At 46.6% G+C, this 243793-nt stretch overlaps 4 protein-coding genes across 13 annotated transcripts; 3 read left to right on the top strand and 1 right to left on the bottom strand.

Moving 5' to 3' along the window:
* The first annotated feature begins 242 nt into the window (after positions 1 to 242).
* Positions 243 to 158370, top strand: RORA (RAR related orphan receptor A). 3 transcript variants are annotated; one of them, XM_058156433.1, is made up of 11 exons: positions 243 to 648; positions 94659 to 94688; positions 137494 to 137579; positions 139657 to 139798; positions 140435 to 140830; positions 143058 to 143179; positions 144132 to 144264; positions 145286 to 145393; positions 145753 to 145863; positions 146809 to 146921; positions 147916 to 158370. In XM_058156433.1, the coding sequence occupies exons 1-11, from the start codon at positions 447 to 449 to the stop codon at positions 148078 to 148080; spliced, it is 1608 nt and encodes a 535-aa protein (XP_058012416.1). In that variant the 5' UTR covers positions 243 to 446; the 3' UTR covers positions 148081 to 158370. The 3 variants fall into 3 exon arrangements, with proteins under 3 accessions (XP_058012416.1, XP_058012417.1, XP_058012418.1); XM_058156434.1 differs by lacking the exons at positions 243 to 648; positions 94659 to 94688 and adding an exon at positions 109987 to 110199; XM_058156435.1 differs by lacking the exons at positions 243 to 648; positions 94659 to 94688 and adding an exon at positions 135432 to 135453.
* A 2532-nt stretch (positions 158371 to 160902) lies between these two features.
* ICE2 (interactor of little elongation complex ELL subunit 2) lies at positions 160903 to 178133 on the top strand. Of its 4 annotated transcripts, none has more exons than XM_058156430.1 (15): positions 160903 to 161012; positions 161972 to 162076; positions 163639 to 163885; positions 164009 to 164128; positions 164334 to 164468; positions 164860 to 164985; positions 166388 to 166547; positions 167322 to 167491; positions 167689 to 168592; positions 168973 to 169136; positions 170614 to 170743; positions 171874 to 171958; positions 173248 to 173298; positions 173935 to 174193; positions 175565 to 178133. In XM_058156430.1, the coding sequence occupies exons 1-15, from the start codon at positions 160975 to 160977 to the stop codon at positions 175766 to 175768; spliced, it is 2898 nt and encodes a 965-aa protein (XP_058012413.1). In that variant the 5' UTR covers positions 160903 to 160974; the 3' UTR covers positions 175769 to 178133. The 4 variants fall into 4 exon arrangements, with proteins under 4 accessions (XP_058012413.1, XP_058012412.1, XP_058012415.1 ...); XM_058156429.1 differs by having other exon boundaries at positions 161972 to 162082; XM_058156431.1 differs by lacking the exons at positions 160903 to 161012; positions 161972 to 162076 and adding an exon at positions 162567 to 163074.
* On the bottom strand, positions 165455 to 189496 carry LOC131184737 (uncharacterized). Of its 3 annotated transcripts, none has more exons than XM_058156441.1 (3): positions 185202 to 185915; positions 180097 to 180253; positions 165455 to 166613 (listed from the first exon to the last, which is right to left on the bottom strand). In XM_058156441.1, exons 1-3 carry the CDS (start codon positions 185544 to 185546, stop codon positions 166591 to 166593), a joined length of 525 nt encoding a protein of 174 aa, XP_058012424.1. In that variant the 5' UTR covers positions 185547 to 185915; the 3' UTR covers positions 165455 to 166590. The 3 variants fall into 3 exon arrangements, 2 of the variants coding, with proteins under 2 accessions (XP_058012424.1, XP_058012423.1); XR_009152029.1 differs by lacking the exons at positions 165455 to 166613; positions 185202 to 185915 and adding exons at positions 169214 to 170356; positions 189011 to 189496; XM_058156440.1 differs by lacking the exon at positions 165455 to 166613 and adding an exon at positions 169214 to 170356.
* ANXA2 (annexin A2) lies at positions 184084 to 206736 on the top strand. Of its 3 annotated transcripts, none has more exons than XM_058156438.1 (13): positions 184084 to 184446; positions 192568 to 192627; positions 196356 to 196455; positions 199655 to 199749; positions 200027 to 200140; positions 201196 to 201286; positions 202132 to 202211; positions 202530 to 202589; positions 203510 to 203603; positions 204176 to 204271; positions 204898 to 204956; positions 205552 to 205674; positions 206324 to 206736. In XM_058156438.1, exons 1-13 carry the CDS (start codon positions 184099 to 184101, stop codon positions 206381 to 206383), a joined length of 1380 nt encoding a protein of 459 aa, XP_058012421.1. In that variant the 5' UTR covers positions 184084 to 184098; the 3' UTR covers positions 206384 to 206736. The 3 variants fall into 3 exon arrangements, with proteins under 3 accessions (XP_058012421.1, XP_058012419.1, XP_058012422.1); XM_058156436.1 differs by lacking the exon at positions 192568 to 192627 and adding an exon at positions 193694 to 193753 and having other exon boundaries at positions 184366 to 184446; XM_058156439.1 differs by lacking the exon at positions 184084 to 184446 and adding an exon at positions 184591 to 184878.
* Positions 206737 to 243793: the final 37057 nt, after the last annotated feature.

Here is a 243793-nt window from a genome sequence, read left to right as displayed (position 1 = left end):
ACCAACAGGCCAGCCTGGTCTTGCGGCAGGAAGCGCCGGGAAGCGGAGCCCGGGCGAGGTCGCGGCCGGTTCGGGCCGGGGCCGGGCGGGTGGGAGCCGGCGGGGCAGGGGCGGCGCGCGTCTCCCCGGGCGCAGGCGGGGGGGGCGGCGGGCGGACGCGAGCGCGGAGGGGGCCCGTAAAAGCTCTCGCTAGCGCTGCTTGTGGTCACAGCCAAGCAAGCTCGCCTCCCCTCTGGATCAGGCTCCGCTCCGCTCGGGCTCCCGCCCCGCACTCGGCGCCGCGGCTGTTCCGGCTGCGCCCGGCCCGCCCTGCCCGCCCCGCCGCGCGGCGCGTCGCCCTGGCCGGTCAGCCGCGGCCGGACAGCCCCCGCCAGCCAGCGCGCCATCGCCGGGCCGGGAGGGGGCAGAGGCGGCCCCGCCGCCGCCGCCGCCGCCGCCGCAGAAACATGGAGTCGGCGCCGGCAGCGCCCGAGCCCAGCGCCGGGGAAGCGGGCGGCGGCGGCGGCGGCCCCGGAGAGGCAGAAGCGGTGGCGGCGGCTCGAGATCCCCCGGCCGGCGCGGAACAAGCGCGGAAAGGCGATGCGCCGCCTCCCAACCGCAGCAGGCACAGCTGTTCCGGCGGCGGCGGCAGAGGAGGAGGAGGAGGAGGTAGGAGCCGGGGGCGGGCGGGGGGGCGGGGGCGAGGGGCAGGCAGGAGGAGGGCAGGAGGCGCCACGCGCCGCCCGGCAAACTTTTCCGGCCTCGGAGCCGCTTGGGCGAGAGGCGACACGGGGGGGGGGTGCAGTCGCTCGGGGGCGCCTCCACACGTTACGCTGCTCTTCCACGTGGCAGGCGCGCCGCCTCGCGTGGGCTCCAGCCGCGTCTCTGGCACGCGAGGTTGGGCGGGGGCGGGGAAGGCAACTTTGGCGGGCAAGGGACAAACTTTCCGCCGGCCTCGGATGGGGGTTCCGGTGTCCCGCGGGGAAAAACAGGAGCCGGCGGGAGGAGCGCGCGGGGCCGCCCTCTGCCCTCTTTGCTGCCCGTTCCGCTAAATGGGGAAGGGGCGGCTTTGCCCCCGGGCTGCCCCACGTCTCTGGAACCGCCCTCGGCGCCACTTCCTCCAGGAGGCCGGGACCCCAAAGCTTGGGGGCTCCGTGGCCCGGGAGAGGCGGAGATGCTGCCACGCCGCAGGGCAGGGGGGCTGCTTCCCGGGCGTCGTCCCACCCTTTAGCTGCCCGCCTTTCGGCAACCGGCAATGAGGAAAGGAAAGGAGGGGGCGGCGGGGCAGGTGCCGCGGGGTGGGTGGGGTGGGGAGACCCGTCCTGGGGGGGGCGCTTTGGCGGGGCAGCCCGGAGCAGAGAAGCGCCGCAGCCGGTTATGTAACCGCTTCAATCCGAAAACTGATCGGGGAGGGAGGGGGGCGGCAGGCTGCCTGGGGTGGATGTTGGGCCGCCTTTCTTTGCCGGCCCCCAACTTTTGCGGGCCCCCCCCGGCCTTCTCTCGCTCGGCTCCGGCTTGGCCCTTTCCTGCCCCCTCCTCTGAATGTGGGGGGAGGGGGAGAAAAACCTCGTGTGTTGACTACATCCCTCCCCACCTTCGCCGCCCAACTGGCTGGCGGGCCATCGGGGAGGGAGGGAGGGGGCTGGCTGGGCTGGGCTGGTCGGGGGGCGGCAGTTCCAGAAGCGCCTCTTTCAGGACCGCTCGACTTCCTCCTGAAGCCCAGCAAAAATTACATAAACTCCGGGCGGCGGGCGAGCGGCGGGCGAGTCTTCCAGACGGGAGCTCCTTTTGCAGAAATCCGGCGCTAGCAGCGCATTCGCCGGTTCCTGGTTTTTATTAAGGGGGGGGGAGCAGCTGTTTGAACCTTCTTAAATGGGTTAAGCTTTTGATACTGGTAACCTGCTGACCCAAATGTGTGGTGATGCCGCTTCTGTCTCTCTCCCTCCCCCCTCCTGCCCCCCCCCCCAAATCCTGCTAAGATTAATCAGGGAAAGCGCAGGCTGCCGCCAGGCTGCTCCCTCGCCAAGGCTCTGCACGCAAGCGCTGCCTTATGTAAGAGTCGAGGGGGGGGGGCAGGCAGGAAGACAAAGGAGGGGGGAGCGTTCCTGAAAGGAGGGCCAGAGCCAGCTCGGGGTCAAGGCCAGGGGGAAGGCAGAGCAGCCGGGCCCTTCCAGGCCCTGGAGCTGGCAGTGGGTCTGGCTTTGAGGGGGGTGAGGACAGAGAACAGCGCTGGCATCTCCTGCCAGCTGGTCGTTGGGGTTGGGAGAGCCCCTGACTCGCAGCTTCCCTTGGTGGAAGTGGGGGGCCCTTCGGAGATGGACAGCACCAGGCCAGCAGGGATGTCATGTGGGGTGGCTGCGATGGTGCCCTTTGTTAATCTCCTGCCCCTTGGATTTTGCTCTGGCCCTGCTGAGCCCCCTCCCATCTTGAGGAGACTGCTGCCGTTGGTCCTGGCCCCCTCCAGGTCTTTGTAATGCCTCTCCCTCTCTCGGACTCGCTAGCATTAGTGGCTTTCTGGGAAAGGGGTGGGAGGGGGTGAGTCAGATCTTGGGGGTGGGGGGATAGTGTTGCAGAGGAGGGGAGGAGGGCTGAGAAGATTCTCCCTTGTGGCTCCTGATGATAATATGAGACTGCAAGAAGTTACAAGGCGATGGCAATTTGGGGTCCCAGGTCTTAAGGGCACCTGCATCCCCAGGACCTCTGCAGGGGTGGGTGGGTGGGACTCTGGACCATGTCCTAGGCAGGAAAGGAGAGAGGCTTCAGTCTTCCCCGGGGCCACTCCCAAAGCCCGAGCTTCCGTCTCTCGGCTGAGGTCTGGGATGCTGGCAGACGTGCGGCCAGGCCTGAATGTTTGTTACATAAACCTTCCGCATTGGGCATGCAGAGTGGCAGTGGAACTGATCGCCCCGATGCCGAAGGGCAGAAACACATTAGTGCTGTATGGGAGGAAGCCATTCGCGTGGCGTCTCCTTTTGTGGGTTGATCTAATCACTTTCAGGGCTCCGAAGCAACCTACTAGGACAGCAAGGCTTGTAGGAAGTGGATGTGCTTGCAGGAGCTGCGGCAGTGTGAGGCAGTTGGGGAAACAAAGTCAGCCTCAAGCGGGCAGCCACGGCAACCCAGCCCGGGAGGCTCTGCCGGCTCAAGTTCATCACTGGTGAAACTGCCCATGGTTGGCGGTTGGGGTGAGGGGCAGTCCTGGTCTTCTTTCTTGGCCGGGAGTGGGATACAGGCCTTTGTGCCCACTTCCTTTGTAGCTTGCAGAGTTTCGTGTTGGTTTTCTGGAAGTGGTGGGTCTTCTTGTGTCATTGGAGCCCTCTTGCCCATCAGGCCTCTAATGGTGTGCAGGACTGAAGACCCCACCCCCTCCATGGAGGGAGGGAGGGCTGGGGGCGGGTGGGTGGGTGGGCGTAGGCATTCACAAACACATTCACCCACATCTATACATTTGCTCGGCTGTCTGGCCATCTGTAAACCCTGCACTTGGCATTGCTCTCAGCTTCTCTAGGCGGCATTTAAAAACAATCAGGAGTCTGTGGCGCTTAAAGACTAACAAATTTATTGTGCCACTTCATCAGGAGCTGGGCTGTGGTCCAAGAAGGCATCTGTCAGGATAAATCTGTTAGTCTTTAAGGGGCCGTAGGATTTGTTGCGGTTCTAGCGAGTCACTCCGCGCCTTCCAGGCAGCTGGAGCTGGGGAGTGCCAAGGCCCTGGAGGGTGCAGCTCCTCCAGTGAGGGTGTGTGTATGTGGCTGTCTCCCCTCCCCCCAAATGAGAGATGTAACAAGATGCCCAGATGTGGGGCTGGTTGCTGTGTGAGAATTCCCAACCCAGGATAAGGAGTTCAGGGGCTTTGGGGGTTTAATCAGCCTTCTAGTCCCTCTGAGGGAAGGGAAGGCTTTTGTCTAAGGAAATCACAGAGGGTGGGGCCCAGCTTGGAGGACTTCCAGCCTCAGCCGGGGGGGGGGGGGAGGAGGGGGGTTTCAACCCTATCCTATCTCAGCTGCCCAGGTCTGCTGTCACCATGCCCAGTTCTCTGCAGCGTTATCAGCAGCTCCTCTGACCGATGGATCCACCCTGAAGTCAACCAGCCTGGACAAATCTGAAAGGGCCTCCCGCTAATCACACAGGCCTCCTTTGTGCCACCTTGGCTCCGAGCATCAACAAGGCGGGTCCAAAACCCCATGGAACGGGGGGGGGGGCAGCAGTGAGCCACAGCCTCCGTCTCAGCCTCTGCTGCCCCCTCCCTGAAGTGGGGTGGTTGAGCCCCCCCCCATTCCAAGGTTTCTCCTTGGCACCCGTTTTCCTTCTTTGAGCATCCTAGGGTACCCTTCCTTTCTCCAGCCTTCTAGGGAGGGAGGCCGCATGGAAGGCCTCTTCAGCCTCTCCTTGGCCTGGAACCCAGCCACGCAGGGGGCTTGTGCATGCAGAAAACCCAGGCAGAGAGGTCCCTGGGGTTTTGGGGGCCTGTGCCCCTCCCTTGTAATCCAGAGTTCCAGAATCCGTGACTTGGGGAGCTGCTGGAATTGTTCAGGCCCCTCTGCAGGGTCCCTTCCCCTTGCCCACAGGCGCCTCTGAACCAGCCTCTTCCTGGCTCAGAGGTTGGGGTGTCTGGGGGGGCAGAGGGGGGGGTTGCAGGTGGCTTGCCAATTTCCCTGCCCACTAATTACTCTCCCGTTGCTGATGGCTTTCCAGAGAGCTCACCTGCCTGGAGCTGGGCAAAGCCAGCGTGTTTTGGGGGAAAGCAGGCCCGTCATTGAAAGACTCCCGCTTAATGGAGACTCTGGTTCAGGGTTGGCAGTTGGTGTGTAATGATAAATTATCCCCAGCGAGAAAAATACGCACTTGTCTTCCTCCCGTGTTTTCAGTTGACAAGCCTGTGGCTGCTCCTGCCTTCCGAGAGGCTCTCCGGCTAATGCCTGCGTGTATTCAGCAACCAGCAGTCAGGATGACACCAAACCCAGTGATTATTGGATCTTTTTGGGGTGTGGAGGGGGTGCCTTCGGAGTCAGCATTCCCTCCTCTGCTCTGTGTCTTGCCTCTCTTTCCCTGTTGGGCTCCTGCCTGTAGCCGACCCTGTGGGCCTGCCAGGAGAGCTGGGCTGTGCCTTTCTTTGCAGAGTTTCTCAGAGGTGTCCTGAGCCTCGGATCTGGCTTCACGCTGCCTCCTAAGACCCCACTGGGCACAACCTTAAATCAGGCTGGATGGATGGACCAACTAATTGTGGTTTGTTAAAACCTTTGTGGTGGAGCTGATTGACGCAGCTTTTTGAGAGCGGATTCTGTAGTATTTGAGCTTCAGATTTGTGCCAGGAGGGCGTCAGAGTTTGATGAGATTAAAATTCAGTCCTGGCTCAACCCTGAGAGTTCCCCCAATATTGTTTGCAAATATTCAGAGCTGTCCTTGTATTCAAGCGTTCTTGTGGACTAGAAATTTGGAACACAGTTTTGGCTGCTATTGTGTCTTTTATGTCTCTGTGTAGAATGTGTGTGCACAATACACTTCCAGCCACATCATCTCTCCTGAAATAACAGCTTTTTTGCCGGGGTGGGTGGGGGGGTGGGTTAAGCCCCTCTGCCTTTTTCCCTGCTGGAGCGATTTGCCCCCCCCCCACAGCGCTCCCCTCCCTCTGTTCAGCCCCTGCCTTTTTGCACCCATCCCTCGACTTTATTCCTTAAATATCCTCCTTCCGAGTGATGTGCAGAAGGCTGTTTTTGCAGCACGAGTTGAACTTCTTGATAGCGTAACAAATTTTAGCTTAGCTTGCTACTATTCTAATGAGCTTCCTTCTGGCTAGATAGAAAAAAAAAGGGGAAAAAAAGAGAGCTTCAGCCTTGCTGGAAAAAGATTCCTGCCCACGGATTTGACAAGTAAGTTTAGCCGATTGTTGAAAAAGCAAGCTATGATTACAGGCTGGCAGCCGGCACGACCAGTGCTGCATTTTAAAACAGGCAGACCTAATGCTTATTGGCAAAACAAGACATTTGGGAGCTGTGGGGGGGGGCTGAACCGGGGCTTTTCTGAGGGAGGGGGCAAGCTGAGAAGGGTGTGCTGGGCTCTGGGACTCCCTGGGGGTGGGGGGAAGGGGAGAGGTGCGTACAAAATAAACCCGCCTTGGAGTCAACCTCCTTGAGAGGCAGAGGACCCAGTCCTGCAGTCTGCAGCCTCTTTCGTTCATCCGTCCCTGCATTCGTATATTTCTTTATATGCCGCCCATCTCACTTTTGAACAACTCACAACGTCCTAAAACAAGAATATAAAACAATTAGAACATTAGAAAACATTAAGCGTTAAAATTAAAAGGTTAAAATGAAGAAAAAAGTGGTTAAAAAGAAGACCAACAGGTAAACGGGGTGGAGGTGGGACTTTCTCCTAACCGCCTCCAGAGTGGGAGGTTGCACAGATAGTTTTCTTTTTTAACCTTCCCAAAGCCATCCGTGGCTGAGGGATCTCCTGGTGGGGTCGCATCAGTGCTGGGTTGCTTCTGGTTCTCTCCAGTTCTTGTGAAAGCGGCAGGAGGCTCTGCCCACCCACCCTGACGTCATATTTGGCGATCTGCGCATGCACAAAAGCGCACGAGGGCAAGGCGAGTGTGCATGCGTGCTCCCGTTGTAAACTGGTAGTAAAGGTAAGCAGAACCCACCCTTGGGTCGCATCCAGGTGCCAGTCTGGCTCAATGAGGGATAGCCATCTGAGATCCTAGCAGATTTCAACGGGGAATAACTATTCTTGTGGATTTGGGTATCCAGGATGGCCGTGAGTCACATACTTTCTAGGCATCAAATTGCAACCCTGAGCATTTCTGGGATTAAAATTGCTCCCTTGATTGTGACAAAAATAGTTTCTGAGTTGGGATGAATGTGTGAGATTCGCAGTGTCTCAATAGCCACATTGGCGGGAAATGGTTGGAAAGGCCAAGCTCCAGAGCTCACCCTGATGCTGCAACATGGAGTTTGTAGTGTTCTTTAAGTTAGGAAAACAGCCGATTGTTGCCACAGGCGAATTTTCAAAGTATGGATTGTATTCACTGGACATAACAAAACAGTGCAAATTGTCCTGGTGCGGGGAAGTGCGGATTTTCTTGGCAAGGTTGTGCGGCGGTTTTCACAAGAGCTTCCTGGATTCTAGCAAGCTGGCCGGAGTTTTCCCAGCAAAGCTAGGAAGCAGCTAAAGGACCCTCTTTGAGTTCGCTTCCTTGGCACTTTGGAGCCAGCCGCCTTCTCCTAAGGAAGCCTCCTTGGCTACCGGCCCTGGGTATGGAAGCCCTGCCCCTCCCCAGGCCACCCCGCGCAGGATGCAGCTTTTCACAGGAAGTTTTTCAACTTGGCTGGGCTTTGAGGTCTGGCATGCTGCAGGGGCTCTCCCGCTGGACAGGCATGAACAGCCCACAAATAACTTGATGTTGGCTGCTTTGGCAAACTCAGATTTCTCACTCGCATCTCATTCAGCAACAATGATGGACACAACTTCCTTTGCGCCTTTAGGACTGGCATGGCCGGAGGGGCCCTGAAGGAGCCTGCCCCAGCCAGAATGGCGGGGGGAGGGCTCTTGGCTCTGCAGGAGTTTGAAGCCATTAGTTTTAAGGAAGGGGGGGGCAGCTAATGGCTCCCCAGAGGCCAATTTACCCACTGCTCCCAAGAAATTCTCTTTGCAGACCTTGGGGTAGGATTTCAGGGGGGAAGGGCCTTTGAAACCCCATCGCAGTGGTGAGGCATATCTATTGCAGTTTTCATTCTCCTGGGAAAACTGGAAACATCTAATATCTCCCCTTGTTCCAGTCCAAAGGGAGCTGGAAGAGGGAAAGGCAAGCTGTGTTAGAGGACCTGTGCAACATATTGGCTGGACCAAAGTGGACAATGTCTTTGGACGGAGGGTGTTCTTTTTTCCTCTCAGTCTGGGCTTTGTGTGTATGTGTGTGTGTGTGTGTATGAGACGGAGGGAGGGAGGAACAAACGAAGGAAGGAGAGGAAGAAAAAAGAAAGGAAAGACCCAGGACATAACTTGCCACTTTGGGGGCTTAATTCACCAGCCAGAATAAGCTGTTGGGGCGTCTCCTCCTGCGATCAAGCCAAATCACATCACCCTCCCCAATGCCAGTCTGCAGACACACTCCTTGTCCTAAACCTGCAGAGTTACATTGACCAAGACGACAGCCAGCCGTATACTCGGGATTTAGTTACATAAGAGCTGCTGCTACCTTTCAAGTTCCGCTAATCCACCCTGGAGCTGGTGCAGTCTCTGGAAGCAGAAGGCTCCCTCTGAGGTCAGTTTGCTGGGGATGTAATCCAGACTTTACCTGCAGGCTTCTGGCTGCCTTTTGGTCCTGTTGAGGCCGTTGGGCAGTTTCCTGAAGTTTGGGCTGAAGGAGGCCACTCTGGTGAGGAGGATTTGAAGTCCTGGGTTCAGATCCCTGCTTGGCCATTCCATGAAGCTGCTTGGTTGATCTTGGGCCAGTCTAATCTTTCATGCCACCCAACAAAATGAATGGCCATTAGTACCTCGAGGGATCCGCATTTTAGAGACAAATCAAGCATGAAGGCAAGGCAATTCTTGGACGAGAAGCAGGGAAGCTTAACAATAAGGATTAATTCAGGGGTGAAATCCAGCAGGTTCTGACTGGTTCTGGAGAACCGATAGCAGAAATTTTGAGTAGTTTGGAAAACCAGCAAATACCACTTCTGGCTGGCCCCAGAGTGGGGAGGGAATGGGGATTTTGCAGTATCCTTCCCCTGCCACATCCACCAAGCCACGCCCACAGAACCGGTAGTAAGCTTTTTTGGATTTTACCATTGAATTGATGAACAGTCATGATTCAGGGACATCAATTTGTAGCTATTGAGGGCCAACACAAGGCGGAAGCCCTCAAGAGGTCTTTGGGTGGGGTCTGTGTCTGTTTTCCATGATGTTCCAGAGTGACTCTTTGGACACACACAAAAGGAAGGGCCTGAAGCTGTTGTAGGTTGACCATGGTCATCTTCTGGATCAGGGATCTTTCAAGTAGTATCTTGTGGCTGGATGTTCTGAAATCTTGCTGAGCTTGTGAACGTTTGTGTTTCCCCTTCTCAGTGTGAGCTTTGCAGAAGGCTCTTTCCTTTTCCCCCCCTCCCTTCTCCAGATGTTTCCATCCAACAATTTTCAGACCCTTTGGCAGCCCTGGAAATATGGTCTGGTCACACTGAGCTGTGGAGAAAACTGTGGTTGTGCCCTAGACTAGAGGGTCTTCAAACTTGGCTACTTTTTGTGGACTTCAACTCCAGCAAGGCTGGCTGGGGAACTTTGGGAGTTGAAGTCCACAAGCCTTAAAGTGGCCAAACTGTTCTTGAAAAGACTTCATTCTGACTGACAGTTGACCCAGATGCTTCACTGGTGGAGAACTTAAACCCACCATGGTTGTGAAGCAATTCTCAACCTTGAGAGACCTGCCTGTATGCAGAGATGGCCTGACCCCCAGCCCAGAGGCTTCTCCCGGAGCCAAGCTTTTTAGGACTTCTGAAATGGGCCAGGTAAGAGGGTTTTTTCCCCGCCCCCCTTCTAGTGGGTTCCCCTTTGCATAGGCCTGCATTGAAGCCGTCCCTTATTCCTGCAAAGCAGAGAGCTGGCCCTTTCATGGTTCCCTCCCCCCCTCTTCCTGACGCCGGTTGAATTTGTCTTGTGCCATCAGAACAGTCTCAGGACAGCACTAGGGAAGAAAATGCCTTCTGCATTTCAGCCGGCCCCTGGGTAATTCTCAATTATCCAAGTTGGGTTCTAATGTATGCCACATTCGCCCCTTGCACGTTCCTGCGAATGTCTACACCACTCCGAACATTGTTTTTCCAAGCTGGCAAAAGCTTTCGCGAGACATTAATGTTAAAGCCTTTATAATCTCCGCTAATTATGAACATTACCATCCTATTCCCTGCTCTTGATTGTGCCTGTATGGGGAATATCAAGGTAATGATGATGGACCAGTGGTGCCGTCATACATGCGTGTGAGCTTTCCTAATTAAGCCCTGCTTTCCTCTCCTGCAGACTCCCTGAGTTGGGCGCATTGCGGAAGCATTGAGAGCAGCACCTGGTGCTCCTGGCCAGCGTGTGGCCCCTGATGCCCACCAGGCGTCCCTTTCAGAGTGGCATTTTCCAAAATACATTGTCCTCAGCCACAGGCCAGGTTTACAAATGGAGAGGCGAGCTTGGGTAAGGGAGGCTGTGCCCAGCCAAAGGCCCCTACGTTTGGAGTCATCGGATGTTTGCGCCAGGTGCCTCGGGTGGCATTCTGCACCTCCATCCGGCTTTGATGTGCAGCTCTGTTCAAGATTGTTGAGGGCCCCTGGGTTTACCTGTCGTGCCCGCATCTGGTTCCTTTCCTTTTGGCTTAGCAAGGTGCCTGAAATGCATGCCTGCAGCTCATAGATCTGTTGAGGTGGCTTGCTGCACATCTGAACTCAGCCAGTTGTGGATGAGTCACCCAGGTTTAGCAAGCCCAGATTGCGAATGCAAACCACCGTTGGTGGCGCTGTAGGGACCTCTGCTCGTTCAGCCCTTTGTACGCAATCCTAGATGGTCACAGAGGCCAACAAGCCTTCTTCAGGGTGCAGAAGGGGAGAGTTTGGGCCCCGAGTTCTGATTCGGAAGGGCTCTGCTGGACCCGTCCCCATGGGGTAGATTTTATGGGTTGAGCTTCACAAAGCTGGGGGAGGGGAGATGGAAGGGGGTTGAAACAGCATCTGTGCCTTGAATTCACGCCTTGCAAAAGCCAAGATCAAGTCCTCCAGTTTGCATTCAGATGCTGACTTGAAACTGTAGAAGAGAGCAGCTTCTTTGCTCCTATGAAACAGAAACTAGAGAGAACAGAGTCTTGTTTTGGTTCTTTATTGATTCTTCTCAACAGCGGCATCAACAAACAGAAGCTGAGCGGCTTTTCTGAAGAAAGGCCTGGAATACATTTTTCACAGTACAGGCAAAAAGATCGCTGGGTGTTTTTTCTCTTTGTGGGTTTTTTTTTATGGTGGGGGGAGAGAAGCAGAGTGGACAGAGAGGGCCAGTTTGGCTGTTATTGCTGCAATTTGACATCAATTGCTGCAATTTAAGGGTGGGTGCAAAGTGCCAGTAGGCCCTGGGACTAAATCGTCTTTTAATAAAGTCGGGTTTTTTGTCTGGCTCAGCTCCTTTACGTGGATCAATTTTCCAAAAGGAAATCACCTGGTTTTCCCCCCTGTATTATGTGTTTTTAGTCCAGTCCAAATCCCAGAACGTGTTTTGCTGCAACTCGCCAGGTGCTGAGTGTTGAAACTCAATTTTGGAGCGATAGGCTAACTTGAGGGGCTGCATCTCTGCGTGTCCGAAGGAAAATAAAACTGCTTTGACTTGTTTTCCATTCCCTATTAATGTGCCAGCTTTAAACATGGTGGTAAGAGTAGCATTTGGAGCCCCATTGGAGCCGAAAATGCTCCTTCCTTGAATGGGGGGTTGCACAATCTCTCCCAGCCCCTCTGGATGGCTGGGTGAGCTCCTCTTGCCTTCCTCTCCTTGGCTGTTCAGAGAAGCCAACCTTGCTTGTCCTGTCGGGAGGTGCAGCGGCCAAGGATGGGCCCAGGATCAGCCACTGTGTATCCCAACCGGAGGGGTTTGTTCTGCAGGCCTTCTCCAAACTGAAGCCGAATGAAATGGGGGAGGGGGAGGGGAGAAGAGATGGCTGCTTTGCTGGCATTCTTGACAGGGAAGCATCTCCCCAGGTCTGCTTCCTTGATGACAGATCTTGGCACAGGTAATCCTCGAGTTACGACCGGGATTGTTGTAATGATTAGAATTCATTTCGGCTCTGGCTGCCCTCACCTTCCTCTGGCAGGCTCTGGAAAGCAGTCTTCGGTGTCTTTGTCTGAAATCGTTAACGTGTTTGTTAAAGAAAGATGTGGAGTCCATTATCCTGTGAATAAATTATGCAGATATGCCAGAAAGCAAAAGAAATTCAGCATTTCTTTTCCTGCCAAAGTGAAGGCATTTTTGTGAATTGTAGATGGAAGTGGTGATCTGGGATTTCTTCAGTTCCTTTCGTGCAAACGGGCTTCTCCAGAGAACTTAAACAGAGTTGGGGTGTGTCCGTGTCTGTGTGTGCCTTCCCTAAATTATGGGGAAGCCCCCTTCCCTAAATGAACCGCCTCAACTGGAACTGCCCAGGAGAATCTGGATGCTGCTTCAGTGCAGGAAACAGGCTGAACGGCAGCAGAGTCAAGTTGGGATCATGGACCACGCTAGGTCAAACTGTGGCTCCATCCAGTGTATTACGTGAACCAAACCAATGGTCACTTACCTAAGGAACTGGGCCTTCCTGGCTTGTATGAAGGTATTTTTGCCCTTCAGGATTTTGTTCAGCTCTCTGGGAGGCCTCTTGGATAGTTGGAGGGCGATGTGCCTTCAGCTGGTGTCCTCTCCTTGCGTTCCAGATGACGCAATGGCGTTGTTAGATCCAGACCTTCTCCAGAACCTCCAAGAGCAGCTAGTCCAGGTTGAGCCAAGAAATGCTTGCCTGCTTTGGAGCTGAGTCTCTCAAACGAAGGTTGGATGACCTTGCTGTTCTCCAGAAACACCCTTTCCCTCCCCCTCCCCTTTTTAAACCCTAAATGAGTGGGATGTTGCTGGAGGCTCTGAATCTTTTGGGGCTTTGTTATCTCAGGAGACCTGACTGGTGCCCATTGGGGTTTGTGGCAGAATGTTTCAGCTCAATAAAAATACACAAGACCTCAATATAGTTTACATCTTTGCCCAACGCGAAACTCTCTGTGGCATAATCAGAGTGGTGGATTTGCCAGCTCCGGAAGTTGGTCAGGTGCCCACTCTTTGCTCTGGTCAATGCATCGGGGTGATGAAGTTTGGGGTTTTACTTTTTGTGTGTTTGTTTTGAAGTAGCGGTTTCCATTTGCTCAGGCATCTCTTAGCCTTTGAAGAAGAGAGGACTTCAGAGCCATTACGGATGTGATTTCAATGAGCAACAATGTAGGAGGATGAGAAGTAGACTGCGGTGTAGGTTAGGAGGGGGAGGGGGAGGAGAGGGAGGAAGCTTTCTTTGCACCAGGGAGGAGGGGGTGGGGTGGGGACGATGACATGCGGGGGGGGGGGGGGAGAAACGGTCTTCCTTGACAAGCTTGTGTGGCTCAGTTTTCAAAAGCAGCATCTTTTATTCATCATCCCTGATGCCAACTCCCCCAGCTCAGATGGGTGGGAAGGCTGCCATGCTGAGAGGCCATTTCTACATCAGAAGAACTTGATCTCTGGAGGACTTTGGACCTTTGAGGAAACAAAGCTCTGAGCTTGAGATTGGGAGGAAGAATGCCAGAAAAGCCAGCCTCTACATCCCCCCCCACACCCCCTTGGCCAGCTCCTAATTTTCAGCAAAGAGACTCCAGATGCCCTACAGCTAAACTGCTCCAGTTCCTCCTCATCTCTACCTGTGCAGAGAGAGCCTCCAAGTAGCCATCTTCAACTGATCAGTGATTGCTTCTCCCATCAGGCTTCCCGATCTATAGTTTAGCTCTTCTAAAGGAGACCCACGTGGGCCACCGTCCTCTGCTGTACCTAAGCGACAGCTCCAGATGTTGAAGGAAAGGCTGGCCTTTTCAGCTGACGGCAGAGTCATTTTGATTTGTTCCAAGTCCCTATTCCAGCCTGGAGAAAGCTGGAGCCCAGGAACCTCGTGGAGATGAGGCCTCCTTTGCACTTCTCTGGAATCAGGCAGTTCTTCCCATTTTCTAGGGTAGAGTTGGAGCTGTGGGTGAAAAATGGATCTTTTTCTCCCTGATGGAGGAACCTGCAGTTCATGCTGAGCTCCTCTTAATTGGCCTCAGATATTTCCTCTCGAGTTGTGGCAATGGACAAGAGTCGGGCAAAGGAAGGGAACCGACATGCAGAGTTTGAGCTGCCAACAGGTTTGCTACTCTCACCTTTAAACAGTCAGCAGCGGACCTTTGAAGCTAGCAAGATGGAGAATTTGTGGACATTTTGGGGCTGAGAAAACTTGCCCAACTTGTCCAGTTCTTAGTGGGCATCCTGGAGAATTTCTCCAAACCAGTTTTTTTACATGCGTCTCCAATTCTGAGCACTTCCCTTCTCCCTGATGTCCTCATAAACTATTATGCCCAGTTTTTGAGTGTAACTTGCCTCTATATCATTTTGGATATAGAGGGAATATGTAAAGCCAAGAACCTGGACTAGATGGTCTACCCGGGTGAGGGGAACGGTAACGAGCATATATGGGTGTCAGGTGAAAGGTAGAGAGAAAAAAGACTACCGGGGTGGATTGAGCATACGTGATAAGAACAGGAGGGTGAATGTACCAATATAACGGGTGCGACCAAAGGCCTTGGAAAGAGCAAGTAGGGGGGATGGTTCCGGACCATTGAGATGATCTTGAAGGTGTAACCAGCGGCCTTGGAAAAAACACCAAGGGAGGAGTTACAAGATATGGACGTGAGAAACCTCTATATCGAGGTCCAGCTTCCAGTGGGTAATACGCAAGGTTAGAAGCAAAAAAAAAGAAAGAAAGAAAGAAAGAGAAAGAAAGAAAGAAAGAAAGAAAGAAAGAAAGAAAGAAAGTAGTGAAGCCCTTGCAAAAGGGTTTTTCCATCTCCTGGAAACCAGACTTGTAAATCTCACCTTCTCAGGTGAGGATTCTCGGATGGGACAAAGCCTTTCCTGGGGGTGGGGGTGGGGGTGGGGTCGGGGTCAGGATTGGCACCTTTGAGGCTATTCAGGGAGGGAAACAAGACGGGTGTTAAGCACCACACGCATGTTCCAGCCAAGTGAACACAGGTCGAGTTTGATGGGACTGATCAAAACCATTTTAGAACTAGAAGTTTCCAATTTGTTACATCCTCTTTCATATTGAAATGTATTAAAGATTCTGTTTAATTACCAGACATTAAAGCATCAAACAGATTCTTCAAAGGTATCAACGGGTAAAATAACTACTGACTTAGCTGAAATTCAACTTCATTAAGACTGTTCATATAGCAGAAGGAGACCTAAGAAGATTTTGTTCAAAGATAAAGATCTTTGGATATTTCCTTCCATCCTGGTGTCTCGGCTTTGATACTAGCTAATTGAAGATTTCTATCCCAATTAAGGTTCATTGACCGCTGAATTGGCAGGGGCTCACTGTCCTGGCTTTGAAAGGTAGCCCCTGGGGACTGAGCGGTCATGGAGGTGGGAGGTCACCTGCCATGTTACACATCGAAAGAAAGAATTGGCTTCTGGTTCTCCATCTTGAGCTCACGGAGCCCCAAAAATAACCCTGACAAGAGCATCAAGTGCCACTCAAGAACTCAGACTCACCAGCCACCACATCTTCAGGGTAGGGAGGGAGCCTGTGGCCACCAGAATGGTTGAACTACAACTCACAACCATCCCAGCCAGGGTGGCCGATGGGAGGAATGCTGGGAGAACCTTGGAAGGTTCCAACTTCACAAGCTCAGACAGTTGGAAGACGGTTGTTCCCCTAAAAAGAAAACACAGCTTGGAAACACAACTTACTCTTAAAGGCTGTCAAGGGTGTTTGTGCGTATGCCTGGAGGACACAACAACAGAGAAAACCAGATAGTGCCTGTGACAAGTTTCCGCAGTATGGGGTTCTCCTGGCCAAATTCTTCTTTGAGATACCTCCTTTTCTTTGTTCTTTACCCCTTTCTTTTTCAATCTGCCCCTCTCCACATGGGGTCATTTTCTTCCTCCAGAAACATGCCTATTTCTTCAAGCTAAGATGCTGGCTTGCTCAGGCAGGAAGTCACTTTCTCACCAAAGCCATCTTGGCTTGGTGGGTTAGCCGATGGTTGAGAAGTGGACCTCTTGGATGAGCTTTCCCACAAGGGGCACCCGGCCTGAAATGCCGCCTCCTTTCACAGGCCTGTTTCGGGGTTGTGGGATTCTGGCCCACTTCCTTGGCAACGGCTGCTGGTCTCTCCATTTTCCTTGTGCCGGATGATCTCCAGATGGTCTTTTGTCCACTCCCTCCTTTCCTCACGAAGACGCGTTGCTCGTCCCAAGAACATGATGGCTGCTGTTTTTAATCTGCAGTAAAGAAAGAAAAAAATCCTCTCTGGAGGATAAAAATGGGAAGACAACAAACAAGATTCCCGTTATTATTTCCTGATTGGCTTTGGAAACACCAGATGTATGTTTTGGTTCTCAGCCCAGCTGGAAAGCTGTTCAACATTAACGAGAACTTACAATTTTTCATGTTCCTCTTTATTCTTGCATTATCTTGTTTTAATTCCCAGTGTCGGCTGATCATAGAGGAGAATCTAATCTTTGCACTAGCTTTGCTGCTTCCTTTCTCCGCGTGGGGCACATTTGCGTAAGGAATGGCAGGCTGGAGCAGATGGGCCGAGCTGGGCATTCGAGTGCCAACTGTGGGCAGACTCGGGGAGGGAGGTTTGCAAGAAAAGCCCATAGAAATTGCGTATCCCTGGCTTGCCCCCAGCATCTGCCCCACACTTCAGCTCCGTAGATTGGATCAGCGTTCCGTTAATTTTCACTTAATTTTCTAGTTATTTTAAAGAAACATATTTCTCAAACAGTTTCTTTAAGGGAGGTTGTGAAAATAGATCCAAAATGTTGGCCTCGCAGCACTCGGTCTTATGACTGATTTGATGACTGGGGATGATGGGGGTGGTAGTGTCATATATTTTGGAGGTGAACAGATTAGGACACTCGGATCTGATACAACCACACATACGGGTAATCCTTGGCTTAAGGCCACAACTGGAATCGGAATTTCCGTTGCTAAGCAAGGGAGTTAATTGTTAATTGAGTTTTGCCCGATTTTACAATCTTTTTGGTCAGAGTTGTTAAGTGGGTCACTGCAGTTGTTGAGTGAATCTGGCTTCCCCGTTGACTTTGCTTGCTCGAAGGTTGCAAATGGCCCCAGGATGCTGCAATTGTTGTAAATACTTGCCGGTTGCCAAGCGCCCAATTTTTGATCCTGTGACTCTAGGGGTGCTGCCTCGGTTGTAAGTGCGAGGCCTGGTCGTAAGTCACCTTTTTCAGTGCCATTGTAAGTCAAGGACTACCTGCATTTGTGACTGCCAGAGCTGGCTCTTTCCAACCCATTTTTTTCCGTAGCGCTTTTCTTCTTGTCTTCCCAGATAATCTTTTCTCATTAGATTTTAAGTTTTATTTTATTATTTTTTGTAATGAGCAAAGCCCTCAGGTATCGGGTGGCCATAAGTGCTTGCAGCTGTTTGTGTTGTAAAACTCATCAACCACAATTTAGGTGCCTCTCTGAAGCGATCAACGTTTGCAGAGAACAATAAGGAAATGGAGCCGCTAATTGAACGCTGGGTCAGCGAGGGCAGCTCAGAACCAAATTTGGGGATGAAAATGTATTTGCTTACCCAACGGTGGCATCTTCCAGATTCCTGCTGGGAACAGCCTGTCCTCCTAGCCGCCATTCTTCGGCTCTGCAAAACCTTCCTCTAGCAGGCAAGCATTTCCTTGGCCGCTGTGTTCGGAGCCTGCCTTGCTGACCCAAGTTCCACCTGACTCTCTGGCCAGTTCCTCCCTCTCCCTCAAAACCCAGGGTGGGCAGTGGTGAAGGTGCTGGACTGGGGTTGGGAAGACCCGGCTTTGAGTTCGCCCGTAGCCAGGGAGGACTTGGAGCCTGTCCTCCTCTCTCAGCACTGGAGGTTGGAGTGTTATACATACGACCTTGAATTCCTGGAGAAAAGACAGGATGTAAATCTAAGTAAAAGGGGAAGAATCTGGTTTTACAAATGTTCTCTTTTAGAAGGGAATTTGGAGTTCTGAAGCCAGTGGAGAACTTCAGAAGTTTTCATTGCAGGATGAACTTGGGTTCAATCTGTGGCATGGTAGAACAGCCACTCTTTAACCACTGTTCCCACCATGGGGTTTCAACCAAGATCCCCGTGCTTGTGGCATGGATTCACACTCACTCCACTCCAAAAGTAGACTGTTAATCATATGGTTTGATAGCTCCTTGGTTTGATGCTGGACCAACCTGCTTAGCCTAGGTTCTGTGGAGAAGCCTTGGTCTGCTCTTTGAGCTGAGCAGGAAATGAAAAGTACGTTGTGACAAGGTGGCAGGCAAACCCCATCCATGAGCAGATGGGAGGGAGGTCATCTGGGGTCTCACCCCTGGGATGAGTCAAGGATTGCAAAAAGCTGGAGGACCCCAACTTTTCTGAGAGTGAGCAGTGAACAAGTGACATTGAAGATCTCCCTGGGCTTGGATGACCCTTTCCTCTGCTTCTGTCCTTCTCAGAGTCACTTTCCCTTCCTGCCTTTCTGGCAGTTGACCTTTCCTCCTGCGTCCTGCCCCTAGTAGGTATGATTTGCCAATATCCACCCATCTTTGAATCCCCCTGCCTCAATTTCTCTCCAAACCTGCTTTCCTCCCCTGCACAACAACCCTCTGGGGTTCCACTGAGTGTGATCCCTTCAACTCCTCTGCTGTCCCCTTCCATCCTCCCTCCCCCATTTCATATTTGCCTCATTTGAGTTGCTTGTATCAACTGGTGAAATTAATTGGCCTTTGCCAAACAACTAATTACCATTAGGCAATGTTTGATTCTTTGTTAAGTGCTGCTGTGCTAATTACTGTGACTACTTAGCTTGTATTCTTCTGATCCCTTTGATTGTGATTTATTTACTTCTTTGGATTCTACCCCCGGGATTCCCCGAGAGGGTTGGGCTGCCTGTGCTGCATTCAGAGCAGGAAATGGCATCTGCCTCGTCCGATTTAAGACCCAGAGAACTGGGAAAAGGCATTTTTGTCTCGTCTGTGGAACCTCTGCAGGAGATGGACATGTTGGCAGCTGCACAGTTGTATGGATTTGCAGAGCTGCCCGGCTTTTAACCTGGGCCTCTAGCAGGGTAAGAAAATATTAATGATTTTTTTTGTTTTGTTTTGTTTACATTTATACCCCGCCCTTCTCCGAAGACTCAGGGCGGCTTACAATGTATAAGGCAAACCTATAATAAATTTTAAAACCCAAAATTTTATACGAATTATCCTTACATATCAACTCCTCCACTCTCACCGCACTCACACAAAAATTTAGTATAAAAATTATTTTGAATGGGGTGTCATGACTTTGTGTACCTAGAAACTTCCCTGTACCTAGAGTTGTGGAGAAGTGAATTGGCCACTCTGGACGTAGACCTGGAAAGGGATCAAAGGCCACTGATGAATCTGTGCCTGGAATAATGGAACATTGAACAAATCAACCCAGCATTCTCACCCGAGACACCATGACCAAGGTCAGATTGTCCTCCTTCAGACATAAGATGCAAAGGTCTATCAGTTCTCTGGCGAAGGCTCTGAAACTGGGAAAGGTGGAAGGAAAGATGAGAAGGGGACCACCAGCAGCAAGGTAGAGGGACTCTGTGGCAATGAGAGCACTGTTAGAAGACCTGAAGGGCCAGGTTGGGACAGACCCAGATGGTTGGAGGTCTATCTGTGTAGTCTCTAAGAGTTGCCATGGACTTCATATCTGTCTGTCTGTCCATCTGTCAGTCCATTTCCATCCATCCATCCATCCATCCATCCATCCATCTGTTGTGACCCAGGCCCAAGTAGGTAGTAGTAAACCCAATCAGTTCAAAAACAAACAGACTTTATTAGAACAGCTGAGAATTAACTCATTCTCAGCATCATCCAAACTAAATCAAAGCAAATTCTTCATAACACAAGTCTTCAGTCTTATCACCAACCTTGGTCTATTGTGGCAAACTGCCAAAGGCTTTTCTTGGCAAAAGTTCAAAAGCAGAAGATGCTGCAAAGAAATAAATGCAGCAAGACGAGCAATTCTATCAACGTTGTTTTCCGGGAAAGAGCCCAAATGCCGTTGCTGGTCTTTTAAGCCTTATGGAAGGGGACAATCATCTCTTGGCCCTACTCCTGAGTCGTCCTCTTTGCTTGAGCTGCTCTTGCCTTCTAGCAGTTCTTCTTATGCGTGCATTAGGAACAGGTTCCTCCGGTTCCTCTGCCTCACTACTGTCAGGCTCTGGAGGCTTCGGAGTCCACACATCACTCCCAGATGGCCCTGGCCCCATCTCTGCCTCTGACGCAGAGTCCTCATCCAGGCCTTCCCCAGCCTCCAGGACTGCCCCATGTTCTTCCTCAGCCTCACCTCTGTCCGACTCCATTGCCAGCTCCGCAGGCTGCTGGCAGACCACAACACTTATCTATTGACTGATCGATCGATCAATCTATCTCTTTAATACTTTCTTGAAAGCTAGGTTAGAATTGTTGGGGATTGACACATCCTATCTAGAGAACTGTGTTTTACCAGGGACTTCTCTCTGCATTAGAAGGGAGTGATGCAAAGTACAGTAAATTGTTGCAGGAATACACTGGATGAATCGTCCAGCAGCTCTCTCCCTCCCTCCTTCTGTATGGACTGAAATTGGCAACTAGAAGTCACAGAAGTGGTTGGGGTGGGTTTTTTGGTCCCCCCACCCTGAAAAGGTAGATCTTCATTCCAATTCTATTTTTTGCATTAATGAGCTTCAGGATTTTTATTTTTTTAAAAAAATTGGTTACAGCGGCAAGGTAGCTCTGGGCATTAAGTGAGAAAATGTGAAGATACATTTCATGTTTGTTGGGGAAATTTATAATTATCCTGAAAGATTTTACCAGAAAAACAAAACAAAACAGGGCTAGAAACTCAGCATGGATGAAGGAGAAGAAGGAGCACATATTGACCAATACCAATACCAATTAGAAGGGGAGGATGCTGGAGAGAGATTGGGTGGAATTATTTGGGGGCAGTAGGCAGAGTAGGTGGTATGTGGACCCCCTAATGTTTCCCCCTGATTTCCTTATTATCCTAGGGGATATTGATTGGTGCAGAGAACCTCAATGCGTTATATGGAGAACATCTTGAATGTTCCAGCCTATGGTAGAGTTCACTCCTAGTCAATCCACTTTCACTGTGACACAGTGGGATCAAGGAACATCTGTGCTCTTAGTGGAAATTGCAAAATGTATGGATGGGGTGTTGAGGTTTGTGGGGTGACATGGTCTGATATGCCTTCCATGGTGAACGTCTTACTCTCATCATCCAGAATGGGAGCTTGGTGGCTCTCTTGGGAGTCCTTTAGACCTCGTAGTAGAGCAGCCTTGATTATTCAATTTTGGAAAGCTGACTTCACTGACTTCCAGATCATGTGCTGTCCTCTTTGGTTGTCAGAAGAGGTTTTTGGGAGAAACAAGGCAACTGCATTCCTTTCCTTGGCTGGAGGGGGGGGTAGAGATGGGAGACTCACAAAAGCTCTTGGGATGCTGTCCATTCTCCCGACCGAGATGTGCTTCATGAAATTCCAGGAGCACGAATAGGAACGCTGCCCTCAAAGTGTCCCACTGTTGAAGATCATCATCTCAGAGACTTCTCAGAAGTCTCCCCCCTCGGGAAGGTGCCAGAGAAAGTCTAGTCTGAGGGGCACCTTGACCTCCACAGCCTTGCCTCCTGTCCTGATCTCCAAAGGTCCTGGGGATCCAGAGGAGCCCACTCTGCAGCTCTGCAGCTCTTCTGCCCCCACCCCCACCCCCATCCCAAGAGGTGCTGCTTCTACCCAGCATCTCTGCTAGCCAGGCTTCTGCTCCTGCTTGCAGCCCATGTGATTTGCAAATGAAAAATTTCATTGGAAGAGAAGTTGCCTTCAAGGGAATTTGGAGGGGGGGGGGAGAGAGAGGGAGGGAAAGGAGAGCAAAGTGCACGATGCTCTCACAAAGGCGCTGACAATGGTTTCGTGGGGGTGTGTGCGGAAGGGCAAGATTTACAATCCCCTGTTTGCCGTTAAAAGAACAATGGCTTCTAAAGTGGCGCTTATTATATTTAAGAAGGGTGCAGAGACAGTCCAACAATGCCGGCTAAAGGAAATAAGTCGGCTTGCAAGCGAAAACACACCAGAGATAATTGGCAAGGCTCACTTAACGCATCTTGTTTAGCATCCAAGAGCTATTCAGTGGGAGCCGCCGTGGCAGGAAGCTGTTGGTACAACAGTGATGACAGTTTGCAGAGATGAAAGCGAAGAAGCAACGAAAGGAGGAGGGGGAGGGGATTCCGCCAGGCAATCTGGCAGGGATGGGGCGCCATTCCGCCCTCCTCGCTAGCCCCAGGGTTCAGGAATCCCTCCTGTCCCTCATTAGGCTGCTCTGGGCAGCTGGTGGCCTCCCTGGTTACACTAAAGGGCTGGGGCTGGGGCTGGCGATGGGTGGGTGGGTGGGTGGGTGGGGACAAGGGTTACAGACCCCTCCTCTCCCAAGGGGGTAATCATCGGAGCTGCATGGTGGTCCTGGAGGGGCAGCCTCTGGGACAGGTTTAACCCTTCTCCTTGTGCTATGTGAGAAGCAGGTGCCCAAATAGCACCAAAGGAGGTTCTGGTGGACCACTCTTGAGAAGGCCCCGTCGCTTGTCCTTTGGGGGTGGTCTTGGCTTTGTTCTGTCTCTCTGTCTCTCTCTTTAGAATCACAAACTGGCAAAGCCCCCACAGCTCTCCATTTGAAGGCAAGAAGGAGAGTCACTGGCTTCCACATGAACCTCTGTTTGCTTAGTTTGAACTGCCTGAATAAGCGCACAGCTCCCTAAGCCCAGATCCATGACTGACAACCCCCAGGAGCAGCATATGTGTAAGATGTCAAGCCACGATTCAACCCCACCAGGCCTTAACAGCATGGGGACAGGCCAGCCTGACCCCAGACCTTTCTCAGTCCTCTCGAATCCATGCGGGGCCATTCTACACAAAGGCTGTTCTTGGGAGATGCATTGCAAGAGGTGAAGCAAGGCCCTTTGTAGGCTGGTGACTCTCAAGATGGTTGGGACTACAATCCCCATCAGTCCCAGGTACAATACATTGTGCTACCCAATGCCCAGAGCTGTGTGGCAGAATATCTGGAGGAAGCGTGTTGGGAGAGGTTGCCTTGGAGATGCTCAAGACCGATGTCTTTCAGGATTTGTTCTTTGTGGTTGAACAGGAGGCTCTCGGTTGATCATTGCTGTGGCGACATCTGAGGATGATTTCCAAAATGGCCAAAAGCTCCATTTTGGCCACAACTGGCCCAAAGATTTATTTATCTGTTCCTAGAATATTAAGGTTGGGTGGTTTTTAATGAAGAGCAGAACCCAAACGAGTGATTTTAGGATGGAGAAAATGTTGGTTGTTAGCTGGATGTTATGAGAAGGTCCTTTTTTGGCCCTATCTGGACTTTGTCACCAAGAGCAGGTTATTAAACTCAGCAGCGCCCCAAATCCTGGCCCTGAGAATTTAAGAGAGCGGAAGAGGAAGGCGAAAGCCAGAAAGAGCAAATATTTTTAGAACAGACGAGCTTTCCCAAGCTGAAGGCGACCCTGTCGCCTTAGCTGGGCTGTTCAGCTTTATTGATTGTAGTTCCTCTCCTCCACATTTCCCCCACCTTCCCCAGGGGCCGATCTCCAGCTCGGGGTTTCCTCATTACAAGAAAGCTGCTTCCTCTTGAACCATCGCTTGGTAGCGCTTGAGAGGATCCAGCCCTTCAGATACACACCAGACCGCTCAGTTGGCCTTGTCCGTTTCTCAGCTCTGGAATCATGAAATTCAACCTTAAACAAGATCTGCTATAGCTCAAGCGAGATGCAGGAGCCAGTTTGGTCAACTGCTCCCGAAGGTCCCCTTGTCCTTTCCCCCAAAATCCTTTGGCAAGCTCCTCCTTCGCCTTCTAAACAATTAGCAGGTCAGAAGCTGCCAGGATCGCTCAAAATGGCCGTGGAGTCTGCAAAGGCATTTGGGAAGCCTCCAGCCACAAGGGAGACCCAGTCCCTGGCACAGATTGTTTAAATTAATGGCAGAGGGGAAGGGAGGGGAGAGGAGAGGAGAAGAGAAGAAAGGAGGAGAAGAGAGAAGAGAGGGGAGGGGAGGGGGAGGGGAGAGAGTGGAGAAGAGAAGAAAGGAGGAGAGAAGAGAGGGGAGAGGAGGGGGGCGGAGAGGAGAGGGAAACTAATGTGCAGGGACAGAAATTGAATCTGAGCAAGGGAAGTCCCAGGTGTGGTCCTAAGAGATTGGCCAGCCTGTATTAAACTGGTTGGAGTTTCTGGCCATTTGGCCAATGAAGCCTGTGATGCTCCTGAAAAGGGCTGGGCTGAAAGAACTGATCTGGTCCAGCAAGCCAAGCAGATTCTTAGGTATATTCATTCCAGGGGTGAAATGCTCCCAGTTCAGGCCAGCTCGCGCAATCCGGTAGCGATGGCGGCTGCTGGTTCAGAGGACCGGTAGCAAAAATCCCTGGCCCTGGCCCCCCCCCCGCCTCTGCTGAGCTGCACCATCAGCAGAGGGTTTTTTTTTTTAAATGTTTAAAAGGCCATTTTTCTTCAGCCGAAAACAGCCTTTAAAATTAAAAAAAAGCCTTTGAGGATCCTTTGAGATCTTTAAACTTTAAAAAAAATTTTTTTAAAGTCTCCTCTGGCGATCTCACCTGAGTTCCTCATCAGCAGAACCTTACTTGTACTCTTACTTGTAGAAAACATGTTTTCTACAAGTAAGAGTAGAGATTCTAAGGCACTTACCTGATTACTGATGAACGCATGGCTTTTTTCCCAGCCCGAAAGCAGTTTCACTTTCAGCCCAGACAGAATCAATTGCTTAGCTAATCTATTTCCTCAGTGATCAACTAATGCTGGCTGGCTTTGCTGGCTGAGGAACTCTGGGAATTGAAGTCCACAATAAAATAAAATAAAATAAAATAATAAAATAAAATATTTGTGCAGCTTTCTGAGATTTGGTGTGTTTCTGTAGTGTTTCACTCTAACTATACAAACACACAAGATTTCAGAAAGCTGTATGTGGCATTTTGTGTGTGTGAGTTGTGTTGTGTGTGTGTAAAGTGTGAAAGTTGATTTTTGAGCTTTTTGTGGCTGTGTGAAGTGTGAAGTGCAGCTGTTTTTACATTGTGTGTGAGTCAGTTGTGTTGTGTTATGTGTGTGTAAAGTGTGAAAGTTGGTTTTTGGTACCTCATTGTTTTTTATACTTTGTTTATTATTTTTATTATTTATTGTTATTGGCCACACCCACCCAGTCATCTGACCATTAAGCCACACCCACCAATTAAGCCACGCCCACAGAACTTTTAGATTTCATCCCTGATTCATTCTACTGATCTTTGGCTTCGGTTGGGCTTCAGTTTCTGGAAGTTGGTTTTCATCAGTGAATGCTCAACTGACATAGTATTTTCCCGGCAGTTTTCTGAGGGGCGGGATGAAGAGGGTTCGATGGACTAGATAATAATAATAATAATATTTTAATTTTTATACCGCCCTTCTCCCGAAGGACTCAGGGTGGTGAACAGCCAAATAAAACAATACAATATATTACAATAAAAACTATTTAAAAAACTTATTCCATATGGCCTAAATTTAAATATAAAATACATAATAATAAAAATAAACCCCATTTAAAACGAATTAAAAACCCCTATTAAGCCAGTCCTGCTCGGAAGTATAGGTATGTTTTCAGCTCGCGGTGAAAAGTCCGGAGGTCAGGAAGTTGTCGAAGTCCTGGGGGAAGCTCGTTCCAGAGGGTAGGTGCCCCCACCGAGAAGGCTCTCCCCCTGGGGGTCGCCAGCCGACACTGTTTGGCTGATGGCACCCTGAGGAGACCCTCTCTATGGGAGCATACCGGCCGGTGGGAGGCATGTGGTAGCAGAAGGCGGTCCCGAAGATATCCCGGTCCTATGCCATGGAGCGCTTTAAAGGTGATAACCAACACCTTGAAGTGAAGATGGGGTGTGTGTGTGGGGATCTGTTCCAATACGTTGGTTCCGTCCCAGGCGACTGATGGACCCGGAGAGGTTCCTGATGGAGCTTGGGCCGCTCCCTGGCGATCTGGCCCACGGCTCGGCCGAGGAGCTTGTTGCGGCCTGGGAACAGGCCGCGGTGGGCGCTTTGGATCGTGTCGTGCCTTTGCGACTTCTGACCCGGTGTAGGTCTCAACCAGCTCCTTGGTTTTCCGAGGAGCTGAGGGAGATGAAATGCCGGAGAAGACGCCTAGAGAGTGCGTGGAGGTCCAGCCGTTCTGAAGCTGACCGAACACTAGTTAGGTCTTTTACTCAGACCTATCTAGTGGCATTGAGGGAGGCCAAGCGGGCCTATGTCTCTACCCTCATTGCGTCAGCAGAGAACCGCCCAGCCTCCCTGTTTAGGGTGACTCGCTCCCTCCTTCACCAGGAGGGTTGCGATGACCCCTTACAGGGTTGTGCTGAGGATTTCAGCAGGTATCTGTTTGAGAAAATCGCTCAGCTTCGGGACGGTTTGGACCAAAATTGGGTAGTTTCGGGCGAGGTGACGGAGGCTAGTCTTGTTGAGACCATCTGGGAGGAGTTTGACCCTGTGGCTCCCGAGGACATGGACAGGTTGCTGGGGCGGCTGAATGCCACCACATGTTTATTGGACCCGTGTCCCTCCTGGTTGGTGCTGGCCACCCGGGAGGTTACACGAGGCTGGCTCCAGGGAATGGTCAACGCTTCTTTGAGGGTGTTGTTCCCACCGCCTTGAAAGAGGCGGTGGTGAGACCTCTCCTCAAGAAGCCTTCCCTGGACCCAGCTGTTTTGAGTAACTATCGTCCAGTCTCCAACCTTCGCTTTGTGGCGAAGGTTGTTGAGAGTGTGGTGGCACATCAGTTACCCCAGTACCTGGATGAATCTGTCTATCTAGACCCGTTCCAGTCCGGTTTCCGACCCGGGTACAGCACGGAGACAGCTTTGGTCGCTTTGGTGGATGACCTCTGGAGGGCCTGGGATAGGGGTTATTCCTCTGCCCTGGTTCTCCTTGATCTCTCAGCGGCTTTTGATACCATCGACCATGGTATCCTGCTGCGGCGGTTGGGGGGATTGGGTGTGGGAGGCACCGTGTTTCGGTGGTTCTCATCCTATCTCTCCGACCGATCGCAGACGGTGTTGGCAGGGGGGCAGAGGTTGACCTCGAGGCGCCTCCTTTGTGGGGTGCCGCAGGGGTCGGTTCTCTCGCCTCTCCTGTTCAACATCTATATGAAGCCGCTGGGCGAGGTCATCAGTGGTTTTGGGGTGAGTTATCAACTGTACGCGGATGACACCCAGCTGTACATTTCCACCCCTGACCACCCCAATGTAGCTGTTGAAGTGTTGTCTCGGTGTTTGGAGGCCGTACGGGTCTGGATGGGGAGAAACAGGCTCAAGCTCAACCCCTCCAAGACTGAGTGGCTGTGGATGCCGGCATCCCGGTACAGTCAGCTGCAACCGCGGCTGACTGTTGGAGGCGAATCATTGGCCCCAATGGAGAGGGTGCGCAATCTGGGGGTTCTCCTGGATGGACGGTTGTCTTTTGAAGATCACTTGGCGACCGTCTCCAGGAGAGCTTTTTACCAGGTTCGCCTGGTCCGCCAGTTGCGCCCCTTTCTAGACCGGGATGCCTTATGCACGGTCACTCATGCCCTCGTCACTTCTCGCCTGGACTACTGTAACGCTCTCTACATGGGGCTCCCTTGAGACTTCAGTTAGTTCAGAATGCAGCCGCGCGGGTGATAGAGGGAGCCACTCGTGGCTCCCATATAACACCGATCCTGCGCAGGCTGCACTGGCTACCTGTGGTTTTCCGAGTGCACTTCAAGGTGTTGGTTACCACCTTTAAAGCGCTCCATGGTATAGGACCGGGATATCTTTGGGACCGCCTTCTGTTACCACATGCCTCCCACCGGCCAGTATGCTCCCATAGAGAGGGTCTTCTCAGGGTGCCGTCAGCCAAACAGTGTACCCTCTGGAATGAGCTTCCCCCAGGACTTCGACAACTTCCTGACCTCCGGACCTTTCGCCGCGAGCTTAAAACATATCTATTCTTTCAAGCAGGACTGGCTTAATAGGGATTTTAAATATGGATTTTATTGGGGTTTATTTTATATTTTATATTTTGTATTGTATTTTAAATTTAGGCTTTATTGAATAAGTTTTTTAAATAGTGTTTTTATTGTAATGTATTGTATTATTTTATCTGCCTGTTCACCGCCCTGAGTCCTTCGGGAGAAGGGCGGTATAAAAATTAAATTATTATTATTATTATTATTAGGTGGAGTTTGGAGAGGGAATGCTAAGGGAGATCAGCCCTCCCAGGAGCTCCCTCTAAACAGCACGAACACTTTGGGGGATTCCCCTGGAATCCAATTTCCGCTTCATTTGCAAACTCATCTTTGTTGCATAATTCTGCACCGCGTCTCTCTCAGGCTTTGCAGCTGGACAATCACGGCAGCCATGTTGGTGAAATTTCCATGTATTTATGCATTATTATAGCTTGACAGTCAGGAATAATTCTGTCTCTTCCTTTTCATCCTGCATTTCCTCTTTTGAATCTTACTTTTTTTTTTAATATAAAAAAGGCACAGTGGAAAGAAAGACTGAATTAAACCCTACTTAGGCTGACGCCGCTTCAAATAGCTCCCGAGTGCTTAGATCTTTTTCTCCCTCTTCTTGTCTACGGAGACTTGGCAGCCTAAGAACCCCTTGGGTCTTCAAAGGTAGATTGGGGCGGCCTTTGATGTTTTCACCTGCAGTACAAAACTGTCACTGCGCAACTCGTGTGTAATTTCACATTGCATGCGAAAGATTCACTAAAAAGGTTAATTTCAAAGCGTGCCGAGTTTGATGCCCTTAAAACCCTTTCCAGGAACATTAGCAGGAAGCGATTTGTCGAAAAAGGTTAGAGCAACCCCAGCTTCTCCCCACTCATAGCCCATCCTGCCCCTTGAGGTCCACCACACAGTGCTGGCATCCACCACCCCAGAAGTGGGCAGCGCTACTGTCCCTCAGGGAGAAACTCCAAGAGTTTTAAGGGTATTTGAATGGATAATGTGGACATCTGTAATCTCTCTTTTCACACCGTCCAGGCAAATCTTTGGCCATGTCCACTTTGATGGCCACAAAGAGGAAGCCAGTGGGTTGCATTTGTAAGACCACCACCCAATTTCTGTACTTCCAGCTCAAAGGCATCAGAAAGGGCAGCTATGCAATCCCCATTCATCTGAGTACTTGTCTTTGACCTCTGCCAAATGCTCATTCTTGCAGGTCTCCTTCTCCATCAGTTAAGCAAATTCCAAGCAGCTGATCCAGAGGCTTGCTTGAAATACATGTGCTCATTGAAGCTAGGTCATCAAGCTCGTCCTTGTTCCACCGTGGATGGAATGGGTCAGGTGGAACCTTCCCAGCTTTCTCTTGGTCTCCTGGAGCATCCCTGAGTTGGATGGCAGCTGTTGCCTCGAGGGCCTTCTCCCTACCTTTCCTATGTTGAGGACCTCCAGCTGGGTTGGATGTCCATTCCTATATCCTTGATTATGGTGAAAACTAGTAGATCTTTGGGTCAGGTCTCCGTGCACTTCCTCTATAATCTGTTGATCATGCTGAGCCCATCCTTACAGAATCCTCTTTTGTGTCCTTTGATGAGTTGTCCACTTGGATGAATTCTGACTTATTGATTCATTCAGAGTTGAATGAGTTTCTCCTCAAGGTCAACACTCAAGAGTAGAAGATAACTTGTGTTGAGGCTGTAGTATCCAGATTTGTTGTCTATTGACCAGGATTTCTGGAAGCCGCAGTTTGCAGAGGCTGTTTCTATCTCCACTATCAGCCACTGAAAGAGCTGTTCCTTTGTCCCCGTGGCTGTTCATGTGGAAGAGGAAGTGATAGCTTTTCCTCTGATGCATCCATGGATAAAGCCTTTTTCCCACTCCTCCTTTTCAGGAATTGCAACTCGGACCGTGGCCTGTTCCTGTCACCAGAGTGTGAATAGCAATTGACAATGCTTAAGCCACATTCTTTCAGATTTTCCAGCCCTGGCTGGATGGAACACGCTTGTCACATTCCATTTCATTTTCTTTCACATTTAAGTCCTTTGCTGGCCCAAAATAATCTTCACACATTTCCCATAGTCTTGCATTTTCCTCTCCTAAAATAGCAGACTCGGGTTCCCCATTTCCCCCCTAATTAATACTTGTGGAGTTTGCACAAAAGGACCTCTCGTAAGTCAGACTTCCTAATAGATGGAAGCTATTGCAGTTAAATATGGAGTGATGAGATCTTAAAACTGATTGGTGAGGTAATCAAGTTTTGGGCTTGTGGAGCAGACAGTCTGGAGCAATGAATCGGCTTCCTTTGTAGCTTCTTCTCACATGAGATGAGGAACTGGGTGTTCTCCTGATGTTTCTCGCATTGGTTTCCTGCACCATTGGCCACCAGTGTCTACATTGACTGTGGTTGTTAAGAGTCATGAAATCTCAAAATGTGGAGTCCCCGACTCCTTTGTTCACTATCCTAGTGGAATAAAAGGAACTTTCATGGTGTATGAGCTCATGTTAGCTTGGTATCAAAGGTGATGATTTGGATGTTAGGAGTCTGAGTGCTTCTCCTTATGGGGTCTCTGGACAGTTGCCTCATCCAATTGTGCCTTCTGTCCTCCATCTGCTGGATCCGGACCCTCTCCAGTCCTTGGTCATGCCTTCTACTTTGCCCCTCTGTCCAGCTGTTGGTCTTTCAGCGAGGTTCACACAACACTAAGTCATAGTGTGGTAGGTTTGGTGGACCTAGACATTGCTAGTTGGTAGCTTAAACCAAGAGTAAGCAAACAATGGCCAAATGTGACATGTGGACATGGTCTTCATCTGCTTCTTTGTATCCTCTCCATGTTAAACACCAGAGTCTTCTGCTTTCAGGAAGATAGAGGTTCTCCTTGATTAGTCCTTGGCTCTTTTTTGACTCATTTGTACTCACAAGGAGAGGGCTTCTTCATACATCTTTCAGTGCAATTGTCTCCTCGTGGGCATTTTTTACCATATCAGCAATCGCTGAACGGCCACCCATGGAGATCAATTCAGTGGAATTTGTGGAATTCAGCCATTTGAAGGCTGAATGGATAAACCAGCCAGACTTGGGTAGGTGAGGAGTTCCTTCGAATTGATAGCTGTAAGCGGGAAGCCAAAGGAAGCTAGGAAAACACAATGTAGAGTGGGGGACTTTGGCTTATTAAGGAGGGGCTATCATTGTTCCCTTTCAACGGCTCCAGTGCTGAAGTTCGGATTCTGCGGAACTATCAGCCAGTGAAACCGACTAATTGGTGAAAAGAGTGGGATGATGAATCAGCTGGCAAATTCTACGGTCGAAAGCTGCTCCATGCACCAGCCAGTTGGACAGGATTCTTTGACATATTGTCTTCTTATCTGATCCTGGGCTTTTAACTAATGCTTCCCATGCCAGGTGGGCGTTGAGCTGGTGCTGGCCACTCTGCCCCCAGCCCTGGCCACTGCAGGTAGCTGTCTGCATGGCAGCGATGGGATAGACCCCATCTGAATTCAATTCCAGGAGACAATTTTGCACTCAATCAATCGCTGTCGAAGATGGGTATCAGCCAATTGGTCATGATGTCAGTCACCATCCTGGCAAGTTGGCCCAGGAAAGGTCTGTCCAGCTGATGGGAAAAGTGGCTTTACCATTCATGGTGGAAAAGGTGGTTGAGTTTTGTTTTTCCTCCCAGGAATGCCAGGCAACTTTGCAAAATGAGGCAAGGAGGGCTCTAAGAGGGGGCTGGATAGGTATCCTTCAAGGTGGGTTTGATTTGTTGGACTAGATCAGGGATTCCCAACCATGGCAACTTTAAGGCACATGGACATCAACTCCCAGAATTCACCAGCCAGCATGGCTAACTCTGGAATTCTGGGAGTTTTACATCCACATGCCTTAAAGTTGCCAAGGTTGGGAAACCCTGGATTTGCTAGCCCTAACCGCACAATTCTCTTCCAGGTGGAGGCAAGAGAGACTTCCTTGGGCAAGATCACTTTCACCCATGTGGAGAATTCATCCCCTTGTTTTGGAGTCATTGTTTTGGCCAAGCCACGAGGCGAGGTCTTTGGGTAGGACTCAGTGGGTTGGATGGACTGCAGAACAAGGATTTGGGTTTTGAGGTGAGGCCAGCCATTGTTAACTTACACCACAAGCCATGTTGGAATCACGGGGTGTGATAGCCCCATTTCTGAATTGCAGGGAGGATTGTGCAGAAAGCAGCAGGGCATTGTGGTAGCTGATTCAACGCATCTCTTTCGGTTCACATCTTTGCGCCTTCCGAGGTTGTGTTTCCCTCTCCTTGTTCGCCTCTTCTTGAGTGACGTCACTCAGGACCATCTTGGACGGTCTGTTTAGAACGGCAATTTCTTCAACCTGGCAGCCTAAATCCACCATCTTCTCCCAGCTGCCTATTTTCATCGGTTATATAATCCAGTTCTGGGTGCGCATTGTTAAAACTTTCAACTCTCCCAGCTCTGCCTTTTTCTGAGAAAGTATTACGTTCGACCTTTCCCTGCACAAAGGAGCTTCCGTAGAACCATCCCTGATGCAGCAGCTTTCAACAGAGATTTATGCCCTTTCTTGACACGCACGCGAAAAGGAATATTTTTTTAAAAAAATGTTCCCTCAGGCCTCTAACTTATTTTGACTTCTAAGCTTAACTCACGTTACAAAGACACCCCAGGCAAATGACGGGCTCTGAACTGATGTATGTGGAGTGAGAGAAAAACGACAGCTTGCTGGCACCTCTCTCACCGCCCTGGATCTGACTGAACATCCTTGAAGCCCACAGGACTCGGCGAAGTCGAAGTGGGAAGAGGAACCGGACGATGCCGACCCAGCAGAGGTGGGATTATTTAGGTAGCTTTTGGCACCTGCATCTGGGTTTGTGTGACTGGGCAGGGGCCAGAAATAGCTTAGTGGCTGTTTTGAACAGGACCTTTGAGAGGATTTCCCCAAGAACAGCAGCCCACGATTGTTTTTAGGGTGCCAAGGGCCAGATAACTCTTTGTTTCATAGGAGTTACCTCCTATGAAAGCCAGTTGGAGGACCAAACATCCTTCTTTCCTCTTAAATGAGTTTCTGGAATTAAAACATGGCTGCCAATTGTCCTGCCTCCAACTCAGAGGCAGCAATGAACCTGCTTCATATGGAGGAAGTTGCCTAGATAATCATCTCCAACAGTTTCCTCCCATGACCCTCTCTTAGGTGGACCGGACTTCAGTTCTCAGAACGGCCACTTTTTGAGGTCTGTGGCTGCGCTAGCCAGGAACCTGCAAGGTGTAATCTATCCAATCTGAAGGACGCCAGGCAGGAGAGGCCTTAGCTAAGATTGTCTGCTGCTTCCTAAGCCAGAGTTAGGAAGACTTGCAACTCAGAAGGTCTGCAGAACATCAGGCTGGAAAATTCTCTCCATGCTTCAGAGCAAGCTTCTGCATTCTTGGCTGCTCCTTTACACCTTGGCGATGCCTAATAGTCTTTTTTTTTTTGCAGGCTCTATGAAGCCTTTCCTATTTCTGCCTAGCAGTTCAGGCTTTGCCATCGCCTGTTTGGGCCTTGCTGACAAAACACAACAAGAGGTGTTGAAGCCAAGTGGCTTCCTCACACGGTATGGTAGAAGTGAAGGAGTCAGGGAAAAAGAGGTTTATGGCTCCATAAAAGTGCTTCACAGGACAGATTGGTCCCCAGGTCATCAGTGGGCCTTCTCGGCTTCACACTACTGGTTGGCATCCACTGCTAGGAAAGTTAATTGCCCAGAAAACGTTGAAATGCTGGATTATGTTGGGTGAAAGATGGTTGAGAGGCCTCTCTGAAGGATACCGACCAGGGAGCGGTGGGTTCTCTTCATATCCACACCATTAACTCCGAGCATTCTTTGTGGCCACAGTGAGATGCGATACAAGGGACCTGTCCTTCTACAAACGTGTGTGTCTTTTCCCTGACAACGGAAAAATATTTGCTTAGGATGAAATGATCTGCTGCTGAACTGTGTCTCTTCTACTCTTTGAGGCTGCTTTCCCTGTTCCAACCTGGATGTTCAAGAAACGTTCACACCAGCAGTACTGGAATAAATATTGAGGGTATGAGCCCTTTTTGGGGGGGTTGGAGAAGGGCAGGATAGAGTGTCACATGTATACTTCTGAAATGTCATATTGGAGGACGGAGGTCATCCCTAAACCCAAACTACTCACTCCCACCAGGCAACTCTGCCATTCCTATGAAACAATGAGGACCACAAAGTCTTTTGAAAGTTGACAAACTCTGGGCCCCAATCATTTCTGTGGGCAGAAATCCTTGGGTCTGAATGCAATCTAGTCCAGCCGGTCTTTAGACTGGACATCTTGCATTTTAAGTTTGTTTTTCTTTTCTTTTGGGTCTCTGCCTGTACATTGATTAATACATTTTAGGCAGCGGCAATGTCCACTGATTTCAGGAACCCCGAATGGGCCTGTCTGTGAAGTTCACAGCAACTGGGTTTCACAATGGGGGATTTATCTTTCTCTGGGCAGAACAGGTTCCTCTTCCCCAAAATAATAATTCTTCTGAACAGTCTCCTGTGGCCTGCCAATCATTCCCGATCAATGTTGGGTTGTCTCTGCTATCAGTGTAGAGGGCATCCAAGTGGGACTTGGAGGCGGGGAATCCCCCTCCGGAGGAGGGTTCTGAGGGTTGCCATGTGGGCCGAGGACCTTTGGATGGGAGCCACGATACCCAGGAAAACACTGGAGCCTGGACACATGTCATATTTGTGGAAATGGGAAGCACTGTCTCATGAGGAACTCTTGTGTTTTTTCCAGGAAACCTGCTGTTGGGTGTTGGAATTACCAATAAAGAAGAATATTTGTAGCTCAGGGTTGAACTGTGGGGTCCTTGGTGCTCTCTGAACTTGATTGGTTTTTAGCAGACATTTAATTACCCGACTAGGTAACATCATCAGTGCCAGTGGTCAGTGTTAGTTGGAGACTGTCCTGGGCCCTCCGGCCTCCTTATGTGCAGACAGAGCTGAGCATGGCTGATCTTGTGGATGCTTCCAGCCCCTCTGAGTCAGGCAAGCTCTTTGCGGCTGACAGCATCAGAAACACGTCGGGTTTCCTGTGCACTGGGGGTCCATTTTTAAAATTCAGGGACCCCTGAAGTGGCTCTGTCTCAGAGCCCTCCCTTTTGAGGTAGGGTGGCTGCTTTAATATTTACAGATAGACATACTAATTCTCTTGATGACGGTAATTAATGTGCTGCTTATATCCTATTATGTGGTGATTTAGTGAGCTGGAGGGTAACTTGCGGATCTGCCGCTCTTCTTAAATGCCGCATGAAGCTGAGACACAGGAGAAGAATGCAGAAAATAGAGCATAAAAAATTCATGCTTTACTAACGAGAAGCTTTCAGATTAATAAAAATCCCCACTCATAATAAATAGATGTTATGAAAACAACAGCGAGATTGCAGTCCCCTTTCTTTTTCCTTTCCTTTTTTTTAAAAAAATCACATTTTAATTGACAGTTAAGTTCACTTTGATGTTCCTTCCTCCTGATTTTGTTGATGTGTTTTTTGCTTTCCTTTCATGAACTCAGACACTCTTAAGAGAGGGGGCCCATTTCTGGGCAGGGTGAGGGAGAACACGTTAACGCTGAGCCTTTGCCCCCAGGGGTCTTTGGGGAAGGAAGGCACAGCAGGAGGGGGATCTCCCAGAGTGCCAGTCCCTTCTCAGCCCCACAATCCCCAGGCAGAACAAGAGAAGATAGACCAGGGGTCGGCAACCTTAAACCTTTAGCTATTTAGCTCTCTTCTGCCTAAATCACTGCTTCTCAACCTCGGTAACTCTAAGATGTGTGGGCTTCAATTCCTTGAATTATGCTGGCTGGGGAATTCCAGAGTTGAAGTCCACATATCTTAGAGTTACCAGGGCTGAGAATCATTGGTCTAGATCAGGGATCGGCAACCTTAAACACTCGAAGAGCCACAAAGGTCCTAACCGGAAGCCCCTGTTCAATTCTGGAGCCAACTGGAAGTCTGTTTCCCCACTACAGAGTCTCCTCCTGTTGTGTCTTGCCCGCTCTCACCGCAGTTGGGGTCTGTTTATCTGCTTCCGAACGCTGAAGAATGTCCTCCCGGCCCCAGCCCTGGCTCCATGCCCAGACAGGCTGAGGAGGGGGCATCTCCCGGCCCCAGCCCTGGCTCCATGCCCAGACAGGCTGAAGAAGAGCAAGTATCTCCAGCCCCCAGCTCTGGATCCATGCCCAGGCAAACGGAGCAACTAGACCCCTCCCCCTCCTCCACAGCATGTGAGCCTGAGGAAGGTCAATTACCAACAGCTGCCGATTGGAGTGACCCTCGCGTCAGAAGACTTGATAGGCAGAGGCAACAGAAGGAAGGGAGGGGCAGGCCTGGATAAGTGCTGAGTCATGGAGCCACACCCCATGGCCTATATAAAGGATCTGCTTTCTGGCATTCTCTGAGTCAGGCAAAGTCTAAACATATCTTGCTGAAGTCACTGTCTGGTCTCCTGCCTGCCCTGAGGACTTTGCTAGGACTTTGGCAGAGCTGCAGAGGCACACCTGATTCGGATTTCCCTGACCCGGCCGTCAGCGGAGGAGTGGGACACGACACCTCCTAGCAAGGTGTCCTTTTTCCTCTACCCGTCCTAATGGAAAGCCCTATCAATTGTGGAGCCGACCAGCAACAGGGAGCCGCAGCAGAGAGATGAAAGAGCCACATGCGGCTCCAGAGCCGTGGGTTGCTGACCCCTGAGATAGACCATAAATGTTTTGAGATAAGGCAATTTCCCATGTTCTCCTAAACCCATCTGAGACTAAGCAGGAGGGTCTCCTTGGATCAGATTTTAAGAGAAACTAGAGACATTTTCAAGGCCTTCCAAGATCTGTATAGCAACCAGGGGATGGACAGCAGTCTCCAGACCATGGAATTCAGCCAACCCTCTCCCAACCCACTCCCAAACTCGGGGCAAGGACCAAGACAAAAGCACTGCCAAGAGTTGGTTCTCCAGCCTTTCCTTGAAGACATCCAGTGAAAGAAAGCCCAGCACCTCTCTGGTGTACTTTGAGGACATTGAAGAAGCCATAGAGGGAAAATGATTTCTAGATAAAAAACAGCAGAAGGAGGGAATTCTGGCCTAGGACAGAAGCGATGGGCCTTTCCAACGTACATCAATCAAGGCCGAGGAATCGCTGATGGTGCAGAATCCAGAAGCTCCTGATGCTGAACATAGGTCCACCAGGAATATGTGCATCTGGCCAGCCTGTACATCACATGGCTCTTCCACAATTCTCTCCTGTCCTGAGGTTTCAGAAGCAGAAGGGAGAGGGAAGTACATCAAAAACTGGAGAAGTATTAGCTGCAAAATCACCATCCCAACTGAATTTCCCTGACTGCCCTGTGCTTTTATTTTAGTTTCCAAGGCAGATTAATTTTTTTTCCTTTGCCAAGATCAGCTGTCAATAAGATAAAGCCAGCAGCATAACCAGTAATTTAAATAATGGAATAAAATGTCAGTGGAAGGTTGACATTCTCCGCTGCAGCTGAACTGGTTGAGAAGTTTCACTTCAAATGCGTGGCTCCTTCGCTTTCCTGACCCTGTGCCTTTACCATCCAGAATCTAGGAAGAGCTGGGGACGATACTCCAAAGGTCAGGTGGAGATTTTGGAGGCTTACAAGATCCGTCCATGCAGGGATTCAGAATGTTTGAATCCCCCCTCATGATGGCTTTGCATTGCATTCAGACCAGAAGATCGTGGCTTGTTGTATATTCATGGACACAGAAGCTTCATTCAGTTGTCATGTTTAAGGACTGGCTACTTTGGCTAGAGAGATTCATTAGTGAGGGAGATGCTGGTTTGGTGTGTGGTGGTCATGCAGAATGCAAAGGGAGGAGAAGTCAGAACTGAACTCAGATGACATGGGTTATGCCTCCGGTACTGCCAGAAAATTCACCACAAAGAAGAGGGGCTCTACCTAGTCTCCAAAGCACCTGAAGGCAGGACAAGAAGCAACGGGTTGAATCGAAACAAGGAGAAAAGCAACCTTAGAACTAAAGAAAAATTTCCTGACAGCGAGAACAGTCAACCAGTGGATTGTTTTGCCTCCAGAAGTCGTGGCTGCCTCATTACTGGAGGCTTTTAAGAAGAGATTGGGCGGCCATTTGTCTGAAATGGTATAGGGTCTCCTGCTTGAGCAGGGGGTTGGACTAGAAGACCTCCAGGGTCCCTTCCAACTCTTGTTATTCTGTTATAATGGTGAAATATTGGCAAGCAGGAAGAGCAAATACCGCAAAATCTTGTGAATGGAGAAGAAAACCGTCTTGATAAGATCAGAAGATTGCTCGGCTGTGGACTTTAGCAGCAAGTGGTGCAGATACAGGGGTTACGTACCCCAGAAATGCCTTAAGATAGCAGCTCTTTTCATTCCTATGGTTTTTGCACCTTTGAAGCTTCCTGCAGTGCTCGAAATTAAATTGGTGCAATCCCTACTGTGGTTGCCATTGAACCAAGTTAATAATATAATGGGTTTATTGTTAAACACAACACCCAGGAGGCCATGCTGGGTCTCATCCCATAATTTGTCTCTCAACTGCTGGTTTATGGCAGGACGGTTTGACTTCAGTCTCCGAGTTCTGCAGTCTAATTTGAGATGGAATCTTTTTCTTTGGAGACTTTTAAATCTTGGATCATATCTGAAAAATGCTGAACTTGCAAGTTTTCACTTCTTTCAAAAAGAGAGAGAGAGAGAGAGAGAGAGAGATATGGGGCAGGCTGGTTTATCGCCTTCCGACCCACCGTGGCAGCTCTGATTCCTTACAGTGATGCTGGCATGGGGATCAATTCCTAGAGGGTGGGGCTCAAAATTATCTGGAATATTACACGAATCTCCTGAAGGTTCCTCCACCATATGGAGAAGGTCTGACTAGGAGGTGTTTTTTTCTGTGTGCTTTGCCTAGAGAAGGTGTACACAACTAAATATGTATTTGAATGTCATCAATTAAGGCAGAAGTTGGAGGCCTCCTAGTACAACTAAAGAAATATTGGCAATTGTTAAGAAGTTTCATGTTTTCCATTTCCTTATGAAGAGCCTTTCCATCGCTGGAGGAAAGAAGGACCCTCCCCATTCAGCTTTGAAAGCCCTCAAATGTGCCATTTTTAAACACACGAGGGCAGAGCTATCTGTGCATACACACGTGCGTATCTGTGTGTAAGTAAAAAAGGGCCTCCCACAGAGTTGTTCTACCTTCTCAAGGTGGAAACCACTGAGATGCTGGCAACCAGCTCCTGAATGGTTTGGAAAGATCTTCTGCCATACCTGAGACAACATCGCATATATCCGAGGTGTGCTATGTTGCCCTTGTGAGAAATAGCCGGAATTGTCTAGATTCTAGAACATCCATATTTGTCAAGGAAGCAAGTACATCACATCAGCTGTGACCATGGAGGAGGAGAAGGAGAAAGAGGTAGCCCAGAGTCATTACTCTTGTTTGTTTGACTTTCACTTCTCCCTTGTTTTCTCCTCCTCCTCCTCCTCCTCCTCCTCCTCTTCCTCTTCTTCTTCCTCCTCTTCCTCTTCTTTCTCCCCCCCCCTCCTCCTCGGACTTGTTCTTTGTCACAAAAGTTTCTTCTTGGCTGGAAAGCTTGCAGAGCTCCTAGCCTCTCAGGCTTTGGGAACAGGCATGTGTCCTCCAATGTCTTTTAATACCTATGCTTCATTACAGCACTTGCCATTCTTTTTCCTACTAAGAGGGCTTACAAAATCTTCCACACCCTCCCTGTTCTGCTATGTAACTATTTTCTTTCTCCAAACGGTAGGATGACAAAGCCTAGTCCAAGGAACACCATTCTCTCAAAGCAGGCTCAACTCTGGACGGTTTCTTAGATGGTTCATCCCTGCTGTTTTCTCGGTAGCAATGCAGACATAGTTAGCCACTGCTTTCTCTTGGGAAGTTGTCCCCCCCCCCGTCTATTTATAGCCCTGGTATTCTCTGGTGGTCTTCCATCCGAGGCTCCTAACTAGGTCTGCTTCTGTTTACTTTCTCCCGAGCTGCCAAGGTTGGCTTGCTGCTGCCACCTGCCGAGGAATCCCAGAAACTCTTGGGCTTATTCGTTTAATGTTTGGCCAAGGGGGAAACTGGAGAGGTGGAGCAGGTAGAGGACCAACCGGTCAGAGGATGGATTGGGAGCCGCCATTCAACAACAGGAAAGGGAAGTGTAGAGCTCAAAGGCGAAAGTGACGGGATTGGAAAGGAAAAAGTGAGTGAAAGATAAAAATACGATGGGCATAAATACTATTCAACCTAAGTTGGAGAGAGAGAAAGAAAAAAAGCTAAATCAGAAGCTTGCAGCCCTGCAAGAAAGGGCCAAAAGAGGCCTCCGTGTGTTGCCCCCCCATACAAAGTGCACAAATAACAATATCTTGTTAACTTTTCATGAAAGGGAGGAAGAGGTTTTTATTAGCATTCGCTTTCGTTTCAGTGCCGGGAGATTTTGGATACTGAAAATACGTTGCTTGCTTTTTCCTGCATTTCTACCCAGTTGGCAGCATTTCTCTGCTGTTTGTTTATATTGAACGCATTGCAAAAGCTCTGACAGGCCTTTTTGAAACTGGTGTCTGTAACATGCATTGATTGGGAAGCGAACGTGGCAAAACGGAAGTCTTTGGAATGCATCGATTGGCTCAGATGCTCTTCGGCTTCTTCCTTTTTCCATTTTGGCCTGGAAATCCTCTTTTTCTGAAGTCAGCCCTGGGGGTGGGAGCAGGAGAGGAATGAGGACCCGAATGGTTTGGGGCAAGAAGCTGACTCTGTAAACTACTTAGCGAGGGCTGTGAAGCGGTCTAGAAGTCTAAGGGCTTTTGCTATCATTATGCTCTGTCAGCTGGACTCTTCTCATCCTGGTTGTGAAAATTGCCATTAAATTGTGCCAAATCTGCCTAATTCAGGCTTCCTGACCTGATGGGAACTGAAAAGGGACAGACTAAATATTCTTACGTTCCCAAATTTTGTAGTTCAGTTTCCCAGTTAAAAAGCAAACCAACAAAACCCCACCAACATTAATATGTGTTGGAGAAATGCACAGAGGACAGGAGACATACATCAAATTAAATATTGGAAAACAGAGAAATTGAGCCAAGCTAAATGGCTCGATCAAGCAATTTGTAGATAATACTTCCTTAATACAGATTTGGCTGGCTTGTATTCTAGGTCCCAGAGTGAGATGGAACTTGATCTGGTTAAAAGAGAACAATTGCTATTTCATTTACTTTGAAGCAGTAGAAATCACAGTCAAGAATTCTTTCTTGCCTTAATTTGAGAAATGCCACAGAAATCATTTTCTCTTTAGAGGGTGCACATTTTCTTTCCCTCCGTTCTTGTCTTCAGTATGAAATTGCCATCCAAGGGCACTTTTATAAATTCTCCTTGCTGCTTCAGTCTGAGCTTTAAAACCTCTTCTATAAGGTGGCTGCCTGTGGTTCAAGAGTGCCTGGAATACAGGATACCAAACTGAAGTCCTTGTAAACCAGTTTCTGGTTTCTCTTTTGTTGTGCTCCCACGTGATGACAAATCGGTTTGTTCAAATGGAGCTTTTTGGACTCCAAGGGCTCGGCTTACTCAATACCTTTGAGAAGGTAATATGGTGCAGGATTTGGGTTTGGCCATTCTAGAGAAAAGAAGGACTAGGAGGGACGTGATAGCAGGATTCCAGTATTGAGGGGCTGCCCCAAAGAAGAGGGAGTCAAGCTATTCTCCAAAGCACCAGATGGCAGGACAAGAAACAATGGATGGAAACCAATCAAGGAGAGAAGTAGCCTGGCAGCACAGAAACTTTCCGACACAGGAGAAGTTTTAAGGAAAAACTTCCTAACAGTGAGGACAATTAGCCAGTGGAACAGTCTGCCTCCAGAAGTTGTGGGTGCTCCCACACTGGAAATTTTAAAGAGACTGGACAGCCAGTTTTCTGAAATGGTCTAGGGTCTCCTGCTTGAGCAGAGGGTTGGACTTGAAGACCTCCAAGGTCCCTTCCAGCTTTATTCTGATTGATTGATTGATACTTGAAGTCAAGGAAAGGAATTTCCTTTGGGACTTAAGAATTATTTTTTTTTGCATTTATATCCCGCCCTTCTCCGAAGACTCAGGGCGGCTTACACTATGTCAAGCAATAGTCTTCATCCATTTGTATATTATATACAAAGTCAACTTTTATTGCCCCCAACAATCTGGGTCCTCATTTTACCTACCTTATAAAGGATGGAAGGCTGAGTCAACCTTGGGCCTGGTGGGACTAGAACCTGCAGTAATTGCAAGCCGCTGTGTTAATAACAGACTGTCTTAGCAGTCTGAGCCACAGAGGCCCCTGTCTATGTCAGCTTCCTCCAGCTGCATGGGACTACCAATCCCATCCCTCTCAGCCAGGTCAGGGAAGGCTGGGAAGGCTGCAGCAAAAAGGGATGCTTATTGTTGCTTCTGTTTTTGTCAATACGGGTTGCACTTCTGCGGCAAGACACAGAGATAGGGCATCAATCTAAAAATAAGCGCCTTGGCTTCGTCTTCCTGTATTCTGGTAATAGTTTTGAGCAACTTCTGTGGCACCCTGAGGGCCCATTGCAAAGGGGCCACGCTGCTTCCGGATATTAATAGAGCAGCCCCAGAGAGGTGGAGCGGGGGAGGTTTTTCCTCCCAGCTCACCAGCGTCCAGAAGGGAATGAATGATGTCGGGATGCAGCATCTCTTGTAAGAGGGAACCCAGGGCAGGCTGTGAGGCCTGGTCTCCCTTTGGTGGCTTGTCACTCTTCCTTTTCTGTTTGTGGGGGGGAGGGCTGGAAAAGAAGGGTGGGAAAGATCAGATGGGCTGGGCTGGAAGATCTGCTGGTGGTTTTGCATTCTGGAGGAGAAAGCGTGGGGCAGTTGAAAGGGGGACAGCCAAGAAGTACAGGGAGAAGTCTTTTATCTGCAAGGGATGGGTGTAGTGTGTGTGTGTGTCTGTGAGTGTTGGAGAGCGAGAGGGCAACATCTTATTTCCTGCTCTAATGGATTGTTCTCAAAAGAAGTTCTCCGAATGCTTTCCAGCTAAGCTGCAGCACCTCCAGGGACAGCAGAGCTGTTCTTCTGCTCAGCCAGAAATCAAGAAGGCAACCTGTGGCCTTTCCGGCATTTATTTATAGGATCATATAGATTTATAGATTGCCTACTTCCATAGTTTCAAGGCATTTTGCAATAAACAAAACCCAAGTCATAAAGCCAAGGAGAAGTCTAAATAGCCACCTTTGGGCAACTTCTGCATCCTCAACCTCTAAACTCTCTATAGGACAGCTGCTCACTTATACCACAACTGCCCAGCTTCTCCAAGGAGACCTTTAACTCCCCATAAGTGCAGACAGCTGTGGAGATGGTGTGATCCTCACCAATCAGGGATTGTGAAGCGATCTTAAAAAGGTCCATACAATTTTAAGCCAATGGCCATCAGCGTTGACTGAGTTCTTGATATAGCCCACCCATAGCTGGGATCTTTTCTGGAGGGATCAAACAATTGGCCAGTTTGCACTGTCCCTGCCTGCCAGGGTCACAGCTCTCTCCGATCCATGTGATGGGCTCTGGCAATGGATTGCTCCAGAAAAAAAAACCAAACTTCTATCTCCCGGTTATAATTCACCTTAATGAGTGGTGAACAAAAGGTTGGGAAGATCGGTTGTGAGTGATTGCCGACAAAGTCCCCATGTAGTGCAGCTGGCTGAGTTCCTGCTGGCAAAAGACATAATATATTATTGCTGCAGGTCACATCATGGTAAATGAACACTTACTTGCTCAGTGGCAACTGGATTGATTATCACATTCCCCTCCGAACAAGCCCTTGCTTTGTTTTACAAGTAAATGCTTTCGTCCCCGCTGTGTTAAAAGTCAGGCGATCCGTTTGAATTCACTGAAGGCAAAGCAAAGACAACGGAAGCAAGCCAAGAGTCAGCGTCGGGCTTTACACACAAGTCACCGAGGTTTGATTGGCTTGCCGAGTGTGCAGCACCCATGAACAAATATATAATACAGTGTCAAAACCTTAGGGTTGCACTCAGAGTCAAAGTGTAAGGCGAGAACAATTTGAACACCATAAATCAAAGAGATGGGAGAAAGCAAATATGTGTCCTTCAAGTCTTGGTGTTTGAAGACTGTCAAGTTGCAATGATCTGGAAGGGAGAACTGGGGGGTTGGTCGGGTGTGAATACCAGGAATTCTGGAAGGGGAACCAAGAAGGTCTGTTTGTCCTCCTCAACCTGAAGAATTTAGGAAATATGGTGTTTGATTCCACTGTTGGGGGCTGCATGAAGGACTTGGAGTGGTCAGGCTTTAGTGCACTAAGTGAGAAGAACCAAGTCAACACAAGAGGTCCAACTTTGGTTCTCACTATCTAGGAAGACCTTCATTTCAACAGCTGTCCTTTGGGACCATCAGTTGGTCTTCAGACTTGAGATAAGATAGCCCCAACCCGCCTTTTCTCTTAAAGAGAGGACACCACCATCTTAAGATTCATCTTAGGTTCCAGGTCTACCTCATGGTCGTTTCCCAAATCAGTGAAGTTCGGTAAACTTCATGATGTATTTTGTAAGCATTCTTCCATTTATTGGGAGGCAAAATTACTCTGAATTCCTCCTTTTTGGAGCAGGAAAAGCAAAGTGTTTGTATAAAATGTTGACAGTGGCTCAGCTTTGCATGCCCCTAAATAGTTCGGTGTTTTTGTGTGTATAAAGGAAAAACAACCCTGTTTGGTTTATTTTAATAAGACTTTGCTTTCCATAATGTGCTCCAGTTATAGTAATCAAATTTGGTCTCTTCTAGGAGGTTTATTTTAAGTTGTCTATGGGCAGCTCTTCCCCAAAGTGATACCTAGAGGCTGGAGCGGCTCCTAAAGATTGGAAAAAGGTACATTCCAGCTCTCTCACTTTATTGCAAGTGGGTTGCATTTCTTTTCTTTTCTTTTCTTTTTTTTGCAACAAAACAATTGTGAAGTGTTTTTTTTTAAAAGACTCCAAGCTCCGTCAGGGTAGATCGCATGCAGACACCCAAGCATGAAAAATGAAATCTAATCTCTTTTCCAACTGATCCCTTTCTCTGTTGACAAAACGTGGGCGTGCAAGCATCCTTACCGGGTTTGTTACGGGAAGAATCATCCCAGCTCAGCTACGAAACCGAGTTGCTGCTTTAATGAGGCCCCCTCAGTTGTCAATGCGGAATGCAGCCTGCCCTTCGTGTCAGAGGGAAGGTGACAGAAACCTATTTTGAAAGAGTGAGGTAGGAAGGAACTGGGAGCTTATTTTTGTACCTGCTTTCGTTTGCTCCCGCTGTGTGTCTCGTGTTCTCTGGGCTGCTTGGAATAATTATGGGTAGGGAGGTAAGAGGCAGGGCAGAAGGATGGAAGAATTTTGGATAAATCCTGGACAACGTGTGGTCCCCATCGTGACCTGCTTGATTCTTCTGATTATCCAAGACCTGCAGGCCAGCCTTGTGTGATGTGGTTGAAGAAAAGGGGTGCGGTCGAAGCAAAAAGGGGGGACTTCAGAGTAAACACCATTTTGTTAGACCCTAAGTGTTGCAGTCCATGCCTCGTGGAGAACTGTGTGGGTTCACGAATACCAAGACCTACACTGTGGAATATAAAGTAGCTACTTCATTGCTCAGCAATCTTTTCAGTCTGGCATTTTGCCCCTGGGAAAGACTAGATTTGGTCCAATGGCATTGAAAGGAGGTTGAACCGTCTCTTGTGTCTATGTAACGATTCTAGACTGATTCCCCACTTGACCCCTCTTCCCGAGAGGGACAATCTCTCTCCAATGTTCCTAGAGGGCTCCAACTTGGGGAAGGGGTTCTAAAAGAAAGGTCTGGAGAAATCCAGGTGACCCCAGGCTTAACCGTGCAGTGAATAATGGAGACTTGGACGACAAAGTTCCTTCCCAGAGCCCCGCCTCCTTCCAGACAAAGGAGGCTGAAATAATGGCCCTGTCTTCCCGCCGTCCTCCCTTGCACTCCAGAGCCCACTGAATCACAAGTACTTCCTTGCAAAGAATATATTTATTTCCCCCTGCCTCTGTCCCACAAAGGCCCTCCGGTGATGAATACCAGGCTCGGTGGCTTATTTGTCAAAAGCTGCACACCTGCATGGCTTCCTCCGCAAGATAAATTTTGGGCAAGGCGGCAAAGGAGGGGGAGGGGGCTCCACTCGAAGAATAAATCTTGGACATGTTGCACGAGTCCCTGCTTTCTCCTCCAAAGAAGGGGCCCTCCTGACAAGGTATGATAAATGACTCTCTTTGTTGACACCTTCATTGAGTTATTTATGGCTCATTAGTTGAACTGGGGAGGAAAGGAGAGAGTTGGGCGTACAGCGGTGCTTTAAGTGGGGGAAGTCGGTGGAGAAGAGACAAAGAGGAGGGAGGGTTGGGGGCAGAAGCAGGAAAGGGGTGACTTCCAAAGGAGGAAAAACCCAGGGGAAGGGCAGAACGAGGGGAAGGGCTCCATTGTCTTCCTGCTACCTTCCATGGAGAAGAGCTGGAAGGCAAACGAGATGGAGGCAAATGACCCTCCCCCCGTCTGGTTTGCCTCCTTCTCTTTTTAAGGAAGTCCTCTCGTTTGTGCTGAGTCGGGCCTTTTCCCACCATCTTGTCCAGCGGGAGTTGTGGAAAAGAACCGTTCAGTCTGGATAATGTTTTGGGGCGCATGCTTGGCCAAGGTGGATTCTGAGGAGCCTGTCTCTGCAGCCCCCAAGGTCCCCGTAGTGAACCACCAAAGATTTGGAGTGGGCCAGGATAGAGGAAAACATCTGGAGTCGTGTGGTAACTGGGAGGGGGGGCATTTGAAGGGTGAGTAGAAGAAGAAATGAATGGAGAGAAAAAACAACAATTGTTTCTCACAACAGAATTCAGAACGCGTCAGTGCAGAAATGCAAGCCTCCCGGTCATGTCTGCTCCTTAAAGTAAAGAGTTGTTGAACACCCCCCCCCCCATGAATTTCATTTTCTATGAAGTTTTCTTCGAACTGCTGAATAGGTGGGGAGAGGATGGTCAGACAGCACCTGGACTACCTTTAGCGGTCAAGACATTTCTCCCAGAAACTTTGGGGTGTCATCGTCATGAAACAGATGCGACCTCCCTGCGGCACAAGGCAGTGAGCAAAGGGTTGTGGGCCCTTCCAGAGCCTTCCCATTCACTGTCCCCTTCTGGTTGATGGTCGCTCCGCCAAGGGACCGAGGCAACCGTACCCCATCCCCCCACAATTGCCAACCTGCTTTAAATACACCTCACACTTTATCAAAGTGCCGAGCTTTGTTATTTTTTTTTTCCCAGAGAAGACACACAACTGTGTCAGGAAATCTTGAGAGTTCTCAGGAACTCACAGCCTTTAGAGACGCTATTTAGGGAGCTGTGAAGAATTATACAATTGCAGCTGTGCTTTTGCAAAGTATAGTTTATTCTCTCTTCCCCCCCCCATCCCCCCATCCCAATATCTAGATGCTGCAAAATCATCCATGTAGCCCAGCGGATGGAAACCTTTCTCAGGCCCATATCAGGTCCCCTCCTCTGCCGCCTGTAACCTCCAGCCTGCAGCCCACGTCCAAAATGCAAGTCCAGGCATTGGGGGCAAGGGCCAGATGATTTCACCAAGTTCCCCTCCTCCCTCTCTTCCTCCTCCTCTCCCTCTCTCAGGCCCGAGTGGTGGTTTGCAGTTAGTGGCTTGCGTCAATTCTGGATTAACCTGAAGGCAGTTATAGCCAAGGTGGGGGTGCCTCCAGGCGTTTTTGCATGCTAATGCTGGAGGTACCATCGACTTTCAGAGTTGCAGGTTTCTGCTCCTCCTTTTTCCATTTTCCCTAATGTATTTATTCAGCTATATTTTGCCTCTTTGTAAGGATGTTGTCCTCTTTTTTAGGGCTGCCGAGTTCTTTGACATTCATGCCGACCTTCTCTTTCACCTTCCTTTTGGCAGAATGTCTGTCATGGAAGTCCACCTAGACCCATCATGGGGAACCTTCTCTTAGCACACAAAGATGTGATCACGGCAGGCTCTTGGGCATTATTGGACAGATGCTCTTTCTTTGTGGACGAGGAGAACTGGGGAACACCAGGCAGGACTCCTGAGCCACCAGCATGACTTTTGAAGGTCTGACCCGGGTGAAACCCAGCTGGTTCTATCCAGCTCACTGGTGGCGGCGGCTGTGGGAGGCTCCGCCCACCCGCATGGACATCATGATGTCACTTTTTTGTGACATTTTAAGCCTCTGTGCATGTGCAGAAGGTTTTGTGCATGCATAGGCGACGGGGCGCATGAGTGGAACAAGTGCGTGCGTAGTGCGCACACATTGGCAAACTGGTAGGGAAGGTAAGTGAATTTCACCCCTGGTCTGGCGCCTTCCTCAAAGCTTTCAGTTGTCTCCTGAACTGAAGGGGTTACAGAGTGGGTCTTCCAATGGGGTGAAATTAGGCAGAATTTCTTGGCTGCTGCAGCTTGGAGGAACCGATAGTGAGAGAATGGAGCTGTGGATGGAACACCCCAAAAAATCAATATTGCTGCTACTCACTGTTCAATATTGTTACTAATCTTCTAAGTCAGAGGTGATAGCAAGGCTTAGTTTCAAAACCCATCGAGTACCGTCCCAGGAGGGCTGTTAAATCTTTTCTGTCCAGCAAAGACAGAACACTTAAAAATAGCTCAGGCCAGCCTGAGACTGCAATGCCTAGAGTTCCCATCACCCTATGTGCTGGGTAACGTTATATTATCTAGTGTGCAACACTTACGCAACATCTGACTTTCTCTTTCTCCCAGTTCACCTGGGATCCCTTTGGATGTTTCCTAACCAGTGGAGTGACAGTTAAGTCAGAGATGTTGATGATTAGCAGAAGGCTTGGATTTCACGTTACATCATGGATCAAAAAAGCCCAACGTTCCGGGGGAAGGTCACGCCGCATTAGCTGCCAGTGAGGAGAGCAAGCAGTTGTGAGCCAAGGACTACCTGAATAGCCATTGAGAATTTAAAATTCAGCTCAGGAAAAAAAATCAGGAAGGAGGGAGGTAAACCCAGAAGGAGATAAGGAGATAAGGAGATTATAAGAAATTATTTGTTTTTGTTTGGTTCTCAGCTAATTGAATATACATCGATCTGGATTTGCTTTTCTTGGCTACTAGCTTGTTAATGCTGGTCTCTACCATATGGTAAAGCTTGAATTTCTGCAAGGGTATTTTTGAATGTGTCCTGTGCAATTAGATATTTTAAACCAGGCTGAGGATGAGGTGGAAAAACAGGAGCCACTCTTGGATGGGAAGAAATCCTCTGAGAATTTGGAGGGAATTTAAAATAAGTAGTTGGGGAAAACAGTCACCCCTGCTGAACAGCAATCTTGGGTTGGACAGTTAAAAGTTGCTGGTGGCTGAGGCCAGTCTGAGATGCCAAACTGTTTCCGTGCTGCATAATTAGAACATTTCTTTTACAAGAAAACTTACAGGAAATGCTTCCTTGTCACCAAGTGTTTTTAAATCCCAGTTTGAATTTCACCATGGTCTTCCTTGACAAAACTAGATATTTATTTATTTATCAAATCCTCTTGCAGAAGAAAAATCTGTCTAGTGCTTCATTTCCTCTGGTGGCCTCCGGAGAGCTTCTCCAAAGATTTAAATATTTCAGAAGGCTCTCTTGAAATGTGCACTATGGTGAGCAAGGTTGCGGTGATCACCAAGGGGTTGAGCCCAGCCCCGTGGCTTTGGACTTAAACCTCTCTACAAGGTCAGAGTTTAAATTATACATCAGCCGCTTGCTTAAAAGCTCAGCCAGGCTTCCAGAGGAGCCTCTTAACAGCCTGCCTTTGGTTTCCATCTCTTCCCAGCTGCTTTTTGCAGTATCACTAACACCTGGATGCCAGTTCTGGGCACAGAGGGCTTGGGTGCTCGCTGCGTGGCTTCCAGACCTGTACAAGGAAGAGAGCATGAGGCAAATGTCCAGGGGGCCTCGATCGCCTCAGGCTGGGTTTGCAGAAACCCTGCCTAGTGTCCTGTGGTCATTTGGGCTCTCAGGTCCCTGTAGGGGGTTGCTCCTCTGATTTCTGAATGCCAGCTGGGGGCAAGGTTACTGCTGGAGAGATGCCGTCCCATCACCTCCTTAAAGAAGATGTTTTCCTTTCAGCCTGGCTCTGTTGCTGTCGTCCTCTTACACTCGCCTCCCACCAGGACCTTGCAGGGGGAGTTTTGTCCTGGGGGAACCTCTGCAGAATTAGTAGACTTGAAACTTTGGTCAGCAGATACTAGAGGGCCAACTCCAGGCTCCAAGAAGTCTAGGCCCCTTTGCTGCTCTGGAATCAGATGGTACACACCCATGGCGGGTTTCAGATTTTTTTTACTACAGGTTCTGTAGGCATGGCTTGGTGGGCGTGGCTTGGTGGGCGTGGCAGGGGAAGGATACTGTAAAATCTCCATTCCCTCCCCACTCCAGGGGAAGGTTACTGCAAAATCCCCATTTCCTCCCAATCAGCTGGGACTTGGGAGGTAGAGAATAAATGGGGGTGGAGCCAGTCAGAATTTTTACTACCGGTCCTCTGAACTACTCAAAACTTCCGCTACCGGTTCTCCAGAACTGATCAGAACCTGCTGAAACCCACCTCTGGTACACACCACCTTGGAAGAAGGTTTGAGAAGGGGGACAAGCAGAGAGCTGGTTTCTTTCTGTTTAAGGCCGACCTGTGCAAAGAAGAGGCATTACCCCCTGAATGTGGACGAAGGGGAAAGCTGCTTCTAAAGCAATGCCACCCATTGCAAAGAGGAAAAAAAATCTCCTTGCCCGTCCCCCTTCTAAAATATTCTTCTTGCACACAGGTGGAAAGATATGAAAACTTATTTGATTCAGCAACTCTTGTTTTTAAAGAAGGATGGACAATATCCCTGTTAGAACCGAGCTCTGTGCAGGAATTGCTTCTTTGTGTTTTGAGTTTTTTTAGTTTATATATATTTGTTCCTCCCAATCCCAGGACTGCGGTGTCTCCCTTGGCCTTCTCGGAGGCCTTCAGGGCTGGAGGTGGGTTCCCTTCCTTTCTCAATGGAGCCTTGGAGAGACTTCGGTTTTGGCTGCTGGAGTCTCAACAAGGCCTCTCTAGGGCACAGCTGTGCAATCAGTTGCATTCCTAGCAAATCACCTCCAACCTGATTAAATAATTTCCTACCTGAACATTTCTTGGAAGCACAATTTATGAGTTCAGGTGAACCATTTGGTCTTCTTCTTAAATTGCCCACTTGAAACCTGGAGCTCAGGGCTCCTCTTGGCCCACGTTCCAACATCTGCTCCAAATCCACAAACGTGTTTAAAGTCGCCAGGTTCGTTGGAACAGTTGTGTAAGGAACAGAGGATGCGATGAGATTCAATTAACCACGATTAAATGTCTGTGCTGCTGAATCAGCCAAACTCAACCAAAGTACCAGAGTGCAGCTGGTAAGTCTCTGTGAGGAGTAGCCTCAGGCCACACTTCTTGGGTTTCCTTTTGGAAGCGAGCTAAAGGCAGTGACAGAGGTTTCCGTTTAAGGTCCCAGGCCACCTTCTGGGGCTTTGGACCCATTGATGTCTCCTCTGCGAAACTGCCGGTGTTTGCTGTTCACTGCCCACGGCTGCCCCGTCTAGAGCCACAATGCCTTGCTTCGCCCTCTGAACCTGCATTTTGGCCTATGTGTAGGAGAGAGAGAGAGAAAGAGAGAGACAAGAAGCTTCAGTGAAGACATTTTGACGCCAAATCTGTACAACCGGCTTTGATGTGAGCAGGGTAAAAGACTCAGCCTGGAAAGGTTCCTCCAGATGAAACACCTCACCTATTTGCATCTATCTGTATCTATGCCGCATTCTTAAAATATTTATCTGCCTTTTCCCTGACATGTTCCAAGCAACGCTTTATAATTCAGAGGAGGGGGCACATCCATCCATCCAGGCGCATAAACACAAAGCTGAGGGAAGCTAATTATCTCTTTCCCGGCCCGCAAGATCTTGCCAAGAGTGGATCGCTCAGTGGGTGCCTGCTTGATTTTCCCCAAACCATAGATGTGCAGCGGCAAGACAAGCAGAGCGAACAAATGGAGACGAGGGGCTGATCCACCCCAAAGAGCTGGAGTGGCTTTGGATAAGGAAGGGCTGCCCGGGATTCTCTCTTTGGCTGAATAGAATGGGGCAGGGAGAGAGGAAAGAGGCCCACTGGCTCAGCGAACAATCCCAGGAGCAAACCAATAGCAATAGCAATTTTCCTTAGATTTATACACCGCTTCACAGTGCTTTCCAGCCCTCTCTGAGCGGTTTACAGAGCCAGCCTATTGCCCCCAACAATCTGGGTCCTCATTTTAGGGACCTTGGAAGGATGGAAGGGTGAGTCAACCTTGAGCAGGTCAGGATCGAACTTCCAGCAGTGGGCAGAGTCAGCCTGCAATGCTGCATTCTAACCACTGTGCCACCTTGGCTTTAGGATTGCCCCTAAAGCAATCTGAATGGATACCTCCTTGTTGGAAATCGACATTCCAAGCAGTTTGCTACAGAATTTCTCATCTTTTTATGCAGCAGAACCACTGAATGACACCTCACCTGTAGCTGGAGACCACTGGTAGATTTGGAAAGCTTTAGTTTAGCAATACAAGCATCTTACCTTCACTCTGTCAATCATGCCAAAAAGTTGTCATTGGGCAACTGGCAAGAAGGAGTGAGAAGCCCAGGTGAGCCTCTTGTAAGGTGATCTTTGGTGGAGTAGAAGATGGGACTTCAAACTTCTCCTTTCTTCATCAATCTTCATTCAGCAATGATGAATTAACTCAGTTTAGGTTGTAATTCATGGATTATATACATAGGATGTATATTGTAAATATAATGTTTCTGAACCGTGGCAACTTCAATATGGCTGGCTGAGGAATTCTGGGAGTTGAAGTCCACATATCTTGGAGTTGCCAAGATCCAGAAACATTGGTTGGGGTAGAGGATTGTAACTTTCATGGACCAAGGCAGGAAATTGTGTCCACGTGGTTGAGATTTTGGCCAAAGCTTTTCCTGCAGAGACCTCTCAGATGAGCTCTAGGTGAGATGAATCAGGCCCCTTGGTTTCACTAGGCAGAAACCGATACTTAGCTGTTGAGAAATTGGCCGCTAGTCCTGGATTTTGTTTCCCCAACGTGGAGGAGACATTTCAACTGTTGTGGTCCAGAGGAGGCAAAATCAATGTCCCACACAAAACTGCTTTGTACTGTATTTACTTTGTGTGGTAACTCCTCCTGATTTGCTTGGAAAAGCATGGCCCCTGTTTGGATTAATCAGGTTCTGCTTTTCTTTTTAATCTGCAGAGTTTATTATACATGGGATTCGGAAGGATGTGGGTTGACAGGGAAGGGAAAACCTCCTCTCTCGGAAGAAACCTTCTCAAGGCCATATAATGCGGTGCACACATTATCGCACAACTGTGATCAGTAATCACGGTCAAGCAAACATTCATTGAGCAGACATTTTTTTGGGGGGGAATGCGCATTTCACAACTCGGCTTTCTAAGAATTTGAGCTCCAACGATTATCACTTGGTTAATCTAAGCTTCTCCATTCAAACACCTTTTGCTTTGAAGTCTTATGAACCCCTGGGGCTTCAGGGACTCACAATAACCCCTATTGTGCATTTCATTTAAAGATGATTTCTTTGAAAGCCTCTTTCCATCCCAGGACATTTGGGAATCAAAGGTGGGCAGCCACAGCATTGCCTTCATAGTGTCCATCTGAGCAATGGGTATGATGGAAGCCTTATGCATGTATTTTAAAGGCCATGGGTTGAGTGCCTTCCCACCAATAAAGGGATGGTCATAGCTTTGGAAACCGAACTTGGGATGGTCATAGCTTTGGACTCAACCAGGAACTTTCCATTTAGAGATACACATCTTTGGTGCAGGAGAAGAGCAGGCAGAGCTGAGAGGTGGAGTTAAGTAGGTCATCAGCTTAGAATCAGTAAGCTCCCACAAAAGGTCCAAGTCCAACCCCTTATATAGCATCAATTTAGTGTGGAACTTGAATTGTCTAAATTCCTGTGTATAGGCTGGCATACCTCTTCTGTGTTGCAACTTATCCTTTGTGCCTGACACTTGCAGTCGAGGGAGCAGCTGATGGTCGCCACCTCCCTCTTTTTATGACGGTCCTAGGTAGGCCCCTTATATCCTGCTAAGCCATAATGCTGTCGGTTTGATCGGGCCATCCACTCTGTGGCTTGTAAACTAGGTTTTATGGCTTAGATCAGAGGTGGCCAACTATGGCAACTTTATGGCCTGTGGAACTTCAGCTCCATGCTGGCTGAAGAATTCTGGAAGTGGGCGCCCATCAAGTTGCCATAGTTGCTCACCTCTGGCTTAGAGGGTTATGCGCTGGACAAATTGTGACTTACTGCACGGCCCATAACTGCAGAAGGGAAAAAGAGACCCCCCCCACTTATGAGATTGTGAGTGTCTGAGCGATGCATTTATCTGCAACTAGCTGACCAGCACTCAGGCTATTCTTGAGTTCCTTCTCCCCAAAGCCAGGGGGCGCTTCTTGTGTGTGTTTGTGTGAGGAACTCACAAGGCCCCAAAACAGGAGCTCCCCCCCATCTGTGTTTTGCACAGCCCAAACTTTGCAATCATTTATCCTTTAACCTGATTGCAGAATTGCTGTTTGTCAATCTATTTTTTTTAAATAAGGGGAAATAGAGAAACAACATTGAATTAGGCTAATTGCTTTTTGTTTTTGTTTTAACTTTTCCATCGACAATGAAATTAAAAACTGCAGGTGGCCCCTTTTCCCTCTCCTGGGAGGGACTCGTTTCCCTTTGAAGGGCTCCAGGATGACATTTGCGCATCACCAGAAAGGAAGCAAAGAGACCCCGGATCAGGGGTGAAAGGCTCCCGGTTTGGACTGGTTCGGCTGAGCCGGTAGCAATGACAGCCGGTGGTTCGGAGAACCGGTAGCAATGGTGGGCTCAAGGCTCCGCCCACCCGCCCGGTTGTTGTTACTTCCTGGTTAAAGCCTGTTTTTTACCCTCTGCACATGCGCAGAAGGGTTTGCGCATGCGCAGAGGGTCGGCGCGTGCGCAGATGGTCGGCGCGGGCACGTGACATGCATGCACTTCCGAACCAGTAGGGAAGGTAAGTAGATTTCACCCCTGCCCCAGATTGCTTTGAACTTTTCCCCATGCAGTCCATGGTCACTCACAATCCATTGTGACCTTTGTGGTTTCTAATGTTTTAAACCAGGGGTCTCCAAACTTGGCAACTTTAAGACTCATGGACTTCAATTCCCAAGAGTTCCAATGCTGGCTGGGGAATTCTGGGAATTGAAATCCACAAGTCTTAAAGTTGCCAAGTTTGGAGACTCCTGCTTTAAGCACCTGTTTGGAGTCTACCAACGGACCTTCCATTGCCGAGGGAGCTGGGCGAATTGTTCATCCTGTGAAAAATATGAGCAGAGAACTTAGACGATTCCAAACAATCGAACCTTTGAAAACATGGCAGCTTCTAAGACAGAGCAAGCGGCGTCTTTCCCCATGATTGCCGATGAGAAAATTGAAGAGAAAATCTCTCTGGCAGGAGATTGCATCGCTGTTTATCCTTAAGCAACTTGTTTTGATGCTATCTCCCTCAACCCGCATATTTTATTTAATGCGTGTTTGTGAATGAATTTCAGATGTCTTCTGGAGTAGAAGGAAGGAAACCTCATTTTCTATCCCCTTGTCTGCTGGCTTCTCATTTCTATTTCCACTTTTACTGCTTTCTCTGTCTTACAATCCACACTTTTTGTGCGTGTTTGTATTTCTGATTCTGCTATTTCTGCATCAGGTAAAATTTCCCACTCTTTCCCACAGTGACTCAAAGGTAGCTTTCCTGGTGTATCCCAAGATCTCCCCTCTTGTGTACATCAATTTTTCCACAAGAACAACCTTCCATAATCTGGACTGACATGTTTTTAGGAGAACTCCATTCTTGTGAACTGCTGGGCTGCACTCGTTGGTTCATTAGATGATACCTGATGGTAGAACATCTCAGAAACCAGCTTTGAAAGAAGACGGGACTTGTGGATGGAGAAACGGTCCTTTCTGGTGTATTTATCCTTCGCATATTTATCCCCGAGAGCTCTGTTCCTCCACCCTGGTCTGGCACCAGGTTCTCATCACAACCACCTTGTGAAGCAGATCAGGCTGAGTGACAGCCACTGTCCCTAAGAGAATCCACTGGATCACCTCGAAGGGCCCACACAGGAATTAAAGCCCTTTTTCTAAAGTCTGCAGCCACACCAATGCTAATGTAGCAGCCATATTAAAAAGAATGTGGTCGTTTAATACTCACTGGGGAATAAAACTTCCTGTTTTTTACTGTAACGTAACCTGTCCAACAGCCCCTCTGCTCCTTACAGGCTGTCTTTTTAAAAAGCCACACCTGGTGCCAGCTTTGTTTGTTTGTTTAATACATTCTTCGTTACCCTTTTTATCAGTTTATTACTTTCCTAAAGAAGTGCTCAGAACATTGCATCTAATGCATTTTGCAGTGTTTTATTTTCCTAGAATGAGTCTTTGGGGCAATTTCTAATTTTATTTTCTCATGCAAAGCTCCCTCCTCCTCCTCCTCCTCCTCCTCCTCCTCCTCCTCCTCCTCCTCCTCCTCCTCCTCCTCCTCCTCCTCTTCCATTATTTTGGATGGCATCCTATGTTCCCAGCCCTCCTGATTTCACCTCACAACAGCACACTCATTAAACAAAAAGAGATGAGACATTTCCATCAGGAATAACTTAGCGTGTCATAGATGAAACATTGCCCAGCATTGTCAAGGCCGGCCAGGTAATGAGAAAAGCCGCTTTCTGATAGGTTCCTTTTCTATCTTGGTATACAGGTAGTCCTCAACTTACAGCCACAATTGAGCCCAATATTTCTGTTGCTAAGTGAGTTTTGGCCCATTTTACCACCTTTTTTGCCACAGATATTAAGTGAATCACTGCAATTGATAAGTTAGTAATTTGGTTGCTAAGTAAAACTGGCTTCCCCATTGATTTTGCTCCTCAAAAGGTCACAAAAGGCATCCCATGACCTTGGGACACAGCAACGGCCATAATTATGAGTCAGTTGCCAAGCATCTGAATTTTGATCACGTGATCCTGGGGATGTTACAGAGATCGCAAGTGTGAAAAACGAAGATCATAGGTCACTTTTTTCAGTGCAGTTGTAATTTTGAACAGTCACTAAATCAACTGTTGTAAATTGAGGTCTACCTGTACTGAAGTTACCCCCAAAAGTCTCTCCTATCTTTGTTCTCGTCACTCGGGCACAACTCCCCGTTGAAACAAGATCCAGGAAGATCGGCGCCTTCCTTACCAGGCGTGAGAAATTAATCTTCTAGGCCATTGAGGCCATCATCTTGTTTCCCAGGGAGCTAGCGTGGGCTACTTATGAGTACAGCTCTCAGCTTAAAATGGGTGTAATCTTATCCCATTTGTCCAAATTAGGCTAAATGATCCAAGCAGCATGTGCTTCAGCATGGTCCATGCCTATTTAATCAACTGGAACTAATCTGTCCAATCAAGTTGCTTTTTTGGGGGGTGGGGAAATGCTTTCTTGGAGGAGTTGGAACATCTGAGCAAGCAACATTTTCCACCAGAGATGTGGACACTGACTTGAAGAAGATGCCCTGGGGATGTAATGAGGTGGGTGGGTTCCTAGGCTCCTTTTCTCCAAGGAGGGCCCAGTGGACTTCCAGTGGGGTTAAGGAACTGGCTCTTCAAGAGAGCTTTCTTCATCAGTGATGGAGCCTGGAGTGGAGACAGCAGGTATCCTTCTTTGGGGGGACTTGTCCAAGGTACTGAAGACCTCAGATCATTTCCAGGATTCATGTGTGGGAAGAAGGCACACCAGCTAAACTGTTGAGAGAAAACACACACACACAGAGAGACAGGACTCCTCTTGAACTTATTCAAAAGAGAAGAAGTGATTGCTACTCTGGCGGGTTGTGGTCTCCTATCAGTTTTTTTTATTGTCATACCAGCTCTTTTGTTTTTCAAGGAACAGACTAAGGAAATGTGAAATTGCTAATTATAGCCACTGCCTCCCGTGGTTTCTATTAAGAAGCCACTCAATCCTGCCTTAATCTCTAAAGGGGCAGACCAATTAGTTTGCACTCCAGTTGTAAGGTTGCCGGGGATCAAGGCAAACACGTTTGGGTACATGAGGAAACCTTCAAATGCTGCATTTGTTTAAAGGATACTTCCTCACTCTTGCAGTAATTACTTTCAGTAGCACTGAGCTGGTCCATAAGCTATTAATTACTCGGGATGTACGGGAGTTGACAGCGTTGGGTAAGCACGATAATTGGCGACTGGAAAGGAAGAAGTCGATGTTAAAAGAAGACATTTCCCCCTGCAATTATCACTGCATAACTTGACCAAACTTTCATTTTTTTCTCCTCCTTTCAGTGGGAAGGGATCAGGGTGAGGAGAAGGTGGCGGCATTTGAGGGCTGAACAATCCAGCGGTTGTAGTCTTGCATGATAAATTGCTGAAGGTCTACTATCTCCAGTGCAAAAAGCAGTTAATCTATCTTGCAGATCGTGCCTTCTGGTGCTTTGGACTTTCATTGCAAAGTGAATAATAGCTGCAGCTTGCTGGGGCAGCAGTTCAGCACAGGCCACGGATGGAGAACATGTGGCAGGACTTGGAAGGCAGGGACTTCCACAAGCGAGTAGCCTTGAACAATGTTGTCTCAAGGATGCCTACACTAAAAACTTTTGCTTCCTTTTATGCTGGTCTATCACAGTAGTAACGATTTGATTTATTTTCTCTTGGGGGAACAAAATAGTGCAAGGCATGATCTAGAAAGCAAGGTAGAGCTTTCTAAGGTGATTATCCAGCCCCCTCTCCCCCTGCTACACAAATAATTCTATCTCCATTTGGATAGAGCCTCGCATTGAGAAGCAGTAACAACGTTCAAAATCATTGCTGAGGAGCAGCAGAAAACCTTCACACTCTTCTTCTTGAAGGCTTCTTGGACATGCATTGTTGACCCATGTGGAAAACATGTAGCAAGAGATGTGATGCGTGACCAGGTAAAGAGGTCCTCAGAACATCTTTAGACGTTGCATTTGTCTGCCTGTTGCCCATTTCATAGTGGTCTCACTCTCTTGAGACCAAGTGGGCAGGCAAATTCTGGGGATATAAATGAGCCTGAAGCCCCAGGAAGATGATGGTTGGTTTTGTATCTCTGCTCTGGAAGTTGCACAATCCATGTATTGAGGATTCAGGAGGAATCAACACCAGATGCCATGATTCGCAGAGGAAAAGCTTGTTATTATTGGTTGGTCATCATGACAATGCTGGACAGAATAGATCATGATTGAGACCTTAGTTCTTCAATCATTTAAGTTACTTTTACTCTTTGTAAAACAGAACAGAATTCTTCATTGGCCAAGTGTGATTGGACACACAAGGAATTTGTCTTGGTGCATATGCTCTCAGTGTACATAAAAGAAAAGATACATTTGTCAAGAGTCATAAAGTACATCACTTAATGATAGTCATAGGGAAACAGTCAATATAAATTGTAAGGATACAAGCAACAAAATTACAGTCATACAGTCATAAGTGGAAGGAGATGAGTGATGGGAATGATGAGAAGATTAATAGTAGTGCAGATTTAGTAAATAGTTTGACAGTGTTGAGGGAATTAGTTGTTTAGCAGAGTGATGACGTCCGGAATGAAGCTGTCCTTGTGTCTTCTTGTTCTGGTGTGCAGCACTCTATAGCGTCATTTTGAGGGTAGGAGTTGAAACAGTTTATGTCCAGGATGTGAGGGGTCTGTAAATATTTTCACAGCCCTCTTTTTGACTGGTGCAGTATACAGGTCCTCAATGGAAGGCAGGTTGGTTTTTTTTTTTTTTTCTGCAGTTCTAATTATCCTCTGAAGTCTGTGAATGTCTTGTTAGGTTAGCTGATCATTCTTTTGCTAGAATTGTTTGTCTATAACTGCTCATCTAAGTTCTTGTGACCTCCTACTTGAATCATTTGGAGTAGTGTCTAAGTGTCTTTTGCTGTGGATTGCTCCAGGCCTGGGGGGCTTTGCATTGTATATCCAAAATATTTAAGCTTTAGCTTCATGGTTAATGCTTCTGGTGAGCTGTCTGGTTTCTCATCTAATTACGTGTCCTTCTTGTGGTCTGAGATAATCTCAGCCATATTCTCTAGTCCCACAATTCTAAGGCATCCATCCTTCTTTGGTGAGACACGGAGAGTCCTGGTAGGTTGTCTCAACTGGTAGCAAATCTGGGGTCTCTGAGAATCAGTGGGTCCCAATTTCAATAGCTAAAACAATCCAGGGAAGGTCAGTTTATCTCACGCTGATATTGTGGGGCGCCATCTCCCTTGTCTATACCAGCTTTCCCATGAAGCCAGCTCTGTGTAGTTCCTTCCGCTCCTTTGAAAAATGTTCTTGCTCTGGAGAAGGGAAGGAGTCGTTTCAACAGAATTATTGTGACAGGAAGTGGCTTGTTCTGTGCAGTTTAAGAACTTCCAAGGTTGAAGCCAGCACTCGCATTTCCCTTGTCTAATTGCTTAATTACCTTGGTCTCATTTGATCTCATTTTGAAGGTGACCAAATATAGCAACAGTGGCAACAAAGAGGCAGGAACTTTTCATTGCTCTGCTTGAAGGTGGAGAGGAGGACAATTTTTTAGGGTAAACACGGACAAGCTTTGGTGGTGGTACAGCTTCAACAAGCAATAAATTCAGGTAGACATTTATGCAGGTGATGCTAAATGAGATAATGGGCTTCCTCCCACGAAGAATAAGTTCTTATTAAGTTTCATCCTACCTTTTATGGTCAGATAGGTTTCTCCAATGCCAGGTCCTTGGGAACAGTTCCCTGAGAAAATAGCCATTGTTTGGGGACAAAGCCTCCTTTTTAGGCAGAAGTTCCATGGTAGCGTTCTTGGAATACCATAGCATGCTGGGCAAAGAAAATCCCCTTTCACACCCAAGTTAGAACATCAAACCAAATGGACCAAAATCCTGGGTCTGTGGAAGATAGTTTCTTTGCTCAGCCAGAACTGTAAGCTCTGGAATCTTGCTTAATTTTAGGAGAAGAGCCCATCCTCTTCCAGAGAGCAAGTTCCCAGTTTCCAGGAATAGCATGTGAAAAATGGAGCAAAGTTTGTAACCTTGGACAACCTCACTCCATCGACACTAAACAGAGTAGACCTTGATGGACCTATGCTGTGTCTGAAGATTTGGGATCCACCTCATGACTATTTCCTGCTGTGTCTAACAAACTGTAGTACACAACTCACCAAGATCTAAACCATGCTATCAGTTTTGGGAGGAAGTCAGCTTCCTAGGGACCAAAGGAGCAGGCCTTGGCTGGAACAACGAGAAAATATGTTATGTTGACTAGACCCAATAACTTTAAATCAGATCAAGGTCTACTTTGTGTGCCTTCCTTTTCCCAATGATGGACAAAAAAATCTGGTCTTCTCTATGAATGATTTAAATTCCTTGTAGAGTCTTTCAGCTACTGGCCCACACAACTTGTGAATATGTATTTATCGGAGTCAGCCATTTTGTAGGGCCAATCTGAAAACAGTTCTCCATCCCAAATCTCCAACCTTTCTGCCTTTTGAACATCTCCTCTCCCAAGGCTCTTCTCCGTCTGTCAACCGTAATATCATTGATCAGGGGTGAGCAGCTATGGCCTCTTTATGACCTATGGACTTCAAATCCCAGAATTCTGGGAATTGAAGTCCACAAGTTGTAAAGGGGCCATAGTTGCCCATCCCTGTCATAGATTGTTCTCGGTGCCAGAGCGAATCCCAACTTCCATGGTGGCTTAGAGACAACCTTGGAGATATTGCAAATATCCAAGATGTAATCCTGAGCGGTTGACTAATTCTAATCTTATTTCCTTCCCCCTGTTTTCCCATTGCATAACTCAGCATGAGGGATTCGTCCCTGTATCTTTTCTGTTCTTTGAACATCCCACTAAACAGTTTTCGCCCCTCCTGAAATCTGGCAGCAAGGGGTAAAAAAAAAGAAAGAAATCTCTTATATTCCCAGGGCAATTTCAACTTTAAAAAAGGATATCAACATGAAGGACAATTGCAGTGTTGAGCTGTCATTTTGTCCCCACAGGTACCATGAAAAATTACTGCCAATAAAATAACATTTTTCAAAATGTGACACTACCCTTAAATTTATCTTCTGCAATAAATGGGTTTTGGGAGAAAATTTCAGTCTATTTGAGCATAAACTATTCTTCAACCACTCAATAATAGATTACAAATGAATTGCATTATTAATTTATAATAGAATAATTGTTTTGCTTCAACAGTCACTTTCAAGAATTTGGGCAGTAATTTTCTTGGCTTCTTTATCATCTTAAAGATATTTTCCCCACAGGATAGAAGAAAAGAAAGAAAGGACGGGAAGGAGAAAGAGAGGAAGGAAAGTTGTATGTGGGTTCAAGCTGACAAAAGTCCAGGAATTCTATATCAAAAGTTGATAGGAATTGAAAACCTTAATTTAGTTGCCTGTCCACAAGGTAGTTTTATACCAGATTACAGTTTTGGACACAAATTGGTCCAGTATGCTTGATGGGGTTCCTTGACCTGCGTATTCAGAAGAAAAGTACCGGTAGTTCCTGTAAGGTTGTTTTCTTCTTCTCCGTGTCCCTGTTTGTAAAACATATTGAAGACTCATGGGAGAGAGAAGGAAATGTATTGTACAGTTAGTTAAACCCCACTAATAGACCCAGACAATTAAACCAGAGGGGTTAGTCTTAGTCCCAAAGGGACCCGCTCTGCTTCAAAGCTAAATTGATTCCTCCTCCTCCTCCTCCTCCTCCTCCTGCTGTTCAGTTCATTCCCTTCTTAAGAAAGGATTAACTCTTCCTGCCAAGGTCTGTCTGATCAAGATGGAAGACCTCCCAAGATGGAGGCCTCTGGTAGGATTGTGGTGGCACTTTCCGTTTTCATGCAAACCTTCTGCAACCATAAAGGGGCAGCTGGGAGGCTCAAGGCACAGACAGACCCTTCAGTTGAGGATCATATCAGCCTGTGAAGATGAGTTGAAGGGTTCAGTGGGTTCGGTGAGAAGGGCCAATGTGGATCAGTTCTCTTCTAAGGGAAGCTACTGTAAAGTATTCTTAGGGGTTGGGTTGAGTGTTGGATTAGATTCAGGGAGGCAAAAATTGACATCATTTTCCCCAACTATGGATCTTAGGACACGGTTTTATCAACCCAGTGGATCTCTTAAGCTTCTCAGGTTAGATGAGGATAGATCTCTACGGAGCTACCTTGAACTCTTCAGAAAAAGACATACATTTAAAAACAGTTATCATCTCAAGGAGGCGGAGCTGACGTCGCAACGGGATGACGGGTGATCTTGGAGCTCCAGGATCACTGTCAATATCTCCACCACCGGACGGTCCATTTTGGACCTCACTGTCCTATAGAGATAGTGATAGAGGAGGGCACATCCTGTTGATCCCAAGGACATCGCAAAGTCCCTGGTTGATCCAGAAGAAGCCCTTTTTTCCGGCGGTGAAAGAAGCAGCCATTAAAAGCTGCTGAAGTTGGGACAGCTCCGGAATGGCAGAGAGTGAAAGAAAGCGTGGCTTACCTCTAGACAGTTACCTCTTGAGGCTGGTTTAATTGGTTTTCCTGCCTTCTGCGAAGAACTGAAATTAATGCCGGCTCCCTGGGGGTGGATGGGAAGGTCGTAACATGACACAGATCCTTGTTTGAGGGTCTTCCTTCCGGAACTCCCTACCCAGGAAATGAGGCTGGCACTGTCTCTGCTCTCGCTATCAGACCTCCCTTTCCAGAGAAGGTCCTTTCTTCTCCTTAGACAGTCAAATTATAGAAGGTGCCATTTTCAAATCAGATTATTTATCATTTTTCCTAAACATTTAGGTAACTTGCTAACTTTGCCTTTGCCTTGAATTGCTTTTAAATGCTTCAAGTGCGTGCCTTAAAACAGGAGAATCAAAGAGGATGGATGGATGGATGGATGGATGGATTGCAGAGCCCCCAAATCTGATTCTCTTGAGTTCTCACAATCAATTGAGCCCTTCTGGGACACTTGCTGGCATAGGAAGAACCCTTGCTTAAGAGCTGCTTCAACCGTGAAGCTTCCTCTGAGTATTTTAGGGAAAAGATTGTTGATCTGGTAGGTGGCAGATGTTTCTTGGAAAGGCTTATTAAGGTTTCCATGCCTTTTCCCAACTCTGGTGCTTTGAAAATGCTCCATTTTGTAGCTTGGATCCCTGCCTGGAGAAAGCCGTTAAATTAAGAGTCTGTTAATATGCCTTAAATGATGGCTCAGTCAACGGAAAAGCTACTCTCAGAGTCAGTTTCTACCAGGCCAGGATGGCAGCAGGGCCAAAATATTTCACACTTAAAATAAAACTGGATTCCTTGGCAAATGAAAGTATATTAATGGCAGTTTTTCTACTGACGCTTCCTGGCCCTTTCCCTTTTGTCTGAATGCGATTTGATGAACAGAAACATTGTCCATCGGGGGTGACAATGACATATTTTGTTCATCGTTGAAATTTCTTACAGCGAGAAGGAAAAGGAGTACAGCTTTATTGGCAACTAATTAAAAAAAGTGTTTGGGCAGCTCCATTGTCTTCTCCCCCACCTCCCCCAATTAATTTTACTCCCTCTGGTGGCTTCTTCTATTTGGACTCACGTGCTCTCATATCAGTCCCTTTCTCTCTGCCTTTAAAGGTGCATTTCCTAAAGGAGAGTACATCACAAAGCAGAAGGTGTGCCTTCCACATGCAGGAAAAGAGACAATTCTTGCAAAACAGGTGTGTTTGGCTCTTGTCATCCCAGACGGCTGCAGTTTAATCTCGTATCACCTTCAGCGATGAAGAATGCCAGGTTGGCACAATGCCCTGAGCTGAGTTAGTGCCAAGTATTATAAGACCTCCAATGATGGAATGTGGGAGGTGGGCTGGATTCCCAGGCGGGAGGGGGGGCATCCCAGAGGAACAAGAGACGATCCAGCCCAGAGATTAGGTGTGAGAGAAAGAGGGTGAAGACAGCCCCTCCCTAAAAGCATCCGAAGGCATCTTCAAAGTGAATGACGACCTTGGGATGGAATGGGAAATGCTGCCCTGTTGGAGTCCCGCCTGTGTCACAGACCTGTAGGGGCATCTGCAGGGGGTGAGAAAAATGGAGCGGGGAGGCTGCTACTCTGCAATCAAAGCCCCTCCCCTTTTCAATGAATATTGCACCCTTCAATGAAGAGTGACACGTGCAAAAAGGAGCCTGACTTTTCTGACTTCACTCATCGCAGACGATCCATAAATTAGATCAGCCAAGTGATGTTATTGCAGAAGCTAAGCCAGGTTGGTGTGCCGTGTTTGTACATGAGATTTTGTATGTGTTTGTATGTGTATGAGAGAGGACAAAAAAGGCTATAAGCTACAATTATAGATGATTTGCAAGCCTGAAGTCGTGAGGATGCAAGAATCAAACCTGCATTTGGAAACACACACACACACACACACACACCTGTATCCCTATAAAGGGGCACTAACGAAAATTATGCCCACCAGCCAGGAAAGTACCAGTCATTTTTAGATAAATTAGGCCCTGTTCTTCCTGCAGAGGGGATTAAAAAAAAAATCATACTCCACATTAACAGTCCCTTTGGTATTTCCGTCAAATGAGTTTTAGTGGCAGAGGGCTGCTAAAAATACCCTTCAATTTCTCTCCTCATTTAAATGCAGTGCTGAGTAGGGGAAAAAAACCCTCTATGAATGCACAGAGCTCACAGTTCACTGGCCGTTCCATGTCACACGCTGACTTTCAGGGGCAGGGTTTGGCCCCGGAGTTAAATTTGGAACGTTGGGTCGGTCCGGGAAGGTGTGCCGACTTTGAGTGGTGAATGTTCTGGAGAACTTCCTTCTTGCCATCTTTAAGCCCACCTGAGGATGGTAAAGAGTTCAGGGGTTGATCTTTTGCAGTGATGAAATCTGAACTGGTTTACTACTGGTTCGCTGGCTGCACATGCGCACCAAATGCAAGGTGTGTGTGGGTGCAGTGCATGCCAAAAGGAGGCATGGGGTAAGTAGAACAACGTGAGGGGGGGGGGTAATCAGCTGTGGCGTGCAATCTTTTTTTACTTTTAAAAGCATTTTTTTACAAACTATTCGGCTGAATAGGTTGTAAAAATGCTTTTAAAAGTAAAAAAAAGGCTCTGACAATCACACAGCTCAGCCGTGATCGTCAGAGCCTTTTTTTAACCTTTTAAAAGCATTTGTTACAACCTATTAGGCTGAATAGGTTGTAAAAAATGCTTTTAAAAGTAAAAAAAAAAGGCTCTAACGATCGCACGGCTCAGCCGTGATCGTCAGAGCCTTTTTTAAACCTTTTAAAAGCATTTTTTAAAAGAAGCGGCAAGTGGGAAAGCAGGCGACTGGGCATTGGGTGGGCATGGGTGCGGGGGGGGGGCAGGGATTTTTGCTGCTGGTTCTCCGAACCACCCGCTGCCATCGCTACTGGATTGGCTGATCCAGTGTGAACCGGGAGCATTTTGCACCACTTAGTATGGAAAGAGAGCTTTAGGTCTTTGGCGTGTATCATCCCTTGGATCATCATGGCTTCTGCTGACTGGTGGTTCCTAAGAAGTGGAGAACAAAAGCAAAGCAGGTCAGATGTGGGCAGAGAAGTTTCTCCAGCCATTGGTACACAGGCATCCTTGCATAGCCTCCAAGACTTTGCTCTCTAGACCAGGGGTCTCCAAATTTGGCAAGTTTAAGAATTGTGGACTTCAAGTCCCAGAATTCCCCAGCCAGCAGGTTTGGAGAGCTCTCCTCAAATGCTAAGTTCCAATTAATATCCAATGCTGGGACACACAAATGATTATGGCTAATAGCATTCAGGGCCTTTGGATGTTCTTTCCCCACCTTTGCCCTCCTACTTCATGCAACCATCCAGAATGAAATCCTTCAGGATTTCTTTATTGCAGGCTCGTTGGTTATGGCCAGGTTGATGCTTCTTCCAGGACTTGTTTGAGCAGCCTCATAAATCAGGCTGTGGGACAGTAGGACATCCTGTCCTTGATGGCTATTCTGACTGGACTCTTTGTTCCCACGAGAGAAGGAGAAGAACAGAGCATGAAGCTCCTGGCGTTTTTAAACAGGAAGAGAAGGATCTTCCTCCCTCGTAGAAGTGTCCAGGAAAGGCTCCTCATTAATCACTGTCCAGCAGAGCTTGGCTCAGGGAGGGGGGACGTCTGCATCTCACGGCCCCTCTCTTCATCTTGAGGTTAAAGAGCAGAGGGTGGGCTTTAAGAAGAGTGTTTGGCTTGTTCAACACAGAGAACAAGGGGCAAGAGGGATGGAGTGGTTCGTTGGGATTGGTGTCCTCTTTGGGCTTCACAACAGCTAAGCCCTACCAGTAAGTTGTGTCCACCTTGTGTTCCTCATTTCCTGAAGAAAAATCCTTAACAAATCACAGAGCGTAGCTGACCTCACAAGGTGATTGTCAAGGCGAGGCAGTTTTGACGTCTCCCATTCAAAAAATGTTCAGAACTAGGATGTGGCTTATGGGACTATGAATGAAGAGGCAGCAAAGCCTACTGTGGTTTCCTATTGTGATGGAATGATAAAGATAGATGACATTCAGCTGGGGGAGGAAGAAGAGAAGAGGGCTGAGATCTCATTAGACCTCCAGAAGATTTATGAATAAGGAAGAGAAACCGTTGCGGAGGTCGCTTTGGGAACTTCAAAGGGTTCTGAAGGGAAGCTGGGCTATCTGGGTCTTCACAGTCATTGGGGTCATCTTGTTTTCTGGTCTTGGCTTCATTCTGTAAGGCTGAGCCATGTTTGATACTAAGAGGGGCTCAGTTGGGTTTTCATATGTCTTGAATGGTAAAGAAACAGCTGGTGTTTGGAGACGGGACTATGGCACACGAAAGGGAAGACATCTCCAATGCTCTCCAGCTTTGTAAATAAATATAACAATCAGGTTTTAACTTGTTTTCCACTTCCTCAAGAATATACTTCTCTTAAGATGTATTTGAGCACATTTTGGAAATTATGTTTACAAAAACAGGGATGAGCTATCATAACAGGAGGAAGAGCCCCTTCCTCTCCCACCCCCCAGTCCATCTTCACAAGTGGACAGTCCAACCTGAGGATCTCTTCCCACCCACCCCCAGCTCACCCATTTGCTTTTTCTGAGGACAGGAGAACTTGGGTTTTCCTTGTCTATTTTCATTGACATATTGACTTATGAGAGCTTCCTGATGCACGTACTGAAATTTTGAAAAGGTGATAACCAGACAGGAGAGTTTGTGAAGCCCGAGAACATCACTTGGGGGGAGGGGATTGGTGCACATGTGTTAAGCCGGCTGCTTTTAGCCTGGTTTGAAGCTGCTCGGTGGAGGATTTCTTCTTCTTTGACTGCTTTCTTTCCTTCAGATGTTAACCGGAAGGTCTGGCCAATTTTTGTCCCTTGGCTAGAAATGCAAATGATTTTGGCTCTCTGATATGGTATCGTCCTGAGTGGGTTTCTAGGTGGAGCTGAGGAAAATGGAGACTTGGTCTGCGTGGAGCTGCTGCTGATTCTGACAGAGTCTCTGTATTTTGGCCGTTGTCAAAGTTACAGTGCGCAGCGAAGTAATTGCTGGGCCCAAGAGTCTCCTTCTTTGCCTGCTGCTGGGGGGAAACTCTAATGACTTTGTGCCGGGAGAAATCTGTAGGGCTGCATCTTGCATGGTAGACAGGCAGTCGGCTCCTGTGACATCCCTGAGGAGAAGGTTGGGGCCGTGATTCAGACTCTGGGCTGAAGTTTGGGGGATTGATTCTGCATCCGCTTTCTGTCTCTTCCTTGCATAATAATAATAATAACAACAACAACAACAATAACAAGAGTTGGAAGGGACCTTGGAGGTCTTCTAGTCCAACCCCCTGCCCAGGCAGGAAACCCTGCACCATTTCAGACAAATGGCTATCCAACATTTTCTTAAAAATTTCCAGTGTTGGAGCATTCACAAACTTCTGGTGGCAAGTCGTTCCACTGATTAATTAATTAATCCACTGGTCAGGAAATTTCTCCTTAGTTCTACGTTGCTTCTCTCCTTGATGAGTTTCCATCCATTGCTTCTTGTCCTGCCTTCAGGTGCTTTGGAGAATAGCTTGACCCCCTCTTCTTTGTGGAAGCCCCTGAGATATTGCAACACTGCTATCATGTCTCCCCTAGTCCTTCTTTTCATTAAACTAGACATACCCAGTTCCTGCAACCGTTCTTCATATGTTTTAGCCTCCAGTCCCCTAATCATCTTTGTTGCTCTTCTCTGCACTCTTTCTAGAGTCTCCATGTCTTTTTTATATCATGGCAACCAAAACTGAATGCAATATTCCAAGTGTGGCCTTCCCAAGGCATTATAAAGTGGTGTTAACACTTCACGTGATCTTGATTCTATCCCTCTGTTGATGCAGCCCAGAACTGTGTTGGCTTTTTTGGCAGCTGCTGCACACTGCTGGCTCATATCTAAATGGTTGTCCACTAGGACTCCAAGATCCCTCTCACAGTTACTACTATTGAGCAAGATATCACATATACGGTACCTGTGCATTTTGGCTTTTTTGCCTAAATGTAGAACCTTACTTTTTTCACTGTTGAATTTCATTTTGTTAGATAGCGCCCAATGTTCAAGTCTGTCAAGATCCTTCTATATCTTGAGCCTACCTTCTGGAGTGTTGGCTACTTATCCAACACAGTTTGGCCAAATGCAGTTGGATGGCTGTGATTTCCTTCTCATCTAGGTCCAGGAAAAGCTCCTTGACGCCAAAAAGCTCTGGTTTGTACTAGGTACTTCTCAGCTATACAATATTGTATAAGAAGAGGGCCATTTGGGCTAGAAATAGTCAGACCTGGAAGGTTCCAGACTGAACCTGGAAGTTGCAGGCCCTGGTGTAGAAAAGGCTCAATTTTTTCAACTTGGTTTGGAATTGAGCAAGCACAGAGTCCTTCTTCCCCGTCCCCATAAATACTTGGATGTCCCCTTGTGTTACAGGAACCTGGAAGACTTCAACTACTATGAGACCTGGGTATTGGAAGTGTCAAAACATTGGCCTAATAAAAACAAATCAGCTGCACTTACAACTCCATCTGGTTCCTGGAGCTACATGTTCTGGAATTCCTGTCTGGATATTTCCTGGTTGAGAAGTTAGTGCAACTGTCTCTTCAGTTGGACCTGCTTTGATGGTACTAGATGACTAGATGGCTTGACCAAGGACATCGAAAGGTTCCGTGACCAAGGAACTCTTCCTAACGCACACAAAAGCCCTTCCCTTCTAATGGGATGAAGCTGTGGTCCTATATTTAGAAGCTCCTGAGTAAATTTAGCAGCCCTGGTGGGCTCTTAATCAGAAACCTATTGCATGTTAATAAAAACGATGAATTGCCACTGCTTCCGATTGTGATCCTGATATTAGAAGGAAGTTATATTGACCTCCCATGGGGCTGATGGCGAGATGTCAACTTTGAGAGCATTAATTGCACAGATTCTGCTCCTCTTTGGTGGCGGTTAATGCTTGGACGATAGCACGACCCTTGGGACTGGCCCTACAATTAATCAAGATGGAAATCCAGTGATTGTGAGGGAAAGAGGGGCCTTAAGTAAGACACTCCCATCCAGAGGGAAGACGTCCAAGCCGTGCAATTAGAAAGAAGTGGCTGTGCCCTCTTGCTCTTTCCTCCCCCTCTTCTGCGGAGAGGCATAATTGATCAGAGGGGAGAAACAGGACACCGTGGTTCTTCTCCTCCATCAATTATGGATCAGTATACTATGCTAACTATGGCTTGCTGGGTAGACCAGATTCCAACAATGCACTAGGCCAGAAGGCATTCTAGGCATTCTGGGGCCCTGGGGGCCAATGGAGCTTGCAAATTTCTGGGTGGAAAGGTCTGGAGGACAGCATCTGCAGGGCCAACTCCTGGGAAGGAAGGAAGGAAGGAAGGAAGGAAGGAAGGAAGGAAGGAAGGAAGGAAGGAAGGAAGGAAGGAAGAGGCCCTTGTCACGGATGATGCAGGGTGCGATGGGCTTGGGCAGGACGTCTCTGCAGAACCAGGAGGGAAGCATGACACCAAGCTCACCACTTTGCCTAACTGCAGTTCAGTTCAGGGCACCTCCTCCACTGCGCTTGTTGCCGTCAGTGTCATTATCTGGGGAGTGGGGGTGTCCCACAATTTCATGTATCATTTTGAGAGAAATGGTTTCTGGTGGAGAAACCTTTGGCATGAAGTCAGTTTATCGGCCATCTAGCTTCCTGAGCGAGTGACTTGAGTCACACTCTGGAGGCTGACTTTGGAAATATTGGCTGCCAACCTTTCTTCCAACCAATGAGCATTGGGACACAGCTCAGCCTTGGCACCATTCCCCCCAAAAGTGTGGGAGTTGCTCAAGAGCCATTGGCCTCAGTCTCTTTCCCAGGGACGTGGCCAAACAACCAGGCCCAGGAATTCTGATCCAATGCTGGTTACTCAACCACAACAGACCCCCAGATTCTGCCGGCTGAATCGGAATCTGATTCTGCCTCCCTTTGGGGGAGTCGCAATGCTTTGGCAGTCGTTGGCAGGCCAAGAACCCAGATTTGAGTGGGGACCAGTTTGGCAGTTCAAAGCTACTGGCCATCTCTGGGCCGCTGACAGGAGCTCCTTGTTACACAAGAAAGGAGGAAACAATGCCGGGATTTGTTGTTAGCACTTGTGGTATGCTTAGCGTCCCTCTCCGATTAGAGGAGGACCTTCTTCTCAGCCCTTTCAGCAAGCGCATCTGAGGTCAGCCTGGGTGAACATCTTTTTGTTATTAAGCTTTTCAAGCATCTGCAAAGCAGACGTAAGACCAAATATTTGTCTCTCTCTCTCTCTTTCTCTCTGTGTATTTTATTTTTACATCTTGGCCTGGAACTCCTAAGTGCTTTCCCAGCTTGCATCGCAAAGGAGGGGCCGAGATTTTTGGAGAGCACTCAGGAGTTATCTCAGAGGCCGCCGGTTCCAGCTGGCCTCAGAAACCTTTTAAGCTGTGGAAGACTTCGCATCGAACAGCAGAGCGAGACGTTCTCATAACTTCCTCTGGGTTGATCTCACTGCTTCACCTCTGAAGTCTCTGGAGCAGGAGCTGGAAGACAAGCCGACAGTTTCGGTCCTTTGGTTAAAAACAAAATATTGCAATGCAACTCCAGGATGCATCAAGAGGTTTCTCTTGCAAAGGTGCTTTTTTTTAAAAAAAGTCAGCCTTGAACAAAAAAACGCCAGTGGAGACATACATTCCTCACAGCATCAGGACGGTCGCTGGCAATTTAGAAATTCAGGCAGGTTTAGGATTTGTAAAAAGAAAATAAGTTGAGATTTCATCCTGGGCCGAGATTTTCTGGCTATGAAATTCCGTCCAGACCTTGATTGACTCAAAGGGCCTCTGGCTAAATCCATGCCAAGGTGTGCCCATATGCGGATATTTCCAAATGAGATGTGGAGATTACGTACTGTTTTAGAAGTGCAGAAACGCCCACGAGGGTGCGTCTTTTTAGCCAAATGTCTTCCTCTCACCTACTGATATCGGGGGGTCTTCTTAATGAGAAATCCTTATGATTTATATTGATATATTATCATCAATTGTGTTGTAAATGTTGTACCTTGATGAACGTATCTTTTCTTTTATGTACACTGAGAGCATATGCACCAAGACAAATTCCTTGTGTGTCCAATCACACTTGGCCAATAAAATTCTATTCTATTCTATTCTATTCTTAATGAGAAATTGAAGGTGTGTGAAGCCAAAGGTGTGGGTTTGAGTTTCCCCCCCTGTGGATCACAGCTTATCTCTACTCCATCCTTGAGCCCAAAATAAGTTGGCTTGATGTTGTCCTTTACTGTTGGGTGTATTTCAAGTGAAGATATTTATATGGCAGTTACCTTGGGAACAGTTTGGTGTAAAAATGCACCGAGTTAACCAATATAAAGGAGGCTTTCCTGTAAGAGGACAATTGTCCACAAATAGTTTGTGGAGGACTAGGATGAAAAAGGATTGTCACCAAAGGATCCCACGTGACTGATATTTTTCCCCCAAGCTTCTTCTGACTCTTTTTCTGAAGTGTCAAGGAAGAAGCCATCTGAGATTTCTAACAGCAGCTGGGATTTATCACTGTTGCCATGCCACTCCGTTATTAAAGGTCTTCTTTTCCAGCTGGAACTTTCTCTATGCGTTGGCCTACATCCACCCTCACCTCCAACCATAGGGTGGGCCCCCAACAAGGCATTGGCACTAGTCTGCTGATAATAGCTTCCTTTCTAGAGAGGTTGGTGGCTTTGCTTCATGGAGACACGGTTAGGTGTTGGAAGAGAGTCGGATGTTTAGTAGCAGGCATTAGAAAACTGGGCACAAGACCCAAATGTGCTGAAAAAACAGTCTTTTCTCATAAATGCCCCATTTAGTGCACTGGCTGTAGCAAGCATGACATTGATTGACATACCTGGTGCTCCTCCATAGATTTGAGGTGGCATCCAATAAAGCATCCAACCCGCCCAATGTTGCTCTGTTTGGAAGGCCCAATAAGTAGAGTAGTCCATTGCTGGTTGGGTTAGGAGGTGATGAGTGGGTTTGCAGAGGTGTTGAATGTCCCTCAGGAGGTCAACCTTGGAAGACCTCTCTCTTAGGATAGTACAGCCTTTATTGTCATTGTACATCATGTATACAATGAAATTGGTTGTAGCCTCACTGGTGCAATCCATGACAAAAAATACAAACAACATAAATAGTATAAAGAATAATCCCTATGCAAGTAATTAAGGGGAAGAAAGAAAAAGAAAAACTAGTCACAGGTTTTCACGTGTGCGTGGAGTGATTGTGGTTGTGTTTAAGAGTCTGACAGCCAAGGATAGCTCTCTTCTGCCTAAATCACAGCTTCTCAACCTCGGTAACTCTAAGATGTGTGGGCTTCAATTCCTTGAATTATGCTGGCTGGGGAATTCCAGGAGTTGAAGTCCACATATCTTAGAGTTACCAGGGCTAAGAATCATTGGTCTAGATCAGGGGTCGGCAACCTTAAACACTCAAAGAGCCACAAAGGTCCTAACCGGAAGCCCCTGTTCAATTCTGCAGCCATCTGGAAGTCTGTTCCCCCACTATAGAGTCTCCTCCTAGCACGGCGTCCTTTTTCCTCTACCTGTCCTAATGGAAAGCCCTATCAATTGTGGAGCCAACCAGCAACAGGGAGCCACAGCAGAGGGATGAAAGAGCCACATGCGGCTCCAGAGCCCCGGGTTGCTGATCCCTGGTCTAGATGGAGAGATAGTTGGATGATATCAAGCAGCCTCCTGTGATTGGCTGAGCTCTGGTCCTTGTCATATCTGGAGTTGTTACCCTATCACTACCATCATCACAACCCACCCCAGGTGAAACCTGGCCCTTTTCCCTGACATTTACGAAGAGTTAACACTTTAACGGGATGTGTTTAAGCCTTACATAACTCTCTGAGTCTCCTCTCTGGGGTGATTCTCTGAACACTCTGCTGGAACTAATTTCACGGTTTTAAAACAGCTCTTGACACAAAAAGAATCTGTAATGAGCTATGGGGAGAAAGGGTGGCCTCCTTTTCCATCCAAGGGGGAAGCCAGCAGTGCTTCAGCCAGACCTCTCCAGGCCCGGATCCTCCAAAGTCCTTCTCAAGGACCAGTTCTCCAGTTAACACGGTCCTTGTTTGGTTTTGGAACAGACACTATTTCTCAACGTTTTGCTTGCCACTTCTGTGTTCGCCCCTGTCAGTTTTGGTTTTGAGAATTAGGATTCCTTCTTCTCTTTCTCCCTTTTCCCCCTTTGCCAACAGCAAAAATCCACCACTAAAATCAGGTGCAAAAGGGAAGCTTGGGACATGACTGCATTCAGCTAGTTCATGCTTGGACCCTGTTTCAGGAACTTCCTGCTAGGATCCCCTGGACCATAAATGGAATTGGCTCTTCCAATCCACGATTCATCATCCAAGGTGATCTTTCCGATGTTGTGGGATCCTCAGAATAGGAAGATCATCTGCCGTTCCTGATCATTGACCCAGAGGGCCTTGAGAGATCCTTAAGAGTGTTGGACCATCAGTGCAATCCATGATTCTTCTTCGAGAAAACCTTCCTCTGCAGGGGTGAGTGGATGGTCCTTGAAGCATCAGGATGCTTAAGCTTCTTCACCCTCACTTTAGGTTTGCATCCCCCCCACCTTTTGGCTACTGTGCATTGTGGTTTGGTTGCAGGAAACATCTCGCCCCCCCCACTCCCCCAGGTCCTCTCAAAGTGCCTTTTACTCAGCACAATTAGAATTCTAAGCTGGTGTAGATCAAAACAAAATGGGAAAAGAGAAGGAAACCCACGTGCTGGATGGGCCAGACCGTCCTCTCTCTCTATATATATATATTCTTGGTGATGCATCAGAAGGCAGGAAATTGGTGACATTAACTCCAGGACTTTCACTTTCATCCCCTCATCCAGCAGAACCAGCACTTGGAATAGCAAGATTTGGATGGCCCCACTTTGGCCACCTTCAGATAATGTTGAAAAACCTGGCTTTTCCTCCAGACCTTGGATTGGGGTGTTCGGGCAGCCCTTTTAAGCTGGGGAAGCAAGGGAAGGATGAGAGTTTTTTAAAGGACTGATGCACTTTTTATAATGCTGGTGTTTGTTGTGTTTTGAACATTTGGAAGCTGCCTAGAATCACTCTGGGGTTGGACCAGGGGTGAAATCCAGCAGGTTCTGACAGGTTCTGGAGAACCGGTAGCGGAAAATTTGAGTATTTTGGAGAACCGGCAAACACCACCTCTGGCTGGCCCCAGAGTGGGGTGGGAATGGGGATTTTGCAGTACCCTTCCCCTGCCACGCCCACCAAGCCACACCCACAGAACTGGTAGTAAAAAATTTGAATTCCACCACTGGGTTGGACAGCTTAGAAGATTAGATGGAGGGAGCAGGGAGGGATGGAGATGCAAAGATAAGAAAAAAAGAAAAAGAAAAAGAAGGGAAGAAAGAAAGAAAGAAAGAAAGAAAGAAAGAAAGAAAGAAAGAAAGAAAGAGAAAATAAATACAGGGGATTATAAATGGATTTATCTCAACTTATGCCAGCTTTAAAGGTCAAGGGATCCCTGTTCATCTTCTGGAAAGCTCAGGTGTGCACAAGGTAGAGATGCCGACATGTCCCCAATAAAAAAAGAAGGCACCATTTTCCTTTAACCCAACATCCGCCTTTTAACATCAGATGCGGCCATCCTTGTGTTGTGCTCTGCCAGCAGCCTGCGGAGCTGGCAATGGAGTCGGACAGAGGTGAGGCTGAGGAAGAGCGTGGACCAATCCTGGAGGCTGGGGAAGGCCTGGATGAGGGCTCTGCATCGGAGGCAGAGGTGGGGCCGGGGCCATCGGGGAGTGATGTACGGACTCCGGAGCCTCCAGAGGCGGACAGTAGTGAGGCAGAGGAGCAGGAGGAGCCTGTTCCTAATGCACGAATGAGAAGAGCTGCCAGAAGGCAAGAGCAGCTCAAGCAAAGAGGACGACTCAGGCCAAGAGATGATTGGCCCCTCTCATAAGGCTTAAAAGACCAGCAATGGCGATTGGGCTCTTTGCCGGAAAACAATGTTGATAGCTTTGTCTTGTTGCATTTGTTTCGTATCAGCGTCTTCTGAACTTTTGCCAAGAAAGGCCTTTGGCAGTTGCCTAATTGGACCAAGGTTGGTGATAGGACTCAGGAATTGTGTTGGGAGGAATTTGCTTTAATTTAGTTGGACTACGCTGAGAATGAGTTAATTCTCAGCTGTTCTAATAAGGGTTGTTTGTTTTTACACTGACCGAGTTTCCTACTACCTACTTGGGCCTGGGTCACAACACCTTGGTCCTTTCCCTGCACTTGGACTTCACTGACCCCAGTGTGAATGTAGGCTCCTAACAGACCTGGACATGGGCTTCAGGTTCTCCTTCAGAGCACAACCCAGTGTTTTTTTGGAGGCAGTGAGAGGCCTGTCACAGCCCCAGCAGATCAGTCTCTCTAGCCATGATGGGGCTGAAGGCTGAGCCTTTGCGTGTTGTCTTCCCCAAGTTTGGCTGCTTCCCCAGAAGGACCTCTTGTCTCCAGCGCCGGACTCCCTTCTCTCTCCCGCCCCCCGCGAGTCTTGCGCCTCCAGCTTTCCAGCAGTTGTGAGATGCACATGGGTGATTTCACGGAGAGGCTGCAGCGTGCATGGGAGTGCATTAGCAGCTTGGCCGAAAGCAGGAACGCAGCTGATTGCTGTTGCTGGGCGCATTTCTTAGGGAGCCTCCGATGGGCAGCGAGTGGCTGCGTTCGAAGTCGAGCCGCTGCTGATGTCAGTATTCATAAATAATTAAAATGACATTTTAAATGGATTTGTTTCCAAAGCAAGTTCCGCTTGGCGGCTGTTCGGTCTCAGTAATGAACTCTTGCACAGTCTGAATGCCACGCTGTACTCCAAAGCCCTTCCTCCCCACCAGGTGGAAGTCTTCATTACTTTCTAGGAAGCAAACCTTGATCTAAGCAAACCCAAAATGTATCCTCAAGACCAAGGAGGCAGAAAGGCCCCCGAAGGAGGAGGAAAAAGCATCAAAATTCAGCCCAGGAAGAAATGGCCATTGGTCAGCTCTCTTAGATGCATGGCCTACAAATACACCAGATTGCAGCTCCCATCATGCTCAGCCAGGATGAGAAGGGAAGATGGGAAGGGGAGGGGAGGGACCGTCCAGATGCTTCTCCTCAAGAGTGAGCTGGACTTGGTCAACCTCAATTTGCTATGAACTTCATAGCAAGACCCATGTTGGAGGATCTGTTGACCCTCCTTGGGGGATCAGTCCTCAGGGTTGGAGACACAGAAGTTGGAGGCAGCCTGACTTGAACCAAAGCGGGGCATTTCTCCTTAATTTCTCTGCTCCCTTTGCCATCTTGGGTGAACAAGGCCTTTGCCAACACGCAGGGCGGGCTGTAATGTATGATCTGACACTTCCTGGTCTCCTTATTTTTCTCCTTCTTTTATCTCTCCCTCCCTTTTTCATCTCGGGTGCCATTTCTACTGATTTGCTTTGCAGTCTCCTGCTGTAATGCTTTGTAGCTCTGTCAGTATGTAAATTAAACCAAGCATAGATAGCTTTGTGCTGCTTAATGTTCAGCTGATAAAAATTAATGTGGTGTGAAATGAGCATTTTATCTGACTGCGGATACAGTGACGGAGTTAATTAGAGTGGCAGAGCAAAATGTTATTAAAACGTAGACTGGTCTGGCGAGTGGAAGGATTGTTGGACCCCCAGACCATGGAAGTGGAGGATGGGAGGTGTCCTTGGAGACCATCCACCCATGGAGCCCCCGTCCACCCCCTTGGAGGTCCAGGTGCCATCAGCAAAGGCAGCCTTCCGCTTAGACTTCCCAGAACGAGGGGCTGGTTGGGCAATCCGATATGACAACGAGACAGGAGGGCTGGCACACCTACAGAATGGTGGGGAAGGCCACCATAAATAAAGCCACCCAGGAAATGCCCTTGATCAGCATCACCACATGGTTGATGCTGCTGTCTTGCCCGCAAACTTTGCCAGTTTAAAGAATTCGGGCTACCTGAAGCCAGCAGAAATATTTTATTTCAAAGAAGCTGCTATAGGTGAGCGTAGGCACCTTTCCCCTTCCAGTTGACGATACAGCTTCTATTTAGAATAGAATAGAATAGAATAGAATAGAATAGAATAGAATAGAATAGAATAGAATAGAATAGAATTTTTATTGGCCAAGTGTGATTGGACACACAAGGAATTTGTCTTGGTGCATATGCTCTCAGTGTACATAAAAGAAAAGATACGTTCATCAAGGTACAACATTTACAACACAATTGATGATCAATATATCAATATAAATCATAAGGATTGCCAGCAACAATAGTCATAAATGAATAATAAATAATAGTCATAAATAAAGCAAGATGCCTTTGCTTCGTTTTCAATTTCCTAGTTTATGTTGATCCATCAGGTCCAGCACCAACTTCCCACGGTGATTTCTCTGATAACCTCCACCAAGGTTGCAATCATGTATTTCTGCTATTTCTCCCAAGCCCTTGACATTCACTGGCATCCAAGCTGGAGATCTCAGTCAGCCATCGTGGTTAATAGCTGCTGGGGCTCTTCTGGGCGATATAATCCAGGACAAGAACCCCATTCGATGTTGGAGAGCATGTCCAAGGACCTCACTGCAAAGCTCAGAAGAAAAAGTGGCCAGGGCTTAGAAGCCAAAAGTTGAAGAAGAAAAGAAGAGGGCTGTGAATATGCAAAATGAAAAACAAGGTCATAGAAATAGAGCAGATGCTTCCACAAAGACAGAGCAGCCTAGAAGGGTTGGTTTGACTCCAAGCTTGCAAAGAGGCCATGCTGCAAATTCATCTCCCTTTTTTAAAATCTGAGAACCGAGTCGTATCTCCTTCAGAGGAGGTATCCAGAACAACTTAAACCCCCTTTAAAAGGCGAGGGGTGGGTTTGACCCCCGGCTTATGCTCACGCCCATTTCTCAGACATTGTCTCTTGCTGAAGGAGCAAGGGCCCTGGTTTCTGTCAAAAGAGCTTTGCGGCAGACGGAATGGTCTTGAGTGAGATGTTTCTGCCTGGCAGCAAAACCTGAGCTCTCCAGGCGATCGAATCCACCCACAGAGCGTTACATCCATGGCTGGATTAAAGCCACAGTGAAGATGGGTTTTTATTTTTAAATAGCTGTGCCCAGCTCAGGACTCCGGGACGGGCCAGTGCGAGAGTCAGCATGTCCGGGAGGTGTATGAATTAGGCAGAGTTAAACCAGCCACATCACTCGGATTCTTTTCAGCTGCCTGGGTCCAGCAGAACAATGGCCTCCTTGATTTTTTTTGTTTTTTGGGGTGTGGAGGAGGGATGAATGCGGTGTCCTGCATGCTGCCGGGTGCCCCAAATGCCTGGAATGGAAAACCATGGGACTCCTTTAGTTGTGAAGCTTGGATGGTGCTGTGATTTGAAGTTCAGCTCCTCTGACGGGGTGTGTGGGGGGAGGGAGGGAGGGAGAGGAGAAGAAGCAGGTCTGCCACACTGGGGGGGGGAGGAATTCCCCCTCCCTCCCCAGGATAAAGATAGGAAACCGGCTTGGTCAGGTTTCCAAAGTTTAAATGCCAAGTGCAGGTCAAGAGCTGTTGGTGAGAGGGGCGTCAGACCTTCCTGCAACTCATTTTGGTCCTTTGACTTCAGAGCATCATTCTCAGCCTTGACAGTCTTAAGAACCGTGGACTTCGACTTCAAAAATAAACCCACCCCCTCATTCAGCTCAAGAATGAAGATAATTCCTAGTATAAAAAGAAGAAAAAAAAACACCAGGAAAAAAAGAGAGGAAGGACTCCAACCCAGTGAAAACCCGAGCAGAGCAACTGCTGCTGCGTCAGCATCTCGGCTGAAAATAAAAACTCAAACCAGATTACAGCATGCACCAGGAATACGAAATATGGTTAGAAATAATGCTTCAGCTGTGAGATCTTCAGGCAGTGGAAATAATAGGGGATAATTTAGTAGAAGAGGAACGAGGGGATCAGCAAACCCAAGGAGGGAGGAGAGAAAGCAGAGGGGGAGAAAGAAGCACAAGGAAGGATTAAGATATCAGCTCCGGGACAGGATTCATACAGGAATGCTACCTTCGGGGCTTCATCCTCTACCACCAACTCCCCTTGAGGGGGGGAGGGCTGGGGGGGGTAGAAAGTCCTGACTGTACAGTCAGGCTGGTCAGCCCCACTCGCTCCCCTCTGTCCTGGAAGTACAGCACCCATCAGCCCTGGACGCTCATGGGGGTTAGCTATGGGCACTGCCCCACACTTCCAGAGGGCACCCAGTTGGGGCTGGGCAATCTCCCACCAAATACCCTGAAGTGGTTCTTCGCAAGCTTGGCGACGTTAAGACGGGTGGACTTCAACTCCTAGAATTCCTGAGCGAGGATAGAAATTCACAGAGTTGACCGTCATTGAAGAATTCTCAGTGGTCTCTGAGCTCGGTTGTTGGCATGTAGACATTTCTTGCCACAGTTGTTAAGCGAATCACTGCTGTTGTTAAAGTGAGTCACGTGGTTGTTGAGTGAATGTGGCTTCCCCATTGGCTTTGCTGGTCAGAAGATCACAAAAGGGGATCATGTGATCTTGGGACACAGCGACCGTCATAAATAGGAACCAGTTGCCAAGCATCTTAATTTTGATCTCATGATCCTGGGGATGCGGCAACGGTCATAAGTGTGAAAAATGGTTATCAGTCCCTTTTTTCAGTGCCGTTGCAACTTAGGAGGGTCACTCAATGAATTGTTGTAAGTTGAGGATTACCTGTATTGGACTCCAGATTTTTCTAGTCTTTTTCCTATCCGCTCTCAACTTGAATAGTCCCCATGGAATTGCCAATTGAGGGCTATTAAAAATCAAAGGTGGCTCATGACATACTTTGGATGAAAGCAGCTTCTATTGATTGGTTGGTTGGTTGATTTTTATTTGGGAGTTTCTATGGATGCCCAGCTCAAAGGCCTGGGAGGTGATGGGGGGCGGGGGGGGGCTCTTTCCTTTCCTCTTTTTCCCCTCCGTCTGTTAATTGCTGACCTCAGAACACGTTGGAGTCCAGGGGGTGGAAAAGGGCTTGAACTTCAGTGAGCAAAATGATGCTATTTCAAAAATATAAAACACAGGCAAACCTCCCAGGAAGGATGAAAATATTGGAGTGATGTAGGTCAGGCAGCACTTAAACGTATAATGTGAAATTTATGAACTAGATTTTTTTTTAAAAAAGAAAGAATAAATATTAACAGTTTTCAGAGTATCCCAACATAAGGCAGAATGTGCAAGTGCAAGAAAAACAGAATGAAAAAGTACTCAAGGAAACTTCATTCTATTTCCTAACCTTTTTGTAAAAGAACTGGGGGAAATAGGACCACCCACAAAGAGGAGGCGGGGTCTCTCGGAAGCACCTTCCGACTCTGATTGGACACTATAGTTGCATACTTGGAAAAGGCTTGCAAAAATGCTTAATTTTTTTTAACCAACCAATGAAAGCAACTGTAATACATTCTGCGCATGCTCCATAGTCTTGAACAGGGATCTCCAACCTTGGCAACTTTAAGCCTGGCAGACTTCAACTTTCCTGGTTGGGGAATTCTGGGACTTGAAGTCTTCCAGCCTTAATGTTGCCAAGGTTGGAGACCCCTGGTCTTGAGCATTGTTTCTCAAGATGTGTGGACTTCAAGTCCCAGAATTCCCCAGCCAGCATGGTATTGCTGCTGCTCCTCCTCCTCCTCCCTCTTTCTTCTGCCTCCTCCCATTCTCCATTTATAAAGTCAGGATGGAAAGTGGGTCTAACCGTGACCTACTGACTCACTTTGCCCTAATATCTGGATATCACTTGAATCCACCAAGGGTTGTAGTGGAAAAGAAAATGGACAGAATACCAGTAAAGTAAAACATCTCAACTGCAAAGCTGCTTGAGATGGCTCTTTTTTTTTTTTTTTTATTTATTAAATTTTTATACCGCCCTTCTCCCGGAGGACTCAGGGCGGTGTACAGCCAGAATAAAATACAAAATATATACAATTAAAATGAATTTAAAATATAAAATTACTAAATGGCTCAGAATTAAAATGAATTTAAAATTTAAAATACTACTAAAACCCAATTTAAAATCAATCCCTTTATGCCAGTCCCGCTTGGATGAATAAATATGTTTTTAGCTCACGACGGAAGGTCCGAAGATCAGGCACTTGACGTAGACCAGGGGGGAGTTCATTCCAGAGCGTCGATGCTCCCACAGAGAAGGCTCTACTCCTGGGGGCCGCCAGCCGACATTGTTTGGCGGACGGCACCCTGAGGAGACCCTCTCTATGAGAGCGTACAGGTCGATGGGAGGCATAGGGTTGCAGCAGGCGGTCTCGTAAGTACCCGGGTCCTAAGCCATGGAGCGCTTTAAAGGTGGTAACCAGAATCTTGAAGCGCACCCGAAAGACCACAGGAAGCCAGTGCAGACTGCAGAGCAGTGGTGTTACGTGGGAGCCACGAGGCTCTGGAGGCACAATTGCTCTCGTCCTTCCTGACTTGGATCGGGGGATCCATCAGGGTAGAAATGTCCCCTTTGAGAAAAAGGTTTGTTCACATGGTCCTTCCAGCCATGGCAGCAGGAGGTACCATAAAGAGGTTTGGAGCCAGCCGCCTGGCAGATCTTGCCACATGATGCTGGTGAAGGGTTCCTGGCCGAGACAGATGCTGAGGCTGTCCTGCCACAGTGATGCCCTTGGAAGGGAGCAGGCCCTGTGAAGGGGCATCACAGCCCCTTCATCTCCCCACAGGCACCAACAGCCCAGTGCGAACTTAGCACCAAAGGCTCTCACTATGCAGCATCTGGCCAGCACCATCCCTAGAGTGATGAACAAGGGCACCCTCTCCCTCCTTGCTCTTTCCTTGCTCCATCCCAGGAGAAATCCGGAGGGTCCCATGAACAGATTCCTTGATTTCTGCCTTCCAAGCCTCCACTCGCTCTCTGCTTGCTGAGCCAGCCCTGAGTGAGAGAGCTGGGGGGGGGAGCTTCTGCCGAGAGCTCTGAAGTGGGACCACTGCCCCTTTCAGCCAGGAGAAAGGAATGGCTACAGTTCTGAGCACTTCGGGAAAAGCCCATGGAAGCAGATTTTAGGAAAAGGTGTGTTTACCAAGAGAAAAGAGCAGGAAGATGCAGATAAAGATGCTGGTACGTTTTCCCTCCATTCCTGGAGCTTTTTTTCCCCATCTCCAAGCGTGCTGCTTTTCTTGAAATCAGATTGGTCTCTGTGTAGCTTGGGACCCCCAAGTGCTTGCCCTCCACCCAAGGAGGAGCCCCTGCTCCCGAGGCCGCAGGGTTCCGGACAGGTTATGTCTGCACAATGATGGTGGGACTTCAGAAGCTCAGCTGTCATCTCAGAAGGCCTCGCCCTTCCCAGAGGAGAACGTGAAGCAGAGTTTCTCTTGCTCTTCTTCCCGGAGCCTATTCTGAAACTCCGAGCTCTCCACGCTGGTTGGCAGCTCTGGAAAAAAACACATCTGTTGGAGTCAGCCGAAAGCGATTCCCTGGGAAGAGTTAATTGAAGGTCTGATTGGGCCTGTCCCGAAGCCTCAGTCATTCTCGGGGTTACACCCAATGTTCCCGTCTCCAGAGAAAACAGGCAGAGCTCCTTATATAAGCCCGCCTTTCTTCTCGGCTTGACGTTGGCTGAACTTGGGCTGCACCAGCAGACTCGGCACCAACATTCAGAGACACTCAAAATGCTGCACTTGCTATTTTTAGTGGCCGCGAGAGCACGGCAGTGAAACCATAACACGTTGTGTCGTGCAGTGGACAATGGGTGTTTTCCTCCTGGAGGTGGCTTGGATGGGGAGGGGGCCTGCACGTTATGCACAAATGGGGAATGTTTTCATGGGCAACACAGCTCTTCCAGGCAGACCCAGTCAGGGGCTCTGCTCCACTGTTCGGTAGAAATGGGGGGGGGGAAACCCCAAAGAAGATCTTGAAGGAAGTTAAGAAGACCAGCTTGAATGGAGATCTCAAAAGAAATGAATCAGGAAGGGGTGAAGAGGGGAGATTTGCGATGGTGGACATGAGGGGGAACCAGCTTCACCTTCTCCTTTGCTTATTGTCTTCAGAAAAACAACGTCTCTCCCAAACCAACAGCTCTTCTGTTCTTCTCCTCTTTCCCTTCATTGGGAAGTCTCTCTCTCCCTCCCTCCCTCCCTCTCTCTGGGAGAGGGGTAACCAGAACGAGGCTCTTCTGGGCCCGAGAAACCCCATGACATCTTGGGGTTCAGCTGCTCGTCTCGAGGGAAAGGCTGCCCTTGTTTCTGCGCTTCCCTGCAAGAGCTCCAGTCAGGCTGGGGCTGGTAGGAGAGGAAAGGCTCTTTTGTCAACCTTCTGATCACATTTTGTTCCCATCCTTTTTCTTGGGCTAAACTTTGACAAGTCTTGTCCCAGCAGGCATTCCTGGGCCTTGAGCAGCAATTTGGCAGGCGGGAGGACTATCTTCCTCCTCCTAAGACAAGCCAGCCAAGAGGAGCTGGGCTGCCTGGTTTTCCCCTGACTCCTCCGCTGCTGCACAGATGTTTAAAGGCACAGACGGCCTGCAGACCAGGAAGCTGGGGGCGGAGGGGAGTGGAGAAGGAGGGGGGGGAGAGGAAGGAAGCACCCTTCCACTCTGCCCAGCCAACCCCTTCTGCCTTTCAAAGGGGCAGTTGGAGAAATCCCGTGTAAACATCTCTGGAGCCCTTAGTTGGTCTGCTTTGCTCAGTATATCTTCCTCTCTCTCCTTCTTCTCTCTTTCCTCCTCCTCCCTCTCTCTGGGAGAGGGGTAACCAGAACGAGGCTCTTCTGGGCCCGAGAAACCCCATGACATCTTGGGGTTCAGCTGCTCGTCTCGAGGGAAAGGCTGCCCTTGTTTCTGCGCTTCCCTGCAAGAGCTCCAGTCAGGCTGGGGCTGGTAGGAGAGGAAAGGCTCTTTTGTCAACCTTCTGATCACATTTTGTTCCCATCCTTTTTCTTGGGCTAAACTTTGACAAGTCTTGTCCCAGCAGGCATTCCTGGGCCTTGAGCAGCAATTTGGCAGGCGGGAGGACTATCTTCCTCCTCCTAAGACAAGCCAGCCAAGAGGAGCTGGGCTGCCTGGTTTTCCCCTGACTCCTCCGCTGCTGCACAGATGTTTAAAGGCACAGACGGCCTGCAGACCAGTAAGCTGGGGGCGGAGGGGGGGAGTGGAGAAGAAGGGGGGGGAGAGGAAGGAAGCATCCTTCCACTCTGCCCAGCCAACCCCTTCTGCCTTTCAAAGGGGCAGTTGGAGAAATCCCGTGTAAACATCTCTGGAGCCCTTAGTTGGTCTGCTTTGCTCAGTATATCTTCCTCTCTCTCCCTTCTTCTCTCTTTCCCTCCCACTCCTCCCTCTTTCTTCTCCCTCTCCTGCCTTCCTGCCTTCTCCCCTCCTCCTCTCCCTTCATCCTTCACCATCTCCTTCCCATGTCTTTCTCCCCATCCAGGCTGGTTTGATGTAACCAGAATGCAGTGGGGCTGAAAGTCAGGCCCACTCACCTCAATCCTGCCACTAATGAAACAATTACAGGAGGATTAGAAGCAAATCAGGTAATAACCGGAGTGCCTGGAAACGAGGCGCGGAGGAGCTGCTTCACAGGCTCAATGGCTTTGATGGGTGATGATGGCAGAATCCCCTCTCTGCATATGCAGATCCAGCAGGCGCAAGGTCTCTGTCCAAGCCAAAGACCGCAGGTGAGGTGTTGGCATAACCCCAAGCCCAGCATCACCCCGTGGGGTGGATTAGCCATGAGAGATCGCAGGGTTTTAATCTCTAAAGCAGCGAAAGGTGAGAAGAAAATCAAAATCAACCACGGCTGCTAAAGGAAAACCACGTCGTCTTCTCTTCAAATGCAATTGGCTGAGAGGAACGGAATCGTCAGAAGCCCCAACTTGCAGTTGTGACTTTGGGCAGCCAACATGGTTAAAAGAGAAGGGTGGGAGGGAGGGGGAGAGAATAGATGAGAGAGGGAGAGAGAGGAGGGGAGAAGAGGGAGAGGAGGAAAGAGAGAGGGAGAGAGAAGAAGGAAGGAAAGATAAATAGAGAGATAATAGACAGTCAGTCTGATGGATAGATGATAGAGAGACAGATAAAATAACCAGCCAAAAGACACAGCACAGCTGAATTTAGCAAGGAGGTAGGAAGGAAATCTAGGGAAATGGAACCAGCAGTTAAATATGGGCGGGCCTTGACTTATAACCAGCAACCATTTGAAGTTATGACGGACCTTCTGGGGCTTCTTATGAACCAGATTCAAAGTCTGGACAGCTGCTCCCTCTCTGAGGTCCCACAATCATGTTTTTTGGTGCTCAGCGTCCAGCCTTCCCTGCCATCTGCAGGATCCTGCAGTCCTATGTCCCTGATTTATGTCCTTTTGGCTAGAAACTGGTGTTTACTGGTGTTTACTGACGCCCATTTGGAGCCATGTATTTACTTAATGACTGCTGCAGAAAGGTCATAAAATCAGGCACGGTCACCTGGCTCCATTATGGCCATAGGTCGAGGTCTACCTGTGTTAGGGTTGGATTGTTCCACAACCAGCCAGCTGTTGCCTCCTTCACTCGTACTCCATTCCGTGTGTCCTACAAGAAGTCAGATTGAAGTTCTTCAGGGCTGCTCGGGGCATTTTAGGGAATAATTTCCCCTTAAGATTCCTTCTCTCCCCCCCCACTTTAAACTTACTAATTTCTCCTTTTTATGTATGGCTGGTGCCATCCCCCCCCCCAGAACAAGCTGGGTCACCAACTGGTGGTCCGTGAGAAAATTTTGGTGGTCTGCAAAACAATTATTTGCATTTTTTATATTGCACTAAATCAGGGGTCCTCAAACTAAGGCCCCTGGGACAGATACGTGCAATGAACGTTTGTGTTGCTGCAGAGAGACTCCCTCTCCGGGGTCTTTTTGTGCGGGTTTGAGGGGGGGGCAGAAATTCCGACTTGGGGTCTGCTTCAGCCTCCTGGTGTGGGGCTTTGAGCGAAGGCTGGGGGAAAGTGCTGCTGGTGGCAAAGAGCCGGAGGGCCTCGTTCCAGTGGGACTGCATCATGGCCTTGAACTGGCTGACCATCTCAGCTCGCTGAGCCTCCAGGCGCCGGTACCTGGCCCTGAACTCCTTCAGGTCTTCCCTCTGCTTGGAAAGCCTATGCTCCTAGTCCTCAGTGAGGTGCTTCTGCTGAGCCTCCTCAGCCAGATCCAATTTGAACTGAGCTGTTTTGCTAACTCTTTCTTATGGTGGCTGCTTAGCTCTAACAACTGCTTCCTGTTGGGGCCCTAAGGAGCCCGGGCGGGCAGGCGAGGAGGGGCTGGGAGGGGAGGGGTGAGTAGAGGCTGCTGCGGCGCGCCTCAATGTGAGTGACATTAAGTTGGCCACGCCCATTCAGTCACATGACCACCTAGCCACCCCCCCCCCAACCAGCCGGTCATTAAGCAGATCATATTAGTGATTCACGGGATTTAAAATTATGAATTTGGTGGTCCCTCAGGTCCAAAAGGTTGCGGACCCCTGCTCTAGAACAGGGGTCTCCAACCTTGGCAACTTTAAGCCTGGAGGACTTCAATTTCAGCTTTGCTGGCTGGGGAATTCTGGGAGTTGAAATCCACCAGGGTTAAAGTTGCCAAGGTTGGAGACCCCTGTTCTAGAAAGCAGATCTATTTGGAACACTGGGTGTTTGCCAGGATCGTATGCCGCACCTCTTAAGCCGAAGCAGAATTGGGTGGGTGGGTGGAAGTAGGAACTTTATTTTAACAGCACTCCTGATATTGGTGTGTCCTCCTATAGACCCCTTGTTTGATCTGATGATCTGATCTGATTTGTGGAAAGAAGAAGAGGAGAGAAAGCATGGATGCTCCTGGCTAAATCAGGTTCCCTCATCTTAACGTTCTGTGACTTGGCAATTAGCACAGACTAAATATCTGGAAGCCAGGAAGGGCTCTCTGGATTCGGCAACCACGGGGAGGCCCACAAGTGGGGAAAAGCTGGTGGGTTTTGAGAAAGGGGAGAGCTTGAGTAGGGGAGAGGCTGATGCTCCAAAGCGGGAAGGGGCGGGTGCGAGTGGTCTAGAAGGGCTCAGCCACAACATCACACAGAGGCATCATGAATCTTCCCGGGATGGATCGTTGCATTCTTTCTCCTGGTTTTTTCTTCCTGGTATCGCTTCCTTACCTTCTTGAATTTCCTCTCCCTGCTTATCTGTCCTATGACCTCAGGCGCCGAAGGCTGTGATGCTCAGCCAGGGACATTTTGGAGTAACTGCGATTCATTCCCCTTGCAATAAGCTCTTCAACAGAAAATTGGCTGTGTGTGTGTGGGGGGGGAGTAATAATGGCTTGTTAGTATCAGTGTCTCTTATCGAAAGCAAAGGAACCTGGTGCCCAGTCTTTGCCATCAAATATTGAATTTGCAGAAGATTTAAAAAGCACACAACTCCCCCCCCCATGACCCTTAAAGTTTTAGGAGGAGGGCTATTTTTTCAGAGGAAATTTATATTGTACAATCTTCTGTTTGGGCTGCATTAGGAAAAAAAATCAAAAACCACGGTGGCTATGGGAGCCAATTTCCTCTGCACACCATCAGTGCAGTCCATCCTCAGGGATCACCTCCAAAGACCTGAGAGATCCACCTGAGAGAGATCCTGAGAACCGCCAGAAGCCACCTCCAGTCCCAAGGAAGCCCTCAGGTACCCCTGAACTCCAGCCCACCTAGAGGGCCTCTGGTTGGGGAAGGCTGCCCTCGCAGAAGCCTCCAGTGAAGAGGGAGAGATGGTGCACCTTCACTCAAAATGCCAGGGAGGCCTTCATCCAGGCTTTGGCACCAACATAGAAGATCCGAGCTGGTTGTTGCATGACTGGCGATGTGTGTGTATGTGTGTGTTTCAGATGGCCCTAGTTGCAGCTAAGTCACTCTATTGGGATGCTTCTTTTTCAGGTTTTAGCTTACCACAGTGTGTGTGTGTGTATGTGTGTGTGTGTGTGTGTAGTCTCCCTCTCCTCGGCTGGCCGAGCATTTCCCCTTTTGCCTTCTCTTGCAGAAAGTGGAGTAACAAGGAGTTTCCCCTTGGGTTAATTAGCATTGCCGGGTTTTACCAGAAAGGTCACTTGGTTTCTTGGCTCCTGACTCAAGGCCTCTGAGCAGATGGGGACCATGTGAGTTGGGGGTGTGTGTGCTCCAAAGCCCCCTCCCTCTTGTATAGAAAATGCATCTAGGAGTAGAATAGAATAACAGAGTTGGAAGGGACCATGGAGGTCTTCTAATCGAACCCCCTGCTCATCTAGGAACTCTACTATTTTGAGACAAATGGTTGTCCGGTCTCTTCTTAAAAACTTCCGGTGTTGGAGCATCCACAATTTCTGAAGGCAAGTTTTTCCATTGGTTAATTGTTCTCACAGTCAGGAAATTTCTCCTTAGTTCTAGGTTTCTTCTGCCCTTGGTTAGTTTCCATCCACTGTTTCTTGTCTTGCCTTTTGAAGCTCAGGAAAATAGACTGACCCTCTTGTTTTTGTAGGAGCCCCTCAAATATTTAGAATTTAGAATAACAGAGTTGGAAGGGACCTTGGAGGTCTTCTAGTCCAACCCCCTGCTTAGGCAGGAAACCCTACACCACTTCAGACAAATGGTTATCCAACATCTTCTTAAAAACTTCCAGTGTTGGAGCATTCACAACTTCTGGAGACTTGCTCCACTGGTTAATTGTTCTCTCTGTCAGGAAATTTCTCCTTGGTTCTAAGTTGCTTCTCTCCTTGATTAGCTTCCATCCGTTGATTCTTGTCCTGCCCTCGGGGGCTTTGGAGAATAGCTTGACCCCCTCTTCTTTGTGGGGGCTCCTCAAATATTGGAAGACTGCTATCATGCCCCCCCCAAGGTCTTCTTTTCATTAAACTATGGTCGTTTCCCTCATGGTGTTAGATAGGAGAAGAAATGGGCTTCTTGGGTCAGGGACGTGGCTTGCAAAGAGCTGCTGCTGCTGCTGACCTGCTTTGCAGGGATCCCCAACCCCTTCGATGCCACCAGGGCCCCAGGAAGCTTCCGTCCCTCTTAATCCTTCCTGCGAATCAGATTGGAAGCAGTCAGCCGAAGATAGAAAAGGAGCAAAAGAGACCTCAGGATTTGAACTTTGGCTTGGCAGAGGGGGTCTTAAGGGTGCGAGAACCCCCCCAGCTTCAGCTGAGTTAATTAGAGCAGCCGCCTCCACAGAGTCTTAAGAGGGAGTCGGCCAGCGCTGTGTCTCATGGTCCATTGGCCCAAGAAATATCGATTTAAATCCTTTGGGCTTTGCCAGGATAGATAGTGCATCAAAGAGAGAAGAGCCTGGGAACTCAGCGGCCCTCTCCCACTTCAAGAGCCACCTTAGGAAAAAGGAATGGCATGCTGCTCCCCCCTCCCTCCCCCCAGTTTCTGGGGTCTCCAATAGCAGGCCATGGGTGGCTGCAAGAAGCTCTTTTCAGGGGTCTCTCCCGGCTACGGTCAACAGAGCCAAGATGGCGGCTGTCATGGAGCTCCAGTTGCATTGTTAAGGCCAACATAATATGCAGACTTCCTCCTTCTCTGCTGGGTGAGACCCCCCAGCCAGGCCTGGTGGCCGGGGAATTCTGGGAGTTCACAAGTCTTTAAAGGCTGGACATCCCAGGGCTAGAGTGAAAGAGCTTGGCCAACCTACTTCCTGTCGCATCTATGGGACTTTAATCTCCAAAACTCCCCCGAATGACGGGTCTTGCCATCCAGAAACTGCTCTGTTCAGATCTGGACTCAAGGGGACTATTGAGACTAGGAGGAATCTAACAATGCTTCCCAGCATTAAAACCTGTGAATGATCTTTCATTAACTTTTTTAAAACTGAGCTATAAATATAGGAAGCAGCGACTTTGTGATCTCCCCGATGTTGTTTTTTTTAAATAGTATGGAAACATATTCCAAGCCTGTCAAACACTTGTCAGTTCAATCTCGTTTAGGTTCCGTAACAAACAGTCATTCATTCTATTTTGTTGAGTTTGAATTAGTTTTCCCCTTGGGTTTTTTTCTCTCCTTTTTAAAACATTTTTCTCTCTCGAATAAGTGCTGTATTTTTTTTAAGGCAAGGCTCTTCAGGGAATTCTCCTCCTGAAGATTTTTCAGGGAAAGAGCAGTTTGCAGAAATTCAAATCCATTTTTTGCATAAGTGGAGGGTGTGTGTGTGTGTGTGTGTGTGTGTGTGTGCTTGCACGTGTGCATCCTTTTCCCCTTCCCCCTTCCCCATCTCTGCTTCACCTTCTTTTCAGTTGATTCACATCTGACCCAAGCCATAAGCTCTTCCCTGAGAGAATGAGCGAGAAGTTAAAACTTCATGGGCTTCTGAAAAATTTAAAAGGGAGGTAATCTCTAATGCTTTAAGTGCTGCAGTTGAAAGGGCTTTCTGAAACTGTCTGCAGAATCAGAGGCAAACTTACTGCCACATGGCAGACAAAAATAGGAATTGTGCAAAGAAATAGCTTCTGGTTCTGGGTTTTTTTTTTTTTTTTAAGGAGAAAAGCTGGGAAGGATTGCAAATTTACAGGCTCGGAAGGAAGCGAATGTCAAGGTTCCAGAAAAACCTCTTCTGCATAAAAAAACTCAGAAGCCATTGTTTTTCAGAGTTCTTTACTAGCATGAGGAAACTGGCACACGATGAGTGAAATTCCAAAACTGAACTTCCGGATTCTTTTCCCAGTTATACAAACCCCAAGAGTCCCACCCCCCTGACCCCTTTGATGGTCACATGGTCCCACGTTCTCCCGGTTCATTTGAATATCTTCTTGCCACTCTTCCTGCAGATGTGACCTTGACCGCTTGAAGAATGTTACCATACCCCTCAACCCCCCTTCTTCCCCTCAGGGGAAAAATGTGGCAGCGTCTGGAACCCTAAAGTCTAGTATGGTTTCCAGGCCTGACAGGCGTCCCCCCTTGGAAAAGAAGCTATATCCTAGGAAAGAAAACAAAGAGTTAATAAAGAAGAGTGTCAGTGGTCCACACTTTCCTTCTACCCCCCTCTCCCCTCTCCAAGAGGTCTAGTATGGTTTCCAGGCCTGACAGCGGGTGGCACTTGTTCAGTCTAACCAGCGTTATGACAGGGAAAAAAGGGCCTTAAGATCTGCCCTGTGGACCCTTTCCATGCCTTCTCCATCCCTTTTCTTTTATTAAAGGACTTTCCCAAACACGGGGAGAGTATTTGAATAATGGCATATAATTATAGAATGATCATACCGCTTTAATTTGTAATTACACATCATTGTGAGCTTAAACTGCCAAGTTGTAAAGGCGGAGTATAATTTAAATTTATCCATTTTTCCTTTATTTCGACTTTGCTTCAGAGTGACTAATTATCCATTTACAGGAGCTCCGGAGGCCCCGGCACAATCCAGCCAAACCTTCCCGCAGCCCTTCCCTTGAAGGCTGAGGAGGGAGGACGGGAAGCGCTTGGCTCTTCTCATGTTGGGAGCTCTGATTTTTGCAGAAGAGAGGAGAGGGGGAGGGGGAGGAGGAGATGACATATGAGAAGGAGGAGAAGGTGGAGGAGGAGGAGAGAGGGAGAAAGAGAAGCTGTGAGAGGAAGGAAGGAAGGAAAGAAGGGAAACAGAGAGGGAGGAGAGTGAGAAGGAAGGAGGCAGGGAAGGAAGGCAAAGCTTTGGAGTTTTTCTTGGGTTTCTCCATTGGCTGGTAAGAATATTAAGCAATGATTAAGGTCCTTGACCAGTTGGAGAAGGCCCACCTGAGCGGACAAGGGCTACCTTCAGAAGAAACACACATAGAAAACAGATCAGTGTTTAAAAGCTTATAAAACGTAAGGCTGGTGGTTGGGGGGGGGGGAGCTTTCTCCATCAGCTCTCCTGCCTGCCTCTCCCTGTTTGACCCGTGGAGTCACCCATTAATTCAAAACAAAACTTCTTTGGAAAACAGGGTGGCACGAAATAATGGCTCTCAGATGATGGTCCGGGGAGGGGGCTCTGGAGGACTACCCACCCGGTCGGTCGTGTTTCCTGCATCAACACTGGAGGTTTGCTAGTTCTTTGCCCAAGAAGGAAACCACAAGGAGAAACCTAAAGTGGATTTATGGGTGGGTTTGAAGGACTTAATGTAAAAAATCTGGGAATTTGGCCCATTGTCCGTTCTCCTGAATGGAAAATGAATTTGTATTGGGAATGGGCTACGATGCTCTTTCAAAAGCTCATGCACCGAGTTTCCAAACTTGCTTTTTAGAAATGGATGCTGTAATTGGTTTTTCAAAATTAAGAGTCTGTTTCTACCTTTGAAAGAAGGCTCTCTAATATACGCAGATATTACAGCTGTATTATTATTTATGTTAATACAACTGTATTATTATAACATAAATGTGTATTATTTGTGTTACTCTGTACTTTTTCACTTGTAATATTTACTACTGCACAGAGTCATTCTCTTTGACTGAAATGCATCCATATGACTTAAGACAAATAGGATAACCATTAAACTTCCGTGGCCTTCAATACGTGGTACGGACGCTACGCCCTGCCCAGCCAAGCCATCAAGACTGGGTCTGTTCCACTCTGGTTATTTGCTTTTAATGAGTTCGGGCTGTAACTTGTAGTGAATGAATTGTAATTTCCTTTTCACTTGGAATCCATCCGTTCCTTCCTTCTGAATGAAACCTTAGTGAAACCAAATGGCTGTGCGTGGGGAGGCTGACTCTCCGAAGGAAAAAAGAAAAAATTGTAATTCGTAGCGCAACCAGGAGTCTCTCTATCAAATCTTTTCAGTTGCTTGTTGACATGTTAAAAATCAGGAGGAGGGACTTGGGCTCACATTGCATCCAATGCACCTTCTGACCTCCCAGATTTTTAACCGGAGTTCTTCCCAGAGCACGGAGGGGCCAGAAGTCCCAGGGACTAAGAACCTGTGCCAGTAGAGCTGGTCCAGTGCCTTCCTTGGCATCTCTAAATATTCAGAAATTCCTATAGAGTCAGCCTAGGCTGATTTGGAAAAACTGAGCAGGATTCAGCCAGGTTGGTATGTGGTTGGGAGATGCCAGAGCCGCAGGCAAGAAGGAGAGAAGTCAAAGGACATCAGAAACCAAACATCTGCCCCAAACATCTAGAATCCGGCAAGGTCTTCTCCATTGGTTTGCTGAGATCCTACTTTCAGGGTCTATTGTGGTTCTATTACTTTTAAAGGGGCCACTCAATTTATCCTTGGCTGTGTGCGACTACCTTTAAGGCCAATGAGAGTGTCTCGTTGCTTTGCTAACCAAGTTCCTTTTCTCTTCCTCCTAGGTATTTCCGTAACGAAGAAGACGCACACATGTAAGTAAGCTTCTCCTTCTCATCATATTGACTTTGCTGGGGAGGGGGCTCCTGTCCTAACAAGATTGGCTGCCTTGGGTTGAGATCCCCTGATATCAACAAACAGGAGACCGAAGAGGGGAAGAGTTGTTGTAAAATCGATGGTGCTTCAGTGGGGACCACAAGCTTGGAAAAAATAGAGAAGTATGATGTCCAGGCAGATGCAGGCCTTCGTGACGAAGTCTTGTTGAAATATTCTCTCTTAAACAGAATTTTGTCTTGACTGGTGGGGGCTGAGGAATGTCAAGCCCAGAAGATTTAAGGAGTCCAAACAGCTAGTTAGAAACTGAGTCAGGCTGGATAAATGCTTTCCCAGAGGAGGAAAAGCTGATTTTTTTTTTAAAAAAAAACTTGGCTTCTGGAATCATATTCCATTGTTTGTATCTGCTGTATCTTCATCTTTTACCTGCCTGAAGGCTTTTTCAGTGGATTGCTTTATTCTTCTAAGGTGAGTCTGCTTAAAAACCAAGTGACGCTTGCTGTTTGCTGCAGGAAGCATGAACATCATTAAATAATCTTCTAGTCCTCGTGATTCCACAGAGAAGCTTGGAAACATGATAGAAAGCTCAGGTTTCTGAGGTTGCAAATAAAGTTAAACTGAATCCAAAAGGGATTTTCTTTTGGGTCCCACTTCCACCCTGGCATCCTATCTTTGCAGGGTTACTAAAATGGGGGCTTTTCTCCTTGTTTCCCATGGACACCCCCTCGGTATCTGCATAAAAGACTGGCATGGTTCCTGCAGGTGTGTGATTTCCCTCAGTTGGTGGGTCCCCCATGGGGCCTCTTCTCAGGAGACCCTCGAGGGATTGACATCAGTCCTCTTGAGGGGTCCTCCTGAGAAGGGGCCTTGTGAGGGACACACCAACTGAGGGAAACGACACGCCTGCAGGAGCCATGCAGGAGTTTGGGGTGCAATTCATTGGTAGCTGTGACATCCAACCGAAGTCTGTTGGGAAGACTCTGGCCTTTGTGAGATGGCCAGCACCATCTATGAAAGAAGGACCAGCATATTCTTCATTGTCCTCTGGACATCCATCAAAGACTGGCCTTTTAAGCGTATTCTTCTCATTATGGCCAATGAACAAATCAGGCTGGTCATGGAGGACATTTTCCCGTGTGTGTGTGTGTGTGTGTGTGTGTGTGTGTGTGTGTGAGAGAGAGAGAGAGAGAGAGAGAGAGTGTTTGTGTGCATGCACAAGCTCTTTGTTGAGCTTCATGGATGTCCAGGAGAAAGAAATTTCCCAAGGAAGACTCACGTTCCCTTCCAAGGCAAATGACAACTCCGAGCTCCTGTTTTGCTGTCCGAGTGTGAAGTCAAGGCAGGGTTTTGGTGGTGGTGTTTTTTGCAGACACACAGAGAGAGGGAGAGGGGAGGGAGGGAGGGAGAAAGAGAGAGAGAGAGAGAGAGAGAGAGACTTCCCTCCCAAACGGTGAACTTTCCCAAATAAGAGTTCAGGGTGGCTGCTGTTGGCACTGAAGCCCCCAGAGAAAAGGGGGAGGCTGAATCCTGTCCCCCGAGGCCAGAGAAAGTGCTGGTGGTCCCTTGTGTGTTTCTGCCTAATAGCCTAACCGGGCAGCCCGGGGGTCCCTCGGGGGCCTTCCCTGCAAGAGCGCTCCCTCTCTTGGCTCCGATGGCTTATTAAAAATGATTTTATAATGAAGTTGCCTCAAATAGCAGCAAGTTTCTGCTTTGTCCTTGAAGCGCTCTATGCCCTGCTAAGACAACTCATCCTCTGCTCTGTTTTTCCACAGGAGCCCTTTTGCTTGGTTTAAACTTTCTTTCTTTTTTTAACCAACTGCTAGATTACGATTGATTCTTCTCCCCCTCGGAGGGAGGGGTGGAACACCTGTTCCTCACCAGCTGCTTGGAACCCGTCAAATTCCTCAAGCAGCCATTAACAGAGAAACGTGGCCATTTGTTTTCCACACGGTAGTTGGCCATCAGTCAGGTTGATATTTTCTCTGACTGACAAGGAAGGTTCTCCTTTCGGGCTCGGACAGCAGCCAGGCCTTGCTGATCAATGCGTGGAAGAGAGGTTGGACCCGTGTTCCTCAACCTTGGCAACTTGAAGATGGGTGGACTTCTACTCCTAGAATTCCTTCTGGGAGTTCAAATCCAGAATTCATCCCCATGGTTGGCTGGGGAGTTCTGGGAGTTGAAGTCCACCCAACTTCAAGTTGAGAAATATTGGGTTCAACAACTTACTTCCTGGAGTCAGAATTCTGTACAGAAGACCTAGAATGGAAATAAGTGGATCAGTCCTCTAGACCAGTTTTTTTCAACCTTAACAACTTGAAGATGTGTGGACTTCCACTCCCAGAATTCTGGGAGTGGAAGTCTACCCATCATCAAGTGGGCAAGGTTGGGAAACGTTGGGTTAGGCAGTTGGACAGAGCTAGGACTTTGGACAGGTCAAGCTGTCTTCGTCCAGTGGAGCAGACTCTCTCTTAGCTGGAAGACTTTCTTGGATTTTGCATGGCTTGTTCGGGATCACCGTTCATTTTTTGGGGAGCTTGAAGGAATGAAACTGGTTCTGCCTCTGAGTTGAGAGAGCTGGTGGTGGGAAGCTGCAACGTGCAAGTAGGACTTTGTCCTTAATCTGTAAGGGCATCCTCTCTCTGACAAAGGAGGCCGCCTGTCAGTGGATGAGGAAGCGTTGAGATGCCTTCAAGATGGAGTTCCTTGATTCTGGTGACCACTGTCTCTTTCCTCTTGGCAGCTCTTGGGAAAAGTTATTTCTTTATCTCTTAATGCTTTCCTTATTAAACTAGATCTGTCAGTGGAGGAGATGCCAGAAACTTTCCCCAGAACAAGGAGATAGATTTCCTGTCCCAAATCTTAATAACTTTCAGTCTTGCTGCATTTGAAACCTATTTTGGACTCTTTGCAAAAGACTCTTGAAATTGAAAATGGTAATTTGGGTGTGTGTGTTGATGGATGTATTGGCAGTAGCCATCTTCTTCTTAGGGCCTCATCAGGAGATCTTTAACTCACTGTGGAAGCAGGGTTAATTAATAAATGGATTAATCATTCCAAGCAGCTTATCCAGGAGTGGAAATTATGTATAACCAATGCTAGAAATTTCCATTTGAGCAACTGACCTCAAACTATCATTGGGTTTTATAGGGAGAATTCCAGGAGGGAAGAGTGAACTGAAATGGGGCCCCCAAATGAGTTTTTCTTCTATTTGGGGGCCTTTCTGGCCCTATTAAGAGCTGGCTTTGTCATCGCCTCCCTTTTATGCAAGAGCAGAGTGTTATTTGCCGCTCAGGAATCCCTGCATTCCTATCAGGATGGCTTAAGATAATGTGTATGGTACATACAAACAAACACACATGTATCATTTTCACACATCATATTGTTAACATAGATTGAAACCCCCCTACAAATATATCAGTGGGGCCCCTGGATGGGCCTTGAGGCTTTCAGCCCCAACTCCTGTGCTCTTTGGGAAGTTGTCCTGCGTGAATGTCTGTCTTCCTCTCCCGGCTGCAGAAACTGTAGTTAATGACAGCCGTCTACCAACTGACAAGTTTAATGGTCCATAAAAATCCCAGCCCTTGGGGTGTCACTGGATGTTTATTGTTACACAAAGCCCAGGAGTAGATTTGTCACTTTCAGATTGAGGTGCCCCGAATGGGGCCTGTTCAAGCGGAGGAGAAGAGCAGCTTCCGGAGGCTGCTTCGAAAAGGATAGGAGTGGCTCTCAGGAAGATCTGGATCCATCTCAGAAGAGCTGGGCCTCAAGATCCTTTGGGGGAGCCCCCCCACAATCCTTGCTGTCTTCAGTGCCCCAGAGACAAGGCAGATTCTTGGTCACCCTTTCTTGGACTTTCTTCCCATCTTCTAAATGCCAAAGCCACCAGTTACTGCATCTTCCCTTGAAGGGTGTGTCTGCCAAACTCCGTTGACCTTTGTCTCAGCTTTGGTTCCTTCTCCAGATCCCGGCCAGACTTGTACTCAATTATCCCAGATGCCGATCTAGGAGATGGTTGTTAGTAGACCTCACAACAGCGCAGACCCGACTGGTTAGTACGTCAGAGTGGCTGCTTTCCACCATTGGCAGTTGTCTCCATTCCATTCCTCACCAAGAATGCCCTCCAGGGCAGATCCTCACCTCTCGCAATTAATGGTGACGCTTGCAAACCACCCACATGAGAAAGTCTTGGAGCCTTTTCATCTCTTAACTGGGGTGACCTCATTTTTCTCTAGCCTTTTTGGGAGGGGAGGGGGCGATCCATTAATTTATGTGGAGCAACTGGTGATTTTTTATTACTTTGCAGAATGCCCAGAATGCCTTGGGCAGTGTATGATACAGCTTTGGCTGGCCTGATGCTTCCAAACCAAATAATTTAGTCAAAGCTGATAGGTGGACTAGACATCCTCCGGATTCATATTTGATCTTTTACAGAGGTAAATCAAACCTAAAATTATGGAGAAATTTCCAAACGGAGAACAATTAATCAGATGAAGAGACGTAAAACCGAAGGTCATTTTAATAGACCTTCCCTCAGACGCTAGTCCATAGGAAGGCATGAAAGTGCGTGGGCACCTGGAGAGTTGCTGAACCCGCTTTCCAGTGGTTTAGGATGGGCCTTCCTTTGTGCCTTATGCATTATATAAACTAGCAAAACCAGAATAGAGAATGCAGAGCAATAGCAACAATGGTTTATTCCTGGGCCTTACAATATGCAGGCGTGCAAACACATAAATCTTCAAATTGCTCTTTAGAATCCCAACTGCTTCTTTTTACCTGCCACATTTGCGTTAAGGCGATTGTCACGCAGGGAAAGGGATCTGGACCCAGGTGCTGAATTGTCTTCTGCTTCTCTCCTCACCCCAAATGCAAGGACAGCGACAGCCGATCGGGTTGATCTATTGTTGGTAGATCCCCAAGCTGAACTCTATGCGACGCTATTCAGTGGTCCAAACTCAGACTCAAATGAGATGCCAACCCAGTAAGAGCAGCACTGTGGAAATCCAGAGTGGAATGGGAAGGAGCTGGCCAAGAATTCCAGATTGAGCAAAATAATAATATTTATTTCAGGTGACTCTCACTTGCCACCATCTGCTAACCCTAGGCTAACTGAAGGACCCAAGCCACACCTCCCTGGGGAATAACCTCTTCCATAATTCATAAGCAGGGAGTGATGGGAGTTGTAATCAGAGGCGAGTTTCAGCAGGTTCTGACCAGTTCTGGAGAACCGGTAACAGAAATTTTAAGTAGTTCGGAGAACCGGTAGTAAAAATTCTGACTGGCCCCGCCCCCATCTATTCTCTGCCTCCCGAGTCCCAGCTGATCGGGAGGAAATGGGGGTTTTGCAGTATCCTTCCTCTGGACTGGGGTGGGAATGGGGATTTTACAGTATCCTTCCCCTGCCACGCCCACCAAGCCACGCCCACAGAACCGGTAGTAAAAAAAATTGAAACCCACCACTGGTTGTAATCCCCACCCTGGGGAGTATCAGATGGAGGGGAAGTTGCTCTCCTATGAAACCTACCCCCATTTTATTTATTTATTTTTATTTATTAAATTTATATGCCACCCTTTTTCCTATAATGCGACTTTGGATGGCTTTTTCCTCACAGATCCTCTTTAAAGTTGCTCAGGTTTTTGCTGAGATGCTTTCAAACTCTCCCTCTAAATTTTCATTTCTGCAAACTTGGGAATTGCCTGGAAGAGCTTGTAGTCTCTATAGTCTGGGCCAGGATTCAGGGACATTTGCCTCCAGCTACTAGGAGGAAAAAAAAAAAGGGGGGGGGGAAGAATCCTTTCAGGAACTGGCATTAAGAGGGAGACATAAACCTTCCATCAGTTACCGCACCAAGAAGCCCCAGACAGACAGTCCTGCAAGTGAAATAAGACACTGTGGAAAATCAGCTCCAGAAGGAAACCCAGGATGTCAGGATTGGATTCCGGGGCTGGGCACACCCTCATCTCGCGATACCCTCCCCAAAATAGATGCGTTAGCTTATGTAAACTTGGCAATGTGCGTTTGGTAAACATGCACCAACTTACTCATGCTGGCTGCATGAAACGTAGCCACACATAAGGCTGGAATTTTGAGTTTGGTTTTGTCTCCCCCCTTTTGTTTAAAGAGGAAACTTAAACAGCCACGGCATATTTCTCTGTCTCACCGTCTGAGACCGCAGAAGGAGAACCTGGTGCAGGTGGGAGGCTCTTGGGACTCAGCCGGGCACCTGGAACAAGGGCTGGAGTGTGTTTTCTTCACTCGTGGAAAACTTCTGGCATCAGCTCCCAGGGCTAAACTTGGAGATGGATGCCACACGTCTTCATGAATTTGGTCTAGAAGACCCCGACACCAAGGCAAACATCTTCTCGAAGGGGAGCTTCCTAAGACGCCAAAAGACAACTCTACAAGCGTCGCAACCCAGCAATTAAAAACTGTCAAGTAACTTTAAAAAAAGAAACAATTCATCTTAGTTATTCCACCATGGATGGACGCCAGAATCAATTCTGATTTTATCTCTTGGCGAAAAGCAGCCAACTGTTCTTGGGTTGCATTTAGAGCCCACCTGAAAAATAAGGAGAAGGAAACACCTGCCCTTTGATGGACATCAGCTGGGATTTGGGTGCACCCTGGAGAAAATCCTCATCATCTTCTCCTCCCCCTCCCCTCCCCTTCTTCTCTGGTATAACTGCCCACCATCCTCTGCCTGGCAGGAAAGCTGCTGGAGCTGCCTTTTCAATTAAGGATAAAATTGACTGAAGTTGAATTTGCCTGGAATTGGCGAAGAAATAGTGATTCTTTCATTTTTAAAAATGCATATATAATTCTTTACATTTGTTGTTTAGCAGCAAAGGCGTCTCTTTGGTTGTCAAAGGAAACCACACATCAAGAAGGCTTGGTCTCTCTCTCCCTCCCTCTGTGTGTGTGTGTGTGTGTGTGTGTGTGTGTGTGTGTGTGTGTGTGTGTGTGTAAAACACAAGATGTTGTTTCTGCCTTTGGTTCCTCTTCCCCAAAGGCTGCCACAGTGTCCTGCCCTTCTCTGGGGCTTCTGCTGGGGAGGATGGGTCAGAAACATTGCCTTGCCTCCTAACCTTGTGCTGGCAAGGACCAGCCCTTCTCTTTCTGCATTCTGCTGGGCATTTGGGGGCCTCCAGCTGGCAGGGATCGCCTGGCATCTCAGCCTCCGCAAAGTCAGAGGCCTGAAGGGTTTCTGATCTGCTGAGCAGCCTTGGAAGGCGTTGCTCCGAAGAACGGCGGGTGCACGAGGGCACCCGACAGGTTAGGCGTCAACCAGTTATTTTTTGCACAGTTTCTGGTCTCTGCAGAAGAGAGTCCACGTGACGCAGACGGTGCAGAGGATTTCCTGGGGCTTCTGCTTCTCCCCTCGTTGCCGTTTTCCTGCCTCTTTTCTCTGCCCAGGCCGGCCATTTATAGGAGATGCTTTGGCTCATCTAGAAGGACCCTTGGCAGGCCAAGCCAGGTCCACCTAAGGCAGGGGTCACCAACCTTGGCAACTTTTAAGACATGTGGATTTCAACTCCCACAATTTTTTCATCCTTTGGGAGATGGCTGGCTGGGGAATTCTGTAGTTGAAGTCCACAAGCCTTAAAGTTGCCAAGGTTGGAGACCTCTGCTCTAAAGGCGGCTGACTTTAGCAAGAGAAGCATTTGAGCCAAATGGAACATTTGAAGTCCTCTTCAATGGCTTCTTCTCCCTTCTTTGGCAAAGTGGCTGCTGAAATGAGATGGGATTTTGCTTCATTTGAGCTAACATGGAATCATTTTTATGATATATAGATATATAGAAAGACTCTAATCCTGGCACTGGTTGCTCTTCAAAATGCCACAGGGCTCAAGATGATTGTATTCCGTATGAGCTTGTCCTTGGGCCCAGTTGGTGTTGGCTCAGCGGCTAAGACACTGAGCTTGTTGATCAGGAAGATCAGCAGTATGGTGGTTCGAATCCCTAGTACAGGTCTCCAGAGTGAGTTTAGATGATCTCCAAGGTCCGTTCCAACTCTGTTACAGTTACAGTTGCTTTGAACTAAGAATTAAATCCCTGTTCCAATCAAGAGAGATTTGCCGAAGACTCATAAGGGCTATTTTTCTTTTGGAGGGCTGAGGAACTGCTCAGTTGGCTGAAGGGACCTGAACTGGGGCTCCTAGGAGCAACCATCCCATGATCTTCTGAGGCCTTTGTTTGTCTACGACATGCAAATATGTCACTCCGTTTCGATGTCATGTTTAGCCTTTGGCTGCCCCGAGCATCTGTCCTGATGTGCAACAGGCATATTTATGGCTCTGATGCATGTCAGTCTTAATTGCAGAGCCCCACCCACTTAATTTGAAGACAGCAACACATACGCAGTCACACACCCTTCCAGGCAGCTTCACCGACTCTCTTCTTCACTTACATAACAGGTTCCCAGGCTCGGCTCAGCAGCGCGAAGGTCAAGATGCATCTTTTATTCTCAGTTTTATTGATTGGTCGCTTCTACCCCCAACCCCCCCAAGAAACCAAACTGGGGTCCAGACAGATGTGAAACTCCCCACATTAATTTGCATGAAGTGCACGCTTTGAAATAATGATTGGGATTTCAAAGAAGAATGTGTAGAAAAGTGGTAGAAATAGGATAAAAGACAGGCAGGGTGCGGGGAGCAGATCAGCTCCCAGCTGCCAATGAAATCAATTCCGAACTTCAGAACAATCTAGCCTTTTCCAAATGTTTATGGTTAAAAGGAACATTTAAAAATCTACTTAAAGGTCAAGAGAACTGTACCTCAGAGCCTTCGCTGCTTTGTTGCCTGTGGTGGTCATTGGCCACACACAGCCTGGCTGGGCTCCCTCAGAGTTGGAGGGCTAAGTAAATGGAAGGAGTCTGTACAGAAAGGCTGCTCTGAGTTCTCTCTCTCTCTCTCTCTCTCTCCAACTCTCTCTCTCTCATCCATCCATCATCTATCTATCCATCCATTATCTCTCTATCTCTCTATCAATCCATTATCTCCTCTGTCTGTCTGACTGTGTCTGTCCATCCATCTGTCCGTCTGTTCGTCTCTCTCTCTCTCTCTCTCTCTCTCTCTCTCTCATCCATCCATCCATTATCTATCTATCCATCCATTATCTATCTATCTCTCTATCAATCCATTATCTCCTCTGTCTGTCTGACTGTGTCTGTCCATCCATCTGTCCGTCTGTTCGTCTATCATCTCTCTCTCTCTCTCTCTCTCTCTCTCTCCCTACCTATCTATCTATTTATCTATCTATCTATCTATCTATCTATCTATCTATCTATCTATCTATCTATCTATCTATCTATCTATCATCTATCCATTTATCTGATCTATCTTCTGGTCTAATCTTCATGATTGTTGGTCCATTGACCGATTCCATGACCAAGCAGCTTACTGGGCCTTCAGTTTTGTGAACGGAGATTTTCCTTCTCACAATTCCTCTGAAAGCCAGAAGCCACCAAGACCACAGATTGCCCAAGTGTTACGTGTTCCTTGCTAAATGGTGTCACTCCACTCCGGGTACAGAATGTTCTAGTTCTTTGGCTGGATCCCTGTGGAAAACCTCTTTGCTGTATCCTGCTTTTAAACCTGACCCTCATATTTTACGGCAGGAAACATGTCATAATCTTTCACTCAAGTTTGACAACTGACAAGCCTATGAGTAGCCTCAACAGTGATTTGAAACTGAGCTGAAACCATTGAGAATGAGTCTTGGCGTGATTGTTGAAAACCTTTGGCTAGTAGTAGAAAGTGGAAACGAACAGGTTTCCAGCCACAACACAATACAAAGGTTTAGTTAAGAATATCTGGATGTCCACAAGCCTTGAAGCACATTTCCCTAAACTGAGATCCTTCTAGATAACCCCAATCCTAACCCCAATAAATCTCATGATTCCACCCATCGTGGTTCTAATTAGGAAACTAAAGCAGTAGAGAACTTAAAGGTGCCTGAAGCTGAGAAGATGAAGTTGAAGTCTACTCATCTTCAAGCAGCCAAGGTTGAGAAATATGGTCAAGGGTCCATCTTGTTTCACCCATTCCCCCCCCCAATTTTCTTGAACCCAGAAAGAGCCAAAGGTCCCTTCTCCAGGAGCAAAGCATCTGCAGCTGATCAAAGCATGTCAACTTTGATGAATGCCATTCAGTAAACGGGGGCTCTGAATGTAAGCAGTAAATCCATTATTGACATGTAGTCTGGTTGACAGAAATGTCGATAGCAATCAAAAGAGTATTTCATAACACAGGGATACATAAGAAATAGATTATTTTGCCTGACTGGATTGAAAGGCCTCCATATCACCTTGCTAACCAAACCACCTTTTGCATTGTTGTTTTTTGCGAGCTGCAGAACTTCACATCAATGGAAATAAATCAATACCTTTGAACGGGGCTGCTGGGGTGATTCAGAAGAACAGCCCGAGATGCATTAAGATCAGCTCTTTGTCTGGCCAGCTCCGTCTGTTCACTTGCAGAAATGAATCAAGGCAAATTATACTCAGCATGATGCGCGAATCCCATCTTTGCTTCTATCCAAAGTTATGTGTTAATTGAGAGATGCCCATGTTTATTCTCCTCCTTTTATTAATTTTTAGTTAATAGCAGAGTGAGTGGTTTTTATCGCTTTTCTTTGAATTATCCCTGCATGGTGCATGCCTCCTCACTCTCCGTTTGTCTGTCTGATGTTCTTGCACAATTGGCCCTAATCTGCTGTCTTCCCTTCAGCACTCGTCCTTCCTCTTAAGTGATGCTGTTGGCCAGTTACTTTCTTGGTTGTGTTTGGAGGTGACTGTCGTTTTCTGGGGTAACCAGGACAGAAAAACATTGGCTCAACCCCCCCCCCATTGTTAGAAGGCTGGGGGATGAGGACAAACCTTCAACTGCTGTTCACCAACAGGGAAGAGTTGAGCCACCCCATCCGAGGGGGCTTCTTGGATGCCCAATCAAACAGCAGCCCACTCCTCATTTTGCTGGAAGATTAGGCTTCCTGCTTGTACCAGACTTCCTATGTTGTGGTGTTAAGAGTTTGGAAGGAACGCTTCCAAGCAGCTGTTATATTGTCTCCTTGAAATGATGGTGGCATTGCTATTTTTTAAATAGATGTCTGTGGCGTTACTTCTGCGTTGAACAATTCTTGTCACAATCCGTCTACTCCACCAGAAATCATCCCTAATTACCAGTTTCTCTTTGTTTGGGTTGGAAACAAATATAAGATCAGTAATCATTTAAAGCTGTGGGTCTTAAGGTTAAATATCTGACAATCAGACTCAGCTTAATGGAGCACGAGAGTCTTCAAACTCATGGCCTGGTATGACTTGAACTGTCATCAGGAGAGACTAACCGTGGTCTGTCCCGCCTTACAACACATTAGGCCATCTTTCCTTTCTTTGTGAGATGGAAGCTAGTTGACCTGTGTATCAAAATCTCAAAACGCCGTAGCACCAAAGTATTATATATGTAAAAGTAATGGTAGTCTCGTCCTACAGAGATCAGGAAGACCTTAATGTAAACCCACCTTGAGCTATGCAAATGTTACTCTATTCCTGGTGAGAATAAAAAGAGAACAAGAGAACATTGGACGAATAGGCGCAAGGCACATTTTATCCAGGCATGGTGTGGAGTAAAATAAGCCAAAATAACTCCTTAACAATGCAGAAAGTTTCTCTGGATTTGGGTGGTTGTTTGCAGAGTGTCCTTTCCTTGCTTCTGGCTCTGCCTTGAGATGTGGTTTTAATTATGGGCTGAGCTTTGAGTGCCAGGCACTTACCTAAAGAGCCACGATGGTCGGTTTGATTTTCTTTTCCTTTCTCTTTTTCTTTTCCATCCCCTGGCCAAGGTTAGGCAGAAGACATTGTGCCTGTCTTTTCCTGACAGATATTAATGACTTTTGATTCAGAGTCCTCTCCGAAGAATTAACCCAGGGCGAAGGCCACCTTCTGTGGAGGGTGGGTGCCCCCCAGTCAGGTCCACCCCACCCTTGTAAGGAAGGATGGAGCAGATCTGGTGAGGAGCAGAGGAGGAAAAGCCGAGGCAACAGAAGGAAGCATCTCTGCAGCTTTTCCTGGTCATCTGTGGGGGAATCTGGAGATAACCTGGAGGAAGAGCCACCATCAGTCCTGGAAAAGCAGAAAGTATGAGAAAGAAGCTCCCTTCCCCCATAAAAAGGGGCCACGGGGAATTGGGTCATTATATCCTGCAACAATCAAGCAGCATTCCTGGAATCTGCGTCACGACCTGGCCTACCTCACAGGATTGATGTCCTGTGGTCACTTGATCGTGATTTGGGAGCTTCAACCAGGATGAATTTACGGCGGTTGCCATAGGGCCATACAATTGCCCCACAAAAGGTCAATGAGGGGGCAGAGTCACTCAACAACTTAATGACTGTAGCAAAAGGTTGTAAAATCAGTCTTGCTCACCTAATGACCCACTTAACAATCACATCGCTTAGTGACAGAAATTCCGGTCCCAATTGTTGTGGTAAGACAAGGACCATCTGTCTGCAGGATCTTGTATGCAGCATCACAGAGTGCAGAGTCAACGCAATCCAAAATGCAACGGATGCCTTTCTCTTTTATTAGATGATCTTCTACGAGCTGACACCCCCCACACACCTGTACACCTGTGCACACTTGATAACCCACACGAACAAGGAAGAGAAGTGGGGAGGAATTGGCCACCTAGACGAAAAGGTGTTAAAAGTTTCTCACAATTAGTTTCACACTTTGTCTTGGCCTTTCCTTCCTGTCTCGATGCTTCAGTTCCTTTTTCAAGAAGGTAAAAATAATGGATGAACAAAGGAAGATACGATCCATGCAAAGAAAAAAGAGAGCCGTTTTAGAGCAGGAAGCCCCCTCCTCTGACTAGGGTTCTCTGCTTAATGGCTTTTGAATGCTCGGGTCCCTTTTAACCTACCTACACATTTGCAAGGTGCCTTAAGACCAAATCAGGCTAGAAATGTGGAACATAAATGGTTCTGGCCATAGAAGGTCCAGAGAATGAATTTCTACCTTAAGGAACATTTGGGGCCTTTTTTGTGAATATTCCACACCAAGAAGGCAAAACTTCTAGCATTTTTGCACCCGAAGATTTACAAAGAAACTTGGCCATTTAATTAGAGGGAGAAGTGGCATCGTGGTTATTGTGACATCTTTGTGGCTTGTTCTGATCCCCGTGGCTTGGCTCCAGGCTATAACCGAAGATCTTGGAAGCACTTTTGACATGCTCTTGGACGTCTCTCCTCTTGCTCGCTCTCTTTCCCAAGGGCCAGATTGACCCACTGCCTTGGACCACCTAGCTTGGTGCAACTGCCGATCTAGGACACCTGGGCAGAATAGCCCATGGAGTTTGAGGTCCAGAGGGAGCCTTCTTGTAGATCTGTAGCCCCTCCCTTCGTGTTATGCCCCCCCCTTCAATAAGCCAGCTCTCTTCCAGGCATATTTTAACACACTGTTTGTATACATTTCTGGCTTCTAGCAATACGGTTGAAAGCTTTGATCTCCTGCTTTTTTCCATCTAGAAAGAAGGGAGCGAAGAAACGCTGTTTTGCTGAGACAGACAAATTGCCAGGCAATTCAATTTGGTGGGTTTCCTGCCTACCCACTCCCCCACTCCTTCCTGCTGCCGCTTTTCATTTCTGCTCCATTCGGTAAACCCCGGCCCAGCCGAAAATGCCATTTCTGTCGAGCTACAAGATCCGCAGTTCATTCAGTCCCAAAGTTGTAATTAGTGCTTTTGTCTGTCAAAATGTACAAATGTACTAAAACACAACAACCAAGAATTGTGAACAGGCCGAGCTGAGCAGGCTGGGCTCAACAGAAGGCCGGGAGTCTCTGCCTTCTCTCCTCTGGTTCCAAAAGCTGGAGGGCTGCTCCAGATCAGCGGCAGGGTGGGGTTTCCCCGGGGGTCTTTCGGTCTGCGCTGACAGACGTGGCTCAATCAATACACCTGGAGGTTTATTTATTTTATTTTATTTATTATTCATATTTTTATACCGCCCTTCTCCGAAGACTCAGGGTGGTGTACAACAAAAATAAAAGGTTCCCTCCCCAAGACATAATGAGGAACATGGAAAATACAAGGCTTGTTTTCATCTTTCTGTCTTTCTTCAGTTGCTATGTGATGTGGACATTAAGCGAGTTACGTCCAATTCAGAGGTGGGTTTCAGCAGGTTCTGACCAGTTCTGGAGAACCGGTAATGGAAATTTTGAGTAGTTTGGAGAACCGGTAGTAAAAATTCTGACTGGCCCCGCCCCCATCTATTCTCTACCTCCCAAGTCCCAGCTGATTGGGAGGAAATGGGGATTTTGCAGTATCCTTCCCCTGCCATGCCTACCAAACCACGCCCACCAAGCCACATCCACAGAACCAATAGTAGAAAAATTTGAAACCCATCACTGGTCCAATTTTATGACCTTTTTTTCTGCCAAGGTTGTTAAACAAACCTGGTTCCCCCAAATGACTTGACTTATGGGAAGCCAGCTGGGGAGGTTGCAGATGGCAGTCAGGGGGCCCCAGGGGGCTGCAGCTGCCCTTAATGCAAGTTCCCCCAAAGTGGATGATGGGATGGTGGGGATGCCACCATGAGGGTCCTGTGAAGCCTGGCCATAAGCCGTTTTGTCCAGAGCCATCAGGACTCGGATCTTTGCCCTTTTTTCCCAGTTGCCCCTTGATGCCTCCCCCTGCCTGGATGGAGGATTTGGGACAAGATTCACCCAGCTGGCAAAGGTGAAGCAGGAGAAGCTGAGTTTGGAGGTGTGGGGGGGGGGGGAAACAGAAATGTCTCCAGCCAGGGCAAATTGTACTGGGGGGGGGCTACTTTTAAGGCTGGCAATCTCCATTCAGGTGACTCTGGCAAGACCGGAGGTGGGGTCCACCTGGCCGTTGCCACCTGTGTGTGTGTCTGCATTCTGCCCCCCCAATCCATTGCCCAATTGGGGAGGAAAAGGCAGCTCCTTTTCTCGAGGAAACCCCCGGCCGGTCCGGTCCACACCCCCTTGGGACCCGAATCGGCCAAAGAGGGAGAGGAAGGAAGCGGGGGTCCCTCCCGCTTTGCCCTGCTGCGGGCCCGGCCAGACTCCGGGACCGCAGCAGCGGGGCCCCAAGGGGGAGGCGTTTGCGGAGGGGGCGCAGCAGCCCCCCCCCTTAACGCCCTGGCATAGCCGCGCAGCTGCCCCCGCGCCCCTCCGCCTCGGCTGCCGAGGGAGGGGAGGGGAGGGGAGGAGAGGGGGGAGGCGGGGCGGAGCGGAGCGGCGGCGGCGGCGGGGCGAGGCGAGGCGAGCGAGGGGCGGCCCGGCGGGGCTCCGGGCGGTCACATGGCGCCTCAGCTGGGCCGCGGCGCGCAGGAGGCGGAGGCTGCTGTTGCCTCCGCCGCCGCCGCTGCCGCTGCCAGGGCCGGTCGCGCTGCCTGGCGGGCGCCTGCCGCGGGGGGGCCGGGGCCGGGGCCGCCGCAGCCCCGCCGAATGATGTGCTTGGTCAGCGCCGCCATGAAAGGTGAGCGCGGCCGGCCGGCCGGAGGGAGGGAGGGAGGGAGGTTGGGGCGGCCGGGGGGCTCGGCGGGGGAAACCGCCCGCTTGGCCGCAGCGCCGGCCCGGCTCCCCGGGCGGCGGAGTCCCGGATGCCGCTTGGGCGGGGCGTTGCGGGCGCGGGTCCCGGGCCCGGCCTTGGGGGGTCTCCCGGGGGAGGCGGCGGCGGGGAGCCGCGGTCGGGGCCCGGCGGCCGCCTTGCAAGGCAGCCGGGGACCCGCCAGACTTTCCCCCTCTCCCTCCGCGGGGAGAGCCCGAGCGGGGCTGCGTGGGGAGAGCCCCGCGTGGTCGGGCTCGGAAGGGCGCCCGGGCTTCTCCCCTGCGCGAACTCCCCATCCGGAGCGGAGCCAGTCCGGGACCCTTTTGCCTGGCGGGGAAATCGGAGTCGTGTGGGATGGAGAATTGGGGCGCGGGGCTTTGGGGAGGGGGCTTCCTGCGCCTTCAACCCCCCGATTCTCCCCATTTGCACCGTTGGGGGAAAAAGGAACGTGGGCAAAGTCTGAGCTGACGCTTTGCTGCTTAATTCTTCAACACCCCCCCCCCAATAGCCCTGCCAAGTTAGCACTGCGCTCGGTCTTTCCCTTTCTGCTTCAGTTGGCGGAGGTTTAGCAATGGCACCCTGGGCGTGTAGCGTTGGGTGGTGGTGTTGTTGTTGACGGTGCTGCCAAACATTATCCTAAGATTCCAGCCGGAGAGTGAACTTGCGTGTTTGTTTCGTGAGATCCGGGAGAAGCTTCATTGGCACCCAGGTTTGGCTGCCTTCGAGTTTGCTCGCCGAAGTCCTCCGCAGTTCAACTTTACGCAACCCCTAAATTCCACTGGCTTGAGAAGAGTCTTTTAATTTGGCTAATATATTTGTGAAATGGCATTAAAGGGATTTGGCACTAACTTCCCTTCCTTAAATCATGGCTAGATGCAGATCTTCTGTAGGGAAACCGGGAGGTAAACAGAGCTGGCTTCCTTCGGGAAGGGGGGTCCTGAACATTTGCTTTAGGACACCAGCTTTGGCACCCCGAGGCTGGTCACCGATAGCGGTGAGCTTGGAGCATGAGATGCGGAAACTCATCCTGCTCTCCTGCCCGAAGTGAGACAGACAACCGGGAGGAAGGCTGAGCTCTGGAGATGCCCAGTTGAGAGGCACAGATAGCTCCTCCAAAGAGCCCACCTAGCAGTGCAGGTCATCTGCCATGGGCAGCAGCTTCCCAGCAGCCAGTTAAGTTGGTTAGATGGTTTAACATCCTGGAGAGCATCAAATCCAAGAGAGGAGCCTGGGTTTCAATGGGAGCTGGCTGGTGAGGGTTGGGTGATTGTCAAGTCCCACAAAATGATTTTGTGTGATATGGTCTCTGACACGTTGCTTTAGGCTGGGTTTGTCATATCACATTTAGGTCTTAATCTTCCCATCTCTAGTCTTGCGGGCGGAGGAAACGGATCTCCTGTAATGACTGTGAATGTTGGTGTTACGTTGTTGTCTCCGTCTTGACTCATGGCCCTTTTTGTTTCTTTTTTGATTTGGCATTCAAAAGCTGCGGGAGAAATCAATGTTAATAGCACTGATTAATTTCTCTTGAATGTTACGGACTGCAGCGTTGGTCTAGTGCTAACAAAGTCTAGTGGTCTCTCTCTCTCTCTCTTTGAATAATGCCCATACCTCTCTCTTGTCTTGCGCTGACCTCTGGCTGCTGGGAAATGATAGATTTGTTGGTGTGTGCAGAGAAAACGAGACGGGAAGGAAGCATCAGGGAAAATCTCTTTTTAAGCTCAAATGTACAGGGGAAATGGAGAAATGGGTCTTGATCGTAAGATTATTTTTTCGCACATTGGTGCTGGGCTTCCTAGGAGAATCCATGATTTAGATTAGGATTCTGAAAATAATGTAGAACTAAAACGGAACACGTGCCCTCCCGTATTCTTCTTCTTCTCTTCCTCCCCTCCCAAAATTTAGGGGCAGCAAACTGCAGGGACTGTGCTGTATCCCTTTGAAAATGAGCTCCATATCCAAAAGGATAAAAAATTCAGTTAGAGAAGGGATTGAAAAAGAAAATAGTTCAATTAGGCTGTTTGTGATCATTGACAGAGTATTGGGTGTTATCTTTGTCATTCTATTAGTTTTACTTTCTTTCTTTGTTATTTGTCTTATATCACTGTGGATATCTGGAAGGTTGTGGTACAGTTTAACAACTCCAAATCTTGACATGAATGAAGCTGTCTTCATTTTTATGGTTCAAAAGCCATAGGAGTAATCTGCGAGTTGATTGTCATGAGTAAACCCTGCAGTAATGCCGTGGAATAGCAAAATGGCATTTTAGCTGGTGTAAAACCTTTCAGAGTCACGCTCTGTGAAGCCAAGATCTCAGTCAGTAAAAAAATAAACAATAATCTGATACCAGAGAGTTACCAAAGCAAGGAACAGACAGAAACTGTATCTTCCTTCCCAAAGAAAGTCACTCCTAGTTCTCGACACAGAGCCTGGAGAAGAGATATTTGAACATGATTATTCTAAACGGCCACTACATTGGACACCCAGCAGTGACTGGCATTCCTTCATAATGGTTTTGTAGTTTTGCTACACTAAATCTACACTTTGCCTAAGTCTTTGTTTCTGGGAAATAAGCTCTTAAAGCCCTTTGCCTTCTAAACCGAGGCAGGCTGTAATAAAAATATTGTGGTAAAACAGCTCCTGTATTGTTAAAAAGGAAAGATGAAAGTAATTAGGCAACTCAATACAGTCAATTTCTGTTAGTAATAAATAGTTGAACTGTGATTGAGAAGGGACTTTAGAGGCCCTGCACATTCAGCAGGACTGCCGTGAGGTTCAGTAAATGTGGAGAAATTTGTCATTTATTAAAACCATGCCTTGCACTTCTTGCTGATATTTTAAAATATTTCTCCAGATTGTTGTTTGAGCTTCCAAAATGATGACGGGCATTTATGATCTCCTTGTCAGAAACGAGAGCTATTAAGGTGGAAATAAAAAGAGGGGCAGGAGGCCACAATGCACCACAATAATTTGTTTCAGTGTAATGGAGAGAGAGGGAGGTTGTATTCTGTGTGAATGCAACCAGTGTGGCTGGATCAAGCTATGGTTAAAACCTGGTTTAGCATGAACTATGAACCTGGTCACCATAGAGGAATTCACTCCCAGAAGGTCTGTGGAAGATTTTCCTTTCATGTTTAATTGCAATCTGTTGTTTTATGCAGATTTGACAGACTGTATATTTTAGCTCGCATGTTTTCATTAGAGGCTGTTCCTGTTTTCCTGCTCCTTATATCGTGTCATCTAGTTTGGGCTACTCCTTTTTAGAAGGGTATTCATTTCGTCAGTAAATAATAAGAGGAAAACTTGGTTTCTCTCACTCTGGCTTATCTGAGTTGGCTCTGTAGATGAAGCATTTTTTAAGATTAGGTTTCTTGTACTGGCAGCTTCATCCAAACTCCCTTTTTCTCGTTTCTGTTTTGGTGAACTTTGGGGGACCAACTGACCACTGCCTTGCAAAGCTCAGCTGGCTGGCACCATTAGCCCAGGAATACAGCCAGGCACCCACTGGGATGGCATTCACTCCACCTGAACTGCCTTCCCAGTGCCTGAACTGGCGGGCTGGGGGAGGCTAAGAGGGAGTGAGAATGGGCCCCATGCCTTGAAAGTGCTTCAGGCACTACAAAGAAGGCAGCTCCATTTGCTTCGGAAGTGACCCAGCTGGACGGTTCCTTTGTCATCAAGTACAAACTGTAGGGCAGCGCCAAAGCAGAGTATAATGATAGAATTTTCTGCCCAGTTGTTGGCACTTGGGTTATGGATGTCCCATTAAGCATCTTGAGGTCCTTCCTTCCTTCCTTCCTTCCTTCTATCATATTACAGCCAACCATCAAAACAGTCACGATACAATATAAATATGTAAAATATAAATTGCCCATGGTAAGGTCACACACACACACACACACACACAAGCACACACAATCCTACAATGGTAACTTTGAACAGCAACATAACAACCAAGAGTCAGCAATATCAGGATCACAATTAATTGGCCAATTGTCATCCCTGTACCAATCCCATTGTGTGATCCCCATCAAAAATTACCACCAAGACAACCTAAGTCTAAGATCAGAGGCCCTCAAGAACAACTCAGGTTTTGGTGCTCCATCGGGGGAATGAGGCTCATGTGTCCCAAGGAGGTAAATGATCTCCAAACTTAGCCCTTTTCTCCCATGGAAATATGGGATCTCCAAGAGATCCTCTTCACAGGGAAAGTGTGCATTAAAGTTTGAGATCCACCAGTCTGCTGGTGACCTTGCTGCTACCTTTGGTGATCGATTTGGTGATGCATGTTTTCCACAAAGAACATTTCTTAGAGTGTTTGGTGCAAACTGACGGTTGTGCTCACCAGTTGACGAGTTGATTCTTGACCTGTTTTGACTTGTGCTGGTGCAACGCCGAGAGAAGCCAGAAAAAATATTTCCCCAATTCGTCGGTGTAGGCACTCCACCCACAGATGCTTGGCTGACGTCAATGGGAGTCTGCCATGGATGCGGGGAAGCAGGATCAAGCCTTTGGCTGAGAGGTGTGTTGAATTGTTGGTTTTCAGTTGTCTGTTAATGCACACACTGGCCTGGAAATACCTGTTCGGAGGTAATCACGGTGCCTAGGTCAGCATATCTCAACCTTCACAACTTTAAGATAGGTAGACTTCAACTCCCAGAATTCCCCAGCTGGCTGGGGAATTCTGGGAGTTGAAGTCCACCTATCTTAAAGTTGTCAAGGTTGAGATATGCTGACTTCAGTGGTTCTTAAGTTTGAGAATTGGGAATTGGGTGCATGCAAAGGGAAGATGTTTGATGCCTTCAGATCAATTGGATTACAATTCTCCTCAGTACCACCATAGACACCTCCTGCACTCTCTGTTCTGTAATTTCCAGAATGTTGTACTCGGCTGTCATTCAGAACAGCACAATTGTTGTGGGGAAACTAATCTTGTCACAGCCACTGTATTTAAGAGTTTTCTCACTCTCACTTCCTCCTGGGACTGGAGATGGGGACCTCGTCTCCATGGAGAAATAGTCCACAAAATGCAGAATGCAGAAAAGGAGATGTTCTAGTGATGGGAGTTCCAGGATCTGGGGTGCCCTCAAACTCAGATTTGGGACATGCAGGCCTGTTGCTCATTTACGAAACCGCTTTGCTATCTGTCCACAGTCCAGAATCTCCCTCCTAGGCTCCTTTTAGGATGTGATTAATGTACAGTTGTGCAGAATGGATGCCTCAGATGTGTTGATGGATGATTGCTGACAGCAAGTCTTGTCATTGATCTGAGACATCTCAGGAGTCTTCTTCAAATAGTCCGGAGCTCAGAGCATTTTGCTGGTGCGTGTCTCCAAAACCCTCCTGAACACTGAGTAGAGGAATTACGATCAAATCTGCCAGTCTGACTATTTCTCCTCCTCTTTTGTATCTCCTTCATTTCATCCCAAGAATGTAACTTTTCAAAACACCTTCAGGGGATTCATCTACCTACCTACCACCAGCCATCAAAAATGATGGGTCAGGCAATTGAGGCTGGAAGTCTTTCTCTAACTAGACTTTTCTTCCTGAAGATCTGTAGATGAGCAATGACCAAGGCCAGAAGCCTGGGGGAAGTCTTGGAGACCTCTGGCAAAATATTGCCCGTTTCCAAGTTGCATTCTGCCCTATTATCGGTGGAGAGACTATTCGAATTGTAATGCCTTTTAGTATTTTTAAGTAAAGTGATGAAAGGAATATTGTCCTGCCTTATAGATCAACATTTCTCGCTGATCAACAACTTCCATGAAATTTTATCGTACTTGGAAAGTAAGAAATAACAATCTTATTTTTTTTTCTCCATTAGTTTTCCACTGGTATTTATTGTCCAAAATAGAGTATTTTTTAGGTTGCAATGAATTTTGGTTGCTTTGCAAATCAGTTCACTCGTTTCCTGCCGGAAGGGCAGCTCTCTGTAATTCAGCGTTCCGGATTAGTCTGGAAAGTTCGTCCACTTACCGACCCTAAACTTGTGTTTGAAGGAGGGCAGTTTAGGAATTGGATGAACAAATAACCTTTCCCTGGATCAGAAGTTTTTTAGAAGAGCGTGGAAGATTTGCTTTGTCCGAAATACTGACGTAACAAAAAAGAGCTTGGAAAGCTAAACAGTGAAGCTAATCTAACCATAGTTATTGGCTACAGTATGGTAACAATATTTATTTAAAACATTACTTTCATAGGTGCTAGTGTCACTGGACAGAAGTAATTGGATACATGTTTAAAAAGTTTGTATCCCTTCTTTAAAGCACAGTTTTTTCCTCTTCTTGTCCTTCTCTCTCTCTCCCACACATATATTTGTATACCGCCATATACAATTTATATATTCTATAAATTCTTGTTTTTGTTTATTTAGTCCATTGTTTCCTCCAAAGCTTGTATTTATTTATTTTTTGCTTTCCAGAAACAATAACAACTCTCTTCCCCCCCGTTTGATTGCATTTTTCCTGGTAATTTCTCTCATATAATGCAACTTATTTCAGAATGGAAAGAAGCACACTCTGTTCTGAAAAAAAAGCAAACCTTTTTGTCCAAAGTATTTTAGGAACCGAGCAAGCCAGCTCGAGGTTTCACTGTAGCCAAGCAAGGAAATTAGGGATGAGAAAGTCAGCCACGTCTCCTCCATTGTCTTCATTCATGCAGCTGACCGACTATTTTTATTTTACTTTTCTCCAGCTCATCACCAAAGCCAGATTAGCTTTCTCTATTAACCTTCAGAAATACAAATTGCACGGGTACCGACTGAAGTTTTCTCCCTTATACCTTTTTCTGCTGTTTTGAATGTTGCGGATTTTCTTCCTGGCTCACTTAGACATTCAGCCCAGATCAAAGGAGCTTCTTTCTACTTAGCAATCAGCCGTTTTGACTTTCTCATTTCCATCAGAGGTTTTCTAAACTTTCTGGCTGATCTTCCACCAGAGTCCTTCTGTGGGTCTTCTCCCTCCTTAAGTTCTGTCTCAGTGGATGAGGTCCTTTCTCCTGGCATGGACTTGCTTATCTGGCTGCTGATGTTGGCTGTCAGGACTTCATTTGGATCGTGATGAGGATTACTCTAATGTTATTTTGTGTGCCTTGAAGATACGTTGATGGGTAGATGAGAGTTGTGTGTTTTTAAGTCGAAGGGAAGAGCGTCATTTGCGGTGTGGCTCTGCAGCTCCTCCAAAGAGCTACGCCTTTGCTGGCAGGGCACCGGTGCCACCTCATTCTGGGCAAGAGGCACCATGTGCAGTGCAGGCTGTGGGACTCCGCCTGCTCCAGGTGCTTCACACACATCTCCAGTAGGTAGAAAATGTGCCCATTTTCTCCCACTGGCCTTAAATCAGACTTATGACTTTTCCTTGATTTCCCTGCCTGATCCTGTAGATTGTGCATATCGTTAGGCAGGGTAAGTGGGTAGGTGAATCCTCCCCCTGGATCACAGTTTCCTTTTTCTGCAGAAGAACAGCCTTCTTAGAGAAGCATTCAAATGTACAACTCTGCTCTGCCCCCCCATCCCACCTCCCGGCAGAGCTTCTGATGATGGGGTCCAGATTTTGCTTCACCATGCTGGTCCTGGGGCAAGATTTCTTCCCTGCCCCCCCACAATTCTTAAATTTCTACCTGGAGTTCAGATCCACAAGCAAAAGATTAAACATGATTTCTGAGATTTATTCTCGATATTCCTTTCCGAAAAGGAGGAGGGAGGATGCAACGAAGGCACCAAAAATTTGCCATCAGAGAAATGTAACCTGGCTTGCCAGGTGAGATGCAAGGAATCCAGAAAAAGGCTGGCACCAAAACCAGCCTTTTGGGCAGAGCAGCCCATTCCAAGGTCAAAAATGGAACTTCAGGGACGTTGCTGTAGAAATCTTGGAAGGTTTGCTGGATGGCCAAGTGACCCTTTTAAAAAGTAAGCCAAAAAATCGCTAACCCTCTTTTTCCTGGAGAGTTTTATGCGTAACCTGTGGCCTTCGTTCCTCTCCATCTAATACACAGCAAGACTTTGCTGCAAATATATCTGGATTTTTTGTTACAAAAGCCCACACAGGCAAACTGAGGTTTTATTTTCCGGTATGGAAAGTGAGGCATCTCCTCTTTGCTGATTCAGTCTTTGTACACATGTTATTTTTTTTTTTAACAAAAACAAGAAGTACAGATTTTCCTGGCCTGATAATTAAATTATTAAGTCAGTGGCTGGTGCCGTATAAAACCTACCGGTGCAAGGTGAAGCGCTCAGGAAGCAGCTGGGGAGAGCTGGTTCATCCTGCTTGATTCATTCCAACCTGCCTCAGATTTACCTGTCACACCCTTTCTTGCCTACCTGGATCCCTGGGCAAGGGTCATTGTTCAAAACCTTGCCTTTTCTCCCAATCCAGCGATGTCAAAGGAATCATTTTCATTAGGACAATGGGGTGAGACAAAAGGAACAAGCTCTCCTTTTGTGTCCCTGGGATCCTAATATAATGCCCCCCAGCCCTTCCTCGAAAGCACAAAAAGACAACAAACCGAGGGGTCTTTGGTGCCCTCTGAGCTGGGTTGTTTCCTTGCAGACGTTTCATGACCCAAACCAGGTCACATCATCAATGTTGAGCAAACCCAGCTCTCTTCTAAGCACTGATGATGTTATCTAGCTGGGTCATGAAATGTCTGCAAGGAAACAACCCAGCTCAGAGAGCACCAAAGGTCTCTCGTTTCAACCCTTGGCTGCAGATATTTTCCTTTATTGATAACAATGAACATCCAGGTGGAAGAAATGGCTGAAAAAGAAGGGTGGCTGCCATGCCATGGGGGGAGTTGGCAGCTCAGGTAGGTTTTTGGATTTCCATCTTAGCCTTTTCAGAGTCCTTTGTTACCAGAGCATCTGGGACATTCTAGATTAAGCAGAGTGGCTGGGCAGTGTGAATCCAAAGGAAGACACACAAGGTGCTGCCTAGGGGTGGGGCCGGTAAGCCTTCATCTCCCAAGCAAACCTGAAAGTCATTGAGACATTCTAGAATTGTGTGGGTGCTGATGATGCATCTGCTTGTGGAGATGGTTGCATAAGACTGTTTTTGGGTGGGCCACTGAGCCACGTGGGCTCCATGGTGCTGTTTTCCACTTTGAGGCCCTGGCAATGATGAGGAGTTTGACTGATAAAGAAAGGAGGCCTGACATGTTTCTATTCCATCTGAAAAACCTGATTTAGTCAATAGGTTGTTAGGCTCAAAACCAAGGATGGCACAGGGTGATTCTTCCAGGCTGAGTTCTTTGTTGTTTCACACCTAATGACAAAATCTTGTCAGACTGAGGTCTCTACCGTCTATCTCTACAATACACCCTGGGAACTTTATAGGTTGCCTTCACCCTCTTCCACTCACACGTAACATCAGGATTGAATTGCCTCTTAGTTTAAGGGTTGGATTTGAACGAGAGAAGGCCCATTGAATGGAGCAGGAGTCTCCACCCTTGGCCACTTTAAGACTGGTGGATGTCAATTCCCAGAATTCCTCAGCAAGCCATGCTGGGAGTTAAGGTCCACCAGTCTTAAACCGGCCAAGGGTGGAGATCCCTGGAATAAAGTGATGATGCCGTGAGTCCCCCTAAACAAAGCCTTACATTACCAGATTCCAGAGCAACGAAGACCCAGAAAGTGGTGAAGAACAAGGCATGGTATTTCCCCAAAGAATTAATTACATCAGATATACTGATTTCAAAAACCAAGACCCCAAAACAATAGCATTGCCGTTTTGAAGATCACATTTGATGTAGGTAGCTAGAACTCTTGGAAACATGGACCAAATCTTCCCCTTTTAAAGATCCTTGGAGGAAATAAAAGCTTCAGCAAATTTTGTTTACTCCGTCTCTGGCAAGGCTGAGGCAACTCTGTTTAAATCTTGGAAAGACAAACTCTTGGAGCGAATACCACAACATTCTTTCAAGTCTTTTCTGTGTTGCATGCAGCAATGGACGGGGCTGGTTTGGCCTTCGGCATTTGAAGAGCATCCTCTCTCGATCAAATTCCATCCAGGCCAAGACCGCAGGCATTTTTCTCGGTTACCTGTTCTTCCTGGAGACGTCATTGCCAAACAGAAAATTTTCTTTTCATTCAAAGACTGACATAACCGATCCTTTTTTGCTTCTTCAGATCTTGCCAAGTGTTTCCTTACAGGCTCAGCTGAAATGAATGGAAGCTGCACTGCCTTGCTTCTGGGCTAACTTTGCTTCTAGCGTAAAGCTTTCCTTCTTTGTTTCACTTTAGGGGCGATTGCTAATCAGATTTCTCCCTTCACAAAAGCTGAAATCATCAAATGACTCTGTAGCTTTTGAGACCAGAAATCCCAAGTCCCAGTTTAGTCACAAACTCACCGAAGAAATCACCAAACTGGGCCATTGGCCTCTGAACAAAATATTCTTACCCAGTTTTCCAAAATAAGTTTAATGGTCAGGATTTCTACCTTTGTACTTTGGGTCAGTTCTCCTTGCAGAAGGAATCCGTGCAAACCGCTAATAAAACTAATTTAAAAAAGTGAATCATGAAAAACAGAAGAGCTAAGAAAGGAGCAGAACAGAGCTTGCTAACTGAATGGTACAGAACAAGGGTAGATAGGGGGCCTGCTTGAACCTCAAAAAAGAAGAAGATGCTCTTTATAAAGAAGCTTGGGGATAGTTGTTTATTGGGCCTGGGGTAGAAGAGGTTGGGCTTGATGACCTTTAAGGTCCCTTCCATCTCTTGGATTCTATGGAGATTCTTTCATGCCAGAAGATTAAATTCACAAAGGAAGGTGTGTGTGTGTGTGTGTGTGTGTGTGTGTGTACATCTCCTTGCGGATGCATGGATGTGAACTACATTTATGAAAACATCAAAAAGTGCTTTTATTTTTTGTCTTCAATTCGGAGAGGGCCTCTCTTTTTTCCACTGGGGGATTTCACAGATCTACGACCTACAGCTTGGTTTGCCGCCTTAGTGGGAGCCAAGTGGAGTTTTCAGGGGACTTTGGACCCATTTAGAGTCCAGGTTTTTTTTCTTCCTGAGAACTCTGTGGCTTGAGACATGTTTGGCCCAACCGCTATAAGCTGCACTTCTGATTGTGGCTTAACGAAGATTCTGGAACAAATCATAACCTTTCTTTCACTTTGAAGCACCTTTTTCATAGCTTGGCGCTATTAATGTGGTTTACAAATTATTTGAGGGTAAGCAAAGAAGCGTGCAGGAGCGCATGGCCTCTTCTTAAGGGGAAAAAAAATTCTTTCCATAACCAATAAGCTCCTTAAAATGTCTACACAATTTTCTGGTGCAAGCATTGAATTTGTTGTATTTTTTTAGGAAAAAGAAGGGAAATAATTTCTGGCAGAAGGTCAATCAAATTCTGCTTTGTTCACAGATCACTACATAATTTGATAATTATTACAGCTGACGGGCATTAAGCCCAGAGCTTTCTAAAACATGCTAGTTTGTACGTCTAGTGGCCTTTTTCAGCGCTCAACCTCCCGGGATTAAAGAGGTGATGCTTCTCCTCTTCACTTGCAGTTTTGCAGGGTGCAAAGCATCTTCTGTTTGTCTGATCGTAAAGGCACAGAAAACACTCAGGATCACAGTATTTCCAGTTGTAAAAGGTTCGTAATACCTCCCCATTCTTGCTCAAAAGCCGCTCGCGATGTAGCTCTGTAGCTGCTCTCATTTTATATGCAGCGAATTAAGTGCCAAAGAGTGTAAATATTTTAGAAGTGGGATCTCCCTGTGAGCAAAATTGCTTAGATTTGTCATATTTGGGAGACGCCAGGCCCACGGAGGCAGCCGAATCGCAGAGACAGCCCTGGTCTCGGAGCCAAGGAGGGAGGGAGGGCTAGAGGGAGTTTATTCTGGTGGGGCTGGAAGGCACAAACCCAGCCGAAAGGCCACTCGGGGTGCCTGGTTAGGGTTTATTGAATAAACTACAATGGCTGTGTTGATACAACAGGCTAATCCGAAAGCAAACAAATCGTACTGTGGCCAGTGTGTGTTGTGCCAACCAGGCAAATAAGTCAACATGGGGTTGTGTAGGGGCTGGTTTGTGTAGCTTAGAATAATTAGAATGTCTATCTAATATGTCTATCTAGACATATTTCGAGGACTATTTCAAATCCACTATGCTGAATTCAGGTGCCGTTCTATGCTTGCATGAAGAAATTATCTGGGTTCTCTATGGAGCAGTGAAAATTTATCAGTCATTCTTCACAGGACGAACAAACCTCATCTCTGACAGCCAGGGGCCTCCCACGTCCCTTCCAGCTAAGCTTTACTCAGTGGGAACTACATGGGGCTCCCCTTGAAGTGCACTCGGAGGCTTCAGTTAGTCCAGAATGCAGCTGCGCGGGTGATAGAGGGAGCTACCCGTAGCTCCCATGTAACACCGCTCCTGCGCAGACTGCACTGGCTGCCTGTGGCCTTTCGAGTGCACTTTAAGGTGTTGGTTACGACCTTTAAAGCGCTCCATGGCTTAGGACCTGGGTACTTACGGGACCGCCTGCTGCTACCACATGCCTCCCACCGACCCGTACGCTCCCATAGAGAGGGACTTCTCAGGGTGCCGTCCGCCAAACAATGTCGGCTGGCGGCCCCCAGGGGAAGGGCCTTCTCTGTGGGGGCTCCCACTCTCTGGAACGAGCTTCCCCCTGGTTTACGTCAAATACCTGACCTTCGGACATTTCGTCGCGAACTGAAGACCCATCTTTTTATTCGCGCGGGGCTGGCTTAATTGGATTTTAAAAGGGAATTTTACCAATTTTAATGGGGTTTTAATTGATGATGATTTTTAATATCAGGCTAATTTTGAATAAGTTTTTTAAGGGTATTTAAATTGTGTATATTTGTATTGTTGTTTTTATTTTGCCTGTGCACCGTCCTGAGTCCTTCGGGAGAAGGGCGGTATAAAAATCAAATTAAATAAAAATAAATAAAATAAATAAATAATAAAATAACTTGGGCAGAACATGAGACAGGCTGTAGAAAAGGAAGTTTTCATATCATTCCTCTTTACTTTTTCCCTTTTCCCTTTCCCTTTTTCCCTTCCCTTCCCTGTCGTTAACTGAATCACTGTGGTCCTTAAGCAAAACCTGCTTCCCTAATTGGCTTTTTTGTTTTTGTTGAAAATTGGCTGGTGTTGCCATGGTCATTCATCAATGCGAGCCGGTTGCTTACAGGACCTCAGGGCTACGACGAAGGTCAGAACTGGACGAGCTGCATAGAACTCTTTCCGAGGCTGTTGTAATTTTGAATGGTCACAAATCGAGGACTTCCAATTTTGGAATAGGTTAAGACCGCAAGGAGGAAGCGTAAGTGAGGGCAACCCAGGACAAACCCCGCCTTATTGTAAAGGATGGGAACCGCTGCTCCCAGCTGCCTCCACAGGATTGTGACCTGGGGTTGCTCTCCCCTCCCCCGCAACCCTGGAATTTGTCTCAGAATTTGACAACCTGCTGCAGCCTCCTAACTGGGACCGGGAGAAACTCCTTCCCCAGTGCTAAAAATCGGATTTTAAAAAAGGTGGTTTCTTTGTGTGAGTTGATGAGGGGAGCAGAAGCCACCCAGGGTGCCCGCTTGGTCCGAATGGGCCCCGGCACCACCCAGGGCCTTTGGTTGGTACCCCCCCCCCGCTTTTTTTTTTTGGTTCCCAGGCTGCAAGAGAGCCGTCTCCCTCCCTCCCCGCCCTCCATGGCTGCTGGCCTCTTGTAAGACGTGTCCTCGGCTGCCCTCGGAGCGCAGATATTTGCAGAACAGAGAAGGGATTATGTTCCCGCTCAGATACTCGATACAGGGCAGGCCAGTTCATTCTCCCTCGCTCAGTGGGGCTCTGGCAAGGCTGCATTGTCCGGCTCTATTCGGCTACTCCGTTTGCCGGAGAAAGAAGCTGGCCCTTCAGACTCGGCCCTGTCAGCTGAATGAAATTGGAAGGGGGGGCACAGCGGCAGCCGAGCAACGGCTTCTAAATAACTTGTCAAGATCTGTCCGTTTTCCTTTGGCTTCCCTCCCCTCCCCTCCCCTCCCCCTCCCATCTCACCCGAGTTTGGAATACCAAGTTTATGCTGGAGGATTAGCTATCTAGTCATCTCTCTCTCTCTCTTCTTTCAGTCTCTTTTTCTTTCTCATTCCATCTTTTATTCTTTTTCTCTTTTCTTTCTTTCTTTTTCTTTCTTTCTTTCTTTCTTCCTTCCTTCCTTCCTCTCTCTCTTTCTTTCTTTCTTTCTCCCTTTCTTTCTTTCTTTCTTTCTTTCTTTCTCCCTTTCTTTCTTTCTTTCCTTTCCTCCCTCCCTCCCTCCCTCTCGCTTCCTTTCTCTCCTTGTGGGTCTACTGCTTCCCCGTAACCCAGTGTGTCTCAACCTGGCTAGCTTAAGATGGGTGGACCAGCTGCCTGGAGAATTCTGGGAGTTGAAGTTCACCCATCTGCCCAGATTGAGAAACACTGCTGTAAACACCATCCCCAGACGTCCAGTAGTTGGGGGGGAGAGTAACGGGAAGTGATGCCCACAAACGTCTGGAAAGCCACGACTCAAGAGCCCATTGAGCAGAAAGCCATCGGTCTCTGCAGGATCCTTCTCACTTTGCTGAAGCCTCCCGTGCTTTGCCCCAGGGAGGGGGGTGCGGGAGAGTGACTGTCTACCTGGCTTTGACAAGGCACCAAGAAAAACAACCCCCAGCTTTTAATAGCAGCTTAATGGGCCGAAGTCTGCAGGCGAAGCTTTCCCGCTCTCCCCAATGTTTGCACACTCCAGAAAAAGCTCAAATTAAAGCGGTTGGCTGGAAAACTTGCATATCGATCGGTCTGGCTTGCCAGCTTAGGAGAGGTGTTTGACCCCAGGATGGACGCACCACTAAAGGAGACAAAAGCTCTTGTGTGGTTCAGCAGGCCAGCAAGTATATTTTATCAGGAGGGAGGGAGAGAGAGAGAGAGAGAGAGAGAGAGATCTGCATTTACCCCCTCCCCCCCTCCCCCCCCCCCGCCGGTGCATTTTGTGCTACTGCTGAAACGATAAAAAGCTGTTCTGTCAATGAAGCTGCACGAAGCCTTGTAAGCAAAACTCGGAAGTTGTGGGAGCTTCATCACTGGAGGCTTTCAAGAAGAGACTGGACTGCCATTTGTCAGAAATGGTGTCGTAGGGTCTCCTGCTTGGGTGGGGGTGGGGTTGGACTAGATGACCTGCAGGGTCCCTTCCACCTCTGTTAATCTGTATCTGTAAAAATGAAAGTGTCAGTGATCCAAATAGATGTTGGGATGAACTTGGAGATCCTGCAAGCCCTCCCGCTTGGGAGTTGCTGAACCCCACTTGTCCGTGGGGTTTCTGTAATTCTTGTAAGTGTGAGGACTGGTCATAAGCCGTGTTTTTCCCAGAAGTTTCAGATGGTCGCTGAATGGAGGGTTGTAAGCTGAGGACGCCCTGGAGGTCAGTGTTGGTCACTTTCCCATCGGGGCTGAGGATGATTGAGCCTCTGCAAATAATCCCAGTTTAATTGCCTGCGATCGAAATCTCGGTTGGAATGCCATCCTTGTCCCTGTTGTATAAAATACATCGGAGCTGCATTCTTCCAAGCCCTCTCCTGGCCCATCTGCCAGGCCGCCTAAGTATAATTGTGGTTGGTGTATCTATGTTGTAATTATCCTTGCATAATTGGAAGGATAAGCATGTCGTATCTCGGTGGTTGGATTGCAGTTGGGCAACAGATGTATAAACCTTGCTTGTCCACCCTCCAATTAAAACAGTGGCAACCTGTAATTGCCTAGGAGCAGGTAACTTAGGTCGACCTCTTACACAACAGGGCAAAGCAATGCAACTTACACACTCATCATACCTTACAATTCCCATTGCGTAACATTGTTTAAAACACACACACACAGGTAGTCCTCTAGTTACCACCACAGTTAACCCCAATTTTTTGTTGCTAACTGAGACACCTGTTGAGTGAGTTTTGCCCCATTCTATGACCTTTCTTGCCTCGATTGTTAAGTGAATCTCTGCAGTTGATGAGTTAGGAAACCGGTTGTTAAGTGAATCCGGCTTCCCCATTGACTTTGCTTGTCAGAAGGTCGCAAAAGGGGATCACGTGACTTTGGGACACAGCAGTGGTCATAAATATGAGTCAGTTGCAAAGGGTTGAGCACCTGATCATGGGAATGCTGCAAAAGTCATAAGTCACTTTTTTCAGAGCTGTTGTAACTTTGAATGGTCACTAAATGAATTGTTGTAAGTCAGGGACTACCAGTACACACACACACACCCCAAATAGATAACTAAGCTATCTTTTTGGGTAGAATGCAGGCAGACTTTGGAGCTGAAGGTCTCTTCAGTTGCATTCATGTTGGAGGGCCACCCAGAGGTCATTCGCATTTAGTTGGAAAGTAGATAAGCTTCTTGTTGTACCTACTTTGGGCTCCTCTCAAAGTCATTTACAAAACTCATGTTTCTTCAGCAGATATTAATTCTGGGTTTGGGGATGAAATGCTTCATTCCAAAGCTCCTGCTAATTGGGTTTGTAATTTCTTTACTCTTACTTTGGCTAGAAATCTGGGGAACAGGAATCGGCATAACCTAATCTCTACAATGCTTTGATTTATGGCCATGTTTCTATCTTTAGCCACTTGAAGAGGGATGGACTTCAACTCCCAGAATCCCCCAGCCAGTTTGCTGGGAGCTGAAGTCCCCCCCCTCTTCAAGTGGTCAAGCTTGAGAAACACCGGTCGATGGTTTTGCTATCCGGTGTAATCAGGGTACCATATAGCAACCTGGTCCAATCCGAACTGAGCTGAAATCAACCTTCAAATCACTGAGCAGAATTGAAAATTTCAGAGGAGACGGTTTTCTTACAGATGGGATGCGATGGAGATCTTCCATCTCAGATGCATCCTTTTTGTTTGCACAGGAGCTAATACAGAACAGATTTTTTAACAGCGTGGCTAATTCCTTTCAACTGAACCAGTGTTGGCAAATATGAAATATGCTAGACATTGGCAAAAGCTTAAGCAGTAATTACAGGCTTCCTAAATCTGCAGAGGATAAATAATTACAGGTTTAAAAGTGTTATTGTGAGCGGCAATATATACCCCAAAAAATTTATCTTCCTCTTTTGAAGCTGTAAAAGCACAAATCCTTTGACAGGATTTGTTGAGGCTTGGAAATGGTTCTCGTAAGCACGGGGAGATATAAGCTCTGATCTCACAGGAAGTTTTCGTGTACAAGACCCACTGAACTACTTTTGGTTGACTAAACATCACCGTACGGCTCCTGCCTCTTTAAGGTCATTATAAATCCAAGCAGACTCGAATCCGGAGCTGGTCGTGTCCTCAAAGCCCTCCTTTTATTTCTTCCTGGAAGGATTGAGAGGTCTGATTAAATCACGAGTGCTTTGTTCTAAGTGAAGGACGTGGTAAGAACATACGGTTGGAGGATAAAAAGACAGAACTTTACAGCTTCTGTTTTGTATCTGAATCCTCTCCAAAAGAAATTAGTGCCCTGGCAGGTCCTGGTTTTGTCATCAAAGGGAAGGAAATGTCAAATGTCCCTGATTTAAAAGAGGTGAGGGGAAGAGATGAGAGCATGTAACCAATTTAAACAAATTCAACCCCGCAGGAGCAAAGTGGCTGCCTCCCCACCCACCCCACATACTGAAGAAGGAACCCCTCTTAGGTAATCTTGGGGAACTCCTGGAGAACTGGCAAGATCCTAGAAGAGTGGAGGAGATCAAATGTGATCTCCATCTTCAAGAAGGGAAGGAGATGGACTTAGGAAACTACAGACCTGCCAGCTTGGGAAGGTCCTCGGATGATTATACAAGTGGGAGAAGAGTTATTCTGTGTCACGATGTCCAAAATATTGGCATTCTTTTGGCTAATGTGAATTGTGGAAACATTTGGAATTGACTATGCGTTGGAAGAATGTATGTACTCATTTATTAAACAAATATCTACGGCTACCCATCTCCCAAAAGAAACTCTGAGCTGAATGGAAGAAGCAAAATAAAATTGCATTAGTGTTGAGTTGGGGTTCAGTGATGGGGAAAACACAGATTGAGTGATCTGGTGCAGGAAAAGAGCTCTTAAGACACGGAAACAGCACATTGTTGCATTGTAAGTCCTTGAACCCTACCTGGTAGAAAAAGATGCTTCAGAAGAAAAGGAGAGACTGTTCCTTTTCTTAAACTGTTGCAACTAAGTTCGTCTACCATAATTGGTTGGTTTGCAAAATGCTGCTTTCAGACGTATCAGATGTGAGGCAATCTAGGCCAGGAGTCTCCAACCCAGAGGTGGGTTGCAGCAGGTTCTGACCAGTTCTGGAGAACCCATAGCGGAAATTTTGAATAGTTCAAAGAGCCGGCAGTAAAAATTCTGACTGGCCCCGCCCTCATCTATTCTCTGCCTCCTGAGTCCCAGCTGATTGGGAGGAAATGGGGATTTTGCAGTAACTTTCCCATGCCATGCCCACCAAGCCATGCCACATCCAAACAACCGGTAGTAAAAAAATTTGAAACCCACCACTGATCCAACCTTGGTAAGTTTAAGACATGTGGACTTCAACTCCCAGAATTCCCCAGCCAGCTGTTCCAATCTGGAATTCTGGGAGTTGAAGTCCACACGTCTTAAACTTACCACAGTTGGAGACCTGTGATCTAGACAACATCTGAAGGAAGGAGGCCTTGACTCATTTTGACCACACTAATGGTCAACTGGATGCTTCCCAGCTTAGTATTATTTATTTATTTATTTATTTAATTAGATTTTTATACTGCCCTTCTCCCGAAGGACTTAGGGCGGTTTACAGCCAGATAAAACAGAACAAGAATAAATACAAGATAAAATAATATTTAAAAAACTTATTAACTTGGCCCAAATTAAAATATAATTAAAACAGTAAAAACCCAATTAAAAACTAAAATCCTATGCCAGTCCTGCGCGAATAAATAGATATGTCTTCAGCTCGCGGCGAAAGGTTTGAAGGTCAGGAAGTTGGCGGAGTCCTGGGGGAAGTTCGTTCCAGAGGGTGGGAGCCCCCACAGTAGATGAGAGATGAAGCAGCAACACATGGGAAGGGCACCAGGTTGGGGTAGCAAGGCAGCCACAGGGTTAGGAGAGTAATCTGGACCTATTGCTAGACTTCTGGGTAATTTTCAACTGATGGCCAGGCTTGGTTTAAGAATCAGGAACAAAATGACTTCCTGTCCCCCAAAGACTGCACTGAAATTGAAGCTGGAGAAACTGGAGTAGACTTTTGCAGGAAGTTTATGGGCTCCATTCAGTTCTGGTATCCCACTAACATAGGATGCCTCTTTCAGTGGGTCTGAGCAGGGAGCTTAATCTTAAGAACTGCTTTAAAAATTTTTTTTTGCTATTTTTGATTGTTGTAAAAAATCTACTGCGTATGAAATAAGATTGGTTCTGAATCTGTCCCCTTCCATTATCTTGGTATAGCTTTAAGTAGGCACAGGAGGTCCATATTTGGGGTTGTTTCTATTACATATTTCTGGGGATGGGCAGAAAGGGATATGAACAGGAATGGTATATTGAAGGATAAGCATCAAGGAGATTCAAGAGGACCTTCTGACTTGTTACCTTATGCCTCCCACCGACCCGTGCGCTCTCACAGAGAGGGGCTTCTCAGGGTGCCGTCCGCCAAGCAATGTCGGCTGGCGGCCCCCAGGGGAAGATCTTTCTCTGTGGGGGCTCCCACCTTCTGGAACGAAGTTGCCCCGGGTTTACGCCAAATACCTGACCTTCGGACCTTCCGCCGCGAATTGAAAACACATCTATTTATTCGCGCGGGGCTGGCCTAAATTTTATTGGTTTTAAATTTATTATTAATTTTAATGGGGTTTTTAGTTTTATATGGCCATTTTTATAATAAGTTTTTTAATTAGTATTTTAAATTGTATATTTTGTACTGTTTGTTTTTTTATCTTGGCTGTACACCGCCCTGAGTCCTTCGGGAGAAGGGCGGTATAAAAATTGAATAAATAATAATAATAATAATAATAATAATAATAATTCCTTGGTACCCACAGTTAGGACTCTCTTCAGTCCTAAAGGATGCAGGGACCCTTTCCTTTTAAGCATCACGTTGGGGTTGTCATCTGCAGAAGCCGAGCATTGGCACCAGAGCTTCCCCAGTGGGATTTGCAAGGGAGCTGAGAAGGACAGAAATCTCCTTTGTCCTTCGCTGAGGCTTGGACCACGTAACTTGATTGAAAAGATTTGAAAAGATTGCATGCAGCTCTTCCCTGTCAGCCCCCTCCTGGATCCTTGGAACGATCATATGAAGCCCAGGTTATTCGCTGCAAAACAATTAATCAGATTACAAGCCACGCCTGCACCGTGCCAGCCTCTCAATAGATGGGCATTGATGGCAGTACCGCCCTAAACTCCCTTCTGTGGCTTGCAATGTGCCACCATTGCCCAAAATATTAATGAATTCTTCTCTTTCATTTAATGGTAGACTGAGTGAATAATGTAGATCAGCAGCTAGGAAGTGGCTTTTCCCCCCCAAAGATAATCATTTTTCCTTAGACCCGAAGGCAGCGACTCTCTGAATAATAGGGGTGTCTCCAACTCACCCCTTTCTGATAATGGCAGGCGGAGATTTTCCACTCATGACTCTTCAGCAACAACCTGAACTCCCTCATTGTATCGATGCTGTAACTTTGCAAGTCACAATGCAACAATTTTGTATCCAGCCATTCTAAACATTGCAGAATCAGAAATCATTTTGAACTGGCCCAGCCTCTTCCCAGGCCGCTTACAATGGTGCCTTTCTTCCTTGAGAGCCAACCTAACGCTAGTTTGCTGCCTTTCGGATTCTTTTCTCAATCAACAATTATTTTTAAAAGGCAAACTTGCTTGCTACATTATTTTCTTTTGTGGCAGCCTTGAGCTGGCAGGATTAGATTGCTTATTCCTTGAACAGGGAGGATGCGTTGTTTTATGTCGTATTGTTCCCCTTCTACATTTTTAGTAACTTACGATTTATGGTAAAACAATAAAAGGAGTGGTGGGTAGAATAAACAATTGTCCTTGTAATCCTGTGTTTCCAGCCTCAGAGGGGTTCTGTGCGAAAGGTTCCTTTGCCAACATTAAACTGGGTTTTAAAGAGTCAGCTGATTCTAACCATCTTTGTGCACAAATAAACTTGATCTGATTATTGTTCCTGCGCTTGTTTGATGGACTTGTGCAATCAGGAAGCTCGGCATTTCCTTTATCGAAAGCAGATTACACAGCCACTCTCCTTTGGGAGACTGGCATTAAATAGATTGAGGGGGTGCTAAATATATTAAAGTTAACTTTATCTTGCTTGGAAAGTGATGTCATCTAAGTTGACCTAAGAAAATGCTCATCACTGGAAGAAATTAGCAAGGAAGGGCCAGCAGATTTCCCTCAAGAATTTTTGGTTTTTAGTAACTAATTAGCATCAATTTAATTAATTAAATAATTAATTAATAAACAGGAGTAAACAGCTACTAAGTCAAGAAATACCCATACCTATTTTTTACTATCAATTAAAACTTAAAACTTTGAGGGCGGGGGGAAGCAAATCCTGGGCCTTTTGAATCCGGCTGAAGGATTCATGCTCTGTTTTCTTCAAAATAAGACACCCCCTGATAATAAGCCCAATTGGGCTTTTAAGTGCATGGCAATAAGGCCCAGCACTTATTTCAGGGTTCAAAAAAATGTTATAAGACAGGGTCTTATTTTCAGGGAAACATGGTATCTGACTCAATTTTTTAAACTCTGTTTGTGTTTCCCTGTCAAATGGCGCCAACTGAAGATGTCATTGTACCCAACCCTTCTTGGGCCTTTCAACAGCGATAAGGGCACAAGCTGAGCCATACCAACCACCGTCTGTCTGGGGGAAAACCTCTTTAGAAGTTGAGGGTCCTGCCAAGCCCAGCCGGGATGAAGGTAGAGAGGGCTGCCTTTTTCCATCTGAAGGCAGCTGAGGTGGCAAAGCAGTGATGGGCACCCGCACCCAGTCAAATCTTCCTGACATGACTCGCCCCAGGCCTCGAAACATCTGGCAGATCAACCCGGAAAAATTATTTCTATTTCTGTTTCAACCGCATTCATATTTTCAAGGATTCTTCAATGCCTCGAGACATCTTTTCCTTCTTTTTAAATTGGAGGATGAAATGTTTGCTTGGAGAGTTTCAGAGTCAGGATTTTGCAGACGGTTCAGCCGAAGGTTTCAGGACAGCCTGTGCAGGAGTGACTGACCGGACACAGAGTCCTGGCGCCAAGAGGACCAAGCCGGCTTTTGGGGAGGGAGGATGAGACAAAAGTCTTGGCAAATGGGGAACAAACCGAATTCTCATTGATGGATGTTCTCAGTCGTCCAGATCATGGTGGTCCCAAAGATGCTTTTCCAAAAGGCAACTGGTCTTCCTTGGTTTCTTCTTCTTCTCTCTCTCTGAAAACATTCTGTTTCTCATCCAAGAAGCTTCTTCTGTTCTTCAGAATGGAAGAAGCTTCTTGGAGGAGAAGCAAGACATTTTCAAAGAAAAAATTCCCCAAGTCCCATTGTCCCTAACCCTAACCCTTCCAAGGACCTTGCCCAAATCCAGAATCTTCTGTATTGAAGGACATTGCTTGGGGGACCTTGCTCAAAGAGCCAAAGGGTTTGTTGGTCTGTCTATCTTGGACCCATTTGTTTCTCGAGGCTAATAAGATGGACTTGCTCTTCTGGGCTTCAGAAGGATGCCCTCATAGTGCACTTCAGGCCAAGGAGTTGTTTTCTTGGTGTTGAGGAAGGAAATAGCAATAGCATTTAGACCTATATACTTCTTTATAGTGCTTTACAGCCCTCCGTAAGCGGTTTACAGAGTCAGCCTCTTGCCTCCAACAATCTGGCTCCTCATTTTACCCATCTCGAAAGGATGGAAGGCTGAGTCAACCTTGAGCCACTGAGATTTGAACTGCCAAATTGCAGTCAATGGAAGTAGGCTGCAGTACTGCACTCTAACCACTGTGCCACTGTGGAGGAACATAGAACATAAAATCGTAGGGTTCGAAGGGACCTTGAAGGTCTTCTAGTCCAACTCCCCCTTAAGCAGCATGCACAAGCATGGAGCTCATGGTGGAGTTTTCATCCGTCCCTTCACCGTTCTTTCCTTTCTCAAGCCAGGGAAGGGTCCTGTCAGAGTTGGATTTCTGCCTGGGAAATTCCCAATCTTGAATTCTGTCTGGATCATTTCTCATTTTCATCGGTAGCTGCCTGTCTCTTGGCCTGATCAGCTCCTGAACTGTCCGTCTTCCTGTTGATTTCCTGCCTTCTTGCATTTGTGCTGCCACCCTACTTTGATCCGGCTCCTTGGTTTCAGTCCTGATCCATCGCTGCACCGACCTTGGTGTTCCCTTCCAGCTCATCTTTGTAATCCAGGATGGTCCAGTAAATCACGCTACAGTCTCGGTTCTGTCGGTATCTGCAGCTTCTCTGCTTTAGCGGTCAAGCTACCATATCACCAACATCCCAAAAAAAGGGGGAGGGACCAAAAGAAAAAAGGTTTTTTTGGGGGGGTGTCAGCATTTGAGCTGGAAAGGATGCTGGAGAATCCCTTGCAAGGTCACAGAGGATATTGAGAGACGACAACATGATTAATCAGTTGTAAAAGGTCTCTTCTTTTGAACACCTGAAAGGCCTTCAAGTGATTTGGAAGTGTGTCCATCAGCAGGTTCTTGTAAAAGGAAAGAACACAAAGAGGTAGAAATCCAGAATCGATTTTTATTTATTGCAGGGATGATCCATAAGGACCAAGGACACGGATTTAAATGTTTTTTCCTTAACCAATTTCATTGACGCGAGTGACACCTAGCGGCCACGGAGAGCATTCCTCCCCTTTCCCCCCCCATCCTTTAACAGGAATTATGTTGCCTTTGCATGTAATAGTCTTGACACTACGAGAGTGCTGTTGTTGAAGTATTTTGTGTACAGCAAGGGTCATTTTTATGTTGCCTTGTCATTCTTTTGAGGCTGTGATGCTACTTTACCTTGATCTGAATGCTGGATGGCTCTGTAACACAGGTAGTAAATCATATCCCTAAGCTATGTGGTCTCTGGGTCACACCTTTGTGGAGAGAGGAAGTTGTAATCCTGCATGGGTTTGTAACCCTTAAGTGTTGTCCCATGAGCACTTTTTGTACCAGTGTGCATGTTTAAACTGATTTCCTTAGCATCTTCCTTCCTTCCTTCCTTCCTTCCTTCCTTCCTTCCTTCCTTCCTTCCTTCCTTCCTTCCTTCCTTTCTTTCTTTCTTTCTTTCTTTCTTTCTTTCTTTCTTTCTTTCTTTCTTTCTTTCTTTCTTTCTTTCTTTTTTGGCATGCAGTAACTTTGGTACAGTGGCTGCTGATTTTAATTGCTATCCTGTTTTCTTTGGCCACATTCTGGTTTCCAAGATACCCGTGTTTGTGATTCAACCAAGAAAACCCAATACCGAATGCGTGAGTGTGCAGCCCTCCTTTTCCATCTCTTTAAAACAGCTGAGTCCTTATCCTTTCATCATCCAATTGCTATGTGGGCAAAGTCTAGTCTAGCTAATATAGAAAGTAAAAAGGATGGTCTCTAGAAAGTTCTAGAGACCATCCTTCAGAGCAGTCTGAAGGATGGCAGCTTGAAGATGCGCGGACTTCAGCTCCCAGAATTCGGATGCTATGCTGGCTGGGGAATTCTGGGAGTTGAAGTCCACACATCTTCAAGCTGCCCAGGTTGAGAAACAGTGCTTTCGAGAATATGTTTAGTCAAGACAGTGCCTGGCCCTTTTAAGAAATATTCCCTCCTACACTTTTCATACATTCACTCTAAGAACTTGTCAAAGCCCGAACATTGTTACAGGCTTTGGATGATTTAGGTGAATCATATCTAATAATCACGAATTACTTTAGGGCGCCTCAAAAATTATTTAGGTAATGAAGCTGAAAATGCTGTGCTATTAGGATGTTAGGTAGTCCAACAGGCCTTGTTTAATTCAGCTGCTTGCTTCTTCTGCATTAGAAGGGCAATTCTTATTTGTGCTCCTAAATATGTATGAATGTCAGGGACTGAATAGTAGCATGTTTAATCAGTCGCCCGAGAAGGAGCAAAAATGGGCTTTTCTAAGAAAAATTGCTGTCACTTTTTGATAAGTGTAGCTTTCTGCTTTACAGAGGGAAGAAGCTTACAAGAGAAAGTGTTCCTATTGTAGTTTATGCATTATTCTGAATGGAAGGTTTGTGAATATAATCCTTCTCCATTTTTCTTAAAAAAATATTTCTCCTGTTCCCACTTTTTTGACTTCTCTTTTATTTTGTGACTGAGTGACTACGTTTCAGGAAACAGACACAGATAGTTAGGCTGCTTCTGTTGCCAAGACAATTCTCTGCATTTTTGAGGTTGGCTGCACGGCTACGATGCATCTGGAACATCTGCCTGTCGGCACCCTTGCTCCACTCGGCTTCTACTTTCATTTGAAGCAACAGCAAAGTAGAACAATTACGGAAGAATCGGGGGGGCAGAGTAATGAAGTATGAAATTGCACAGAAGCAGGATTTCATGCTAGTCCACATAGGAGGTTATTTCTGGATCCTGCCTTCTAAGGTATAAGGTAGTCCTTGACTTATGACAAGGACTAATTCTTTAATTCTTTTCGACATTCTTTAATGTCAAAAAATGGACTTAACACCATGAGACTCACTTAACAATTGCCATTAAAAAATTGATTGAAAAAGTTGGCTCTGGTGATGTGGTGCCTTGACTTATGGCTGCAATGATTTATGATTGGACTCCTGCTCCCAATGGTGGTCGTAATTCGAGGACTACCTGTAATCAGCAATGAGGACCTGGCTCGTCTTGCCGTTCCTTGATCCCCTATCGCTTCTCTGCATTAATTCCACCTTTGGCATAGTCCTCTTCCCCATCCAGTTGTGGTGGTGCAGACAAAATCCAGGCCCAGATTGAGGCCAGCATTTGCCATAGATCAGATGCTGTGGCCGACATGCTTAAGAAGGACCATCCCGTCAGCCGCATCTCACCGTAAATGAATTTTCCACCTGTTCCATTCTGGTGGAGAAAAGTCACGACCATCCTGGCGTGTAACTCCAGGAATGGTTATCCTGTGAAAGCTTAAATCTTTCACAACCTTCTTTGCCTTCAGAGCGCAAGGCACGGTGGTTCTCTGCTGCCTTGGGACCTCCTTTGCCAACAGCTTGAATGTGATACGTCAAGAGGTTTTCGGCAACAATATTGACGTCAACAAGAGACTGAACTCTGCTTTAACTTTTGACCTTCTGCCAATCTGAAAAGGTGGGGGGGGTTTTTTGAAGGTCTTGTGAAAGCATGGTTGAGTGAAGGGTGGGAGTTTTGTCCCTTTCAAAGAACAGCTGGGTTTCTTACAAGGCACTTCTTGAAGATCCGAGCCAAGGTCATTCAGAAGACGGGCAAGGTGGCCCATATGAGAAGACTTCAGTGTAACCAATCAGAATCGCCTCATGTCTTACTTAAATATAAACCAGATGATTGACAATCTATAACTAATTTATCTTCGCATGGAATGAATTCATTTTGTATAATTAGGAAGCTTATCTGTTGAGCTAAGAAAATTTTCCCCAATTAATAGTCTGCCAGATGTGATGGCCCTGCTGGCCAGGTGGAGGATGGTCTCGGTCATCCAAGACATCTGAAGGACAGCAGATACTGGGGGAGACCCTTGATCCTTGGGAGGGTACGAAATGGGCAGACGTGTTATATTATGAGCCCATCCCAGCAATAGGGAAATCAGGCTGCAAAATGATATTTTTAGTCTCCATGGTTTCTTACCCAGTGGGCCAAGATTTGAGTAATCCAACTTTATTGGAATTTTATCTGAACGGCAACATCTTTGCTAGAGATTTAGCTTTTATGAGATCAATGCAATTGTACATTGCTCTCTTTAGATCTGTTGTGGTTTCTCTTCTCTGCACTGTTTTGGCCAAAGGAAGATCTCTTGAGTCCAGTCCTTCTAGGTTGGGAGACACTAAATCTGACAACATTGTGCATTTTAAAGCACCCTCTCAAATGACCCATTTTAATAACCTGAAAGCTATTATATAACAAGCAGCCATAAATTAGTACAAGGCCCTGGGGGAACCCGCACCGTTCAGCAATGAATAGTTAATGTGGTAGAATGTTGAGCAGGTTATTAGTTTTCAATGTACAAATGCTGATCAGGGAATGCTTTTTATAAGGTATTTAAAAGAAAATATAATTAACTGGTGGCATGCTTCTGTTGCAGCTCAAATTGAAATTATTCCATGCAAGATCTGCGGAGACAAATCTTCAGGAATCCATTATGGTGTGATTACCTGTGAGGGCTGCAAGGTAAGCTTTATGTTATACACACACAGGGAGAGAGAGACACACACACACACACACACACATTAACACAGAGAAACATACTTGTGTGTATGTGAGAGACAGGACATTATTGTATCTGTTTATCCACTGACTTATTTGTCTTTCTGCAAGATGAAATATTGAATCTGTTTCGCAATATCCATAATTGCCGTGGATGGATTTTAAAACTTCCAGTTGCAATTTCTCTCCTGAAGCTCTGCAGTCGTCCTGTTGGGAAGCATTTCTTTTTCATCCTGCCCTTGAAATGAAAAAGGACATATTGGAACGGCTTTGGTCTAAATTTCAGGGAGCGAATCATGCACACAATTTCAACAATTGGAGCATTGAGGGGCTGCCTGTTATACTTCGTCCCACTTCTCTTTACTTTCACAGGGTGGGGAGGGTAGCAGCAGAGCAGAAGAAGAGCCTTTAGGGCAGGGCTGTCCAAATTTGGCAACTTTTAAGACTTGTGGATTTCAACTCCCAGCATGGCCGGCTGGGGAATTCTGAGCGTTGAAGTCACAAGTCTTAAAGTTGCCCAGGTTGGACATCCCTGCTTGACCTTGGTGCTTTGATGTTAGCTTATCATGCAGCTGGAGGTTCCCCTGGAATCTTCTTCCATTTCTAATATTTTAAGCAGGATTGTGGCTCTGTTGCTTTTTATGCTTCAGGCTGATGAGGTTTTGCTAGATGGAAATTCTGCCTTATTCTCTCTGGTTCTTAGAGATCTAGCAGGTCTCTCCATGTACCGGTTACATTGAGACAGGAATGCAAACCTTCACTGTCCACCCCAAAGGTGCTTTTTTTCAAAAGGCAATTGGACTTCCTTGTTTTCTTTGAAGAGGTTTCGCTTCTCATCCAAGAAGCTTCTACTGCTCTGACTGGATGGTGGGGAATGGAAGGACCCAGTCAGAGCTGAAGAAGCTTCTTGGATGAGAAACAAAATGTCTTCAAAGAAAAACTAGAACGTCCAGTTGCCTTTTGAAAAGGCACTTTTGGGACATCCTGAACAGTGATTAAATACCATCTTAATTTTCGGGGCAGAAGTTGAATTTCCAGGCCAGAAGGTAGAAAAATTCTTTGCAAAATAATCCCAAAGTTCTGAAAGTAGAATAGAGGTGTGTGTGTGTGTGTGTGTGTTTTTAAGTGTGTTTGTTTTAAAAATCCAGAATTAGGGTTAGAAAATTGGTAAGAGTAAGGGAAAAACAACTCCCTGGTTCCTAATTGGCAATTATTGGAATATTGTGAAAGGTAATGATACATGGAAATCTGTAAGTGTTAGCTATAAATCATGAGATTATGAATAAGCCTTTGTTGTTACAGGCTGGTGTGTATCCCTTTCAGAAGGCTGCCATTAGAAGGCAGCTGTCAGCTGTTTTCTTGTAATTAAACAGCCAATGAGCAGCTAATTAAGACATATGTGTATACAGAAGTGGAAGTGGGCATGTTAATGAACTGTAGGAATCAATTCATTAAATGAAAATTGTCAAAAGACCAAACAGAAGCTTAGAGGCTCACAGCTCTGCCAGGTTCCCCAAGCAGTCAGACGGAAGGAAAAGAGAAGTCAAGAACGGGCCCTTCATTTTCTCTGGAGCGGAAGGGAAGCCGTTGCCTCTTTTCAGACCAAAAGGATTTCGACCGGGGTGCCCATCCTTTAAGACTTGTGGACTTCAACTCCCAGAATTCCCCAGCCAGCAAGATGGGCCTGCCCTGAGAATGGACCCCATGGGTAACGTTCTCGGCTTACGACCACAGTTGAGCCAAACATTTACGTTGCTAAGTGAGATGGTTGTTAAGTGAGTTTTGCTGCATTTTGCCACTTTTCTTGCCACAGTTGTGAAGTGGATCTGGCTTCCCCATGGACTTTGCCTGTCAGTAGGTCACAGAAAGGGATCACGAGATCCCAAGATCTGGCAACCATCATAAATACAAGCCATTGCCAAGCGCCTGAAATTTTGATCATGTGACCGCAGGGAGGCTGCAACGGTCGTTAAGTGTGAAAAAAAGGTCCGGTTGTAAGAAGAGGGCTCCTTAACCGTCTTCTTCCTGTCCTCCTCCGCAGGGTTTCTTCAGGAGGAGTCAGCAGAGCAATGCCACCTATTCCTGCCCTCGCCAGAAAAACTGCTTGATTGATCGAACCAGCAGAAACCGCTGCCAGCACTGCCGCCTGCAGAAATGCCTGGCCGTGGGGATGTCGCGAGACGGTGAGATTTCCTCGGCTCTCTCGGGGGTGGAGACCCTCCCTGGCTTTGGTTTGCTCCTCCGCTACCTCGCAAGAATTCATTTTGACATCCACTCTCTTTAGTAGCCTCAGGGGTTACTGCGTCCACGCTACATACAATTATCCAAATGTCATTGTTGCATTCAACACCAGCACACTTGCATTCAAGCCAGCGATGTATACTTCTCAGAAAGACGTTTCCTCACATGGCAAAAGGTGGCTTCAAATTCTCCTTCCTTCCTTCCTTCCCTTCCTTTCCAGATGTATTTTGAAAACCGAGTGTTCAGACAGGTGGGAATCCCAACAGGGTTTTAAATGTTTGTCTTTAAATTACTTCAGAGATGCAGATTGCTGTGATTCAGGAAAAAAAATCTTTTGCATCAGAGAATCCCAAATTTAGGCTCTTAGGCAAGTTAAACACCTTTGTACTTTTTTATTTAGCTGACATTTAGGCCTGATAAGTGGGTGGGTGTTTTTCCCTCCTCCATATCAAACGGCCCTTTGGATTTTTTGCCTTTTTGAATCTTGCGGATGTGCCTTTGAACATAGCCGCCTCCCCAGAGCTGGCCTTGGGGGTAAGGAAAGGTGACCGGATCTGTTGCTTTGGATTCTCTTCCAGCTGTCAAGTTTGGCCGCATGTCCAAAAAACAGAGGGACAGCTTGTACGCAGAGGTCCAGAAGCATCGGATGCAGCAGCAGCAACGAGACCACCAACAGCCCCCCGGAGAAGCGGAGCCGCTGACCCCGAGCTACAGCATCACGGCTAATGGCCTGACGGACCTGCACGATGACCTCAGTAATTACATAGATGGTCACCCTCCTGAAGGTAGCAAAGGCGACTCTGCGGTTAGCAGCTTCTACTTAGACATACAACCTTCTCCAGACCAATCGGGCCTTGATATTAATGGCATCAAACCAGAACCAGTCTGTGACTACACTCCCACGACGGGCTTCTTTCCATATTGCTCCTTTACCAATGGGGAGACCTCTCCTACTGTGTCCATGGCAGAATTAGGTAATAACAAAGAGGGGGGAACTGTCCCGTAGTTGCTCTCTTGCTTGCCTTTGGATGGAAAGCAGCCCCCCGCCCTCCCAAGAGGCTCTCCGGGCCTAGAATTCAGCCCTTTCCTCTAGATACAGCTCGGCCCAGGAAGAGTGGCTTGGTAATCCTCCATCCCAGCTTGGGCGTTGTGGGTTGATAGATTGGCTGTTTGATTGGCACTGATGACCTTCCCCAGTTTGGGTCGTGAAACATCTGCAAGAAAGCCACCCAACTCAAAGAGCACCAGGGACACCCCCAGCGTGGCTATTTTATCTTTGCTGGCCTTCAAGGCTGTCTCAAGAGAGGGAATGTTGGGTGAATGTTGGGTTAGAGCGATATTGGTTGTTTTCTGAAAGGGAGCTGACTATCTAACACTCCCCAAGCAATAATGACCACCCAACAGGCAGGTTTTTGATGGAGGTGGCCAATGGCCCTAGGGAAGTCTAATAATCTGCAACCTTAGCCGATACCAGCTTCATTCAAGCTCTGACGTGCAATGCAGAAAATTCAAAAATGGGCCTTATCAAAATGGGATATAAACTGACAATGTTGTACTCTTGCATAACTCTCATTCACTTCCATTGAGAAACTCTTTAGTTAGTTATTACTGCAGTTACAGTATTTCTGGGACTTCCACATTTAATGGCTTCGGAAACTGAGCTGCTTCATCTGATATTATTTGGGGGCTGCCTTATCTGTGGTTAAAATTTGCTTGTGAAACCAGCACAGCCTGATGTGTAAAACAGCCCCTTTGCACAAAGAAGTAAGACGTGGCTCTGTCTACCAAATCATAGCCAACAGGAGTATTCTTTTTTTGGGGTGTGTGTGTGAAAATTACTTATGATTTCGCCCCACGTGAAATCTGTTTGAAGGACAATTGTGTGCAACAATGAAAGACAGTCCTTGAATTACAACCTGTTGCTTAGCAATCGTTCTAAGTTAAGAGTGGCCCTGAAAAAGTGACTTACATTCGATCCTTGCAGTTATGACCATTGTGGCATCTCCATGATCACGTGATCAAACTTTGGGCGTTGTTGTATCTAGGATGGTTTCAGGGGCCCAGGGTCACGTGATCGCACTCTTGCGACCTTCCCATCGGGCTTCCGATAAGCAAAGTCAATGGGGGAAGCTGGAGTCGTTTAACGACTGCAAGGTTCACTTAACAACTGCAGGGGTTAGCTGAGCAATCACAGCGAAAAGGTTGTAAAATTGGGTGCAATTCATTTAACAACTAACTGCCTTGTTTAACAATGGAAATTCATATCCTAATTGTAGTTGTAATCCGAGGGCTACTCTTAAGCAAAGGCTCACCAGCCTGTGACAAACCCTTCAGTCCTTGGATGAATGTAGCAATATCAGCCTCTTTCTTGCAGGTAATATGGGATAATAATTCACTGTTGGGGAAAATCACCCCGGTATAAAAGAGTGAATATGTGATCTGTACTCTTTATTTGACTAGCTCCTTAGTTCATTCCTTCCAAAAGATCCTGTGGACAGCATTAAAATGCAGTGCAGGAGCATCTGGATGCCAGTTTCCTTCCCTCCTCATCTCAGGGGCTGCCCCAAAGAAGAGGGAGGCAAGCTATTCTCCAAAGCACCTGAGGGCAGGACAAGAAGCAACGGGTGGAAACTCATCAAGCAGAGAAGCAACCTGGAATTAAGGAGAAATTTCCTGACAGTGGGAAGAATTAGATCAGTGGGACAACTTGCCTCCAGAAGTTGTAAATGCTCCACCACTGGAAGTTTTTAAGAAGAGGTTGGATAACCATTTGTCTGAAGTGGTGTAGGGTTTCCTGCCTAAGCAGGGGGTTGGACTAGAAGACCTCCAAGGTCCCTTCCAACTCTGTTATTCTATTCTATTCTACCCATCACTTAGCCACCTCTCCTCTTCATCAAGTGATCAGGAATGGTGCCATTCAGACAAATGCCAGGTTCCCTGAGCCAGCCAGCCATCACGAGAGTTCATATCTTAAAGCTGAAAAACGGCTGCTCAGCCAGAATTGCTTGGATCCAGGGCCAATCATCCATCACTCACAGTGACTGTCAGAATTAGAAGTCAGGGTGAGACGAATGCAAACGGACGTTAAGAAGCTCATTTTGGCCCCGGGTAGATTAATGAGAACGGGCCAGCTAGTCAGGAGTTGCACCCAGAAACCTGTGCGGCGTCTTGGCTAATGCGTGCAAACTTTCGCTTTTTTAGAACACCTTGCGCAGAACATCTCTAAGTCACACATGGAAACCTGCCAGTACTTGAGGGAAGAGCTTCAACAGATCACCTGGCAAACGTTTCTGCAGGAGGAAATTGAGAACTACCAGAGCAAGGTATTTTTTTCAGCCAATGCGGTTGTTTCGTGGAAAGATTGATTGCGTCAATGTCAGCCACTCCTTGCCCTGGGTTCCAAGCAGAGGTGAAATGCTCCCAGTTTGGACCGGATCACCCGATCCGGTAGTGATGGCGGTGGGTAGTTTGGAGAACCGGTAGCAAAAATCCCTGCGCCCCTCCCCCCATGCCCAGCTGAGCTGCGTGATCATTAGAGGCTTTTTTTTTACTTTTAAAAGCATTTTTTCTTCAGCCGAAAAAATACTTTTAAAAGTAAAAAAAAAAGCCTCTGATGATAGCGTGACGCAGCTGGGATCATCAGAGCCTTTTAAAAGGATTTTTTCTACAACCACTTCAGCCGAAGAGGTTGTAAAAAAAGTGCTTTTAAAAGGCTCTGACGACCCCAGCTGAGTTGCCTGATCGTCAGAGGCTTTTTTTTCTTTTAAAGGCAAAAAAAAAATGCTTTTAGAAGAAAACAAAAGCCCCTGACGATCAGGCAACTCAGTTGGGATCATCAGAGCCTTTTAAAAGCATATTTTTACAACCTCTTCGGCTGAAGAGGTTGTAGAAAAAATGCTTTTAAAAGTAAAAAAAAAAAAAGTCGGCCATGCCCACCTAGTCACAATACCACCCCCCCACACCAAGCCACGCCCACAGAACCGGTAATAACAAATTTTACATTTGTTACATTTACATGATTCCAAGCGCTTTGCGATGTAGGTTTTAAAAGGGAAAAAAAATATCAGTGTATTGCAATTAAATGTGCAAATTTGAAAAAAAAAGAAAAAGGTGAACTGGTCACCAGAACATCTGAAACTAGCAGTGGGGCTGTTGGAGTCCAAAGTGATGCTCTGATTTCCTTCAAGCTCGTGTGTATTTTATTCGTTTGGAGTCTTTCCTGGGAAAAGTTTAGCAAGCCTTATGAAGGACTCGGGTTTTCTTTCTCTTCCCCAGCAAAGAGAAGTCATGTGGCAGTTATGTGCGGTGAAGATAACAGAAGCAATACAGTATGTCGTAGAGTTTGCCAAACGCATCGACGGCTTTATGGAACTATGCCAAAATGATCAAATTGTGCTTTTAAAAGCAGGTTCGTGCCTTTTGTGAAATGCGTTTGCCTGTCTGAAGGATTGTGCAGTGTGGGTTGCAATGGGAATCCAATTTTCCCAACAGCTAAAACTACAAACTTTCCACTCAATTATTGTCACTCACAGGTTTCTCTGTTGCTCTGTTTGTGGGGACTAGTAATTGCTACTAAAAAACAACAACCCACAGTTAAATTTTTAAAAATGACAGGAAGAAGCCCTTTACGATGAATAAAACATGAAAAGTAGAAACTCTGTTCATTACTGCAGAGCGTGTTGTTGCTAAACTTAGCTAAGACTACCTGCAAACTCCTGAGATCTTTGTTCATCATGTCCTGGGTTGCATGGAGAACGTTAGAACCTTAGCCTTTGAGGAAGTCATGTGTTCCTTCCTGCTGGTAAAGAAGAACCCAGAGAAGGAAATTATGTGACAGTAAGGCAGATGCTGAAATCCATGTTTGTTTCAGTTAATCCTAGAATCGCTCCCGTAAAAGTATGATAATTATTTCTGACATGTTGCTGAAAGGTTTTTAGAGAAACCCATAAAACTCATACGTAGTCTCAAGTGGTATTCCTCATCCTTGGCCACTTGAAGATGGGTGGACTTCAACTCCCAGAATTCAACCTGAAAATGGGTGGCCTTTACTTGGCTGTAAACCGCCCTCAGTCCTTCAGGAGAAGGGCGGTATATAAATTGAATTAATAAATAAAATAAATTCTGACTGGGAAATTCTGGGAGTTGAAGTCCATCCTTCTTCAAGTTGCCAAGGTTGAGAAGCAGCAGCCTAGAAGATCCTTTATTATTAAGTGAAGAAAATACTGTTTTTCTTTTCCCATTATTTTATATAGACACGAAATAGATGACATTGATTTAATAAGCAACATATACAATTGAAAATGAAGTTACAGCCCATAACAAGGTGTCCTTGGTGAACAAGACACACTTTTAAAAGCAACCTGAAGCCTATTATTTCTTTAAGACAGACCTAATAATGCCACTGAAAAACCTTTTCCTATTTCGTTTAGGGTCTTTAGAGGTTGTATTTATCAGAATGTGCCGTGCCTTTGACTCTCAGAACAACACAGTGTACTTCGATGGCAAATACGCTGGCCCAGATGTATTCAAATCATTAGGTAAGGCAATAAATGCTTCATTCGAATGTGTTAATATTCTAAACGTCACTTCTAAAAAATGCTGCTTTTTGAAAACTAATTTTTTATCCCAAACAAATATGTTTTATAGAAATAACTCAAAGGATTAATCATAAATACCCAGGGGCACAAGTTAATTACAGTTCTTTAGCCTTCCATGGGACTTAAGTATCACACAATGGTACCCTGACATTTAAATTGAAAAATTAAGGGTTTAAGCTAGAAAAATATACCAAGCAGAGTTTTAGTACACTAAATGCAAATGCAGGGGCTGAAAATATTTTTTTAGTCCTATGTCGCATTCTTTGGAAGAAACCCTGTTTGATTCTTTTATTTCGCAGGCTGTGAAGATTTCATTAGTTTCGTTTTTGAATTTGGAAAGAGTTTGTGTTCTATGCACCTTACTGAAGACGAGATTGCATTATTCTCAGCTTTCGTTTTACTATCTGCAGGTATGACGTTAATCCGAGGAAGTAATTTTGCTTTTTCAAATTAACCTTTTGGTGATATTCCGAGAGTATGAAATCCCACTGGAGTATTTTCTGCCCCTGAGCCAAAATACTGGACTTTTCCTTCAGAGCAATATAGTTGGTTCAGTTCCAATAGTCGGCAGGTTTTGTTATCGAAAACCTTAGCTTGGTAATCCTGAAAGTCAAATAGATCAGGGGTCTCCAACCTTGGCAACTTTCAGACTTTGGCTGAGGAATTCTGGGAGTTGAAGTCCACAAGTCTGAAAGTTGCCAAGGTTGGAGACCCTTGAAATAGATGTTTCAGGAAAGGAATGACATGGCACAGATGTGCTCTTTCGTGGCCTCCTGAAGCTTGAAGACCCAGCAGCTCTCTACTCATACTTAAAAGCCTTTTAAAGACCAACAGCTAATATTTAAAAGCCATGGTGGCGCAGTGGTTAGAGTGCAGTACTGCAGGCTACGTCTGCTGACTGCCAGCTGCCTACAATTGGCAGTTTGAATCTCACCAGGCTCAAGGTTGACTCAGCCTTCCATCCTTCTGAGTGAGTAAAATGAGGACCCAGATGGTTGGGAGGTAAACCACTTAGAGAGGGCTGTAAAGCACTGTGAAGCAGTATGCAAGTCTAAGGCTATTGCTTAGTGCTATTTTGCCTGATCCCCAAAACTTCAGGGAAAATGTGAACCATTTCTAGAAAGAAACAAGAAGAGGATGGAGAACCATCAGGTGCTCTTCAACCTCTCTTGCTTTCTACCAAGGAATTGAAGATGGCAAGTCAGCTGAGATTGGTGCACTATCAGGAGAGCTGGATTGCTCTGTTTGTGATAGTGGAGCTCCCCCAACATTTCAACCCAATAAATATAATATCTGCAAATTGTAATTGAAAAGAACCACCTGAATGGCCCTTCCCACTCTTTCTTTACTTTTAGATCGATCATGGCTTCAGGAAAAGGTAAAAATTGAAAAGCTTCAGCAAAAAATTCAGTTTGCGCTTCAACATGTACTGCAGAAAAACCATCGGGAAGATGGAATATTAACAAAGGTAATGAATCTACCGCAAACTTTGCACTTTAAAGTCTATTTAAGTAGCTAGACCAGCAGCCCAACTGTCAACTAAATGAACAGCATCCTTTATGGCATATTCTGTGATGCTTGTTTAAAATGTGATGGAGGAAAAGTGATTATTTAATAAGCCTGAATAATAATTCCTATTATGAGGAATTGCTCTAGAGAACGTTAGATAAAGTATTTCTTTCTTCTGGAGTTGCTGTAGGTGCTGAACTGGAGTCCAAGGCTTTGAATCTCAGGGTTGGATCGGGGGTCAGTTTAGCTCTTTAGAAATTGAGCATTATTTATGCCGCCATTTTAATGTAATTCTTAAAATTGTATGAAGTATAATTCTTCCTCTTGGAAGGAATCCAACTTTCTTTATAGCCTTTTTTTTTTTTTGACATTGCTACTAGAAGAAGGTAAAGCCACTATTGCTAGATGAGCATTATGGGTCCCATACTCACCTATAACCTATAATGCTTCTGAAAGATAGCATTTGATTATAGGGGGAGAATCCCCCCTCCTCATTTTCCCTCAGCTTTTCTAACCCCTGTTGCCTTGCAGGCCCTAAAGTGGAAAAAGGGAACAAGTAGAATAAATGAAAGACCAGAAATCAGTTAGAGAGGTGCTATCTTTCAGCCCTCACAACTTTGTAATATTTTACTCATTTAAAACATTGGCAAAGCAGCCCATCTTAACACCAAATTCTGGGCAGCTTACGAGGAAGGAGTCTTTACCGCTAGGACAGCAGCAAATGATAAAACCCGAAAGAGAAAGACACCAACACAGTTCCTTGACACTTGGTGGCACCAACACAGTTCCTTGACACAACCCATGAGGTTCTCCTTCCACCGTGACCTCAGCCCATTCTCTCCTCCAAGGGTGCTTAAAAGCTTTTATGGCTCCTCTCCCTTGATGCCCCTCCCTCCCCCCCAGAAAATAATGGCCGAACCCTTCACTGAGCCCTCCTCTGTTTCCCCTCACAGCTAATATGCAAAGTGTCTACCTTAAGAGCCCTGTGTGGACGACATACAGAAAAGCTCATGGCGTTCAGAGCAATATACCCAGAGATTGTGCGACTTCATTTTCCTCCCTTGTACAAGGAGTTGTTCACTTCAGAATTTGAGCCAACGGTGCAGATGGAAGGGTAAAGGGATCTTCTCCAGCCTTCTAGAAGCTCTGGGGGACAAACATGCAAGCAGAACGAGAGAAGAAAGAGATTCAACCGAGACACTTTCGTGGCCCTGCGCAAGACGTAGGGAGCCAGCACACTGCACATCTTCCAGGCACCGGCGCCAGGCAAAGGAGGGGGGGGAAAACGAAACAAGGGTTGGACTTCCTTGTCTCCTTGGTCCCGTTGCTGCGATGCCCACCCGAAGGGACCCTTTTCCCCCCGCCTGGACTTCTCAGTCTTCAGCCTCTGTTTACACAGAAGGAGGGCTTCCCTCTGTCCTTGTAACTCACTGCCCACAGAGACGCTCGCCGAACAAGGTCCGAACCGAATCTCCAGCTCGACTCCAGCGACTGGTGTGCACTGCAGAGGCTTCGCTTCATCAGTTTTGCACAACTTTTGCTCATTGTTTCATGAAGGACGATGTCTTTTCACCGTACCGTGATTGCCGCCAGGCGGAATGGCATGAAAAGAGTCCATAGCAATAGCATTATAATCTATTACAGGGTAAATGGGCATGAAGTCAATATATAGCAAAAGAGATGATATTGTTTATATATTGTTTTAATTAATATAAAAATTGTAGTTAACTGGTATAGCTTTTATTGTTGAATTGATAAGGCACTTTCATTTTGCACCTTTTTTTCTTTTTAAATTATATGCTGGCGTGTTCAATGTTTGTGCTGCATGTACACCAGAAATCCAAGTTTTAACGGAGGGTTGGAAGGAGGAGAACACTGCAAAGGAGGTTGTGCTGCTATTTTCCACGTTTCCTTTGGCAGAGAGGCTGGCCCAGGTCATGCGATGCCCTTCCGTGGTCTTGTGTAAGGGGCAGGGAGGGAGGGAGGAGGGACGTCAAGTTTCTAAACCGTTCTCTGGGTCTTAAAACTATGATTTTATTGGAGAAGCAAAAAAAAAATATCCCTATTTTTAAACCAGATTACTGACAATGGGGATTGAAAAGAAAAAAAAATAGAGCTATGTTTAATCACTTAACAAATGTGTTGGTTTTTTAGCAACACCTTTTTAAAATCAGCCCATTTCCTGGAGTGAGTAAATATGGATTCCAACAACCAAATTTAGACACTTGTGTTTTGGAAATATTGGTCCTAATACTTTTGTTTACATTTTGTGTGTGTGTGTGTGTGTGTGTGTGTAGAAAGAGAAACAGATTCAACAAATTAAAAGAGGTAGGGGACATACGTTTTTTTTCTCGTGGATAGTGTCCATGGACTTAAATCTTGTATTCAGTGCATGGAAATCCAAATATTTGCTCAGTTGTGACACAGCTGGAGGCTTGTTAAATAACCCTGCTCTTACATGTGGCTACTTCCTTTGTAAACCAAGAGGTGCTACTTGTCCCCTTGCTTTACAGTCTGTTCCAAACAGAAGCTGCCATGGGAGGCGGTCAAACATGTCGGCAGCTTGGATCCTGGAACTGCCACTGGCATCTTGATTTCTCGGTCACTCCGCCTTTTGAAATCTAAAGCAATCTGAATTCATGCTCTGCCTACCACATGCTACGCTTTAGCTACCTGCACCTGGGATCATGAGCAAGAAGCTCTATATATTAAGAATGATTTATATCATGGCCACTGAAATCCACCTATGCAAATGCAAAATCTGATCCAAAAAGGGGTGACACAAGTTGGACTCCAGTTCTTCTTTTGACATTCCATTTGCTCCTTGGACCACTTCAAAATCTTGGAGAGGGTTCCCTCAATGTGACCAGAAGTTCCAGTTGGATTCCTGGTCTTCAAAGTTGTGTTTAGAGCCAGTGACCAAGGTTGCAATCCTATGCCCTTTGATCTGTTGGGAAGCCCTGTTGAGTTCCGTGGGATCTCCTTCCACATAAGACCTACATAAGGCTCTTTGGTTGAGTTGTTGAATCACCCATATTTAATTGCATCGTCTTTAATTCTCATACTATTTCACTTCCCTGCATCTTGAAGTACAGTGTGCATTAGCAGCAATCTTAACTCATGTTTATCGGAGTAGATTAGGTGTTTTTAATTTATTGACCACTAAGGAACTCTTAATAATTCTGAGGGTCATTTTCAGTTCTGATTCCAGTTGTCTTTTTGGTAAAAAATATCGTCAAGAATGGAAGTGATTGAGATGTTTATTCATGGATACTAGTAATGTCAGCCAGTCTTGCAAGCTACTCTTCTTTAAAAAACTAGGTTAAAAGAATAATTAGGTTCAGCATTCCAATGATCTGAATATAAAGCGTATGTAGGGATGTGTCTTCTTGTCTCAGGCTCTTTATCCTTTATCCTTGTCTTAGAGACCGTTTTAGTAGGCAGCTAAAACTTTTGAGAAGAATATTTTCATCCTCTGCTTCATCATACCTTCTGTAGGATCATGTATGCACACAAACCATATCATAGTTTGCTCACATCCTGTCATGTCTATGAAAGAAAAAAAGTTGACTTTCGGTTTGGAAATCAGCATTATTTACAGCTCATTTTTTTAAATTAAGTGCTAATAGTAGGAGCTTCTGGTTGCTTGTAAATTTCCATTGTTCTGACATGGAGCATTGTCTTCTTTTCAGGTGATTGATCAAGTGCCATCAAATCTGTGCCAACTCTTATTCACCTTCGAGATAGATTTTCTGCATCTGGTCCTTCAGATCTTTCAAACTGGTTTACAGCAATAGGTGGCCATCCTCTTCTCTTCCCTTCTCTCTTTCCCAGCATTATAGGACTTTGGGTCCTTACTTTGATTAATTAATTATGTGCCACCAAGTTGTTGACTGTTAGCAAGCCCTTAGATACTCTCCATGACAGTCACTTGGTCCCTGGAGTCTTCCAACAGTGTCCCCTTCAGCACTGTAACTAAATCCCTTCCTGCTGATCATCCTCTTCTTCGCTTTGCTTCCCACCTTCCCTGCATGAGAATTTGTTCCAGAGAGTTAGGTCTTCAAATAAAGCATCCAAAATAGGACAATCTGAGCTTTTGTGTCTTTTGTGCCATTGGTGAGAATTCTGGATTGACTTGTTGGATGATTCATTTTTTTAAAAAAACTTTCCAAGCTGTTGATGCTCTTCTCAAAAGTCTCAAAAGCAGCTACTGGCAGTTAAGCCACCCTCTTCCTTCCCTGATTCTTTAGGGAAGTATCACACCAAACTGTATTTTGATAAGGATACAATGGTGCTGATAATCTCTTATGAAAAATGCTGAGGGAGTCCACTTGTACTCAGCAATATCTACTTTGAATATCAGATCAGAGGGAAAACCCATCAGCCAAAACATAAAATTCAGGAATAAGTTTTAACATCCAAGGTTGGTAGCCTAATTAATATACTTGTTGGATATAACAAACTTCAGCTGGGATTCAGCGATATAAAGCGTAGCATGCTGTGTGGTGGGACATATCAAAGCTTCACAATACCTGCAGGTGAACTCCAGAAAACTGGCAGTTAAAATTAATTTGGGTTTTCATTCTCCCATCCTATTTTTGGTGGACCTATTGCACTGATTTAGAAGAAGGCCTCTAGTCCTGGGTCTTGATGGCACAGTTCTGTTTCAGTCGTGTTTATATTGTTTAAAATTATGAACTGACATGATATGTGACATTCTTTCAAATCTGGTTGTCTTTTTAGGGAGCTTTTCATGGTCATAAGGTTATCAAGGTCTGAATGTGTGTGTACTCTTGAATGTGTGGGGTGTAGGGGTGCATGGTTGTTGTTAGGCCATTAAGTGTCCATGGAATAAAGAAAATGTGTTGAAGATATGTAAGTCAAAAATAGAAGGTGGAAAAAATATTCTATATAAAGCCTTGTCTGGACCACTTAGAGAGACTTCTATTTTTTTAACCCTTCTATAAATATTTGGTGGCACTTGAAATATTCCTGCAATAAAATGTGATTTGTGTAAAGGTAGAAACAAACAAAAAAGATTTTGTAATGTGAAAAAAAAAATGAAAGAAAGCAATGTAATTTTTCTAAAAAAGAAAAACAAAAAACAAACCAACTTTGTATTATTTTTGTGGATGGAATTTGTCTACTTGTCTTTGGAAAAAGCATTTGATCTCATTGAATGTGCCATAGCAGAGGCGCGTGGGTGGTGGGTCTTTTTTTTGTTACGTCGTAGGTGAAAGGAAGGAAGTGCTTTTGTGTTTCCGACATTCCGTAAAGCGTGAGGCCATCGCAAAATAATTCTTGTCAAAGATGTGTTCGTGAGCTTCCGTCTTTGTTGCTTTTTTTTGCACATGTTGTTCATTTCTCTCCAGTGCAATATGGACGCGTAGAGCACTTGCGGGTTTTACTCAGGGAAAATTACATATTTGTTATACAGGGTTTTACGTTGTCGTTTTTTGTGGTTGTTTGGGGTGGGGTGGGGGCTGAGGGATGTTTTTTTCTTTTGCTAAGGAATGTCGATTGAATCACCTTTGTCAAGGGGCAGCCAGATAATAATCCTAACGCCACTGCCAAACCCTGAATCCTCTCTCGTTCCGGCCCTGCCATTCACCACAACAATTCCTGACCGTTCTTTGTGCGAATTGGAAAAAAAGAGAAAAAAGGGTATATAAGCACCTTATGATTGACTTAACTGTGAATGACAATCCATCTTGTGATCGGTAATAGATGCCCAAGAATTTAGAAGTTTTGGTTAAAGCTCAGGGACCTTTCAAACTCTTCAACAGGGAGACCAGAGTTATGGTTCAAAACGCTTTTGAGAAATGTGGGGGCTCTTCTTACATTGAGCAACTAATCTGGACAGACCTACGTTTGTCCCCATGGAATGTCAGTTGTTTGGATTCTCAGCTTTCGGCTACTTAACCCTGTTAAACATTCACACTAAACCAACAGAAGAGGCTTTACAGCAAGCGTGTCCAACCTCGGCCACTTTAAGAGTTGTGTACTTCAACTCCCAGAATTCCCCATTCGTGGCTGGCTGGGGGATTCTGGGAGTTGAAGTACACAAGACTTAAAGTGACCTAGGTTGGACACCCCTAGCTTACAGTATGTGTTGGGGAAATAAGTCCACACTGACCCATAATGCATGTCAAACAACCACTGTTTTATCTTTTTTTAATAACAACAACAAAAACATCGAATCCTGAATATTTCTAGATACTGTGTTGTGCTTTTCCCAAGTAAAGAAACTTTGGGGGAAAGTGGCAAGATTTTCCAACCCGCCACTTTTACCTACGTTTAAAAAAAAAAATTCTACAAGGGATGAGTGGAGGATTGGAGAGATCACCTGTCCGGAAAGATTTCCTTAGGTGCCAAATATAATTTCATCCTGTTAACCTTATGCAAAATCAACCATTCGTGCGACTTGGTTTAAATTTTTAACTTATTTATTTATTGTTCCAGGTTTGCCATCTGGTGCAACCTGCAGAGTCTGGCGGTGTTCAGCAGCATTAAACATAAAGGAAAAAGCAGTCTTTATTATACTGAAATCATTAATTATACCGTCTGCTGGGAGGAGGTGAAAATGATTAGATGGTTGTAGTTGCCATGACTGACTCTTAATTCCTTCCCCGCAGACACCTCTGACTTATTTACTTAAATAGATTATTACAACCTTTAAAAAAGCTATTTAAAATCCCCCAATGATATGTGAACAGTTTTTCTCAATCTCAGCAACATTAAAAACGGTAGACTTCAATTCCCAGATATCCCAGGTGTGCTGGCTGGGGCATTCTGGGAGTTGAAGTCCTCCAGGCTTAAAGTTGCCAGGGTTGGAGACCCCTGCTCTTAAGTAATTCCATAATTGACATTAACTGTGTAGCGTTAACGTAGTGTCAGTTGTGTGACTTTTGAAGGAGGGAGGCTGAAACAGAAATGAGAATTTCTCTGGAGACATGGATTATTTGCCTTTTTTTCCATGTTTCTTAAGAGGAAGAGTTCTAGAGGAAAAGAATTAGGAATTTATTGAACAGGCCAAAGAAAAGCGAATCGTATTTCAAATATGTGACTAGATTCCTCTGAATCCGATCACCCCCATCCTACCAATTAGAGTGTTTTTTCCCACCGAATTGATCAACCGGTCCAATCACATTAGACTGCAGACTTTCCTAAGGATTGACTTCTTAACTACAAGCACAGGTCCTGGGAATGACAGGGACACAGGTTTCATCCAAAGGGGTCAAGGATTAGAAGGAGTTTCTGTGATCCATGAAGGTCAAAGAGAGGGCCAAGGGGCAATGAATATGGAGGTCAGAGGTCAGTTCCAGAAAACCTGGCAACATGATGGGTTACTGGATCAATGAGGATGCAGCTGCAGATCCCACAGCTGTCTCCTGCACTGATCCAAGTTCCCCGATGATTGCCTTAGACCGTTGTTCTCAACCTTGGCAAGGCTCACGCTTCTGGATCCCAGAATTTAACTGGGGAATGCTGGGAGTTGAAGTCCACCCATCTTCAAAGTGGCTAAGGTTGAGAAACACATACACATAGATACATCTATGACCTTACTGAGTTAGCATAAAACATGGAGTAGAGCTATCTGTGTTACTCACTTAGGAGTTGTTAGGTTTTTTTTCTCCCCCAGATAGGTTTTTTATCATTTTCAGAAAAGCAAGCATAAATACAACTTCACCTCTATGTTTGGCAAGAAAAGCACGTTAAGCTATTGAGCCAGGAATTTCCCAGGTTGGGTTAGAATGATTCAAATCCATTTTAAACCATCACAATTTAAGAATAGCAGTGTGACCAATTTAAAATTTATTATATAATTGTGGGTGGTTGGGTGTTTTTTTTTAAATAAGCATTTAGGAAACCATTCCAAGTCCTGTACCACGAATCAGTTAATTGTTTATTAATGAATGATGTCCCAATAACTTTTGAGGATATAGAACCGAACAGAATAACAGAGTTGGAAGAGACTTTGGAGGTCTTCTAGTCCAACCCTCTGATCAGGCAGGAAACCCTACACCATTTCAGACAAATGGTTGTCTAGTCTCTTTTTAAAAACCTGCAACGTCTGCATGTCTATATCCTCAAAGATTATGGGACATCCTTTTCATCCTTCATTTTACTCTTGTTTGTCTTGTCATCACCTACTCTAATACAAACTCATAGAGGAATATGGGCATATCATGTTTATATGTGGGCATTAAGCTTAGTCCTACAGTTGATTTAATAAAATTAGATGCGAGAAGCTCTAGAAATAAAATGAGCTGTAACCTATCATTACTTTATGTCAATAAATAAATCCACCGATTGGATTTTTATGGGTAGCAGGGCGTAATCCTAACTCTTCAGAGCAATAAACCAACTGAATCCAAAAATAAATCCTCAGTTCCTGTGCATTTTGAATCTCCAAGTGAAGCATCTAAAAACATTCAGTTTTTAGAGTCTATTGCTACGGTACATATTTAGTTACTCTTAGACGTTCATCCTGTTACCTTTGAAATTCAGAATATCTCCCTCTTCCACCCCTCCTTGGCTTTACCCCTCATTTACTGAAGATGCATAAATGCACAGGACCCTACAATCACGTGTTATCCTCTCGAAATGCAGAAAATTCATAAGCAATATTGTGAATTTTATTTCACAAACCACAGAGGTACTGTATATATATATTTTCCTAATTCCAAAATTTTCTATTTTGACGCGACAAAAAAAATTTGTATTAAAAAAAAGACAAAAAAACCTCCAGTGGTCCCTCTTTTGATGAATAGGACGTTAGCTGGCTGCTTCTCTCTGTGTAAACTGTCTTGTCTACCTGCTCCTTTTTTCGTGGAGATGCGTTTTTTGTATGGATGTTTGAGCCCACGGGAGGCTTCAAGCGACGATGTATTTTTCCCACTTGGAATATATTTAACGTATTTAACAAACCCCAGACAAGGCTTTTTAAAAACAAACAAACGTAAGAAGAATTGCAGTGGTAGGTGGTTTATTTGCAAATTGTTTTCCGTGCTGTCCATTTTATGGCACCTTTAACAATATTCTTATTTCCAAAGTACACAATAAAGGTTAAAAAAAAAATACTCTAGCCATAACTGAATGTCAAGCAATAAAAACAATGATTTTTGTGCATAGATTTAAAGACATACCAATTGTAGACATCTGCATGTAAATGCAAAATCTCTTGTTTACTGCTTTCTTAAACTTGATCAACCAACTCCTTATTTTACTACTAATTTAAGGACTTGTAATGGCCTGTATACATTTTCTCTAGCTCGGTTTGTTACGTCATTCTTTGTGTCTCAGCTTCTGAGTCATATTTAACTGTTCCGTGTGGTTCTGCTCACCTCCTGTATGGTTATAACTACTTTGCGTTCATTCTCTATAGATAAAGATATACTATTTAAAAAAGGAAAGCCTACGCGGTGCAAATATTTATCTGTTTATCAAATACCACATTATGCTGTATACTATCTGTTTTACTATATACTCTATTTTAGAAATAGATGTTTAGAACTAGCGTCTGTTCTTTTGTGTTCTTCGGATGTGTGGTGCTAGCAAAGTTAATTTGACGAACAACAATCCCTTCCCGTTTTATTCCTAGGCAATACCACACTTGATCTTGTACGAATATTTCATGGAATATTTATGTGTGTGTGTGTGTAGGTGCGTATAGACCTTATACAATCCTGCCCACGTGCCCAACGAAGTACCTGCATCAGAGTATTAGTTGGGGTCATGGTTTTCTCTTCAAATATATAATTCTATAAAGTTGTCTCTAGTATATTTAATCAGGAGGAAATTAACTCCTCGCTATGATATTTGATATCCAATATAGTGTATCCTTTCTTTTTCTCCTCCTAATTAAGTTCTTTCAAGGCCAGGAATTCACCATCATTTGGGCTGGTTTTTTGGTTCTTGTTTTTGCTCCAAAACATCTGGGATTTGAACTTGTCCTGCTAGTTCCCAGGGCAGGACTAAGACAGGACTAAAACATCAGATTTTGTTTTTAAACTGGAGATCTGCAAAGCTCTAATGCTGTAAGTAGGTGGTCCTGGAATCAACAGGTGATCTATAGGGCAACTTTAAGCGTGTTATTTTGAAAATATTGTCTGAAAAAAACTCAGGTGAATTTGGGATTCCAGAATCTGGTGGGCAAAAGTAGGAATTGCAATGGCATCATTAAAATCTAAAGCAGGGCAACGTAAAGACTTGTGGACTTCAACTCCCAGTTTGGGCTCCCAATTTCTTATAAAACATCTCTGTCTGGCCCCCGCTTTGAACCTCCCTGGTGGGCTCTTGCCCAAATTGATCTATCAATCCCATTAACATGGTTGTCCACCTCACCCAAAGTGACTCTGGGTGACGGAGGGCAAAGACCCCCAGATCTTTCTCCCTAGAGCTTCCAAGCCCCTCTGAGTTTGATCGGGTGCAGCTGTTTCCTGAATCATGAATGTTATCTCCCAAGGAAACGAGTGCAGATTCACCACCTCATTTATTCAAGAAGTTTCACTGAGCTTGCCATGAGTTAAGTTGTGAGTAGATCTGCATAGGAGGGCACTGGAGGCCTGACTGCCTGATAAATCAATACATGCCAAGAAAAAAAAGGAACAAATATTATAAAGATGCTGATTAATTTTTCTGTTTCTGTCTACTACTCAACTACTCATCCATCCAACAGTGTGCATTTACTGTAAATCTAGATAAGTGTAGAGACTTGCAAATTAAAAAGTGCAAATCTGATTCTCCATGGCATCGTAAATGGCACCGTCTAAGTCTGGACAAAAGTTGGCACTGAAATTGACCGCTATGTGAAATTGATACTTTAAAAAAAGTTCGGACCAGTATTATTTTAGCAATAATGGATATCAAATATCTAAAACGAGGAATACACTTTGAAATATTTATTATGACTCTTTTATGGACTATTAACTGATTATAAAATCTTTAGCAATCGTTTTTGAGGAATTTAAGAAGCTGTTTGTTTACCACTCTTTTTGATAATAGAGGATAGTGACTATTAAGGTCTCAGCTCCATGCTTCTGTTTTTGATTTAATACACCAATCGTTATTCGGGGTGGGGTGGGGGAGAAATCAAAATTTATCTGCACCCTGGCTACATTTTAATAAGCTTACGTACATTTACTCTGTACGTAATAATCAGTTAATTGTTTTTTTAAACATAAAATCTTCTTTAAAGATGCAAGTCCATTATTACTGTTCACTCCCTTATCAATCCAAGTCACTTTTTAACCAGAGTTCCTCTTATTATTTGTGTAATCCATGTTTCACCTCCTTTATACCAATCCCTAACTGTTTGGGCTTCATTGTTTTATAAATTATGCAAGTCTGTGCAAGTAATGTTTCTCATAGTGTCTGAGAAATAATAAATGCTGATTATAAATATGTATCGGTCTGAGAATTAAGCACATATACATCACCAACCTCATTGAGAGAAATGCTCAGTCTTCTGTAAATACCTACAAATTGACATGAATCTGTACTGGACATGCAAAAACATGTAGTCTTTTGTGTACAGTATATATAAGTCCATTTTCTAGTTATTAAAAAAAGTATAAGCCATTGAGATAAATATTAAAAGTAATAAAACAATACTAATGGTCTTTGCCCTGTTATGACCTAATTTTTTTCATTGCAATCAGACTTTCTTTAGAATTCACTCCTATACCTGACAGCTTAGTCGCAACGGTTTTATCCTGATCCTGAATAAAGTATTTTGACTCATTTTGTACATACAATTGTAAAAATAAGAGATTTAATGTTGTCTTTTAAATACTCTGATTTTCATTCTAATATGAATGTTGTTATATTGTACTTAGAACCTGTACCTTTAATATTACATTACCTTTATTAAGTGCATTGAACACATCAATTTTAGATGTGCTTTATGTACTGGTCTCCTGTAATAAAACTTCAGCTTCTAATGGAAACCTTCATTATCTTCATTTTTCCCCCCCACTGTGTGCCTTATTGGATTTTCCTAAAGGTTCAAGCGAAGTCCCCACTGACAGGAGGGTATAGTGCTTCTGGGGTTGAATGGTGTTTTAAAAAATGGAAATGTGGTTATGATTTTTCTAACTGGGTACCACCATCAGAATTTGATGGAGAGTTCACAAGAAATGAAAGGCAAACAGAATAACAGAGTTGTAAAGGACCCTGAAGACCGTCTAGTCCAGGGGTAGTCAACCTTTTTATACCTACCGCCCACTTTTGTATCTGTTAGTAGTAAAATTTTCTAACCGCCCACTGGTTCCACAGTAATGCACCACGTATCGTCATCTGCGCATGCCTCTCACACATCGTGGATTGGGTTTGGGGGTGGGGGGCGCTGGCTACCAGCTCTGCTTGTCTGTTACAGCTGGGTGGTGTGGGGGGAGATGTGTGAGCTATTCTGGGACGAGGCTCTTTTGTTTGTGGTCGCACTGTAGCGCCATTTAGTTTCACTTACGTAACGTGAACTAAACTTATGCGCGGGCGATACAAATAGTATATTTTCAGAAATTTAAATTGTCACGGGGAATTTTATGAAAACCTAATGAAAATATTTTTAAATAATGCTATGAATTTTTTTTTAAAAAGTCAAATTAAAAAAAAGGAAAGTGCTTCAGTATCCGACAAAACCCCTACCACCCACCGTGAAAGCTGGAACGCCCACTAGTAGGTGGTAGGGACCAGGTTGACTACCACTGGCCTAGTCCAACCCCCTATTCAAGCAGGAAACCCTGTACCAACATAGAAAGGGTGGCTGCTGGAATTTGGTATGTCTAGTTTAATGAAAAGAAGGACTAAGGGTGACACGTTAGCAGTATATTCCAGTATTTGAGGGGCTGCCCCAAAGGGGTCAGCCTATTCTCCAAAGCATCGGAAGACAGGACAATAAGTGACGGATGGAAAATAATCAAGGAAAGAAGCAACCTAGAACTAGGGAGAAATTCCCTGACAGAACAATTGCCTCCAGAACTCAGGGGTGCTCCAACACTGGAGGTTTTCAAGAAGAGATTGGACGACCATTTGTCTGAAGTGGTAGAGGACCTCCAAGGTCCTTTCCAACTCAGTTATTCTATTATTTCAGACAAGTCAAACCCAGCCAGTCCTCAATGCCAAAAACTTTGCCTCGTTGTCAGAGGTTACCCAAGCTGACAATCCTGTTTTGGTCCACTTTCAACCACGTAACTCAGTCCAATCTGAACTGCAGGGCTGTCCTTAGGAAAACTGGAGGAAAAACTGAGCATACAACTCCCGTATCAATTCACACAATCTTATTTACAATTGATTTCTGATCATGAGGGAGTTCTCCCAGTGAAGGGGCAGACCACTTTTGGGTAGGAGTAGAGGAGGAATCGGGCCAGTTTCATACTGGGCACAGATTCCTGGTCAGTGTTTCTCAACCTTGGCAATTTTGAAAATGGGTGGGCTTCAACTCCCAGAATCCCCCAACCAGCTTTGCTTTGCTTTGCTTTGCTGGCTGGGGAATTCTGGGAGTTGTAGTCCACCCATTTTCAAAGTTGCCAAGATTGAAAAACTCCAGATTACTTCTAGCAGGATGTTATTTATAGCTATTGCAATCTCAATCAAAAAGAATAACAGAATAATAGTTGGATAGTCATCTGGTCCAATCCCTTGTTCAAGCAGGAAACCCTATATTCTTGCTGTTTGCAAAGTGGTAATGCTAAATATTCAGATTTATTCCTAAAATCCCGCCTTTATTGATCCGCATGCAAGAAAAATCAAAGTTGCACGCTTCCCATTCGAAACGTCCCGCGCTTGCTGAAAAGGAGAGGGAGATTCCGCCCTCACGCACGACGGCGTCAGGTTCCCCTCTACGCGTCCTTCCTCGCCACCCTCTGATTGGACAGTTTGCTCCCGAGCGGAGCCTCTCGGCAAGGTCTACCCCGAGGATTGGTCCATCCCGGGAGCTTGGGGCGGTGCTTGCTGATGCCGCCGCCAGTCGGGTAGCCACGCAAGGCAAGTGGTGGCGGGCCACGCTGAAGATGGCGGTGGCGGCGGCCGCTTGGGCGGCGCTGAGCTGGTAAGGGGGCTGCGGGGCTCGGACGGGGCTCGTCGGGGGCCTTTGGCGGTGGGCGGGTGGGAGCAGGACTGTGCCCTGACGTGCCTTGTGGACCCCAGGCCCCCGGAGCGTGCGAGGGGACGGGGAGGGAAGCGAGCCTCTGGGCACGTACAGAGTGCCTCTCCTTCCCCAGCTCTAGAGAGCCACAAGAGGCTGGAAACGGATCGTGCCAGAAGGGGGGAGGACACCTTTTTAAAATTAATGAGTCTTGCATCAACCCCATTTGGGACCCTCACCCCCCCCAAAAAAAATCCCCCCCCCGCCTTCCTTTGTGATCAGACTACAGTTCCCATCCTCCCCGTCGCTGCTGGAAGCAGCAAAGCCCCGCAGTCAGTTATAATATGGCTGGTGTATCTCTCTCTCTCTCTCTCTCTCATCTATCTATCTATCATAAAGACCCGAATATGCCAAGATATACATACATACATATATACATATATATGTGTATATAGTGTGTGTATACACACACACACACAATAATATGTGTGTGTGTATGTTGTATATGTTTGTCTAAAATTTATTTATTTCATTTTATTTCTATAGCCATCCATCTCAGCAAATGACTGGGCGGCACACAATTTAAAACACTTATTACAATTAAAACCTTGAAAACATTTTAAAACAGTAAAAAGCATCGAAACAGTAAAAACTAATATTTCTTGATTAATAGCTCTCCTCGTTTTTTATACTTCCCTACTGCAAGAAATACATTGTACCTAAAAAATAATTTTATTTATTTATATCATCTCTGTTTTGGGCTGGAGCAGTCTAAAAATGGGGGTATTAATCAATCAATTTGTGATTGTTGGCTGACGACCCCTGCGAGTCGAAATTCCACCCTTCTCATTTTTGATGAACCTTTGATGATGCTGTTAAAAGTTTGTATAGATGTGACTGTTTTCTTTTTCCTTGCACTTTAGGGACATCCCGCCCCAAAACGGTCACGATGTGTATTTCTCACGAGACCTTTATGAGAAATACTCTCTGGCTCCAACTCTCTCCGAACTAATGTCATTATCCAAAAGGTATCAGTAAGTGCATTCTTAAAACACCTGCTCCAGATATTTGTCCCATCCTCTCCCCCCCCCCACAATCTTTTTTCCTTTGAATTAAGGAGGGCTTTAAATAAGACCCCAGCTGGTGATGCAGAGGGAAAGAGGCAGTGAAAGCCAACTTTGCCTTTCATTCTGCAGGGGCTTGGACGTTCATGCCCCCTCCCCCCCCAAGCTGCTGACCTCTCCTGATGCGCCACTCCACCTTTTCTCCACCAAAGGTGCTAATTTAAGTTGCTCCAGTCGCTTGATGCTTCTGCGCCTGAGCCTGGCTGAGTCAGCATTTCCTCGGGAGAAGGAAGGGCTTAATTAAATTTGCCAGTTCGTGCCACAAGGATGGACTCGTTCCCTCATTCCGAGAGACAGCTGTGCGATGTTATTAAGAGCGGTAGGGACGATGCTGCCGAGACTTTTCCTGGGACTTAATTCAAGTTCTTCCTTTTCGGCTAGGTCAGCAGCTAACACTTCGCTTAGTTCATCCCAAATATGCTCAGGACTCAACCGTGCTTGTCCGGCAGATTTAAGCGCAGAGTGAACCTGTTGCACAGTGAGGGTTGGGTCTTGTGGGACCGTTCCAGGATTTCTCGAGATGTGTGTGGAATGCATAGAACCACAAAGCGAATCCTTTGCAATCACAGTGGCTTTAGAAGATTCACACAAACACACACACACTGGGAGCACCCCATCACGTGTCAAGGTGTACTGAAAAGAGTCTGAGGAATGATAGGAAATGGTTTGGGCTGCTGGAAGGAAGTGACTTTTTAATGTTGTTTGTACCTGTTCCTAAATGGGTCTGGGGTCAGCCCTTTTCCCTGCCAGCCGGTTGTGCTGAACTCCGTCTTCTTGTCTGAGGGCAGGAATACAAATTTACCCGGGAGAGATTTCAAAAGCGAACAAAATGGAGTTAAAAGGATTATTCCAACCAGCGCTTAACAGCTGTAACTCAAACGTCACCCCATGTATTTTTCCTTGTAAGTAAACTTTTAAATGCTCTCTTTAAGGTTGAGGCTTGGGGGAGTGACTCTGAAAACGCCTTACCTGTTTTGGCCAGAATTAAAAAGAAAAGCAAGTGTCAGGACTGTGTGCAAGTAGTCCTCAACTTATAAAAGATCGTTTAGTGACAGTTCGAAGTTACAATGGCACTGAAAAAGGTGACTTACGACCATTTTTCACACTTACGACCATTGCAGCATAGTCACGTGATCAAAAATCGGACACTTGGCAACTGCTCACATTTATGACGATTGCAGTGTCCTGGGGTTATGTGATCCCTTTTTGTGACCTCCTGACAAGAAAACCCATGAGGAAGCCAGGTTCACTTAACAAGTGCAGTGATTTAACTTAACAAGCAGCTTAACAACCATGGCAAGAAAGGTCGTAAAATGGGACAAAATTCACTTAACAAATGTCTTGCATAGCAACATAGTGTCTGGGCTCAATTGTGGTCATACGTCGAGGATTATCTTTCGTAACCCGCAGTTGAAGGGGAATTGAGACCACTTGCCCACGGCTGAAGGTGGCTCTGTCTGTTTCAGGCCCTCGGAGAACAAAGCTGCTGCGTCCCAGTCGGGGCCCAAAAAGAAGCAGCAGCCGGGCCAAGAGGCTGCAGTGACGGCAGAGCCCTCTGTGGCCCTTCCCCAAGAGCCCCGGGTCCCCTACCCCTATGTTTCCAGCCTCTCTGAGAAAGAGCAAAGAAGATATTTGTTTCTTTTGTCTGAATATTTAAATGCCGACCCAAACCTCTTACCCTGGTCTCAGCAAAGGAATTACACTCAGTATCTGGTAAGGACTGCCTCTCTTTTCTTTTTTCTTTCTTTTTTTTCTGGTTTGCTGCGGAGATAAGCGTAATAGCAACCGTCTAAAAGAATTGCGACTTAAAAGCTGCCACCGTTGCTTTTCTTTCAGCAAATGAGAGAATTTGTGAGCAAAGAAGTTGCAGAATTCTTGAAATTCGCTCGGAATGCTGCTAGAAGCTGTGCTAAAGATTACAGTGACATCTCTGAAGATGCCTTGCTGTACACCAAGGTAATACTGAAAGAGGGCTCTGCTGCCTTTTGCAAGAATGGAGGAGCCCTCTGCTTCTAAAATAATGGTAGATGGTTGGAGGTTTTTTTTTTTCATACATTGGTTAATCTAAAAAAAGAAGAAGAAAAAACGTTCTGCGCAGAAGCTCCTTCATGATGAAAAAATGTAAGCACTGTTCCTTTTTTTTTTTTTTGCTTTCCTGGAGGATTTCCTGAGCGCTCGTATGGACTGCGTGAAGAATTACCCTGAACGGTATTCTCTCCACGAAGTTACCAGCCTCATGGGCGGACGATTTACTAGAGAGTTGACCCTGAAGTTTGAAAAAAGTCTTGTCGCCTTGGTAAGCTTCCCAGAAAATCCCAAAGGGGCTCTTTCAAGAGGCAACTGGACTTTCTGGTTTTTCTTTGAAGACATTTCACTTCTCATCCAAGAAGCTTCTTTGGCTCTGACTGGTGACCCTGATGCCACCAAAAAAACCCACCTCCAACGACTTGCTAAAAGCATGCAAATGACCAGCTGTCTGCAAGGAATATAAATTCTTCCATTCCCCATCCTCCAGTCAGAGCTTTTCTTCAGGAAGAATGATTTCCATCCCTCCTTGGAGATTTGGGGGGGACTTTCCCTCTATTTGACCCTCCAAGAAGTAGGCGTAGGTGGTTTCTTCCTTGGACAGCCATTTAACCGAAGGTGTTACATGTATGTATGTATATGTATATTTTCTCTCTTCCAAGGGAATGGTGCATCTTGTTAAGCGATTCTTCCCCAAGCTGCCAACATCAATTAATTTACCTGCGGATAAAACTAAGCATGAACAACTCTGTGGGACTCCGGAGCACCGTGCTGCCCAGCTGCACAATGTAAGCATGCAATCGGGCCAACCACGTGTTGCTCGATTTCAATCAGGTTTGTGCGTTAACCATTCCCTGCAGGTGATCCCGATGGCTCTTGTGCTTTCCTTCCACTTTAATAGCTCCCCTTGTTACTCAGAATTCTCATTGCAGGGAGATTTGAAGCCGTTCTTTTAAAAAAAAGTGAGCAGAAATACTTCACGCGTGAACACATGAACACACTTTGACACTGTGGTAATGAGCTCTAAACTGGTGTGAACTTGAGGTCTCTTTCTCTTCCTGATCAGGAGAAGGACTTAATTACCTTATTTTTCAGAGTACAAGACGTACCGCAGTATAAGATGCACCTTAGTTTTTGGGGAGGAAAATAAGAAAAAAACTGATTGGCAGGTAGAACGGCCTCCCGGAATACCTCCAATCAGCTGTTCCCAGAGGTGAATTTTAGCAACCGGTTTCTTGGTTGTGAGCTCTCTGCCTTGTGGGTTTGGGGGTGTTTTTTTTTTTGGTTTTTTTTTTCTGCCTCTTGAAAGCCTCCGAAAGAGCTTCAGAAAAAAAGCCTCTGTTTGGGGGCTTCTTTTCTGAAGCTTCGTTTCTGATGCTTTTTTTCAGTCTCTGACACCTCCATTTGAGAAGCTGGGTGGCGCTACATTCGGAGTATAAGATGCATCTAGATTTTCACCCTCATTTTTTGGGGGAAAAGGTGTGTCTTATACTCCGAAAAATACAGTAGGCTTCAGCTTCTTCACTTTTTATTATAGACAAGGCAGAAATTATAACTTTGGACCAAGCCAACATTTGCCGTTGGTTCGTTTTAGAATGGATTAAATTTTGTTTTAAATTGAGTTCAACCCAACTCAGAAATGTCCTACCTTTAGCAATAATCAGAGTTTGCCATTGTTTTAGTTTAGAAGAAAAATGTCTTCATCATTATATTACGTTCTGTACTCTAAAACAACTGCTGCAAATCCAGTTTAGGGACAATTCCGAGAGATATTTGGGCAACGAGTAATAAACATAAGCATTGTTCCATGGTGAAATGATATCATTAGCAAGCTCTACGATTTAAGATATCTTAACTCTAAGCACACATGAACACACCCACACATGTATAGGTAAGAGTGAGGTATTTGTAGAAAGCGGGCAGGATGCAGACTTGACTAACTCCAAATCAAGCCTGAACAAAGGAGCTGTTGATTCTTAAGGGCAAGTTACATAAATAGTCATGTTTGCCTAATTATGTTGATTCTTAAGGCCAAGATAGATAAATAGTCATGTTTGCCCAATTTTATCGTGTGCTAAAAATACTTCAGGGACATTAGTTAATTCTTCAACTTTAATAGGGTAATCATGTCATTTTGTTCAACCTAATTTACAATTTATTATCTCATCATTTCCATTTTTTTTAAAAAAGGACATTAGCACTGACCCAAATGCTGAAAAACTGGCTGCCAAATACTGTCCTCAGGTGGTTTTGACCGGTGAATCTTTATATACTCTGTTGAACAATCACGGTCTGGATTATAAGCAGCAGTGGGAACTTCCTGTGTTGGTGAAAACAGTTTCTCTTGCTGGTGAGCTTCGGTTTTTTCCCTCATTTTAGCGTAGAGTTGGTCTTTAAATGGTTTTGATGCTGACTTCTGCAAGTTATTTCAAAGTAAGGGTCAGGCTTAGTGGTGGGATTCAAGGAATTTAACAACCGGTTCTCTACCGTAATGATTTCTTCCAACAACCAGTTTGCCAAGTTGCTCAGAAAGTTAACAACCGGTTCTCCCGAAGTGGTGCGAACTGGCTGAATCCCACCACTGGTCAGCCTCATCACTAGAACTTTACAGTGAGCCAAATAGATTGTGCACATGTTCATTTTCCTGATCTAGAGTCCCTTGGAACTTCATAATTATGCCTTAACTCCAAACAGAATAGTTTTGCTTTAAGTGTCTGGAAACAAAAGCAAACAAATGTGGTTTCTTTTTATACAAAATGACTGTTGATCTTGTAATAGCAAAGAATAGGAAATGGACTAGGAAAAACTAACAGTAGGTGGCTTCACAGTTTCTTTTTGATGTTGAATATTAACTCTGTCTGGAGAGTGCAGTTTGTTTATTCTGGGTTATTATTCTGTTACATGACCTGTGTATTTATTTTTCACCGAAAGATTCTATGTGATGATTAAAACAACCTCTACTTCTTGTTTATTGACTATCTTTTTCCAACTAATAATGGTTTTAAAAAAAAGTTTTGGGAAGGCAAATCCAGCTCCTATTATCTGGGAAATGTACTTTGTGTACTTCCATATTTAGAAGATTAAAGAAAAAAAATACGAAAATCCACTTTTTTTTCTCCCAAAGGCCTGAAACCAGTCAAAGTGGCCTACATCAACCCGCCTCTCCCGAAGAAGGAAATGAGCGTGAGGGAAAAAAACCAGCTTTTTCATGAATTCCTGATAGATTTTTACATGACGAAGCAATCCAGTATTGTATCCCGAGCTGTGATACTAGACAAGCCGTCAGAAGAGATGGTGAGTTTCAATCTTGTTTCTTTGTTTTGTTTGAAGTACTAAAAGGAACGTTGCCTAAATTTCATAGGATAAGAAGCTTGCATTTGGAAAAAAAAAAGGAATATTGGCAGTTGAAACCTTCAAGACCTGTGATGTGGTGCAAATGATGCCATGTGTGTCTCCAGGCTGCATCCCCGTTTTTTCTCTTTCTCTTCCAGCTGGGAACAGAGCTTAAAACCTGCCAAGGCAGACCCTTGCAGGAATCCGTTTCTGCAGATCTGGACTTCGATACGGACGTCACCGAACTGGAGAGTTTTGCTTCAGCTGCAAGGCCTCTGACCGCTTCTCCAGCTGAGGTCTCTCCTGCAAAGGTGGCCTTCTCGGAGTACCTGACAATGGAAAAAGGGCAGGAAGGGAGGAGGAGTAAAGTGAAGGACCAGGAAACAGACTTTAGCAGCAGGAAGGCCTCAGCCTTGGGAAAGAACCCCCCAGATTTGGATAATGAGGGAAACTCATCGGGTGACGCTTTCGAGCCGATGGAAACGGACCCAGATGGCAGAAACCTTGCTTTGGCCAAAGAAAAAAATCTGGACCACAATATCTTGATTGCTTCTTCAGATAAAAATTGTAATATCACTGAAGGCACTGCCAAAGATGTCCGATCCCCTGCCCTGTCCTGCAGCAGTGACATGGATGGAGAACATCTGATCATCATCATCGATCCAGAATGCGAACCTGGCCATGCGCCTGAACCTGGTGCTGGGGGATCTGCTCCTCCTTCCCCCAGACCTGGACAGGCCCTCTCAGAAAGACCAGCCGAGTCTTTGGAGACGCACGAAAAGAGTGTTCCCTGCAAGCTTCGCCCACGATTGTCTGAGAAAATCGATCCCCTGGGGCAGATTTTGAAAATGCAAACCAAGCTCCTGAAGCCCTCTTCTCCAAATTCTCATGGGCACCTGCCGGTAACCAGTGAAAGGAGTTTGAATCCTACTCAAGGCCAGGCAGATGCCCCTTCTCTCCCTTTGGCCTCTTCAGTTGTGGAGCCAGGACAAAATACTGTAGCAAATATAGGCACCTCCTCCAAGTTCACCTGGGCAACCTGTTACCAGGGGCCTCAGAAAGGTAGGTTATGTGATGGCTAGGCAGTAGCTGTAAACCCATGATTCTCAAAAGATGGCCAGCTTTAAGATGGGTGGACTTCAACTCCCAGAATTTAACTGAATACGAGTGGACTTCAACTCTCAAAATTCAATTTTAAGATGAGTGGACTTCAATTCCCATGAATTCCCCAGTTAAGGTGCCTGAGGAATTCTGGAAGTTGTAGTCCACCCATCTTAAAGTTGCAACACTGCTGTAAATATTTCTGGTACATCTGTACACAATCCATTCTTTGTTCAGGATCCAAGTGAATTTCATATTAGGGAGAAAAATTTCTTTAATGGGTGAAGCATCTTTGTGCACAAAAGAGCCAGCATGACCATGTCTCTCCCGTCTCCTGAAAGGGATGCTGTGGGATGCAGTTGAAGAGACGGCCGACTACGAGCCTCCTCAGCATGGCAACCTGGTCTACAAATTGTACAGCTTGGACGACATGCTGCTGTTGGTGCGGACCACCGTCCAGAAAGCCGAGTTGAGACCCCATCAGAAAAAGGCAAAATTCAGGAGGGTAGGTTCTCAGGTGGGAGGATGGCTTTCTTGGGGGTACGAAACGCTTTGGTGGATTTAGATTTTAGCCAGCTCCGATGCGGGATTCCTGCTGGGGTCATTATAGTTATTGTCATTGGCAGAAACCGTTTCTTCCAGGGCATGAAATAAAAGCGTGAGGGTTTGTGAGCCTGCAGTAAGAGAGAAAGAATTCTTGGCAGATGATTTGTAATATGGGTAATTCCTTTAAGCTGAGTTTGTAGGGTGTCATCTCTGATTCGTCATCTTTCCCGCTCCCCCTGGATTTCCAAAGGGGGCAGAATTACAGGGTTAAATTCTTAAAAGTCTCTCCTAGATTTGCAAGAAATAGGAGTGAATGTTTTTGGTCCTTGGTGTTGTGGTCCGCCAGCAGAGCTGGCAACGGCGATGAGGCTGAGGAAGAGCGTGGGCCAGTCTTGGAGGTTGAGGAAGGCCTGGACGAGGGCTCTGTGTTGGAGGCAGAGATGGGGCCAGGGCCATCTGGGAGTGATGTGTGGACTCCGGAGCCTCCAGAGGCTGATAGTAGTGAGGCAGAGGAACAGGAGGAGCCTGTTCCTAATGCACGCATGAGAAGAGCTGCCAGAAGGCAAGAGCAGCTAAGGCAAAGAGGACGACTTGGGAGTATGATTGGCCCCTCCCATAAGGCTTAAAAGACCAGCAACGGCGTTTGGGCTCTTTGCCTGAAAACAATGTTGATAGAATTGCTCCTTGTCTTGCTGCATTTATTTCTTGTCGGCATCTTCTGCTTTTGAACTTTTGCCAAGAAAAGCCTTTGGCAGTTTGCCACAATAGACCAAGGTTGGTGATAAGCCTGAAGAATTTGGATTATAAAGAATTTGCTTTGATTTAGTTTGGACGATGCTGAGAATGAGTTAATTCTCAGCTGTTCTAATAAAGTCTGTTTGTTTTTGAACTGATTGCATCTATTACTTGGGCCTGGGTCATAACACTTGGCCATTTTTTTACCACTGTAGTCTTGGCGGTCTGTTCCAGGGTGGGTATTATGTGCCAGTGTAGTAAATGCTAGAATTGTATCTTCTGACTTCACAGATGCTCACCTGTGAACCCTTTGGCATTTTGTTTTTTTTGAAGGCTGGTGTAAGAGTTACATTCCTTGTTTCTTGTTTCGGAGAGTTCGAGCCACCGTCCCATCCAATTCCAGCTTCATAAAGGAACGACATACAGCAGTGTCATCTGCTTTCTCTAGAATGGGGAAAAACAAAAATTGGCTGAGGAAGAATCTTTCCGATTGATCCCTAACAGTATAACTTGAGTTTCCTATTAATCAGTAAACAATAATTCTCTAAGCAAATTATTGTTCCTTTCTTACTTGTAGCTCTAAGGGGCTGGTCTCAGAGAAGGCAAGTCTTAGCCAGGAGGGTGAGATTACCTTTTGCTTTCCCACTCAGTAGGCGGAGTGGAAATACTTTCAAGTGGAAAAGCTTTTGTTTGTTTTCCAGCACTTTCCTGTTTACATGTTGCCAAAGTTGGAATACCAGGCCTTTTACGGTGTAGAAGCCTTGACTGAAGACGAAGTCTGTCTGCTGTGGACCGAAAGCTTGTTACATTCCAATACTTCATTCACTGTGGGTAAGTGGGTTTTCTCCTTGCAAAACAGAATGCAGCGTCCTTCCTGCCAGGGGATTTATACAACTGACTGTAATACAGGAAATCCTTGACTTACGACCGCAATTGAGCCCAACGTTTCTGTTGCTAAGTGAGACATTCGTTAAGTGAAATTTGCTCCATTTCACGACCTTGCTTACCACAGTTAATGAATCACGGCAGTCGTTAAACAAGTAACACAGCTGTTAAGTGGATCTGGCTTCCCCTTTGACTTTGCTTGTCAGAAGATCGCAAAAAGGGATCATGTGACCCCGGGGCACTGCAACCCTCATAAATGTGAGTCAGCTGTCAAGCATCCAGATTTTGATCACCTGACCATGGGGATGCTGCAAAGGTCATAAGTGTGAAAAACGGTCGTAAGTCACTTTGTAACTTCAAATGGTCACTAAACAAACAATTGTAAGTCGAGGACCAACTGTAATGTTCCAGTAATTCTTTCAAAAATCCTGTGTTTACTGAACTTGGCAGATACGTGGGATCAAACAGGAGGCAGATGGCACGAAGATAATGAACCTTATTGTGAAACTTTGGTCTCCAAGTAGCTGATAAAGTCGCTGGAACGCCTCCTTTGTGGCTTGTATGAAGATCTCATTCGGAGCAATTAAATCTCCAAAAGCAAGAGTAGTAAAAATCCTGATAGGATCCTGTTGAGAAAGCGGCATTTGGTCAGTTGCATCTCAAATCTGCCTCAGTTCAGAGCATTTGTTGCTCTTCTGCTGGACATGGGGACTGAAAACCTAACTGAGACTCAACTTCAGTCCACACCCAAGAAAGGGCCATTTCCTGAGCAATGCACAGGACCTTAAAATCACTGGAGTGGTTTTTAGAGAGCTTAAAAGCCCTCTTTTAAATTAAGAGTCTGAGCAGAAAAACTTTTCAGGCCTGCTGCGTGCTTCATGCTAACCCTGGTTGATTGGATAAACCACAACAAGCTAATAGGTTAGGGGGCTAGGCAAGCTCAGCCTCCGAATTAAGCCTGACTTTCCCTTTGTTTCAAGTTCTGGCAGTCTCGCAGTTTCATTTTGGCCTAAGCTGCGGTGCCTCCGGCTTTGACGTTTCTTCCTTTCCACTTGGGGAATCTCCTCCTCCTGTAGGTCACATCGATGCCCTGACTTCCCAACTTTTCCTGCTTGAGCGGCTGACAGGGAAGGCCTTGAAAAGACGATTTGGCACGTTTAAGTAAGTAAGATGGCTGGCAAATCAGTGTTACAAGTAAACAAAAAAACTTCCCATAATGAAAAGTTCTCTTATAGGGAGTCCCTAATTTCTGAATTTAAATATTTTCTTCCAGCAAATGCAGTAGAAATCATGGTTTGTTTTTTTTAATCAGTATTTACTCTTTAGTTGTATGATATCTTACTCTCTTTGGTCTACAAATACTCAACCCTCTGTTAGTTTTCGGTTGAATGATCATTTAGACAGAAATTTTATCCATAAGTGAGCTACTAATATTTGGATTTCAGGTAGTCCTCAACCATAATTGAGCCCAGACTTATGATCTGGTTATTAAGCAGGTCATCACATGTCCACGCCCAATTTTACAACTTTTTTGCAATGGTCGTTAAGTGAACACACTGGTCATAAACCAATGGGAGGGGTGCCAGCTGTCAGAACTTCAAACCTGGGTTGTAAATATCTTTTTTTTGCTCCTGTTGTAAACTGGAACAGTCACTAAGTGACTAGTTGTAAGTCAAGGACTCCCTGTTTTCCTGCTATCCTGAGCCAGTATTAATAAGAGGAGGGTCTTTTATTTTACAGTAGAGCTACTCTGATCATACTCGGCCACAGAAGCCTCCCCAAAGCTTTCATTTCTTGATCCCTTTGCGGAATGACAGCTGACGAAGTCCAGAGATTTCTCAGACTTTCTTTTGAGTCATGAGGTTTAGGAACTTCGTGCCCCAAAATGTGACTGACAGTTGAGGATGCTGCACTTCCTGTCAAATGCCATGTTTCATGGTTTATCCACACATCCTGCAGCTGCTCGGAATGGATTTAAAATAACTTAAACAGCTGATGGAGTCTGACCTCTCACCGGCTTGTCTCTGGCGGCTGCCAGAAAGAGCTTTGCCTTCGGAATCCATACCATTCCTCAGAGTTCTGCACACCTGTTTATCTCTTGAAAAAATAGCCATTGCGAAGTTTGCATAATACATTAATTTCCCCTAATTATTTTGTGAATGCTTTTCTTCAGGGGTGAAATGCTCCTGGTTTGGACCGGATCGCCCGATCCGGTAGCGATGGCGGTGGGTGGTTCAGAGAACCAGTAGCAAAAATTCCTGCCCCCCACATGCACAACATCTTTGGCCAAAGATGTTGTAGAAAAAATGCTTTTAAAAGTAAAACAAAAACAACAACAAAAAACTTGGCCACGCCCACCCAGTCACATTACACCCCTCCCACCAAGCCACGCCCACAGAACCGGTAGTAACAAATTTTACATTTCACCTCTGCTTTTCTTCCCTCCACAGTCCAACCAATTCATTACATATTCTCCAAAACATCTTGAAGAAAGTGGCTGGGTACGTACTTGGCTTTCTCCATTCCTTCTCTTTCTGAACTTTGCGTGCGTAGCAAATGATTTAAACTAAGGCCAGGCCCAGAGGTCCAGAATCCTGTGCTGGGAACCTTGTAATGAACACTTGGAATTTGGGATAAGGGGGAGGGGTGGAGACCCGAATCTATTCTGGATCATCATCGCACACGTTCAAAACCGCATATCGGTGACAGAGTGCAAAGGAGGCAGTTTGCGTCCCACAGAGCCAGAGGGAGCAACCTGATTGATCGATTGATTGGTTTTGATTTTGATTTTGATTTTGATTTGCGTAGCCGCCCACCTTGGCAAATGACTCTGGGCGGCTCCCAAGTCAAAACGTACATTACAATTAAAATTTAAAAAACATGTTGAAACAGTAAAAATAGTAAAAAGCATTAAAATGGTAAAAAAAAAACATTGAAAAACATCAAATTCAAAGTGCACACCAAAAGCAAGCTTGGTATGATGCTTTAACAATACAGCCAGGAGGTGGGGGCCTTGGCGCAGGTAGCACCCCAGGAACAGGGCCAGGTTTTTAGAGCTTTACGGAAGGAGAACAGGGGCTGCTGCAGAAAAGCTCTGCAGATTTGGTGCGGGTTTGTAATGGCTGTTGTGTTGTCAGCTTGCAGGAGGGCTCCTTCCTCTTGACTCACCTGGCGGGAGACTCCTCGGTGTCCATCTACAAGAGCTCGGAAGGAATTGCCACTCGGGCCATGTACAACCTGCATGCCGCTCACGCCAACCTGCCCCCCACCCCGGCTTCCCTCTCGGTGCCCTGGGTCCCCCTCGACCCCAACATCCCTCTGCCGCATCACTTTGCTCAGGGCCGCGTCCCGTGCACTTTCCCACCAGTGCCGGACAAGGGCGCCAGGACCATGAAGGTGAGGAAGAATTATTGGGAAAAACTATTTAGGGTTTGGCCACCCCACGTGAGAGCAGGGCTCCCCCTTTTTTAATTACAAAACCTTTCCAGAGATGTTAGTTTTCAAAGTGGGCTGCTTCATCGCCTTTCAAAGTACCGTATTTTTCAGAGTATAAGATGCACCTTAGTTTTTGGGCAGGAAAATAGGGTGGGGGGAATTCTGCCTACCAGGTATTCTTCTGGCTAGCGTCCTTAGTCTGGTCAGCTTCAGCACATTAGTTCACTGGTTTTGAGTATGCGCACGCCTCATTTGGGGCTGAAAAACAGTTTCTAAAGCAAAGCTGATCGTCGGAGAGAGAAGCAATGAGAAAACCAGGCGAAGCGCGGAAGGTCCCTTCACTCACTAGCGCCTCGTTAAGGCTGAAAACAGCTTCGAAAAAGCTACATTCGGAGTATAAGACGCACCCAAATTTTCAGCCTCTTTGGGGGCGGGGGAGTGTGTCTTATACTTTGAAAAATACAGTAATTCCAGAAGACATTTAAATAGTAGTTCTGCAAATAGAGATGAGGGAGAAATCTTAGAGCTGGGATCTCCAACCTTGGAAACTTTAAGACTTGTGGACTTCAACTCCCAGAACTCCCATGGCTGGCTGAGGTATTCACAAGTCAGAGTTGCCAAGGCTGGAGACCCCTGTCCTAGAGGTTAGAATAGAATAGAATAGAATAGAATAGAATAGAATAGAATAGAATAGAATAGAATAGAATAGAATAAGAGTTGAAAGGGACCTTGGAGGTCTTCTAGTCCAACCCCCTGCTCAGGCAGGAAACCCTAGACCATTTCAGACAAATGGTTATCCAGTCTGTTCTTAAAAACTTCCAGTGTTGGAGCACCCACAACTTCTGGAGGCAAGTTGTTCCACAGGTTCAGAAGAGGGGAAGCAGATAATAACACCCTAGCGATACCGAAACCCTCACTGCCCTGCATGGCTCCTTCACAACAACATACGTTTACAGCGACCATATTTTCTTGGACAAAACAGACCACAAGCCTGAAAAAGGGACAAGTCTGAAAGAGGTTCATAAGGGTAAAAATAAATATATTGATCACTTTGCTTTGCAAAGGAAAACTCAAGAGCAAAGCCAAGAAAACAATTAGCTAATTCAAGAGGGCTGCTTTCTCTGAAGTGCAGGATTGTCCTGTATAATAAAGGGTGTGTTGTCACTGTGCACATAATTAACTTGCTGCAGTGTTGTTGGTTTTCATTTGGGGGCAGAACAGCAGAAAGAAAGAGCTTTCAGGGTGACTTACATTTTAACCAGTTCTGACAGAAACTTGAGTGTTGACTCATTTTGAAGCAGTTTCCTCTTTCTCTCCCTTTCTGGCTCCTAGATGAGTAGGAAAGCCAAAGCTTTCCCCGGCACACCCAGCCACCGAGGGCCAATCTCCACCGAATCCAGGGACCGTTCCCTGCAGGCTGAGCCCCCAAGGAAGAAGCGTGGGACTGCGCAGAACAAGGGCTCCAGGCCAGCGAATCAAGGCCCAAACCGGAAATTCTGGAAAAAGAAGCACCCCAACCAAGGCCACATGACTTAATCGTGAGCAGGAACAGCAGTCTTTCTCGGCAAAAGAGCTCCTTCGCCAGTGAACGAAGAAGGTGGGGTTGGACAATTCCATCAGACCGGGCAGAGCTGCCAGGCAGGGCAGCCATTAAACCTTCCCATGTCTTCGGCACCTAAGAAGCGCATCGGAGGAGTTTATCCTGTGTGGAGAACGCCTGGAGCAACATGGGAAGGAGGGCAGCCAAACTCTGCACGATCACAATCGCTTGTATATCCCCGTTTGTTCCAGTAACGTTACTGGGTGAAAACCAAGCCCTGCGGTAGCTTTCCGTTAAAGTGGGCAGTTGCATTTGAAGAGTTCTGCTCTCTTGGGCAGCGGGGGCGGAGGTGGCAGAGAACGGATCTTAGTTTGAATTTCCCTGCCCTTTTCTGCAGGTTGCAGGAATGTCAGGAAAACCATCTCGGCCACAACCACAAACTGCTTTTAAGTTTAAATTTTGTTTTTAGAGGGCTCTGATTTGTTAAGAGTCTCTTAAGGCTCATCATCCCTTGGTCCTCGGACACATGCCATCATCCAAAACGCAAAGGCATTTAGATGCTTTGAGGGTTTAAAACAGGGATGCCCAACCTTAGCAACTTTAAGGCCTGTGGACTTCAACTTCCATTTATTTATTGATTTCCTTTTTCAGGGGGTCAAAGTGAGTACTGGGCTGGCTTTGAGTGTAGGTGTCTTTGTCTTTCCAAAATACAGTTAAAATTCCCCAATTGCTGATTTCTAATTTTTTTTTTTTATTATTATTATTATTTTTGTGGAACACATATTTGAATTTTGTTTGGGCTTTTTGCCCAGCTTGTACGCACATTGTCATTTGGCACTATTTTGTATGCCAGACTAATTAACATTGGAGTCTGTGGTTGCGTGGCCGCAGTTGTGTAGTGCTCCTGCCCCAGGCGGGATCAGGATGAAGTGGGCAGGGCAGCCTTGGTGTCATGGCACAGAAAAGTTTTCTGCCAAAGCACCGCCATGTTTGTGCAAAGTTACACCCGGTGTCTGAGACATCAGCCTTCCCGTCCCACATTCCAGGCACTTAAGCTTTCAGAATTTTTTTTTTAATTTGTTGTTGTTGTGGGTGTTTCTACACTGATATTTATTTATTTATTTATTTTGGGCACGGTTTATTTCTTACGATCCCTGCCTAAATGCTGTGCTTTCTCCAAGAAAGAACGTGGTTTCGGTTTGGTTTGTACCGCGCCACATCCACACATAACGCTCTCTTAGTTCCCGAAGAGCCGTAAGTTTTTAATCTGGTTGCCACAACAAACATCGTCTTTGTTTCTGCAATCTGCTGGGGTTGGCTGGTTTCAATGAGAAGGTAGAGCCTTTGGGTTGCAGCGTTGCTTAACATCAGGTTTTCTTTCAAAATCCAATCTGACCTCCCACAAGGAAAATCTTTCCAAGATGAGTCATGCACAATAATCGGGTGGGGTTCCCGAAGCTTTGGCTGGCTCCGGAGAGGGATTTAAAAAAATCTGCTTGACAACAGAGGAGATAATCTGTAAGGCTTTTCCTCTGAACTCGGCCTCTGCACTTACGGTCCAAATTTCCTCTTGAGCGCGTTGCGGCAAAACTGACCTCTCGAGTGCGGCCGTAACTTCTTGGCTGCTTGGGGACACAGGCCGTTCAGCTGCTTCAAGGGAAATTTGGTGCCTGCTGAGCCCTGCTTTGGCTGGCTGGCTGGGTTTTGTGGATAGCCGAATAAGTGCTTTAACTTGGCCCCTTTTTATAGTGTGTTAAAAAGAGGGGAATTCTGCACTGAGAAGTTTTGAGGGTTTGAAATGGGGGTGTCCACCCTTGGCAACTTTTTAAGTCCTGTGGATTTCAACTCCCAGAATTCTGGGAGTTGAAGTCCATGGGTCTGAGAATTGTGCCAAAGTTGGACCCTCCTGGTTTAAAAGAATCTAACTTCCAATTTGCAATTTGCCTTTCAGTTACTATTTCAATTACTCTTGTCGAGCTTCTTAGGGTGGCCCTGCGCAGAATGGACACATAGGAAGATTAGCTTGAGTCTCTCTTATTTTAGGGCCCTGTACACCCACCGTAAGATTGAATCTGGCTTGGAAATCGATTCGCTTCAGTTTGGCTCTGAATGTGAGTGGGAGATTGGCCGACAACGCCTGTCCCAATCCAAAGCAAAGATCAGAAATTCAGACTTCCCTTTTAACCCTCCACAGGAAATCCACAAACGGCTGTAATTTGTGTAATTTTTCTACTACAGAAAAATAACGTGCAATTTGCAGGACTCGGAGATGTTCCCCAAACACCCATCAGCCCTGCCTCTTTCGGTCCTGATTTTCCCTGACTGCGCGTGTAATAAAATGAAAACATAGGTAGTGCTTCACTTACGACCATTCATTTAGTGACCATTCAAAGTTACGACGGCACTGAAAAAAGCGACTTGTGACCAGTCTTTGCACTTAATAACCTCACAGGGTCCCCGCAATCAAGTGATCAAAATTTGGCCCCATCCGATCGCCCTTGGCGACATTCGGGGTGGGGGGACTTCCACAAACAAAGTCAATGGGGGAAGCCACATGGAGGGGATTTGCTTAGCGACCACAGCAAAAGCGTTGAAATCAGGTGTGACTTACTTAGCGGCAGAAGTTGTCGTAAGTCAAGGACTATCTGTAAATCTTCCTGGCGCATTGGGCTGATGCCTCACCAAGCAGCACCCTCTGCAGCCCCTCTTGCTTCCCCCCTTCGGTGGTCTTGCAGTGGGTGAACGTGGCCCTGCACAATTCCTCCTTCTAGCGGCGCAGCCAATGCGATGTTGCTGCATTCTGAGCTCGCCTCTCCCTCTTTGCAGCCAAGCCGATGATGCAGGAAGCCGAGTGCTCCTGCGGGCATTTGCTGGGCTCCGTTCCACGCGGGAGACCTTGGGCTTTTGCCTCCTCCAGTGACCTGCAAATCTTCCCCCGCTGCTTAGACTGGGAGGATCCGTCCATCGATGGTGCTTGCTGAAGCCCCTGGACACAGCTTTTGTCTCAGGCACAAGGGCCGTGTCCCTCAAGCCCAGCTGGCTGCTTTGGCTGAGCTAGGGGTGGGGAAACTGGTCCCAGAAAGGACCCCGATTCACACACACACACTTAATTATCCCTCAATTCTGTGAGCAAAGTGAAGCAGATCTCCTTCTTTTCTTCCGCTTCAGAGACACTGGTGCTCCTTCACCAAGCCCTGCCTGTTGGAGCTGCAGCAAGTAAAGGAGATAATACTTTTGCATCGGTTTAGAGGCAGATGACCCTTAGCTTTGTGGTCCTGGCCATCTTTGGCTTGGAGGAGCTCCCTTTTCCACCACTGAGGCTGGCTGCTCACTGCCTTCTGCTTGGCCTTGGCTTGGCTGGATCTATGCCGTGCAGTGGCTGCGGCTGACTCCAGTTTCCATCCTGCTCAGCCAAGAAGGTTACTGGGGTAAATGTATGAGAAGCAGCTTGATATTTAAAGCACAATTGCCCAAAACAAAAGAAAACCCTGGACTTGTCTCCTCCTGCTTCGTTTCTGTTGGTCTCCTGAAGGATGGGCTACGCAGTCGGCTGAATTCATCGATTATGAATTCATAATCGACTCTGCTGGTGGATCAATGTTGCTAATGGTTTTCTCTGATGCTCCTCCAAAACCAGCTGCCTCTCTCAGGCCTGGTGCCAGCAGATGGGCCCGTGCCTGCACACGCATTCCAGCTCCCTGGGAACCTTGAATGTTCTCCCTTTCGGCTGGATTACGGAGACACCGTCTTTCCAGCAAACGTGCTGGGGCTTGCGAGGAGGTCTTAGCTGGGACAGGAGGACGTTTGACACCCAACCTCTGATTGCCTTCAGCAGCAGGCTGCCTCCGCTCAGCCTTATCTGGGAGCGAAGGCGGAGAGTTCCAGTCCTACCAAAAAAAGCAACACCCACCCAAAACAATTCCCTCTCTGTTTTACTGCAGTTTGTGAGTTTAGGGCAGGGGGGAATAGAGTCATGGAAATAGAAATAACCATAACTACATAGTACGATGGACTTGCAGGGCTGGCGCAACGTGTAACATGTTCACACTGGTGCATTAGGACTGGGGGTGGTTCATATGATTTATTGGGTTAGTGATTTTTCTGTCTTCACTGTGAGCGGTATTGTGTCGGGGTGTGTGTGCACTGAGGGAGCTCAACCAATCTCATTATACATATGTTGTGCACTGACAATAAAGATTTGAAATTGAAATGAAGTGGAATTGGAGGCACGGATCACGCCTCTTCATAGCCAGGAGTAAGAATGGAGGTAATCCTCAATTTATGACAATAGGACCAGAATTTCCATTGCTAACTTGAGTCATACCTGATTTTACAACCGATGGCCGGACAGCTGCAAGTCTGATAAGAGCCTGCCTCTCCCTTGGCCGGGAGTGGCTGGGGAGCTGAAGTGGACACTGCTGATGTTCCTCTTGCTCCTGTTTTCTCTGGCGAGCAGGATGGGAAAGCTGGAACTGGCAGGTCTGCAAAACAAGGAGGGACCTCCAAAATTGTTCTTTGCTGCCCAAACAGCCTTCCTGGCCTGAAATTCTTCCCAACCCTCCCGGCCTTCCAGTGGGCTCTTAGGCTGCCCAGAGTCACTCAGGTGAGATGAGTGGCAATAGGAAGTCCCATCAATCAAATCAATAGTCAAAGAGGCAGTTGTGAATTCTTCAAAACATTCCTAATGGGTCGAGTGAGGGGTGGGAGGCGCCTTCTTTAATAAACAAGGATGGATGGATCTGTTTTGTGGGTAAGTGGATGGATATTTTGCAGTTTTCTTACATTCTGCCATCCGTGATTTGATTGCACCGAGTAATCATGTCTGGCGGTCAGAACATTAAAAATCAGGAATCTACACCCCCCCCCGCCCGAAAATACCAGGGATTGATTGTTCACCCCACCCCTTGTTTTTCCCCCCACATAGTTTCCTTTTTAAGTGAGTCAGGAAACGGGTCTGGCCGGACTTTGGGTACAATTCTAGCCACGCCTGTTTCTTGTTCATTGTTGACACACACTTCATTCATCCCTTTGCACTCAGCAGTTGCCAAGCATTGTTTTATTTCCCATTTGTGGGTGCACCCCAGGCAACGTCTCACTGCAGACGGTCCAGCAGGAGTTTATGGCCGGCAAAAGCTTGTAGATCTAATTCTGAGAGATCCCATAAATTGGCTGCGCCCTCCATTGCCCCGTGCCTTAAGCAAGGTTTAACTCAACTTTACCCGTCAATGTCGAAGTCTCCCGAATACAGGACCTCTGGCCCTCCTGAGATCCCCAATAAAGATTTAACATTCTTTCTTTGGTTGACCTGGAAACATTTCTGATGACGTGCTCTGTGGGAATGATATTGGCCTACGTACTTTTACACGCAAAACTCAGTGCACAAAATGCAGAATAGCATTTGCTACATGGCATTGTTTTGAGTTCAGTTGCCTCTTGTGACTTAGGTTTTCTTTCAAACTTCTTAACAAAGATACATTTGCCTTGCTAGTGTTTTTCCAACACTGACAGGCCCTCAGCCAAAACAACAATCTAACATTGTCATAACAATATAAGCAGAGCAGGAGCAACAGCAGATCATGGCAGTGGTGAAATTCAAATTTTTTTACTACCGGTTCTGGGGGTGTGGCTTGGTGGGTGTGGCAGGGGAAGGATACTGCAAAATCTCCATTCCCACCCCACTCCTGGGAGAAGGATACTGCAAAAACTCCATTCCCACCCCACTGTGGTCAGCCAGAGGTGGTATTTGCCGGTTCTCCGAATTGCTCAAAATTTCCGCTACCAGTTCTCCAGAACCTGCTGGATTTCACCCCTGGATCATGGGCTTAGTTAGAAAAGTACTAAGCCAGCCAGGTTTGGCAAAAGTAACCTTGGATGTCTAGGGCAGTGCTAACCGAATGGAATGGAAGACTTCTTTCTGGTGCCTTTCTCCCCACGGGCTATGTTTTGAGGGCAAAAGTGGAGTAATTGTGTAACCACACCAGATGTCCAGATACACAGCAACATTCCATTGGTGTTGTGTAATAAAATGGGCATTCAGACATGATGTTGCATTACAGTTGTTCACTTCCGTCAGGAACTGCCTGATTCAGCAGCCTAGAATATTTTTTCCCCAAATTTAGGGGATGCCTCTGACACTCGCAAGGCTTCACAATCGTTTCTTTCTGCAAATGGCTTGCAAATTAAGGTGTGTCCCCTCCCCCTTTTTGGGGTCCTCAGAAATCAAAATTGGGACAAAACTCCTTTCTCTGGCAAAGGGATCCGGTGCACAAGAGCACAGATGCTTCCCTGACCTTCTCTCTTAGCCTACCCCTTCTCACAGGGTCATCATTGTGGGGAAAATAGGAGGCGGATGGTGTATTGGATCTATTCACTGCCTTTGGTTATTTGTATAAATAATAAAGGCAGGCAGGATATAAATAAAAATAAATACAGGGGAGGCTACGCTGAAAATGAAGTTACGTCAATGTGGTTAAGGCAAAATTGGATAGGTAACACCCCTACTACTGTTTCCATCCCTGAAGTAGTGTTTTTTTTTCTCCCTCCCCCCTCCTTCCAGAGACGCTAGATGCTCTTTTGCACAGGATTAAACAGAGCAAACAAAATTCTCCATCGATGTGCCCCAGGACAGGAAGGCAAGTTTAGATAGGAGAGTTTTAAGGCAAAGCAACCACTTCTGAAGGATCAGCTGCTTAGGATGAGGTCGCTGGCTCTGTTCCTCCGCCTGATTGACCACAAGCCAACAACAAGCCAACTCATCACAGTTTCAACATCATCAAGGTTAGGGTTCGGACCTTTCTCAACTCAAAACTGGCCCCTCTAAAAATTGCAGCAGTTGTTTAAAAACAGACAAAGGAGGTTTAAGAAGTTGCCTAGATTCCCAAACAGGAAATATTTCACATTGCATGAATATTGTGCACAAAGAACGTTTCTGAGTACCAGCTAATAGAATTCTTCATCTTGGAAAAGTTAAATCAAGACAAGACAGTTCAACAGCCTTCCAACCAATGCAACTCCCTTGTCTTTCCTACTAGAAAAACAGAATAACGGAGTTGGAAGGGACTTCAGAGGTCTTCTAGTCTAGCCCTCCCCCCCCCTCAAGCAGGAGGAAAAATATGTTGAAAGAAATCAGTTGCTCTGGAGGATTTTGATTGGAGGGAAAGAGAAATTAAATCCCTCCTTTTGTTCTGGTCACAGTTCCAAAGAAACCAACAGGCCTGCCCTTTGCAAGCTGGTTAAATACAAAAAAGAGTAATAAAACCAGGAAAGAAATAATAAGCTATTTAAGATGTTAGTGTGAACTTTACGTCACTATGTTCCCTCCCCTTTTGGGTTGCACCAGGCCTCTTGGACAGTGTCTAATGTTTGAGTAGGTGAACCGCCCTTAGAAAATTGGAGGGACTTGGCGTTTTTAATCCAGCTGGTCCTGCTTTGGGCCTCTTGAGATGGTCTGTGAAATGGGCAGGCAGGCTGGCAGTTGGACGGCTGCAAGAGACAACTGAGAAGGGGCTGATGGGATCTTGAGTCTTTTCCCCCCATTTGGCCACAATCTCATCCCTGGGAGATAAAGTCCACACATCTTAACATTGCTGGGATGGAGCAATGTTGGTCTCACTGCTGGGCAAAATTTTCTCAGAAGGGCCATGAAAAAAAGTTTGGTTTTCTCTAGACGCCTCTAGACGCCCCCATCAACTTAGCCTCCGAAGCCCCTTCGGTTCTGCAAGAGACGGCCAGCCTCCTCCTCCTCCTCCGGTCCGCACCAGATGGCCATGATTCCATCTGCCACCTTGGTTGGGTGCCAACCCAGTGTGGATTCAAACGTTAAGCCTGGCTGGAGCTCAGAGGGGGGATGCCCAGAGGATGGTCCATCCCCTTTCCATTTCAGCTAAGAAAACTTCACTGCTGTATCCCTCCAGTCATCTCGGCTGGAAGGAAAACTCAAAGCCCAGTTGGGCTTTGATGAAACCTCACTTGGATACCTTCAGGCAAGCCTCAGAGCAGAAACCAATTCTTCCTTTGACCTCACTCATGACGAAGGTCTGTTGGTGGAGGAAGCCATGGGATTCTTCTTGTCTCCTTGAGTTGAAGACTTCTCCCATTCATTGGCTTGTTCCAGAAGAAGCCGGCTGGGGTCTCCATCCCCTGATGGAGGTCTCATCCTTTAAGTGGGAGATGGTCCCTCAGTCTGCAAAGGAGGCCCTTGGCACCTCTGCCCCCTCCCCTACAGGGCACTTCTTGGGGCAACTGAGCCAGGCTTCTCTTGCAGAACCGGGGGTTGCGTTGGCCCAGCAAAGGGACGGGGCAGCACTGCTCTCCATGCCCAGGTCTAATGCAACGTTGGGGAGGGGGGCAACTGCCACCCAGAAGCTGCTGCTTCCCCAGGGGACCCATCGCGGCCTCTCTGGAAGCCGGGAGGGAGCCGGTGGCTCCTCCCGCCCCGCCGTCGATCCGGGGGCCAAGCGCCTGCAGCCTCCCCACCTCCCCCCGCGGGGTCCTTGCCAGCTGCGCCAGGGCCCCTCCCGTCCCGGCGGGGCTGAGTCAGAGGCGGTGGCCGGGCCGGGCTTGGCCTCCGTCAAGGCGGGCGGGGACTGGGAGGCAGCCCGGCTACAAAAGGGCCGTCCGGGCGCCGCCCGCTCTTGCTAGGCCGGCCGACGCTCCGAGTCTGCAGCCCCGCCCGGTAAGTCCCGTCCTCTCGCCGGCAGCGGCCGCTGCCCTCGGGGCTCTGCAGCGGGGATGGCAGCGTCCCGCAGCCCCCTCCCCAGTCCGCGCTGCGCCCCCCGTCCTTTCCCCAGCCGGCGTCGGGCGGAGCTGATGCCCGTCGGGGCCGGGAGAAGGGCTGGGCGCCGCGTTGGAGAAAGCGGCTGTCCTGCCCTCCGGCGCCCGGGCTGCAAGCAAGGAAGCGCCGCCTCGGGTCGAGTCCCAGCTGCGTCGTGCGGGGAAGGACCCTCCTTGGCAGCGCCGGGGACGGAGGGAGGGACGGCTTGTGGCTAAGCCCGCTCGGGGTCTCCGGGTTCTTGCAAGGATTCCGGGGAGCCCTTGGGGGGCGGGGCAGGAGGAGGATGTCCAGGCGCCCCCCGGCTCCTCTTTGCTTCGGAACTCTCTTCTATGGGTGGGTAGAAAATCGGGTCTGTTCTTCCCCGTCGGAGGGAGCGCCAAGCGGTGCTTGCTTTTTGTACACCCCGCCTCCCCCGTAGATGCCGGATTATATCGGGAATTTACGTCCTGGGACCCTTCCTGTAGGAGGGAGACGCCCCCTCCTCTTTTTCTCCTTGCTTCATTGTGCCATTGTGCCTTCGCTTCAGCTGGCAAGAGAGTGAGGCTGAAGTCCTGTGTAAGTCGGTGGCAACGGGGTGGGCATTAACACCCCCCCCCCAATCTGTGGAAGAAGCAGGCTGCTTGAAGCCCCCTTTTTGCCCCGGAGCCCCTCATAACCTCTTTGGGGGGCGCAGAGGGCCAGGAATGGTCGCCTCGCCCGCTTTCCGCTCGGTGCTTCTGCCCGCTTGCCAACCGAGGTCCGAGTGCCGTGGAGGAAATCTCTCTGTGTGTGATTGTGTGTGTGGGTTGGACTCGGGAAGACACAAAAGCTTTTCTCAAACTCTCCCGAGAGGAGCCGGGGACGCTGCAGAGCTGTTGCAATGGACCGCTTATGCCCCACCCCGATTTGCTCAGCCTGGCGCTTTTCTCTCTGCCAGCTGCAGCGGTGGCGCCTCTCCTTGCAACGACCCTCGCTCGGGTGTGGTTCTCGGGAGGGGCTGGACGCCGTTTCTGTGATGTCATCCAGTGTGATTCTCCCTCTCCCCCTTACCCCTCCCCTCCCTGCCTGGCATGTTACAGCAAGCAATGCGGTACGAGCTGTTGAGCAAAGCGGGCGCCACGCCCTGTGCTTGGCCCGGGTTTGCCAAACGTCTAGAGGAGGGGAGGAGGCGGCGGGCATTTGCGGGGTGAGGGGTGGGAGGAAGACCCCTCCCCCCGTCTGCATCCTCCCACCTCTTGCGGTCCCTTGAATGTAAATATGGTTTATTGTCCTGTGACACGTTTTTAGCAGAGAAAATGGAGTTTGCTGCACAATGAAAATCTCTCCTTGTTATTTGAACAGAGAGGCAGTGATCAGACCAGCTTCTGATTAACATGTGCTGCAAAACAGCCCAACTCTTGGCTTAATTTACTCCGAAGGAGCTTTGAAAGACTGGAGGAGCGGTTGTCTCCTCTTTAGGCAGCTGGTGAGCATTAAAAACCTCACAGGGATATACAAAAGCTGCCCAGCCCCTAAAAATATTGAGGACTGGCACCTCTGCAGTCTAGTTTGCAAATCTGGTGTCAGAATTGTGGCCCCAGAAGAGTTCTGACAGCAGAGATGTCATTCTTTGCATCTCCACCTAGGAATGGAACCTAGACTGTCTCTGTTGGGCTTTGCTTTTGGAGAGTTCCTGGTTGTCTCCGATAAGGACGGCACCAAAGAGATCCAGAGGTTCTTCTAAGCATCCTTCATGTTGCTGCAACAGCCGCAGAGCCTCCCATAAAGGGGGCCTTGACCGAGCCCTCCGCTCCAATCAATCTGTTTGCTATTAAGCATGAATGTGTTTGTTATTAAAAGAGGCCCGATGGGCTGCAGCAGGGACGGTCTCTGGCTGGTTTGCAAAACGGTTGGCAGCCCCATCTCTGAGGGCCTCTTGGACTGGGGGAGAAGAAGAAATCCCACCAGGCAGTGAAGCAAAAGGGGTGGGGTAGCATAGCGAGTAGAGCCTTAGGTGACAGCTATGGAGACCTGGGTTCAAATCACCACCCACCCTGAAAGCTTTGGGGGACTCGGGGTCCACGGAAGAAGGTGTGGCTGGCTGGAGTCCACCCATCTTCATCTGAGATTGATTCTCCATGGGGGGTGGGGGAGGAAACAGACCCCTAAGAAGCTGCAGGCTTACAAGAGAAGAGTTCAGCGTTCATGGGGTGGTGGGTGGTGGAGTGGAATGGATTCTGATTCAGCACCACCATTACTGGAGGTTTCCAAGAAGGGACTGGGCAGCCATTTCTCCAGAATGGCACCTTTAAGACTTGTGGACTTCAACTCCCAGGATTCCTCAGCCAAGCATGGGAATTCTGGGAATTGAAGTCCACAAGTCTTTTAAGTGGGCAACTTTGGAGACCCCTAGTATACTCTCCTGCCTTAACAAGGGGCTGTTCCAACCCTTTATTCTGTATTCTGAATTTACAGCGGTGCTGTACAATGTTTGGTTTTGAATGCACTGTCTGATTTTTTGGGGGTGGGGGAAAACGCAGCCTTGAGTAGTAGATTTTCATAACTTCCTCCCCTCCCTTCCTAGCGAAGGAAACATCTGCAGCTGTGGATGATGGCCTCTTTCTGCAGATCCTCCCCTCCCTGGGTTTTCCAGAGCCTTCTCTTCCCTGCCTGCATTCCTGCCCAACCACACCCAGATTTCCTTCCAAGCCAGGCATCCAGGGTTTGCAGCCCCTCTCCCCTTGGCAAGAGGAGAGCCCCTCCCCCTTTTTCTCACCTGCCAGGCAACTGCTGCACCTCAGGGAGTGGCCAGGGGCAATGGCAGCCAGCGGTCTGCGTGTCTGGGCAAAGCTAGCTTAGCTTTTAGCTCAGCACAGATGAGCTGCTGGCTGTGAAATGGCAATTCGGCCTTAGTTGGAGACGGTTAATTTGCTGGTAGGATGGATTAAAAGGATTTTTTTAAAAAAAATAGCTGCAAAGGATTATTGGTGCATTGAACAGCAGTTACTGTGGTATTAAGGTGGTGTTTCTTAACTTATAAGAGGGTTGGACTTCATCTCCAACCCTCTTATAAGTTAATTGAAGTCCACCCATCTTCAGGTTGAATTCTGGGAATTGAAGTCCAACCATCCTAAAATTGCCAAGCTTGAGAAAAACTACTTTAGCGACCACTAAACCGGCACTCCAGATCCAAATCTCTGCTCAAACATATTTCAAATTTTCTTAATTCCTGCTGGGCACCAGCATCCTATCCTACCTCATGGGGCTGTCGCAGGCCTCCTTTTCACCAGAAAGCTTGCATTTAATTGGGAAAGTAAGAGGGCCGTCTCTGGATCAAAGCATCTGCTTTCTGCCTTGGTGGCTTTCAGATGTGCCCATATCAAATTCTATGATGGCCAAGAAGCACTAACTCTTTTGCACTGTCTTTGCCCCTGCTGGCTGAGGATTATGGGTATGGAAGTGCAGGTCTTTGGTGGGGGGTGGGGGAGACAGGACCAAGTTGGAGAAGACTGCACTGATATGGCGAACACTTTGTCTTGGAGTTTTGCAGGAGTCCTTGGGAAAAATCTAACACAAGATAATTCACTTTGGGGTTGGAACAGACCCAAACTTTGTCTGCTGGGTAAGCGTCTTGTGCCCAATTGTGCTGAGCACACAAGTCAGGATCATTTGATCCCCTTTGCTGTTTTCTCCTGCCAGCACAGAGCAATGCCAGATAGAAGCAGAACAAGTCTCTACGGTTCCTTTTCGAACCCTTTCATCTCCAAGCTGCAGTTAGATAGGACTTGCTATAACTGATGCCAAAGAACCCCAAACCAGAGAAGTGTGGACTTTCTGGTTTTTCTTTGAAGACATTTCGCTTCTCATCCAAGAAGCTTCTTCAGCTCTCTTAAGCTTCTTGAACCCAGAACTGAAATGTCTTCAAAGCAAAAACCAGGAAGTCCAGTTGCCTCTTGGAAAAAAAGTACCTTTGGGACAAACGTGACCTGGATGATGGGGAATCCCCATGGAAACAAAGAAACCTGGGTTTAAAGTCCCAAAGGCTTTTTCAAAAGACAATTGGACTCTGTTTTTCCTTGAAGACGTTTTGCTTCTCATCCCAGAAGCTCCTTCCGTTCTAAAGAAGCTTCAGTTCTGAAGAAGCTTCTGGGATGAGAAGCAAAACGTCTTCAAGGAAAAACCAGAAAGACTAGTTGCCTTTTGAAAAAGCACCTTTGGGACAACAGGACCTGGGTTTAAAATATGCCTTTTTGGCTAGATCCAGTGTTAAGCGGTGCTTTTAACACGCAAGAGGTTTGAATTCAAAATCATTTCCTCTCCTTGTGGAGCTGAACGAAACCTCGATGTCGGATCTGAGAAAGACGCTTAGGGAAAGGAAAGGGGTCGAATCAACGCCCGGCGCGCCTCGAACGCTCCTCCATGAGGACTTAGAATCCTCTTCTCCTGGCTGGAAACGCCCAGATTCTGCAGCTGCAGAGCAACCGCCCCGCGTTACAGCAGTCCTCACCTGTAAGGCGGCCCGCCACGTAGCTGAACCCTGGCGAGCTTCTCTCCCCGATCAAAGATCGCTCGCCAAGCGGAGGGATCTTTGCCGAGTTCCCTTTGGACAAGGCATCTCCCTCCCCTCCCCGTCCTCGCCCGGATTGGCCCTCCTGGGCCCGGGGGCGGCTCAGCGGGACCCACCCGGCTTTCCAGCGGCGACTTGGCAGGAGGGCTGCGCTTGGCACGGGTTGCACGCATGCGTCCTGTACCCGCGTGGGTGGGTGGGTAGGTGTGTTTCCCTAAGGCGTTCCTTCGATTCCATCCTCTCCCCTCCCCCCCACAACCTTTCAAAGTCTTTTCCAGGCTGGAGCCCCGTTGCTGCTGCTGCTGCTCCCATATTTTGACCCTGGGAATAAAGCCCAAGAGTGCTCTGGTGCTTGGGTGGGGAATAAAATCGAGTCACGGCCATTGGATGGGGATTAATGAACAGACCCGAGGACTGTTGGGTCCTAGGAGGTTAGATCATTTTGAGAAGGGAGGGGAGGAGCCCAGGACGGAGATAGGGGTATCCTGGTGGCCACTATGGAGCATCCAAAGTAGGAGGCAGTATACCTGTGAATAGGATTGCCAGCCGAGAGATAGCAAGAAGGAAAGCTCTTTTCATTGGGTTAAAATAGCATTTTCTCAATCTTGGCCACTTTAAGATGGGTGGACTTCAACTCCCAGAATTCCCCAGCCAGCTTTGGAGATCCCACCCAATGGGTTGCCCACCCTCTGAACCTCAGGACAGGAAGGCTGAGGAGGTATTGCCATACCGTGACCTGTATTATCCCCAAACTCTCTTGGCTAGCCAAAAAAACATGTTTTTTTAAAGCTACTTAGGAAGTGACTTACAGATGTCCTCTTTTCAGCCCCACATAATCAGATCTCCCTTTCCCACATTTCCAATTGCCCAGGTTCACATCCCACGCCTTTCTGCCCTCCATAACCTTTCCCTTGATTGGGAGAGCCCCCCCCTTCCTCCAATCCTGCATTTGAGGGGAAGTGAGCAATGTGCTTGCCAGTCCCTTGGCTAAACTTCTGAGTCTCCATGTCCCTAGGATTGTTCTGCAGCTTTGGAAAGATGGCCAGCTGCCCCGGTTGGATTGGATGACCTCGAAGTGTCCTCTTTGGAGTTCTTTCTTTTCATGACTAGATGTTTCAATCAGGGCAGTGGGTTGTGTCCCTTCTAGGGGTCTCTCAGACCCCTCCTGGGTTTTGCAAGATGGCTGCTTGCCTTGCCCAGGGTGGACTTGAAATGGAAAGTTTGAAAACAATTGTCAGGTCTTTTTGGCTGCATTTGGGGTCAGCAGCTGGAAGATTTATTTGAGCTGAGAAATTTGGCATTGCCCCCTTCTTGGAAGAGGGAGGGGAGTGGTATGGTGGGATCCCCACCCTCCAAGGACCACTGCCCCTCGGCCAGGTCAGCCCAGCCCGGAAGAGGCGGGATGCTTGCAAACACTCTGATGGGAGTTTGGGGGCAGATAGGGACAACTTCTCTGAAGCCTGGCCAGGGGTGGGAAGGGTGGGCAGCCCCCCTTCTGCTCCATAATGGAAGTGGAATCTGGGCTCTGCAGGATGGAAAACTTTCCTCAGCTTTGCTGGATGGAAGCCCCCACTCTGCCCTGCAACATTTCTCTTCCATTTCTCTCCATTTTTTTTTCTTTTGAATCTCAAGATTCTTCCCAATCTTTTCGAAAGAACATGCATTCTTTTGCTGTGTTCAAATAAAATCCTTTCCTTCCTTCCTTCCCTCCCTCCCTCCCTCCCTCCCTCCCTTCTTTTCTTTTACTTTTCTTTTCTATTTTTCCTTGAAGCCTTCAGAACTGAGGAACAAATAAAGTTGGTGGGGCTGAAAAAATATTGGCAAACCGTGGTTTCCCCATCCTTGCCTCACCCTTAATAGCTGGCTTATTAATTGCACGCTGCTGGTTTGGACTTCCTCAATCTTTCCAAAATTGTTCAGTGGAGTTCTTGTGTTGCTTGCAAGAGGCCAAGCTTCTTTTAAAAGCTGGCTTCCTTAATTAAATTGGGCCCAACTTTATGGTGCTTAATTGTATTACCGCCTTGGCAATTGAACTTAAACCTCTCGCTCCAAGGCTTCAACGGCAGCAAATCCCCCTCTGGGGAAAAAATCCCTAAGGGTAGCAAAATATCTCCTGGCTAGAAATTCCATGTTTCCTGAAGTACTAAAGTATTTTGAGCTTCATTTCATATTCTAGGGTGTCTCTGGGGCTGCTCACCCCTAAGATAAGAACCTCCTCCTCCTTCACAGAATTGCAGTAAGGTTTTCCCTAACCGTGAGTTTGAAATGTGTAAGTGAGAGCCAAAACTGGGGCTAATTAGTTTCAGGTACTTTTTAAAAACTGCAATTTGAAATTTTAGGTTACGGATTGACCAGGGAGAAGAAACTCTCAAAGTCTGAAAGTTTATGATTTTCCTTGCTGTGTCTGTTAGGATCCTGGACTGGTTCTGTTGGGAAACAAATAAAGCATTTGTGTTTGGAAAACCCAGAAGTGAAACGCTGGTGAACAAGGACGGCCAGTCATTGACTAGGCCATGCGGTCAAGACAGAGGGGTGGGCTACAGAATCAGAGGCCCCTCAAGGCTCAAGGCTCAAGGCTGAGATGGATTTTTATGACACTTTCTTTTCTTTTCTATTTTTCCTTGAAGCCTTCAGAACTGAGGAACAAATAAAGTTGGTGGGGCTGAAAAAATATTGGCAAACCGTGGTTTCCCCATCCTTGCCTCACCCTTAATAGCTGGCTTATTAATTGCACGCTGCTGGTTTGGACTTCCTCAATCTTTCCAAAATTGTTCAGCGGAGTTCTTGTGTTGCTTGCAAAAGGCCAAGCTTCTTTTAAAAGCTGGCTTCCTTAATTAAATTGGGCCCAACTTTATGGTGCTTAATTGTATTACCGCCTTGGCAATTGAACTTAAACCTCTCGCTCCAAGGCTTCAACGGCAGCAAATCCCCCTCTGGGGAAAAAATCCCTAAGGGTAGCAAAATATCTCCTGGCTAGAAATTCCATGTTTCCTGAAGTACTAAAGTATTTTGAGCTTCATTTCATATTCTAGGGTGTCTCTGGGGCTGCTCACCCCTAAGATAAGAACCTCCTCCTCCTTCACAGAATTGCAGTAAGGTTTTCCCTAACCATGAGTTTGAAATGTGTAAGTGAGAGCCAAAACTGGGGCTAATTAGTTTCAGGTACTTTTTAAAAACTGCAATTTGAAATTTTAGGTTACGGATTGACCAGGGAGAAGAAACTCTCAAAGTCTGAAAGTTTATGATTTTCCTTGCTGTGTCTGTTAGGATCCTGGACTGGTTCTGTTGGGAAACAAATAAAGCATTTGTGTTTGGAAAACCCAGAAGTGAAACGCTGGTGAACAAGGACGGCCAGTCATTGACTAGGCCATGCGGTCAAGACAGAGGGGTGGGCTACAGAATCAGAGGCCCCTCAAGGCTCAAGGCTCAAGGCTGAGATGGATTTTTATGACACTTTCTTTTTTCTTTTCTTTTCTTTTTTCTGTTCTTTCCTCCAGCTTCTTGTCAAGATGTCAACTGTACACGAAATCCTAAGCAAGCTCACCCTGGAGGGAGATGTAAGTATTGTAGATGGGATGGATTCGAAACACGAACCCCCCGCTTCCTAAGCATTTCCACGCGCTACGAATCCATTGGCAATGTCCATTTTGCTCTCCAAATTCATGGAGACCTAATCAGTGGTGAAATCTGAACCGGTTTGCCACTGGTTTGCTGGCTGCGCATGAGCGCTGCGCACCAAGCGTGCACTATGTGCGCACATGTACAGTGCACACCAAAAGGAGGTTTGGGAAGGTAAGTAGAACAGCACGGGGGGGGGCGGGGCGGGGAGATCAGCTGTGCTGCAGGATTTCCTGCTTTCTAGCGATTTTAAATCGTGCAGCACAGCTGATCATCAGAAATACCAGTTTGGAGGAACCGGTAGCTTTTTTTTACTATCGGTTCACCTGAACCGGTACGAACCGGTAGCATTTCACCCCTGGAGCTAAGCCTAACCCTAAGTTGTTTGCCCCCCAAGGGGATTTCCCCAGGAAATGTAGATAAGGCAGGCTCAAAAAGTCAGTACCCCACTACCTTGTATCACTGATGATGTTACCTAGTTGGGGCAATGAAACATCTCCACTCAGAGAGCATCGTGGACCCTTCAGTTCAACCCTGAGCTTGGGGTGAAATTCTTCCAGTTCGGACCATATCGGCCAATCTGGTAGTGATGGTGGCGGGTGGTTCAGTAGCAAAAATCCCTGCCCCCCCCCCCATGCCCAGCTGAGCCACGTGATCGTCAGAGCCTTTTTTTACTTTTAAAAACTGCAATTTGAAATTTTAGGTTACGGATTGACCAGGGAGAAGAAACTCTCAAAGTCTGAAAGTTTATGATTTTCCTTGCTGTGTCTGTTAGGATCCTGGACTGGTTCTGTTGGGAAACAAATAAAGCATTTGTGTTTGGAAAACCCAGAAGTGAAACGCTGGTGAACAAGGACGGCCAGTCATTGACTAGGCCATGCGGTCAAGACAGAGGGGTGGGCTACAGAATCAGAGGCCCCTCAAGGCTCAAGGCTCAAGGCTGAGATGGATTTTTATGACACTTTCTTTTTTCTTTTCTTTTCTTTTTTCTGTTCTTTCCTCCAGCTTCTTGTCAAGATGTCAACTGTACACGAAATCCTAAGCAAGCTCACCCTGGAGGGAGATGTAAGTATTGTAGATGGGATGGATTCGAAACACGAACCCCCCCCTTCCTAAGCATTTCCACGCGCTACGAATCCATTGGCAATGTCCATTTTGCTCTCCAAATTCATGGAGACCTAATCAGTGGTGAAATCTGAACCGTTTGCCACTGGTTTGCTGGCTGCGCATGAGCGCTGCGCACTGCGTGCACTATGTGCGCACATGTACAGTGCACACCAAAAGGAGGTTTGGGAAGGTAAGTAGAGCAGCACGGGGGGGGGGGGCGGGGAGATCAGCTGTGCTGCAGGATTTCCTGCTTTCTAGCGATTTTAAATCGCGCAGCACAGCTGATCATCAGAAATACCAGTTTGGAGGAACCGGTAGCTTTTTTTTACTATCGGTTCACCTGAACCGGTAGCATTTCACCCCTGGAGCTAAGCCTAACCCTAAGTGGTTTGCCCCCCAAGGGGATTTCCCCAGGAAATGTAGATAAGGCAGGCTCAAGAAGTCAGTACCCCACTACCTTGTATCACTGATGATGTTACCTAGTTGGGGCAATGAAACGTCTCCGCTCAGAGAGCATCATGGACCCTTCAGTTCAACCCTGAGCTCGGGGTGAAATTCTTCCAGTTCGGACCATATCGGCCAATCTGGTAGTGATGGTGGCGGGTGGTTCAGTAGCAAAAATCCCTGCCCCCCCCCCCATGCCCAGCTGAGCCACGTGATCGTCAGAGCCTTTTTTTTTTACTTTTAAAAGCATTTTCTACAACCTCTTTGGCCAAAGTGGTTGTAAAAAAATGCTTTTAAAAGGTTCTGACAATCCCAGCTCAGCCACGTGATCGTCAGAGGCTTATTTTTTTACTTTTAAAAGCATTTTTTTACAATCTCTTCAGCCGAATAGGCTGTAAAAAAATGCTTTTAAAAGTAAAAAAAAAGATTGCACGCCACAGCTGATCCTCCCCCGTGGGCTGTTCTACTTACCTCACGCCTCCTTTTGCTGTGCACTGCGCGCCCTCCTCACATTTGAGGCGTGGTGCTCAGCGCGCATGCGCAGCCAGCAAGCCGGTAGTAAACCGGTTCTGATTTCATCACTGCCCGAGCTGCAAATGTTCTCCTTTAAAGGGCCACTGAGGGGATGCTCCAGGCAATTAGCAGCTTTTGCCCATTGTGGCTGCAACGCTGCCCTTTGTCTGTGTGTGTGTATATATGTGTGTATCCTCCAGCCCAGAATAGGCTCCTCTGACCAACAGGCTCAGCAGGTTCTCTGCAGAGGCCCTCCTGGGGCCGGTCAGTTATTTCCTTCCCCGCCCCCCGCCCCCCACCCTTCTAAGCTCTTTCCACCGCCTGCTGTTGAGCGGCCAAAGAATTCCTTTGTTTGGAGAAGAGACAGCCTGGAGTTCGGTGCATTTAACTTTTCCACTCCTTGTTGGTTTTGGCTTCATGAATCAGCGGCTTCTTCTGGGAAATTGCCTGTGGTGCCAGGCCTGGCCTGGCCTCATGCCAGCTCCTGCCTGGGGAGAGGGAAGGTGGCAGGGTGGGTTCTCTTGAAAACACGCCTTTCCGCCCCTTCCCTCTCACAGGGTGGATTTCCGAAGAAAAGCAAAGTATTTTTTTCTAGGAAGCCACCCTGGTGGAACCTGCTTTGCAGGCTTGCAAGGGGGCGGCCCTCTCAAAGACCCCGTTTGGAGAGCTGCCCCCTCCCCTTCCCTGGGAAGTGGCCTTTGGCAGCCTGAAATATTTGTATGACCAAAGTCACTTCTCCTTTTGAGCCCTTTGGGGAAGCGAGACGGGCTTGCTGCGTGAACAGTCACCCTCGTCCCCAATCAAGGGCATGAGACTACAGATCCCATCAGGGCTAGCCAGGGCAGTCCTTGCTGCTGGGCTTAGAGGGGGCTGCAATTCAGCCCACCACGTGGGGGCAGGGCACAAACACCAGCTGGGCTGAAGGCTCTTTAATTGCAGAAGACCATTAGCTCAGAGAGGTTTGCTAATGAGTTGGATTGTCAAGAACTTGAATACAGAACCTGGAGAAGAGAGAGAAGAAGAGAGAGAGAGACCTGAAGCCCTCCTGAATTAGGGGACTCATTAAGAAAGGGGGGAGGGGAGAACCATCTGAATATCTTTCCTGCAAAGGTTGAAAGATGGACAAAGTCCAATTACTTGATTAGCTTCAACCCACCTCTTCCCTCTGTTGATTTGGGGGTTCAGAGGTACCCCTCTTCCTTTCTGAGCCTCAGTGAAGCCCCTTGCAGTGGGGGCCTCATGCAGGGGTTCTTCACACACACGCACACCCCCCGCTTTGTCCCCAGCCACCTGTGGCAGCCTGGGGTTTGCAGATGCCTGATTGAAGGAATGTCTTTGGCCATCCTTTGAGCCCATAAGTGAAGGAGCCCCCAATCCATGGGGCCAAAGCTTGCAGAGCACCAGCCTCCCCCAAGCTGGGGACCTGCAGACGGGTTGATGCCAGCCCTTCAGGAGGGCACCAGCTTGGCAAAGGCGGCCTCACCCAAGGCTTTCTCTTCCCCGGAGGGGGCCCGGCCTGTGTGACTGGCCCTGGTCTGTCTCCCCCCATGAGCGATCAGCAGGTCTCCCCATTGATGGTTGCCTTTTTTGCTCCACCCTCCAGCACTCCCTGCCCCCCAGCGCCTATGCCACCGTCAAAGCCTACGGGAACTTCGATGCCGACCGTGATGCTCTCACCCTGGAAACCGCCATCAAGACCAAAGGTAGGGGCCAAGAGGCTGTGCGGAGTTGGGTCCAACTTTTTCTCCTGGCTGGGCATGGAGACAGGAGGGGGGGTGGAGGGGGGGAAACACTTCCTGTCCCTTCCGCTCCTTGGGGGTCCTGGCTAGCTCTTGAGCAGCCCTTAAAAACAAAAGGAAGCAGATCAGAGGTGGGTGTCAGCAGGTTCTGACCAGTTCTGGAGAACCGGTAGCAGAAATTTTGAGTAGTTCGGAGAACCGGTAGTAAAAACTCTGACTGGCCCTGCCCCCCTCTATTCTCTGCCTCCCAAGTCCCAGCTGATCGGGAGGAAATGGGGATTTTGCAGTATCCTTCCTCTGCCACACCCACCAAGCCATATCGACAGAACCGGTAGTAAAAAAATTTGAAACCCACCACTGAAGCAGATCTAGGGTTTTTTTTGGGGGGGGGGGGCGTGATGGCTGAATCTGGTTGCAGAATTGCGGGGTGGGGGGAGGTGGGCTGGGTGGTTTGGCTGGGAGAGCCCTGCAGGCTTCCAGAGGTGCTTCCAGGCACGAGAAAGGCAGCGGGGAGGGAGAAGGAAGAAAGAAAAGCAAATGAGATCTCAGGGGTGGCCGTGTGATAGGAGGTTGCGGGTTAGGAAGCAGATGTGTGTCCCGGAAGCGGCTGCCTGTGAAGGCCCTGGATTGGGGCTGAAAGGCAAAAGTGGAAGCATCTGCATCCGTCCCATATTTAGGTGGACCAGGTCGCCCTGATAGCGGGGGAAAACAACAACACAGATGTGTGTTTCTGTGTGTCACAAATACCACGAGGGTGTCCGCTGGTGCCTGGCTGAAGCTCCACCCCTTTCCCACAAGCCCTGATGTGCATAAGAAGGGGTAGAGCTGCCAGTGTGGGGCTCCGGCCACAACCACGCCTTCCCTGCAGCTTTCCCTGGGCCCGTGGCCTTTTCTTCTGGCCAAACTTGGAAGGAGCCAAGTAGATCAGGATCTCCTCTGGAAGGGTTGAAGTCCCCACACCTCCTTCCAGCTGCCCCCGATGGGTGGGGTGACCGCAGCCATCCCAATTCCCCCTCCCTGCAGTGTAATGCCTTATCCTCAGATGTGTATGGAGATTCTCCGTCATCCAGGTCCTGGTTGTCCCCGAGGTGCTTTTTCAAGAGGCAGCTGGACTTCCCTGGTTTTTCCTTGAAGACCTTTCGCTTCTCATCCAAGCAGCTTCTTCAGTTCCGGATGAGAAACAAAACGTTTTTGAGGAAAACCAGGCTCCAGCTGCCTTTTGAAAAAGCGCCTCGGGGACTTCTCCGTCAGGGGCGCAAGCTCTGGCTTGCCTTTGGCTTGTGTTGCTCAGCCATGCTAGGGCTCCCACCGCCGAGAGTTGGGCGATGGCCATGCTGAGCAGAGGAGAATTGGCTGGCCATCATCCAGCGGTCCCTCTTGGCCAGGCTGGGCCTGAGCTGGCCCTGATGAGGGAGGGAGGGAGGAAGAGGCCAGAGCCGTGAGTCAGCAGCCCACAAAGGCTGTTATTTTTCCAAGGCTGGAACGCAGCCTCAGTGTCAGTTGGTGGGTCCCTGCAAGGCCGTCCCACAAGGATTGCCCTTTTTTTCCAAGCTCAACAGCCCTCTGGATGCTCTTTCTGGAGAAACCCCCCCCCCCCGCTGCGTGTTTGAGTTTGGAATTGGGGAATCTTGATTAAAATGAAGGGGGTGAAATGTAAAATTTGTTACTACCGGTTCTGTGGGGGTGGGGGTGGTAATGTGACTGAGTGGGCGTGGCCAACTTTTTTTTTTTAACTTTAAAAGCATTTTTTCTACAACCTCTTCGGCTTTGAAAAGGCTCCTCTGGCAATCCCAGCTGAGTTGCCTGATCATCAGAGGCTTTGGTTTTCTTTTAAAAGCATTTTTTTCCTTTAAAAGAAAAAAAGCCTCTGACAATTAGGCAACTCAGCCGGGATCATCAGAGGAGCCTTTTAAAAGCATTTTTTTTACAACCTCTTCAGCCAAAGAAGTTTTAAAAGCCTCTGATGATCCCAGCTGAGCCTCGTGATCATCAGAGGCTTTTTTTTTTTACTTTTAAAAGCATTTTTTTGGTCGAAGAAAAAAATGCTTTTAAAAGTAAAGAAAAAAACCTCTGATAATTGCGCAACTCAGCTGGGCATGGGTGGGGGAAGGATTTTTGTTACCGGTTCTCCGAACCACCCGCCGCCATCGCTACTGGATCTGGCGATCCGGTCAAAACCAGGAGCATTTTCCTCCTGAAACAAGGACTTTAGTTCACAGTGAGAAAATGTGTTTTTTTTTCCCCCGATGGTTATTTATTTTATTTTATTTATTTATTTATTTGTTCAAGCGTGTATTTTATGACAGATGCAAGTGTAAATCTAATTATAAATACATGAAAAGGATACGAATAAAAGAAAACATCAGGACAGGGACGGTAGGCATGTTGGTGGACTTATCCATGATGAGAATGCATGACACAACCGGCATTCCCTCCAACTCAGTGCGACTACAGAGGGTGGGTTAGGGGGGCTTTTGCCCTTTTAAATTGACTCTGGTTGATCTGGAGGATCCATCCAGGATCCCCTCTGTTGCATGGACCAGCGGTGGTCTTCTACTCTTTGGGGTGTGTTTGACTTCAGCAATTCGGACAACCATTGTTTTCGTGCTCTCTATGACTGGTGCAAAATCCGGACATTCCTCTTTGCACAGGGGTGTGGAGACACACCTTTGTTTCAGTTCCCTGACCAGAATCCCAAGACGTTTGGGCTTATAAAAGCCGGACGATGTTAGTCAATCAATCCGTCATTGCTAAAGGAAATGCTGATGCAAGAAACTCAACTTTGGACAAGCTGCTCTCATTGGCTTTCCTTCTCAGCACACTTTATATAATTGAGATTTTTTTTTTTATTCCCTCTCCTTGGGCTTATCTCTACAATGGTGTTTTGCAATCTTGGCAACTTTTAGATGGGTGGACTTTAACTCCCAGAATTCTCCAGCCAGCCATGGGAACTGAAGCCCCGCCTTCAGTTGGCAGTGGAATTCTGGGAGTTGAAATCCACTCATTCCAAAGCTGAATTCTGGGAGCTGAAGTCCACTCGCTTTAGAGTGTCCAAGGTTGAAAAACAATGCTACAGACAGAGAGAGACACAGCGAGACAGACGGACGGAATGGAGGAGAGGTTTGCCTTGGGCTGAAGTTGTGCTTTCTCTTTCGCTCTGCAGGGGTGGATGAAGTGACCATTGTCAACCTTTTGACAAACCGCAGCAACGAACAACGGCAGGATATCGCTTTTGCTTACCAGCGGAGAACAAAGAAGGTACAAAGTCTGAGACTCCCATTCCCAGAATTCCCCCGGGGCGAGGTGGGAACTTAGCATCAAGTCATTGCTTAACCAGCTGTGGCTTATTTCAACGTTGCTAAACTTGGCTTAGTGTGATGTGTCTGGGTTGACATAGTTTGTAGTGAAAACCTGGACTGTCCGATTTGTAAACCACAATTTATGGCTTGTGGGAACGGAATGGCTTGTGGGCATCAGAGGTCTGCTACTTCAGAAGGCATCTTAAGTGGTTGATCTCGCCCCTGCCCTGCCGTAGGAACTGGCTCCTGCTATGAAATCTGCCCTCTCCGGCCACCTGGAAACGGTCATCTTGGGCCTCTTGAAGACGTCAGCACAGTATGATGCCTCTGAGCTGAAGGCAGCCATGAAGGTCAGTGACATCCTGGTGCTGTGTGTGTGTGTGTGAGCCCCGTTTCCTCCCATCTCCTCGACTCCGACTCCAGTCAAGATCAAGATGCCTTCTGCTCCTGAGCTGTTCCTCCTCTCCCAAATTTCATTCTCCCTGCCCCCCCCCCCAAGGATGCTTGGTTTGAAAGCCCCATCCACCTCAGCCACACAGACAGGGGACGTTTGGGAGTTATGGGCATTGGAGTACCACCCATTGGCAGATTTGGGAAAGAGGGTTTGGATGCTCAGGAAGGGATTGAAGGAGTTGGGGCCTCCAGAATCTCTCTGGAGATTGGGACCTGGGAATTGCACCTGGTGCAATAGAAAATAACTACATAAAATTAAATCAACGAACAAACAAATCAATAAATAGCAAGCATACAGTGCCAGGTAGAGTGCTGGCATTTTCTTTATCCAACACTTTCCTCTAGTGTCCACAAGCTGCATTACAACCTTAATTGACCATCATTTCGCCTTCTAGCTTGGAGGGAGGAGCGAGAACTTGTCTTTCAGTGTTTTAAGAACATAGTAAAAAAAAATAACAGAGGGGAGAAAAACAGAATTAAAAGAGATTAACAAGCATTGGAAAATCGAGTAAGCATTTAACCTTGTTGGTGCTGTGAATGAAAGCGTGTTAGGTTTCCTTAGGTTTGCAGGATTCCCGTTGCAAGCAATGGATCTGATTATCTCAGTTGAGCCAAAGAAAGCGGATACTGCAATTGCAAGAAAAACACAAGGAGGAAAAAATAAATAAAATCAAGTTAGGATGCAGTCATTAACCACAAAAACTAGCATTGGGTGTCTCATAAGTCCTTCCAACCACCAGGAATGGTGGCAACCACTTTCTAAGTCTTAAACTGGAGTTTTTCCCGTCCTTCCCAGGGGGTGGGAGGGTTCAGTTGGAGCTCGGTTCAAGCAAGGCCGCTGCCTGGCCCTGACTAAGACTTTCCCGAAGGTTTTGCCAGTGATGTGAGTCAGACCATGATCCTACCCGAGAAGACCATAGAGCACTCCGTGGGTTTTTCTCTTGCATTCCAGGGCCTGGGAACTGACGAAGACACTCTCATTGAGATCATCTGCTCGCGGACAAACCAGGAACTGGCTGTCATCAACAAAGTTTACAAGGAAAGTAAGTCGGCCAGGATGCTTGTGGGAAGAGAGGGAGCTAAGCCTCTCCTTTAAATGCCTGGGACTTTGTTAAGGACGGACAGCAACAATTATTTCTTACTCAAGGAAAAGAGGCCTGTTGTGAAGAATTGCTGAGATGACATTTCTGGTCTTTTTTGCATGCAATTTCCAGAATTTTTCACTTAAATATATATATATATTCCAAAGAGTGGAGAACTTAGCAAACGTCACTGGATATAAAAGTCAAACAGGTCGTCAGGACTGAAGGAATAGAAAAGATGGTTTTCAATAAAGTACTTGCCATCAATATCTGCAGTGAAAACAAGAAAGAATATTTTCTATAATATACAGTTTGGAGTTTCTAGGAAAAAACCCCCCACAAAACTTCCTCAGCTTCACCAAATGTTCAGTGAGCTCCAGGTGGAATTTATTTACAGGGACTCCTCCTCATTTAGTAATCACCTTGTTTAGTGACTGTTCACAGCTATGACAGTGAAGATAAAGACACTTTACAACCAGTCCTTGCATTTATGAGCTTGGCAGGTCTCAAAACGAAAGGAAAACTTCAGTTGATTTTAAGCAGTCGCTGTTTCATATAGCAACAGTTTTGCTTAACAACTGGGCGGCCAGTCCCAATTATGGTTGCTAAACAAGGACTACTTGTAGTCAGAGACCTGAGAAGATGCCTCTTACTGTGGCTGCTTTATAGAGCATCAAACCGTGGTTATTCTTGCCTCTGTAGTGAGTTTCAGGACTGCAGTCAGATGTGACCAACCTTCAACGTTTGTCAGATTAAACCCTGAGGTGGTTTCCCCGTCTTTAACTTTCATTCTGCTTCATTTTTAGTGTACAAAACTGAACTGGAAAAAGACATCATCTCTGACACCTCCGGGGATTTCCGTAAACTGATGGTTGCACTGGCCAAGGTAGGAAAAAAAACAATTCCTTGAAAAACCAGAGTTTCTCAACCTTGGTCACTTTGAGATTTGTGGGTCATCAACGCCCAGAATTCCCCAGGCAGCTATGCTCATCATGATATGCTCAGCTATGATCCCCAAATGGTTCTGACCCCCAAATTGTTTTGATTTGGATCTCAGAATCTGATGGTGATGTTGCAGCAATGGGATCCTTGTGGGCGTGCAAAAGTTGGAGGTTGGATTAGATGCCCTCGATGGGCCTTCCCTTCCTGGGACTCTGTGATGGATCATAGAGACTTACTTTGTGTTTCTGTTCTCTGTTTCAAGGGCAGGAGAAACGAAGACTATTCTGTGGTGGACTTTGAGCTCATTGACCAAGATGCTCGGGTAAATACCTCCTTCGGTGACACAAAACTTCAAATAATGTATTTATTTCTAGCATTTATCCATCTCACATAAACGATTAAAACAACCCTCCCTCCCTCAAATGCGACATAAAGTGATCGGCCTCTCCCATTTTACTCCTCCGTCTTCATCTGGCTGTGCAGGTTTCCCTTTATAGCTGTCCTTGCTTTTTCCTGCCATCTTGCCAAGAGCTGGCAGATTCTGCCTTCTGTTGTGACCCAGGCCCAAGTAGGTAGCAGGAAACTCAGTCAATGCAAGAACAAACAAACTTTATTAGAGCAGCTGAGAATGACTTCATTCCCAGCGTAGTTCAACTAAATTAAAGCAATTCCTCAGCTCTATCACTAATCTTGGTCCAATTAGGCAAACTGCCAAAGGCCTTTCCTGGCAAAAGTTCAGAAGACACCGATGCAAAATAAATGCAACAAGACAAAGCTATCAACGTTCTTTTCTGGCAAAGAGCCCAAAGGCCGTTGCTGGTCTTTTAAGCCTTATGGGAGGGGCCAATCATCTCTTGGCCTTACTCCCGAGTTGTTCTCTTTGCTTTAGCTGCTCTTGCCTTCTGGCAGCTCTTCTCATGCGTGCATTAGGAACAGGCTCCTCCTGTTCCTCTGCCTCACTACTGTCAGCCTCTGGAGGCTCCGGAGTCCACACATCACTCCCGATGGCCCTGGCCCCACCTCTGCCTCCAATGCAGAGCCCTCATCCAGGCCTTCCCCAGCCTCCAGGACTGGCCCGTGTTCTTCCTCAGCCTCATCACTGTCCAACTCCGTTGCCAGCTCCACAGGCTGCTGGCGGACCACAACACCAGTAGAAGTTGAGCTCTTAGGGTGCTCGGGCTGAGGAGCACCATTCCAGTTGTGGACAGGAGCTGACCCCAGACATGTCCCTGTCCTCCCCAGGACCTCTACGATGCCGGAGTGAAGCGGAAGGGCACTGACGTTCCCAAGTGGATCAACATCATGACCGAGAGGAGCATCCCCCATCTCCAGAAAGGTAAAAGGAACCCTCTCCAGACAGCTGGGGGTGCAGTTCAAGCAAGTCAATGCCCAGGACCAACTTCATGGGGCTTCTGGGAGTTGAAGCCCACTGGTCTTAAAATTGCCAAGGTTGGATACCTCTGGCCTAGAGGATCAGCTTTCAGAAGAAGATCCAAGCTTCTTCAGCACAAAAGGACCAGGAGACATTTATGGCAGACTCCTCTGCCAGCCAATATATAAGACTAGGGAAGAAGTCTATGCTCTGGGTAGCAGCTTCGCTTTCCAGAGCTTTCTTGCCCATTGAGAGTGGACCACTGAGAAGCTCCTTAAGGGCAACCAACTTCTTTGATAAGCAGACTACCGAGCCAAGGTGAAAGAGTAATTCTCTGTTACTCATGGAGTTGTTTCCTACTATCATTCCCCAACTTGAAGGAGGCTTATCAGGAGGACCAGAAGTGTTAAATCCAACTTGGAGTCTTCTTCCCGAGACCTGGCAGTGTCATGATAAATCGAATTAGGTCCCAATGTTCTTGAACTTTGTCTTCACCCAAACGATTGTTTTGACTTTCTTTTTCCTTGTCTTGGTAGTGTTCGAAAGGTACAAGAGCTACAGTCCTTACGATATGTTGGAGAGCATCAAGAAGGAGGTCAAAGGTGACCTTGAGAACGCCTTTCTTAATCTTGGTAAGGAAATGGAGGAAGACAAAACGGAAAATGAAGGTCCATGTTAAGATGGACATCTCAGGTGGGCTGTCTCCGAAGCTCAGCTGCTGGAAGCCAACATTGGTCTGATGGAGGGGAAATTGAGGTGAAGACAGTTCCTGGATTTTTTTTAAAAGCAGAAGTAGGGATGTCAGAACATCAGGGCACTTATGAGATCTTCCTGGCTCTGAAAAATTAGTTTGGTGATGATCATGTTTTCAAGCTTGGTTGTCTTCAAGATTCAGATCTGTGACACCTTTTAGGCTGCACGATGTCAGAGAAGAGAGAAAACAAATGCAAATGATGAAAGATTATTTGCTTTCTAAATAAATTGCATTGATTGGGGCCCGTGCATAATTTGTTACATCACAAAATTCCAATTGATTTCTTTTTAATGGAGGAGAAATTGATGGCTAAGACAGAATTAAGGCATCCCTAATTTTGATTTCTTCCATTTTAGAAGGTGGGGTTTTGAGATTTTGGCCCTGTCTTCTTTACTCTGTGTAAATTGTCTCCGAGGGTTGCATATTTACAAAAGATTTTTATGGTTTCTTTGTTTTGTCTGCCACACGTCTCGCCTTCAATTTTTGATCTTATTCCTCCCACAGTTCAGTGCATTCAAAACAAACAGCTCTACTTTGCCGATCGGCTCTATGACTCCATGAAGGTAAGGCCCTTGGAGAAGCAGCCTGGCTCCACAGCAGGAGGGCTGGGAGGGTCAAAAAAGTCAAGATGGCGGCCCCAATGGTGGAATCGAAGCCTAGCCCGAACCTTACATACATCTTTTTAACCCTAACCTGCCAACATCCCTGCAGAGTGTGATTGTGGTGGAGATGCATGTTAGAGATGCAAGTGGAAGAGTTTATAGTACAGTACGAATGTCAACCTTTTGAGGTAGACCCTGACTTCATTGAGTTTAATTGATTGATTTGTCACTTAAAAAGGGGTCAGGACAGCAGACTTCTAAACTGTACCGATTTTAGAATTGGACATTACTGATACTGAATTGCTCTATCATCAAATAATTTCCAGAACCGCCCAGGGGTCTTTTTCCTCCCATCAGGATGCAGAAATGGGAAAGACATGCAACCCTGTGGCATTCATTCTCCTGCTTATACAAATGTTCCCCAAGCTGCTTTCCCTCCCTTTCTGTCCAGGAATTCTAAATTTTCCTTTCGCTGGTCGGAAGAAGGAGAGGGGAAAAAAGGCTTCTAGAGATTTCCCAGACGTTTGGTTTCAGCCTCAGGTGTTTCCATTTTCAGGGCAAAGGCACCCGGGACAAAGTCTTAATCCGAATCATGGTTTCTCGATCTGAAGTTGACATGTTGAAAATCAAGAGTGAATTCAAGAGGAAATATGGAAAATCCCTCTATTACTTTATCCAGGTGGGTGGACAAGAGGATGGAGCTGGCTTGGGCCTCGGCCGCTTGAATTAAAATCCCTTAAAGAGAGTCTCCTCCCCATCAAGCGGGGGGCCTTTTCTTCCATGCCCTGCACCCCCAAATGGGGTTGGGAATCCCCAATATGTCTCACCTGACATAATCTGGTGATCTGGGAAATTGAGCCTAGTTTTGTCTACAGGTAGTCTTCTACTTACAACTACAATGAGCCCAAAATTTATGTGGCTAAGTGAGAAATTTGTTAAGTGAGTTTTGCCCCATTTTACGACATTCCCTGCCCCTGTTTGTTAAGTGAACCGTGGCAGTTGTTAAGTTAGCAACCCAGTTGTTAAGTGAACCCGGCTTCCCCATGGACTTAGCTTGTCGGACGGTTTCAAAGGGGATCGCGTGACCCCGGGACACCACAACTGTCATAAATGTGAGTTGATTTTCAAGCTTCTGAATGTAAATCACGTGACCCTGGGGAATGCCGCAACCTTCATAAGTGTGAAAAATGGCCCTAAGTCACATTTTTCAGCGCCGTTGTAGCTTCAGTTGCTAAATGAACTTTTGTAAGTCGAGGGCTACTTGTGCTGTTGTATTTGCATCGTTCAAAGTTTTAGTTTGCTCTTTTCTCTCTTGGGTTTCCCTGCAGCAAGACACGAAGGGAGACTACCAGCGGGCCCTCCTGAATCTCTGCGGCGGAGAAGACTGAGCTCCCCAGCAACCACTCCAAGCTGGAAATGTGCTTTTTTCCACCCATCCCCCTTCCACCTCTGCTGCTTTCCCTTCTCTTCCTTTGCAGAACTACTAGGAGCTCCAGCTAACTCCGCTCCTGCCTGCTCTGTACGCAAAGCCTGGCTTGCTTTCCGTGTGTCTCGCCTTCTTCCCGCTCAGCTCCTGCCCAGTAGCTAGTCCCGTGGGAGTCACAAGGCTGAAGCAGCTGCCATTCCTAAGAGGGGGAAGCGGATACGATAATAGGATCCACCACGAGGTCCCACCCCTGGTGGGGTCTGGTTGAAAGGACAAATAAAGGAAAAAAACCCGAGATTTTTACTTTAAACGAAACTGTGTTTGTGCGGTTCTTTGCTCTGCCTCTGGCAACAACTGGGATGGCATAAGGACTTCTGCCATGAGCAGAGGGTTGGACTAGAAGACCTCTGAGGTCCCTGATTATATGATTGTAGCATCTTTAGGCACATATTTTGACTCTGCAATCTTTCTCTTCTTGATTCTGCCTTAAAGGAGCACCCATTTTCTGACACCAGCTCACAAACACAGTCTTGCCGTTGTGAAGGGAGGAACGGGTGTTTTTCCAGCGGGGGCGGGTCTTCAGTAAGCAGATTTGGCCCCTGTACTTTGACCCAAAGGGGAATAGCTGATTCCTAAGGGTGGGGTGAGAGGGGAACATAGCTAGTCCTCAACTTACAAACACAATTGGGACCAGAATGTCTGTTGCGAAGCAGGGGGTGGGGGCTGTTTAATGAGTCATGCTCAATTATACAACCATTTTTGGCCACTGTTGTTAAGCGAATCACGTGATTGTTAAGAAAATCTGGTTTCCCCCATTGTCTTGTCAGACGTTGGCTGGGAAGGTTGCAAACGGGGTTCACGTCACCCCAGAATGCTGCAACCATTGTAAATCTTTGCTGGCTACCAAGTGCCTGAATCTTGATTCATCCTCATGACCGTGAGGATGTTGTAACCGTCATTAGTCTGAGGACTGGTTGGGAGTCATTTTTTTTCAGTGCCCTTTTGACTTGGAAGGGTTGATCAATTACTGATTGATAAGTAATTGGAGGCAGCTGTCTGTCCGCATTAGCTAGTTTGCGGCCACATTCCTGCACCTGCACAGAAAATTGTATTTTGGCAAGAAATGTTCTGCTTTTCCAGAGCAATTTATAGTACAAGTGAAGCCTGCAGGACAGGTACAACATGAATCCACCAGGAGGCGCTCAAAGCAAAGCAGATGGCTCTTGGCTAGATGGTGGCTGCAAACACTTTTTATCTAAGAACTTGCTCTAAAGAAAATCATTCCAAAAAATAAAATAAAATAAATCTTTCTTTCAGCCTCCATCCAAGTTGTGGGAGCAAGACCCGAAGAAGCCAGGTTGGCAATAAAAAAATCAGATTAAAAAAAAGATGCTGAGACTCTAGAAAGAGTGCAGAGAAGAGAAACCAAGACCATTAGGGGACTGGAGGCTAAAACATACAACTAGGCCTGGCCAGTCTAATGAAGAGGAGGACCAGGGGGGATATAAGAGCAGTCTTCAAATATTTGAGGGGCTTCCACAGAGAGGAGGGGGGGTCAAGCTATTTTCCAAAGTCCCCAAAGGCCAGAGAAGGAGTAATGGATGGAAACTGATCAAAGAGAGATTCAACCTGGAAATAAGGAGAATTTTTTTCTGACAGGGAGAAGAATCAACCCATGGAACAGAAGTTGCCTTCAGAAATTGTGGGAGCTTCATCACTGGAGACTTTCAAGAAGAGACTGGACTGCCATCTGTCAGAAATGGTGGAGGGCAGTGATGGTGAACCTATGGCATGCATGCCAGAGGTGTCACACAGTGCTCTCTCTCTGGGCACATGAGCCCCAGTTCAGCCCCGCCGCACATGCACATGCACCTCCCACTGTCCAGCTGGTCTTCAGGTCTCTGCCATCATGCATGAGGGGTGGGGAGCGTGTGGGGGGGACAAGTGCAGCGGGGCCACATGCGTATGCGGGGGGGGGGCTGCTGCATGCACGGGGCGGGGCACATGCAGGGGCCCATCTGTGCATTGCATTTTGGGTTCGGCCACGCACATGCACATTCATGCACGCGCACGGACACTTTGGGCACTCGGTCCAGAAAAGGTTAGCCATCACTAGTGTAGGGTCTCCTGCTTGGGCAGGGATTGGACTAGAGGACCTACAAGGTCCCTTCCAATTCTGTTAATCTATAAATAAAATGTCATTGGTGCTGACAAAAGTTTTGTGACATTCTTGCCCTCTAAAAGGATCAATAAATTTGGGGGCAATTCCCTCAATGAATAAAAGAAATGCACTGGATTTAGGGGCGAGTAAGATATTGGACACCCTTTGCTTTTCCTAATGAAAGGTTAGGTAGTTGCAGGAGTTCTCAAATCTGGCAGGGGTCTCAGTTGCTCTAGGAGAAATTCTAGGCGTTGAAGCCCACACATCTTAAGCTTGTGAAGCTTGAGAAACCTTGAGTTAGGCCAACAACCTCATTATGGAGCATGCTTGGTCTGGGCTACAGGTGCTACAGCTGGACACATCTGGAGATGGACAATGTAGTCAACGTCCCATAGGGGGCTAGTTTGCCAGTTTCCCAAGTGGGCGGGGGGGGGGAGATAGCCCCAGTCTTGGTTGGAACTACTGATCCTTGCGGCTGAAACCATCTTTACACAAAGTAGAGTCCTATGGTTGGTCTACAGCTGGGTGTCCAAGCTTGGCCCAAGACATACGGACTGAAGTCCACATGTCTTAAAGTGGCCAAGATGACATTTCTGGTTTTACAGCCTTTATCCCAATTTTTTCTCACTCGATTTCCTTGTAGAAGTATTAAAACATGCCCCCTGCCCTGTCTGGGTAGAGTGTTATGGGTAAAATGGATAATTTTAATGCTAGAAAAGCAAGTGTTTACCTAAATTATTTCAATTCATGTACCAAAAAAAAATTCTACTCTAGGCATTCAGGTGACTTTTGCAAAGAATCACTAGCATTTAAAGATGCCATTTACTGAACAGAGCAAAATTAGAGTAATTTATGGTGCCGGAGTGTTATTCAGGATCCATGTAAAAGCAACAATTTTCCAATTATTGGTGGATGCGAGTGTATCTTTTCCTCCTTTTTCAAAATGGCCTATTTATACTCAAGAGCACTTTTAAATTTTTAATAGGGAGAGAAAAGTCTTTAATTAAGCTGGTTTACTTATTTATGTCCAGCTTGGACATTTTTAACGTTGGGACAATGAAAAGAAGCAGATACCTGCCCAAAGGCATTCCTGCAGTCCGTATAGTCTCTTTTCTTCTCTTCTCTTCTCTTCTCTTCTCTTCCCTTCCCTTCCCTTCCCTTCCCTTCCCTTCCCTTCCCTTCCCTTCCCTTCCCTTCTCTTCTCTTCTCTTCTCTTCTCTTCTCTGCTCTTCTCCTCCTCCTCCTCCCCTCTCTCTTTTCTCTTTCTTTCTTTTCTTTCTTATGCACTCCCGTGTGGAAATCAACAGAAGGGGAGAGAGAAGCAGGCAGGTAAAAAATCAAAAGCAAGAGAGAATTTTTATCCCCGACCCCAAGCAAAGAGTGAGGTTAATGCTGCCTATTTTAAAATTTGAAACGCCGCCATCCCGGCCAGCACAATCTCATAGGGGCCATGCTGACTGCGGCAAACATCTGTGCAGCCAAACTTCAAACCATTCGAATGGTTCCAGGTCCCCGAGACCCCTCTGGTCTTCTCTCGCGATGAGACATTTTGAGGCTGAAATCACCCCAAACGTCTCTCAAAGCAAGGAAGAGGGAACTGAAGCCCACTTGTTGAAAGGGGTCAGCGGGACCCTTCGATCCACTGTGGACCACCGATTAAAAACCAAACTGCTTCCAAAGAACCCAGCAAAACTATTCTACCCAGGTTCATTTGGGATTTAAACCCAGTTGCACAGATATCTAATAGGTATGATACAGTCTAAAAGTTCAAGCTGTTATTTTGGGAATAATGACAACTTTTCAAGCTAGGGGATGTATTTCAGTGGGGTCTGTGGATGCAGATATGCAGCTATAAATTATGCTTAATTTGAAACCCATGTAAATTAAAGGGGATTGGAAATTAAACTTTGCAGGATTTCTGCCTCCACGCATGATATCGTAAGAAATTTAGCTCCTTTTTTCCCATCTATTAATATTACAAACTTCAAACAATTGAGGGTGCAGCTTATTTTCCTCCACATTCAAAATATATAAATAGAGGATTTTAGAATTATGCAAATTAGTACTGGCTGTTCCGAATAGGAGAGGTTTTTTTCCCCTGAAGGGGGAAAAAAAAACCTTTTGTCATCTTAACATCATATTTACACGCATTTCCGAATTGTCAGCCATTTATTATTTAAAATGTGCATATCCACATGTATAGACGATAGATAAAAAAGACATCTGCACATCCAAAAAGATTTGCGTGCAGAGAAAAATATTGTTGTGCTTCTACCTGCAAGTACCGGTCTCCGTGGAATTTATATTCAATTTTATTTAGGATTAAACCTCCACTAACCACCCCTTAAAGGAAGGGCATTTATTACAAGGGTTTAGAATAGCAACGAAAGGGAAAAAACACACTAAGACCATAACTATTAAAATGCGAAGAGTTTTACTTCCTCCTGTAGCCTCTAGTATTAAATGGAAAAAGCAGAAAAATGATGTCGTCGTTGGGGGGGGAAAAAAAAGAAAGAACAGCCAACATGGAGGTGGAATTCACGGGAAGCCGTGAGTGACACATCCATCAGGGTGCATCTCTAGGTCACTTTTTGCCAGAAATTTGTTTAGGAGCCCTATTTGAACAGATTTGCACCAGTCCAGCTGTCAAAGCTCTATAAATTGATATAATTTTCCATTATGATATAATGCAAAATAGAATTCACGTCGAATCCATTATGGTGAATAATCACAGCCGGTTGAAACGATGAGTTTACTAGTTGCTGACAAACTGATTTTGTCCTAGAACTAAAATCAAATGCAAAAAATAATAATAATGTTTTTCTTCTCTGATTTTCTTTTCGGCCACTGAGGATATTTGGGGGGAGGCCATTCATTCTGATCCGGTTAATCGCTCCTTTACGCTCTAATTTCACCAAATGCAGAGATGCCGAGGTGAAGTTTTCCGTCACTTTGGCATTAATTCTGAAGCTGTTACAGGGCACCTCCATCCACATATTTCTGTCGTGCTTCAAAATGTTGGTGATCCCAGTTAATCAGAAAGCACGCTTTGTGATCAAGTCTCCTTAAAGTAGAATTGTTATTTTTCACCTAGCTAACCGCTGGTGCTGAATGCTGTTAGATTACATTTGGTAAAACCGCATGCTACTTTGAGAGGTCTCTAATAAGTTTATGGACAGAATATTTCGTAAATCAGATGGAACTGCTTTTACAAACTGATGTCGTTTCTAAACAAGATGTAGGGCCCATTGGCCTTTCTGTTGAGAAGGTCCAAGGAGAAAGGCTTCCACCTGCTGTGGGATACCAGCAAGAGACCAGCTGAGAAATACAGAATACAAAATAACAAAGTTGGACCTTGGAGGTCTTCTAGTCCAACCCCCTGCTCAGGCAGGAGATCCTATAATGTTCAGGACAAATGGCTGTCCAGTTTCTTCTTGAAAACCTCCAGTGATGGAGCACCTACAACTTCTGGAGGCACACCATTCTACTCATTAGCTGATCTTACTAACAGGAAATTTCTCTTTAATCTGAGAAATAATGTCATCTTGGATGGGAGTCAGGCTCAGACCCAAAATACTTGATGCTCTCAAAACTCTTTCTCTTAGCCATCTTACCTTCCGCTTGCACATGCTCTACCCAAGGCAGAGGAAGGAGCCTCTGTGGCCCAGAGAGGTTGGGCGGTTGCGTCAGAGATGGCTTCTGCATGTCTTTGGGTCTCCAGCCCTGGAATTAGGAAGCTTTGCAGTTTTGGTTCAGATTCAGAAGTGGGGGCCCCAACCAGGTTCTCAGATGGTGATGGATCGAGGGACCAGCATCTTTCAGGCAGCTAAACTAATATCTTCTACAGGTAGTCCTTGACTTACAACCATTCATTTAGTGACTGTTTGGCATTACAACTGTGCTGAAAAAAGTGATTTACAACCCATCCTCTCTCTTACGGCCATCGCAGCATCTCCATGGTTAAAATTCAGGTGCTTGGAAAATGGCCTTCATTTATGATGGTTGCAGTGTCCCAGGACTGTCTAAATGCCATTTGCAACTTTCCTAGCTGGCTTTTGACGATGGGGGAAGCCAAATTCTCTTAACAATTATGGGATTCGCTTAACAACAGAAGCAAAAAAAGTCATAAAATTGGGGCACATTTAATATACAAATGCTTAACATAATGTAAGCCACCCTGAGTCTTCGGAGAAGGGCAGGATATAAATGCAAATAAAAAAATAAAAATAAAAATAAAATTTTAGCAGCAGAAGCTCCGTTCCCCTCTGTGATCACAAGCCAACGACTACCTGCATCTTCCCCGGCTTCCGCCTTTCATCCCCCAGCGGAGGAGGGGGTGAGAGGGTGGGTTGATCTCATGGCACCAAGTCTTGGCAGTGCCAAGCCTCCACCCCACCTTCCCAAATCTGCTTGCCTCTTATCGGCAGCCAATTTTCAGCAGAGCTTCGGAAAGCCGGAGGAAATGCAACCTGGAGCCGACGGGTACCGGCTTCTGCACCAGCCTCCTTGCTCAGCCGAGGGCCCGGTTCTTCCGCAGGGGGCCATCTGTCCTCCTTATTCCTCATCAGGTGGGTGGGCCTCTGGCTCTGGGGGGCGGGGGAAGATCCCCACCAAATGCTTTGCTGCTGCCAAAACCCCAAAGAAGGAGTGGAAGGCAAGGATGGCCGCCAGCCAAGCCCGCTAATCACAGCTGCCTCTGAAGTGGCTCTAATCAGCAGTGTGAGGTTGTCTCAACTCCAGCGTTGTTTGCTCAAGCTGGTAGTTTAGAGGTGCTCTGTACAAGATATTTGTAGTCGTAATTTCTCCAAGCGAGGAAGGCAAACATCAGGAAAACCAGCCTATTAGTGTCTGTTGTTTTCAAATGAGAAGGAGTACCCACCCTTCCTCCTTGGGGGGGGACGGAGGTGTCTGAGGGACACTGCCGATCAGAAGGCCTGTCTTCCTCCAGAGGAACGCTGAGGTTCTCTTCCAAACAACAGGGGAAGGGGACAGATGGGTGCCTAAAAACTTTAAGGAAGGGGTTGGACCCCTGCCCGTTTTCCATAGGCATTCCCTGCATGATGATGTGGGTAAAAAGGTTGCGGGTTCAATAGTCCAGCGGTGCCTGGTGAAAGGATTGCACACTGGTGGCACCACCCTGCCAAGGCACCCCGACCCTTTGAACAAAAGCTGTCTGGCTGACCTTGGGCCAGTCCGTCTCTCTCAGTCCAGCCCACCTTGCAGGATTGTTGCCGTGGGGAAAATAGGAGGAGGGAAGAGTATTGTGTGTGCATGTCAACTTTAGTCAGTGATCAAAATAAAACGAGTGAAACATTTTTGAATAAGACCCAAGAGTAGCAAAGACTCTGGTCCACTGCCAAGAGAGACCCTGGAAGATGAAAGATACAAGGAACAAATCTGGATTTTCTGTGGCTTCAGAGGTCAGGATGAGCCCCCACAGCTGGGCAGAGTGAAGGACAGATGTTTGGCTCTGCTTCAGGATGGAAGAAAGGAGATATCTTGGTCCTATATATCTCCAGGGACCCAACTTTGATCATCAGCATCTTGTTCCACTCAATCCTGGGCATCCAAGGAGATTTCTTGAGTTTGGTGCTCATCCTCTTGCTGAGGGGCACAGCTTCCAAGTCATTTGCATCTCCAGATTGAGGAGACTGAGGTGGTCCCCTAACGGATGGATTTAGGAGTGGTGCACAGGAACCTGAGCCACCTTCCCATCCATCTTTACAGCTGGGAAGACTGAGCCATGGTGGTGCAGTGGTTAGAGTGCAGTACTGCAAGCTACTTCTGCTGACTGGCCGCTAACTGCAATTTGGCAGTTCGAATCTCACCAGGCTCAAGGTTAACTCAACCTTCCATCCTCCCGAGGTGGGTAAAATGAGGAGCCAGATTTTGGGGGACAAGAGGCTGACATTTGTAAACCGCTTAGAGAGGACTGGAAAGCACTGTGAAGCGGTATATAGTAAGTCCCAGTGAGGACCCAGATTGTTGGGGGGGCAATAAGTTGACTTTGTAAAAAAAAATATACAAATAGAATGAGACTATTGCCTTATACACTGTAAGCCGCCCTGAGTCTTCGGAGAAGGGTGGGGTATAAATGTAAAACAAACAAAAAAAAAGTCTAAGTGCTGTCGCTATTGTAGCTTGCAGAAGGACTAGAATCTTGGTACAGAACTGGCCAGTTGGTTATCAGGAGGGCCTACAAAGGAGTTAAAAAAGTCAAGTGGTGACCATGTGATGGGAGACCCCATTCTGTGTGTTGAAGCTCCACCCCTATTTCACACTTGTCCCTCATGCAGGTTGGTCTGGCTTTGATCACGTGACTCCCAGGTGTCATCTTGCTGTTTTTGACCCCTCCACCAGGGGTGAAATGCTCCCGGTTCAGACTGGCTTGCGCGAGCTGGTAGTGATGGCAGCCGCTGGTTCGGAGGACCAGTAGCAAAAATCCCTGGCCCCGCCCCCCGCCTCTGCTGAGCCGCACCATCAGCAGAGGTTTTTTTTTTACTTTTAAAAGCCGGTTTTTCTTCAGCTGAAACATGCCTTTAAAAGTAAAAAAAAGCCTTTGAGAATCCCGCCCCTCAGTTGAGATCAGCAGAGCCTTTAAACTTAAAAAAAAATATTAAAGTCTCCTCTGGTGATCTCACCTGAGTTCCTCATCAGCAGAACCTTACTTGTACTCTTACTTGTAGAAAACATGTTTTCTACAAGTAAGAGTAGAGATTCTAAGGCACTTACCTGATTACTGATGAACGCATGGCTCTCTTTCCAGCCCGAAAGCAGTTTCACTTTCAGCCAGATGGAATCAATTGCTTAGCTAATCTATTTCCTCAGTGATCAACTAATGGCTGGCTTTGCGGGCTGAGGAATTCTGGGATTTGAAGTCCACAATAAAATAAAATAATAAAACAAAATATTTGTGCAGCTTTCTGAGATTTGGGGTGTTTCTGTAGTGTTTCACTCTAACTACACAAACACACAAAATCTCAGAAAGCTGTATGTGGCATTGTGTGTGTATGTGTGTGTGTGTGTGTGTCGTGTGTGTGTAAAGTGTGAAAGTTGATTTTTGAGCTTTTTGTCGCTGTGTGAAGTGTGAAGTGCAGCTGCTTTTACATTGTGGGTGAGTCAGTTGTGTTGTGTTGTGTTGTGTGTGTGTAAAATGTGAAAGTTGGTTTTTGGTACCTCATTGTTTTTTATACTTTGTTTATTATTTTTATTATTTATTGTTATTGGCCACGCCCACCCAGTCATCTGACTACCAAGCCACGCCCACCAATTAAGCCACGCCCACAGAACCGGTAGGGAAAATTTTTAGATTTCACCCCTGCCCTCCACCCAACCACCTGGTGACCTACAGACCAGCTTTGTCCAACCCAACATTTTCTCCATGGGTTGGGCTATCCCAAACAGGGATCGATGCGGTCTTGCATCTGATGTGGGTTGTTGTGGGGCACATCTGGGGCACCAGGTTGAAGAAGAGACACCGAAGCTCCCTTGATGTCTTCCCCCACCTGAAGTGGAAACTATTCACGATAAAGTTTTCAAAATCCCTCATCAAACATTCTTCGCTGGCGTTTATAACCACCAGGACTTAAGAGACGGGGTGGGCAACCTTTCCTTTAATGAGCCCGTTAGGCCACGGTTTCCCCTGGAAGATTATAATTAATTACCTCCAATCTGCTGGTAATCCAGTTGTTCTGAAGTCAGGCACGGATAAAACAAGTCAATTTTCTGCCTCTGTTTATTATCTTTAAACATTTTAATATCGAGAAGAAGCTGACAAGTGGCTGAGGGTGATTTCACGCTGCTCGCAAGCGACTCTTGGGGCAGGGGGTCTGCCTGGAATCCAGACCCTCTGCCGGGCTGAATCCCTGGTGGATGGAGAGGCCCATGAATTCATTAACATGGAAATTAAAAGGTTTGTAGGTGTTTTCCATTTTTGTTTACAAGGAACCGCCTGAGTTGAAGTAACCTTGAAGGATCCAGAGAAACCTAAGTTTTTGTAGAAGGAACGATTAGAGCAGCGGAACCATTTCTGGTCTTTTTTGATATCTTGATTCCATTATTTTTATGAATCTGGTGGGACAACGGCTTCTGAGAAGAGGTTCAATTTTGACCAATAACTCTTCTAATTTTGTCACATCAGAGATTCCTGCCTCCCCTTTGATTACTTGCTGCAGGAGAATTACTTTCTGCAATATAATTTGCAACATAAACTGGGGGTTGCAGAGCTTGGGGTCCCTCTACATTTAAAGCCTTGACTTTCCCCCCACATTGGGGGTCAGGGTGGGTGGTAAACCTTTGGTAGGAGACTTGTTGGGCTGTTGTTTCTTTTAGTACACACCATATCAGGGGTGAAATCCAGCAGGTTCTGACAGGTTCGGGAGAACCGGTAGCAGATACTTTGAGTAGTTCAGAGAACCAGCAAATACTACCTCTGGTTGGCCCCAGAGTGGGGTGGAAATGAAGATTTTGTAGTATCCTGCAGCTGGAATGGGGAGGGAATGGGGATTTTGCAGTATCCTTCCCCTGCCACGCCCACCAAGCCATACCACACCCACCAAGCCATGCCCACAGAACCGGTAGTAAAAACAAATTGGATTTCACCACTGCACCATATTCTATTCTTTCCCTGTATTCTTTCCTGTTGCACACCGCCATGAGTCTCTTTAGAGGTCCAATACATTTGACCAACGTTTCTCAACCTTGGCAATCTGAAGATGTGTGGACTTCAGCTCCCAGAATCCCCCAGCCAGCCATGGTCTCCTTCCTTTAGTGTCCTCTGGGCTGGCCTGCCCCACCTCCAAGATTGGGCCCTCTTTTTCCACCCCGTTCCAAGCAACACAAAACCCTTTTCTCCCTCAACAAATCAGAACTGCAGGCAAAATTTTTCAAATGGTGCATTTCTCTTGGCAGGTGGAACTGAGTCTCAGTCTCGTTTCCCCTCCCCTGCAGTTCCCCCCTGAAGTTGGGATGGCAGGAATGTGTTTTTAACCAGGCCCAACGGCCTTTGGCCAAGGCTTCACATCAACTTTCCTTTAACAGGGCTAGGACACCAGATACGTCAGGATGGAGTTCTGTCAAGAGGTTCTTTGAAGATCATCAGGCTTATGCTTTGCAAAACTGTTTGGAGGGGGGGATTATTGTGTTTAGGGGAGGCTAATTATGTTCCATGCTGCTTCTTGCTGGTGGCCATGAGGAGGGGGTCCAGGAAGCCCTCCCCTACTCAAGTGAAGCAGATGCTGCTTTGCAGATTTGTTGAGAGGCCTGGTAGAGTCTCTGATCACTTGCTTGGCTGTTGGGTGCATCTACCCTGAGTTCTGGATCCTGGGATGGCTTCTCTTTTTGGCCACCTCTCCAAATATCTAGGACTAAGGAGAAAAGAGGGGGAGAAACTGCTCTTCTCCTTCTCCTTCTCCTTCTTCTGAAATGGGAAATGTGGTTCTTGCTTCTCTTTGCAAAATTTCAGGGCTGCCCCCATTTTTAATAGGAACAAATATTATTTATTTATTGTGGTTATTTGTGGCAGTGCCAAATTGCCTCCAAGTGCCATTTCTGGTCTGACCGTCCCTTCAAGGCTGGAGGGCAAGGGTGGCATTTGTCCAGAGCCTCCATCTGCCCTTCGCCTGGATCCTGCTAGGAACCAATGTGGGAGGTTGGAAGTTACCGAAGATGGATCTGACCTTAGTTTGGTTCAAATTGATCTGCTTTAAGATGTAATCCAACATTGTCCTGACAAGCAAGAAGAGAACTTTCTGTTGAGCAAACATTAAAAGAAAAATTAGCAAAATTCTCAAATTAGCAAAAATGGAAAGAAAAATAAGAACAAAATTGAAAAGAAGTTGGAATCTTCTTCAACACCACATCAATTTTCACACCCCCACCCCTGAGGAACCTGGTAGGTCTAAGCCAGGACTGATATAAATTTGACCTTTCTGGGCCAAATAATTATTTTTGCAAGAAGAAAACTCCGCTCTAAAGTCAGTGCAATTTCATATGAAGTCAGAGAGACTTTTTGCAAACCGAGGCAGAAGTTTGCCCCCGTAATTTGCAACTGAGCCAGTAGGAGAGTTTCTCTCTCTGTGTGTGTGTGTGTGTTTGTGTGTTTGTGCAGTCACAAGCTGCCCATCTTGCAGAATCCTCTCCAAAATAAGGCCATGGGCTTCTTTTGCTTCTGTCCTGGGAGCTGAGCCAGGAGAAGAGCTGGCTTGCTGCTGTGGAAGGATGGGAGGCATTCTGCACACGCCCAGAGGAATGTGCGTATGGTCAACGGGCGGCCCACAGCAGCATGGGAATTCTCCCCAGAAAAATGCAGGAGACCCAAGTGAACAGAAAATATGTTTTTTTCCCCCTCCTAAAACGTAGTTCTCTGCCTTCAAGGACGGCACTTGGTCTGACTCTGGGACTGGGGTTTCAAAGGGTTTAATTTCAGTTCTGTTGTGTCCATCTGCTGGTCTTGAAATAAAAGGGAGAGGGAAGCGGGATGCCTACAAGAAGGAGGGAGGGAGGGAGGGAGGCTTCTTATTAAGGTGGGGCCCAATCCACTGGCAGGCCTCATCACCATGCGAGGGTCCCCCAGCCTGGAGAATGCAGCCCCTGTGAGGTTTGGCTTGCAATCCTATTGCTCAAACTCTCCAGCTTGCATTTGCAGCTGGGTTTTTGGTTTTTGGTTTTTTCCAGGAGGGTGTGTGTGCACAGCACCAGGAGTACAAGTCCTGCACCTTCCCAAGAAAGATTCCTGAGTGGGCCTTGATGAAGTGAGACCCCCTCCCTTCCTTCCTGCTGCTTGTTGTGTTCTTGGCTCCTCTCTTTCTGGCAAAGAGAACTGGCCTTGATATGCAAATGGAGCCGCGAAGGTGGCGGAGCTGAAACAGTGGCCTGAAGCTCTCTCACAAGGGGGGGGGGTGATGGAGGGGGAGATTTGTCATCTTCCCTCTCCTGTTTGTGTCTACTTGACAATGTAAAGGGGGCGAAATGCAAAGAGGGGAAAAGTTGGTGATGCTCTTGGCAGAGGAATGCGGAGTATAAAAGGACCAAGACAGCAAGCAAAAAATCGGGGAGGGGAGGGAACGGACCTGTGGGGGGGGGAGCAAAGAAGAGTGGGGGCGGGACAGAGAAGGCAAAACAGGAGCTGGGCGACATCTAAATAAATAGCCCATGCAATTATTTTGGAAAAAGTCTCGGTAGAACCATAGAACGCCAGCCTTCCTGTGACGTGCAGGGCAGATCTGCATATTTGCTTCAGATTAATGGCCAGATTCTGGATGGATTGGTCTGTCAGATTGCATCAAAACCTAGAATGGAGAATAATAGAGTTGGAAGGGACCTCAGAGGTCTTCTAGTCTGACCCCCTCTCCCCCGCTTGAGCAGGCGGCCCTATACAGTCTGCTGGGAGGAAGCTGAAGGTCAGAGTGTGGAAGCTGGAGCCAACCCTTAATTTTAAATGATCCCTGCTTCTTCAAATGTGCTAGTCCTTGCTGCCTTTTCAAAACTCAGGAAAAGGTCAGGCGAGGAGTAGGAGTTGGAAAAGCTACAGGAGAGGCCCCTTTGTGGAGGCGAAAAAACCCAGAATCCGGCTGGGGAATTCTGGGAGTTGAAATCCACCCACCTTAAAGTCGCCACGATTGCAAAACAGAGATCTAGCAGAGGTCCATGGAACTTCTGAGTCCTCCAGGTCATGGTTGTCCCAAAGATGCCTTTTTTTTTCTTCCCCAAGAGGCAACTGGTCTGGACTTTCCGGTTTTCCTTTGAAGACATTTTGCTTCTGATCCAAGAAGCTGAAGAGAGCGGAAGAAGCTTCTTGCATGAGAAGCGAAACATTTTCAAAGGAAAACCAGAAAGCCCAGTTTCCTCTTGGGGGGGGGGAAAGCACCTTTGGGACAGATCTAAAAGGAACCCGCAAACAGCCTCTAGAGCAGGGGTCTCCAACCTTGGCAACTTTAGGCCTGGAGGACTTCAACTTCCAGAATTGCTCCAGGCTTAAAGTTGCCAAGGTTGGAGACTCCTGCTCTAGAGCAGGTTGGGATGTCCAGGACCTTGGAGAGCTCCTGGAGGTTAACCGCTGGCCTTGAGCTCCTCTCTCTCTCTCTCTGACCTGAGTCACCTTGAATGCCAAAATGGAAGCAAAGTATTGTAGAAATATAACGGATTTAAAATAAAAAAACACCACGGAGGGGCCTCCGGTTTTGCCTTCTTATCTCAGTGAGGTCAGTTCTGCTGCTTTCCCTTTAATCTGAGCCTGTAATTTGGGAGGTGAATGTCAGCCTGGAGCTGTTTAAGGTAAAAGGCAGAGCCTGTTTGGAATTAATAAGACCGTAATTGCCCATTCAGCTCCCATTGATTGCTTTAAGTGTGTTTATTGAGATTTAATAGCTGTGGAACAGATGTATTTCCTGCAGATGTTCTCCAACGGACGGGCACACATCTGCACTTAGACTGTGAAAGGTGTTGACTTTAAGGAGGACCAATAGCATCAATACTTTATTCCCACGTACACTGAAGACACCGGGTGGAGGATTTGCACGCTCTTGTTCTGTTTTGTCTGTCATGCTGCAAGTCAGCCATGTTGTATGGGGTGATTTGTGAAGAACAGAGGTTGCGGCGTTTCGTTTAATGTGTTGTTTTGACTATGTGCCATCAAGCTGCTGCCAGCTTTTAGTGACCATGTAGAGAGACCTTGACTGGGATGATCTGTGTCCAATACATTTCTTCTCCACCTCCAACAACGGACCCCCAAATCTCATAGGGCCCTCCTTAATTAAGAGGTGCCTTGTTTCTGACGCATTCACAGGTTCTCTTGGAAAAGACCCCTTTCCAGCCCGTCATTGTTCTGCAGGTTGGTCGTGGTCCACCAGCAGCCTGTGGAACTGGCAATGGAGTCAGACAGCAATGAGGCTGAGGAAGAACATGGGGCAGTCCTGAAGGCTGGGGAAGGCTCGGATGAGGGCTGTGCGTCAGAGGCAGAGGTGGGGCCAGGGCCATCGGGGGGGGGGTGAGGTGTGGACTCCAGAGCCTGACAGTAATGAGGCAGAGGAACAGGAGGAGCCTGTTCTTAATGCACACATGAGAAGAGCTGCCAGAAGGTAAGAGCAGCTCAAGCAAAGAGGACGACTCAGGAGTAGGGCCAAGAGATGATTGGCCCCTCCCATAAGGCTTAAAAGACCAGCAAAGACGTTTGGGCTCTTTGCCGGAAAACAACATTGATAGCTTCGTCTTCTTGCATTTATTTTGCATCGGTATCTTCTGAACTTTTGCCAAGAAAGGCCTTTGGCAGTTTGCCTAATTGGACCAAGGTTGGTGATAGGACTGAGGAATTTGTGTTGGGAGGAATTTGCTTTAGTTTAGTTGAATTACTTGAATGAACTAATTCTCAGCTGTTCAAATAAAATTTGTTTGTTTTTACACAGAGTTTCCTGCTACCTGCTTGGGCCTGGGTCACAACACAGAGACTCATTTTCTGTTAGGGCCTCCAAAGAGAGTTAGGGTCTCTCCCTCTCCCTTCTGACCAAGGACAGAATTTCCCTGGATGACTTTCTGCCCTTCTTTAAGAGACACCCCACCATGTGTGTGGGAGCTTCTTAGACAGAAGCTCATGTTAAAGAAAAGGGCTAGCAATATTCTAAACCCTGGCTTAATCCTGGCTTAATCTTTGCATCCTGCAGAGTCTTTGAGTTCAGGACTGAGAGTCTTACCTAACTGTTGGCTCCAATAAAACCAGCACTCACTTCTTGGGCGCTGTTCTGCCCTAGGCTTCCTGAAATAGTAAAAAGCACACAATTAGTCCCCAAACCCCTTTTTTATTTTAACAGCTGTGAATTCCTTTCATTCACAGTACATGCTGGATCACCAAGAGTTTATAAATAGGCCAACAGAAGTCTGCCACAGTCCTTCGGATAAGGCTGGTAAACACCCATCTTTATCTTCTTTGACATGCTGCCAAAGACCTAATTGGCAATTATCTTGGCAAGGCCATATGGAAACAGAGAGTCAAAAACGGAGCTTCCAAGTACAAACCGACACCATCCACAACGTTGCTTCCTGCAAAAGCCCACATGCCTTTGCTTTTCCTTTATGTTTTATGGGAGGGGCCAATCATCTCCAAGCCTTACTCTCCAGTTGTCCCTTTTGTTTTAATTGTTTTTGCCTTCTGGCAGCTCTGCACATGCGTGCACTAGGAACAGGCTCCCACTGTTCCTCTGCCTCACTGACATCCGCCTCTGGAGGCTCCGGAGTCCACACATAACTCCCAGATGGCCCTGGCCCCATCTCTGCCTCCGATGCAGAGCCCTCATCTGAGCCTTCCCCAGACTCCAGGACAGCCCATGTTCCTCCCCAGCCTCCTCACTGTCCGAATCTGCTGCTAGCTCTGCAAGCTGCTGGCGGACCACAACAGGCTCTTGTCATCTGTGGGGTGGCTGCCCCAACTGATATCTTTAAAAAAGTCAAACTTTTTCAGATTTTTCTGCCACTGTTTTTCCTTCTCTCCCTCACTGCCAGGCACGTGCCAAGTTAGGCAGGGAGGTTTTTCCTCCTGACATGTCAAAGCTTCCCCCTCCTCTCCAAATCTAATGAAAGCACCTGAATGTTTAATATCCTTTGATGCAGAAGTCAGGAGATCAAAGTGGACGGATTCTTTTGGGGGGCAGAGGGAGAAAGAGGGAGGGAGGGAAGAGGGGAGGGAGAGCCAAAACCCACCAACTTCGCAGCCCCTGAAATTTTTATCATTTCCCATCCGAGCTGAACCGCTTTTGTTTAATCTTCCGGCGCCTTTTCTTCTTGATTGTGTGCTCTTCTTCTTAGGGATATGCAAACTTTATTAGCCAGGGCTGGCTTTCAAGCTTCTCCGTTTGAGAATCGGGAATCAGGTACCTTGACTGCTCGCCTAAGGGAAGCACCGCACGAGAGGGAACTGACTGCATAATCTTCCCTGACACCCCAACCTTCTCCCTTCATTATAAATATTGTTAAAGGAGCTGTAACCACCCTGAGCTTCCGTAGAAGAAAACATCCCCCACCCCCCCTTTGATACCGTCTTCTGAGTCGTTATTGCTCGGGTGAAGATGGGGAAACTGACAGGTGTCAGAGTTGCGCCTGGTTCTCTTTTCTGCTTTTAGGGCGGGGTTGAGAGCCTTCGCCCCCATCTCATCCTCCTGGACTGGCACCCAAATGTCACTTCTGGGAGCAGCTCTTTTGTGCCCGTCGCAAGAGGGGTTTTATGCCCACCAAGGGAAGAGCTTCTGAGGTGGCCTAAATGCCACTTTAGGAAGGAATGCGCAGAGGACCTGGTAGATTGCAGCTGATATGTGGCCTGGCCCATTTTTCCCTCTGCTGTCTCAGGCATTAAGGACTAGAAGCTTAATTTGCCAAGGGGGCTTTGTAAAGAATTCCACTTGGCGCTCTCTCTCTCTCTCTCTCTCTCATTTTTCACCATTTTTTCGGCCATCGTGACTCGACTTTGGGGGCAAAGCTGACTTCACAACCAACAACAGAAATTTTGGGTCAGAAGTGGAGAACCCGCTGCATTGCTTCCATTTCTTTTGAGATCCTTGGCTGCTTCTCCAAAGTCAAGCCAAGACTCCAGTTTGGACTGAAAATGGCACTTTAATTTCCCCCCCAGAATTCCTTTGCAGGAGGGCTGCTTTGGGGAGCTTGCGAGCCCTTCCTCTCCTTGGTGGTTCTGGTATCAAGGAAATCTGCATCGCAGGCGGCTCCCCCAACCCCCCAATAAACACATATTGGTATTATGGAACCAAATCATATAGGAAGGCGTTGCTCATTCGTGCTCCGATAGCCACCCGGATCCGATCCGTCACAGGGCGAGTGACAAACACAATTACGCTCGAGTGCTAATCGAGTGGAAGGGCAAATCGGCTTGACCTCGCCATCGCGGGTCGATTTAAATGTTTGATGTCTCACTGGATTAGTATCACAGTGTGAAAGACAAAGCGGATGCAAATGAGGCAGGCAAGCAATACTGCTGATTGGACTGACATAATTAGAATAATATCCTCCGCGCGGCTAATAACAAGCCCCAGAAATAAATAACCAAGAGATAACTTAATGACTGCAAACGCGCAGGAGAAAATGCTAAGGCCAGCAAATTCTGTTTACTCACAGGGTGGGTGGGCGGGCGGGTAGGCGCCCACTGGGGGCAGCGCTTGGGCACAGGAGACGTCTCCCCGTCACCCGCAGCAGGACGGCTGTGATGGATAGATTTCCAAGGTCACCCATAGAGGGATGTTATCAATACAGGTAATCCTCGATTTACAACAGTTTGCTTAGTGACCGTTCGAAGTTACAACACTGACAAAAGTGACTTACGACTGGTTTTTACACTTATGACCTTCGCAGCATCCCCAGGGTCACATGATCAAAATTCGGACGCTTGGCTCATATTTATTGCCAGTTGCAGGGTCCCTGGGGATCATGTGATCCCCTTTGCGACCTTGTGACAAGCAGAGTCAATGGGGAAGCCAGGTTCACCTAACAACCGTGTTACTCGCTGAACAACTGCAGTGAGGGGAGAAGCAAAAGGAAGAAGGGAGGAAAGGGAAGGGAAGGGAAGGGAAGGAAAGGCTTGTTTCAATCTGCAGCGCCAGACTTAATTTTGTTCTCCATCCGGCTGATTTCGCCTCTCCTCTCTGGGCTCAGTTTCATGTTGGTTGTTGACAAGAGGGGATGTCATGCACTCAGCACTAATAATTACTTAAGCAGCTCCTCACATCTACAGATGTGGGCTGGGGGCAGCCCAGCCTTCCACGCGGGGGTCCTTTCTTCCGAGCGAGTGCAGAGCCGGGAAGAAAGTGGGCATCTGGAGGAAAGCGAGGCGGCCGTGTGTGAGCGCAGGCGTGAGTGAGTGTGTTGGGTATGGAAACCTGAGTGTTTCCTTCTGAAGAATTTTTGATTTTCCATCGTAACAAAGAGCTGCCTGGGATTCAAAGGCATCGCTTTAAGTGATATTATAAAATAGAATACGGAGTGCGATGATGTGGGGAAGGAGAGCTCTTGGCTTTGAATGCAGAGCTGGGAAGAAGAAAAATTGTCAGTGCCCCCCCCTCTCTCTTTTTTTTTTTGATTAGATCAGGGATGATGTCCCTCTTTCTTCTTCTTCTTCTTTTTTTTTTGTTCTTGATCTAAGAACTGGAGAGAAAAACATCTTCCTTGCATTTGAATACGGTATGAGCCACTTGCTCTCATCTGGGTGGGGGGGGGGGAGAGATGAAGCTTGCTGGAGCTGCCCGAAGGCGGCACCTGTTTTCTTGTGTGGGTCAATGCCATCTTCTCTTAGATCACTCCTGCCTGGCTCCGGTGGTTGCAGCTTTATTAGGCCTAATTAGGTGGGCTGTCACTTTTATCGGGGGTGGGGAAGGAAGGGAAGCAGGCTTACCTCTCGCCTCCCTGGCTGGACGGACCTTTAAAACACACACAGGCGGTCAAAATTGAAATTGAAAATCGGGAGCCTTGGCTGGAGGCTCTGGTTGGGGAGGAGAGGCGAGGGTTGGGTGGAGGAGAAGAGCCAACCTGGGGATCTGTTTGACTTTGGGCACAAGCCAGGTGTGGTTTCAGCTCCTGGAAAAGGGCTTCGCTGAAGAACTGGGGCCCTTTTTAGGGAATTATTTGTGAGAGGTCAGTCCTTGGTGCTCTCTGAGCTGGGTTGTTTCCTTGCAAACGTTTCATGACCCTACTAGGTAACATCACCAGTGCTAGAAAGGAGAAGGGCTTGTGGAGAGGAAGAGGAGGACTGTGGGGTCCTTAGTGCTCTCTGAGCTTGTTCCCTTGCAAACGTTTCATGACCCAACTAGCACACTGATGATGTTACCTAGTTTATTTATTTATTTATTTATTTAAATTTTTATACCGCCCTTCTCCCGAAGGACTCAGGGCAGTGTACAGCCAAGGTTAAAACAATTAAATATACAAAATTAAAATATCAGTTAAAATACATATTCAATAATGGCCAAATTAAAACCGTCAAATTGACCCAGCCTAAAATACCCCATATAAAATTACTAAAAATTTAAAATTTGAAAATTAAAAAATCAAGCCAGTCCCGCTTGGATAAATAAATAAGTTTTTAATTCACGGCGAAAGGTCCGAAGGTCAGATAGTTGGCGCAAACTATTAGGACATGAAACGTCTGCAAGAAAACAACCCACCTCAGAGAGCACCAAGGACCCCTCATTTCAACCCTGGGCTACAAATATTCACCTTTATTAGAATCTTTTGTCTTCCCTGTCCTAGATCTGCTGTGTTGAAGAGATGGGCTAGAAGGGGAAGAAAGAAAAGGTGGCTCACACCAGCTGTAGCCTGATATACATGGAAGAACACCTAGTTGAAGCAAACCTTGGAAAGATCACCAAGATATCACTAGCATGAGACCCACATCTCACCCCTTCTGTCCGCAAATCTCCCAATGGAAGAACGAGTGGAAATCCATCACCTTCCACCCTGGGGTCAGTTTCAGTGCCAACTCTTTGCTTGCTGGGGATTTCCTCTCACCCCAAGTGACTCTTCTTCCGTTTTGTTCTAGTTCTGGCTCACCTGAGATCACCTGTAGACTCCCAGAAGGCTCCATCTGCAGATGGAAGAAGGTGAAGCCATGCCTAGGCCAAGCCAAGCTACATAGTCATTTCCTGGATCCAGACTCTGAATCTGGATGTCTTGAGTCTCTCACCACTGGCAACAAAGTAAAAATTCCTGGTCCAACTGGCATTTATTGGGTTGGGTTTGAAGGCCCTCGAATCCTATGGCTTGTGGGAGCAAATGAAGGTTGGGATGTTAAGAGGATGGGAGGAAAGGACCTCCCGTTCTTTTTGCAGTGGGGGACAAAGGGAGCTTCTCAACCACACATCTTAAAGTTGCTGTTGTTGAGAAACTCCACCCCACATGCAACCCCACTGCAAGCAGGTCTTTTCTGTCCCCCACCTTGCTATTTACTTCCATAAACCCCTCAGGGGCAGGAGGTCCCCACATCTACCTTGGGGGGAGATGATGCTGAGCATCCATGACTTCCCCCCTTCCTCCTCCTCCAACTCCAGCCTGCCTTCCTTTCCAAAGGCGAGGGGTGGGGACGCAGAGCAGGTGATGTTCCTGGTTTGGCTAAACACCTTTTAAAAGAGACATTTGGCATCTTAATGGGCATTTAGCAGTGCTGGTGGTCAGCCTCCCGTTCTCAGAGCCCGGAGGGGGATGGCAAGTTTGATGAAATATTTAAAAGGGGCTGGTTATGCCAGGAGCTCTCTGGCAGCAGAACGTCTGCATATTCAAGGAAGTTCAAGTTGAAGGATGCTCCTCCTTGAATTTTTTTTCCCCTCAAGAAGATGCAGCTGCCATCCTGGGCACGCGAGTTCTGGATGTTTGCCTGGGTAAAGAGGCATTAAAAGAGTGGCAGCTTCTATAAATCAGTTTCTTCTTCTTTCTTGCAGACTTTCTAGGCAGCCTGGAGGCATATGGACTGCAGGCCTCTGTTCTCTGACCGGCCATGAATGACATCTATTCCTTTTCCTTCACCTGCAGGGATTATAGAAGGCGAAGACCAATGAAGGAGCCTCTGAAAAGAACTTTTTTCTTCTTGTTTTTTAGCTGCAGTGGCCTGTTCCAGCAGCTTCTGATGGCTGCTGACACCTAGAAACTCAGTCCCTTGCCATGTGCTCCTTTGGCTGGCTGGAAGGATAAAGAAACATTTTGGAAAGGGAATCGTCAAACCGCCAATGGGGGCTCTGAGGAACAGCGAGGGGCTTCTATTCATTTTAGGAGAAGTAGCCACTTCCAAGCCCTCGCTCTTGGTCAGGGCGTCACATCTAATTTCCTTCTGCTGCGTGTGCATTTGTCAAAATGCAACTGTGAAAATGACACAAGGAACCAGCATTCCTTTTTGGGAAAGGTAGTGGACAGGGGCCAAAGTGAGGAGAACCAAGGCTCCTCCTCCTCCTCCTCTTCCTCCTTTCACACTCCAGAGTGCCCAAGGCCCATGAGCTGGGCCCTTCCTACCAATCACCCGTATTATTTCTCTCCGGCAAGAGAAGGCATCATGCATGGCCAGGTTTTCATATGGGAGACCTTGACTTATGGCTCCTTGAAATCATCTTCCAGATATTTCACCACGTAACAAATGATTTTTGCACCAAGATGGAAACCAGGATGGCTCTTCTGTGCATTAAAACCCCAGAATGGGATCATAGTCCAGAGGTGGGTTGCAGCAAGTCCTGACCAGTTCTGGAGAACCGGTAGCAGAAATTTTGAGTAGTTCGGAGAACCGGTAGTAAAAATTCTGACTGGCCTCGTCCCCATCTATTCTCTGCCTCGTCCCAGCTGATGGGGAGGAAATGGGGATTTTGCAGTATCCTTCCCCTGGAGTGGGGAGGGAATGGGGATTTTACAATATCCTTCTCATGCCACGCCCATCAAGCCACACCCACAGAGCCGGTCTGTCTGTAATCACCGGTGGAAAATACCAGTCTACTAGAGGCCCAGGACAAATCCAAATACGGCTTCCATGTTTCCCTGATGTGCACAAAGAGATTTCTCCTCCCCCACCCTCCAAAAATAAATTCCTTGCCTGAGACTTTGCAGGATAATTCCAAATAGCATCACAGGTAAGGATCTGGCAATATATAAAACATAACGGTGGCATGCTCTTACGCCGCCACTATCCGCAGGGATTAAAGTATCTTTTCTTGACTATTGCAGGGATTCAGACATGGGTTAATTAAACATTTACATACATGTGCTCGACAATATCGTATGGTCCAATAATGCGCGCTTTAATCAGAATCTGTGGGTGTTGTGTGTTTGGTTGTTCCATGTTAATTGGCTCCATGCTGGCTCCAAGCTTAGGTATTTGCCTAGATGGAAACAGAATAGACATCGTGTTTTAAATATTTTAATTAGGACCAGAAGTTCCCAGCCTGCTCATTTCTCATTGGGTTGTTTTTCATGCATGAATAAATTAGCTGGCATGGAGGCCGTTTGCAGAAAATAGTTCCCCTCCAGCCATAAAATGAGTCCTGTTCATTAATACTTTAATGAAATTAGCTGTGAGCAAAATATGACTCCTTTTAACTGTGTTCTAATTTCTTAATTTTAATTAGGCACATAATTGTAGTGTGCAAAATCATCTGAAATGCTCTCCAAGAAAGCGTCCATCGCGATGGGCCTTCTCCAGAGCTGGAACACGAGCAGAACTTCCAGGCTGAAATGAGCTGCCAGTTGCTGGGCTGAGGCAGCGCCTGGCCACAGCTGAAGACGACCAATTAACCGCTGACTTTGGGGGAGAAGATGTTTGTGCTGTAAAAAACTGGCTAGCCAGAATGGACGTTTGGTCTCCGAGCTGGTGGGTTGGTTTCTGAACGTTTCCTTACCAGGCTAGGTAACATCTTCAGCGGAGTTTAAGGGAGGTCAGTGCTGGTGTTCTTCTGTGCATAAGGGCTTTGTGTGGTGAGTACGTCTTGTGATGGGGAGGTCATGTCAGGGAAGGGTCCCATCAAGCCAGGATCTTGTGATGGGTCTTGTTCTACATCAGGTATGGGTGTGTCAAGCAAGTGTCATCACAAGGCCCATCACAAGAAATAGGACGGAACAGAACAGAAAGAGAACAAGAATAGAATAGAATAGAATAGAATAGAATAGAATAGAATAGAATAGAATAGAATAGACTTGAAGGCCTTCTAGTCCAACCCTCTGCTCAAACAGGAGACCCTGTACCATTTCAGACAAATGGTTGTCCAATCTCTTCTTAAAAGCCTCCAGAGATGAAGCACCTACAACTTCTGGTGGCAAGCTGTTCCACTGGTTAGTTGTTCTCACTGTCAGGAAATTTCTCCTTAGTTCTAAGTTGCTTCTCTTCTTGATCAGTTCCCATCTATTGCTTCTTGTCCTTCCTTTAGGTGCTTTGGAGAACAGGTTGACTCCCTCTTCTTTGTGGCAGCCCCCGAGATATTGGATCCTGATCTGATGGGACCTTCACCTGAAGTGACCTCACCATCACAAGACCTACTGACCACACGAAGCCCTTATGAACAGAAGGACACCAACATCCCCTAAACTCCGCTGAAGATGTTATCCAGCCTGGTAACGAAACATTCAGAAACCAACCCACAAGCTCAGAAAACGAACCTCCGCCCTCTTCCTCCACCCGAGATATTCAGATATTTGCCACTATTGCAAACTAGCTAGTCTTTAGGTGTGGCACAGAACTCCTTTCATTCAAGGCAGGAACTTTGCTTCTACAGGTAGTCCCTGACTTATGACAGCTCACTTAATGGCCCTTCACAGTTAGAATAGAATAGAATTCTTTATTGGCCAAGAGTGATTGGACACACAAGGAATTTGTCTTGGTGCATATGCTCTCAGTGTACATAAAAGAAAAGATACCTTCATCAAGAATTCAAAGGTACTAAATTTACGCAAGTGCAGAATTTAAGGGAAAATTTTTATAAGATGTTTTATAGATGGCATTTAGATCCTAAGAAATTATCATGTATGTATCCAGATATGCAAGCGAAATGTTGGAGATGTAATTGTGATGATGCTACATATTTTCATGTATGGTGGACTTGTAAGAAAATTAAGTCTTTCTGGATAAGAATCTGGTGGATTATGCAGAATGTTCTGAAGAAGAAGATAAAGTTCCTACCGCAATTTTTCCTTTTGGGAATAACAACGGACTGTACAGTGATTGAGACTAAGTTGATTTTGAACTTAATAACAGCAGCAAGACTGTTGATTGGACAATATTGGAAGAAAAAAGAATTACCCACAATAGAAGAATGGATATTGAAAGTTTCCAATTTGGCTGAGATGGCTAAAATCTCAGCCTTCTTGAAAGACAGTACTCAAGAAAAATATTTAAATGAATGGAAGAACTGGATTGATTATATTCAAAATAGATATCAGATTAAGAAATTTCGGATTGCTTTTGAATGAAGGATGTTATTTTGATTTTAATGGAAGAAGTCAGGTTATGTGAGAGAAAGATTATAATTGTGTTAGATTTTAAAAATTTAATGTATGACTGTTTTGTTTAAGGAACTATACCTTGTGTTTGCTCCGGGAAGTCCGGGGGAGGGGGTTTAGGAGGGAGGGGGGGAGGGGGAAAAATTTAATTGTTGTAAAACCTTTTCAATAAAAAAAAAAAAGAATTCAAAGGTACAACACTTAATGATAGTCATAGGGTACAAATAATACTAGGAAACAAACAATATAAATCTTAAGGATACCAGAAACAAGGTTACAGTCATACAGTCATACAGTCATAAGTGGGAGGAGGTGGGCGATGGGAACGATGAAAAGATTAATAGTAGTGCAGATTTAGTAAATAGTTCGACATTGTTGAGGGAATTATTTGTTTAGCAGAGTGATGGTGTTCAGGAAGAAATTGTTCTTGTGTCTAGTTGTTCTGTTGTGCAGTGCTCTATAGTGTCGTTTTGAGGGTAGGAGTTGAAAGAGTTTATGTCCTGGATGTGAGGGATCTGTAAATATTTTCACAGCCCTCTTTTTGACTCGTGCAGTATACAGATCCTCAATGGAAGGCAGATTGGTAGCCATTGTTTTTTCTGCAGTTCTAATGATCCTCTGAAGTCTGTGTCTGTCTTGTTGGGTTGCAGAGCCAAACCAGACAGTTATGGAGGTGCAAATGACAGACTCAATAATTCCTCTGTAGAACCGGATCAGCAGCTCCTTAGGCAGTTTGAGCTTCCTGAGTTGGCGCAGAAAGAGCATTCTTTGTTGTCCTTTTTTGATGACGTTTTTGATGTTAGCTGTCCATTTTAGATCTTGCGATATGGTAGAACTAGAAATTTGAAGGTTTGCATTGAAAGAAGGGTCCCACATTTACAACTGTCATAGGATCCCCACAGTCAATTGATCAAAATTTGGGCACTGGGCAACCAGTGTGCGTTATCATTGTCAAGATGAAGATGAAGATGATGTATAAGTGTATTTATATAGCATGAAAACATAAGAAAAACCCTTGGGTCAAGTGACTGGACCAGTGTTTTCCCAACCTTAGCAACTTTAAGAGGTGCAGCCTTCAACTCCCAGAATTCCCCAGGCAGCACAGGGTCACGTGATGGTCACTTGTGACCTTCCCAGCTGACTTCTGGCAAGTAATATCAGTGGGGAAAGCTGGATTCATTTCATAACCGGGTTACAATCATTGCAAAATGTTTGGCAACCGTTTTCAAAATCTCTTCTATTTCTTTTTGCATGGTTTTCTTGCAGAATTTCTGGATTTCGGGCTTTGTATTTTCCCTCTGAAAAAAAGAGGTTTTCCTGGACAAGCTCTCGGGAATTCAAAATGAACGATCTCTTTAATTGAGCCCCTTTTAGATTTGAGTCCGTTTTAGATTCTTACACAGCCTGCTGTAACTGGGACCTGCTCTAAATAATATTGATCTTTCTTGGTTAAATAATATATTATGACTAATTGTCATCCTTTATTATACCCACAATTAAGTAACGCCGAGGTTAGTTTACAATTAATACTAATATTGGTTGATATGTAATTTAGATGTAATTTGCCACTGTTAGCCAACTGCCACCAGAAAGAGGGAAGCTGAGGGATTTCACAAATCCCCCAGCAGCCTTGTTTTTCAAGATAAACAATTTTAAATAAATTGGGTGTTACGCTCAGATAATTAATACAGTCATTAGATTAAGCACTCTGCTTCACTCCTGACCACTTCATTGTCAGAAAATGTTTTCTCTGTCTCTTCTTGAAATACACACACACACACACACACACACTTACGAACAGACCCACGAGAGATTCCTCTTCTCTGGTTAGTAAAATGAACACATTGTAAACCTTTTGTTCGAACGGCTCCCGAGAGAGAAGCTGCTACTGCATGTTGCATTTCCATTAGTTTAACATCCGTGTGCAAATCTTGTTTATCCCGGGAGCCCGTGGGCTAAGGTGAAGACGTTACATCTGCCGTGTTTTAATGATCTGCTTACAAGCTTTTGTAAAATCACTACTTCCTAACCCAAATTGTCTTTGCGGAGAGTGAGAAAAGCCTCCAATGATACAAGCTGGCAACGTTCAGAGTCTCACCGTTTCTAAACCGAGCAAAGAGATGGGCAGAGTTGGGAAGACAGAAGACCAAGAATTGCGACCCTCCTTGAGATAAATTGCAGGGTCGAAACTTGCTGAAACCTGTGCCTCGCTTCCCATTTTCTCCAGATTTTTTTTTCCTAAATGTGTAGTTTAGGAGTACCACCCTCCACTGCGCAATTGTGCAAAGGAGCACACCTTGTTGTGATTGTGGTGCTGATATGCAAACAATTAAACATACATATTGTGCATGTGTATGGACATAAACTGTTTCAACTTCTACCCTCAAAACGACATTATAGAGCATTGCACACCAGAACAACTAGACACAAGGACAGTTTTTCCCCGCATGCCATCTGACTCTGCTAAACAACTAATTCCACAACACTGTCCAACTATTTACTAAGACTGTAATTACTATTCTTCTTCTCATCCTTTCTATTACCTATCTCCTTTTCTACTTATGACTATAACCTTGTTGCTTCTCTCTTTACAATTTATATTGTTTTATTTAATTTCCTAGTATGATTTATGTTGACTGCTTATTTAGTATCCTAGGACTATCATTAAGTGTTGTATATTATGATTTATGATGAATGTATTTACTATGATTTATCACTTATATCTTTTATGTACACTGAGAGCTTATGCACTGAAGACAAATTCCTTGTCTGTCCAATCACACTTGGCCAAAAAAGAATTCTATGATTGCCCATGAAGGATGTTCTCTGGCTCCCTAGAACAGGGGTCTCCAACCTTGGCTCTTTTACGACTTGTGGACTTCAACTCCCAGAGTTCCTCAGCCAGCAAAGTGGAAGTTGAAGTCCACAAGTCTTAAAAGAGCCAAGGTTGGAGACCCCTGCCCTAGAAGATCCCCACGAAGCAATGCCAGAGTTGGACATCTAGATATGAGGTGACTGCCATACCCCCATCGACGTTTTATTTATAATTATGTGGATTGTGTTTATGTTTACTTCCCTTTTATCATGTTCTCATCAGACGCTTAAATAATTGCATTGCCAGTTTGGTGGCATCTGGTTGAGAACTCCCACCTTGGTCCCAGTGTAGGATTGCCTCACCCAGCTTCTTCCTCTTCACCGTAAGTGTCCTTCAAAGAACCTGGCTCAGTTGATGGCCATGGCCGTGGTCAGAGAATCTTGCTGCCTTATCCCCACCCCACCTCAGGATGAAGGCCAACCACAAAACCACATTGGCAAGCTAAGTACCCCCTTAAAACAAAGGTTCATTTTTCCAGCTGGGTCCTTTAAGGGGGCAGCTGCCTTGATACTGACCCACCAAAGATCTAACTCGTTGCCTCTTGTTTTGCTCTGATTTGTGTCCTTCTCCAGTTAGCAGAGCATTCAATTGCATTCTAATTATGCAATCATTGAGATTAATCTATATTTCTCAGCTTCTCTTGATTACAAACTTGCTAATTGAAGGCAGGGTTCAGCTCAGTTATTTATTCCAGTACAAATGTGGCAGCATGGCGAAATAGCTTAAGAGGAACCTTTAGTTCTCGCTAACAATTTCAGACTCAGACACAAGTTGCTGTCCAAGAACCTCCCAAAAGGCTGAGGGCCCTGACCCAAAAATTAAATATCCTGCGTATTACATACAGGGAATACAATTATTGTTTGAAATGTTCGGCAAGATCCGGATTTCAGATGGAAACTAATCAAGGAGAGAAGCAACCTAGAACTAAGGAGAAAATTCCTGACAATGAGAACAATTACTCAGTGGAACAACTTGCCTTTGGAAGTTGCGGATATCCCATCACCGGAGGCTTTTAAGAAGAGACAGGACAACCATTTATCTGGAATGTTGTATGGTCTCCTGCTTGAGCAGGTGGGCTGGACTAGAAGACCTCAAAGGTCCCTTCCAAGTTTGTTATTCTGTTATTATTCCTACTTTCAAGCCCACCCATAACAGGCTACCCCAATTCATCCGTTCTGACATTTCATTCATAATTAAGGATGTCCCCTTCATTCACTGGACAAATCTGGCAATTCCACCTCATAAAATCAAGTCGCTTTCATTCATATCTATTACACCCTTTCTCTGACTCTTCTTTTCACAGATAATCAATTACGTCTTGTATTTTCTCTTCCTTCTCTCTTTTTTTTACTGCCTACTTGCATGAAACAAGTCCCCAGGGATCGATGAGATGATGTTTTTAAACCATTAATTTCTTCTCCTTATCGTCCGGCTTTTCTCTGGCTAATTGCTCAAACCCAAGGGGAGCTCGGCACAATATGAAGCTCCACCAAGGAAAGGTGAGAAAAAGAGAACGCCAGTAAAAGTGGACATCTCAAACCTTCCTTCCTCTTCTCACAGGTTTAAGAGCCAAAAGGAAACGCCAAGGGACAAGCTGGATTTTATTCCTTGCCTTCTCACTGAGAACAAGATCATAGCAGATTTGCCTCTTACCCTCAAAGCCTTTTTTCCCCAGAACGCACAGGCAATGCTCAACTTACAACCGTTTGTTTAGTGACCATTATGACTGTGCTGAAAAGAAAAAGCAACATACAACTGCTCCTCACACTCACAACTGGGGTCATCTGTTCACAAGTTGGGCAGCTGGCAACTGGGATGTATTTGTGAGGGTTTCAGAGTCCCGAGATCGATTTGCAACCTTCCCAGCTGGCTTCCAACAAGCAAAATCAGTTGGGGAAGCCAGATTCTCTTAACGACCGTGTGATTCACTTAACAACCATGGCAAAAAAGGTTGTAAAATCGGGTGCAACTCCCTTAGCAACCGCCCTGCTTAGCAACAGATGCTCTGATCCTAACTGAGATCAGAAATCAAGGCCTATCTCTATTCTTAAACCAGACTTTTACTATCCAGATCAGTGGTGGGTCGCTACCGGTAGTGGCAGTGGCAGGAAGCTCCACCCACCCACCTGGATGCTTCTGCGCATGTGCAGAAGCATCACACACGCACGCGCCCATGAGCAAACCAGTAGCGGTGGGATTTGAAACCCACTCCTGATCCAGATGGAGAGAAATGAGCTCCTACATTGAGGAGAGAGTGACCGAACACCCATCCTCTGCCAGTCCTCCTGTTAACTATGCAGGCATCACCTTCTGGCCCTCTTTTGATAGAGCATCCTATTTCTGACTGAGGATATTTTGAAATGGAGAAAAATATATATAGAGAATTTGCTTAGAAAGTTTGCAGACCTATTTCCTTCTACCACTTTAATGAAGCTTCCTGATTATTTAGCAATCATTCATCAATTAGCCAGTATCATTCTGCTAATAGGATGCTCAGATTGAAATTTAATATTCTTGTAATCAACATAGAGAAACTCCACACGGATCATCTCTTCCCCGTGATTGCATTTCTGACCACTCATTCATCCAAGGCAAAGCTTTCAAAAGGCATCGGGGCAGAGTTCGGACAAAAGGTTGCAAAGGAAGGTTGTTACCAGCCGATACTTTAGGTTTGGGGTTAAGAAAGGCAGGTCCAACTTGGAGAATTCTCTAAGGTTGGATTCCCCCACATCTGGAAACATCAGGCTGTGTGGAAAGCGGTTCCAATTTGGTTATTTTTCTCCCCCACCTTCCAAACTTTCCAGAAAGTCAAGAAACCAAAAAGCCACAATGCAATACAGAATTTAAGCCTTCCTGTGCCACAGAGTTACTTTAACAAAGTACCCAGAACTCGCTATGAATATAAGGGTCACGTGCAATAGAGCAGCCCACTTTGCTCCCTGTCTTTTAACCCCTTTGAGAAGATGCGCAACAGCTTTAGAAGGAAGGAGAGGCACAGGGGACTCCAGTTTTACAATTAAAAACGCAAGCAACAAAGCTCCTAAAGAAATATTGAGCAATGACATGGACAAAAATCCTTCGCTGGTATGTGTAGGAGTGTGTGGTTAATCATAATTAAAGTAGGTTGACAGCTCCTTGGCAACATGGATTAAAATCCCTCCACCAAATATATTAAAATCTGCAGGGAATACTTTTTGTGTCATTATAAATCTTGCTGTTCTAATGTCCATTTATAACAAACCTGGAAACTTCCGAATTGCCAGGTGGCTCCTATGCGAAAATTTGGGATATGAAGTATCTCCATCCAGGCTCTCCAAAAGTTGCTGCTATCCCATCTATTGCTGAACGTCTATGGAGATTCTCAGTCATCCAGGTCACGGTTGCCCCAAAGGGGCTTTTTCAAAAGGCAACTGGACTTTCTTGGTTTTTCCTTGAAGATGTTTCGCTTCTCATCCAAGAAGCTTCTTCAGTTCTGACTGAAGAAGCCAGAACTGAAGATGCTTTTTGGATGAGAAGCGAAACGTCTTCAAGGAAAAACAAAACCCGGTTGCTTTTTGAAAAAGCCCCTTTGGGGCAACCATTGCTGAGTGAATTTAGTGTAATCCTGTACATGTTTGTGGTTTGATAGGAAGTGACCTCTTTCAGTGTGGCTTGCGAGCTTTCTCTTGAATTCCTTGTTTTGATCAGCTGGCGGGACCACAATTATTTTATCTCCCTGCTAATAAAAAGGATGCCTGGAAACAGGTATTTGTCACACAAGGGAAGGCTGATCTTCAAAGAGAAGCAGAGAATGTGAGGCACGCCTGGAATTTCAAAGGGTCTCTTTGAGTGCTAGAGAGGGATGGGTATGGCCAGACCAGGTCTGGAGGCTTCTAACCAGGGGAAGCTGCAACCCCTGGGAAGGTGGAGAAGAGAGAGAGAGAGAGAGAGAGAGAGAGAGAGAGAGAGAGAGAGAGAGAGAGAGAGCCAAAAGTACAAGTAATAAATTAGCCCACCTGTCAGAGCAGGTAAAACCAGTCATAACACTCTCCCATTCTGCAGGTTCTTTAATGGACTCTCAGCTGCCTCCTAACATTCCCAAAACAATCCTGGGGTTGTGTTACAATCCTGGGGTTGTGGCTTATGACCACAATTGACCCCAACATTTCTGTTGCTAATTTAAGACAATTGTTCAGTGAGTTTTGTCCCACTTTATAACCCTTCTGGCCATTGTTGTTAAGTGAATCACTGCCATTGTTAAGTTAGCAATGGGGTTGTTAAGTGAATCTGGCTTCCCTTTTGACTTGGCTTGGGATCACGTGACCCCGGGACACAGCGACGGTCATAAATATGAACCAGTTGCCAAGCACCTGAATTTTGTTCACAGGACTAGGGGGATGCTGCAAGGAACATAAGTATCAAAAATGGCCAGAGGCAGTGGTGGGATCCAGCCAGTTCGCACCACTTCGGGAGAACCGGTTGTTAACTTTCTGAGCAGTTTGGTGAACTGGTTGTTGGAAGAAATCATGAGGGCAGAGAACCGGTTGTTAAATTACATGAATCCCACCACTGGCCATAAGTCACTTTTTTCAGGGCCCCTGTAACTTCAAACGGTCACTAAGTGAATGGCTGTAAGTCCAGGATGACCTGCCAACATCTGAATGCAAACAACAGAGCCCTCTCTCTTGCATTCACCCGGCCCTCGCCTCCTTTACGCCTTGCACCCAGGGCCAGAAGATGGCGGCCATTTGACTGAAAGCACATCGGAGTTGATTGGGCTTGATGAGAAAAACAGGCCCTGCTTTGGGTCACTCCACCGCCACAACTCGGGTGGGAATCCTCCCCGGAGCTCTGTGTGAAAGTTCGGCTTCGGATGATTAATGAAGTCCGATCTCCCTTCTTAGGAGAGAGTGGAGCAAGCTGCTCTTGGGAAGCTCAGGAGGAAGAGAGGGACGTTGAGGTCATCTCAGATGCTGAGCTAGGTTGAACAGCAGCACTGACAGAGTTGGAGCTGCCCAGAACTGGGCCTGTTCAGCCTCAGGTTTCCTTCTGATCCAGAGAGTCCCCAGGCCTCAAACATCGACCAAGAGAAGAAGACTCGGTGGCTGGGCAATTAAGGCCTGACACAGCCTTGCAGTCAAGGTGAATTTCATCACCATTAATATTACTTATGATTACAGAGAGTGAACACTTAAGAGAGAAGGTGTGGAAAGAGACAGGAGGTGGCTTTTTGTGAAGCAGAAAGGCAAGCCAACGCAATTGTAGTGACAGAAGAGCAGAATGGGATGCTGAGATCATCAAGTCCCCCTCCCTGTTTGGTGCACAAATGGAAATTTTGGAAGCTAATTAGCCTTTGGCTTCTGCTTAAATACCTCCAGCAAAGGGGAGACTTTTTGGTGGGTGGGCATTGATTGCATTCCAGGTGAAATCCACTCATGTGTCTTCAGGGACCTTGCAAAGAATTCTTGACTTCTGACTCTTTAAGTTTCATGTCTTGAAAGATTCCAAAATGGAGAAAAAGAAACCCGGACAGGTGAGAACCAGTACCTCCTTTGAAATCACTGATTGTCCCCTTAGATTCTTTGTCTTCTTCTCAAATCAGTCCTCGAAGTCATACCATAGATGTGGGCACCTTGAAAGCCAGAAGGGACCCCCTATAAAGTTGAAATGCATCCTTCCAAAAATCCAAAAATCCATTTTTGGGGACTTAAGGAAAATCCATGCTCAAAGAGCCTCTTCAGTGTGTTGCGTTGATTTTATTCACTTTCAATTTAAACATTGTCTCCTCTTTACCTTGGGGATCTCTGGTCCAGGACCTGCCTGACAGTTAGAACAATTTCCTGAGTGCGAGAAGCATTAATCAGTGGAATGAGTTGCCTCCAGAAGTTGTGGATGCTCCATCATTGGAGATTCTTAAAAAGAAACTGGAGAACCATTTGTCTGACATGGTATAGGGTCTCCTGCTTGAGCTAGGAAAGCTAAGTTGGACTAGAAGACCTCCAAGGTCCCTCCCAAGTCTGCTATTCTGTTATTATACCCTTGTCCTGGGAGGCAGTTGTGGATGCAGCCCTCATCCCGGACATCCTCCGCAGGCTGGGGCAGCGCCCCCTTGTTTGAGACAATGAAGGACTTCTGTCCCCTTGATCCTAATTTATTCTCTCCTTTGCGGGAATCCAGGGGGACCTGGCCAAGCCTCAAACTCCCCAGCCCCCTGCCTCTTCTTCTTCTGCATCTCTTTTTCCCCCGTTTCTCCCATGCTACATTTAACTTTGGGATGCTTCGCAGAGGCCTCGGGCCGAAGCTGACGCTGCCACCACCCATCTGAATATTCCCCACATGCTAAACTGGCTGTTGTAACCACCTTTCTCCTGCCTCAAGGCTAGATTGTTATAGATGCTGTTTATGATACTGCTATGACAACTGTGAAGGACACAGCAAAGAATTTATCACAGGATTACTCATCCACCATCAGAATACCTAATAAGATTCTAAATGACCCAAGATGATAATAAGATCTAGCTTGTAGCAATAAGGTATTAATAAACCGCTTTTTTTTTCCAATAAGAGAGAAGATTGGCATCATTAACCTGACATATTTGTTTTCCCTTTAGCAAGCAAAGACAATCGGGTGTTTTTAAGCGAGTTATTTATTTTTTATTTTGTTTTAGGGTTCCTTTCATCTATATTTTTTTTAAATGCACGATGCATGGACAATAGACCGGATGGGAACTATTGGGAAGGGAATCTAAATCCGATAAATAAATTCAATAAATAAACAAATGTATAAATATATAAAGCCTGTGTTTGCTGAAGGGAGGGGCAGGCTGGAATTTTCCACTTCACATGTTAATTGTTTCATGCCAGGTTTTTTCCTCTCTCTCTCTCCCGTCTGCGCCATTACAACCCCAAATCTATTATATTGAAAATAATGTACAGGCGACTAAAGAACGCAAGGCCATCATTCAACTGGAGAGGTTTTGTTGAAATCAGGAGTGCTATGCAGTGCAACTGTTATGATGGATGGCAGACCAGGAAACCCTGAAGAGATAGCAAGAGGGAAGTTTCTAGTTTGGGCTTCTGGGTGATGCTGTTGGGAGGTCCACACGGGACCTCCAAGAGAGCAAAAAGTAGACTTTGTGTACCTGCATGTCCAGGACACCTGGCCAGGTTAAGCGGAAAATGATTTGCTACCAAGAGAAAGAAGAAAATGCTTCTAAAGGGATAATGTCCTCTACTGCAGTGTTTCTCAACCTTAGCAACTTTAAGGTGGGTGAACTTCAACTCCCAGAATTCTGGGAATTGAAATCCACCAAACTTAAAGTTGTCAAGGTTGAGAAATACTGCTCTACTAGTTCAAGTTTGATGATGATGAATGAATTAATGATCCATTCAGTTGTACCCAACTCTTGAGGATTCTGTGAGCCAGGTCGTCTCCACATCTGAGTTTAATTTTGAATCTACTTTGAGCTTGTGTCAGCTTTGATGGTGTCCAGCCACCCTGTTCATTGGCTGGTTTCCTCTTACTCTTTCCCAACATAATTGCTTTCTGCAGTGAATTCTCCCACATAACAGGGCCAAAAGTGTGATTATGACAGAGGCAGTTGTGTGATCTTTCCTTCCAGTGACATGTGTGGTGGGTTAGGCTCAAGTTTAGAAATTGCAAACCCAATGCATAATTCCATCTTCCAAGAGCAGATTGGGCCTCCTTGGCTGCCATTCCATGCTCTGCCTTCTACTCCTTTGACTTCTGACCACCATAGCTCTGGCTCCAAGTGGCAGAATAAGGCCACACTTGGAATACTGCATCCAGTTTTGGTCGCCACGATATAAAAAAGATGCTGAGACTCTAGAAAGAGTGCAGAGAAGAGCAACAAAGATGATTAGGGGACTGGAGGCTAAAACATATGAAGAACGATTGCAGGAACTGGGCATGTCTAGTTTAATGAAAAGAAGGACCAGGGGAGACATGATAGCAGTGTTCCAATATCTCAGGGGCTGCCACAAAGAAGAGGGAGTCAAGGTATTCTCCAAAGCACCTGAGGGCAGGATAAGAAGCAATGGGTGAAAACTCATCCAGGAGAGAAGCAACTTAGAACTAAGGAGAAATTTCCTGACAGTTAGAACAATTAATAAGTGGAACGACTTGCCTGCAGAAGTTGTGAATGCTCCAACACTGGAAATTTTTAAGAAAATGTTGGATAACCACTGTCTGAGATGATGTAGGGTTTCCTGCCTGGGCAGGGGGTTGGACTAGAAGGCCTCCAAGGTCCCTTCCAACTCTGTTGTTGTTTGTTACTAAGGGGGGCTTCTGTGATATCACGGGGTGCACTGGAAGTTGAGTCATGACAACTGAATTTCTTTTCTTGATTTGAAATGTTTTGCTGCTTATCCAAGTTTCTTCTCCTTCTCCTTCTCCTTCTCCTCCCCACCTCCCTCCTCTTCAGAAATCACTTGGATAAGCAGTGAAACATTTCAAACCAGAAAAGAAGAGAAGTCCAGTTTCCATGACTCATTTTCCAGACTATTCTACTGAGATGACAGAGAATCTTCCTCAACATCAGAGGCGAAGTTTTCTTAAACAGAAGCAAGTTTTCTCTAAATGCTTCCATAGATACCTGTCTATTTTTCTCTCCAGTCCCTGTTGACTTTTTTGGGTGGGTGGGTTTCCTCTCCTGGCAAAGAGATAATGCAATAGGCAGAAACCCATTTTTCATATGGGAAGAGAGCAGGGTCCTGCTTGGGGGTCTGTTCCTTCTCAGAGTCTCTAACAAGGGCCGGATAGCTCAAGCTGGTAATAGCCTGTTATTAAGAACACCGAAGCCTGCAATTATTGCAGGTTCGAGCCCGGCCCAAGGTTGACTCAGCCTTCCATCCTTTATAAGGTAGGTAAAATGAGGACCCAGATTGTTGGGGGGGCAATAAGTTGACTTTGTAAAAATATACAAATAGAATGAGACTATTGCCTTATACACTGTAAGCCGCCCTGAGTCTTCGGAGAAGGGCGGGGTATAAATGTAAAAAAAAAAAAAAAAAAAAAAAAAAAAAAAAGAGGGACAGACAATTATTATCATTTATTTCACTAATTAGTGGCCCCATATCGTTCATGGCAAATCTCTCCTTGTCTCAGAAATACGTTCCTTGTACCTTTTGTTTAACGTCAAGCTTCTTTCTCCCAGAGGGGGCCTTTTGCTGCCTCTTTCCTTCGAGGAGGCAAGGAGGAAGAGGGACAGGAAGAAAAGCAAAGGGGACATTTTCCTAGGCTGCCCGAGAACATGCCGCTCGGCCGATGCGCCTGCCCATAAAGCTGTCGCCTCTCACCCTCTGAAAGCATCATGCTTTATGATAACCATAAAACATTTTAGTGCAAAATGAATTGCTCCCCTCTTCAGACCCTTAAATGTGGTACCGAG

This window comes from Ahaetulla prasina, chromosome 13 (assembly GCF_028640845.1).
Source record: "Ahaetulla prasina isolate Xishuangbanna chromosome 13, ASM2864084v1, whole genome shotgun sequence".
NCBI classification, from domain to species: domain Eukaryota; kingdom Metazoa; phylum Chordata; class Lepidosauria; order Squamata; family Colubridae; genus Ahaetulla; species Ahaetulla prasina.
The sequence above is the reverse complement of the archived record's forward strand: the minus strand, read 5'-3'. Positions and strand labels throughout refer to the sequence as shown.

Excerpts from the sequence above, each read along its gene's own strand:
- ICE2 (XM_058156429.1), top strand. The coding sequence starts at position 160,975 with ATGGCGGTGGCGGCGGCCGCTTGGGCGGCGCTGAGCTG. Across the intron at positions 166,548-167,321 it reads GAAAACAGTTTCTCTTGCTG|GCCTGAAACCAGTCAAAGTG; the intron begins GTGAGCTTCGGT and ends TTTCTCCCAAAG. Across the intron at positions 174,194-175,564 it reads AGGGCGCCAGGACCATGAAG|ATGAGTAGGAAAGCCAAAGC; the intron begins GTGAGGAAGAAT and ends TCTGGCTCCTAG.
- LOC131184737 (XM_058156440.1), bottom strand. The coding sequence starts at position 185,546 with ATGACATCACAGAAACGGCGTCCAGCCCCTCCCGAGAACCACACCCGA. Across the intron at positions 180,254-185,201 it reads CCTCTGCGCCCCCCAAAGAG|ACCTGCCAGTTCCAGCTTTC; the intron begins GTTATGAGGGGC and ends CTTGTTTTGCAG. Across the intron at positions 170,357-180,096 it reads GCCATCGGTTGTAAAATCAG|AGAAAGCAGATGACACTGCT; the intron begins GTATGACTCAAG and ends TCCCCATTCTAG.
- RORA (XM_058156433.1), top strand. The coding sequence starts at position 447 with ATGGAGTCGGCGCCGGCAGCGCCCGAGCCCAGCGCCGGGGAAGCGGGC. Across the intron at positions 140,831-143,057 it reads TGTGTCCATGGCAGAATTAG|AACACCTTGCGCAGAACATC; the intron begins GTAATAACAAAG and ends TCGCTTTTTTAG. Across the intron at positions 145,394-145,752 it reads AGATGTATTCAAATCATTAG|GCTGTGAAGATTTCATTAGT; the intron begins GTAAGGCAATAA and ends TTTATTTCGCAG.
- ANXA2 (XM_058156438.1), top strand. The coding sequence starts at position 184,099 with ATGCAACGTTGGGGAGGGGGGCAACTGCCACCCAGAAGCTGCTGCTTC. Across the intron at positions 192,628-196,355 it reads AGCTCACCCTGGAGGGAGAT|CACTCCCTGCCCCCCAGCGC; the intron begins GTAAGTATTGTA and ends TCCACCCTCCAG. Across the intron at positions 200,141-201,195 it reads AGCTGAAGGCAGCCATGAAG|GGCCTGGGAACTGACGAAGA; the intron begins GTCAGTGACATC and ends CTTGCATTCCAG.